Below are 288,358 nucleotides of genomic sequence, written 5' to 3' on the forward strand. Positions count from 1 at the left end.
TCTTCAGTACTACAGCTTTTAAGGAAATCAGTCTAAGTTCCAGCCTTATTATCGCCATAGGTAAGCCAAGTGGTAGACCCAAGATGGCTCCCCAGAATTTCCCTTGTATCACCTGTAATCATTTCAGATCCATGTGAAGGAGTGCTTCCAGACCATAGGTTCTCATCGGGGACAGAACTTGCATGTACAGTTGACTTGTACCCCATAAAGTAAAACCTCCCTGTCTGATGGTAAATCTATGCAACAGGACGATCAACTGTGCTGCTCTAATAGCACGTGTATGTTTGCATGTTATATAGTCACTGGTGATCTCAAACTCAATTCCCAGGTATCAGTATTGTGGAGTATAAGCAATATTTTCTATACCTACCCTAAACTGTACGCGGGAAGTATTCCACTTGGTATACCTCATGACCTTCGTTTTTCCAGATTAATCTTGAGGCCATTTTCCTCCACGTATTCCCAGAGGGCAGTGGACGACCTTCGTAACCCACTGACGGCATGATCCAAAATTACCAGGTCATCCGCATAGGCTAATAAGGGGCAACGGGATTCACCTATTGTAGGGGGACAGGTTATTGCAGCACCTATGGCTGCAGGAATATCATGAACATATAGGTTGTTCTATTAAAGGTGGCATAACACAACCTTGTTTGACCCTCCTATTTTGGAATACATTCCTTGTGGTATGACCTTCCTGATCTAATTCTAATTTTTACTGAGGTATCCTGATGTTATCCTGATGTAACAGTCTGAGATAGTATATCATGCCCTCAGGGCAGCCCATTCATTTTAATTTCTGCCACAGACGACCTCTAGGAATAGAATCAAATGCTGCCGTGAAATCTATATATAGGGCATATAAGGGAGGCTGCCCCCCTGTCCTTGCTCTGGACCGTAATAGGTCCATTACCATGATGTTATGTGCCATAGAGTATCCATGTCTGAACCCACTTTGGAATTTGCATAACATGATTGATTGCTCCGCCCAGAGCTGTAGTTCATTTAATATTAGTGAGGCAAATATCTTCCCTGTAGAGTCTAACATTGAGAGCAGCCTGCATTTTCTAGGGTCTGAGCGATTCCTCTTTTTGAAGACGGGGTAAGAACCACAGTTTGCCAGGATCATGGTATTTTTCCTTCTTTTACAATCTTATTAAATAGGATGACTAATGGGGTAGCCCAAAATTCAGGGTGGGATTTCAGGACAATATTAGCTAGTCCGGTCAGGCCAGGCACCCGGGAGGATTTCAGCTCCTTAATCTTATTCACCATCACTTCATATGATGTATTAATGGGTGGGATTTATGGGGGGCTGCCCAATGATCTAGATTCCTCCTTATCTACCTGAGCATTCCGATTTTGTTGCCCATACTGCAGCCTCAATAGAGTTAACTAATGGGCCTTTCACAGCACCCTGCACTTCACCCAGAAGTGACCAGATATTATGATTCTTTCCTTCACAGATTGTCTTCACCAGTCTTTGCCAGGATTGGATCTTGTCCGCCTTTCTTTTGTCTTTAATAGTAGCTCTGTATCTATTTTTAATACTCCTCACGTTAGTATGATATATATTTGGGGCGAGAGCCTGTTTCTTGGCATGTTGGAGCTCCGCCCTAAGATCTCATTTGGCATCTCTAATCATCTTGACGTAAGGAGGTTTTTTGTTCCCAGTACTTATCATAATCCCTATGGGAACCGCAGCATGCTTGCCAGCAAAAGTACAGATCCATTCCGCAATGGAGTTAATCGTCATCTCCCTAAAGTTTGGAAGGTGATGAGATCTGTCTATAGCCAGCGCATCCAGGCCTGTGTTACATTTTTATCTGACCAACTGATCCTTCTGCCTGCTTTGTTTGCCTTTAAGTACCCACATTACTCATAGGGATATCCCTATCAGTAATACTAAATTCACATACCAAAGCAGCATGATCGCTCCACTCATTGGGCATAACTCACATATCTTCCTCCTTTGAGTGCATCCTAGGACAGACAAATATATAATCTAGAGTGCTGCAGGAGTTTCCATTTGACCATGTATGGCAACCTGGGTGATTACTAGTGGTTCTGCCATTGATCATTTCTATGTCCCAGGACTCGAATAGTTGTTCCTACCCTCGTCCTTCGGGATCCATTTTAGTGTGTAGCATAGAACTTTTTGCTCTCAGTTTAGGATTATGAGACTTCCCCCCACTCATGGCCATATGGCAGTTGAAATCACCAACCATTGTTACCCCAATATTCCCAGATTTTATTAGCCAGGTTGCCAATAGGTCACGGAGACCCCCCTGCCATTGTTCACTTAATATTGCTCCAGGGGGGTTGTATGGACTCACTAGGAGAAATAATTCCTTTGCTCCCATGTTGTCATAAGTCACTTCTACAGCAATCATATTATTTTCTAGTTGGGACCCAGTTTGCCTTGAACCAACTGTATTAATCACCCCCGTAATTAGGCCTCCATATGGTCTACCTTTTTCACCTTTCTTTGCTACAGTTTGATAAGTAACATATCTGTCCAGTATCAGAGGGTCCCATGCCCATGCTTCTTGGAGGCAAATACAGCTGTGCTTATCTAGCAATTTAGTTGAACCCTCTGCTGATAGAAGATGTGCAAAACCATGGCAGTTCCATGTCAAAATTGTAAGATCTCATTGTTTTGAAAGTAGCTCAGGTAGCGAATCCGCCAACCATTTTAGTACTTGTTGAAGATCTGATACGTCCACCTTCTTCCCTTTTGGCAGTCTTGGACAACCTTTGATATCCACAGGAGTTTCTACCTCTCTGACCACACAGCTTAGATCTAGTTCGTTCAGATCAGCATCCACCTCCACATCTACTGCCTTTAGTTCGTCCTTGTAATTTCTTATCAATTGTGCTGTTGACGCAAACTTACAATGAAGTGCTGAAAGCTGGTAATTAGGGCCTTTCAGAGGCTCCACAAATTGAAAATCATCAGATTTGAGGACCCGCAATTGTGGCACACAGTTCAATCTAGTTAGAAATTCTGAACGTGATAGCCATTTCTGTTCCCCGCTCAGGTACAGGTTCTTTATCAAGCAGATGCGGTTTCCTTCAGTCACTCCTTTGACTTTGGCCATTGACACTATTTTGGATGCTGGAACTGTCTGCTCCAGTAGTGGGCAGGGCGACTCATCCTCAATTATCAAGTCTTCTTCACTCGCATTGTCCTCCTCTAAGACGTCTGCCTCATCCTCCAGTTGGTTCATCTTTGCTTGGTCAGGTATCAGCCAAGTGGTCAGGCGACCCTCTCCAGTTGTCTTCTTTTAGTTGTCTTCTTTTTCTTAGCTCTTGCGGCGCTCTTCTTAGCTTTCTTGGAAGGCAACCAAACAGGTCCCGCATCGGACCTAGGTGAGATCATAGTATAAGCTCTTTTATTCTTTTTGGGCCTCTTAGCCATTCTTCGCTGCTTACATGAGAAGAATGGTTCGACACTCTCGTGGTCTAAATCAGACTCCTGGTTTTGCTGTTCTTCAATCTGCTGTTCTTCAATCTGTTCAATCTCTTCAGCATACTGTATAGCTTCTGAAAGGTTGGATTCAGCTGTTTAACAGGCTTTATCCTTCTTGTTCTTGTCCAGCGTCAGAGCGTTAGTATTGGCCAATATCCTCCCAGACATCTGTAATAAAATCTTAAGGGCAAATTGCAAAGATGCTACTGATGACTGAATCTCTGCAATCTCAGCTGCCCCTAGATAGGGACTGCCCAAGCAGTCCATTTCCTCGTCTGGGACGTCCTCCATAGAGGCCATAGCCAAATCTGGTGAGACTGAAAGTCTACCCATTCCCTCCACAGGGGTGGGTGTCCCATAAGGTATATTTGTCTGATTATCTTCTTGGGTTCCATTATTGCTAGTTGGCATTATTCCTGATTGTGGGGTCATATTTCTTTGAATGTTCAAACATAGTTCCAGTAATGAATTATTGTCGATATCATCACAATTCAAAGAGCTCAATGGGCCAATATCGCATGCGCCCGGTGAAATTATTTCCTCGATCGTGGTAGAGTTTATTTCCAGGGGTGGGTTTTGTGGAAAGAACTCAGTAATCATGCCTTCATCCGCTGGAATAACGTTCTTGCCTTTCGTTTTGGGTTTCTCCATCTCAAATGCCTTGCTTGGTGAGTTCCTGGGTTTCGCCATTCCCTTAGTTCTTCTTAAATTGTACTTGGAATGTGCGGGTCTTTTCCGGGAAGACATTTAGCCTGCCCAGACTGTGCCTCTCCTAGGATTAGAGGACCAACTCAGAGATCACACAGCCGCCCTACAGGGCACTCTATCCTAGGAGTTGTCGCAGTGGCTCAGTACCTCTGGGATCCTCTGGGGCCTTTACTCCCCCCAACAGGATCAAAGGCGCGAGGCCCGCAGTCCCCTAATGTTATCGTACAGCTGGCAATCCCAGCTCCGCAGGTATCCGAGATGGACCCGTTTTAAGAGGGCACACTACAGCTTCCGTATAGTTTTCCCCTCACTACCAGGAAATGGGACAATGGCCTCCTTGTAACCACATAGACAAGACACCATATGCCCAATCTCTGTATGTTGTAAGTATGGGCTTCCCACCTTAGTAGCTAGAAGAGCACTAATGTGCTCTAGGGGACAGTACCGCCCAGATTTTTTCAGTACCTGCCACTTGTTAAAATAAGTGAGCACCAGTAATGAGGTGCTTATGCCCATGGAGCGGTAAGCACCCAAGTCCAACACAACGGACGCACAGTTGCCTGTCAAACAGAGCGTAAAGCACAGGATGCAGGCAAACACAACTCTCTTACCCATCAATCCTGGCCACCCAGCTCCATGCTCCTAGAGCTCGGGGCTACAGGGTCCCGCCACACGTATTAGGTGCGGCAAGCGGCACTCTTCGGTGCCCCTTCAGCGTCTGCCGCTGCTGGTGATTTGCTTTTGCCCACTAGTAGAGGGCTCCAGGTCAGCGGGTCTCCTAACACCCTAGGCGAATTCCTCGGCAGTGCTCCGCGTCCTGCGGCCAGCACAATGAACACAATGAGCTGCTGCGCCGATTTGAGGAAAGGACCTCTCAGCAGCCCACACCAGCGTGCAACGTTGCAGACTGCACTCATACGCTCGTATGCTCCCAATCACCACAGGATCGCAGAGGGTGCTTCCGATTCCATTCCATGATGTGTTTTAGGTATTACCAATAATCATGAAGGCAGATTACCGTAGCTATCACCAGAGTAAAAAAGGTATATGCATGTGTGTAGGTCCGAAGATGTGGTCAAGCAAACTGTGCATGTAAGAAAGCTCAATTCCCCTCAATTCCCCTGAAATATACATGCTGTACTCTAAGACTATATATTGTGTACTGAGATGAGTCTTTTTATTCTACCGAGATGCCGAGATGCTGTGATGAATTGACTTCTGCCCTGCAGGAGTACAAGGTTGAGTAGAGGCAAAAACACCCACTCAGCATTCACACTTCTACAAACCAAGAACCAACACAACATAAAGGTAAAACAGGCAGAGTCAAGAGACATATCTTCTTTGCCTTTTGTGGTAATGTGGGTTGAGGGAAGTCTATACTCTTAAGAGGGGTGTGAATGTGGTTCAGTAGCAACCCAAAGTGTGAAGTATACAATTCCAAAATAAAGAAATGTCCAATCAAAGTTCTATAAAAAAAACATATACTTACATCAGACACATCATGTAGAATACTAACTTACTAGAAAACACTTTAAAAACAACATCACTGTAGAGGAAACACAGAATATGCACAGATAGACTAGATGCAGCACTGTGGTTGAGGGGTAAGGGGAGGGGAAGTCAATTTAAAGACCACAGTGTTCAAAAAGGATATTTCTTCAGGTTATAAAGGAGATTAAAATGACATAACCAGTCCCTAGAGGCCAAACATGGACCATGGGGGCAGATATCAGTCATTAATATCTCTGCAAATGCCTTTCGGTTAAACAGCATTGAACCAGGCTCACAGTGTCGCTCCACTTGAGGATGTACCAGTCACAACGGCCCAGTGGCAAGCTGGCATCAAGTCAGGGTCGAACGGAAGGTGGCTGTGGTCTCAAAACATCTACTCGCGCTGTGTAGATTGGGCAGTCCCCAGATTCAGTTAGTGGTTGCAATTTTCAAGTGATGAGCTGGTAGCAGGATGCACAGGTTAGTGGATTCTATGCAGAGGGTCAGAGGTTGCTGTTCGGAGAACACCAGGGTCGAGTCGATCAACTTACAGGACCGGTGATGAAGAAGCTGGTGTTTCAGATGGCGGCTCTAGCAAGGAAAGGCAGGGGTGCTTTGTGGTTTGAGCCGCGGCAACTTCATGCATTTGCTGGCATGGTGTCGCAGCAAACAAAGTCAAACAGTGGACAGCGATTCAGGGAACAATGGACACCAAAGCGCAGCATAAAAGGGACCTGCTAGATTGGTCGACATTGAGCATGCTTGAGTCATGGCTCAGAGTGAGTCATCATCGACAACAGGGGCCTTGGCTGTTCTGGCTTCCAGGCACTATGAGTCCCTCTCCATGGTCTCTAGGGCCAATGGCAGTCCCTTTCCCAAGCTCCCAAACATGCAAGAGGCTGACACACACCTTGAGGGAACTTACAATGAAGTAAGGTCCTAGGCAACTGGGTGGCTATCAGAAAGCAAGGCTCATGGTCGAGCACAGAGTTCACCCCATTGGTTCCTGGTGATGGTTAGCGGATAAAGCTGGTCTCTGTCTTGGAACGCCTGCTTTCACGCAACAACTAGAGGACTTTATAGAAGACTACTCTCTCAGCAGGGTCCATCGTCTAAAGTGAGGATCCAAAGATGCTTCAAGATGATTCCCAGGATGATTCCAAGAAGTGGTGGGAGACCCCTTCCTTTATAAGCGAAAGTCCCCCATTGGTTTGTCTAAAGCTACCCTGATTTAGGGGTACAACCCCGGCTCTTGAAATGTGTGTACTTGGCCCTTATGATGACACACCCAAAGTGATTTGCTCCAGAGGAAATGTAGGGGGCAGGAAAGAGAGAGAGAGGCAGAGATAATCAAGATGGCAGGGCCCTTCCAAAGCTGTACAGATCCCTCTCTGGTTGCACTAACTCTGACCCCCCTTTATTCTCAATGGGATCAAAGGCCTTTAGAAATGCAGCCCCCTTGTGTGACACCTACCTCTCTGTGAATGGGTCTGCCTCTTGGTTTCTGTTCCCAGGCCAGTGTCCTGTGGAGTGGCTATGCTGGGTGAAAGGGTGTTACCTACCCTTACAAAGAGACACATAGAAGCAATCCCACAAGGCTACAGTCCTGTAAGTGGACAGGGGTGGGCCGTGTCTGGGAGGACTACACATAATCCTTCCACCACTGAACAGGGCCCACAGGGCTGATCCATATGAAACATGTTCTTAATGTGGTTGGGATAACTCTGGAAGATGCTGGCCACCATTCCCTAACTCAGATATGGCTTATATTTACAGTTAATTGTGACACCAGGACAGAATCTCCACAATTATGCAGTTTTTGGAAGGGGGTGTAGATTTTAAATGCAGCCCCTGTGCTTCAGATCCCACTGCAGCTGTCAGGAGGGCACATGCAACCTCTGAACCTGCTCTTTTCACTGACAGAGCAGGTCCTGCGATTAAGGATACTAATGCAGCACAGCACAGGAATATATAATGCTTTAGGCATGGAATGGATGGCAAGTGAACATGATTCACAGATTTCTGTTGCAGAGCTGGAATTACCTGCATCATTTTATTACTTAATAAAAATCTAAACAGCCAGCGTTTTTTACACCCTTTCCAGATGACAATTCATCACCGATGCATGCAATACAAGTTGAAATGGAAATGATGTACACTGAGATTTCTGCAATCACACTTTTTCCACTGGAACTTTCTCCTCTCTACTCAGGCACTCCTTTGTGCACCCCCTCCTTAAAAAGCCATCTGTCGATCCTACCTGCCCGGAAAATCATCGCCCGAACTCTATCACATCTTTCCTGGGCAAACTCCTGGAAAAGCTGGCCATCTCCCAGCTTACTCTCCGCACTGAATCTGTTGATTGCCTCCATGACCATCAGTCTGGCTTCAGGGCAGTCAGAGGCACAGAAACTGCTCTCCTGGGCACCCATGAAGATGTTTTCACTAATCTCGATTCAAGACTTCCATCTGTCCTCATCCTCCTTGACCTTTCCTCTGCTTTTGACATGGTCAAGTGCGCCATCCTGATAAATTGACTCTGTGAGAACTTGGGCTTTATGGATACGAGCCTGTAGTGGTTGACCTCCTTCCACCTGGACCAACCCTCCCAGGTCCAACTTGCATCCTTTCTCTCCACAACCTCTCTCTCCACTCTAGCCTCTCACCCTGGCTCCTCAATGTCTACTTGGCCCCTTTGGTTCACCTGATCTCTACCTTCTCCTCTAACTTTCAGTGTTATGCGGACGACACTCAGCTCTCTTTTAGGCTCCCTCAACCTCCTCCCCTCTTTCGCTCATTAATGACTGTCTATCCGCTATTCATTATTGGTGCACCCCCAATGATCTCTGCCTTAATACCACTGAGACTGAGATCCTTTGCATTGGGACATCTGCTTGCACTTTCCCTCTCTCAGTCTGGCTGCCTTTGTTGGTCCATCTTCCTTCACCTTCCTGTGAGGCAAAACACCTTGGTGCCATCTTCGACTTCACTCTCTCCTTCTCTCCTCATATCATGGACCTGTCCAAGAAGGCCCCCTACCAGCTCCACCTTCTCAGAGGTATTCCTCCTTTTCTCACTTTCCCCCAGAAACTCATTGTCTCCAGAGCCCTGGTTCTCTCTAGGCTGGACTACTGCAACCGCCTCTTTCTCCATCTGCCTTCATCTACTCTCTGCTCTCTGCAACTAATCCAGAACAGGACTTCAGAGACTTATCCTTGACCTCAAGTCCAGTTACTGTATCTCTCCAGCCCTGAAATCTCTCCACTGGCTCCCAGTGGCTGCAAGGCTATGATATGATATGATATTATAAGGCATTTATTACGCGCTTATACACAAGTGTTTCAAGGCATGACGTGGCAAGGGAGGGGGGAACAGAGGGAAGACAGAGACAACGATCATACTAGGCCAAGTGTCATTCAGATCGTGCAAGTGCAGGGGAAGGGGGAAGAGGAAACGTGCAGAGTCTGAGGGGGGTGGGGACAGTGCAGTACATTGGAAAAATAGAATAAATAACAATATGAGAAGTAGGGCCAGCTGGTGGCAAGGGTAAGTGCAGACATCAGGTGTCAAATGCTAGAGGGGGGCTGTAGGGATAGAGAGAACAGTCCCCAAGTGCAGGGGTTGCCAGGGAGGCAGTGCAGGCGTGTCACTGGCAGGGGAGGGGACTTGGGCCCGAGATCAGAGGGTGGCCAGGTAGCCAGTACATTTCAGCAAGGAATTCAGCAGGGGAGAGGCGGAGAGAAGGCAGAAGCGAAGAGGAAGGTTTTGAGGTGCTTCCGAAACCGGATATGGTTGTCCTCAAGTTTCAGGGAGGCAGGAAGGCTGTTCCAGAGGGAGGCCGCAGCCGAGGAAAGAGATCTACCACCAACTCGTTGCTTGGAGAAGTAACTGACCCTGAGGGAGCTGGAGGTGGATGAGGTCCCAGAAGACCTTGTGGACAATGCAGAGGGTTTTGAACTTAATCCACGCAGCCACTGGGAGCCAGTGGAGAGATTTCAGTCCGGGAGAGATACGAACCCTGGGATTGAGGCCAAGGACAAGTCTTGCAGTCCTATTCTGGATGAGTTGTAGAGGGTGGAGAGTAGATGCAGGCAGATTTAGAAAGAGGCTGTTGCAGTAGTCCAGCCTAGAGAGAACAAGAGCTCTGGAGACAGCGAGCTTCTTAGGGAAGGAGAGGAAAGGAAGAATACCTCTGAGGAGGTGCAGCTGGTAGTGTGACTTCTTAGAGATGTCAGAGATGTCAGAGGTGTGAGGAGGAAAGGGAAGTGTGGAGTCGAAGATGACCCTGAGGTTCTTAGCCTCACAGGTGGGAGCAGGAAGAGGGCAGAGAGCGGCCAACCAGAGAGTGACAGGAATGGAGGGAGCAGGTGTGCCGATGAGGAGAATCTCAGTCTTACTGGCATTAAGGCAGAGATCATTGGTGGCACACCACTCCTGGATAGCAGACAGACATTCAAAGATGAGAGATGGAGAAGAGGTGGCCGAACGTAGCCTCACAATGAGCTGAGTGTCATGAGCATAGCACTGGAAGTTGGACAGAGAGCGGCAATGCGGTGGGCAAGAAGTGCCAGGTATTGGTTGATTAGCCAGGGAGAGAGGTTAGACCCCTGGGGGACACCACAGGTAGCGCTAGAGATAGAGGAGAGGAAGGACACAAGTTGGACCTGGGAGGGTCGATCAGAGAGGAAAGAAGTCAGCCATGCCAGGGCCTAACCGGTGATACCCAGGATATCATGGAGACGGTTGAGCAGGATGGCATGGTTGACTGCATCAAAGGCAGAAGAGAGATCAAGTAAGATGAGGACACATGGGGTGTTGGAGTCAAGATTTGATAGCAGGTCTTCACGGATGTTAAGGAGAGCAGTTTCCATGCTTCTGGCAGCTCTGAAGCCAGACTGATGGTCATGAAGACAACCGACAGATACAGTGTGAAGATTAAGCTGGGAGATGGCCAGTTTTTCCAGGAGTTTGCCCAGGAAGGGAGTGATGGAGATTGGGCGATAGTTAGCCAGACAGGACTGGACGGCCGAGGGTTTCTTGAGAAGGGGATGCGCAAGGGAGTGCTTCAGGGGGGATGGGAAGACTGCAGTGGTGAAGAAGTGATTGCAGAAGTCGTCAAGAGCAGGAGCCAGGGAGTCGATGGCGTCCTTGATGGTTTTGGAGGAACAGGGATTAACCTGTTTTGATGAGACTTTCATAGATCGGACTTGCCTAGAAACCTCGTCAGGGGAGTACAGGGGAAAGGCAGAGAAGAAGGGAGGAGAGGTGGCCAGAGGAGGGCCAGAGAAAGAGCAAGTTCAAGACCCGCTGCATTGTCCACAAGGCTTTCTGGGGGCGGCGCCCACACTACATCCAACTCTCTCTTACAAAACACCTTCCTTTTCGAGCCCTTCACTCAGCCACCTCCAAAGCTCTGAGGGGCAGATGCTTCTCCAGGCAGCGAGTGGGGGTAGATCTCTCTCCTGTTCAGGTGCCCATCTGGAATGGCCTCCCTGCCCCTCTCAAACTTGAGCTAGACCACCTGAATTTCCAGAAGCAGCTCAAGGCCTTCCTTTTCGACTCTGCTTTCTCTCTCTCTGTCCCCTGCTGACATACCTGTCTGCTTTGCTGACTGGTTGCCTGGCTACCCTCAGAGTCTCACTGGTTACCAGGCTTCTCCAAGACCAGTCGCCCCTGCACTGCCTGCAGGTCTACCGTGCGCTTAGGGGCTGTAACTGCAACCCTACAGTCACCTGCCTCCTTGCACTTACCCAGAGCCGTGCTGCCCTGGCTGCACATACTCAGGGCAATGCTGCCCTGATTGCACTTCCCCATTCCCTCTCCCTGGCACTTCCCCCTTCTCCCTCTCCCCTGCACTTTGCGTTATCGCACTTGCCCAGATCTGAATGACACAAAGCCTAGATCACTTTAAGATCATTTGTTTTGTCCTCCCTCTGTCTTCCCTTCCTTGTCTTGTCACGCTTAGGAACACTTGTGTACAGGCGCATTATACATGACTTATATCATACATACATTGCATACTGTGATGTGTGTACAGTGCATTGTGATGCACACATTATGCTTTGAAATATTTACATTATACTCTGTGATAAGTTCAAAGCCACATATAGTGTTTTTGTGATGCTTACACTATGTATAGAAATGTATACAGTGCATGTTGAAATGCATACATTATCTGCCCAGCTGTGCATATTGTATAGGATGATCTGCATGGCACATTCTAGTAAATCATGTCCTCATCATACTGAAATGTTTACAGGTTAAATGAGAAATTGTTAATGTTGTATACTGGGCCACATTTGCAAATTAAAATGCAGCTTCTAAATTGAAAAAGACATACTCTAAACTGAAAAAATCGTATGTACACTGTGGCAACCACATTTATTGTAGAATAAAGTGTGTATGCTATACACTGAAATATATATCCTGCATGTTAACTTAGATACATAATATATTGAGAAGCTTGTTTATTGTATGGTGAATTGTCTTATACAAGAACGCGATTCATATACACTAACTAATGAAAATGTCACATGACCTGTGCCCCGGCACCCTGGAGAAGGGGGCTTTTTCATCTCTTGTTAATTTCATTCTGCAGAGGGTCCTCAGTAAAGCAGCTATGGGGCAATTAGACAGAGCACTCTTGGAATGACATTGCCTGAATCTAAGTGTGTTGTACTCATGGCTGGACAGGGCTCCGTTTTGGTGCCATGAATTTCATTGCTGTGGTCTTTGAGCGCAAGAGAACTGTGAGTTTGTCAGTGTAATGGTGTGTAAAGATGTAAATAGTAAGACACGGCCACAATTGAGTTTTAGGTCTGTTCTTCTGAGACAATAAGAGCTAGTTTTGAGTCATTATTACTGTCCCTTTTCAGGAGAGAGTAGATTTTACAGTGCAGTCAAGGCATAACTAGACCTGTTTGGACAATAGGTGCAATACCTTTTTCAGATGCATATAAAGTTATTTTGGCCCTGCACCTGAAACTGTTTCCATCATAATGTCTACAGCTTAGCTTTAAATATAAGCAGAAGAAAATATAAAACGGTATAGTCCAAATTAATTTAGTTTGGGAACTGACAGAGCTCCCTGCCATGGGCGCGCCATTTTGGCCAGTTTGAGGGCCCTAGGTTGCTGCTTGGCGGTTTTGGCTCACTGGTGTTTTCTTCCAAATGAGCACACCTTATGGTGATGCCACAGCAGTCTGGGCTGCTGGATAGGCGTGCAGAGCACCCGAACAAGATTACCCATATTTAGTGATCAGCTGAGCTTCTCCCACTAGCAATTCACACACCTCCATCAATGGTGTCTTTTCACCCAGGTGAGAGAAAAAAAGATGGCCTGAAGAGGAGAAAAAAAGAGAATAAACTAAATGAGAATGTAGGTAAGTGTTATTTGCAGCGCACATAAGCCGTAGGTCTATAGACGCTTGTTTCATTGAATTGTGGAAGTGCTGGTTATTTATAACGCGCTCTAAGCGTGTATCCGGGTTACAAACCTGTGTTTGCTCAGTCTGATCTTGCTTCCAAGACCCGCGTGTTGCCACAGAGTTCTCCTCCCGTCTCAGTGGATAAAACAGATGGCAATAGAAGAGATACTGAATTGGGAGAAAGATGAGGAGAAAGGAGACACTAGTAGCATGTGGAGATGGGTGGAAAATGGGAGGGAATAGGACAGGCGAGAGGGGGGAACATTGAGGGGGGGGCAGTGAGAGAAACAGAAGAGCAGAAGATGTGAATGGAGGGGATGAAACAGGATAAGAGATACGAAAATAATGTAGGCAAAGGTGACAAGGTAGAGAAGGGAGAAGAAAATAAAGAAAGCACTTGAAGGGCGGGAGAAAGAAAAAGGAAAGAGAGGGCATGTAAAAGGGGAAATAAAAAGGGAGGAAAATACGTTTTTAAAGCATGCAGGAATTCAAAAGGAGAGCAGGAAGAAAAGCTGCTGAGAGAAATAGGCAATGACAGGTAGTGTGAGGTGGGAAAATGTGTCTGTGGAGTGTATTAGGATGGAGGCTGTGGGTGGGGATAAGTTCATTGAAAATGTATGTCTAGAAGTCATCTTTATAACTTGTTTCCTTCCACTCCTATTTGCCCAGCCTGACTTTTCTTACTGTCCCTGTAATATCCTTCCATTCAATCTTCCCCCTTTACTGGCTACCTTACATCATCATTTTAATGTAGTCTTTCAAGCTTGCACTCTTCTTGCTCACCATTCCATTTTCCCACTTTGCATTCTTCCCCTGATTTTTCCCCTATCAACCTTTCTACCCCCTGCTTTATTTGTCCCTCCTTCATGCATTCGTTGCGTCTTTGTCACTCTTCCATTTTTTCTCTCGCTCACTTTGCGATTTCTTTCATCATTTCTTCTTACTGCTTCAAGTATTTTCCTTTCTCTCCAATGTCTCCCCCTTTCCTTCCACTACACTATTCAGTTCGTCTCTTATACAGTTTCATCATCTCATCCCTCTCCCCATCTCATCCCTATGCTTCTCCTGCTTCCCTCTTTCTCCCACGCATCTCCCACCTAACCTGTCCTCGTCATCCAACTTTCATTGTTCACTGTCTCCTTTCTCCTCCAGTTCTCCCCAAACCTCCTCCTCTCTCCGCCCTTCTGTTTCATCCACTCATCCATCTTCCTTTCGCGTCAGCCTCTTTTATTCCTTTGCTGATTTATCCTACCTCCTCCTCTCCCGGCCCTCTTCTTTTCTGGCCACCCTTGCCCTCACTTGGGCAACACCGCTCTACTGGCGGAGGTGCTGATCGTATTAGCGGGACGAGCTCAGCTGATTTCTTGAATATGGTTCGTACTACTCAATCTGCACACCTGGTCAACATCCCATATCCCAGCAACAGCATCATGAGGTAGTGACCGCTGGGGTGTCCTCGCGAGGAAGGCATCTCCACTCTGTCGAACTTGCCCCGGGTGGCATCACATGCCCTGGGTGGCATCGCAGAGCCCTAGCCTACCAAAGCTCTCACACAGCGGGGAGCTCTGTCAGTTCCCAAACCAAACTAAATGAATACATGTGCACTTACAAATGATATATATCTGCTGTAGCCTAAATTTGCAAATACGCTCTCAAAGGTATGGCTACAAACTGTATTAGTGGCAGGCACTGAGCAACTTGCTTAATCAGGCTTTGGCTTTGCTACTTTGCTTTAAGAGCCATTTTCTCCAGAAAATAAACCGTAATAATAGGCTTCTTACTCCAGTATTATCCCACCCATCCAGCCCTGTCAGAATGCTAGCCTGTGTGTCTGTGCAGTGAACCCACATGCAGTAAGATTTTTTGGAGTGGTTCATTTATTGCCTGTGTGATCTACTAAACTGAACTGTACTGAACATTAATATTAGTGTCTATATTCAGAGGTGTGGATCCTGTAATGAAACACAGCCACATCATATAAATAGCTGCTTTACGGAGCAAATAAGTATTTCCAGAGAACATGTCAGAGGTGTTGCTTAATGACTGCAGCCTTCGCGGTATTCTTGGAAATGTAGCATAGAAGAGGGCAGGAAAACTGCTGGGAGTGTTACTTAATTACTTTTCCGGGCGCATGGTATTGAAAGGGAACGCACATGCCTTCCTCTCTCCTAGCAGAAAAAAAGCAAAGGAGGGAGGAATCACTGAGATGGGCCCAGGTACACAACAGTGCATCTAGGAAGGCCAGATGGCATACAAGTAAGGTGTATAGCTGCAGCAAGAACATGGCTTCTGAATCACCAACAAATGAATCACGACTGGCCCTTCCTCCCTCGGATGTACCCCTGTCCTGCCATCATCTCTGTCCCCTTTGTCCATGACCTTCTAATTGCATACTTATCATTGTACTTTATCCCTGTGTGCCCTTGTCTTGGAATGCCGTCACATTGGAGATAGGGTTGCCCTACATTAAAACACCACCCAGATAAGTACTTACAGTAATACAGGATACAAAATAATCTCTTCTTGCTCTCATAAAAACAAACCTAAACCTGCCCTGTGTTCCCTCTCAATATTTACACAGCCACATACTTCTAAGCTGACAGACCCACATGTCTCATGCCCCCAAAAGCCAGAGTACTTATACCCAGGGAGGAGAAAAGCAGCCAGTTCAGGCAAGTGCCAACCCTTAAAGGAACTGGGAGGGAGGGAATGTCCTTTCAAAAGTTGTTTCTGTCTGAAGTCCCAATAGCTGCTTTCGGGAAACCCTGTGCAATGTGAAACTAAGGAGAGAAGAGCACGCTGCTCGCTCCAGTGTGCAGGACTGCAGGCCATGTGTCATTTTCAGCACTGTATGCATAAGGGATGTGAACAGTTTAATCATAGAATATGCACGCTTCCCAGTATGTACACACTCTCAATATATGATATATTTGTGTCAGCATCTTGTCCATACATTTCACTGTTCGCATGCACAAAGAGAGCATTTTACAATATTTACACACATTTTTCAATTTATATAATGCCTTGTGCATGCATTAGATGCATTTTATATACCAATGTGTCCCTCTCAGTATATTGTAAAGGCAAGTTCTCATGATAACACGTATGCTTCGTATATGATTTATTAGAATGCACATTTCACTATATAACACTTATAGCTTGCTATACAATGCATGTATTTCAACCTTCAGTGTGTGCATATCAATACATGATGTATCCATCCCAATATAATTTACATGCATATATCTGTGGGGTGCATTTACAGACCCTACGCAGAAATCTCTGCCATCTAAAAAAACTGCATTTAAACATTGTCAAGAAAAACGGCTGTGCTCTGCTTTCCCAGGCACATGTGTGGCGAGCATTTGAACACTTCACCAAGAACGGCTCTGCGTTTGGTTTTCTGTCATCTGAACAAGAAGTTATGCCTTGCATTCAAAAACGGCCCGCGTTTGTTTTGTCCTGCTTCTGAACATCAAAGTTATGCACTTCATCCAAAACGGCCTTGTCTTACTGGTAAATCACATGAGGGGCAAAGATTTCAACATTGCAACCCAACACAGCTTGTGTTTTCCCTTGCATGTGAACAGCAGCACTTTAAAATGCTGAAAATGAAAAACTGTTTGACTTTGTCTTTTATCCCATGTCAAATCAAACAAACCTGTGCAGGGGGCTCACCACTCCGCGTCAATGGACAAGCAGCAGATAAATACCCACTCAAAAGGACAAATTAAATTAATCCCATGACCTACAAAACCACATTTCTAACATCAGAACAAAAATACGGCTTGCACATGTGTCAAAGAAAATATAAAAGGATAGCTTTGCTAGCACAGAATTGTCAGTGAATATGTTGTGGGTGGGGGGTTGGCTAAGCAATTTACATTATATTTTCCCCTACAAGACATCAATCAACTTGGAGGAGGCTCAAAAAATCATAAAACCAGTTTTTGGGCTCAGGTAGGTCACTTGTCAATTGAAAGCCTTGCCTCACAATGGAAGTCCCACTTATAAGTGACCATTCCGCAATGACATGTGATGTGGCTAAGGGCGTTAAAATTCCCAGCTCTGCCAGACTGGAAGGCAGCACTAGCAGGGAGAACAAACAAAACAAGTGTGGCTAGAGCTTGACCCAATAGTGTGAGTTCCTTCTGCACCCACTACCAAGGTCAAACTGACAATTTACACAGGGTATAATAAACGTTTTTTGTTGCAAGCTGAGCCAGGAGGAGACGTTTGGGTGTGTGGAGTGAAGCACTACCGTCCCATAGGTGACAGATCCTCCAAATTGCCATTTAAAGATTGATTAATTTTAGGCATTTTTCCCAGCACTCAGAATAAGAAATAATTTTGTTTTATGCTATTTCTCCATGCATTTTCCAGGTGGATTTTTAAAGACGAAGTGCTTGTTTCTAGGACTTTGTGGACTGAAATGGCCAGTAAAGACTCATTCTGGCTCATAAAAAAATGTGACAAGCATGAGATTTTGTGGGAAGATGGAAAATGAGATTGTTAATATGCTTAATCATTTGCAGAGTTATAACTGTTATGCATTTCATGAAAAGGATGAAAATTTGCCAAAAGGCCATACTACCTCACACGGAGTTGCGGATCATCTTGTTTGTTTCTTTCTTTATTTATAGTGCGTGCCGAACACTGAGGTAACTGGGCGCCAGAGACTTAGAGCAGGTTACAACATATTATAGTCATACAAAATAATAAGAATATGTGAACATGACCGAGTTACATGGTGATCAAGGGGCAGGCATTGGCAGACATATGGTGGTGAGACAAAAGGTGAGTATGTCAGACAAAGGGAGAGTTTGTGTTGGCAAGCAAGGACTTTGTTTTTGCCCTGAAAGTCCAAAAGGATGCGTCTGCTCTAAGGTTCACAGGTATAACATTCCAATGTTTGGCAGCTAGGACCGGGAAGCTGGAGCCGCCTGATTTTTTTAGGGAGAATTTAGGGATGGATAGACTGCGAGAATACATTGTTCTAGTTGATCTGGCTGATATGTGTTTGTTAAACGTGCCTGCCAGGTACTTGGGGGCATCATTAGAGAGACATTTGTGGATGATGACTAGTGATCTAAGGGTGATTCTGTCTTGTACCGGGAGCCACTGGGCATCTTGTCTGAAACTGGAGATGTGGGAGTGCCGCGGGATACTCAGAGCGGCTTTGAAGGCATTATTCTGGAGCACTTACAATTTGTTCAAGTTGCGTTCTGAAGTGCCTAGGAAGAGCGTATTGCAGTAGTCGATTTATGAGAGCACTAGCACTCTGGCTAGGGTAATGCAGCTGGAAGGTGAGAGGAAGGCTTTGCAGGCATTGATGAGCTCATTTGTGTAAGCCGTGGAGGAGGCTGTGGCATTTACTTGTTTTTTGAGCAAGAGTGTGGAATCCAAATAAACCCCAAGGGTTTTGATTTCTTTGGCTACTGTGATTAGGTTACCATTTATGTTGATAGAAGCATAACATGGGTCCAGTTTGTTTAGCCGTGGTTGGGAGCCGACGAGAAGGAGCTCAGTTTTCACATTGTTGAGGCATAAGCCATGTTCAGCTATCCAAGATCTCCAGGTAGAGGTTGTTAATCTGTGAGGAATCCTCTTCATATAGTTTGTGTATGTGACACCCAGGTTATCCAGGTGGTTGAACAGTAGCTTTATGAAGATATTTTATAAGGTCGGCGAGACGCACGAGCCTTGAGGGACGCCATAAATGATGGGGATGTGGTGGGCTGAAGCACCCAGTGAAAAGACCTGGGTGGTTCGCTTGGCGAGGAAGGATTGGACCCAGGCGGTTGCCTGGCTGGAGAATGCAGCTGAAGCCATCAGATGTTCCATGAGGATCTGGTGGTCAATGAGGTTGAAGGCTGCCGAGAGGTCAAGCAGCAGCAGAATGGCTAGACTGCCCTTGTCCTTCGCCTTGTCCATCTGGATTTTTAAGTCTAGAAGTGCTGTCTCAGTTCCGTGCCTTGGCCTGAAAGCAGATTTTCTGAGGCCCAAAAGGTTGTTCTCTTCCAGGTGCTTCTGGATTTGTAGGTAGGCCACTCTGTGTAAGATCTTGGGGATGTAGGGGACAGTGGTGTTTGGCCTATAATTATTGGTGTTGTTGGGGTCTAGGTTTTTTTTTTAGGAGGGGCAAGACCGATGCCCCCTTGAGGCTGCTGGGGACTGAACTTGTTTTGAAAGAAGGGTTGATTAGGGCTGTTATGAAGGGGGCCAGATCGTTGGTGCCTTCTTGAATGATGGAGGCTGGGCAGGAGTCCACTTGGCATCTGGAAGGCTAGAGAAGGAAGGGCAGGTTGGAGTTTTAGGGGTGGATGATAGTGGGGAGTTTGCTTTTTTGGCTAGGCTAGACTTTTTCAGTTCGATTTTGGATTGTCAGAGCTTTTTGTATTCTCTTACACCAGTCTGCATCTTTCACACAGGTTTCTGTAGGTGTGGAGGGGCACTCGAGTTTCCTGAGGATAATGAAGAGCTATTTTGTTTTTGATTTGGCATTGTCTATTTTGTTGTCATTGGTCTCTTTTTTGGCCCTGAGGATGGAAGTTTTGTAAGTGGTGGCTGCTACCGTGAGTAGTGCTTTGTTGGCCGGGTTAGGCACTTTTCTCCAGGTCGATTCAACCGCTCGTTTGGCATTCCTAAGGATTTTAAGCTCAGGAGTGAACCATTTGTTCAGGTGGGCTGCCGGTTTGGCTTTAGTAAGTTTGATGGGAGCAATGATATCAACTGCTGATTCAAGTGTTTTGTTATAGAGGTTGGCAAGTTTATCCACATCTAGGTTGGAGTAATTTGCCGGGGCAAAGATGTTGTGGGTTAGGGGGTGAAGGCTTTGCAAGGTGATATTGTGGTTATTCCTGGCAAGGGTTTGCCTGATGGTAGCCAGTAATGTGTTCAGCTGCACCTTCCCTTGGATAGAGAAGAGGAAGACGTGGTGGTCTGACCAGGCAGTTGGTTCATTGTTATGGATGGATGTGGAGCAGTTGTGATCCGCTAACCAATCCAAGATTCTGCCTTTTCGTGTGTTGGGGCTGTGATCCTGTGCTTGAACCCTAGTTGAGAGATAGTATTTTCCAGGGATAACACATTAGCATCATTGAGATCGCTGAGGCCTAAGTTTAAATCCCCATGTAGGATGATTTGTGATCCTGCTTTGGTATTATTAATCAAGAGGTCGTAGATCTCTTCCTCAAATGAGCAGATGAGGCCTGATGGCCTAGAAATTAGGTACATAAGGATGGTTTGTGTTGCAGAGAGTTGGAACTTTACTGACAGAAGTTCAGTTGACCGGAAGCTGGACGAAGGGGTCGCTCTAAGGCCAAGGGATGTTTTGGCGATAAAGGCTACTCCTTCTCCTTTACCTGAATCCCTTTCGTTCCTTAATATAGAGTAGCCATCAGGGATGGCAAGGGACAGAGCTGGGCCTGCTGCCTGATACGGTCTGCAATGTAGAGTGTGTGGGTGATTGAGCATTGATGATAGCACCTCTGATGAGAGGGTGTTCAACGATGCTGATAGTTTTTTTGGGGGAATTGTTCAGGATGTGTATAGGGCTGGCTTGCCTAATTCCCTATGATTCACTGAAACCACATATTTATTTCTTATGATGGTGGCTAGTAGAAGTTTGAAGTTATGATACATAACTCCTTTTTGCTAAAAAGTGGGCCAAAAGAACAAAGAACTCTAAGAAATGCCAAACAGACAGATGGTGCTCTCCCCCTTGAACTAATCATGCCAGGGGGTGGAGAGAGGAATGGGAAACTGTCTTATCTGGGGGTAAGGGTAATTCTACAGTACTCCCCTAGATTGTAAAATTAATTATGTCATTTGGGCTATATAAGGAGGGACTGTACTAGGCAAAGGGACAAACAAACACACAAGAATTCGGGTAGACAGGAGAAGGAGGATGGAGAGGAGGCAGCTAATCCCATCCAAGAAAGTGCAGAGACCAGATCCCTTGCCCAGCTGTCCAGAGAGTCCTGAGATCCAGCTGGCTGTCCAGAATCCCATCCAGGCAGACTGCAAAGACCAGATTCCTTGCCTAGTGGTTCAGAGGGTCCTGAGATCCAGCTGACCTTCCAAAATCTCAAACCAAGGCTTACTTTGTAAGTAGCAAATAACCCCAGTCCCAAATTGCATACCCCTCTCCTTTTGTAACATTGCATCCCATTGAAAATCCTGTTGAAAATCCCATTGAAAGTCCCAAATTGCCAATATAATTAATCCACCTTTCCATAGAAGACTCTGTATTAACCTGTGTATTTTAGCTTATTCCTTTGATAAATCTTTCAGTTGTCTGTAAAAAATCCTTAGTATCATTTTGAAATAAATCAATTCCCCCATTAAAATTCACATTCAATATTGTTGCCATTCGAACTCAACAATTTTGTTGAGTGTTTTTATCAACTGTAGTCATTAAAGTATAGCCTCAACAGAATTTGTCTCCTTGTAACTGAAACCGAATTTGCCTGTGTATTGTGTGCATTACCCCACAAACTCCTAACTTGCATCTTTCCATTAAAAAAGCCAAACCGTAGTCCCATTGTGATCCACCCCTTTTGGCCTAGAATCCTATCTGTTATGTACCTCTGTCCCTGTCCTTAAAAACAGATTTCTGATTTTGAAAGCTAAGCCCCTTTCCTTAGCTACCTGGCATTGCCAATTCTGTATGAAACAAATTTCCATTTGCCGTGGGTATTTTTGTTTTGCATTTGCTTTCTCGCCAAAATCGATTTCCTACCTTGTTTCCACATTGCCCTGATGTGTGGATTAGTAGTCTCTAAACTTCCCTATCTCCTCAAGTGTAGCAACACAAATGTCCTTTTATTCTGTTCCGCCGCAGTTCTGAGTAGCCGTGCGAGTAATAAGCAAAATCCTATTCTGCTGTGTTGCTCCAAAAACGGGTTTTCAATTTTTTTTTCTGGCTTCCCATCTTGGGGTGGTGGGCTTTATTCCAAATCTGACTTTTCTCCCTCTATCCTTACTCCTTGCCACAGCCTTCCATTCAAAGAGAATTCAGTTAGCTGATGTTTGGGGGTGAGTGTTGCAGGGGGGGTGCTTAACCTTGGTGGTATTACTCGCTTTAAAACTATTTTTCCTGTGCTGTCATTAAAGATCCATGTGAATTCTGAACCAATTGTTCTGTAGGAATCATTGCATTTGTGTTGCCACTACATTGGTGGATGTTGAAAAAGTGTTTGATTTTCCTTTTTCATTATACCACAGATTGATGTAAGCGATATTCAATCAACACTACAGCCAAGTCAATGCCTAGTCTGGGATGCTGAGGAAAACCCTTATTAATGTATTTTTATGTCTAGTTCAGTAATCTGGATGACCACCCTTGTATAACACCCCCTCTTAGAATCCCCCTGACCCCACTGAGCCAAGAAGTAGGTTTGTTTTGCAAATTAAAAGGTTTATTTGAGAATTTAAACAATATATATATATCACACTTTATAATAAATTAATATCTGATAGTACACTTAGACATATGATGTTGATTAACAATGGGTAATCTGGCACTAGCACACTTCTTTACAATCAATGAGGAGTTAGTATAGGATGGATAAGTAGCAAAAATACTTTTATGGTTTCAAGGGAAAAGCAATGAGCAATAAAATGCAGTACAGAAATACTTGATATGATTTTAGCAAAAGATAAGATAATCACTTTTTCTCTGGCAATTCACCCCCCTACCCTATGTAATGTAAGAAATGGAAGGAGATGGAAAGAGGAGTACACAGTTCTCAGGAATGCAATCAAATACAATACGAAATTCAGTTCCCCGCCAGCAAGCTTAGAGGAAACAGGTAGGAGTTTGAAACACAGGCCCAAAATGCTTTTTAAATATGATGGCAATGGATGGGAAAATGTGCCAACTGATTTTAATTCCCTCTAGAGATTCAGGGTGAGTGGGAGATGCGTGTTGGTATTAGTTCAGGCTCACTTTATCAATGCTCTATGAGTTATTACCAAGTTGCAAACGGATTTTAACAAAAGAAAGAATGGAGCTGCTATTTTGACAAGTGGAGAAATTGAGCCAAAATCGCAAATCGCGGTAAAATTCGCGAGTGCGTAAATCGTGATAGTGGAAAAAGTATAAGGAGTAGGAAGTCGGTTCTGGGCTTGTTGGAAAGCTTAGATTCTATCGTTCCTAGCCCAAACGGTTCCAGATATACGGACGATTAGATAAAGGTAGTTTTTCGGATTTAAAGTAAACTCAAAATGACAGGTGACAACTTGCAGCTGCAGAATTGACAGGTGACTGTTGTGCAGCTTTAAAAATGACAGATGACACGATTTCTAGGAGGCAGTTCTACTTAGGTTAAAATAGTTTGGATTAGATTATTTTAACTAAGAGATTGGTTCTGCACAGTTCTGCTAGGTACTCACAATATAAATTTGAACTAGGCCTCGTCACGGATCTGGTCAACACGTCCGGCTGCGGTTCTGTCTGCTCGGAGGGTCAATCAGGCACCGGTTCTGCTCACAGCGATCTGGGTCAGCTCTGCTCTGCTGGTCTAGCATCTCTGGATTCAGCGGCCTCTGGTTCTGGATACTGCTCTGCTTTCCGGTCCGGATCAAGTGGATTCTGGATGTAATACTGCTTTCTGGGTACTGGCAAAAGTTCTTGGCAAAAGAATTCAGACAGATCGCCCGGCTGTGGAATAGTTTGCAAATGATTTTGAGGCCTGCTGACAAATACTTTTGCTTGCAGTGGGCCTTCTTGGTTCAAAGTTCTGTAGTCTCTGTTTAGCTTGGAAGTCTAAGTGTTGGATCTCTGGATGTGAAGTCGTCGGTCAGCATTCTCCGCAGCAAATGGAATTGAATGTCTCTACCTGTCCCAGCAGTCTCTTTTTATGTGTTTTGGAAATGGGTGTGTGCCTGGGCCTAGCTAAGCCTGCCCCTCTCTACTTGTCATTGGCCCAATTCTCCCCTCTCCCATGATTGGGGAAGGAAATGGATTGTCATCATGATGAGGTCTGATATGGGTCAGAGGATCCTCCCCTGGTCAGTTTGCCCACAAATCTATATTTGATTCAAATACATCTTTCCCAGATATACAATTTGTTGAAATTACATGTACACATTATATATTCCTTATGGTCCATGCTTGTCCGCCTCTGATCTTCCTGGGGGCTTGTATTAAAAAATGACAACATTTTGCGCTTTTTAACTGGTTTTGCAATATTGGACATTTACCCAAAATTACACACATGTGCGCAAGGAGTATGGACATTAATTGATGAAGTGTCAGATTTTTAACATGCAGACATTTGGAGTGAGACCCTATTTTCCGCTAGCAACCCCCCAGAATACACCACAGGGTCCTAACGCCTCTCAAAATGTTCACAGAAAAATCACAAAAATAATGATATTACTTATATAATTCTGACAAGTCCGCACTATGAGTTATCTATCTTTTTTAAATTATGCCCTGGTCAAAAAGGGGTGTGGCTTCCCACATCACAGGGTGGAATAACTGGTTTATCCACTTCCCCCAAGCCAGCTTGTTCACAGAGGCACTGCCCTTCCCAGTTTCCCCTAAGAGGAAGCCACTTTACGATGCCCCCAATATAACATTTGCCTGAGTCAAGGGGGTTGCATTGTTCTGTTCCTTCCAGTTCCCAGGTGCTCCACCCCTAATCTAATCAGAGAGGTGACAACTCCTTTTGGCAAGGGGCAGCAGGATGCAGCTAGGCCTGGGAAGAGTGGCTGAACAGGTTTCTCCTGTCGGGGGTAGTTGTCAGGCAGAATCCAGTTTCACTAAGCCAGGTTTCAGCTAAATGTCACTTTTTGTTCCCAGTTTTCTACATTCAAATCAAACTGACAATTTGTACCTATACATTAAATAATTACTTCCTTCAAGTCATTTCAGAATATGGTTTTACATTCTTCCACCTCTTAGCAAGTCTTTCCTTGGTCTGGTTTTGTTTCATTTGTGCAGTTTTACACAAAAGTCTGGTGGTTTTAAAACGCCGGCTTTCTGATAGTGGTGAGTACTGGTAATGCAACCATTTTTGGGATTAAGAAAATGAATTCCCCACAGTTCTGAGTTGCTTTTTTGGCAATCAGCATTGCCATTCCCAATGGTTTCAGGCTACTGTGTGTGTAGCCCAATGGTGGTTTTAGGCAGTGCCCTCCTGTGCTCACAACATAGGCAAAAATGGGTGGCAGCCTATTCTTCATGTTTTCCCTGTGCACTCTCTGCGGAATTCTGGCCATCATGATGTTTTCCATGCCAGTACTGCACAGTTTTATGGTAGGGCTTGTATGCATGGGTAAAAACATCCCACATTAATAAATATCTTATTGATACACATCGGCCTGGTTCCTAGTCCATTATGACACAGGGTGTTTGTGAAGGTTGGGTGTGAGAAGGGTTGGAGGTGTACTCAAATAAAAGAACCTGAGGTTTATTAAAGATAAAAAGCGTTTTTATTGTGCGCCATATTCATTGTCAGGGGAAGGAGTCCCTGGCTGGATCGTGCCATGTTATAAAACCATGACAAAGTGGGCGCTTGTACCGTGGCTGAGTTTAGGAGTTTTCACCTGTGACAGTCCAACACACCCGACTGACCCATTGAAGGTAGTGTTACTTTTAGTGGCTAGAAAACTGTGTTACACTGTAATGGCCCCATCGAAAAACTTGTACCCTAGGTAGCAGGCCTGAGTCTCAAAATAACATAGTGTAACCCTAAACTAGACAAGAGCAGGATAGAGATTGTGTCCTTGCATAGATAACCAAAGGAAGAACACTCTTCATAATGAGCACCACGGAAATGAACATGGCAAGGCAGCACCTTTGGTCCGAATTATTCATTAGAGGGGAATGGGCAGAATACAAACATGAAACCTGGCTATCTAGTATGATGCACCAGGTGACCTCTATAAGCATGGATGTGTGGCAAGACAGTGGCCTGTTACATCAAGCCCTGATTGAGTTTTATATGACTCAAAACATCAAAGATGAGCAAATTAAGATGGTCCGCTCACTGCATACATGTACTTCCACATGATAGTCATGGAAGAAAGTTACCATGAAATGTAACCTCTGTGCAAAATCAGTCTGAGCTTTTAAATCAAACACAGAGTGAGTTAAGGCAGGTAGAGGAGAAAATGAGAGAGAGCCAAGGATCTGAGTTAGAGTTAGGAAACCTCACCAAGCAGCTCGAGGAGGAGTTGGCAGTTCAGCAACACACTAATTCAGAACGCAAGGCCCAATTATCTGTATTAAAAGAGGAGCACCGAGAAAGGGTTGACGTGCTGGAAGAGAGTCAACTAAAATTGAACCAACAAGTGATATACAATAGAACCTGCTGAGGATATGATTGCTGTGCAACATCAGATGAAGCAATTAAAAGATGAGAATAATAAGCTTATAATTAAAGAATTTAATTCCCAAACAGAATTTGACCAGGAGTGCCAGAAGTTGGGCGCTATAACACAACAGAAAGATAAACTTAGTGAACAGAATATCAGGAAATGTATGCCCTGTGTCAGGAAGTGTGCAAATTAAAGACAGACCTGGAGAAAAGTGAGTCAGGTCTTCAGGAACTGAGTGACCTAAAAGCAGAGTATGAAACATTGATGGTACATATGAGGAAAATAGTATTTGATCTAGAGCAGGCAACACAGGCCAAAACTGCTCAGAATAAGGAGATGTATCTCTTGCAATAGAAATGTTCTGAATACTCCCAGACAATACAAGAGGGCCAGCAAGAAAGTTAGGCCCTTGGTGATGAGAACAGGGGACTCCAGAGCGAAGTAGTAGCAAAAGGGAAGGTCATAGAGGCCAGTCAAGCCCTGATAGCAGAGCACAAGGCTCATGCCTTTGCATACTACCACGAAATAGGGGCTGAGAAAGAGGAATTGGAGAGGTTAGAAAAAGAGTGTGCTATGTTAAATAAGGACTTGAGTAACCCTGAACAGTTAGAGAGTGACAGGGCAACCCCTGATCACAGTGTGATGCCCTGCCCTCTGTACCAAGAGCATCATGCCAACGTACCACCCTGAATGTGCAAGGCACTGCTAACTTCATGTCCATAGGTTCACAAGAACCAGAAACCATGAGGCAATACAATTAGGCCCAGCATGATTGAGCCAGCAGGCCAGCGTCCATCAGAGATTGATGGACGTGCATACCTGTTCAGGTTCAAAAATATTGTGGCCAATGTATCTGACAAGGCAGACTCCTATGAAGATAAAATCAGGGGGTTAGACTGGCAGAAACATTAGCTACAAAGGAACCACCTGGTCCACTTTGCAGATAAAAAGGAGTCTGAGTTTAGGTCCCAAAAAAGCATCCTGAAAACCTCCACCCAATCAGGGAGGTAGGGGGACTTCTCCACCAAACCCGAAGAAGGGAGGAATCAGATGACTACTCCTCTGTGAGAAAGAGAGAGTCCAAGGGAAGTGACCCAGAGAGGCCACAGTACAACAGGGGAGAAGAGATTAGGCCCCATCATTCTGGGGGAGTCTCTCAGTCTCCAAGAATCAGGGAGCACCTAGAAAATAGGGATGGGACCTCAAATAGCAGCAGCTCTGAGTCCAAGGGCGAATGGACTGAGGTGCAGCAGAAAAAGAAGGCTGCCAAGCGGAAGAGAACTCTGGTGAAATACCCCATTAGACAGATAAAAGCCATCAGAAGTTTCATGACCCTCTACCATGAAAATGCCAAGTACTCAGTCTGGGAGCATCTGGAGCTGTATGATGAGATGATGATGTCATTTGGCATTAAAAATGATCAGAATTCTATGGAATTTGCCAAATGGACATTCTCCCCAGAATCCTCCAGCTTCTTTGCTGGGCTGGAGGATCAAAACCATTCAAGGTGGTCTACCTACAAGGCGGCCATCTTGAAGCACTTCTCCACGCACAAGGTTCACAAGGAGGGTCACAAGGCGGTCTACAATCTGCAGTGCAGAGAGGATCAGGCCCCAAGAGAATGTGTCCAGCAATTCAAGCAGCATTTGCACAAACCGCTCGGCGGTGCACACGAACAGTAGGGAGTTAATCACTACCTATTTCCATGCACTTCCTAAACACATTGGGCCTCATTACGACCCTGGCGGAAATGGAAAAATGATGGCGGAAATGCAATACCGCCATCGAACACCGCTCGTTGCGATTATGACCCGTCACCATAAAGTACGATGCCATTAGCGACACCGCAGTGAACGGCAACGCTAACAGCACCAAGTACGCGCACGCGCGCCTTGCAAAACCGGAATCACCGCCATGGCGCAACGGTACGCGAATTCTGACCCTAGCGGACATGTACTGAACGCCATCAAGCACGTCGTAAAGTACCATTCCGCCATGGCGAGAAATACGGCATCGTGAACCAACCGTAAATGGCCCACTGAGTGCCTGTACTCCACTCCCTGGCCACATTGCACAACTCCTGGCAGGCGCAATGTACTCACACTATGCAACCAGTGAAATCTACAATTCACCCATGCATGCCAACGTAGAAATGCATGCAGGGGCTCAAAGCGCCCCGTGAGTGGGCATCCATGTACGGCATGTCACCATAGCCGTACTGATGCAGCACAGGCATGTGAAGGTACAATACATCAAAATGAAAATCAAGAACACATGACACAAAACAACAGTAGTCCCCCATCGCTTGCCACCAGCGCAAGGCAACATCCAAAACAGCATCCTGAGGGGGATTGCACCAGCCCTGTACTCTTGCCAGTAAACAAACCAACCAACAGCAGAAGCATGTACCACACAAGTTGGCAGAGTGACTGAGCAGCCAGGCTCATCCCAAGAGGGGCCGATGGGAGCTGCAGGGCACAGATGGCATGAATACAGAAGCTATTCCAATGGACATGACCCCAGTCCCCCTCCAACAAACGCACGCAAACACAGGCACCTGTGACCAGCCACATTCTGAACATCCCATCATTCCACCAATCGACCTGGCTGACAGGCACCAGTCGGCCAAAAGCCAATCCCCCGCCCCTGAACAGCACATCATGTAAACAGTCACAATGGCAGCCCCTATCCGTGACCATACTGTGCTACGTAGGCAAACGCGGCCAGTACTGTACCACACAACTCAACTCAGAAGGCGGAACACAATGCAGATCATCTCGCAATACATACCGCCACAAATCGAAAATCGCCACATCACCTGCAAAGAATAACGCAACACGACAAATATCGGAATACAATTTAAATGCACATCCAAATGACAAAGGCCCCACAGCAATTTGCAGAATAACACCAAAACATCCATCATCACCGAGGGCTGCATCTGCAATAATTGACCAGCTTCCACTTGTGTGACGCCCTGTACCATCATGGCACACAGGGCCTACATCAACGTTCCAAAAGGCAACATGGAAGCGGCAAGAACCGCAGGTCCGTCCTATGAGGCAGGCACTAGTCGAGCTGAAAGGCCGAAATGTTGCACCTAGCCACCAGTACAGCGTAAGGGCATGTGGCCCATTGGCGATCGTCCCATAAGATCGAAATGGTGCTCCACTGATTCACCCGAAGCTGCAGGTGTCGAGAGTAAAACCCATCTGGAGGAGTGGCGTAGAGATGGCATCTGCAATAGGGCAGGAGATACCTGTCACCCAAAAGAAACACAAATTAACCGATTGCATTACGGGACACATGATGCATAACAATCTTCATTCAACACACCAAATCCACACCCATATGCATGCTAGCCCACTCCAAAGGAATATACACACCCCTAAATCAGTATCGATTCATGACGAAATCAATCGAGGTAAATACACCATTGGCAACGTCGGTTACTGTGCATGCGTCCGTCAAGATAGAACCCATGACATGGGATTAGTAACGTGCCTAGACACAAGTGTATGAAGGCGCGTCGAGACAGGGAGGATCCGACAAGGGCAGATAGACGTAAGTCCCACTATGGCAGCCTTGCATCACATAGCGCAGGGGAAGGGGAGTGATTCAAAAAACCCATGTACATGGCAGACCCTAAACGGAATCATCTGTCCATGCATCCATTCATCATTCCCTCATCCCGCAATGAAAACGCATGAATATTCACTCACATAATATGTGAAACTTCCATCGCGTCTGTGCGTAATGCAGTCTGCAAAAACCACTGTGCTCCTGGCCGGATCTGTAGTGTTGTGAAGCAAGATGGATTTGGGAACGTCCTGCCTTATCGTCCACTACGCTATTGCGCATCCCATTCAATTCATATCATTCATTGCTTGCTCGTTATGGGCCATGTCCCAAGGACATTCTACAATAGAACGTTACATTTCCAGCCAGACCTGTGGGCGTATCCTCGCCGCTACTTCAAAACCAAAAATGCTGGCCTTCGAATTCCTCACTTGCAACATTACGTCGAAAAGGCTTCTGTGAACGCTTGCATTCACAATTACATCAATGTAGTGCGGCTGTGTGTCATAATGCTAACTGGCTGCAATCACAAATGGGACGCCACGCCCGTCGGTGAAGTACGTTACTGTGCTGCATGAGGGTCGGCCATCGATCGAGCCCTACATACCACTGACTCTTCACAGGTATGTAGGCGGCTGCAATTATAGCATGTGTAACAATGGGAGCATAGCATGAAAATCAGTCAAAGTACATCACACTGCCATCGGGATTTGATACATGATTCCAATCCCAAGATGCCATGCGGCCAAATGCAGCCTTACGTGCGGGACGTGCTCGGCCAGAAGGGATTGCATCTGCCACAGATTCATACAATCAGCACAGGTGGAGGCCATACAGGCCGACAGCACATATATAGCAGACCCAAACCCCTCCCACAACCACTCCCACTCCAAAATGCTACCGGCAGGACTAGCGATGTTGGGCCTGGGGGACCAGATAGCACTGCAAGTGCTACAACTACAAGAAGACGACGAACAACAACAGGTACAACAACCGGGCGCACAGGGGAGACGGAGGAGAAGGAGGAGGAGGAGGGCAAGGCAGGGTCAGCAAGGCCCACAAGCACTGCCACTACCACCACGCAGGCGGCCCGCAATCCCACGCCTCCGAGCTGATCCGTTCAACCTCACTGCTGAGCAGATCCACACCCTCTACCGTTTGGACCGTGACACCATAATCGCCATTGTGGACATGACACATGCTGACCTCGTGAGCATGATAGATAGCCCAACCGCCATCCCACCCCTACTGAAGGTGGTGTCTGTACTCCACTTCCTGGCCACAGGCACCTACCAGCACACAGTGGGACAGTTGCATGGCATTTCACAGCCACTGTTCTCACGGACACTCTTCCAAGTGCACGATGCCCTCCTGAAGCACGCCGACGACCACATCACACTACCACGCACGTACCAGGAGATTACCAACGCAAAAGTGGGATTCCATGCACTTGGCGGCATCCCGGGTTGCATTGGTGCCATCGACTGCACCCATGTTGAATTGGTTGTCCCACATGCCATGGAGGTCCAGTACCGCAACCGGAAACAATTTCATTCAATCAATGTGCAAATGGTGTGTGACTCCAACAAGATCTTTACGCATTGTTGTGCCAGATTTCCAGGATCTACCCATGATTCTATGGTCCTGAGGAACACAAGAATACCACGCTACATGGAGCGACACGCAGGGCACAGATCCTGGCTACTCGGTGAGTCTCATTCCATGCATGACATCGTGCCCATTTGATGCGTCAATGACCTTGCAGGAGGGGGGGGGGCTACTTAGCACTATCATTCCACTGACACCCTTTATTCGTCTCATACAGGTGATGCCGGGTATCCACTGAAGAGATGGCTCCTTACACCAATCCGGAACCCACAGAACGAGCATGAGGAGGACTACAACCATGCCCACTCACGTACCCGTGTGGTCATTGAACAGGCATTCGGCCTACTGAAGGCTCGTTTCCGCAGCCTCAGCAGGTCTGGCGGGGCACTCATGTACAGCCATGAGAAGGTTTCTAAGATGGTCATGGCATGTGTCATGCTGCACAACATGTGCATACGTAGGAATGTGCCCATGCCCCCTGACGCTGTACTGCATGCACCTGAAGATGATGATGATGATGAGGGTGGGGATGTGGAGGCACCTCAAGGAGTCCATGAGGCACAGGATGCACGTGCAATCCGACAGAGCATCATAGATGCATGCTTCTAGCAACCACGCATGGTGCCTATTACACGGAAAGGGGACCTGTGGCACTGTGTGTGTGTAGTACAGGCACATTGTGGACTGTACGCCTATGAAGGCCTCGTACGCAAATATCAATGTCCACACATGTCATTGGATGATAATGAGGTGCTGTATTGTTAATGTGATTTGATTTATACACCCTATGGACCCGCCACCCAGTGAAGCCCAACACACCCCCTCCACCCTACTACCCCCCCCCCAACACCAGTGTCCAAATATGCATGCTGTCCGTGGGTAGACGCTATTGCAAGCCCCCTCTACGGGTATCAGGGGCACCCCTGCCCGTGGAGCGCAGGTTCCTGCCAGATCTGCGTTGGGGGCTGCCCTGGACGGAACTTGCCACGGATGATGTCTCTGCCTGCTCGCGTCCATGCATGTCTCTGAGGGTTTGTGAGAGCTCCGAGAGCACACGGCGCACAGCAGCAAGTTCAGCACAAACGTCTTTGGACGTCGCATGCAGTTCCCCCCTCAGGCTCTCGGTGCTTTTCTCCATTTGTGCTCTCAGGCTCTCGGTGCTTTTCTCCATTTCTCCCCTGAGGCTCTCACTACTTTTCTCTATTTGTGCCCTGAGTGTCTCGGTGGATGTTTCCATGGCTGCCCTGGAACCCCCGCATTCATTTGCATGGTCCTTGAGTAGCGTGGACACTTCCTGCTGTTGCTCGATCAGCAGGTCGAGGGACTGTTGCCTCTGCTGGGCCATGGACATTTGCGGTGGTGTGACAGGGGGGCTGCTCAACACATGTTGCCTTGGCACAGGACTTGTGGGGGTTGGCCAGTCGTCGTCTTCAGGGTGCCCCTGCGTGGTTTCGTCATGGTGTAGGGGATGGAACATGCAGGGGGATTGGGAAAGGTCATGGATGGTACCTACGTCGCCAGCACTGTTTTCCGTGTCGGAGCATGCTGGCATGACAGCTGTGTCACCTATGGTGCTGCTACCACCAGAGGCAGTGCCATCAGATACGTTCTTTGGGGGGACCTGTGGTGCTGGGGTTGTGGACTTGCTGGCTGCTGGGGTGCCTGTTGCAGTCCCCTCCAGTGTGCTGCCACTTGATTCCTGCTGCTGCCGTGTCTTGATCCTTGCACCTGAGGTGGAGGCTCTTGGGACGTTGGTCCTGGCCCTCTTTGCAGGCGTGCTGGTAGGGGTGTCCTGCAGCTCGTCGTTGGTATCGGACCCTGTGGTGGAGTAAAGAGGGGCGAGCGTTAGTTATGGGTCTGTCGGATTTGGAATGGCAACGTATCAAATGCATTGGGGTGGTACATGAGGCTGATTTGGGACTGGGCCTTGGAGGTGGTCTCATTTTCGTGTGGATTGAGGATGCATTCATTTGGCTGCCTGCAGTTAGGGGGTGCATGCTGCACATGTAGGGGTTGTTTACGGCATCTTGATTGATTTGTTTATTCATTCTGACTTTTAGAGGGCGCTGTCAGGGCAAAGTATGTATTGCACTATGGGGTCACATGGTACTGCACATGTTCGTGTTTTGTGGATTTCGCATTGTTTCTCTTGGCCAACCTACCTGATTCTCCGGATGTCGGCACTCCTTTCTCCATCCCTCCGACTCCCTCTATGCTCTCCATTCCTATGGTGGAGGCGCAGATATCCTCCCAGGGGGTCAACTTGATGGGCGACTCTGAACCCCCCCCGGTAGCTGTGGCGATGTTCCTGTTCGCAGAAAGTATGCTGCGTACGCGGATCCGCAGGTCGTCCCACCGCTTGCGACATTGCTGTGGCGTGCGGGGTGTTGTCCCCACCGCACTTACGCGCTGTGCCACCAGGGCCCATATGGCCTTCTTGTTGGCAAGGGCCGTCCTGGTCATTTGACTGGAGAAGACGACGGCGGCATTTTCCTGGAGGGTCTCGGTGAGCACGGTCAGTTCCTCTCGGGAGAAGTGTACCTGCCGCTTGCGATCACACGCTTTCTTGGCTACCTTTCCTATATTTATTTTTTTAACTGGGGTTGCTAACGGGTTGGGATGTGTGTCAGGGTCGGATTTTTAATGGTTGTGTTGGGATTCGGATTTTATAGTTGTGCGGCGTGCTGTTTCCCGTTCCGGCCACATGCTTTTACTTCCGTTTCCGTATATTTACGGTGCCCGTAATTTGCGGTGGCCGCTCGTTACGGTGACCGCTCATTACGGTGACCGCTAAGATGGGTGGCGGTATTGCACCTGGTGCAGCGTACGGCGGCGGTAAGGGCCGTTTTGGGGTCATTTCCGCCATCGCAGCCTTTCGGATTCCGCCATGGCGTATTGCTCGTGCCCGATGGGTCGTAATTAGCCGCACTTTGCTCCTTCGTGCAATGGCGGAAACGCTATTTACGCTGTTGCGGTCCGGTCAGTCACTTTCCGCCAGGGTCGTAATGAGGCCCATTATGGTGCAGTTGGTTAGGGACTTCCACAAAGAAAAGGAACCTGGGTGGGTAATAGAGCAAGCTACCCAGAACTATGAGGTCCAAAAGCCAGGAGAAAATAAGAATTCCCCCAAAACCCCAAACAAACCAACACCCCTGCTGCTGCTAAGGTAGAGGAGGTGAAGGTTACCCCCCTTTTGGACCTAGAAATGGGGGGCCTAAAAATACACGTCCCACTAATCAATGAAACCAGGGGCAGAGAAGACCCTCTAACCAGTCTCAAGCAGGTGGTAGCCATGCAGGGTATCCCACAAATGTGTCACCTGACTCTGCCACCTACATCAGTCCCCGGTACAAGGGGATTGGACCCATCTTGGGATACGTATGGGCTCCCCTGACCCGGGGGGATCCAATCGGGTGAGTACAGTCCCAGGAAACTTCCCTCCAAGCTTCCCTCAAGAGGGCAGTCATTTTCCAACCTATAGTTTAAGTTTCTTCCCCAGGTATCTTCAAAACCACAATGTTCAGAATAATCCTCCTTTCAGGAGTCTACACCACCAAATCAGGGAGAAGGAAGGCCAAGAATGGAGGGTTACCAGGAAAAGCTTCTATATAAAGGCTACTCTGGGAGAAGGGACAGTTACCATTCCCAAAAGCAGCAAAGAGTTGACTCCAGACCCCTGTGTCAGCCAGAGAGGGTGTCACAACTGGAGCACCTGGTCCAGAGCTTGACCCAAGACCTGAGTCGCGTGTTGAGGGCTCAGCAGAACCCTCAGATGAACATGGCTGATAAGAACAGCTTGAACTCAGGGTCTGGCACTGTGGAGCAATGACAGAGAGAGAACCCCAACAACCAGCAGGTTCCGGAGGAGGAGACTTGGGAGGAAGGGGGATGCAAAGCCCTAGAGGAAGCTTCCTTCCTCTCCTGTGAAAATCCCCTAGAAACCTCTGAACCTGAAACCAAATCTCCTATACCCCCGAAAAGCTGAAACTTAGGGAACAGAGGGTAAGTAGGAGAAGTAAAGAAGACCCATTTTGTGGAGGAAGTCTGCATCCTCCAGTTTGAAGGGGAAAAATCCTTCGAGGATTCTGGGAAGAAAGTCTTCTCTTTCAAGGATGGGGGATTCCACCCAAAAGAAAATGGGTCCCAAAAGACCGTAACTCAGACTGGGTAGGTATGGGGACTGACCTAGAACCATGAAACCAGTTTTCGGGATCAGGTAGGACACTTCTCAAGCCTTGCCTCCCACTGGAAGTCGCACTTATAAGTGAACCATTCTGCAATGACATGTGATGTGGCTAAGGGCTTTATAATTCCCGGCTCTGCCAGACTGGAAGGCAGTACTAGCAGGGAGAACAAACAAAACAAGTGTGGCTAGAGCTTGACCCAATAGTGTGAGTTCCTTCTGCACCCACTACCAAGGACAAACTGACAAATTTCAAAGGGTATAATAAAAGTGTTTTGTTGCAAACTGAGCCAGGAGTAGACATTTAGCTGTGGGGGATGAAGCACCGCCCTCCCATATGTGACAGATCCTCCAAATTGACATTTCAAGATGGATACATTTTAGGCATTTTTCCTAGCACTCAGAATAAGAAATAATTTTGTTTTATGCTATTTCACTATGCAATTTCCAGGCGGATTTCTAGAGACAAGTGCGCGTTTCTCGGACTTTGTGGACTGAAATGGACAGTAAGTCTTGTTCTGGCTGTTTAAAAAATGTGACAAGCATGGGATTTGGTGAGAAGATGGAAAATGAGATTGTGAACATGCTTAATCATTTGCAGAGTTGTAACTGTTATGCATTTCATGAAAAGGACGGAAATAAGCCTAAAGGGCCATACTACCTCGCACAGAGTTGGCGATCAGCTTGCTTAATTCACAATGATTCACTGAAACCTCATATCTATTTCTTATGGAGATGGCTAGTAGAAGTTTGAATTTATGATACATAACTCAGTTTTGCTAAAAAGTGGGACAATCGAACAAAGAACTGTAATAAATGCCAAACAGATAGATGATGCTCTCCCCCTTGAACCAGTCATGCCAAGGGACGGATAATGGAATGGGAAACTGTCCTATCCGTGGGTATAAGGTAATTCTAGAGTACTCCCTTAGATTGTAAAATTAATGATGTTATTTAGGCTATATAAGGAGTTGACTGGACTAGAAAAAGGGTCAAACACACACACAAGAATTTGGGGAGACTGGTGAAGGAGGACAGAGAGGAAGTAGCTGATCCCATCCAAGAGAGTGCAGAGACCAGACCCTTGCCAAGCTGTCCAGAGGCTAATGAAATCCAGTTGGCTGTCCAGAATCCCATCCAGGCAGAGTGCAGACACCATCTCCCTTGCCCAGCTGTAGAGAGAGTACTGAGATGCAGGTGACTGTCCAGAATCCCATCCAGGAGATTGCAGAGACCAGACCCCTTGCCTAGCTGTCCAGAGGGTCCTGGGATCCAGCTGACCTGCCAGAATCCCAAACAAAGGCTTACATTGTTAGTAACAAATAACCCCAGTCCCAAATTACATACCCCTCTCCTTTTGTAACATTGCATCTCATTGAAAATCCCATTGAAAATCCCATTGAAAGTCCCAAATTGCAGTATAATTCATCCACCTTTCCATAGAAGAATCTGTATTAGCCTGTGTATGTTAGCGTATTCCTTTGATAAATCTTTCAGTTGTCTGGATAAGTCCTTAGTATCATTTTGAAATAAATCAATTAATTCCCCCATTGAAAATCACGTTCAATATTGTTGCCATTCAAAATCAACAATTTTGTCGAGTGTTTTTGTTAACTATAGTCATTAAAGTATAGCCTCAACATAATTAGTCTCCTTATAACTGAAAAACAAATTTGCCTGTGTATTGTGTACATAACCCCACAAACTCCTAACTTGCATTTATCCATTAAAAAACCCAAACCGTAGTCTCATTGAGAGCAACCCCTTTTGGCCTAGAATCCTATCTGTTATGTGCCTCTGTTCCTGTCCTTAAAAACGATTTCCGATTTCGAAAGCTAAGCCCCTTTCCTTAGCTACCTGGCATTGCCAATTCCGTGCAAAATGAATTTCCATTCGCCATGTCTATTTTTCTTTTGCCTTTGCTTTCTTGCCAAAATGGATTTCCTACCTTGTTTCCATGTTGCCCTGGTGTACGGATTAGTAGATTCCCTTTCTCCACAAGTGTAGTAACACAAATTTGCTTTTATTCTCTTCCGCAGCAGTTCTGGGTAGCCATGCGAGTAGTAAGCAAAATCTGATTCTGCTGTTTTGCTCCAAAAACGGGGTTTCACCTTCTTTTCTGGCTTCCCATCTTAGGGTGGTGGGCTTTATTCCAAATCTGACTTCTCTCCCTCTATACTTACTCCTTGCCACTGCCTTCCATTCAAAGGGAATTAAGGTAGCTGATGTTTGGGGGTAAGTGTTGCAGGGGGGTGTTTAACCTTGGTGCAATCACTTGCTTTAGAGCTATTTTTCCTGTCCTATCATTAAAGATCCATGTGAACTGTGTTAGGATTTCTGAACCAATTGTTCTGTAGCAACCATTGCATTTGTGTTGCCACTACATTGGTGGCTGTTGTAAAATTGTTTGCTTTTCCTTTTTCATTAAACCATACATTTATTTATTTTATTTTTTATTTATTACATTTGTTGTTCGCCCAGACCCGAGGGTATCACGGCGAGGTTGCAGATGAAGTATCACATTTTTATACAGTGTTGCAGTTACAAGCAAATAATCAAACATTTATACAAAGTTACACATTAAGTCTTAAATCAAGTTTCACGTACTAGGTACAATGTGTCAAAGTAGCAGATTGCAAATCATATAAAAACACTAGTTGCGGGTCTGAAAGTGCCCCATGGAAATACACGTGGGACATAGGTGCTGGATTTAGTATTTCGGTTCAATGAATGGAGGTGAACCTGTAACGTTCTACTACTGAAGTAGAATGGGACTAGAAAGGGTTAATATTTGTTAAATAGCCAAGTTTTGAACACTTTTTTTACATTTCAGTAAGGAGTCCTCATTTTTGATGCTGAGGGATAGTGTGTTCCAATGTGAAGGGGCTAGGACTTTGTATTTGTATTGAGGTACTTCCAAGAGGGCCAGTTTACTAGATCTCAGTGTCCTACAGGAGCTTTTTTCTTGATAGTGTTGTTGAGGTAGCTAGGTGCTTTGTTGGTGACGCATTTATGGATGATGCTAAGTGTTTTGAAAATGATTCTTGCTTCGATTGGCAGCCAATGATTTTCTCTTCGGATTCTGGATATATGATCGGATTTCTTGATACCAAGTGCTGCTCTAAGGGCTTTGTTCTGTAATAATTGAATTTTGTTTATGTTAGTTTTAGAGGTTCCTAGAAAGAGGATGTTACAGTAATCCAATTTCATTAGGATCAGGGCTCTAGCCAAGGTAATGCAGTTTGTAGGGGTGAGAGATTGGCGACTGAGTGCGATGAGTTTAGCTGTGTAGGCTGTGGACGAGGTGAGGGCTGCTATTTGTTTGTGCATAGAGAGGTTAGCATCTATATAAACACAGAGGGTTTTGACTTGTTTGAGTACTGAGATCCGTGTGCCGTCAATGTTGATATGGGAGTAGTCAGAATGAAGGGTGCTTATTCTTTTTTGAGAGCCCACGATGAGGACCTCTGTCTTCTCATCATTGAGGCAGAGGCTGTTTAGAGCCATCCAATTTTGAATTATTGAGTATACCTTGTTGATGGTGTGAGTGTCTTGGGAGTAGTCACGGGTAATGGGGATGAGGATCTGCAAAGTTGGTGTAGATGACACCCATATCATCTAGAGCCGAGAATAGGAGTTTAGTGTATGCATTATAGAGGGTGGGGTAGAGGCAGGATCCCTGGGGGACTCCTATGGGTACTACTATAGGGTCCGCTGAATGATTTCCGATGGCAACTCTGGATGTGCGGTCCGTTAAGAAGGATTTGATCCACTGGGTGGCATTGTTGGAAAAGTTGAAGTCTTTTTTTAGAGTTTCACATAATTTATCATGGTCTACCAAATCAAATGCTGCTGATAGGTCCAGCAGCAGTAAGGTGGCTAATTTGCCTGAATCTCTGATAGAGTTCAATTGGATTTTCAAATCTAAAAGTGCTCTCTCCGTACTATGGTTAGGACTAAAGCCAGATTGTCTAGCTCTTAGTAGGTTGTTGTGTTCGAGGTGGGTTTGTATATGATTGTGGGTTATTTTATCAATGATTTTAAGTAGGAAGGGGACAGTCATTATAGGCCGTTAGTTTGTGGGCACTAATTGGTCTAAGGTTGGCTTTTTCAGTAAGGGGGTGACTCATGCCGCTTTGATGCTGACTGGGACCTGGTTGGTGTGGAATGAGGCATTCACTAAATCGATAATTATAGGTGTGATGGTAGGGGCACATCATTTAATTAGATGCGCTGGAAAGTTGTCTCCTTTGCAGTTTGATGCTTTGAGGTTGGATATAGTACTAAGTACTACATCATGGGATACTGGTGTGAAGTTAAAGAGAGGGGTGGTGTCTTCTGTGTTCATAGTGACCTGGTTAGACATGGTGTGCTTGTCAGATAGGAGGTTTCTTTTGGAGATAATTTTATTTTGTAATAGCTTGATTTTTGATGCCAGGGTATCTTGGATGGTGGTGCACCATTCTTTGCTTGGTTGGATTGGGTTGATTATGGGGATCGGATTTTCCAACTCCTTCAGTATGTATATTAATAAATATCTTATTGATACACAACGGCCTGGTTCCTAGTCCATTGTGACATGGGTGTTTGTGAAGGATGGGTGCGAGACTAGTTGGGGACCTACTCAAATAAAAGAACCTGTGGTTTATTAAAGATAAAAAGCATTTTTATTGTGGGCCTCATTCATTGTCAGGGGAAGGAGTCCCTGGCTGGAGTGTGCCGTGTTATAAAAGCGTGACAATGGGCCTCTTTACGAGGTGGACGGTAAGGGATTACTGGCACCGGTAAGGGCACCGGTGCCGGTAATCCCTTACCGCCCTACTACGAGTTCCCTTTGCGGGTCCTCCCTTAACGCCTGGTTTTTCCAGGCGTTAAGGACAGGACCCGCAAAGGGACTTTAGAGCTAATCACGGTACCGCAATTTGCGGTAGCGTTATTAGTGCCTTCCCCATTCCCATTGAGCCCTATGGGGGCTCAAATGGGAATGGGGAAGGGCCCTGGTGAATGGGGAATTACCAGTCCCACCAACCTTGGAATGGACCGGTAACTGCTCCATTCACCAGAGCAGAGTCGGTAAGGTTTTGGAGGCAGCCATGGCGCTAATAGCGCCATGGTTACCTCCAACCTCGTAATGAGGCCCAATATATAAATTGTCTGCATCTCAGCATGTACTGTATATATTTTAGTAGAAAATGTGTTTCTCAATATACAGCATACACAACACCATGCAATGGCCATCATTATGAATTCAGCAATGCAGTAAAAAAACGAAATTACTGCTATTTATTTTCATTGCATCGCTGAGTTCCAAGTTTCCAAGTTTAAAAGGTGCAACTTACCCTATGTATCACATGATGTGACTGCACCCTAAAGAAAGTAGTGTGAGTACAATGTATACAAATATTAATATATACAGGGAAAGTATAGTAATAAAAAAGAACTACCAGAAAGTGCTGATAACCCTAATGATTATTTTCATGCACAGAAACAATTGCTGTCTTTCAAGCCTGTGTCTTCCCTTACGTATATGTTTCATATGATATGACTGGACCCTAAGAGAATAATAATGTCCCTTTAACAAAGTTTCTTTACTGAATTTGGTTTTAGTAGCACAGCTTAACAATAATATCCCAGAATGTATGTACATGTAACATGGAACATACTGAACCCCCTCTACTGAATTTGATGTTCCCAAACTCTTCTTATGTCCGCGGACAGGGGCGGACAACAGCAGCACTACCCAAAAAGTCTGGGGGGTATCTTTAATTGTTATATCATAACATATGAACACTGCACAAATTCACAGACCAGCACACATACACATTATATGTATTAATAAATAAGAAGTGTAACCCATATATATAACACATCAACCATTCATTTAAATACAATATGTTCTAAAATGGAATATACCAAAAGAAGAAAGATAGGCTTCCAACATGATTACCTCACAGAAACTTCACAACTAAGAGCAACAGCAGATGTACAGACCAGTAAGAACACACCTTACCAGAAGCTAGTAAGTGTACTTCATTTTACTCATATATTTCTAAAATGTCTGTATTAGATACAAAAAAGTGATATAATTTGTTTTTCTCACAGAAATGTCTAGTACTCTGGAGTGGCTAGAGGAGCATTTCCCACGTGAGGAAATATCTGAAGATAGTGAACCTAATGGTAGACACTTTTCTGTGTAAACCAATTAATAAATATTATTTTATATACATTTATTTTTGTACAGACCATACACACATTGGAATTAGTAAACAAAAAGAAATATTGAATAAGACTCTCCAGTACATGGAAGAAAAAATGGACATACTGATGGAAAATTTCAACAATTTAAAAAACTTTGTGGAGGATCACTTGAAAGAAAAAACTAGAAACCATTGTCCCACATGTACCTGCCCCCCTCACCATATCCCACTCAATTATCCCCAAACCCTCTCCATGAACAAAAATGTTTTGATGAGACTTCATCCCTTCTTCACCTCATATGAATCCTCTTGAAACCCCCAATTCTCCTGTGTTTGTCTCAGTTTCTGCTTCACCCTCTCTGTCATAAATTTAACATCCATATATAATAAAGTAAAATTATTATATTGTGTCCTAATTCATTTCTTATCTTTTTTTAAAAAGCAGTTCAGGTGTCCGCGGACAGCGCAGGTGTCCGGAATGTCCGTAAAGAAACAAAAATGGGGGCATCCTAAGGACACTATACCTGTCCGTACTGTTCGCATGCAAGTTGAAACTGTTGTAAGAACACACCTGGTGTTCGGGATGTCCGCCATTAATCAAAATGGAGGTATTCTAAGGACACTTTACCTGTCCGTACTGTTGGCAGGCAAGTTGAAACTGTTGTAAGAACACATTCGGTGTCCGGGATGTCCGCAATCAAACTAACACACGCGGTGTCCTGAAATGTTCGTAAACAAAATGGGGGTGTCCTGAGGACGCTATACCTGTCTGTATTGTTCGCAGGCGAGTTGAAACTGTTCTAACAACACAAGCAGTATCCTGAAATGTTCGTAAATAAACGAAATGGGTGTGTCCTGAGGACGCTATGCCTGTCCGTATTGTTCGGAGGCAAGCTGAAACTGTTCTAAGAACACATCAAGTGTCCCGGGATGTTCGGAAATAAAAAAAATGGGGGTTTCCTGAGGACGCTATGCCTGTCTGTATTGTTCACAGGCGAGTTGAAACTGTTCTAAGAACACAAGCAGAATCCTGAAATGTTCGTAAATAAACGAAATGGGTGTGTCCTGAGGACGCTATGCCTGTCCGTATTGTTCGCAGGCAAGCTAAAACTGTCCTAAGAACACACACCGTGTCCTGAAATGTTTGTAAATAAACAAAATGGGGGTTTCCTGAGGACGCTATGCCTGTCCGTATTGTTTGCAACTGTTCTAAGAACAAACGCCTGTTCGTAACTGTTCGTTTCGCTTGTGTCACACTTTTAATTAGTTTCAGGACCCGAACAGTGTCCGTAGAACACCAACGCGCATGCGCAAAACAGTTTCAGTGCATTTGGTGTCCTGTGGACACCCGTTCCCTTCACAGACATGTTCGCAAACCTATTATGTGACCGCGCCCACGCTGAGCGTGTGTTCTGACTGCGGACACAGTTCTTGTCCCCGAACAATTTAAAACTACCTTTTTAGGCAATCCACAATATTTTTCAATAATAAATCACCATAGCACAAGTCCCAGACAGTAACCCTGACTTTCTACATACTTTTTGGGACTTTTTGATCCTTTTCTTAGTGTTTGATCTGTCCGCGGACAGCGTGGGTGTCCGTGAATCGCGCACAAGCACCCCTATAAAAGGCCACACCCCAGAGCTCATCCTCATTGTGTTTCTGGCTATCTTACAGAACACAGTGCATTTCTGATGCCAATTTTCCAGATTTATTTCTGAAACCTGATGGCATTCATGGCTCCACTACTGCAACCTGGTGCTACATCTGCCTCAGCATCACCCCCTCCCCCCTCCACCACCACCACCTCCCCAAGGGCCTGAAGAGGGGAACAGGAGTGAGGATGCAGAGGAGGACGAAGAGGATGACAAGAATGAGGTAGTGGAAGTCCCTACTACCAGCACTCGACGTGAGTCTTGGGTGTGGCAGTTATTTACCATTCATGGTAACGGACCTAAGGCGCGTGCTTACCAAGTCACCTGCAAAGAGGGCAAAATGGTGCTCAGTCGCGGGAGGCTTGGTTCGTACAGCTTTGGTACAACTACTATGAAGTGACACCTAAGGTCGTTCCACGCATGGGCCATTCTTTCTGATCCTGTCACCACAAGGAACACTCCTGTGGGACAGCAAATTCCTCCAGCTGCCTCACAGGCCATTCGCAATGCTGATGACCCTTACCTTTCGAGGGTCACAGTTATGTTTATGTACTGTGATGCAGTACTCTGCAGGGGGGAGAGACTTCGAAGTGCTTTTGTGACTCTGGTCTCAGAGCACGAGAAGACCTGCTCACTACCTAAGTAAGGCCCACCCTACATCTTCCTCTCTCCACCCGCCCTTTCTTATCCCCGTGGTTGGTGTCCCCCCTTACCCTGCTTTTCCCTCCTCTACTAGTGTGTCGTGTGTAAAAAAAACAAAAAAATATATAAAACAACAAAAATAAAAAAAAGGCTCTTTTCAGAGCCGCCTTTCACAATTTAAAAATAGAAGTGGAAAATAAATGGAGCAGGGCCTTGTGTATTTTTTAGAAGTCCGCGGACAGTTCGCGAACATCTAAAATTTTGGGGTGCTGCCCTATCATCACCATTGCAGTTTTGTCTGGGAGGAAGTAGTGGCTCTGAAAAGAGCCTTTTGGTGGTGTTTGTTTGTGTTTGAAAAACTTGAAATGGTCAACACCTACTACAAAATGGATGCTGTAATTCCAAAAAAGGTTGCAATGCATTTTGTACATTTCTCAGAAAAATCTGATTGCCAGCATAAGTAAGATGGACTCCATCTCTGCGAAAAATGTATGTGCTACGAAACATAATATTTTCATTGTGAAAAGAGGACATGCCAACATCTCTTAGAAAGGCACAAACAGCCTTATTGACATTGTGCCTTGCTTTCTCCATTTGTGGACCAAATGAAGAAGAACGCAGCCACATTTGTCTCTGCGCAATCCAAGAAATAATTACTTGAGAATTTGGAAACATGTCCATGACCTTCCCAAGTCCTTCTTTCATTGCAAAATGCAAAGAAATTCCAGACACATGTCCTAAACTATTCCCTCCACAATTAATTACAATTATGTCTGGATGAAGCTCTGTCTCCAAAGTAGCACAGCGAGGTAGCAAGTCCAACCACTTCATTCCACGTACTCCATGCCAGTGCACTTCTACATGTGGGAATCCAAGATCTACATCTACTCCACAGCTTTCTACATGCACCTTCAACCAATGTATCTACGAGTCTCCCAAAATCCAAACAATCTGTTTTCTGAAACACACAGCCATAGCTATCTGTTCTTCTCTCAGGAAAAAGAGTATGTGACAAACTCTCTCGTGGCACAACACGCCCACTAAACTTTACTGACCAATCCTTTGTTCTACTCATTCTCATTTGCATGCCTCCCCACCCCAAAATCCCTGTATGTAACACGCGATGTCCGCGGACTACCGCCATGTCCACGGACATATCGTAACATGGACAGCCCTTCTACCATTTCCACTTCACTCTCTGTGCCATTCCCTCATTAGATATAGCTAACCAGTCACACGACCATCCACCAATCACATCTAACTCCATCAACATAGATCAGCACTTCAAATGTACTGTTAATCACTCTGAGTACAATTGTCTTATCATTGGAAAGCACCTTCTACAACAAATACTGTACAACTCTCCAAGATTTCTACTTGCAGCTGGATGCATATCCATATGCATGAACACAAACTACAGGTATGCATATTTTCTGTATAGTACATGTACAATTCTTATACATTCATATAAACAGATTAACTGACTTTTAACTTGTATAACATCTAAAATGAATTTACTGCCATTTTCCCCATCTGCTATAATCAACTGTCCCTTCCAAACCTATCTGCTATTTAATTTCTTTTTACACACACATTTGCAAAGCATGTTGAACTAACATATTTAAAGTAAAATATAAAGAGTGCACACAGTCAAACAAAATTGCACGCACACACTATGTTCAAATATCAAACAACAATACTTGTACAAAAACATACAAATCAATGTCTAAATTAACATCAGTGCTATAAACACACAAAATTACTAATGTGTTTCCTCTCCTGAAAAGCAGCAGCAGAATTTCAAGTACAAACAACAACTAAGAAGAAACCTGCTCATTCAAAAATAAAAGTTAGCTAAATACCACCATAATATTTTTACTATTACTCAAACACACTGTGGGGTTAATTCATGCTATTTCTGTGCCTAAAAACAGAGATGGTGCACCATTCTGTCCGCAAATCCACATTTGTTAAACAGAGATTTACAGGCAAAATGGGACACAAATCCCCATTTTTTGGCACACAAATGACATACCTCAGCCCCTAGAATTTCAATATTATAGAACAAACAACTGTTTTAATTCTATACCATTAGATTTACTATTTGTACTTCTCCTCACCACTAGCTTACTTTCTACTGTCATCTGAACCCCAGTTTAGTAGCACATAAATTCAAGAATACCTATTCCAACTAGTTGTAGTTGCCCAATGCACAATCACACACCATCACATACATCTTTAACATCATACTCAGACACTCATGCACACAGCCCACATACATTGCAGAACACACTAACCCATAACTTCTTTATTTTTTTCAACAGACCCTAAAGAATGCCTACCAAAAACCAAGTCCATAGAAAGCAACGCAGAAGTAGAGCAAATGAAAACACAAGTGTTCTAAATAAGCATCCATCTCTAGCAGAATTTGTAAAATAAAGTTCAAACAAAACAGGTAATACAGTCATTTAGCGAAACAAAGCACGCTTCAAGTACAAAAACTTCACCTCCTCTATCAAAATGTAAAACGAAACAGAAAGCAATTAACAAGAATTCAGCTAACACTACTTTTAAAACTGTTCCTATACATATTGATATAGTACCAAGTAAGCATACCAATAAAAGTATTTTAGCAAAAATGTTCCGCCTCAGAGTCCTTCAAAATCTTATAAAAACAGGAGAGAAATCATGCACAACCCTTAAAACCTACCGTAGGAAATTAATCTTAGAAGCTTTGATAGACAGTGCAATCCTTCTCAAAAGAAAATTATTTATTTTAGTGTTAAACAAAATGAAACCACTAACAAAACTAATGACTCAATTACAAAAAAGACTTCTCAATAAACGGAACAAAAATAACTTCTTAAATATCTGTGGAGGTGAGTGGAGTCACACTACAAGCACAGAACCCTATTTTAATGATGAAGCATACAAACAAAAGCAAACTTATACAATTGCCATACATAGCAGTGGACGAGGTTATGAAAAAGTTAATAATACCATAATGGAACAAGAAATACTGCTTACAAAAATATCCCCAGAAAACTTAGAATTACCTCTCAATTCCAACGTCTAGTATACAAATGGCCATGCACGTCAATGTGTAACATTCCCAAAAAATCTTTCAAGTCTTTATGGCAATTCCTCAATCAGTATGTGAAAAGCAAAGACAAAATCAAAATTAAACTACTGCAAAATATGGATACCTGTCTAGTGCGCAAGTACACAGGACTACAAGGACATTCATTGGCCTGCATTTCAGGACCTACTTGCAAAACCACCTTCCATCATATCAAAATGATATCAACACATCATTCAACTATATGAAATCTAGTCTATAAACTGTACTATGCTAAAAGTCCTGCTTTAGCACTAGCCAATTTAAATAACATTCTTCTACTGGTACAGCAAAAGACCTACTTGAAGAAACCAACTATATCCAGAAAAAATATTTTGGAAGTGAAAGCCACTTACAGAATGAAATAGCTTTACAACAAATTAACAACAATTCTATGCATGGCAACCTTCTACTACACACATACAAAAAAGATATACTGAACTTTAAAAGTACATCTGCTGAAGTACCAAACCATGTGTGTGTATGTTGCTGCAGAACGTTTTTATAAAAATAACACAAAAACTGTTGAACCTAACATACAAAATAGAAGACAATGAAGATTCTAAATGGTTTGAATTAGCTCTCTACCTTATAGCAGAAAACAAATACGAAATAACTGACCCCTTAATACTTTGCAGTTATTGCACTACAAAACTTGACAACAACCAAACTCCTTCACATGCTATCACAAATAATTTGGAATTATTCCCACTACCAAAACACCTACAACAACTCAATATATATGAGAGCATCATAAATCAAACAGTGCACCCCTTTCAAGCAATAATACGCCTTCAACCAAAAACAGCAAAATTACCTCCCTCTGAATTGGTGAAAGGCATTTGTGGCAAAGTAGTGTATTTACCATTAGATCTAAAACAAAATGTTCACACTCTGGCAGTGCAACGTCCAGTGGAGCAATCTATAATTATCTTAATAAATTGTGTACTTACAAAAGACAAACAAATTTGGCAACAACTGGTAGACTTAGATAAAGTTGGACAAGCCTTGCAATATCTAAAAGACAATAATGAATACTACAAAGAAATTAATATTGAAGAAAACTTGTAGGAAACCACTGAAATAATTCAAGAGTCACCAGAAACTGGTCAATTTGAGCTGCTTCTAGATCCTGCTACAGTATCCAATACTTTAGACCATTATACAATTCATCCATTGCACTCTAATGACACCGTAAAAGATGCACTAGAAACGTACCAAACGCGACAAACAAAAGGATCACCAATCAGCATATGGGCAAAAAGTATAGAAGCACATGCTTTTCCTCTACTCTTTCCTACTGGCAAAGGAGGAAGGTACGATGATAGACCTATTCAAATATAGCATCAGAATACCGCTCGTTACGGAAGTATTCTGAAGATCCCAGATTTAGACAAAATGTGGAATACTTATTCCACCTACTCTTTGAAAGTGAACTAGAAACTCTATGTTATGTCGGCTACAGAATTATTACAAAAAGTGCAACAAAAAGGTGAGGTTTTACAATCAAGTATTACAAATCTATTAGCAAACATGCGTGGTACTAAAGAGTACTGGTTCCGACGTCATGGAGATGTACGTTGTATGATAAGAAACCTTGGCCCACCCACTTGGTTTGTTATATTAAGTTGTGCAGAATATGCATGGGAAGATTTACATGATTTCCTATGCATATCAAACAAAAACAAAACAAACATAGATATACTAACACCTGGAGAACTTTGTTCTCTAGATCCTGTTAATCTTTCAAGATATTTTCATCATCGCTTCATTGGTATGCTACACTTTATTTGTAATAAAACTGTTCCTCCCCTCGGAGAAGTGCAACACTTCTTTTGGAGAAAAGAATACCAAGCCAGAGGAGCACCACATATCCACATGCTTTTATGGATTAAAGATGCTCCTAAATTTGGTCAAGACAATGATGCCACTGTGTTACAGTTTTTATCGAAAATATGTCACTTGTGAAATTCCATTGGAAGCAACAAATAGTGATCTTCATGCACAAATTTTACAATTTCAAAGACACAAATGTGGCAAATATTGTTGTCGCAAATACAAAAACAAAGGGAAATACTACACCAAATGCCACTTTTGTTTCCCTAGACCAGTTACAAAAGCAGGTCAAGTAAACAACTTCATGTCTTCAGTTAGACATAGGGCCTCATCATGAGTTTGGCGGTAACCCTTAAATCCAGCAGTCGCGCTATTACCGCCGGATTTAAGGGTCCACCAAATCAGGGCTTCGGCGGATTTCTCCCCATAATTTGCGCTATTACTGCTGGCGGAAATCCTCCGGCGGTAAGAGCGCGAAAATTCCCCATTGAGCCAAATGGGGAATGGGGCATTCCCGAATGGGCTCAGTGGGAAATGGGGAATTCCATTACCGCCAAACCCGTGATCCGGTGCTAATAGCGCCATGGGGTTTGGCAGTAGGGCTAATACCGCTGGCGGTAATACCGCCGCGTTTCCGCCCAACTCGTGATGAGGCCCATAGTGTTAAAGGTAAATCAAATAAAAATACATATTACATAAAAAGAACCGAAGAAGATAAATATATCAATGATTACAATGCAATCATTGCACACTTATGGAATGCAAACATAGATGTCCAGTACATTGCAGACAATTCCACTGCAGTTGCACGATATGTTACAGCATACTTAACCAAAGCCGAAAAAACAGAGCTCCAAGACCTCTGGAATGACCTGTCATCAGACAAAACACTGTCTCAGAAATTATATAGCTTGGGCATAAAAATGCTCTCCCATAGAGAATGTGGCTCCTCTGAAAATATAGTATGGCTAAGTCTTGGTCCTGCTAAATCTAGAAAAAGAGTTCTGAAATCATATGACGACATAGAAACAATAGCCAAACATGATCCCAACAGCCAAGACATTTTAAAAATCAATTTGCTGGACAAATACTACCCAAACAGAAGTACCACTTTGGAAACCATGTGTCTATACCACATAGCCCAAAACTTCACATACAAAAATAATATAAAACCTGATGAAAAAAAAGGTAGATATAGAGTGTCAGATTGTGAAGGCAGTTTAGTAAAACTCACCAAACCAAATTTAATTAATCATATCAAATTGTCATTAAAGACTCCTCAACATAAAGAACTATATTACATGTCCATGCTACAACTCTTTAAACCATGGAGAAAAGAAGAAGAAATACTAGATAACTTTGACTCCTACGAAGATGCTTTCAAAGCAAATGAAAGCACTATAACTGATGTAAACTTTACATACTACAAAACAATGTTGCACAATGAGCAGCAACACGAAGAAGAACTCCAGGCCCAACTAGATAAGGACACTCCTGACAGTAGTCAACCTTCTGTAACAAGAAGCCAAGAACCACTGGGACAGCCACTAATAGCAAATGAGGCAGAATTAGCTATGACGGAAGTAGAAAACACCATTTGTTAGTATGAAGATAAAGAAGACTTAACTATACTACAATCAAAACTAAACAATGAGCAACGTGGCATTTTTCAAGAAGTAACAAAAGAAATTGCACATGGTGTACAACATGAAAACAAAGAATGCACCTGCCAAAATTACAAACCTATACTACTGTACGTCATTGGTGAAGCTGGTTCTGGCAAAACATTCTTAATCAAAATCATCAGCAAATTCCTTCAACAATTGACAAACAACAAATTGTCAGCTGTTGTCACTGCCCCCACAGGTTTAGCTGCCTACAACATAGGCGGTGTCACTTTACACAGATTACTACTCCTGCCAGTAGAACACCAAAACAAATAAGACTATTACAAACTTTATACAGAAGCTGCAATGGAACTACGCAGAGTATTAAAACAAATGAAAATGCTACTAATAGATGAAGTGAGCACGGTCTCCAACATAATGTTGGCTTTGATTCACCTCAGATTACAAGAGATACTCAAAACAGATTACGAAGTGCTCTTTGGAGGAAAACACATTATTGTTTCCGGAGATCTTCTTCAATTAACACCAGTGAAAGGTGAGCCTATTTTTAAAACCTTAGGACACAAACTCTGCCGTAAAACTGTTGGCAGCATAGGAAATGTCAACCTTTGGCAACATTTCCAATACAGAGAATTAACAGAAAACATGCAGCAATCTGCAGATCTCACTTATGCCAACATCTTAAAAAGTATTAGAGTTGGTGTACTATCTCAAGAAGCACAAGCAATATTGAAAACCCGGCACATTCATGCACTTTATGGCAATAATGCATGTGCTATGGATGTTATGGAACAATTAGCGCACAAAAATGTAAATTGTATGGCCTTAATGCCAACTCTTGCAAGCTGTTTCAAATTCAATAAAACAATGTTAAAAAAAGAAATGCAACCAATAATTGAAATTAGCGCCACAGACAAACTAGACATACATGGTATGACACTACCCATGTGTGAACAAGCCACAACTAGACTAAATAGTTTAGAAAATTGAGGGGCCGGTTCATGGAACAAACGTGCGCCGAAAATCTTCGCGCAAGCAGGCGCAAGCGGAAAAAAACAGACGCACGCCCATGTGTGCGATTCATGGAAGTCCCTGCGCGTGTTCACCTCGGAATGTGCGCCAAACCAGTGCATGGCGCACAAGTCACTGCAACATCCCGAAAGGCGTGCGCGACGCGCACAGTGAAAGCGCACAACCTCGGCGCATACACCAGAAAGTGGGCGGGACACGGGGCGTAACGCGCGGAATGGGGAACAACGTGTGAAAATAAGGGCGTAACTGGGGATGTACTGCAGGGAAGCAGACGGAACGCCCACACGCACTCGAACCACACGTATTCATGGAATCGAATAGGGCAAAGCCACGCACAGCCAAAGACACGCACAAGCTGAAACACGTCCACCACACAAAGGCAGGCGGTAGAGTCCCAGCGCATCACAAAAGTGGCAACATACAGCAATTGGGCCTGTGCGAGCGGGGCACGTGTATTGCGGGGGTGCGCGGGAAGCAACACACGCGATCGAGCGGGGTACGTGTATTTCGGGGGCGCGCGGGAAGTGACACACGCGATTGAGCGGGGTATGTGTATTTCGGGGGTGCGCGGGAAGTTACACACGCGATTGAGCGGGGTACGTGCATATCGGGGGTGCGCGGGTAGTTACACACGCAATTGAGCGGGGTACGTGTATTTCGGGGGTGCGCGGGAAGTTACACACGCGATTGAGCGGGGTACGTGTATTTTGGGGGTGCGCGGGAAGTTACACACGCGATTGAGCGGGGTACGTGTATTTCTGGGGTGCACGGGAAGTCACACACGCGATCTCATCAGGGTACGTGTATTTCAGGGTGCGGGGGAAGTATCCCACGCAACATCAGCAGGGTACGTGTATTCCAGGGGTGCGCGGTAAGTTCCACAGGCAATTCCATCAGGGTACGTGTATTACAGGGGGGCGCGGGAAGTTCCACATGCGATATCATCAGGGTACGTGTATTACAGGGGTGCGCGGGGAGCAGCACACGTGAATTGCACGTGTGGGTCCTCCCAGGTGTTCCCTCTACACCCTCCACGGCCCCTGCAGGTGGCTCACACCACAGGGGCCTACCCAGCACATGTCATGCAGGCACCCCATCCACCATGGCCATGCCCACCAGTCAACCCACATGTCAACTTGCACTACTGCCCACCAACGCATGTCCCCCTGAACCCCCAGCCACCAGGGGCACCCTCCACAGGCCCCCACCCATGTCTCCCATCACCCCCACCCCCAGCAGTGCAGGGGCAGCCTCCACCAGGCCCCCATCCATGTCTCCCACCACCCCCACCACCCAGCAGTGCAGGGGCAGCCTCCACCAGGCCCCAACCCATGTCTCCCACCACCCCTACCCCCCAGCAGTGCAGGGGCAGCCTCCACCAGGCCCCCACTCATGTCTCCCTGCACCCCCACCCACGAGGAGCGCAGGGGCAGCCTCCACCAGGCCCCCACCCATGACTCCCACCACACCCACCCCACAGCCACCAGGGGCAGCCTCCACCAGGCCCCCACTCATGTCTCCCACCACCCCCACCCCCCAGCAGTGCAGGGGCAGCCTCCACCAGGCCCCCACTCATGTCCAACTCATGTCTCCCATCACCCCCAGCAGTGCAGGGGCAGCCTCCACCAGGTCCCCACCCATGTCTCCCACCACCCCCACCCCCCAGCAGTGCAGGGGCAGCCTCCACCAGGCCCCCACCCATGTCTCCCACCACCCCCACCCCCCAGCAGTGCAGCGGCAGCCTCCACCAGGCCCCCACTCATGTCCAACTCATGTCTCCCATCACCCCCACCCCCAGCAGTGCAGGGGCAGCCTCCACCAGGTCCCCACCCATGTCTCCCACCACCCCCACCCCCCAGCAGTGCAGGGGCAGCCTCCACCAGGCCCCCACCCATGTCTCCCACCACCCCCACCCCCCAGCAGTGCAGGGGCAGCCTCCACCAGGCCCCCAACCATGTCTCCCGCCACCCCCACCCCCCAGCAGTGCAGGGGCAGCCTCCACCAGTCCCCCACCCATGTCTCCCACCACCCCCACCCCCCAGCCACCAGGGGCAGCCTCCACCAGGCCCCCACCCATGTCTACCACCACCCCCACCCCCCAGCCACCAGGGGCAGCCTCCACCAGGCCCCCACTCATGTCTCCCTGCACCCCCACCCCTCAGCAGTGCAGGGGCAGCCTCCACCAGGCCCCCACTCATGTCTCCCTGCACCCCCACCCCCGAGGAGTGCAGGGGCAGCCTCCACCAGGCCCCCACCCATGTCTCCCACCACCCCCACTCCCCAGCCACCAGGGGCAGCCTCCACCAGGCCCTCACTCATGTCTTGCCACCACCCCCACCCCCCAGCAGTGCAGGAGCAGCCTCCACCAGGCCCCCACTCATGTCCAACTCATGTCTCCCATCACCCCCACCCCCAGCAGTGCAGGGGCAGCCTCCACCAGGTCCCCACCCATGTCTCCCACCACCCCCACCCCCCAGCAGTGCAGGGGCAGCCTCCACCAGGCCCCCACCCATGTCTCCCACCACCCCCACCCCCCAGCAGTGCAGGGGCAGCCTCCACCAGGCCCCCACTCATGTCCAACTCATGTCTCCCATCACCCCCACCCCCAGCAGTGCAGGGGCAGCCTCCAGCAGGTCCCCACCCATGTCTCCCACCACCACCACCCCCCAGCAGTGCAGGGGCAGCCTCCACCAGGCCCCCACCCATGTCTCCCACGACCCCCACCCCCCAGCAGTGCAGGGGCAGCCTCCACCAGGCCCCCAACCATGTCTCCCGCCACCCCCACCCCCCAGCAGTGCAGGGGCAGCCTCCACCAGTCCCCCACCCATGTCTCCCACCACCCCCACCCCCCAGCCACCAGGGGCAGCCTCCACCAGGCCCCCACCCATGTCTACCACCACCCCCACCCCCCAGCCACCAGGGGCAGCCTCCACCAGGCCCCCACTCATGTCTCCCTGCACCCCCACCCCCCAGCAGTGCAGGGGCAGCCTCCACCAGGCCCCCACTCATGTCTCCCTGCACCCCCACCCCCGAGGAGTGCAGGGGCAGCCTCCACCAGGCCCCCACCCATGTCTCCCACCACCCCCACTCCCCAGCCACCATGGGCAGCCTCCACCAGGCCCCCACTCATGTCTTGCCACCACCCCCACCCCCGAGCAGTGCAGGGGCAGCCTCCACCAGGCCCCCACTCATGTCCAACTCATGTCTCCCATCACCCCCACCCCCAGCAGTGCAGGGGCAGCCTCCACCAGGTCCCCACCCATGTCTCCCACCACCCCCACCCCCCAGCAGTGCAGGGTTGCCTCCACCAGGCCCCCACCCATGTCTCCCACCACCCCCACCCCCCAGCAGTGCAGGGGCAGCCTCCACCAGGCACCCACCCATGTCTCCCACCACCCCCACCCCCCAGCAGTGCAGGGGCAGCCTCCACAAGGACCCACCCATGTCTCCCACCACCCCCACCCCCCAGCCACCAGGGGCAGCCTCCACCAGGCCCCCACCCATGTCTACCACCACCCCCACCCCCCAGCCACCAGGGGCAGCCTCCACCAGGCCCCCACTCATGTCTCCCTGCACCCCCACCCCCGAGGAGTGCAGGGGCAGCCTCCACCAGGCCCCCACCCATGTCCCCCACCACCCCCACCCCCCAGCAGTGCAGGGGCAGCCTCCACCAGGTCCCCACCCATGTCTCCCACCACCCCCACCCCCCAGCCACCAGGGGCAGCCTCCACCAGGCCCCCACTCATGTCTCCCTGCACCCCCACCCCGAGGAGTGCAGGGGCAGCCTCCACCAGGCCCCCACCCATGTCTCCCACCACCCCCACCCCCCAGCCACCAGGGGCAGCCTCCACCAGGCCCCCACTCATGTCTCCCTGCACCCCCACCCCCCAGCAGTGCAGGGGCAGCCTCCACCAGGCCCCCACTCATGTCCAACTCATGTCTCCCATCACCCCCACCCCCAGCCACCAGGGGCAGCCTCCACCAGGCCCCCACTCATGTCTCCCTGCACCCCCACCCCCCCAGCCACCAGGGGCAGCCTCCACCAGGTCCCCACTCATGTCTCCCATCACCCCCACCCCCCAGCAGTGCAGGGGCAGCCTCCACCAGTTCCCCACCCATGTCTCCCACCACCCCCACACCCCAGCAGTGCAGGGGCAGCCTCCACCAGGTCCCCACCCATGTCTCCCACCACCCCCACCCCCCAGCCACCAGGGGCAGCCTCCACCAGGCCCCCACCCATGTCTACCACCACCCCCACACCCCAGCAGTGCAGGGGCAGCCTCCACCAGGTCCCCATTCATGTCTCCCACCACCCCCACCCCCCAGCAGTGCAGGGGCAGCCTCCACCAGGCCCCCGCTCATGTCCAACTCATGTCTCCCATCACCCCCACCCCCAGCAGTACAGGGGCAGCCTCCACCAGGTCCCCACCCATGTCTACCACCACCACCACACCCCAGTAGTGCAGGGGCAGCCTCCACCAGGTCCCCACCCATGTCTCCCACCACCCCCACCCCCTAGCAGTGCAGGGGCAGCCTCCATCAGGCCCCCACTCGTGTCTCCCTGCACCCCCACCCCCGAGGAATGCAGGGGCAGCCTCCACCAGGCCCCCACCCATGTCTCCCACCACCCCCACCCCCCAGCAGTGCAGGGGCAGCCTCCACCAGGTCCCCACCCATGTCTCCCACCACTCCACCCCCCAGCCACCAGGGGCAGCCTCCACCAGGCCCCCACTCATGTCTCCCTGCACCCCCACCCCCGAGGAGTGCAGGGGCAGCCTCCACCAGGCCCCCACCCATGTCTCCCACCACCCCCACCCCCCGGCCACCAGGGGCAGCCTCCACCAGGCCCCCACTCATGTCTCCCTGCACCCCCACCCCCCAGAAGTACAGGGGCAGCCTCCACCAGGCCCCCACTCATGTCCGACTCATTTCTCCCATCACCCCCACCCCAGCCACCAGGGGCAGCCTCCACCAGGCCCCCACTCATGTCTCCCTGCACCCCCACCCCCCAGCCACCAGGGGCAGCCTCCACCAGGTCCCCACTCATGTCTCCCATCACCCCCACCCCCCAGCAGTGCAGGGGCAGCCTCCACCAGGTCCCCACCCATGTCTCCCACCACCCCCACACCCCAGCAGTGCAGGGGCAGCCTCCACCAGGTCCCCACCCATGTCTCCCACCACCCCCACCCCCCAGCCACCAGGGGCAGCCTCCACCAGGCCCCCACCCATGTCTACCATCACCCCCACACCCCAGCAGTGCAGGGGCAGCCTCCACCAGGTCCCCACCCATGTCTCCCACCACCCCACCCCCCAGCAGTGCAGGGGCAGCCTCCACCAGGCCCCCACCCATGTCTCCCACCACCCCCACCACCCAGCAGTGCAGGGGCAGCCTCCACCAGGCCCCCACTCATGTCTCCCTGCACCCCCACCCCCGAGGAGTGCAGGGGCAGCCTCCACCAGGCCCCCACCCATGTCTCCCACCAGCCCCACCCCCCAGCAGTGCAGGGGCAGCCTCCACCAGGCCCCCACTCATGTCCAACTCATGTATCCCATCACCCCCTCCCCCAGCCACCAGGGGCAGCCTCCACCAGGCCCCCACTCATGTCTCCCTGCACCCCCACCCCCCAGCCACCAGGGGCAGCCTCCACCAGGCCCCCACCCATGTCTCCCTGCACCCCCACACCCCAGCAGTGCAGGGGCAGCCTCCACCAGGCCCCCAGCCATGTCTCCCACCACCCCCACCCCCCAGCAGTGCAGGGGCAGCCTCCACCAGGCCCCCACCCATGTCTCCCACCACACCCACCCCCCAGCAGTGCAGGGGCAGCCTCCACCAGGCCCCCACCCATGTCTCCCACCACCCCCACCCCCCAGCAGTGCGGGGGCAGCCTCCACCAGGCCCCCACCCATGTCTCCCACCACCCCCACCCCCCAGCCACCAGGGGCAGCCTCCACCAGGCCACCACCCATGTCTACCACCACCACCACCCCCCAGCCACCAGGGGCAGCCTCCACCAGGCCCCCACTCATGTCTCCCTGCACCCCCACCCCCCAGCAGTGCAGGGGCAGCCTCCACCAGGCCCCCACTCATGTCCAACTCATGTCTCCCTGCACCCCCAGCAGTGCAGGGGCAGCCTCCACCAGGTCCCCACCCATGTCCACCACCACCCCCAGCAGTGCAGGGGCAGCCTCCACTAGGCCCCCACCCATGTCTACCACCACCCCCACACCCCAGCAGTGCAGGGGCAGCCTCCACCAGGCCCCCACCCATGTCTCCCACCACCCCCACCCCCCAGCCACCAGGGGCAGCCTCCACCAGGCCCCCACTCATGTCTCCCACCACCCCCACCCCCCAGCAGTGCAGGGGCAGCCTCCACCAGGCCCCCACTCATGTCCAACTCATGTCTCCCATCACCCCCACCCCCAGCAGTGCAGGGGCAGCCTCCACCAGGTCCCCACCCATGCCTACCACCACCCCCACACCCCAGCAATGCAGGGGCAGCCTCCACCAGGTCCCCACCCATGTCTCCCACCACCCCCACCCCCCAGCAGTGCAGGGGCAGCCTCCGCCAGGCCCCCACCCATGTCTCCCACCACCCCCACCCCTCAGCAGTGCAGGGGCAGCCTCCACCAGGTCCCCACCCATGTCTCCCACCACCCCCACCCCCCAGCCACCAGGGGCAGCCTCCACCAGGCCCCCACTCATGTCTCCCTGCACCCCCACCCCCAAGGAGTGCAGGGGCAGCCTCCACCAGGCCCCCACCCATGTCTCCCACCACCCCCACCCCCAGCCACCAGGGGCAGCCTCCACCAGGCCCCCACTCATGTCTCCCTGCACCCCCACCCCCCAGCAGTGCAGGGGCAGCCTCCACCAGGCCCCCACTCATGTCCGACTCATTTCTCCCATCACCCCCACCCCAGCCACCAGGGGCAGCCTCCACCAGGCCCCCACTCATGTCTCCCTGCACCCCCACCCCCCAGCCACCAGGGGCAGCCTCCACCAGGTCCCCACTCATGTCTCCCATCACCCCCACCCCCCAGCAGTGCAGGGGCAGCCTCCACCAGGTCCCCACCCATGTCTCCCACCACCCCCACCACCCAGCAGTGCAGGGGCAGCCTCCACCAGGCCCCCACTCATGTCTCCCTGCACCCCCACCCCCGAGGAGTGCAGGGGCAGCCTCCACCAGGCCCCCACCCATGTCTCCCACCAGCCCCACCCCCCAGCAGTGCAGGGGCAGCCTCCACCAGGCCCCCACTCATGTCCAACTCATGTATCCCATCACCCCCTCCCCCAGCCACCAGGGGCAGCCTCCACCAGGCCCCCACTCATGTCCAACTCATGTATCCCATCACCCCCTCCCCCAGCCACCAGGGGCAGCCTCCACCAGGCCCCCACTCATGTCTCCCTGCACCCCCACCCCCCAGCCACCAGGGGCAGCCTCCACCAGGCCCCCACCCATGTCTCCCTGCACCCCCACACCCCAGCAGTGCAGGGGCAGCCTCCACCAGGCCCCCAGCCATGTCTCCCACCACCCCCACCCCCCAGCAGTGCAGGGGCAGCCTCCACCAGGCCCCCACCCATGTCTCCCACCACACCCACCCCCCAGCAGTGCAGGGGCAGCCTCCACCAGGCCCCCACCCATGTCTCCCACCACCCCCACCCCCCAGCAGTGCGGGGGCAGCCTCCACCAGGCCCCCACCCATGTCTCCCACCACCCCCACCCCCCAGCCACCAGGGGCAGCCTCCACCAGGCCACCACCCATGTCTACCACCACCACCACCCCCCAGCCACCAGGGGCAGCCTCCACCAGGCCCCCACTCATGTCTCCCTGCACCCCCACCCCCCAGCAGTGCAGGGGCAGCCTCCACCAGGCCCCCACTCATGTCCAACTCATGTCTCCCTGCACCCCCAGCAGTGCAGGGGCAGCCTCCACCAGGTCCCCACCCATGTCCACCACCACCCCGAGGAGTGCAGGGGCAGCCTCCACCAGGCCCCCACCCATGTCTCCCACCAGCCCCACCCCCCAGCAGTGCAGGGGCAGCCTCCACCAGGCCCCCACTCATGTCCAACTCATGTATCCCATCACCCCCTCCCCCAGCCACCAGGGGCAGCCTCCACCAGGCCCCCACTCATGTCTCCCTGCACCCCCACCCCCCAGCCACCAGGGGCAGCCTCCACCAGGCCCCCACCCATGTCTCCCTGCACCCCCACACCCCAGCAGTGCAGGGGCAGCCTCCACCAGGCCCCCAGCCATGTCTCCCACCACCCCCACCCCCCAGCAGTGCAGGGGCAGCCTCCACCAGGCCCCCACCCATGTCTCCCACCACACCCACCCCCCAGCAGTGCAGGGGCAGCCTCCACCAGGCCCCCACCCATGTCTCCCACCACCCCCACCCCCCAGCAGTGCGGGGGCAGCCTCCACCAGGCCCCCACCCATGTCTCCCACCACCCCCACCCCCCAGCCACCAGGGGCAGCCTCCACCAGGCCACCACCCATGTCTACCACCACCACCACCCCCCAGCCACCAGGGGCAGCCTCCACCAGGCCCCCACTCATGTCTCCCTGCACCCCCACCCCCCAGCAGTGCAGGGGCAGCCTCCACCAGGCCCCCACTCATGTCCAACTCATGTCTCCCTGCACCCCCAGCAGTGCAGGGGCAGCCTCCACCAGGTCCCCACCCATGTCCACCACCACCCCCAGCAGTGCAGGGGCAGCCTCCACTAGGCCCCCACCCATGTCTACCACCACCCCCACACCCCAGCAGTGCAGGGGCAGCCTCCACCAGGCCCCCACCCATGTCTCCCACCACCCCCACCCCCCAGCCACCAGGGGCAGCCTCCACCAGGCCCCCACTCATGTCTCCCACCACCCCCACCCCCCAGCAGTGCAGGGGCAGCCTCCACCAGGCCCCCACTCATGTCCAACTCATGTCTCCCATCACCCCCACCCCCAGCAGTGCAGGGGCAGCCTCCACCAGGTCCCCACCCATGCCTACCACCACCCCCACACCCCAGCAATGCAGGGGCAGCCTCCACCAGGTCCCCACCCATGTCTCCCACCACCCCCACCCCCCAGCAGTGCAGGGGCAGCCTCCGCCAGGCCCCCACCCATGTCTCCCACCACCCCCACCCCTCAGCAGTGCAGGGGCAGCCTCCACCAGGTCCCCACCCATGTCTCCCACCACCCCCACCCCCCAGCCACCAGGGGCAGCCTCCACCAGGCCCCCACTCATGTCTCCCTGCACCCCCACCCCCAAGGAGTGCAGGGGCAGCCTCCACCAGGCCCCCACCCATGTCTCCCACCACCCCCACCCCCAGCCACCAGGGGCAGCCTCCACCAGGCCCCCACTCATGTCTCCCTGCACCCCCACCCCCCAGCAGTGCAGGGGCAGCCTCCACCAGGCCCCCACTCATGTCCAACTCATGTCTCCCATCACCCCCACCCCCAGCCACCAGGGGCAGCCTCCACCAGGCCCCCACTCATGTCTCCCTGCACCCCCACCCCCCAGCCACCAGGGGCAGCCTCCACCAGGTCCCCACTCATGTCTCCCATCACCCCCACCCCCCAGCAGTGCAGGGGCAGCCTCCACCAGGCCCCCACCCATGTCTACCACCACCCCCACACCCCAGCAGTGCAGGGGCAGCCTCCACCAGGTCCCCACCCATGTCTCCCATCACCCCCACCCCCAGCCACCAGGGGCAGCCTCCACCAGGCCCCCACCCATGTCTCCCACCACCCCCACACCCCAGCAGTGCAGGGGCAACCTCCACCAGGTCCCCACCCATGTCTCCCACCACCCCCACCCCCCAGCAGTGCAGGGCAGCCTCCACCAGGCCCCCACCCATGTCTCCCTGCACCCCCACCCCCCAGCAGTGCAGGGGCAGCCTCCACCAGGCCCCCACTCATGTCTCCCTGCACCCCCACCCCCCAGCCACCAGGGGCAGCCTCCACCAGGCCCCCACTCATGTCTCCCTGCACCCCTACCCCCCAGCCACCAGGGGCAGCCTCCACCAGGCCCCCACTCATGTCTCCCACCACCCCCACCCCCCAGCAGTGCAGGGGCAGCCTCCACCAGGCCCCCACTCATGTCTCCCTGCACCCCCACCCCCAGCAGTGCAGGGGCAGCCTCCACCAGGCCCCCACCCATGTGCAACTCATGTTCCCCAGCCAACATGTCATCACAATTTAGATCCCTGGTCCCTATGGTCAGCCTCCAAATGCAAAACACCCACCCGAGTATTGCATCCACCCACTCATAATTTGCAATTACATCACAGAACACCAATTGCAAGTTCCGAAACAAACACATTTCCCTCACATACACCCAATGGGTGTCAGTGAATCTCAAAACACATATCATGAAATGCATGAAACCAATGAGATACCACACATTGGGCCTCATTACGACCCTGGCGGAAACCGAAAAACGATGGCGGAAATGCAATACCGCCATCGAATAGCGCTCGGTGCGACTATGACACGTCACCGCAAAGTACGATGCCATTAGCGACATCGTAGTGAACGCCAACGCTAACTGCACCAAGTACGCGCGCGCGCGCCATGCCAAACCGTAATTACCACCATGGCGCAACGGTACGCGAATTCTGACCCTAGCGGACATGCACCTAACGCCATCAAGCACGGCGGAAAGTACCATTCCGCCATGGTGAGAAGTACGGCATCGCGAATCAACCGTAAACGGCCCCACTGAGTGCCTGTACACCGCTCCCTGGCCACATTGTACAACTCCCCGTAGGTGCAATGAAGTCACACAATGCAACCAGTGAAATGTACTAGTCATCCATGCCTGCCAACGAACAAATGAATCTCAAGAGGGGCCAATGGGAGCTGCAGGGCACAGATGGCACGAATACAGAAGCCATCCCAATGGACATGACCTCAGTCTCCCACCAAGAAACGCACGCAAACACAGGCACCTGTGACCAGCAATATTCCGAAAATCACATCATTCCACCAATCCACCTGGCTGACCGGCATCTGTTACACAAAAGCAAATCCCCCGCCCATGAGCAGGACATCATTAAAACAGTCATATTGGCAGCCCTCATCCCTGACCTCACTGGGCTTCGTAGGCAAACGCGCCCATCACAGTACCACGCAACTATACTCCGAAGCTGGAACCCAATGCAGATCTCCTCACAATACATCGCTCCCCAAATAGGAATATGCCACATCACTTGCAAAGAAGAACGCTACACGGTCCATATCAGAATAGAAATTTAATGCACAACAAATTCACCAAGCCCATACAGCCATTAGGCCATGAACTCCAAAACACATTTCACCATTGTGGGCTGCATCCGCAATAAATGACCAGCTACTTCTTGTGTGACGCCCTGTTCCTTCATGGTACACAGGGGCTACATTCTCGTACGAAAAGGCAACATGGAAGCGCCTAGAACCGCAGGGCCGTCCCAATAGGGAGGCACTAGTCCAGCTGAAAGGCCGAAATGTTGCTCCTAGCCACTAGTACTGCGTAAGGGCATGTGGCCCATTGGCGATCGTCCCATAAGATCGTAATGCTGCTCCACTGATTAACACGAAGCAGCAGGTGTCGGGAGTAAAATCCATCTGCAGGAGTGGCATACAGATGGCAGTGGCAAAAGGGGAGGAGATAGCTGTCAACCAAATGAAATGAAAAAGAACAGTATGGCCATCAGAACTTCATTTGAATTACTCACTTCAATGATCACACCAAATCCACAGCCATATGCATGCTAGCCCACTCCAAAGGATCATCACCACCCAAAAACCACTTGCGAATCATAACTATCTATATCGAGGTGAAAACACCATCACAAACGAGTGTACCTGTGCATGCGTCTGTCAAAACAGAATCCATCAGATGGGATTGGTAACGTGCATAGACACAAGTGTCTGAAGGCGCGTCGAGACAGGGAGGGCTCAACAAGGCCAGATAGACGATGGTCCCACTATGGCAGCCCTGCATCACATAGCGCAGGGGAGGCGGACAGATTCCAAGAAGCCCTGTACATGGCAAACTCTGTATCAATTCATCTGTCCATGCATCCATTCATCATTCCCTCATCCCGTAATGAGAACGCCTGTTTCCATACTCACATAACATGTGAAATTTCCATTGAGTCTGTGCGTTATGCAGCCTGCAAAATCCACTGTGCCCCAGCCCGTAATTCCAGTGTTGTGAAGTAACATGTATTTGGGAACGTCCGGCCTCATCGTCCACTTCGCCATTGCGCATCCCAAACTATTCATATCAATCATTGCATCCTCGCCATGGCCCCTGTCCCAAGGACATTGAACAATAGAACGTTATATTTGCAGTCAGACCTGTGGGCATCTCCTCGCCGCTAGCTGAAAACCGAAAGCGCCGCCCTTCGAATTCCTCATTTGCAACATCACGTCGAAAAGGCATCTGTGGCCGCTTGAAATCACAAATTAATCCATCTAGTGCGGCTGTGTGTGAAAATGGCAACTGCCTTCACTCACAAATGGGACGCCCCGCCCGTCGTTGAACCTCGGTGCAGTGATGCATGAGGGTCCACCGTTACTCGAGTACTTCGTTCCACTGACCCTTCACAAGTCTGTTCGCGACTGCAAAGATAGTATGTGAAACAATGGGACCATAGCCGAATGAACATATCAACCAATGTTACACTGCCATCGGGTACAAATACATGATTGTAATAGCAAGATGCCATTCGTCGAATTGCAGCGTTGTGTGCGGGACGTGCTCGCCCAAAGGGGAGAGCAGCTTGCACAGGTGGAATGAATCACCACAGGTGGAGGCCATACAGCCTGAAAACACATAAATTGCACGCCCAGTCTCCTCCCACAACCACTCCGAAATGCTACCGGCAGGACTAGCTATGTTGGCCCTGGGGGACCTGATAGCACTGCAGGTACTCCAACTTCAAGAAGAAGACGAACACCAACTACAACCGGCCGCACGGAGGAGACGCAGGAGGAGGAGGAGGGCAAGGCAGGGCCAGCAAGGGCCGCCAGCACAGCCACTACCACCACGCAGGCAGCCCGCAATCCCACGCCTCCGAGCACATCTGTTCAACCTCACTGATGAGCAGATCCACACCCTCTACCGTTTGGACCGGGACACCATAACCGCCATTGTGGACATGACACAGGCTGACCTTGTCAGCATGATAGATAGCCCAACCGCCATCCCACCCCTACTGAAGGTGGTGTCTGTACTCCACTTCCTGGCCACAGGCACCTACCAGCACACAGTCGGACAGTTGCATGGCATTTCACAGCCACTGTTCTCACGGACACTATTGCAAGTGCTCGATGCCCTCCTGAAGCACGCAGACGACTACATCTCTCTACCACGCTCGGAGCAGGAAATTACGAACACAAAAGTGGGATTCCATGCACTTGCCAGCATACCGGGTTGCATTGGTGCCATCGACTGCACCCATGTGGAATTGGTCGTCCCACATGCCATGGAGGCCCAGTACCGCAACCGGAAACAATTTCATTCTCTGAATGTACAAATGGTGTGTGACTCCAACAAAATCAATAAACATTGTTGTGCCCGATTCCCTGGATCAACCCATGATTCCATGATCTTGAGGAACTCTACAATACCACGCTACATGGAGCGACACGCAGGGAACAGATCCTGGCTACTCGGTGAGTCTCATTTCATGCATGATGATGTGGGGTATGTGATGCGGCAATGACCTGGCAGGAAGGGGGGGGGTGCGTACGTAGCAATGGCATTCCACATGATTCGTTTATCGTCCACATACAGGTGATGCCGGATATCCACTGAAGAGATGGCTCCTCACACCAGTCCGGAACCCACGGGACCAGCATGAGGAGGACTACAACCATGCCCACTCACGTACCCGTGTAGTCATAGAACAGGCATTCGGCCTACTGAAGACTCGTTTCCGGTGCCTCAGCAGGTCTGGCGGGGCACTCCTGTACCGCCATGTGAAGGTTGCGAAGATGGTGATGGCATGTGTCATGCTACACAACATGTGCGTACGTAGAAATGTGCCCATGCCCCCTGACGCAGAACTGCAAGCACCTGAAGATGGTCATGATGAGGGTGGGGATGTGGCAGCACCTCAAGGAGTCTGCGAGGCACAGGAGGGCCGTGACATTCGTCAGCATCTCATAGATGCATGCTTCTAGCACTCACGCCTGGTGGCTGATACATGGACACGGGACTCGTGGCACTGTGTGTGTATGGTACATGCACAATATGGACTGTACGCCTATAATGGCCTCGTACACAAAGATCAATGTCCACACATCTCATTGGTTGATCGTGCATTGTTTATGGCATATGTGATATCATGTTAAACACCCTATCGACCCGCCACCCAAGTGAGCCCAACACACCCCCTCCACCCTCCTACCTCCCCCCCGAACACCAGTGTCCAGAGATGCTCATTGCCAGTGGGCAGTCGCTATTGCAAGCCCCCTCTGCGGGTATCAGGGGCACCCCTGCCTGTGGAGCGCAGGTTCCTCCCAGATCTACGTTGGGGGCTGCCCTGGACGGAACTTGCAACGGATGATGTCTCTGCCTGCTCACGTCCATGCATGTCCCTAAGGGTTTGTGAGAGCTCAGTGAGCACACGGCGCACTGCGGCAAGTTCGGCACATACGTCTTTGGACGTCGCATGCAGTTCCCCCCTCAGGCTCTCGGTGCTTCTCTCCATTTGGACTCTCAGGCACTCGGTGCTACTCTCCATTTGGACTCTCAGGCACTCGGTGCTACTCTCCATTTGTGCCCTTAGTGTCTCTGTACTTCTCTCCATTTCTGCCCTAAGTGTCTCAGTTGATGTTTCTATGTCTGCCTTAGTGCCCCCACATTCATCGGCATGGTCCTTGAGGAGCGTGGCCAGTTGCTGCTGTTGCACGATTAACTGGTCGAGGGACTGTTGCCTCTGCTGGGCCATGGCCATTTGCGGTGGTGTCACAGAGTGGCTGTTCGCCTCATGTTGCCCTGCCACAGGGCTTGTGGGGGATGGCCAGTCGTCGTCTTGTGGGTGCCCCTGCGTGGTATCCTCATGGTGTACGGGATGGAACAGACAGGGGGATTGGGACAGGTCATGGATGGATCTGACTTCGACATCCCCGTTTTCTGTGTCGGAGCATGCTGCCATTAATGCAGTGTCACCTATGGTGCTGCTGCTACCAGTAGCAGTGCCTACTGTGGCATCCATTGGGGGGACCTGTGGTGGTGGTGGTGTGGGCATGCTGGCTGCTGGGGTGCCTGTTGGAGTTCCCTCCTCTGTGCTGCCACTTGATGCGTGCAGCTGAGGTGGAGGGTCTTTGGCCGTTGGTCTTGGCCCTCTTTGCAGGTGTGCTGGTAGGGGTGTCCTGGAGCTCGTCGTTTGGATCGGACCCTGTGGTGGAGTAAAGGAGGGCGAGCGTTATTGATGGGTCTGTGGGAATTGGAATGGCGATGTATCACATGCATTGGGGTGGTACCTGAGGGTGATTTGGGTCGGGGCCTTGGAGGTGGTTTCATTTGTGTGTGGTGTGAGGGTGCAGTTGTTTGGCAGCCTGCAGTTAGGGTGTGCCTGCTGCACGTGTAGAGGGTGTTTTTAGGATTTTTAATTATTTATGTATTTGATGTGAGTTTTGATGTGTGCTATCAGGCCTATGTATGTGGACGTTCTCCTGGACATGTGTTACTGTTGCACTATGTGGGCACGTGGTACTTCACATGATTGGACATTGTGGTTTTGGCATTGTTTTATTTGGGCCACCTACCTGATTCTTCGGATGTCTGCACTCCTTTCTCCATCCCTCCGACTCCCTCTATGCTCTCCATTCCTATGGTGGAGGCACAGATTTCTTCCCAGGGGGTCAACTTGATGGGTGATTCCGATCCTCCCCCGGTGGCTGTGGCAATGTTGCGGTTGGCAGACAGTATGCTACGGACGCGTATCCGCAGGTCGTCCCATCGCTTTCTGCATTGCTGTGGGTTGCGGGGTGCGGTCCCCACCGCACTTACCCGCTGTGCCACCAGGGCCCATATGGCCTTCTTGTTCGCAAGTGCCGTCCTGGTCATTTGCGTGGAGAAGACGGCGGCTGCATTCTCCTGGAGGGTCTCTGTGAGTACGGTGAGTTCCTCACGGGAGAAGTGGACCTGCCGCTTGCGGTCACACGCTTTCTTCGCTACTTTTCCCATTTTTCTTGGTTTCACTAGGGTGGATGACGAGTTGGGATGTGTCTCAGGGTAGTATTTTTAATGGTTGTGTGGATTTAGTGGTTTTATAGGTGTACGGCGTGATGTTTCCCGTTCCGGGACCATGCTTTTACTTCCGTTTCCGTATATTTACGGTCACCGTACTTTCCAGTTGGCGCTCACTGCGGTGTCCACTGAGATGGGTGGCGGTATTGCACCTAGGGCGCGGTACGGCGGCGGTGTGGGCCGTTTTGGGGTCATTTCCACCATCGCGGACTTTGCACTTCCGCCATGGCGTGGTGCTCGTGCCCGATGGGTCGGAATGAGCCGCACTTTGCTCCATCGTGCAATGGCGGAAACGCTATTTACGCTGTGGCGGTCCGGTCAGTCACTTTCCGCCAGGGTCGTAATGAGGGCCATTGAAGTTCACCAAAAATAATATGTATTAAAGGAAACATCAATAGAATAAAAAATGAAGAAACAGAAACGTGAATGTACAAAAATGAAAAGAAGCATGTCCGTCAAAAAAAGCAAAACCAAAAATAAAAATCCAAAGTAATGTCCAAAGTCAATGTCCACAAAACAAAATCCAATGTGAAATAAAAAAGAAAGCCATTGCTCCATGATCAAAAATAGAAAAATAAATACAATCCAACTGTCAACTATGTACATGGGAACAATCCAAGGTCCATTATCCCAACAAAATAAAGGAAACCTATCTAACTACACTAACTAATAAAATAAACTATATACAAAAATGTGGCCAGTGTCCGAAAGGTCCAAATAAAATAAAAACAAAAATGAAACCTAACACTACCTAGAAACTATGTACAAGGGCAGCGGGCTAGTTTCACGGCTCACTTGTGGATGTTCCGGGCCAGGGCATCATCGAACTCCTCCTCAATGTCCCGGAGGCGGTCCTCCTCCATGGCCCCGAGGGTCCGCAGGGCCGCCGACGTCTCCACCTCCAAACCCCTGCGGATTGCCTCGAGGCACTCGGCCCGCCTCAGGGCCCTCCGCATGGAGTTCTCCGCCCTGACCATTGTGAGCCGTGCCTCTTCCGCCCGCTGCCGCTCCGCATCTATGGTGTGGCCCAACCGCTGCCACACGGAAGACACTCTCTGTCCTGGGTCCTCCTGCCCTCCGGCCGATGCCTGCCCCTCCGATGTCGAAGGCCCCGAGCCTTCATGGCTCCCACCACGTTGCTGCTGCTGCTGTGCCTCTGCCCGTGCACTCCCTCCTGCTGCCTGCAAATCCTCCGCTGGCTGGGGTGCAGTTGTTGATGTGGCCACCCCTGCTGGACGTCCGACTCCCGACTGTGGCAGGGATGCCTCCTCCACCAGCCTGGCCGCACCGTCAGAAGCAGCTCCACAGGGCACCCAGGTGACTGATGGGTGGGAAGATGGCACAGAGGATGACTGGCGCGTAGGGGGTCCAGTTGAGGAGGGGGTTGGAGCAAACCCCATCAGACGGAGGAATCCGGCCTGGGTGACCTGTCCCAGCAGGCTGACGTGGTCAACAAGCCATTCGAGATGACTCGCAGTCTCTTCATAAAAAGACAGAAGGTCACCTCGCATGGCCCGTTGACGCAACGCCACACCAGCCAGGACAGACTCAACCTGGACCTGGATAGCCACGTCCGCAGGCAGAGGAAGGCCAGTTGACGTGAGCTCATCCCCTGCCTGAAAACGGGTCTGGACGTAGGCATCCCTGCTGGTGCAAGATGATGCAGGGACAGGATCGGGGACAGGATTGCACACAGGCACCTCCGCGGCGGCCTGTGCTGCCTCCTGTCCCTGGTCCTGCACTGCACCACTAGCACCAGTGGGATCCCCACCTCCAGACCCCGTCTCTGGTGCTTGCACGGCCTCCTCCTCCACCAAACCCCCCACCAACCTGTATGACTCCGTGCCATCTTCCCCTGTTGGGCCCTGTGGGGTCCCAGCTGCCCCTTCTGCTGCCGAGGAGTCCAACTCCAACCTTCGCCTCTTGGACCTCCCCCCGGCAGCTGCGGCCTGGGACGCGGCACCGGACTCCTCACTCCCCGACGAGATGACAACCTGGGAGGGGAGCCGGGCCTTGCGTCTCCGGCTGGCGGTCGGATCTCTGCCGCTGTGCTCCACAGCACCTTCTCCGCCCTCTTCATCAGTTGACGCTGCAGACAGGGAGAAACAAAACACAGGCATCAGGGCACTGTACAATGGACACATACACACATGACAGTTGTACATGAGTGGCATTGGCAAACCTCAGACATGTCATCACAATCCCCAACACACATGTCATTACAACTCGCACACATGAGCCATACCACAGCCATATCGCAACTGCCACCACCATCCATACACACACAACAGCATGAGCAGCCAAAGGTGAGCCAGACATCACATGCAACACAGGAAGTGCACCACACATGTACACACATCACCACACTTGCATGCATGTGTACACCTCTGCCAAGTGTCGCACTGTTCAGACGGGCATCCATGTCACATCTGCCAATCAGGCTTCCACATACCGCTGTCACATGCATCCATGTTGCATCACTGTTGCACCCTTGTCAAATACACACACATGCACATGTACACAGTGCTAATACATGCAGCCGAAAACAACATACATGCGTGACATCACGGACATGTCTACTTACATACACATTCATCCAAACATGTGTGCCCACACAACTGAATTTGGCATGCAAGCCTACACACACAAGCACCATCCATGTCTCACACATTACAGCCCTCGCATGTGTCAGCCCCACGGCCCTGTACACCCCCACCCATACTCGACCCCATACAAACAGATGTGCAACCTGCACACTACTGAATAATCACCACACGCACTGCTCACAATCAGGATGCATGTACACTCACCGCTCGACTCCAGACGGGTCTGCTTCTCAAGGACCTGGACGTGGAGCGCTGGGGATATGCGTTCCAGGACCCTCATCTGTTCTTCTGACAAGTGGCCCCGGCGCCCCTTGGCTTCCGCTGCCTTCAAGAGGCGCCGGGCCTTGTTCAGGGTCCTGGACCTGAAGTCCTCCCAGCGCTTCTTGACATGTTGTAAGTCGCGGACTGCCACCCCCTCCGCGTTGATGGCAGTCACGATGTCAGTCCAGATCCGAGTCCGTCCTTCCTTGTCAGCGCGGGAACTTCCGAAGAGGGCATCATACTGCCCCAGGACTTGCTCCACCAGGACACCAACTTCGGTGGCACTGAAGCTGGTGCCCCTCTGCCTCTCTGGCCGGGGGTTGTCAGTGGTCACAGATGGTGTTTGCCCCGACATGACAACCCCAGAGGCAGGAGTGGGTGGGCAACTGGGTCCTGGGGCTGGGCTGTGGAGCGATGGAATCCCAGTCAGGAGTCTTCGGTTCCAGCAGTGGTGGTCACAGCTAAAGCACCCCTGGCTGATGTGCAGGCAGCAAATGGCAGGGCACGTGGGCAGCAGGCAGTCAGGCAGCAGCAGATGGCAGGTGGGAGCGTGCTCGGGGCTCTGGGGGGCAGTAGTTCGGCCTTCTGGGCAGGAGCGTCGTCTTCCGTGTGTTTACGCGTGGCCAGCTTGATACGGAGTGATTTGGCACGTGAAAAATCTGCACGTCAGCATGTAATTCGAGGAAAGGCCCTTAGCGCGTAAGCACGTCTGCACGCATACGCATTTTCATTGGACAGAAGGCCCCACAAGCACAAGCGCCCCTGTGACGTGACGCGTACAGACGTGCATTCGCATTTCAGCGCGCGTGAAAAACTGCACGTCTGCGTGTAATACGAGGAAAGGGCCCATGCGCGTAAGCGCGCGTGGAAACTGCACGTCCGCGTGTAATACGAGGAAAGGGCCATGCGCGTAAGCGTGCATGGAAACTGCACATCCGTGTGTAATACGAGGAAAGGGCCCATGCACGTAAGTGACGTGACGCGCGCGTGCGTTTCCCTCAGCACGGGTTAAAGGTGAGCGGGCCCATCAGTTCGCTGTATGTGCCTTTCGTGGAGACCGACGTGTGTTGCTGCTTCCTGTTGTTTCGCGCGCCATCACAACTTCACAGCTATCAAGGACGTATCTCTTCTTTTGGCGTTGGTATTGGCTACGCGTGATTTTCTGCATCGCGCTAGTCAGACGGTGAGTCGCACACGCTCTTTTTCCCACTGCGGGTGCCCCTGTGTATCGCACCCATTTTCGATGTCATAGTAGCCTGCGTGTCCCACGCGTACGCGTTATTCGTGTTACTGGGTGCCACCGCGTACTGCGGGAGGTTGAATCCACGCACGTAGGCTGCAGGGTTGCGTGCACGGTTTTACTGCAGTTTTGGGGTGCCTGAGCGTTGAGTGACCCGTCACCACATCACCGGGGTCACATACAGCCTTGCAGGTGCAGGGGGGCTGTTAACATCTTGCTTCCCACCCCCTTCACCCCAATTGCCCAGGTCAATTGTGGTGTACACCTTCCATTGGCACCACTCCATCTGTGCCAGCACTACTACATCTGTGCCATGGTTGGGAGGCCACCAAAGGTGAGGGGCGCCTCATCTGGGCGTACTCCTCGTGGCGGGCGTGGTCGGGGACGTGGCCGTGGTGACCAGGGAGTAGGGGGACTCCAGGGTGTCCAGGGCAGCCACAGAGGGGGAAGAGGCAGGGGTGCGCCACTTGAGCACAATGTTGTGCCATGTGTCGGTGCAGCCATGCCACCACCCCCTGTGGTTCCGGGGAATGCAGCTCCTGCATCTGGCACTGGCACCCATATGACCCGGCAGTCCGTTCCATCGACTGCCACGGACCCAAGGGTAGTGATAGCTGCAGGTGCAGCTGTGGACACCGCCACCCAGGCTCAGGGTCTGCCAGCGCAGGCTGCGTTGGCACTTGAAGAGCCCTTGGTAGATCTCCAACAGGCCAGGGGGGAAACCATAGGGGCAGGCCGGGCTGCTCAGACCAAGACACGTGTCCCTGGGGCAGTCATGTCATCTGCTGCCCCGAACAGCCGGGTGTTGGCAAGTGCAGGGGCAGATGCACCCAACAGCACCCCGGTTGTGAGTCTGCCAACCAGGACCGTTGCGGCCAACGACCCTGCCACAGCTGATGTTGCTGCGCAGGGTCCATTAGTGGGCACCCAGCTGCCACTGACACAAGTCAGGCCTTTGGTCATCCCTCCACCTGCCACTCCCTTGGCTCAATCCACCGAACCCACTGGCCATACTGGTCAGGGCGGCATTAGCCAGCCAGGGTCTGCGCCACAGTCCAAGAGGAGGAAGGTTGCACCTGCAGCACAGGCTGGGACCCCACACACAGCCACGACCTCCTGCACGTCGAGGAAGAAGCCTTTCTGTAAGCAGGAACTGGACTTCCTCATGGACTACGTGCAGGGCCACAGCCGTGACATGCTAGTGGGTGCCAATAGTCAGACCACGGCTGCCCAACGTGACACCCACTGGAAGCATGTTGCGGAACATGTCAGTTCATTCAGCCAAGAGGTGCGCACGGCGCAGGAGTGAAAAAAGCGTTGGAATGACATCAAGCGCAGCACTAAGGCCAAGCGTGCCTCAAATTACAACTTGACTCTGGTGACTGGCGGTGGGCCTGCACCAGAGGAGGAAGAACTCACTCCGCATGAGGCTCTCGTTGCGGAGTTCATACCACCAGAATTGGTCGAAGGAGTGGGAGAGAAGCTGGACTTTGATGCCCAGTCCAGTGAGTGTTGATGCGTGTTTGTTGAGGACGTGTGTGTTTCACTTGTGGGATGTGTTGTGCATGATTGCTGCTACATGTGACGTGTACATGGTTCTGATGTGTAAGTAATGCAATGCTACCATCATGCATGTCTCCTCTGTCTGCATGGGGGACTCCATGTAGGCATGCTCCCTTGCCCCTCCTCCGCCACTCTGCACCCCAGTTCCACCTTTGCACTGGTCTGCTTCAATCTTGCCAATGTGTACTTTCTTGTTCATGTGTCCTGTGTAGATGCAAACTTCCAGCGTAGAATCTGCCAGACATATGCCGTGTGGTACAGCCTTAGTATGCGATGCAGGGTATCTCACTTGTACTGTGCATGGGTCAGATGTCCCGCAGGGACATGAGTGCCCATTCATGCTCCATGTGCATTGCACGCATGCCCCTATGTGTCCTTGACTGGATGATCACTGTGATATAAGTCCTTGGTTACATACATTGCCTGCCATCTCATCAGCCTTCCCATGTCAACTGTGGCTCAGTCCTGCGTTGCACACATGTTTAGGCTCTGACAATCTGTGTGGCTCACAGGCCTCAGCCTGTTCAATGGCCAATGACTCTGTCCAACTCTTGTTGTGTCTTCTTCACACGTGGGCGGCCTCCGGAGTTTCCATCATGTGTCCTGCCCACTGTCCCAGCATCATTTGCAGTGTTGTAATTTGAATCACATCAAGCTGTTGATGCCAGTCAACACTGCCTGTCAATACACAGGTGTATGGTCAGCCTTTTGATTCCATGCTAGGCATCCCTGCTTTGGTACTGGGGTGGAGGGGTGCTTGGCTTCTAGACATGGTACACATTGAATGCACAATGGACGTGATGTCTGAATTTGACATTGCACTGCCTTCACATTTCCTGGCACACACCATGTAGTGCTTGTACATGTAGGTAGTGAGTGGCGTACACATTTTCTGCACTGCATAGACCCACTTCCATGGAAACTGCCACCTTTCAACAGGTCTGATCACAGAAGCTATTCAAAGTAGACCCAGCATGCATGCCAGGTCATATGTTGTGTGTCACATGTCTGCCGGATGCCTTTGCTGTCGGTGTGTGTGTGTGTCGTGTGCTTCTGACATGTGTATTGACCTTTTTCTCTCTATTTTTCAGGTGATGACGCAATGGAGGCAGAGGGTGGTGTTGTCATGCCAGACACAGGGTTGGTAACGCCACATCAACCCGGCACTAGTGGGGGTCGTGGGGTGGTAGGCCACGAAAACCCCCAAGTGCTGCAGTCCATCTTGTCTCTGGCTGCCTATGAGTCCAGCCTTGATGACGACTCTGACGTCCATGTTGAGTTGGATGAGCATCAAGTCCATGTGTCAGGGGTGAGTGATTCTGATGTGGACACTCCTCTGTCTGTGACACCTGCACTGAGGGATCAGACAGTCTTGGTTCCTCCGCCCGTGGTGGATCGGGACGCAGGGTCACCCTCCACACCAGTCACTGATATGCCTGGGACATCACGTCGACGGGGGCATGTAGTCGTGCAGCCGCAGGCGGTGCCAACACAGCGAGGACCCCCGGTCCTTGGGTCCCGCAGGGGTCAAGCCCAGCAACGCGGTCGCCGCGTGCAACCACTGTATACTGAGTGGGAGCAAGACATGACTGCCAATTCCGAACGGCAGGGGGCAGCAATGGAGAACATCGCTGAGAGCATGGAGCGTGTGGCCCGATCTGTGCTCCCCCCTGCTAGGCAGGTGCTTCTCCAGCAGCAGGCGGCACTGTCCACGGCCCGCTCGCTCAGGCTGGGCATGGCGGCCTCAGACAGGGCACGCCAGGCTGAAATGTCGTCTCTGCGTCAAGCAATTGCTGCTCACGCAGAGGCGCACATGGATGCCCTTAGGGAGGAGTATGCTTCCCTCAGATCCACTCTGGGTGTCCTTATGATGTCCCAGAGGCAGCAGGCAGAGGAGTGGTTTGCACAGCTTGAGCGTACCATCTCGGCTGAGCTACAGGCTTGCCGGGAGGTGCAGCGGTTGTCCAGCCAGGCCTTGCAGGAGGAACTCCGTGTTACACGTGCTACCTTGCAAGAGGAAGCACGTGTATCACGGGAGGTTCTGCATGCAGATCTACGTTACATCGCCACACAGAACCAGGCTCACCCGTCCGGCAGACTTGCTGCCGACGAGGGGCAAGCTGCGGCTAGGCGTGGCCAGGCTACTGTGCCACGTCCTCCTTTCCAGGATGAGCCAGTCTCGGACGACCATCTATCTCCCACATAGGTCGTGCTGTGCAGGCGTTGAGCCCATGGAGGATTTTTTTTTGGCTCAGCATCATCGCATGTGGATGTTGAGCAGCACCCTGTACCTCCCCCCTCCTGGGTGCCTCCCCTCCCTCCCGGGTCGTATGTGGCCATTTTTGATTTTTCTTTTAGTTTAGTTAGTTAAGTTTCTGTTTGATAGTTAGTTTAAATAGGTAATGTAGGTTTTCCATAGTTAGTGTAATTAGTTAGTAGTTGATTTAGTTTAAAATTGCTAGTCTATTGTGCTTTCATGTGACGGTGCGGTGCTTTGTGGCTTTTGAAGGCATCCACTGTCTGTTCCAGCTGGGCCCTTCATGGTTGTCTTGCGTGTGTGTTTGCTGCTTGGGTTCCTTGACTCACATATGTCACTCCTGCCTCCCTTATCCATGGGCTCACAAGGATGGTTCAGTGTTACAGCATTTTACACAAGGGCCTTGGACTGTCATATCTGTGGCATGTCTGGTGCTGTGTGACTTGTGTTGACACCCCTAGTGGGGATGATTTAGGTGTCATTGTCCACTGTTCAGCTTTTGCTAGATGGGGTGTGTCATGATTAATGTGGACATTGATTGCTATGCATTGTGTAGTATGTTTCATATCTTTCCTGTACATGTGCCTGTTGCAATTCATGCTGTAGATAGTGTTCCACACTTTGGAGGTGAAAGACGGACTGATGGTGTGATTTGTGATGTGACTCTCTGACATGGTCAAGTAATGAGATGCCTGATGAGACACACACAGATGACTTTGAAGCATTAATCATGTGTTTCATGCCCTTTCTGCAGGGGGATGAGCCTCCAGAGCACCTTTGCCAGCAGACATGGCCCATTGGACGACGGAATTCTGGACCCGTTTGTTGGTGCCCACATGCACATGTGTGCAGAAGCAGAGGCACAGTGATTGCAGACCCACATCCTAGAACTGCTGACATGTTCCAAGGAACTCCAGGCAAGGTGAGCATCACAGGGAGGCCACGACACAGCAAAGCTTGCACCAGGCGAGTTGCACATGCAGGCTTAGTCACAGCATTGAGGGTGAGCTTAGACGAATATTGGTATTGAAGCACACAATGCAGCTCAGATGTGTTTGTGGACTGATGGCTGCTGATAGTAGGGTTGTCTGGGACACATGCAGGGGCAGTGGCACATACCCTCCGGTACACCAAGGTCCATTGAGGCACTTGTATCAACCATGTAGCCTTCCGAGACATGGAAAGGGGCAGCTCACAGGGACATCCAGCAAGGGACATACTCAGGTGCAGTGCATGTCTTTTCCACGTACTTCATGATAAATGCACTGCCAACTTTGTTTCGGTAAAGGTGGTACGCAACTTGCTCTGTAGTCATGGCTTGCTATATGGGTCTGTCTGCTTACCCAGGGAACATTGCATGTTGTGTGAATTGTGACACATTGGTGTTCCATTTGCCATGCACCCAGCAGCGGCTGCCTTACTGCATTGACTGTGTATGACCCGTCACAGGGGTGATGTTATATATGGGTACGAAGCATCAACCACAGATTGTCTGTTTGTAGAGTAGTCTGTTGCTATGGGGCATGTTTGGTGTTGTGTTTTTGTGCAATTGGCACGTACAGGTTGTTGACTGTGTCTCTCTTTGCAGCATTGCAGTGCTCCTGTAACCGGACCTGAGAGTGCGCAGGCAGGAGGCCAGCACTCAAAACCAGAGCTAAGTGTCTTGTTGTTTTTCTTACGAACTGCTCTGCATAGGCTTGCTGGGGAGTGTACTGATGCATGGATGTATGTGTGGTTCAATTTGGTATGTTTTTTTCTCCCTAATCACCCGTGATCCTATGCAATTTTGAAACCTGTACCCTCTACCCGGTGTTCCTGCTTCCCATGCCTATCCAAGCAACGTTCCCTGACCCTCTTTCCCCACTGGGGTTGCGGATGCTTGTGTAAGCCCCGAACTTGCAGGCGCCAAAACCCTAGAGGGGGTGGTTGGTTTGTACCACTCCTGAGCCTGGACTACAGAAGGCCATGAAAATGATGTCCAAGTCTGTTTAGATTGTGTATGTGTTCATGCAGGTTGTACATTTTCGTGCATTCCCTAGTTTCATGTGTCATTCCTCCTCCCCTCTCCTGCCGCTCATTCCAGTCATCCAGTGTGTCAACACCTGTCCCGACTGCATATCCCTGAACCTCCTTCCCCACCAGGGTCTCAGGGGCCTTTGTGAGTCTGACCTTGCAGGCACCCGGGACATGGTGGGGGTGGTTGTTTCGTGACACTCCTGCGCCTGTACAGGGGACCTGTGACAGTAGACATCCATTCATGGTGCATCATCCTATGTCATGTACCACACATGTCTCACATCCTGTCGTGACATTGTTTTGCTGTGCTACCTTGGTTGTTGCATCATTGTGGTAGTACTTGGCCTTTGTGAGGTACTGCTACGTCAAGTCATCTACTGGAGGGTGTTTGGGTTCGTTTTTATGCCATGGATTTTGTGATTTTGGAAAAGAGTGTGGATTCTGGGGGTTCAGGCATCTTTTTACACACAAGGTGGGAGATGGTTACGAAGGGTAAAGGTGATCCTGTGGCCAGGTGGAATTGAGGTTTGGTGGCTCCATGACCCAGGTGCAGTTGTTCAGTGTGTCATGGTCATTTGTGAGGGAGGGGGGGGTTGTTGTTGATAGTTGCCTTGCCCTGCAGTGTGATGGGAACTCTGACATAGTAATGGTGGTATCCTATGTACATGTTGTGTTCTGCTGATCAATGCCTGTTCATGTGTTGTGTTTTCCTTTCAGGTGCGAGGGGATAGTTGTGGTTTGACATGCTGGGGTGTACACATGGTGGATGTTCACATGTGATGTGTAGGGAACACTGATGGTCACTTAAGTGCACATGGATATGTGGAGTGCATGACCTTGCAGAACCACACACTTGCACTCTGATGCACTACATGTACTCCCACCCTTGCATATCCACGTGTACACTGTTTGCCTTCTGGTGCCCACTGTGTCCCGGCAGCACATGTTCTGTGACCGATCATGGATCCAGTACATGCCTAATTTGCTGTTTGCCGTGGTCTGTCACTTAGATGTGATGCTCAGGGTGTGCATCACACACAATGGCTGTTCACTGTGCTGTGCGCTGAGCAGTGTGATGCAGGAGTAGGACACTGCACACATGAGCTGCAGTGTTGATTTTGCAATGCATAATGTGCATGTAGACAGGCATTCATTGTGATGTTACGTCTACGACTGTTGTAATGCATTTGGAAATGACTTATTTTGGGTGGGAGGTTGTTGGTCTGTCATTTCATCTGATTCCGGGTCAGGCAGCAGTGTCCGATGCCACTGTGCGTTTAGGGCATGGCAATGTGTACCTTATCGTTACTGCATTGGTGTATGGGTATTGCGTGCCATGTCATGTTGATGTTTGGGAGGGTTTGAGTGACATGACAGTGATGGCCATGGCCTGTTTTGCAGGTGTGTGTGATGCACACCTTGCATGTCCGTGTCATCCGCTTCTCAGAGCAACTAGCTGGGGGTAGATTTCTCTCCACAGCAGGGCCCTCCCCCTGGAACAGACTTCCGGCCTGACTTGAACTTGAGGGGAATCATCTGCAGTTCTGGAAGCACCTCAAGACCTTCCTCTTTGCTTCTGCTTACTGTCTGCCTCTCCCTTGCAGAATTCTCCACTGGAACTGCACAGGAGCTGCAACTGGCCCACTCTCACCGACCTCGGTCCCTGGCCCAGCCACTCTCCACTTGCACTGCCTCCCTGGCAACCCCTGCACTGCAGTACTGTCTCTCTATCCCTACAGCCCTCCCTTCCCAGCACTTGTCTGCACTTACCTTTGTAGTTGCCACCAGGCGACCTATGTATTATTTTTTTGGGCTACTTCCCCTGTACTGGACTCCCCCCCACCCTTCCCCTTGCACTTTTCCCATTCCCCCTACCCCTGCACTTGCACGATCCCAATGACACCTGGCCTAGTAGTATCGTTCCCTGTGTTCCCTTGTTCCCCCCTCCCTGCCTCATTGCGCCTTGGAATACTTGTGTATGGCCCATATCATGTCATATGTCATATGTGTGCCTTTTGGTCACCCAGGATAGCTTGTGTTTAAGTAGCTAGGGATGCAGACGATGTGGCACTTCCATGGCAACTTTCTCAGGGTGGTAGGGTTGTGACAGTTAACTGTCTCTTTGTCATCATCGATTGTCACCTGGTATGTGCCAGGCCTGTGTGCACTCCGCAGGGGTGGGAGTTTAGGTGAAAAATGTGGCCACAAGCTGGGTCCGGGCTTCCTCGCCACGTGCCCTGTCCCCTCCCATGGGCAGCGCCTGTGTCTGTGGTTGGGGATGTGGGGGCACCACCATGTCCACCGGGACGCCCTGCCGTGTTGCAACATTGTGCAGGACACATGCTGCCACAATGATCCTGCACACTACTGGTGGTGCATAGAGTAGTTGGCCACCAGAGCGGTCAAGGGAGCGGAAACGTGACTTGAGCACTCCGAATGTGCGCTCCACTATGCCCCTGGTTGCAATATGGGCGGCGTTGTATCTTACCTGGGATGGTGTGGTGGGGTTCCGGATTGGCGTCATCATGTGGTTGCTCAGAGGGTAGGCACTGTCCCCTGGGGAGGTGATAATAGTTGAGATTATTAGGGTTCGGATATTTGTCTGTGTGTGACTTGCATGCATGTGCAAGGGCATTTTTACTGACCTAGGAGCCATGTGTCGCCATGCTGCCCAGCTTCCAGGGCCCGGCTCAGGGCGGACATTCTGTATATGAAACTGTCATGGGTGGAGCCAGGGTAGTTTGCATAGACAGAGGTGATGATTCCCTTTGCATCACATACCACCTGTACATTGATGGAATGCCAGTGCTTGCGGTTTCGGTAGATGTGCTCAATGGCCCTAGGTGGACGTAGGGCCACATGGGTGCAATCTATGGCATGAGCACTTTGGGGAAGTGTGCCACCCTGAAAAAATCCAGGACAACGGCCTGCCTTTCTGCGGGTGTTCTGGGCATGTATATGTGCCTGCGGACTGAGGGGCGCGCTGTCATGATTGCCAGTACCTGGTGTAGGCAGCGTGACTGCGTGGCCTGTGAGACCCCCCCCCACTATGGCAGTAGTCCGCTGAAATGACCCAGTGGCCAAAAAATGCAGGACATTGAGCAGCTTCTCCAAGGGGCTCAATGCTTGGGAGCAAAGGGTGGGGGATGTGAGGTCATCTTCCCACTCCCTGACCAGGTCTAGGATGATATGGGGTGGAAACCTATACCTGCCATAGACCTGGTCGTCAGGCATCCCAAAAAGGCTTGTCCGTGGTGCGAAAATGCGTGCCCTGGCTATTCTCCTCCTCCTGCGGTGTCCCACGATCAGTGCAGCGACAAATGGGGCATTCATCGTAGCTGTATATACGCGTTTGTTGTTTGCGCGCACTTTTATGCTGTGCGCGGGGATGCTTCCGCCTGCCTTCGTGTGGCAGACGCCTTGACGCCTGTGCACGTCTTTTGCCGTGCACGGGTTTCCCGTATTCGGATACGGTCCGAGTGTCATCGCGTGTGATCGGAGGGGAGTGAGCGTGCACGCAACTGGCCTGGGTACATGTGTTTCGGGGTGCGCGGGAAGTTCCACACGCGATTAGCCTGGGTACGTGTGTTCCGGGGTGCCGGGAACTTTCACACGCGATTGGTGGAAATCCACGTGTGTTCTGTCATCACGTTCAATGAGGGAAACACCTGCGCGCGTCACGTCACAGACGCGCTCACGCGCTAAGGGCCTTTGGTCCAATGAAATCGCATATGCGTGCTGCCGTGCATACGCGCATGGGCCCTTTCCTCGTATTACACGCGGACGTGCAGTTTTTCATGCGCGCTGAAATGCGCATGCACGTCTGTACGCGTCACGTCACAGGGGCGCTTGCGCTTGTGGGGCCTTCTGTCCAATGAAAATGCATATGCGTGCAGACGCGCTTACGCGCTAAGGGCCTTTCCTCGAATTACACGCTGATGTGCAGATTTTTCACGTGCCAAATCACTCCGTATCAAGCTGGCCACGCGTAAGCACACGGAAGACCACGCTCCTGCCCAGAAGGCCGAACTACTGCCCCCCAGAGCCCCGAGCACGCTACCACCTGCCATCTGCTGCTGCCTGACTGCCTGCTGCCCACGTGCCCTGCCATTTGCTGCCTGCACATCAGCCAGGGGTGCTGTTGCTGTGACCACCCCTGCTGGAACCGAAGACTCCCGACTGGGATTCCATCGCTCCACAGCCCAGCCCCAGGACCCAGTTGCCCACCCACTCCTGCCTCTGGGGTTGTCATGTGGGGGCAAACACCATCTGTGACCACTGACAACCCCCGGCCAGAGAGGCAGAGGGGCACCAGCTTCAGTGCCACCGAAGTTGGTGTCCTGGTGGAGCAAGTCCTGGGGCAGTATGATGCCCTCTTCAGAAGTTCCCGCGCCGACAACGAAGGACGGACTCGGATCTGGACTGACATCGTGTCTGCCATCAACGCGGAGGGGGTGGCAGTCCGCGACTTACAACATGTCAAGAAGCGCTGGGAGGACTTTAGGTCCAGGACCCTGAACAAGGCCCGGCGCCTCTTGAAGGCAGGGGATACCAAGGGGCGCCGGGGCCACTTGTCGGAAGAACAGATGAGGGTCCTGGAACGCATATCCCCAGCGCTCCACGTCCAGGTCCTTGAGAAGCAGACCCGTCTGGAGTCGAGCGGTGAGTGTACATGCATCCTGATTGTGAGCAGTGCGTGTGGTGATTATTCAGTAGTGTGCAGGTTGCACATCTGTTTGTATGGGGTCGAGTATGGGTGGGGGTGTACAGGGCCGTGGGGCTGACACATGCGAGGGCTGTAATGTGTGAGACATGGATGGTGCTTGTGTGTGTAGGCTTGCATGCCAAATGCAGTTGTGTGGGCACACATGTTTGAATGAATGTGTATGTAAGTAGACATGTCCGTGATGTCACACATGTATGTTGTTTTCGGCTGCATGTATCAGCACTGTGTACATGTGCATGTGTGTGTATTTGACAAGGGTGCAACAGTGATGCAACATGGATGCATGTGACAGCGGTATGTGGAAGCCTGATTGGCAGATGTGACATGGATGCCCGTCTGAACAGTGCGACACTTGGCAGAGGTGTACACATGCATGCAAGTGTGGTGATGTGTGTACATGTGTGGTGCACTTCCTGTGTTGCATGTGATGTCTGGCTCACCTTTGGCTGCTCATGCTCTTGTATGTGTATGGATGGTGGTGGCAGTTGCGATATGGCTGTGGTATGGCTCATGTGTGCGAGTTGTAATGACATGTGTGTTGGGGATTGTGATGACATGTCTGAGGTTTGCCAATGCCACTCATGTACAACTGTCATGTGTGTATGTGTCCATTGTACAGTGCCCTGATGCCTGTGTTTTGTTTCTCCCTGTCTGCAGCGTCAACTGATGAAGAGGGCGGAGAAGGTGCTGTGGAGCACAGCGACGGGGATCCGACCGCCAGCCGGAGACGCAAGGCCCGGCTCCCCTCCCAGGTTGTCATCTCGTCGGGGAGTGAGGAGTCTGGTGCCGCGTCCCAGGCCGCAGCTGCCGGGGGGAGGTCCAAGATGCGGAGGTTGGAGTTGGACTCCTCGGCAGCAGAAGGGGCAGCTGGGACCCCACAGGGCCCAACAGGGGAAGATGGCACGGAGTCATCCAGGTTGGTGGGGGGTTTGGTGGAGGAGGAGGCCGTGCAAGCACCAGAGACGGGGTCTGGAGGTGGGGATCCCACTGGTGCTAGTGGTGCAGTGCAGGACCAGGGACAGGAGGCAGCACAGGCCGCCACGGAGGTGCCTGTGTGCAATCCTGTCCCCGATCCTGTCCCTGCATCATCTTGCACCAGCAGGGATGCCTACGTCCAGACCCGTTTTCAGGCAGGGGATGAGCTCACGTCAACTGGCCTTCCTCTGCCTGCGGACGTGGCTATCCAGGTCCGGGTTGAGCCTGTCCTGGCTGGTGTGGCGTTGCGTCAACGGGCCATGCGAGGTGACCTGCAGTCTTTTCATGAAGAGACTGCGAGTCATCTCGAATGGCTCATTGACCACGTCAGCCTGCTGGGACAGGTCACCCAGGCCGGATTCCTCCGTCTGATGGGGCTTGCTCCGACCCCCTCCTCAACTGGACCCCCTACGCGCCAGTCGTCCTCTGTGCCATCTTCCCACCCATCAGTCACCTGGGTGCCCTGTGGAGCTGCCTCTGACGGTGCGGCCAGGCTGGTGGAGGAGGCATCCCTGCCACAGTCGGGAGTCGGACGTCCAGCAGCGGTGGCCACATCAACAACTGCACCCCAGCCGGCGGAGGATGTGCAGGCAGCAGGAGGCAGTGCACGGGCAGAGGCACAGCAGCAGCAGCAACGTGGTGGGAGCCATGAAGGCTCGGGGCCTTCGACATCGGAGGGGCAGGCATCGGCCGGAGGGCAGGAGGACCCAGGACAGAGAGTGTCTTCTGTGTGGCAGCGGTTGGGCCACGCCATAGATGCGGAGCGGCAGCGGGCGGAAGAGGCACGGCTCACAATGGTCAGGGCGGAGAACTCCATGCGGAGGGCCCTGAGGCGGGCCGAGTGCCTCGAGGCAATCCGCAGGGGTTTGGAGGTGGAGACGTCGGCAGCCCTGCGGACCCTCGGGGCCATGGAGGAGGACCGCCTCCGGGACATTGAGGAGGAGTTCGATGATGCCCTGGCCCGGAACATCCACAAGTGAGCCGTGAAACTAGCCCGCTGCCCTTGTACAGAGTTTCTAGGTAGTGTTAGGTTTCATTTTTGTTTTTATTTTATTTGGACCTTTCGGACATTGGCCACATTTTTGTATATAGGTTATTTTATTAGCTAGTGTAGTTAGATAGGTTTCCTTTATTTTGTTGGGATAATGGACCCTGGATTGTTCCCATGTACATAGTTGACAGTTGGATTGTATTTATTTTTCTATTTTTGATCATGGAGCAATGGCTTTCTTTTTTATTTCACATTGGATTTTGTTTTGTGGACATTGACTTTGGACATTACTTTGGATTTTTATTTTTGGTTTTGCTTTTTTTGACGGACATGCTTTTCATTTTTGTACATTCACGTTTCTGTTTCTTCATTTTTTATTCTATTGATGTTTCCTTTAATACATATTATTTTTGGTGAACTTCAATGTGTGGTATCTCATTGGTTTCATGCATTTCATGATATGTTATTTTGAGATTCACTGACACCCATTGGGTGTATGTGAGGGAAATGTGTTTGTTTCGGAACTTGCAATTGGTGTTCTGTGATGTAATTGCAAATTATGAGTGGGTGGATGCAATACTCGGGTGGGTGTTTTGCATTTGGAGGCTGACCATAGGGACCAGGGATCTAGATTGTGATGACATGTTGGCTGGGGAACATGAGTTGCACATGGGTGGGGGCCTGGTGGAGGCTGCCCCTGCACTGCTGCGGGTGGGGGTGCAGGGAGACTGAGTGGGGGCCTGGTGGAGGCTGCCCCTGCAGTGCTGGGGGGTGGGGGTGGTGGGAGACATGAGTGGGGGCCTGGTGGAGGCTGCCCCTGGTGGCTGGGGGGTGGGGGTGCAGGGAGACATGAGTGGGGGCCTGGTGGAGGCTGCCCCTGGTGGCTGGGGGGTGGGGGTGCAGGGAGACATGAGTGGGGGCCTGGTGGAGGCTGCCCCTGGTGGCTGGGGGTGGGGGTGCAGGGAGACATGGGTGGGGGCCTGGTGGGGGCTGCCCCTGCACTGCTGGGGGGTGGGAGACATGGGTGGGGACCTGGTGGAGGCTGCCCCTGCACTGCTGGGGTGTGGGGTTGGTGGGAGACATGGGTGGGGGCCTGGTGGAGGCTGCCCCTGGTGGCTGGGGGCTGGGGGTGGTGGGAGACATGGGTGGGGACCTGGTGGAGGCTGCCCCTGCACTGCTGGGGGGTGGGGGTGGTGGGAGACATGGGTGGGGGCCTGGTGGAGGCTGCCCCTGCACTGCTGCGGGGTGGGGGTGGTGGGAGACATGGGTGGGGGCCTGGTGGAGGCTGCCCCTGCACTGCTGGGGGGTGGGGGTGGTGGGAGAAATGGGTGGGGGCCTGGTGGACGCTGCCCCTGCACTGCTGGGGGTGGGGGTGGTGGGAGACATGGGTGGGGACCTGGTGGAGGCTGCCCCTGCACTGCTGGGGTGTGGGGGTGGTGGGAGACATGGGTGGGGGCCTGGTGGAGGCTACCCCTGGTGGCTGGGGGGTGGGGGTGGTGGGAGACATGGCTGGGGACCTGGTGGAGGCTGCCCCTGCACTGCTGGGGTGTGGGGGTGGTGGTAGACATGGGTGGGGGCCTGGTGGAGGCTGCCCCTGCACTGCTAGGGGGTGGGGGTGATGGGAGACATGAGTGGGGACCTGTTGGAGGCTGTCCCTGGTGGCTGGGGGGTGGGGGTGCAGGGAGACATGAGTGGGGGCCTGGTGGAGGCTGCCCCTGGTGGCTGGGGGTGGGGATGATGGGAGACATGAGTTGGACATGAGTGGGGGCCTGGTGGAGGCTGCCCCTGAACTGCTGGGGGATGGGGGTGCAGGGAGACATGAGTGGGGGCCTGGTGGAGGCTGCCCCTGGTGGCTGGGGGGTGGGGGTGGTGGGAGACATGGGTGGGGGCCTGGTGGAGGCTGCCCCTGCACTCCTCGGGGGTGGGGGTGCAGGGAGACATGAGTGGGGGCAAGGTGGAGGCTGCCTCTGGTGGCTGGGGCTTGGGGGTGGTGGGAGACATGGGTGGGGACCTGGTGGAGGCTGCCCCAGCACTGCTGGGGGGTGGGGGTGGTGGGAGACATGGGTGGGGGCCTGGTGGAGGCTGCCCCTGCACTCCTCGGGGGTGCAGGGAGACATGAGTGGGGACCTGGTGGAGGCTGCCCCTGCACTGCTGGGGGGTGGTGGTGGTGGGAGACATGTGTGGTGACCTGGTGGAGGCTGCCCCTGCACCGCTGGGGTGTGGGGGTGGTGGTAGACATGGGTTGGGACCTGGTGGAGGCTGCCCCTGCACTGCTGGGGGTGGGGGTGATGGGAGACATGAGTTGGACATGAGTGGGGGCCTGGTGGAGGCTGCCCCTGCACTGCTGGGGGGTGGGGGTGCAGGGAGACATGAGTGGGGGCCTGGTGGAGGCTACCACTGGTGGCTGGGGGGTGGGGGTGGTGGGAGACATGAGTGGGGGCCTGGTGGAGGCTGCCCCTGCACTCCTCGGGGGTGGGGGTGCAGGGAGACATGAGTGGGGACCTGGTGGAGGCTGCCCCTGCACTGCTGGGGGGTGGGGGTGGTGGGAGACATGGGTGGGGACCTGGTGGAGGCTGCCCCTGCACTGCTGGGGTGTGGGGGTGGTGGTAGACATGGGTGGGGACCTGGTGGAGGCTGCCCCTGCACTGCTGGGGGTGGGGGTGATGGGAGACATGAGTTGGACATGAGTGGGGGCCTGGTGGAGGCTGCCCCTGCACTGCTGGGGGGTGGGGGTGCAGGGAGACATGAGTGGCGGCCTGGTGGAGGCTGCCCCTGGTGGCTGGGGGGTGGTGGGAGACATGGGTGGGGGCCTGGTGGAGGCTGCCCCTGCACTCCTCGGGGGTGGGGGTGCAGGGAGACATGAGTGGGGGCCTGGTGGAGGTTGCCCCTGGTGGCTGGGGGGTGGGGATGGTGGGATGACATGGGTGGGGACCTGGTGGACGCTGCCCCTGCACTGCTGGGTGGTGGTGGGAGACATGGGTGGGGGCCTGGTGGAGGCTGCCCCTGGTGGCTGGGGGGTGGGGGTGGTGGGAGACATGGGTGGGGGCCTGGTGGTGGGTGCCTCTGCACTGCTGGGGGGTGGGGGTGGTGGGAGACATGGGTGGGGACCTGGTGGAGGCTGCCCCTGCACTGCTGGGGTGTGGGGGTGGTGGTAGACATGGGTGGGGGCCTGGTGGAGGCTGCCCCTGCACTGCTGGGGGGTGGGGGTTATGGGAGACATGAGTGGGGACCTGGTGGAGGCTGCCCCTGGTGGCTGGGGGGTGGGGGTGCAGGGAGACATGAGTGGGGGCCTGGTGGAGGCAGCCCCTGGTGGCTGGGGGTGGGGGTGATGGGAGACATGAGTTGGACATGAGTGGGGGCCTGGTGGAGGCTGCCCCTGCACTGATGGGGGGTGGGGTTGCAGGGAGACATGAGTGGGGGCCTGGTGGAGGCTGCCCCTGGTGGCTGGGGGGTGGGGGTGGTGGGAGACATGGGTGGGGGCCTGGTGGAGGCTGCCCCTGCACTCCTCGGGGGTGGGGGTGCAGGGAGACATGAGTGTGGGCCTGGTGGAGGCTGCCCCTGGTGGCTGGGGGGTGGGGGTGGTGGGAGACATGGGTGGGGACCTGGTGGAGGCTGCCCCTGCACTGCTGGGGGGTGGGGGTGGTGGGAGACATGGGTGGGGGCCTGGTGGAGGCTGCCCCTGCACTCCTCGGGGGTGGGGGTGATGGGAGACATGAGTTGGACATGAGTGTGGGCCTGGTGGAGGCTGCCCCTGCACTGCTGGGGGGTGGGGGTGCAGGGAGACATGAGTGGGGGCCTGGTGGAGGCTGCCCCTGGTGGCTGCGGGGTGGGGGTGGTGGCAGACATGGGTGGGGGCCTGGTGGAGGCTGCCCCTGCACTCCTCGGGGATGGGGGTGCAGGGAGACATGAATGGGGGCCTGGTGGAGGCTGCCCCTGGTGGCTGGGGGGTGGGGGTGGTGGGAGACATGAGTGGGGACCTGGTGGAGTCTGCCCCTGCACTGCTGGGTGGTGGGGGTGGTGGGAGACATGGGTGGGGGCCTGGTGGAGGCTGCCCCTGGTGGCTGGGTGGTGGGGGTGGTGGGAGACATGGGTGGGGGCCTGGTGGTGGGTGCCCCTGCACTGCTGGGGGGTGGGGGTGGTGGGAGACATGGGTGGGGACCTGGTGGAGGCTGCCCCTGCACTGCTGGGGTGTGGGGGTGGTGGTAGACATGGGTGGGGGCCTGGTGGAGGCTGCCCCTGCACTGCTGGGGGGTGGGGGTGATGGGAGACATGAGTGGGGACCTGGTGGAGGCTGCCCCTGGTGGCTGGGGGGTGGGGGTGCAGGGAGACATAAGTGGGGGCCTGGTGGAGGCTGCCCCTGGTGGCTGGGGGTGGGGGTGATGGGAGACATGAGTTGGACATGAGTGGGGGCCTGGTGGAGGCTGCCCCTGGTGGCTGGGGGGTGGGGGTGGTGGGAGACATGGGTGGGGGCCTGGTGGAGGGTGCCCCTGCACTGCTGGGAGGTGGTGGGAGACATGGGTGGGGGCCTGTGGAGGGTGCCCCTGGTGGCTGGGGGTGCAGGGGGACATGCGTTGGTGGGCAGTAGTGCAAGTTGACATGTGGGTTGGCTGGGGGGCATGGCCATGGTGGATGGGGTGCCTGCAGGACATGTGCAGGGTAGGCCCCTGTGGTGTGAGCCACCTGCAGGGGCCGTGGAGGGTGTAGAGGGAACACCTGGGAGGGCCCACACGTGCAATTCACGTGTGGTGCTCCCCGCGCACCCCTGAAATACACGTACCCTGCTGGAATCGCGTGTGTAACTTCCCCTGCACCCTGAAATACACGTACCCTGCTGATATCGCGTGTGGAACTTCACGTGCACCCCTGAAATACACGTACCCTGCGGAAATCGCGTGTGTAACTTCCCCTGCACCCTGAAATACACGTACCCTGCTGATATCGCGTGTGGAACTTCACGCGCACCCCGAAATACACGTACCCTGATGGAATCGCGTGTGGAACTTCCCGCGCACCCCTGAGATACGCGTAGCCTGCTCGCACGGGCCCAATCGCGTGTGGAAATTCCTGCGCACCCCTGAAATACACGTACCCTGCTGGAATCGCGTGTGTAACTTCCCCTGCACCCTGAAATACACGTACCCTGCTGATATCGCGTGTGGAACTTCACGTACACCCCTGAAATACACGTACCCTGCAGAAATCGCGTGTGTAACTTCCCCTGCACCCTGAAATACACGTACCCTGCTGATATCGCGTGTGGAACTTCACGCGCACCCCGAAATACACGTACCCTGATGGAATCGCGCGTGGAACTTCCCACGCACCCCTGAGATACGCGTACCCTGCTCGCACGGGCCCAATCGCGTGTGGAAATTCCCGCGCACCCCTGAAATACACGTACCCTGATGGAATCGCGTGTGGAACTTCCCGCGCACCCCTGAAATACGCGTAGCCTGCTCGCACGGGGCCAATCGCGTGAGGTACTTCCCGCGCACCCCAGTGATACACATAGCCCGCTTGCTGTGCTGGTACAGGGTTAGCGCAGCCCTTTGCGCTGGATTGGGTATGTTGATGGCTTTTCCCTGCGCGAGAGGCGTTCTTGGGGGCGTAACTGGCGCTGCTGCAGGGTCGCTGCGCCACTGTGCGCCACGGCTGGTTTTGGTGGCTGGAATCCATGAATACGCTGTATGCGGAAATGGATTTTGGCGCACGCGGCTGGCGCAGGGATTCGCACGCGCACACTGTGCGCCAGCCGCGTGCGCCACTTGTGTGCTGAATTCTATGAATTACCCCCTGAATCTCCAACACACCTGGATTGGAAAAAATATTAAAATCATCCTTAAATTGCAGAGTAATGCTTAAACGTAACCTTGACATGCATTAAGGACTAGTTAATGGAGCACTGGGTACAGTTGTTGGCTTTCAAACATACCCACGTGACAACAACATTCAGTTTCTCAATATTCTCTTTGACAAACTTTCAGAAGTGAAAAGGATAGGACACTCAACAGCTCTATTCCTACTCCTCAAAGAAATGTATGTACGCAGAGAACTTGTTTCTCTAACTCTTGCATACGCAGTCACCATTCATAAATCACAAGGTCTTACCCTAGACAAAGCATTGATAGACATTGGTAACACAGTCTTTAAAGAAGGCATGAGCTACGTAGCACTATCAGGCTTACGTACACTTGACGGTCTATTTCTAATCAACTTTGATGCAAGTAAAGTAAACGCTGATATTCCTTGCATTTTAGAATACAATAGATTTCGTTCACTATACACCCCCATCTAAAAACATATCCTGTTCCGCAAAAAGTAAAACGTTGTAAAAGAAAACTAAATCAAACAGAAATGCAACAGGATGTCACTGCAAATCCTCCAAAGTGAGTAGAAAAAACGAATACTTCATCAAGTACCACAAACAAAAAAGAAACTATTAGGGAAAGTAAACCAGGTACTTCTTTAAAGAAGGAAGACAAACTCAAAAAAAGCACTCATATACAGAACTACCTGCTCCATTTAAACTTTCAAATATAATTGGTGTTAGTTGCTACGCAAATGTAGCAATGAATATTCTATTTCAATTACCACCAATTGTTGACAACATTTACTTACACATTACAGACCAATTGTGTTTGCAAATGTTAGTACTTCATAGAAACGCAACAAACAATCCTGACAACACGTACAGTGTTTATGGATTAAGACAACAATTGGACTACTGTGCTGGAATGGTGAAATTCACTTTAAACTCACAGGAAGATCCACAAGAATTTGTAATGTACTTACTACAAGTACTGGAAAACAAAAACATACCTATAAATGAAATCTTCCAGATTTCATACATGTGGAAACATACATGCACTCTCTGCAACAATGTGACACAAGAACAAATCCCCAATGAGCGCTTCATGTATGTATCAATACCTAATTGTGAATCCGTTCCATTTCACCAACTTGTACAAAATGCAAACCATGGTAGGTTATGTACTACCTGCAATTCAGATAATCGCTCCACCTTACTAATACAAACACATAGTAAATACGTAATACTAATGTTTCTACGTTACAATGCAGATGGTATCAAAAACAACTGCAAGTTAACTGGATTCACACATGGTCAAGTACCACTTGGTAAGAAAACCTTCACAACAATAGGTATAATTTACCACACAGGAGCCACAACCAATGCAGGTCACTATACTCCATATATAAAAACAAAATATGGATGGTTCGAATGTAATGATAGTACCATTACTCTAAAGCAGAGATTACCAGCAAATCTTACATACGCTTATTTAATCTTCTTAAAACCAAAATTTATTAACTAAACTGTACTTACCCATTAACAAAAATTCTAATAAAAAACTATAAACTTTTAGAATATACCAACAGCTATCTAACTGCCCCAGGATTCTACGACAACTAAACAGATAAATGAATACCACTAAATTATATAAATAAAATAGACAGTTAGAATATGCCAACGGGTATCTAACTGCTCCAAGATTTTGCAATAACCAAACAGATAAATCAATACCACTTCATTATAACAATAAATAGACAGTTAGAATATGCCAACAGATATCTAACTGCCCCAAGATTCTACAACAACTAAACAGATAAATGAATACCACTAAATTATATTAAAAAAATAAACAGTTAGAATACGCCAACTGGTATCTAACTGCCCCAAGATTTTCAATAAACAAACAGATAAATCAATACCACTACATTATAACAAAAAATAGACAGTTAGAATACACCAACTGGTATCTAACTGCTCCAAAAATCTGCAACAAGCCAACATATAGAACATTATCCAGAAACAACAAGTGAACACTGAAAACAAACAAATAGACTGTAGAATAACAAAAAAAGGTATTTATTTAATCCAACATGGATTTCTTTTTTCCACAGACCCAATGATTTTAGCAACAAACACAGAAACTGAGCAAATTGCACAGTACACTGGTTTGTAATATACTAAATATGAGGGTAAAAAAAAATGTTGATTATTCAATGTTATAAATCGTTACAAAATACCAATACTAACATGATCTTAGAACAGTTTCAACTTGCCTGTGAAGAATACGGACAGGTATAGCGTCCTCAGGACACACCTATTTCATTTCTTTATGAACATTTCAGGACACTTGATGTGTTCTTAGAACAATTTCAACTTGCCTACGAACAATACGAACAGGCATAGCATCCTCAGGACACCCCCATTTTGTTTATTGACGAACATCCCAGGACACTTGATGTGTTCTTAGAACAGTTTCAACTTGCCTATGAACAGTACGGACAGGTATAGCATCCTCAGGACACCCCCATTTTGTTTATTTACGAACATCTCAGGACACATAATGTGTTCTTAGAACAATTTCAACTTGCCTACGGACAATACGGACAACGTTCTCAGGACACCCCCATTTTCTTTATTTACGAACATCCCAGGACACTTGATGTGTTCTTAGAACAATTTCAACTTGCCTACGAACAGTACGGACAGGTATAGCGTACTCAGGACACCCCTATTTTGTTTATTTAAGAACATCCCAGGACACATGTTCTTAGAACAATTTCAACTTGCCTACGAACATTACGGACAGCATCCTCAGGACACCCCCATTTCGTTTATTTACGAACATTTCAGGACATCGTCTGTATTCTTAGAACAGTTTTAACTTGCCTGCGAACAATACAGACAGTCAGAGCATCCTCAGGACACACCCATTTCATTTCTATACGAACATTTCAGGACACCGCGTGTGTTCTTAGGACAGTTTCAGCTTGCTTGCGAACAATTCGGACAGGTCTAGCATCCTCAGAACACCCCCATTTTGTTTATTTACGAACATCCCAGGACACTTGATGTGTTCTTAGAACAGTTTCAACTTGCCTATGAACAGTACGGACAGGTATAGCATCCTCAGGACACCCCCATTTTGTTTATTTACGAACATCCCAGGACACATAATGTGTTCTTAGAACAATTTCAACTTGCCTACGGACAATGCGGACAACGTTCTCAGGACACCTCCATTTTCTTTATTTACGAACATCCCAGGACACTTGATGTGTTCTTAGAACAATTTCAACTTGCCTACGAACAGTACGGACAGGTATAGCGTACTCAGGACACCCCTATTTTGTTTATTTAAGAACATCCCAGGACACATGTTCTTAGAACAATTTCAACTTGCCTACGAACATTACGGACAGCATCCTCAGGACACCCCCATTTCGTTTTTTTACGAACATTTCAGGACATCGTCTGTATTCTTAGAACAGTTTTAACTTGCCTGCGAACAATACAGACAGTCAGAGCATCCTCAGGACACACCCATTTCATTTATATACGAACATTTCAGGACACCGCGTGTGTTCTTAGGACAGTTTCAGCTTGCTTGCGAACAATTCGGACAGGTCTAGCATCCTCAGAACACCCCCATTTTGTTTATTTACAAACATCCCAGGACACTTGCTGTGTTCTTATAACAATTTCAACTTGCCTACGAACAGTACGGACAGGCATAGCGTACTCAGGACACCCCCATTTTGTTTATTTACGAACATCCCAGGGCACATGCTCTTAGAAAAATTTCAACTTGCCTACGAACAATACGGACAGCGTCCTCAGGACACCCCCATTTTGTTTATTTACGAACATTTCAGGACATCGTCTGTATTCTTAGAACAGTTTCAACTTGCCTGCGAACGATACGGACAGTCATAGCATCCTCAGGACACACCCATTTTGTTTATTTACGAACATTTCAGGACACTGCGTGTGTTCTTAGGACAGTTTCAGCTTGCTCGCGAACAATTCGGACAGTACTAGCATCCTCAGAACACCCCCATTTTGTTTATTTACGAACATCCCAAGACACTTGATGTGTTCTTAGAACAATTTCAACTTGCCTGCGAACAGTACGGACAGGCAAAACGTCCTCAGGACACCCCCATTTCGTTTATTGACGAACATCCCAGAACACTTGATGTGTTCTTAGAACAGTTTCAACTTGCCTATGAACAGTACGGACAGGTATAGCGTCCTCAGAACACCCCCATTTTGTTTATTTACGAACATCCCAGGACACATGATGTGTTCTTAGAACAATTTCAACTTGCCTATGAACCATACTTACAGGCGTAGTGTCCTCAGGACACCCCCATTTCGTTTATTTAGAACATCCCAGGACACTTGATGTGTTCTTAGAATAGTTTCAACTTGCCTACGAACCATACGGACAGGCGTAGTGTCCTCAGGACACCACCATTTCGTTTATTTACAAACATTTCAGGACACCCGTATTGTCCGCGATCAGAACGAACACAACAGGGGTGCCTGCCACCTAAATAAATACAACATTTAACCCATCTCTTACTCCCCCACCCTCCCCAAACAGTCTTGCACACCAAAACACTTTACTAAATAGTATTTTTCAACCAAGTTTCACTGCACTGTCCGCGGACGTCAGCGAATCCAAGAAGGCGGGCGTTTCCAAAAATCTGACGCACTTCACGCTCTTCACCGTCCAATCAGAGAACATGTTGCATGTCCGCGGACATGACGCAAGCCGATTGGCCAATCAGGACACTGTCCGCGGAGCGAACAGGGAAGTGTGTCCGCGGACCGAACATAGATATCACTCATTTTTTGTGACCTACCTTTTGGTCATTTTTTAAAAATCTACTGGACGGATTTTCATTTGCAAAAGCACGCTTTCGGGACCAAGCCGCTGTTCCTGGTCCAGATTTGGTGAAAATCCATCCAGCGGTGTGGGCTGTAGGCATGAGCAAAGTTTTTTGCCCATTCAGTCTATGGGAAAAAAATAAGTTTTGGGACCCCCCCTATAACTTTGCCCCCCCTGGACCAAACCTCATCGAACTTTACAGAAAAATTCAGAGTGACCCATATACTTTGTTTGCAAAGTTTGGTGAGGATTCATCCAGGGAGAGCGAAGTTATAAGCTGCTAAACTGCCCAAAAAGGGCTCTTCCTATGGAAACAGCAACTTAACCATAACTACACAGCCACGATATATATATATATATATATATATATATATATATATATATATATATATATATATATATATACTGACAAAAAACATTGTTAAAGGGACGTTATCGTTAAGTTGCGCTACTAAAACACTATCACCTCTACTGAAAAAAACTATGCTAAAGGAACGTTCAGTGCCCTAAGAAACACCTATCAACTTCAATGCAACAACTATTTGAAAGGGACTTGCACTTTACTTTGCACTAATTACAACCTATCCATAATATGGTTATAAGTAAGACAGAAAACCCCCAGAAATTCGCCAGTTATGGTAAGCTAAGCAACCATAACTCAGGCCACCACTGTGCACTGCTAAGACTTACACCCATGACATGAAAGATGACATCACAAAATTCATTGATGACATCACATGTCTGGCACCCTCTTTTTTTTGTTCACTTACATATCTAGGCCATGTGGATTTCTTCAATGACAGTCAGCAACTAAACAGTCAAAACATACTACATTTGTAGAGTTATCCTTCTTATATGGTCTTACAGTACTGTCCTTACGGTTCAGTCACATCATATCATACATATACATAGGGGAAGAAGCAAGCCTGAATCACAGCCATTATTTCTGTGCATAAAGATAATCAGTTAGGTTATGACAACTTTCTGGTAATAGTGCTGTTTTTTTGCTTACTTTACTTTCCCTGTGTATGCTAATATTTGTATGTGTTGTGGTCTCTTTAAGTTTTGTGTGTAGTAGTACAATTATGTACTAAGTGACGCCTTGTTAGGTACTTAGTACATGTTTACAGTACGGAAAACTCTGAAACGAAAGCATTCATCATTTTACTATCCAACATGGCAAGGCTTTGAATATTGAAGCTCTATGAGGCATGCTGCAGACAATGCCTATGTTTCTACATGAGTAGGTCCATATAATGGAAAGAACTCTGTAATGCAATGTTGTTTATAGCAATGCATCGCTTAATGAACTATGTATGTCATGATAGTTCTCCCAATGAAATATGTTTTTTGCCAACATTATAATGACAATCCCTTGTGGAGGCGTTTCATGAAAACGAACTGCACATGTGATGTCATCAGTGATGTCATCAGTGCTATTTGTGATGTCATCTTTCATGTCATGGGTGTTAGTTTTAGCAGTGCACAGTGGTGGTGCGAGTTATGGTTGCTTAGTTTACAATGGCTGGTGAATTTCTGGGGGTTTTCAGTCTTACTTGTAACCATAATATGGATAGGTTGTTATTAGTGCAAAGTAACTAAAATGTACTCTCAAATAGTTGTTGCACTGAAGTTGATCGATGTTTCTTAGGGCAACTTAACCATAATGTCCCTTTAAGATTGTTTTTGTCAGTGAATTTCATAGGGTTTTGGTAGCCATCTTAACCATAACATCCATCCCTTTAACAACATTTTTTTCACTGAATTTCATAAGTTTTTAGCAAGATACTCTTAGTTTGTATAGATGTACTATACAGCATACTGAAACCGGTGGCTCCATACTAATAGCCACAGTGGTTGCAAACAATGCATCTGTTTGCGGACTTCGGGTGGCGTCCAACCTGCCGAGAAAGGGAGGGGTGGTCGTACATATTGGTACCATGCAGCAAAGACAAGAAACATATACAAACAGCAGCAAGTACGTGAATTGCAAGGGAAAATGCAGTAGATGCACAAACGCTGTACTTTTGAAACAAACAGTGCAAAGGCATAGGGTATGCAGCATAATGGAATGCAACAACAAGAGAAATAACGCCTGCCTTCAACAATCTTACCGCACAGCTGCTTTACATAGGAACAAAGAACGAAGAGGCAGAGTGAGGCCTGCAAACTACTGAGAGCAGAACGTCACTGAAACGTGGTAAGTACACCAAAGTTTACCATATAATTGCAAAGGTCCTGCAGTGTACAATAGTAGGAAAGCATGATGTTTTCTTTTTGTGCGCAGCAATGGCAACCACCCTAGAATGGCTGGAAGAGAATTTACCGCATGACGAAATGAGTGAGGACGATATCCCCATTGGTAGGCACCACAGTGTGAAAATTAAAAGAATTACTGCAATCTCAAGCACCCTAGAATGGCTGGAAGAGAATTTCCCGCATGACGAAATGAGTGAACATAGTAACTCCCTAGGTAGGGAACACAGTGTGAAAAGTAACACAATTACAATATATGTATACCAAACACTTTTGTATTTCTTTTCTTTAACAGGACACACAGGAATAGAAAGGAGTACACCACAAGTGGCACCTCTTTCACAGCAACATACAGCCAAAGGAGCTGAAGGAAATGCTTTAAATAGCAAACTAGACCGCCTGGTCGCCAAAATGGATGAATTGCTGAACAATTTTGCTGCCTTGAAAGATTTCGTACAAGGACATATTATGGAGAAAATAAAATACCACTGCCCCACCTGCAAATGCACCCCTTGCCCATTTTCCAGCCCGCCATCCCTGCAAATTCCTTGTCATGAGAGACGCTTCAATGAGACCTCAATCCCTTCCTCCCCGCACAACCAACTTGTAGAAATGCCGAAATCCCCGGTATATGTATCCATTTCTGGTCCCCCTGTCACTTTTCTAATAGTGGCTATGCATGTGTGGAAATAAAGGTTGATATGTAAATTGGTGCTGAATGTATATGTGCCTTCTCCTTTGTTTCAACAAGCCCATTATAACTCTCAGGGGCACAGTACTGGTGGGGATGATAGCAAGTGAGGAAAATGGAGGAGTCCTATGACTGCCGCACCTGGCTGGCCCATGCGCAATCACATTGGAAGCATCTGTAGGACGCCGCTACGGGTCGCATGTCCGCATCCACAGAACGGCCTGTAAGTAGTTGTAGGACCATGCATTTGTCAGTTGCATAACTTCGCACATGTGCATCTCTTCCTCTGACGCCTGGTAACACCGCCCCTGGCCAAGATATGCGAAGAAACGTGTGATGTACTTTTAGTAGGAGGAATCACTCACCCACATCCTGCGGGTACCTTTGCACGTGAACATCCCACATACTGTACCGTTCACACACCCAGCTAGTTTAGAAATGTTCGGGGCACATGTGCCGTACTTTTAAGTATTCCGGGGATCCCAAGGGTAACCGTAGGACACCTATGCACATGGGCACAAAATATTCTGGACAATATGCATCCCACAGACAGCCGTCCCAATGAAAACAATCGCAACATCACCACAACCACAAGGAACCACACTGCGCGCGGGCTCTTATTTGGCGGACACGTTCCGGGTCTGTGCACATCAAAAATGTACTATTTTCTGCAATGTATTCAGTGTTACTGTGAAAGTGCAACATTACAGAGGTCCTACACTCTCCCTTCTGCATCTATTTATTTTTGGGAATTATTTGGGGCCACTTTCCGGTTGCATGTGCTCCACAACAGTCCTATAAAAGGCCACACCCCACAGCCGCGCTGCAATTTGTGTTTGGCTTTCCAGAACAAATCAGCGGTGCACATTGCTTCGTGCGGAAATTGCTTTGTGACCAATTCTGTGCCTTGAAGCTACCTTTCCAAGTAATGGCCACCAGGGCTGCTGCTACTACCTCTGACTCAGCAGCACCCACACCCTCACCACCACCAACACTTCCTTCTGAAGGGCCTGAACAAGGGAACAGGCGTGATAATGTAGAGGGAGATCAAGGAGGAAACACAGATAAAATAGAGCAATTCCGCATTGCCTGCAGCCAGAATGAGTCGTAGGTGTGGAAACTATTTACCACCGTAGGAGATGTGCCCAAATCTCCTGCTAACCAGGTGAAATGCACTGAGTGCAACATAGTACTCAGTCACGGAAAACCTGGCTTGTACAGCTACAGCACCACCTCTATGCGGCGGCACCTGAAATCAAACCACAAGGCACCTGTTCTGAGAGTTGTCCCCTTCAAACAAGGTAGTAGGTTAATTTCCTCTGCAGCATCCTCCACATCTGTTCCCGCCACCACTAGGGACACTCAAGTGGGCCAGCGCATCCCGAAACCAGCCATACAGGCCATAGGCATCGCAGCAGACCCGTACCTTTCAAACTTCACTGTATTGTGCATGTACTGCAACGCGGTACTGTGCAGGGGGGGAACAGCTTCGAAGTGCTTTTGAAGCTTCGGTCCGGGAGAATGACAGAGTGCCCCCTACCCAAGTAAAGTCCACCTATCATCTTCTGCTCTCCACTTGCACTTCTTATCCCTGTGGTTGGTACCCTTTGCCAAACATCCCTTCCCTTCCTTTCCTTCTGTGGCGTGTCTTACAACAATAGCAAAAATGCAACACAACCAGAAGGGGGGAACAAAAAGGCTCTTTTCAGAGCCACCTTGCACTTTTAAAAATAGAATTTAAATGAAAGCATGCAGGCGATCCCGCAGCCTATAAGCGCCGCATACAGGGTGGTAAACAATGGGCAGCGTGACTCTGTCAAAAACATTGTACACATTCCCAAAATTAAGTGGTGGCTCTGAAAAGAGCTTTTTTTGTGCTGTTTGTGTTTGTAAGGTTGGAAGTGGTGAACACCCACAGGGGAAATGCTTGCTAAACTTGCAGGAAGCGCTGCACTACATTTTGGATATTACGCAGAAACAGTTCATTGCCAGCATCAGTCAGATGAACTCCATCTGAACGAAATATGTTGCTACTATGAAACGTAATGTGATCATTGTGGAAGGAGAGCATGCCAATGTCTCGCAAAAAGGCGCAAACAGCCTTGTTCACATTGCGGCAGGCTTTCTCTATTTGTGGCCAACACGAGGAAGAACGCAACCACATCTGTCTCTGCGCAATGTGAGAAAAAATGATGTGTGACTTTGGAAATATTGCTTTTAGCTGCCAAAATGTCTCCTTCATCGCAAACTGCAGTGAGATACCTCTAACATGTCCTTAACTGTTCCCCCCACAATAAACAATAATAACGTCTGGAGGATCGAGCTTTCCCAAACTGGCACAAAGAGGACACACATGCAGCCACTTCATCCCATGTATTCCGTACCAGTGGACATCGACATTATGGAACCCAGGGTGTGCAACCAGTGCACAGAGTTAGAGGTAATCTTTTAACCAATGTATCCAGGAGTTGCCCAAAAGCCATATAGTCTGCCAGCTAAATGGCACAATTATACCCCTAGCCATGCACACTCCTATTTGCAAACACACCTTCTGGCACACTCTGTTGTTACACACCACACCCAGGAAATCTTATTGGCCAATCCCAACACCTGCACAGTCCCATTTCCATGCCAGCCACCCTGAAAAGACATGAATGTTGCATGTGCGCACCTTCAAATACCACGGATTTCGCGAACATATTGTCCTGTGTGGGTGTGCAGAATAGAGAAACCCCTCCTTGTTGGTAGTTGTGAAAAGTGCTTTGATATTTTTTTGTAAAGCGACTTGTAAAGAAGCACCTTTTTGTTTGGTATTTGTTGGGGATTGCTCTTTGCTTTTTCTCCTTACATTACACACAAGACTATTTTCAATAGGGGGAAAAGAAATATAAGCTCCACTGAAAAATGTCACATTAGAAGCACTAAGGTTCTCATGGGCACAAAAGAACATTCCAGCATGGAACAGAAAAGCAGACATACACCTGATTCGAAAATCGGTAGTCCCATTTCCATGGCAAGCATATTAAGAACGACAGCATGTAGCATGTGCGCTTTCTCAAATACCGCGAGGTCCGTGCACCAGAAAACAGGGGCAGTCCTTCTTCCCTTTCTAGTAGTCTTTTTCCAGCACTCCCTCATTGGCTACTGTTAAATGGTCACACACGCATTCACCAATTACATCCAAGAATTCTGCATCTAACGCTATCATCGCTGATGAACAGACCATACTTAACGTTAAACACACAAGTTCAAGTGTCCTGTGAATCAAAAGCACCTGCACTGGAAAGTACTGTAAAATTAACTACAAGCTCTGCATCCGCATTCATCAGCATTGCCACCCATCCCCACGCCCTGCAGGTATCACTACTTTTTGTACAGTACATTTCCAACTGTGATATAAGTCCGTTGCAGCAGGGTACCTGGCACAGAATCTGCATAACGTACTGAAAATGCATACTGTTATTTCTCCCATCAACTACCATGAAATGGCTCCTACAGTGGTAGGTGCTGGCAAAGTTGGAATTTGGCCATAGCAGCCAATGTTATATGCAAACGGTTACTCTGTTCATTCGTTCCGTCAATTTTACGATGCTTTCCCCCATTAACGCACCTCCTATGAAATTTATAAAAATCGCACAGAAAAAGATCAGTCAGCGTATCCCACCAAACTAAGCGAAGTGCATATATGGCATTCATACCAACAGTTTCCTGCCACTTACATTTCACACTTTATAAATTGCAACATTACTTAAAAAAGAAAAACATTTATGTGTGCATTAACATGAGTACCATTCATAAATGGACATAAGGAAATTAAAGAACGTAAGCAATGGCTCCATTCATGTATCAAAAGAAGAAGGAATCGACAGGTGCACTCCAAATTGAAGGATCAAAGTTAATAATTATATAAAGCACTTAAATAAGTCTGGGTGCTAGGAGGAATACAAGCCCTGACACGGGGTTTGTGAAGAACATAAAACAGAAAAAAGTGTCTAAATATAAAGACACTCCCGTCCCCTGCACACCATTAAAGCTGATACACAATCAGTCAATAGTAGTAAAAAGTTTTTTACTGGCAAAAAATAAGAATTAGTCAAAACAAGCAGTTCTTAGCACTGTCGTTACCAAAACACTTCTGGTTAGCATGGAAAAGTACAAACATCCAATAAATTCAATAAGGCCATTTACATTGACTTTGGCTCTAATTAGTGGTAAGCAGTTTTTCTTGAGTTTGTTTAATGTGTCTTTGATTTTGTTATCCTTGAGGTTCACTAAATACATATCTTGCTACATACGTATTTTTATTTATTTTTCCACAATAGGACAATGACTTTGAATTAGTCCATATGTACCTTAGCAGCAATTGGATCATTTAACTCGTCAGATATTTCTACACATTGCTGCCGTCAACCCAACATGTACGCCCGTTCTCCCCCCAGGTATTTTGCATTCCATTTCATTTTTTTTTTATTGTTTGCTATTCCGGTATACTTGAATGCCCATTTGAGACCTATCCCTGTTCCCCTTCTTTGGAGTCACACCCATGGGTAGTCTGACTGTTATACTTATATAAATATTTTTGGTTTGATTGCAACTATGTAAATGTGGATGCCTGTGTGCATTCTTAATTAGGCAACATTTGTTATATTTCATGTTTTGGATTTCTCAAGTTTTGTGTACACTAACAATATAATATTGTATATATGACACTGATGTCTGCTTTCAATGTATATAATTTCAGATCACTTTGCTCCTGAAGTAGGGGGTGTTCCTGAGCACCTGAGTTTATCACAAGAATATTACTTGGCTTTGCCCATTGTAATTTATATTACACATCATTGTTTCATTTGTCTTTTTTTATACTTTTCTCGTTCTATAAATGGCCTTATTGAATTTATTGGATGTTTGTACTTTTCCATGCTAACCAGAAGTGTTTTGGTAACGACAGTGCTAAGAACTGCTTGTTTTGATTAAGTCTTATTTTTTGCCAGTAAAAAATGTTTTACTACTATTGACTGATTGTGTATCAGCTTTAATGGTGTGCAGGGGACGGGAGTGTCTTTATATTTAGACACTTTTTTCTGTTTTCCATTCATGTATCAAGCATATATGTAGAAAAGTACATGCAAATGCACACACAAACACATTCTGCTTTGCAGTCTGTACATCTTTCTGAACCTTTTTGTCATCCTTCCACAATGAGAAGTACTCCATTTTCAAAGTGAATGCTCCTACACTAAACAGGTTGTTATAAGGTGCCCCCTTACCATACATGCTTATGCTCCTAAGTCCCCATTCATATAGTAAGCCATCCATTTATATACACACACTTTCTCTTCCGGCCAAGACATCCCCTACACTTTTAAAGAATGTATTGTACAAATGCAATCACTATGCCATTAGCCAACCTATGTTCTTACCATCTTCTTATAAAGGTGCAGTACCCACCTCTCTCCTGAAAGCCACTGGTGTGTGCACTTCAAAATGCAACCTGCAATAACCCTACTCTCACCAAGCAACAATAAGTACAATGCCATCATAGTGTTTTATGTCTTACTGGAATAGTGCACTATACTTGTATTGTAGAGTATAGATTTGCTGCCATCCACCAGTATGTACTTTATTGTTACTCATGACACATCTACAGGTGCTCAGAGTTTATTATGTCACCACTGTTAGACTAATCCCAACATAGTAACATACTGTCCCCAACCGAAAGTTGGAAGCCATTACACAGTGACACACTTCCATTTATATGCCCACCCTCTTATTCAACCACTCATGCACATTGCACACATATACATCTGAAACTCTGCACACCCACATTTCCCTTTCTTCTCCAACAGCTACTGTACAATGCCTACCAAAATACAACTCCATAAAAAGCAATGCAGAAATAGAGCCATGCAACATAAAAGCATAGAAAGTAGCCAGCCACTGCAAGCAGAACTTCTACAGAAAGTTGAAAGAGAAGAGCTAGTACAGTCATTAAGCAAACCAGATGCACCTACCAGTAAAGAAAGTGTAATTCATCTGTCAAAATGTGACAATGAAAGGAAAAGCACTAAAAAGAGTGCAACTCGCACTACTGCTAACAGAGCACATACAAATGGTAATGTCACCACAAGGAACCATTCCAAAAAATTAATTACACATTTTTTTCCACCACAGAGTCCTTCAGAACCTTATAAATAGAGGCGAGAAATCACGCTCAACCCTCAAAACTTACTGCAGAAAAGTAATCCTGGAAGCTCTTCTAGACAGTGCAATGATCATGAAACGGAAATTGTTTATAGTAATTTTAAACAGAATGAAACCACTAACAACATTAATTGGTAAACTACAAGCACTACTTCGAAACAAATGGAATATCAGCATAGATACATTTGGCCACATCTGTACAGGTGAGTGGAGTCACACCACCAACACAGAGCCATACTTCAATGAAGAATCATACAAACAAGAGCAAACAAACCAAACTGCCTTACATCGGAGTGGACGTGGGTATGAACCAATACACAATACCATAATCGAAGAAGAAACACTGCTTTCAGAAATATCCCCATCAAACTTAGATGTCGCTCTCGATTCCACCAAACCAACACGCCTCACCTACAAATGACCTTGCAAATCAACTTGTAAAGTTCGCCAATGCTTAATCAAATCTTTGGAGCAGTTCATCAATCACTATGTGGAAGGCAACTAGAAAACAAAAATGAAAATACTAAAAACTATGGACATTCCTTAGCCTGTATTTCTGGGCCTGCTTGTAAAAGCACCTTCAACTGTATCAAAATGTTAGCAACCCACCATTCAACTGTCACAAATCTAGTTTACAAACTGTGCTATGCAATAGGTCCATCTTTAGCACTGCAATAAATGATATTCTCATACACGGTACAGCCAAACAAGTGCTCGAAGAAATAGAGCACATCCAAAAGAAATATTGTGGAACTGAAGAGCACTTACAAACTCCAGCATTTTCAAACAACAGTATTGACAACATTGCAGATGTCAACCTTTTATGTCACACATACAAAAAGAAATACAAAAGTTCTAAAGCACATCTGCTGAAATGCCAAACTAAGTATGCCTGTGTTGTTGTAGAACTTTCCATAGAAAGAGCACCAAGACTATAGATATAATGCAGAAAATAGAAGACAATGAGGAATCCTAATGGTTTCAATTAGCTCTGTACCTTATGGCTGAAAACAAATACAAAATTACACCTCCATACTGTGCACATACTGCACTGCAAAACTGGACAATAAACCAATGCCTTCATGGGCGATCAGCAATAATTTGGAAGTATTTCCACTGCCAAATGCACTGCAGCAGCTTAATATGTATGAAAGCATTATAATCCAAACAGTGCATCCATTTTAAGCAATAACACGACAATAAACAAATGCCTTCACAGGCGATCATTAATGATTTGGACGTATTTCCACTGCCAAATGCACTGCAGCAGCTTAATTTGTATGAGAGCATTATAATCCAAACAGTACACCTATCTCAAGCAATAATACGACTTCAACCGAAAACTGCAAAATTGCCTCCCACCGAATTACTGAGAGGCATTCGTGGGAAAGTATTTACCATTTGATCTCAAAAGAATATGGGCACTCTAAGAGTGCAAAGGCCAATACAAGAATCTTTGATTATCCTGTTAAATGGTGTACCTACAAAAGGCAAAAAAAATGGGCAGCAACCAGTGGCCTTATACAAAGTTAGGGAAGCCTTGCAATACCTTAAAAAACAATGAATACTACAATGAAATAAACATTGAAGAAAGCCTGAGACAAACCACTGAAATAATTCAGGACTCCTCAACAACTGGCCAATTTCAACGTCTAGATCCTACTGCAGCCTCCAATATTTTAGATAACTATACAATTCACCCACTGCACTCCGAAGACACCATAGATGATTCACTAGAAACATATCAAATGCGGCAAGACAAAGGAGAGCAAATCAGTATATTGGAAAAAAGTGTAGAAGGTGGAAGATATGATGAAAGATGCACACAAATAACAGCATCAGAATACCACTGTTTACAAATTTATTCTGAGGATCCCAGATTTAGACAGAACATGGAGTACATATTCCACCTCCTCTTTGAAAGTGAACTGGCAACACTATGTTATGAAGTTGCACACACATTGAAAACAGATTCCTATTTTCAAAACATGTCTGTTACACAGCTACTTCAAAAGATTCAAGACAAGGACAAAGTTTTACAGACAAGTATTACAAATCTCTTGGCAAACATGTGTGGTATAAAAGAGTACTGCTTCCGACGGCACGCAGATGTACAGTGTATGCTGCGCAAACTTGGCCCACTCACATGGTTTGTCACTTTAAGTTGTGCAAAGTATGCATGGGAAGACTTGAACACTTTCCTACGCATAGCAAACAAAAACAAAACAGGTATAGATATGAAATCCCCAGTAGAACTTTGCTCTATTGATCCTGCAAATGTTTCACGGTACTTCCATCATTGCTTCCTTGCCATGCTGCACTTCATTTGCAATAAGGCACTTCCTCCCCTTGGAGAAGAGGAACGCTACTTCATTAATCCTCAAATGTGTCTCCTGCAACAGAGTAATTTCAGGTAAAAAAAAAATATGCTTTTAACTGTGAAAAAAATTATTTGCATTTTATATGTAGAAATCGTTTTTGACTGCATAGCCTGTTTTCATTTACATGTCCATAGGTTGCACTGGCAACACATAGCTTGAAACAATTGCATCATAGCAATGCACCAAACCCATGCAATGGCGCTGCACTTCAAAAACATGCTATACATTGATCCTGTGCAGTGGTGCTGTGCTCTGTGTTCCCAAAACACGCTAATTAATCTTACACAACCCATCTGGGACCCTGCTCATAATGTGCTGATTAAAGAACTGAGTCAAAGATTCTGGAGTGGCAGTGGATACACATTCATGAACACATGTATGAGCTAAGGAGCAATTATGAGAATATTAGGCTAGAAAGGACATTTCTCACCCTTCCTCCCTATCCGTTAATACACCCCGCCCCTATCCATTGAACAATCGGTCTATTGCTGCTGCTGGGTAAGCTACCACCTTGGCAGTTACGGGTAGTTGGCAGGGCATGCCTCGACCTAAACGTCTGTGCAAGTCAAGTCTACATAGTGACAATCAGGCAGGTTTCGACACAATGCCAGGTTGTACGCACTTATACGCGCTACGTCTCACCAGATATTTGGTCAGTGGCGAGTGTATACGCGAGCACGCCTTCTGGGCGCAATGACTAGAATGTCACAGTCTCTCATTGATGCTCGCACTGTCGGGACTATACACATATGCAACATTTTAAATTCCTTGACAACTGAATCTCAAAGTAGCGATCTTAAGTGACAGGAGATACGTGTGTATCTTAATTTAGAAACATGATAAGGTACATGGTAATCTTTTCTTGAAACTATTTATTATGAAGGTCCTAGGATTACTTGGCATACGTTCCTTTTTATTACCTGGCTTTATGCTGAATGATCTTAGAAGAAATATCATGCATTGGTATGAGTCTGGATATTAATGAATAATTGTGTGTGCAAGTATTTGAACTGTTTCACTGTTTAAGTGTTGATGATGTATAGTATGAAAAGTTAAATATCACTAAAACACACTTTAACAAAATAAATACACATTTTCAGCCTGATTCATGTAATTTTCTGCCTGTAAAACGCAGATTTGCGCGCCACTCTGCCCGAAAATCTCTGTTTGAGGTATGGGGATTTTCGGGCAGAATGGCGCGCAAATCTGCGTTTTACGTGCAAATAATTCCAGGAGTCAGGGGCTACGTGTGTTCTCCTTTTCTCTAACCACTCAAATTAATGTGAAATGTTTAACCCCATCAGAGTAATCTTTCTGAGATTTAGCTGTAGACATTCCTGAATTTCAATCATAGGCTATTGGGGTATAGTTCTTTGCATGAGTGAGGAACAAACATGAAGGAACACAAATGGATGTAAAGGAATAGAATAAAGAATTTAGCAGCAGAAGGCATCATTAACATTCAGTTATTGCATTCTTGAAGTGCTTCTACAAAAACAGTTGTTTTTTTTTTTTTTTTTTTTTTTTTTTTTTATATGGTTTATTTTTAAACCTTTAAAAAAAAAAGAAGAAAAAAGCAAAAACACATTTAGGATTTTTACAACCAGCATGAGGCCACATCTCATTATTTCATTTGCGTAGCCTCGGGTCTGTGTGCAAGATTGTCAAGTTGTGTGTCGAATGACTCCTCCAGCTAAGATACCGCGAGACTGTCCAATCGATTTTTCACAGTTCGAAGAAAGATGACTAATGCGTATAGCAGTGGTCTTTTAGTTTCTACAAACATGGCTTTCCACCAGTCGTCCCTGGACAGGCACTGATAGTTCTTTGTCACAGGCCCGAAAAGGATGTTCCTTTCTTTCACTAGACCAGGACAATTGATCGTCAGGTGCTTGAGTGTTTCATGTTCAGTTTTACACAGACGACACATGGGGTCCGGAGCCAATGCCAGGTTCCAAAAACAAAGATACTCTTTGGTCGGAAGAACATTCAACCTAAACTGTAGGTATAGCTTTCTCGACCATGCGTCCGGGAAACAAGACAAGTAGGTCGGAATGGTGCCATACGCTCTTGCCTCAGGAGGAACTTCCCGGGTTGTGCGCGAAGTCGATCTTTGTTTACAAGTGTCTATCCAATCATTTCTCCATAATTTCACTTTCGCCGCATCAGGGTTTTCTATTAGCATTTGGATTGAGATGTCATAGTTAATCAAGACATCATAGCACAGCTCATTCCATTGAGACAAAATAGTGGATGTTTTCTTGAGGTCTGAATTATGAAGAATTTCAATTTGTGGCTTTGGATTGGACAATTTAGTTTTTCTGAACAGACTTAGGAGGTTCCAAGCAACCCTGGCTTGCATCGAAATATATCCAAGCTCGTACCTTACACATGATGTTGAGGTCCCTTTAGGTAGGTGTAGAACTTTGGACCAAAAGATGTTTTCCAATGAGTTCCATATTTCGTTCCCACATCCAAACGCGTTTTCACCACCATAGATCAGGGACGGAACTACTTTCTGCTGAAAGAAGTTTATCGTGGGCTTTAAAGAGAATTTGCCAAATCTTTTGTTAATTAATGACGCTTGGCAAGCCAGCGTCCGACATTTGCTTTTTACAGATTCCAGCCAGGGCGCATCATTTCTGCTTGCGCTTAGTCTCATGCCTAGATATGTTGTATTTGGCACGAGCGTGATTGGATCTTTACTCAAGTACCAAGTGAATTTTTTCTTGTTATTTTTTACTCCACGCAGGTTCTCGAATATCATGATTTCACATTTGCCTTTGTTGATATTTAGGCAGTTTTCTGTTAGGTATTTTTCCACAGCGATGAGTTTACGTTGGAGACCTATCGGTGTGGAATCCAGGAGAATGATGTCATCCGCGTAGACTAAGTAGTCAATATGCGAGCCGTGGATTTTGGGTGGGAACGTAGCTAAGCCAATCATGGAGTCTTTGAGATCAGAGATGAACAAGTTAAAGATTGTTGCCGCCAGAGGACAACCTTGTTTGACACCTCTTGATGTCTCAATAGGAGCTGTTAACGTTCCCTTTGGGTCTAATCTAATTTTAATAGAGGTGTCTGTATGGAGTTCCACAATGGCAGCTAACAGGCTTGGTGGACAATTCCACTTGCTCATCTTTTCCCAAAGTAATTCTCTGTTGATGCTGTCGAATGCCTGCGATAGGTCAACTAATGCAAGGTAGACTTTTGAGTTTACTCGAAGGGCTTCCATTTTCAATAGATTTAATAGGAGTAAGTTGACCCCGCACCCCACGCCCTTGACGAAGCCAGTCTGTCTTGGGTCAAACCGATTAGACTTGGTGCACCATTCGAGAAGTTGTTGCTGGAGGAGAGAGGCATACACTTTCCCTAGGACGTCAAGTAGGGCAATAGGTCTATAATTTTTGGGGTTTCTGCGGTCACCTTTTTTGAAGATGGGTATAATCACAGCCGATTTCCATGAGGCCGGGGTCTTACGACTCTTGAGGATCCTGTTAAATAACGTCTCACAGAACGCTGCCCATTCTTCTGGATGCTGTTTGAGCGTAAAGTTCGTGAGCCCATCCGGGCCAGGGGCCCTAGAGGCATGCAAGTTCTTTATGACTCTCACGATGTCGTCGAAATCAAAGACGATGTCCCATTGTGTTAAGTTTGGCGAAACCCAGACGATGGAGTGTTTCGTCTTCTGAAAGAGGTCGGAGTAGAAATCTACCCATTCGGCCTCTAAGACTAGGTTTGCCTGGAGGGCATGTTGTGGAGACAGGTTATCATTAATGAGTCGCCAATAATCGGCTGAGTTTACACTCTTCATCCTGGACAACATGAGCTCAGCGTCATTCTGGAGCATGATCGATTTATGTGACTTCAACCAGTTCTTGTATCCCTGTTTGATCTTACGTATTTGGGTGGTGGAGTCACTGGACTTTGAGTTCCCTATATGTCTCAGTTCACGACGAAAGAGCCTTTTACGTTGGAGAACCGCAAGATCAAATTTGTGTTTTCCTGTAAATTGAGTATGTCTTGTTTTGTTCTTCACTTCGTGGTATTGAGTCAGGGTATGTGCATACTCTACCATTCCCGATGCTTTAAGGGACGACACAATCTGATTCATGTCATTAGAGTCCAGGTTTAGCCGAATGCGGCCAGATCCAATCCTGACAGCGTGAGGCCAAAGGGCTTGGCATGTATAGGCTTCCGCAGAGAACGTCAGGGTTACCATATCGTGGTCACTGTGGGTCATATACTCTACCACGAGGCTGCTGATTTTCTTATGAAGGTTACTAGATACTAAAATGTAATCCAATGTTGATTTTGACTCTCCTCTTCTCCATGTAGGGGCCGCTGGTATGTCTCCGGTCGTTTGCCCGTTAAGAGACGTCATCTCTCGAAGATCCATTTCCATCAGCCATTGCGTTGTTACTTCTTGTTCACGCTTATTTACGATCTTTTTATGACCGGAAGTGTTTAAATGGCTAATGCAGTCAATATTGAGGTCGCCACAGATGATTATGTCTTGTGTGGGCTCTTTCACTATAAGGTCATCAATGACTGATGTTATCTCATCAATGAAGTGTTTAGCCTCAATGGCCTTGTGGTTCCAATAGGTATTAATAATACAAAGGTTAGAAGCCATTACATGTTCGGCATCCGCCAAGCTGACCATGACCACCTGAATGAAGGGAGAGATGTTTACATAACTCGTGATTCTGTAGCCTGAGGCGATCCTGACGGCAACCACAAGCCCAGCCATAGGTCTTCCTTTTTTCTGCTTAATGGCAGGATTACATGCAATTTCGAAGTCTTCCATAATAGGACTTTCACATATCCATGTCTCCTGTAGACAGATAATATCCAGCCCGTCTGACCACGAGACGTTGAACAAGTGGCTAAAGCCCCTAGTGTTCCAGGAGCCTAGAGTGTGTGTCAAACAGTCCTTAGGGTCCTGGCGTTAACGTGATTTCTTTGAGCTTATCGAGGCAGCGACCCACGACCAATCATTATCGTCCAACGCCTCGGTCGAGCATTGGGTAGTTAGTACCCCATTGGTCTTCACTTGAGCCGCTCCTTGTATTGTAATCTTGAGGCAATCTCTGCTTCTTGCTGCAAGTGAATTTTCTGGATCGGTGGTGAGCGGTGCAGAAGGTGTTAATGTTGCAGCAGTCCTTGTCAGAGATTTAGGCACTTGGTTTTTTGCGTCCATATTGTGTAGAGTGAAGTCATCTTGCATCGGGTTTTCTTTGACGTGCGTTGGTGCTAGGGATATGTCGAAGCCCAAAGACATGAGAACCGGACCTGCTTGAAGAAAGGTGTCAGCTATCAGCTTCGATTGTAAGTGTAGTACCACGGCATCATTTTTGTTGTCATTTATAAATTCCACAATTTTGAGATCCTCAGATTCAATGTTTCTGAGGGTCGGTACCAGGTGGCATAGCCACAGAACGTTGTGCCGATTTAGAATTAAATCGTCAGTTGAGTCTATGCGTTCTAGGAGCACTTGATGAAGCGACGCGGCATTTCCTGATAGGCAGCCTTGTTTGCGATGGTTAGACGAGTTTTTATTGGCTGCGGAGGCTATTTGCAATCTTCTATTGTTTTTTGGCTGCAGTGGCAAGTGAGCTTTGGTGCTTTGAGAGGGCTCAGGTGTATGCGCCCGTCCTACAGGCCTGGTTGTAAAGATTTTGTTGACACAGGCCGGTTCTTCCGAAGCACCATACACAGTGTGTTGGCAAACACAGTCTTTTGCTGAAGCCATAGTGTTGCAGCGTTTTTCTTCCAAGGTCAGGAACACCTTTGGTTGATTGACTAATCCGTGAGACGGAGGAGGCACCGCCTGCGTTACTTCAAGTAGTGTGACCACCCTGTCAGATCGGGGGCTTAACACATTTTGACATACGGTGGCGTACTGGGTAGAGGACTTGATAGGTGCGACACTGTCATCCGAAATAGGCCTGTCTGTACCAGATGACATCTGCGACAGATCTTTGGAATTATTTTGGACCGTTGGGGGTCCAGTGCTGACGGGCTTAAACACTGTGGGGATGGCACCAACCGTAGAAGTCGCTTCAACATGCGCACCCTGGGGTTCCACGTCAGCGTCTCCGTATACTGACATGTTGAGCAGAGTCTCATCAATGTCGCACAAATTTGCGATGCTGCTACTGGGTTGATCAAGCTCGATTACTACAGTGTTGTTCTCGGAGCCAACGGCTTCGTTGTATTCTTTCGTGATTGTTCGATTTACAGTAACATTCACAGTTTTGATGTTTCTCAGAAATTTTCTAGAATCATTGCCACGTCTTGATTTTTTTGATGGCAGATTCTTCGATTTCTTTTGAGGCCCCTTTCCCTTACGGGTCTTTGCTGTTGTGTCGATTGGGGCGGAGGCCTTATTGGCTTTGAATATGTCGAAAACTTGGGGGGACTCATCAGTTGTCTCTTTGTGTGAGACTGCAATCGGTTCGTCTATAAAGTTTGGACCTTGATTTTGATTTGGACCTTGAATTTGATCAGACGAAGTGGCCGTTTGCGGGTCCAGAAGGGCCAAGTTCTCCACAGATTGGCTTACCAACAAAATGTCTTTGAAGTTTGGCAGGTTATTTGTGTTGGTTAAGTCCATAAGGGGAGTTTTCACTGATAATTGAACTCCAAGAGTGTTGCTATTGTTATCAGGCACTAAAGTGGGAGACACACGGGTACAACTCGCATGAGCGGTTTCAATGTCATTGTTGTCATGAGAAGGGGAGCACAGCTGGTATATTGGATCAGGGAGGGCTTTGGGTTCCACAGCCACGCCTCTATTCACGGCCAACCTGTTGTTTATGTGGCCAAGCTCTGTAGAATTACAGCACAAAGGAGCTACAATTCCTGTCACATCTACGGACTCAGTTCTGGATCTATTCTCGCGTTTTTGTTGGAAGATGTTTAGAGCTTGTTTTGCGACTTCAGCCAATAATTTTTTATCCAAGTTTGCGTTTTTATTAACGTCCATCAAAGATCCCATCGCCATCTCTGCCTTATTGTTGGTGTTTAACACCGCGGCCATATGCAGCGTATGCGTGTTTTCAAAGGTTTCAAATTTGGACTGCAAGCCTGCTACCATCACAAAAACAGTTGTGCAATCCCTCCATCCCCATTGTCTTCATTCAAGAGAGCAATATGGCTCATTCGTTGCTTATCCGAATCAGCCAGCTCCTCCAGGCTCTGGGACAATTTGTGCAAAGCCAGCTGTTTGGTCATGCATAGCCGCGTCAGACTCTTAACATTTGAAGTGGACAGCTGTTTCTTCTGATTAGTTATATTTGGCTCAGCTTCATTGAAGTCATTTTCAGAAAATACGCTATTTACAGGTCATCTTCATGACTTTTTAACTAGCCTGCTGCTTTCTGGCCACTAACCTATTCCTCATGTCAGTAGAGCAATGTCTCTTGGTCAGGAAGTAACCGTGAGTAGTCAGTGATGTACCCGAGTATCCTCTGTGTTGCTAGAATGTTTGTCCTTATTACTCCAGTTGCTTCCAAACTGCCCATGAATTCATACTTTGCTTCCAAATTGGATTTTCTTTTCCTTTACTTTTCAAAATAGGCAGAAGGTGCTGCCGCTGCTCACCTTAAAGGCAATCAGCTTGCTGGATGGCTGGGCTTGCTGGTAAAATTGAACACGCTAATATTCAGGATTAAGGATCAGTGTGGTGGCCTGCTCTCTACATAAACCAAGGTAGAGAAATGTGGTCCAGCTGCATGCCTGCTAACAAGGGCATCCACTTTCGGGACTTTAACCTTGTAACTGCAATGGCTAAAAATCCGTTTTGCATGTGGCCATCACATTTGCAATGGTCCTTTTCTAGGAAATCCTCAATTATGAGCTTCAGGCAATGTGTACACAATTGGCTGCTTTGAAAGATTTGGCATCGGCAGTGCATGCACAATGCTTGTGTCATTGTGTGAGTCCACCACAAGCAACACTCAAAGGCCTTGGTCGTAGTTATTGGATAACGTTCGTATTAGATGCCACTCTTTTCCATGCTAGACGTAGAAATAGTCACATTTGGTCACATCAATAAAGGTGGCCCGAGTGTGCAGTGATGCCGATGCAGTCATTAGCTAGATCTGCTCCACATGTCTGTTGTCAGATGGATGGTGCCCACTGCTGATTGCAGTGGGGCTTTGCCTTTGATGTTCAGGGATAGCAACTTTGAAGAATTAAGTCCAGCTCGGTATCTATTCTTTGGGACTACAAACAGCCTTTTCAAAAGCACCAACATTTCAGCTTGCGCCCCATTGTTATACAGAGTTGAGTGGTTTAAAATGTATCGTCAGCGAAATCTTTGGAGAAGGCATTCGAGTGGGTGATGATCAGTCTGTGAAGTGTAGTGGTCGAGTCTCTATGCCACATTTAGGTGACAGATGGAAATGCTGGTAGTCTGTGGAGACATGATGTAAACGAGTATGAGACTGAGACTGGGATGTTTTGCAGCATCACCTCACACCAGAACTCTTAATGGTAGAGAACACTAAGTAGACTGCATACGTGTTTGTTTAGCAGCACACACAAACCATTTTGCTGCATGTTATGTTATGTTATTTGGTATTTATATAGTGCCTTATGTATCATTGGTATGGTCTCAAAGCGCTGGTAGGTTGAACGCCCTGGGGAACCGTAGTTCAAGTCAGTAGAGAGAGTCATAAGGTGCGTGGGTGCACTGGATATGTGTGCAGCCGGTGTGGCAGTTGCATGATAGCTGCTTCTTAGCGGTGGGTGAGGTGGTGGGGTGGTCAGTTGTATGTGTTCAATTCTGGAGGGTGGACACCCAGATTGATTTCTGACTGTGTTAGGCCTGAGTAGATGCATACGCTAGCGGTGTGTGCTAGCTGTGTTTAATTAGGATGATGAGGCGTATGTGGCGGGTGTTAGTATGCGAATAGCTATACCAAATGTGTCAATGTATCGCTGTGTTCTAATTGAGTGGTGGTGTGTAGGAGAGAGTAAGCATGGTAGTGTGATATGGTGGTTATCAGTAAAGCGCTTGAGTAATCGAGTATTCCATCTGTGCCATCTAGCCTAACTGTTTTATTTGCTCTGTCTATTCATTCCACTTCGCCTGTTCATCCATTTCGTCTGTTACATCTATTTAATCTAATAGTCCTTCTATAGATTCCATCCTCTCGACCCTTCACCACATGATCTACCTCATCCATTCCCTAGACCCATTTCTTCCTTCTCATCCGATTAATGTGTTCTATTCGTTCCATTCTTCCTATTCATTCGATCCGCTCCATGTGTTCGACCCAACTCTACTTGTTCCATCTAGTCAATCCGTTTCATCCGCTCTATCCATTCCATCCGCTCTATCCGTTCCATCCGCCCTATCCATTCCATCTGCTCTATCCGTTCCATCGACTCCATGTGTTCAATCCACTCCATCTGTTCCATCCAGTCCATCTGTTCCATCCACTCCATTTGTTTCTATCCTTTCCATTTGTTCTATTTGCTTGTTCGACTCATCCGTTTATTCTACTCATCCGTTCTATACATTCCAACCCTACCATCTAATCCGAGTGTTCCTTCCACTCCGTCAGTTTCATCCACTGCATCTGTTCGATCTAGTCCATTTGTTCAATCTACTCGTCCACTTCGTCCGTTACATCCTCTCCATCCGTTTCATCCGTTCCATCCACTCCATCCACTCCATCCATTCCGTCCATTCCATATGTTCTATCTAGTCCGTCCGTTATATCACTAATCCGTTCTGTCCATTCCATTTTTTCCATCCACTCATCCATTCCGTTGGTTCCATCCACTCCGTTGGTCCCATCCACTCCGTCGGTCCCATCCACTCCGTCGGTTGCATCCACTTTGTTGGTTCCATCCACTCGGTCTGTTCTATCCACTCCGTCGGTTCCATCCATTCCATCTGTTCTGTCGGTTCCATCCACTCCGTCGGTTCCATCCACTCCGTCGGTTGCATCCGTACGATGCACTCCACCCGTTCATACACTCCATCCGTTCCGTACACTCATCAGTTCCATACACACATCAGTTCCACACACTGCATCCTTTCAATACACTCCATCCGTTCCATACACAATCAATCTGTTCGATCTAGTCGGTCTGTTCCATCCGTTCTGTCCATTTCATCCATTCCATCTACTCCATCTGTTCTATCTAGTCCATCTGTGCCATCCACTCCTTCTGTTCGATCTAGTCCATATGTTCCATCCCCTCCTTCTGTTCGATCTAGTCCATCTGTTCTATACACTCTGTCTATTCCATCCCAAGTCTATCTGTTCCATCCCCACCCATCTGATCCATCTCCACCCCATCCAATCCGTCCCTAACCCATCCGATCCATCACCACCCCATCCGATCCATCTCCACCCTATCCGATCCATTACCCACCCCATCCGTTCCATCCCCACCCCATCTCCAATCCGTTCCATCCCCACCTCATCCATTCCATCCCCACCCCATCCATTCCATCCCCACCCCATCCGTTCACTCTCCATCCCATCCGTTCCATCTCCACCCCATCCGTTCCATCCCCACCCCATCCATTTCATCCCCACCCCATCTGTTTCATCCCCACCCCATCCGTTCCGTCCCTGTTACATCCATTCCCTCCGTTAGGTCTGTTCCCTCTGTTACGTCTGTTCTATCAACTGCATCCGTTCCATCCACTCCATTCGTTCCATCCACTTCATTTGTTCCATCCACTTTGCTCATTCCATCCACTCCACCCGTTCCATCCACTCCACTCGTACCATCCACTCAATCCACTCCATCCGTTCCATCCACTCCAGCCGTTCCATCCCCTCCATCCGTTCCATCCCCTCCATCTGTTCCATCTATTCCATCTGTTCCATCCCTCCATCTGTTCCATCCCTCCATTCGGTCCATCCCCTCCATCCGTTCCATCCGTTCCATCCACTTCATCCGTTCCATCTACTCAATTGTTAGGTTCTGGGTCTGGTTACAAATGACTCTGACAACCTCTTGGTAACTGTAAGTTCTTTACTTAGTTTGGGCTTATTAGTTACAGTTGTTATGTCAGATAAGTCATGGGGAAAATAGGACACCCACCGGCAGCCTCTCTCAGGGTTTACATCTTTCAACTGACCACCCTGGAACACTCACTAATGGATAAACATTCTGCGCTCTGCCTTCCATCTCAACATTCCACTCTATTGCAGGCATATCTAATCATAACACCCATCCACTCCATCCATTCCATCCATTCCATCCGTTCTATCCACTATATCTCTTTCATCTATTCCATCTGTTCCATCTATTCCATCTGTTCCATCCACTCTACATGTTTCATCTGTTCGAACCATTTTATCTACTGTGTCTGTTCCATCCACTTCATCCTTTCCATCCACTTCACCCGTTCCATCTGCTTCACCCGTTCCATCCGCTTCACTTGTTCCATCCACTTCACCTGTTCCAACTGTTTAATCCGTTCCATCCTCTTCATCTGTTCCATCCGTTCCACGTTCAATCCACTAGTAAACACTGGCAGATCTGTTCCATCTGCTTCATCTGATCCATCTGCTTCATCCATTCCATCTGCTTCATCCGTTCCATCCGCTTCATCCATTCCATCCGCTTCATCTATTCCATCCGCTTCATCCGTTCAATCCACTCCATCCCTTCTACCCACTCCATCTGTTCTATCCACTCCATCCATTTCATCCACTCCATCCGTTCGAACCACTCCATCTGTTTCATCTACTCCCTCGGTTTAAATCATTCACCCTTTCCATCCATTTCATTCCTTTATCCACTTTATCCATCCACTCCATCTTTTCAATGCATTCAATCTATTTTTCCATTTCATCTATTTCATCCGTTCCCTCCACTTCATCCGTTCCCGCCACTTCATCCGTTCCATCCACTTCATCCGTTCCATCCGCTCCATCCGCTGCATCCGTTCCATCCATTCCAACCGTTCCATCCACTTCATCTGTTCCATCCACTTCACCCGTTCCATCCACTTCACGCATTCCATCGGCTCCATCCGTTCTATCCGCTTCATCCGTTCCATCCGTTCCATCTGCTTCATCCATTCCATCCGTTCCATCCATTCCATCCGTTCCATCCGCTTCATCCATACCATCCGTTCCATCTGCTTCATCCATTCCATCCGCTTCATCCGCTTCATCCACTTCATCCGCTTCATCCATTCCATCTGCTTCATCCGTTCCATCCGCTTCATCCGCTTCATCTGTTTCATCTGTTCCATCCACTTCATCCGTTCAATCCACTCCATCCACTTCATCCGTTCCATCCGCTTCATCCGTGTAACCCACTCCTTCCGTTGTATCCACTCCATCCGTTCTATCCACTCCATCCGTTGTAACCACTGAATCTGTTTCATCTACTCCCTCGGTTTAATCATTCACCCTTTCCATCCATTGCACTCCTTTATCCACTTTATCCATCTACTATGTCTTTTCCATGCATTCGATTAATTTTTCTGTTTCATCTATTTCATCCGTTCCTTCCACTTCATCCGTTCCATCCGTTCTATCCACTCCATCCGTTGTAACCACTCAATTTGTTTCATCTACTCCCTCGGTTTAATCATTCACCCTTTCCATCCATTACATTCCTTTATCCACTTTATCCATCTACTACATCTTTTCTACGCATTCGAATTATTTTTCTGTTTTGTCTATTTCATCCATTCCCTCCACTTCATCCGTTCCATCCACTTCACCCTTTCCATCCGCTTGACCTGTTCCATCCACTTCTTCCGTTCCATCCACTTCATCCGCTCATCCGTTCCATCCACTTCATCCGTTCCATCCACTTCATCCGTTCCATCCGTTCCATCCGTTCCATCCACTTCATCCGTTTCATCCACTTCATCAGCTCCATCCACTTCATCCAATCCACCCACTTCATCCGATCCACCCACTTCATCTGATCTATCCACTTCATCCGATCCATCCACTTCATCCGATCCATCTACTTCATCCATTCCATCCACTCCATCCGTTCCATCCACTTCATCCATTCCATCCACTTGATCCATTTCATCCACTTCATCCGTTTCATCCACTTCATCCATTTTATCCACTTCATTAATTCCACTCAGTTTATCCTTTTTAGATTTCAATTTTTTCGATCAGGTCTCTATGCTGGATTTTTATTTATGATTCAGCATCCTTGGGTTTCTGTTTATTGTGGCTGTTTATACTGGTATTGCTAACAGTCCATTTTTAAGGGAAGAGCCTCGTTTTCAGAAATTTGCGGAAATTCATGAGGTCTTCGGTGAGTCGGATGTGGGGTGGAAGTGAGTTCCACAGAGTGGGGGCTAAGGCTGAGAATGATGATCCACCTAACCTGACTGCATTGGTTTTTGGTATCACTAGGAGGCGGGAAGAGCTTGATTTTAGAGTTTGCGGTGGATGGTAAGGTTTTAGTTTGTTCTGAAGGTATTGAGGTCCGGTTTTATGCGTTGCTCAGTGGGAGATGCATAAGGTTTTGAAAGTCACCCTTTGAGCAACCGGGAGCCAGTGGAGAGTTTTGAGAGCTGGGGAGGTGTGATCTCTTGGGCCAAGTGCTAGTAGCAGTTTGCCTACCGCATTTTGAGCTCTTTGTAGTTTGGTCAGGTGGTATGCTTGGACTCTGATGTAGAGGGAGTTAGCGTAGTCCTGTCTTGACATTACAATTGTTTGGACCGTATCGAGTCTGTTGGGAAAAGAGAGGTATGGAAAAATGCGCCTGAGGATTTTGAGGTGGTAGTGGCAGGACTTAGAGACATTGTTGACTTGGTGCGAGAGGGTTAGGTCAGAGTCGAGAGTGCATCCAAGGATTTTACTGAGGTTGAGGTTGTCGGGGAGTTGCCCATGGATGATGGCCAGGGTAGAGGGTGCGGAAGAAGTAGCCACACACCATGATTTCAGTCTTGGTTGGGTTTAAAAGGAGGTGGTTTGTGGTCATCCATTGATCAATGTCAAGGAGGCAGGCAGCAAGGTCCGGCCAGTGGTCGAAGTGGGCGTTAGCGGTCGGGAGCGGTGTTCTTCTACTTCTTTTAATTATGTTTTACCGTTCCTATACTTTTATTTTTAAATGAAACGTTCTGGAACGGTTTCGTTTTAAAATCAAAGTGTAGGAATAAGTTGAAACTTGCACTTTCAGTGCACTGCACAGGAAGTTTCCTTAAAGAGCAGGAACATTTGTTTTGGGGTTTTTATTATGCATTGGAGGGGGCGCGGTGATGGGGTCTGTAGGGATTGGTGCAGGGCAGTAGGGAACATAGTTCCACTACTTCTTTTCATACACTTCGACCACTGGGGCCGGCTGGCAGCTGGATTTTGAGCTAAGGAGTGTTAGGATTAGTTGGGTGTTGTCGGCGTAGTTGTAGCACAGGATATTGTGCGAGCGGATTATTCGTGGGAGGGTTGCCATATAGAGGTTAACAGGAGGGCTGATAGGCACGCTCCTTGTGGCACCCCGGTATCCACTGGTCGGGCAGTGGAAGCAAAGGAGGAGAGTAGGGTTATTTGTTTCCTATTGTTGAGGAAGGATGCTATCCATTTGAGAGCAATTCCACAGATTCCTAGGGAGTGGAGGCGGACGAGAAGGATTGTGTGGTTGATTGTGTTGAAGGCAGCAGATAGGTCAAAAAGGATTAGTGCAGCGCATCCCGCAGAGTGTGCAGTGTTTTTAAGGTCATCCCAGATTGAGGTCAGGGTGGTTTCGGTCCATGTCGGTGTCTGAAACCTGATTGAGCAGGGTCTAGGAGATTGTTGGCTTCGACAAAGGAGTTTAGCTGGGAGTAAGCAGTTTGTTCAATGAGTTTAGCAAGGGATCTGGTGTTTGAGATGGGGTGGTAGTTTTTGGGGTTGAGAGGGTTGAGGGAAGGTTTTTTCAGAAGGGGTGTGACATGAGCAGTTTTGAATGCGTCAGGAAAGATTCTCGAGGAGGGAGTCGTTTATGATGGTATTCTCACGTATTCTCCTGCGCCGTTGGGTGTGAATATTTCTTTGAGGGTTGAGGCTGGGCAGGGCTCTAGCGGGAGCACGATTGTTTCCGGGCAGAGAGAAGTTTGAGAAATTGGTAAATTGATAATGGAGTGAAAGAGTCAAAAGTCGGGTGGGTAGCAGTTGCAGGCAGTGGGTTGGCAGGTACGGTTGGTGGATTGTGTTCTTTTGAGAGCAGTGGTGTGGAAGTGGAGAGAGAGTGAGTCGCAGAGAGATTGGGAAGCTGTCGATTGGGTGGTGCTACATGATGGTTTGGTGAATTCGGAGATGTTTTTGTGGAGTTCCTTGCTGGGGTTTTCACAGTTCTGGATTCGGGAGTTGTAATGGGCTTTTTTTGCTTTTTGGATTTTGGCTTTGTAGTGGCGATGGTGCCGGGCCAAGGTGGATCTACTCAGAGCGGTTTAATCTTTCCGCAATTTGCGTTCAAGGGATTTATATAGTTGTTTTACGGTCTTCAGTTCTGGTGTAATCCATCTTGGAGAGGCGCCATGGCAAGCAGATGATTGGCAAGTGGGGGTGAGTGGGATTAATGAGGTATTGAGCCATGAGTCGAAGGTTTCGGAGGTTAAGTGTTCACTGTGTTGGGAGGTAGGGGAAGGAGACTGAATGAGCGTGTCGGCTATGTCGGGAATGATTTTTAGGGGACAATGAAGTGATCGGACCAGATGACAGGGTTGGGGGTGTTTAGGTGTATCTGGTCGTGGGAGCTGAAGATGGCATCAAGGGTGTGTCCTTTATAGTGAGTTGGGCCGTTTATGTGGTTATGGAAGTTAATTGCATCTAGGCAGTTGACTAGAGAGTGGGTCATAAGGTTGGTGGGGGTGTCAAGCCAGATGTTGAAATCTCCTAGAAGAGTGAGGGTGGGATGGTTTGATTGGATGGTGGCTATCGAATCTCAGAGGTTGTTTGAGAATTGTCTGTCATAGCCAGGGGGTCTGTAGATGAGTAGGAAGCTGTGTGAGAAAGATGGGGGAAGGATAGTTTGACGAGAAGCAATTCGCAAGAGGGGATGGTTGGCTGGCTGTCGATGATTGAGGTGAAGTGTGACTTGAAGGCGATTGCTTCTCCTCCTCTTCTAGAGGGAGTAGTCTGGTGGGAAGGCTTCATTGGTGATAGGGGCAAAGTCGTCAGAGAACCAGGTCTCCGTGATGAACACTAGGGGCCTCATTACGATGCGGATGGAATGGTTTTATCGGCACCGGTAAAGGTGCCGGTGCCGTTAAACCCATTGCACCCTATTACGAGGTTCCCTTGTGGGACCCGCTCTGGACGTCTGGTCAGACCAGACGTCCTTCGCGGGTCCCGCGAGGGGACCAGGGAGCTAACAATGGGCCCATCATTAACGGCCCATTGTTAGCTCCCTCCCCATTCCCATTGAGCACTATGGGGGCTCGAGTGGGAATGGGGAAGGTCCGGGTTCCCTGAATGGGGAAATACCAGGCCCTCCAAAAGTCAGAATGGCCCCGTATTTCCCCATTCAGGGACCACGGACCCGGACCCAAGTTTGGAGGCAGCCATGCCCCTATTAAGGGCATGGCTGCCTCCAAACTCGGAATGAGGCCCTGGGTCTGGTTAGTCAGAGGCGAGGAGGTCAAAGATGCTGTGTCTGTTTCTTGCTACAGATCGGGCATTGAAAAGGATGCATCTTATTTCGGTACAGGAGGATGATGTGGAGGTTGCAGAGGTGGGGGCTGGGAGGAGAGGGGGAGTGGGTGGGAGAGGTGGTGGGGCAGGTGGGTGGAGGGGAGAGAGTGGAGACTGGGGCGCAAGAGAGGGGGGTGGTTGATGGTCGATGGGAAGAGTAGGCGGGCGGTCGAGGTGGTGGGTGTTGGGCGGATGGGGTTGGATGGATGTGTGAGGTTGGTTGGATTTGGGTCATGGGACTTGAAGGTGGGGTGTAGGGAGTTAGGAGTTCCAGTTGTGGTTGGTGAGAATTCATGGGAGAGGGGTTTCAGGCAGGGTGAAGGAGGGGGGAGGGTGGTGATGATTGAGATTGGGAGGCTTAGGTGGTGGGTCGAGACAGGAGTGGCGAGGAGTATTGAGAGATTGAGGGAGATCAGGTGCATTTTCTTTTCAGGGTTTTTGTTGCGGTTGGTGTGTGAGAGAGGGTAGGAGGGTCGGAGGGTGAAAGGTATGCGGCTACTGTTCTTGCCAGGGCGAGACGTGCAGTTTTTTAAGGTGGGGAAGGAGTGGGGACAGATGAGGATGTTTGTGGGAGTCGATGAGAGGAAGGGTGAGGGGGTGGATGCGGGACTGGGTGTGCCCGGGAGGCTGGGCTGGCCATTGGTTGGGGGAGACGGGGGTGTGGGCATGATGATAGTGGGCGGGTGGGTGGGGGGGATAGTAGGAACAGGGGTCTTAGGATGGTTGGCTCGCTATTGGGCTTCTCTGGCTTGGTGTTTGGAAAGTGGAATGGGTGGGGGCAAGGTGGAGGGTGGGCTGGAATGAGTTGGGATCGTTCTTCTGGCTTGAGGGTTGGGTAGCGAGTGGGTTGAGAGTGAGGTGGCGGGTGGGCTGGTTTGGGGAGGGGGAGTGGAAGTGGGGTGAGAGGGAGGGGTGTCGGGCATGAGTGGGTCTCTTTCGGGGGACCCTGGTCGGTCTGGTGGACTCATGGCGTGGCTAAGTTTGAACAATGTCACAGTTGGCTTGGGTGATTTTGTTCGCACTTTGCCAAGTTTAACTATAATACAGGGTGTTAATTATTCACACTTTCTAAGTTAAAGTATACCACAGCTAGGGATAGTTTCTAAGTTCAACATGAACCACAGCAAGATATTATTCACTGTTTCTAGGTTTATCTATATGACAGGTATGGACAGTTCATAAGTTCAACTGAGCCACAGGACGACGGTATTCATACTCTTTGAGTTTACCTATGCCACAGTTAGGCACACTTTCAAATTTGGCTGTAGCACAGGTTGATATTGTTTGCGCCTTCTAAGTTCAATTCTACCACAAGAGGATATTATTCACATTTTAAAGGTCCCCGATACAACAGGATTCACACATTCTAAGTTCAACTATACCATAGGTGCGATTAATCACACATTCCTGGTTCAGCTATACCACATCTGTGCCACAGGATGATATTATTCACACTTTTTAGGTTTATCTACACCACAGTTAGAGACCGTTTCTATGTTCGACTAAACCCCAGGAAGATATTGTTCACACTTTCTGAGTTTACCTATATCAGAGTTAGGTACACTTTCTAATTCAGCTGTAGTACAGGATGATATTATTCACACATTCTAAATTCATTTGTGCCACAGGAAGTTAATATTCACACTTTAAAGGTCAATTGTACCACAGGGTGATGTTATTCACATTTCTATGTTCAACTGTACCGCAGGCTGAGATTATTCACACTTTCTAGGTTCAGCCAGACCAATAGGGTGAGATCATTCATAGATTCCGGGTTCAACTATAACTAGACCACAGCCACGCTATTAGGCACACACACAAAGTTCAACTTTGGCACAGTGTGATGAATAGGAGCACTTTCTACATTGAACTAGACCACCGTTCCGTTATTTAGGCACACTTTCTAAATTGAGCTAGAACACAGTTAGGTTAATAGGCATACTTTCTAAAATGAGCCAGACCAAAGTTGTGCTATTAGGCACACTTTCTAAAATGAAGTAGAAAACAGTTAAGCTATTAGGGACACTTTCTAAATGACCTAGACCACAGTTACGCTACTATGCACACTTTCTAAATGACCTAGACCACAGTTATGCTATTAGGCACACTTTCTAAATGACCTAGACCACAGTTACACTATTAGGCACACTTTCTAAAATGAACTAGACCACAGTTACGCTATTAGGCACACTTTCTAAATGACTTAGACCACAGTTACGCTATTAGGCACACTTTCTAAAATGAACTAGACCACAGTTACGCTATAGGCACACTTTCTAAATGACCTAGACCACAATTACACTATTAGGCACACTTTCTAAAATGAACTAGACCACCGTTACGCTATTAGGCACACTTTCTAAATGACCTAGACCACAGTTAAGTAATTAGGCACACTTTCTAAATGACCCAGACCACAGTTACGCTATTAGGCACAGTTTCTAAAATGAACTAGACCACAGTTACGCTATTAGGCACACTTTCTAAATGACTTAGACCACAGTTACGCTATTAGGCACACTTTCTAAGTTCAACTTTGGCACAATGTCATTATTAGGCACTCTTTCTAAAATGAACTAGACCACAGTTACGCTATTAGGCACACTTTTCAAAATGAACTAGACCACTGTTACGCTATTAGGAACACTTTCTAAAAATGACCTAGACCACAGCTACTCTATTAGGCACACTTTCTAAATGACCTAGACCACAGTTACGCTATTAGGCACACTTTCTAAAATGAATTAGACCACAGTTATGCTATTAGGCACACTTTCTAAAATGTACTAGACCACAGTTACGCTATTAGGCACACTTTCTAAATGACTTAGACCATAGTTAGCCTATTAGGCACACCTTCTAAGATCAAATGGGCACAATGTCGTTATTAGGCACACTTTCTAAAATGAACTAGACCACAGTTACGCTATTAGGCACACTTTCTAAAATGAACTAGACCACAGTTACGCTATTAGGCACACTTTCTAAAATGGACTAGACCACAGTTCTGCTATTAGGCACACTTTTTAAAATGAACTAGACCACAGTTATGCTATTAGCTGCAATCCCAGTGAAAAGACACAAAGACACTCACCAGACTCTCTGGGAGCAAGTGGAGCTGGCGCTGCTACACGGCCATTAGGCCTAGACACACACGGTCCTAGGGACCAATCAGAGCCGGGGGGTGGGTCGGGAGGCAGGAGGGAAGGGAATACAGAAGAGGGTGAAGGGTGGCAGAGGAGATGGTAGCCGGGGCTCCAAGGGGCCTGGGGACTGCACTCAAGCTGGAAAAGGCGCAGATGGGCTGCAATCCCAGTGAAAAGACACAAAGACACTCACCTGACTTTCTGGGAGGAAGTGGAGCTGGCGCTGCTACACGGCCGTTAGACCTAGACACAGATGGTCCTAGGGACCAATCAGAGTGGGAGGGAAGGGAATACGGAAGAGGATGCAGGGTGGGAGAGGAGACAGTAGCCGGTGCTCCAAGGGGCCTGGGGACTGCACTCAAGCTGGAAAAGGCCCGGATGGGCTGCAATCCCAGCGAAAAGACACAAAGACACTCACCAGACTTTCTGGGAGCAAGTGGAGCTGGCGCTGCTACACGGCTATTAGGCCTAGACACACACGGTCCTAGGGACCAATCAGAGCAGGGGGCGGGTCGGGAGGCGGGAGGAAAGGGAATACGGAAGAGGGTGCAGGGTGGGAAAGGAGATGGTAGCCGGGGCTCCAAGGTGCCTGGGGACTGCACTCAAGCTGGAAAAGGCCCGGATGTGCTGCAATCCCAGTGAAAAGACACAAAGACACTCAAGTGAATTTCAGGGAGCAAGTGGAGCTGGTGCTGCTACACGGTCGTTAGGCCTAGACACACATGGTGCTAGGGACCAATCAGAGCGGGGGCGGGTTGGGAGGCGGGAGAGAAAGGGAATACGGAAGAGGGTGCGGGTTGGGAGAGGAGACGGTAGCCGGGGCTCCAATGGGCCTGAGGACTGCTCTCAATCAGGAAAAGGCCCGGATGGTCTGCAATCGCAGTGAAAAGACACAAAGACGCTCACCAGACATTCTGGCAACAAGTGGAGCTGGGGCTGCTACACAGTCGTTAGCCCTAGACACACACAGTCCTAGGGACCAATCAGAGCAGGGGGGCGGGTCGGGAGGCGGGAGGAAAGGGAATACGGAAGAGGGTGCAGGGTGGGAAAGGAGATGGTAGCCGGGGCTCCAAGGGGCCTGGGGACTACACTCGAGCTGGAAAAGGCACGGATGGGCTGCAATCCCAGTGAAAAGACAAAAAGACACTCACCAGACTTTCTGGGAGCAAGCCTGAAATTCCTTTGCCCCTGCCACCTAAATGGCTAACTGGAATTCCATGCTTCACAGCTTCATGGAGAATTGTACAGATAGCAATGCTGTGATTGTTCTTGTCATGGTGAACACATTGAAACCAGGATATGGTCTTCCAAACAATGCTGCTGGACTTGGTGTTTCTGTGGGGATGCCGATAAAGTGAAATGCAGTGCACACTTACTTTCTTGGCATTAGAGTGCTGCTCCTGATGAATGGTGATGGCAATGGAATTGGATTGGGGATTTGACTGTAGTTGGTATTTGTTTCTTTGGCAAAAAACAGAGCACTGCTTCGGCACCACTACTTATGCTGTGCCCATCCAGGGTAGAAATGTATCATTTCCAGGCAGAGTGACAACGTGTGCAGCTGCAGCCTCATCGTTCCGGTAGCTTATCCGGACCTTCTTCAACATTTTCTGTGAGAGTTCTTTTGTTAGTAGGTCCATCTCTTCAATTGTTTCTGGAACATCAGTAATACCTCTTTATATGCTGATGACATAGTGCTTTTGACTGCACTCCTATACGACTTCAACGATCACTGAAAGTGGTGACGAGCTACTTCCAGCAGAACTATCTTAGTAGCAAAAACCAAGATAATGATCTTTAATACATTTAGGAGTAATCCAGGGAGACACAAACAGTGGAAGTAGTCAAATCTTTTAGATACTTAGGGGTGGATTTCCAAGCAAAGCCTACAATTACCAATCTTAGAAACAGCTTGAAAGTAGAGGCCGCCTCTGCTGCCGTCCAATTAAGAGCAGTAGATAAGAGGTGTGATCGCTTCGCATTAATTCCCACTATTAAAGTGTATAACCAGATGATTATCCGTAAAATCACTCATAGCGCAGAGACAGATGAAAGGTTAGACTGGAATAAACTAGAAGCTATGGCATGGAAGAGGGTCCTCTTTCAACCCTCTGGTGCCCCTTTTTCATTGGTTTCTCATCTATTGGGTCTAATTACGCTTGAGACACGGGTCAGTTGGCGTAGCGTGCAACTTTTAAGATCTATTCTATCCCCCCCCCCCAGTTAATACGCTTTTAGGCAAGTTAAATAATGTATGGGCAAATCACTCATGTAAGGTCTTCAACTAATGGATTGGCATAACATTGGGTATTTGCTTAACAACTCCCTAACTACAGAAGATCTAATCCACAGTCCTCAAAGGGTTAACACGCATCTGTTTGATAACGACTGGATTAACACTTCAATGGATGTCTTATAAAATTTCAGATCATTTCATCAAAGATATAAAACCTTTTAGTAATCTTCAATTTTTCTTAAAAAAAATACTGTAGTAAGAAGATCAGATGGTTGTTGATTAAAATCAAACTCAATTCGCTACCAACTCAGGCCGTTATATTGGCACTAGACAAAATGTCCCAAAGAACGACTGGAAGTGCTGATTCTTCTCTCTAAGTAGGGAGACCTTAAAACATTTGGTGATTGAATATACAGCTCCATCCAGTTTACACCGGGTATATTTTGAAAATGTTATGTTTTGTCGGCGCAATTGGTCAGGGGAAGACTTATGGCAGCATTTATTAATGTCCCTGAATGATCACCTAGCAATTTCAGCAAAACACTTTATTGATTATATTTTTTCTGTGAACATGTAATGATGATTTGGTATGATGTTTTGATCCTTAGATTGATTTTAGGGCTCTTTAAATGCTCTCAATTACACGTGTGTTTTTTTAATATGGGCTAATGAACTGTCTAGTTGAATTGTGATTTAATCTGTAGAATGATTTAAAGGTGTTTGTGTATGTTCTTAATTGCACATTCGTTTTTAATCAGATTAATGAATTATGTAGTTGATTTATGTCTAGCTATTTAGTGTTGTTTATACTGTTTGATGTTTTTGCTGTGTGAAAAGTCTTGTTTGTAGTAACTAAAACACACAATAAATAAATACAAAATATTTGTTTCTGGTACTGCTCTGTCCTCTTGTGACTCCCACACTTTATGATGCTGCTTTCCAGGTGATGATGCTGCTTCCTTTCAGATGCAGGTGTGGATGCAGCTCTCACGCTGCTAAATGTTGGTGGGATGTTGGTCTTCATTCCCAAGGACGTCTTTCTGCTCAGAAGAATTAGTAACCATTGTTGGAACAGTTCTGTTCGTTTGCCTGCTGGTGCTTTTTTAGGGGCTCCATTTTGTTTGAGGCCCATGTCGGTTCTTCATAAATCGATTTGTATCACACATATAATACCTCTTGGTGGGGGGGGTGGAGAGGGTGGGGGTATGGACAGGCAACAGGAAGGTTGGCTAGGAGAAAGCAAAAACAAACGATTACACTACAGTCTGAAATAGTTGTATTATTTGTGCAAATGGTATCTCAACAACAAATTAAGCTACATATTGCAACAATGGCCTACACGTTGTTAGTGTGGTTTGCTCACCATTTGAAAATTCCAAGTAGGCATTTACAATTAAAGTGACACTAAGGGGTGGCCGCTTGAACTAGAGCGTGTGTTGCCCCCTGAGGCATAAGAAAAGACCACACAATGTATAGCATCAATAAACAGAAACAACACATGTCCCTATGGGTTACATCAAGGTCTCTATATCTGCCTTCCTTCCATGTGAAGAGACAGTCAGACACAGAGCAGGGACTGCTTGACTTGTGCACAAATTGGTACTTGTAAAGAATTTCACAATCACATAATATCAGTGTAGTGACCATGTCCCAAACTTACTAGTCTCTCTGCAGCACAGGAAAATATCACAAATCTAGAATATCACTGCAAGTAACTACCTAAGGCACACCACAATATCCTTAACCTCTGCATTCCTCCGAGGTTGAAAATCTGGGTTCTCCTACTCCAGGCCTTGATGGCCAGATCCATGGCAGGTTTTCAGGATAACCCTGATTAATATTCATGGGATACATTTGAATACCGTGATTCTAAATGTATGCAAATTTGTCTCATGAATATTAATGAGGGATAACCTGAAAACCTGTCGGGGTTCTGGCACTCAAGGCCCAGATTTGGACAACCCTGATATTGCTGCACGACTTGTGAACGCATCAAATACATGGATAGCATTTCAGAATAACATTCACAATCACTGATACTGTGAACTGAGAACTGAAAAAGAAAATAAATACTGGTGCTGTGCCAGCGATGATGACCTTTCTAGGACAGAACCCTTGCATTTTGCAGAAGCATATGCGACTGGATTATCAAGTCCTGATTAAGTTCTGGGCCATGTAGTTTAACTTTGGCCATTTTGAAATTATCTGTGCAAATTCCAAAGTGCACCAAACAAATGAAGCACTGGATGACCTGAGCATACATTTCGTGGGGAAAACTATGACAAAATGCACTGCCGAAACACAAAAGACAGAGCACAAAATGTGCATGAGTGCAGATTAACAACATATGCCCATTCCTATGGACAAGTACAAACATTGCCTCACATCTGTCATGACGGACAATCTAGTCGTGCGCATATCCAAACCTAAATTCAAATGAAATAATTTGGAGTGTGCCAGGCCTCCAGGCAATCCCCACATTACCCAAAAGTATTAAGATTTGGAGAAATGATGTGAATGATGGTATTCACTGGCTTCGAACCTTCACACTCTGCTAACAAAATGATGGCGTGTTCTGTTGTAACGAGTCGGGTGGGAAATGACCACTCTGGACACAAGTTATAGGGAACTGAGGTTAACTTTATTCTCCTTAAAGATCAGGAACTGACGTTTAGTGCATAAATGGGTCGTGCATTAGACCATTTCCACCAAGCAGCCACTCAAGTCTCTTTCTGAATGTCCTTTGCTCTGTGGAACATTTTAAACTTTCTTTCAAGGCGAGTTTCCGGAGAAGAGATTTTTCCCTTCCCCGATCTTAATTCCCTTTCCAGAGTGAAACATAAACATAAGTCTTAAGCAGAGCCAGACTGAAGGTGGCCGTCTTCTCCTGTCATCTAGCTCTATATTTCTTTGCTTTTCTTTATGCCCCTTTTAAAAGAAGGTTGTTTGTTTGTTTGTGACCCAACGGCTCCCCTGGGTCCCATCTTACATGTAGCAGTTCAATCCTAAACGTTTTGTAAGGCCAGTATTGTTCACGCCTTCTGGCTGTGTGAGTGAGTAATTCACTTTTCTCACCTTCGATTACTTGTTCGCCTCCGTATCTCCAAGGATTTCCACTTTGGCCTTGAACACGCTCCGAACCTCTCATCCGTGTCTGTTCCAGGCAACTGATAGCTTGTATGCCAGGTCGGCCCACGGCTCTCCCTTGCTTTCGGGAGCCGCGCTGAATCAGCTGTTCTCGGAGCCTCAGTCGATCGCCGGGCAGGCTCCTCCCCCACAATGGTGGGGGTCGGTCCAGCGAGCGAGTTCTTCGCGGCTCATCTGCCAGGGCAACACATTGCGATCAGCTGTGCTCACCTCGCCACTCGTAATTTCAGCTGCCTCACAGTTCGTTGTAGCGGCGCACATGCTCACAGGTCAGAACCCTCGTCCGTTAGGTTTCGAATGTTTCTCAACTTGGGAAAGTCTTTCAGGCTTCTTATGTCGACTAACTTGGGTAAACCTTTAACACCAGAGCTCAACAGGAGCACAATCACTCATAGCAGACGAACATCCTCTGCTAATAAGCCCACTCGTATACGGGCTCGCCTTCATGGGAGATTCCTTCTTCTTCCTCCTCCTCCAACAGCTGCTCACCAGAACCCACACACTAGGAAAAACAACAGAGAGAGCATTCTATTACTAGAGAGAAGTACCTCATAAGGAATTCTTTCACTTCTCATTGGACCGGGAGCATGTCTTTTCTTCATAGACCCTCCCCTCTAGAGGCATGATGACATTATAATACCATTCAGTCTTCATGGCTGAGTGAACAGTTGTCTTATTGGCTCTGGCTTGTGCTTTGATCTGGCTCTTCTTTCCCCACTTCATCACATCTGTCCTCACAGAAGAGTCTAGAAGAATGAGCCACCAAATCCTCCAAGAACCGGAACAAATGCTTGGAATTAAAAAGCCTTTGCCATCCTCACAGGCCCTCAACATGTGCCCCCCTTCTTTTTACCACGTCCCCTCACTCCACTCAATTGCTTTTTCCCTGCCTAGCCCACCCCATTGTCCCCTATCACTCATCACTTCATGTGACACAATCATTTTTCTGAGTGCCTATTGCAACCCTACCGCAGTAATTCAGGATATTCTAGTGGTATTCCCAAGAAAAATCTTCAACCCGTAACTGACTCTCCAACCCACCCACAAATTTGCAATTTCCCATGATGTCTTCTTTCCCACTTCCAACCTGTAGCTTGATTAGATTGCTATTGTTATGAGTATTGGAATTTATATAGCACCTGTAGCTAGTTTCTGAAGTCGAGAAGGTTATTAGAATCATTAAGGTCATGGGGGAGTTCCTTCTAAAGCTTGATAACATCATTTTAATCCTCCAAATAGCATTTTGATTTCTTTCATTTCTGGCTTCCCATGGTTTTATCGCGGAAATAGCTTGCATTGAGGAAATAAATGGTGGATTTTCATTTCTGAAAAGACTCTCTGCTTCAAAGTACCAGGGCCAAAACATATAAAGGTTTCTAGGAGTAGAGGGCAGCCCCATGTCATTGTTGAATATTTTAACAAACTAGTTGGTGGATTTACGGCAAGCCAGTCAAAGAAATTAAGTCAATGCTTTGTGCCCAAATAGGTTCTTATTTGGTTGAAATCTGCTCAGCGGTTTTCATGCTACAGCTGTTATGAAACTGCATCTTTTTCTCCATGTGAAAATGAATGGAGTAGGCTGAAAACTGTGTTTATATGTTTTCTAAATAACTTTTTCATTTAACAAATTGTTCCTAAAACGGCCAGTTTGGCTGGGCCCTTGTTTGGGCAATTTCATCGAAATTCATCCAGCAAGTAGAAAGTTATTACTCTCTCTCAGCCTCTCTGCTGCAAAGTACCAAGGCAGATGTAAAGGTTTTGAGGAGCAGGGGCATCCCTTGTCTTTTGAATATTTGAAAAACTGCTTGATGAATTTACCTCAAAACAGTCAAGGAAATTAAGTCAATGCTTTTTGCCCAAGCATTTTCTTATTTGGTCCAAGTATGCCCAGCAGTGATCACGCTACAGCTGTTCAAAAACTGCACTTTTTCACTTTGGGAAAATGAGTGGGAGTAGGCTGAAAACAAATTGGACATTTTTGGTTTATTAATAACTTTTTCACTTTTTAACAAATTCCTCAGGGCGGGGAACCTTGACAAACAGTTTGTTTAGAAAATTGCATCCAAATACCATATGGCAAGTCAAAAGTTATTAGTCTCACACAGCCTCTCTGCTGCAAAGCACTAAGGCCAATGCAAGTGATTACTGGGGTAATACTGAGGGAATGCGAAAAAAAGAAAAGTTCTCAAAAAGCTATTTGGAGGAGGAAAAAGGATGCAATTGCATCAGGCTAGAGGTGGGGAGTTGGGGGTGATCTGGGGAGCTTTACAGTTTGGACATTTTCACATACCTTAGAAATCTCTCGAGATTCCCGCAGCTACAATGGTTGACGTGCTTGGAGAAGAAAATTCATTGCATGAACCAAACAGTGATAGTGGGTAATGAGAGAGGGCCAGGGTGGGAAAAAGCAACTGAGGAGTGGGGGGACCGTGGAAAGAGGAGGGGGAGGGCTTGGTGAGTGCCTGTAAGGAAATGCAAATTGCATAATTTTGCACATCCCTAAATTTGGTAATGGTAATGGTAATGTTTATTTATAAAGCACCTATACACAGACAGTGTTTCAGAGCGCTCAAGGAGGGTGTGAACACGGTGAAAAACAACAGTCGCTCAGAACCTTTGAATTTCTGAGACGATAACGGTAAGCACAGGCAGAGTAAGTGAATATGATACATTTACCAGTTTAGATACAGCAAATAGGCCTGACGGAGATTCTACGGTTGCTTCAGGACTCAGTTACGGTCATAACTGTGGTCACAGTACATGTTGTATTAATAGTTTTCGTTTGGGATCCACTAGATGCAGCATTCAACCGTAGACACTGTTCATGCTTCATAGTTTCTTGAGGTCTCATTAGCTATGGCCTTCGGCCGGGCCTCTGTACATGTGTCACCAATTTCAGGGTGTTTGTTGCATTAAATCTGATCACCTTAACCAAGGTGTTTTTACTTAATATATTATAGTGCAGCGGTCACTGCACTATAGGTAATGTGCATAGCTAGTTCCATAGGAAACCTGAATATTGATATGCTAATAATTTTTGGCTTGAATGACAAATTTAGCAATTGTTTTGCAGGCAAAAAGTTTGTGGCAGGCGTCCCAGACTGGTTGATTTGGGAAAGATTCATTAACATATGAATAAGTTGTTTACAAAGCAAAAAAACACTGTTTTCAACCTACTCCCAATCATTTTCCGGTAGAGAAAAAGTCGACATTTCTAACCATTGCAGGGCAAAAAAAACCTAGACTGAATTGGACCGAATAAGAAACAACTGTGTTGCCTTGATTTCCGGGAGGGGTTTGGGTTATTCAGTCCAGTAGTTTTTACAATGTTTGACGGACAAAGGGGTGCCCCTTCTCCCAAAATGATAGCTGCATTTTTCCCACAGTGCTTTGATGCAGAGAGGATGAGAGGCGGTGAGGCTTTTCAGAAATAAGAAAACAGCTTTTTTTTCCAGCATTATATTGCTAATAATGTTTTACGAAGGACTCTTTCGAATGCAAGTAATACTGTGGTTTATTGCAAATAAAACCAACAGGGATCAAAACAAGAAAAACATGAATTCTCTAGTACATCTCAGCTCTCCATGGCGTGTGGCATCATTTTGTACGAGTATGTTTCAGTAACTGGGACTGACCCTGCTTAGTTTCAAAGCGGGACTGACCCTGATTAGCTTCAAAGCAAGGAAAGGACCGACCCTTTTCTCTAAGTGGTCTTGTAAGTTTGCATCATTTATCAGGCAACATGGCCTAAGAGTGCTGGCCACTTCCTCACTTTGAAGCTAAACTGGGTCTGTCCTGGTAACTGCATGAATGGGTGACCTGAATGGCTATCGGCTGTCGGGTGACAAGCATGTTAAGTGATTTTATACCCTCATGTAAAATAATAGCTGGAAATATCAGAAAAACTGATGTAAAAAATGCTTTCCTGCCACTGCAAGCCCTCACCAAGTGCCCCCCGTATCTATGGCCGCTCCTCCTACTCCTCAGGTGGCAACCTATCTTGCCCTCTCCCTTTCCCCTGACAATGCATGCTGTTCTGAGGCTATGAAAATAATTGTGTTGCAAACTCAGTGCGTAGACCTCCTGCAAACTTCCAAATTTCACATGGTGCCCTCTAGCCAACTCCCACCTCTAGCCTGATAGCAATTTCATATTTTTTGACCTGCAAATAGCTTTTTTCCTACGTTTCATTTTCCCATATCCTTCGCTATATCCGCTGCTATCTCTCACATTGTGACAAAAATAAAATGGCAGCTGTTTCATTTCTAAAATAAACCCAGTTCTGGTGATTTACCCGTTGTACAGCTATCTATTTTGGAGAAAATGGCACCCCGTTCTCCATCAAATATTATAAAAACTTCTGGACGGACTAACCCCAAAGCAAACATGGATCACAAGTCAAAGTTTGTGCCCAAGTGGCTTCAGACCTGGTCCGAATCCATCCAGCGGTTTGGGCTGTGCGCTTTAGCAAAAATGGACATTATTTGTCTATGGGAAAACGAATAGGAAGTATGCCGCAACTTTGGAAAATAATATTTTTTTGTCTTCTTAAGAACTTTTTATTTTTTAACAAATCTTTACGAAACTCTGAAGTCTGGGGGGACACGCAAATCCCTAATTACTTTTGAAATTTCAACCAAATCTGTTACACAAATTAAACGTTATTTACATTAGAATTTTCGGGGATCCTATGAGAGTCCGACTCACCTTAACTATAGGGCGGCTGTTGCCAACCCTATAATGTATCACTCCCACCTCAAGTATGTTTTCACCCGGTCATTAACTCTCTGTGGAGTCTGTCCTCTGGAGCATGCTCTGCTGAAATACCTCAAGTGTTTCCAACCAAAATATCAATTGAATGGTTTACTGTTAGGTCATTACCATGAAATTGTATTCTATCAGCCTAATTCGACCATCTATCAAAGACGATGATCAATGAGAGACTGATTTTAACCTGATTTGACACCAGTATTGTTATTTTTTAAAGGTGGCAAGCTTTGAGAACTCTTAATTATTGCAGGTGATGCACAGTGAGATTAAATACTATAGTCAAATATTGCAGGTGGGATTCTTTCACACAAACTTCCAGTTTGTTGTTATGCAGTGTATTAAGAATATTTCAATATCCATATGAAATGAGACTATTTTTTGCGTGTCAAACCAGCAAATGATATAGCTGTTAAGTTTGGTTAAAAGGGTAGTTTTATTACTTCTTGCTTTCATTGTCTAATAATAAGTGTGTATGTAAGCAGAGCTGTGTGCAGGTTTTCATTCCAATAAGTTTAATCACGTCTCTGGTTACTTAAACATTTATATATTAGAAAAGACACTGCTAATAACAAAGAACCAATATTAAAAAATAATTGACTAGGCTTTCCAAATCAATCCGTGCTCCATATACAAACTCTCAAGGGAACCTATGCCTAACAGGTGAAGCCGACTTAACGAAACAGTGTTCAGTGGCTAGTGTGCTGAGAGTTCAGGAGCTGCATGTCTGCCCCTCCTTTTGTTCTGCAAGGTGGGCCCTGAAGGAGACATTATGGGCACTGCAGGTGGTGGAGAGAGGAGGAGGGAGAGGGGGTGGCATTCTCCAACAAAGGCTGCAGAAGCTTAGTCCTACATAAAGTGAATTGAAATTCTTTCATTTGCACCTCCCCACATTGTTGAGTACCAGTACTATCTTTCAGACTTTGAGAAATGCAAGTACTCAAATGCTCAAAAAAAGGAAGTGCAGGTACTGAGGGCATGGTAGGACTTGTCCCTCAATAAGGTAAACAACAAATGGTAAAATCTGTGTGTTAAGGATTTCAATCAGGCAATATACCGGGTCTCGCCTAGCATGTAATGTACAAATGAAATACTTATTTTTTGTGTCTTTAGGTTCAGTATTCTGAGTGATATACCACTCATATCACACCCGTCTCAAAATACCCCCCAGGTCACAGTGGACCAGGAATCAGGCTGGTTGGTAAAGGTAAATATGTATTTATTTATTTATTCATTTATTTATTTATTTATTTAAATTCAAACCAAGCGCAACATTTTAATATATATGGGGCAGCAATCACCAATGTGGTGACAAAACAATTTGGAAAATAAGTAAAGCAATTGAATTCACTTATAGCAATACAGAATAGAAAACCCAGGAATAGAACAGTTTTGGCTTGTGAAAAGATAGCCCCTGGGTTTAAGTTTCCCCCTGCAAAGTTCTCAATTCACAAAAGAGCAATTCTACACAGATGTAAGTAAGCAGTCGGTATTTAGGAATGAAGAACAGTGTACAGGGTTTGAATGCCATCCTCCCGCCCCAAACAAGAGAGAAAAGCGTTTTTGTAAATTTTACACTTTTAAAATGACAGGTAAAAATGGCTGTGTGAAACAATGAAAAAATCCTTAAATTGCTAGAAATTCCTATGGAAGCAACACTGAACAGGTTCTAACCAACATAAGCTACAATATGATCAACAGTACACACTTTAAATCAGGATGGAAGTTTAAGAAACACTTTGAATGGGAAAAGACACGTATAAAACTTTTGCAAAAATGTGAATTCGCGCCTAAATTTCACTATGAGATTTTTAATGAAAACGGGTCAAATGTACTGTTTTGCAATGTGGTTTTTGGTTGTGGATGTAGCTACAGGTCTTAGGTTTAACTGAGAGTTGAAATTAAGTATCTAGCTATACAATTGAAGAAGTTATGTAAGTTTTAAAGAGAGGAGTCATTGAAAAAATAGAACAGAGAAAAGCAAAAATTTGGTTTTAAAATGACAGATTGGTTTTATTTAAACTATATTAATGACTAAGAAAAAGAGAATGCCATCCGTGAATCTCCACAGTTACGCACGGCCGCTTGCAACTCTTCACGTGGTAGATACTACATTTTCTTTATGGGAATTACTTCATGATTGTAAACAGGGTTGCACGAATGGTTCTGACACTATTAGAGGTCCTTAAGTTAAAGATGGGATAGGTTTAGAGATGGGTATAGGACAACGCAAATATATTTGGGTCAGTAGGATTCAGATTGGAACATCAGGTTTTGGTCATCACAGATCAGTCTACAGGCAGAAGGGCACCTCTGGCGGAATTGGATCAGCTGGGTGGTTCTGGTCAATTGGACGGCACCTCAGACTGGATTGGACTGGATTGGCCCTTCTGGTCACTGGACACTGTAAGTTAGCGTGATGGCAAGTTGAATGGTAGCAAGCCAAACTGGATCAGAATGATTTCCCTTTGGGATGGTTTCAAGATTTGGGCCGAGCTGAAAAGAGTTCAGCAAATTTTGGGCCTTGGTTTTGAAAAGTGGTCTGGAATCAGGACAAGATGAAAAGTTCTGGAATAGGATGAAGAAGTCAGGATCAGAGCGTCACGCAGAAATCATGATGTAGTCAGGAATCAGTGTGTCTGTGTGTGGTGAAGTCCCTATATTTATCATGCCAAGTGACATCACTCAATTTATGGTAGGGGAAGAATTACAAACCACACCCCCACGGCTATGATAGGTCAGAGGCACCTGCCTCTTTCTGGTTGGAAGTCAGAAAGAGCTGTCATATTTTAACTTTCCCACAAATGCACATTTCTAAAATTATGCCCTCTAAGAAAATCAGACACATACATTACATATTTTGTGGGTTATCCTTACCTCTAACTCCCATCTCAGTGAGAGCTGTCTTTGTCGTTCTGTGGAATTTTGTCAATTTTAATCATAACAGTTTTGCCTAACAATTCCTAATTCAGTTCATATCTGGGCAATCACCCCTAGAACACAAGTATACAATATTACATTTGCAGCATCAATAGTTTTGCCACAATTATTCTTTTTGTGTAACTTTGGCTCCTTATGTGGTACAGGGTTCACTCATGTCTTTACAGAAAGAGCATACAATTAGATTTATAACTACCATTTTTTAGATTTGTCCTCCTTCATGGGGCAAAGTTAAAGGTTTTCAAAGCTTAATCACAAATAGGCATTTTAAACCACAAATATCTTTCAGCAGTTTTTTTCTTCTTTCAACTGGCAAGAGCTGTCAAATTCCTTTGATCAGGGTGGGGGTCCAGAGGGAAGTTCCCTGCCCCTCCCCTGAAAGGATCAGTGTTCAGCCAGCCATTGTCCTTGGCTGGGCCCCAGACGAATGTCTAATCAGTTAATTGTTCTCAATATGCGAGAATCTCCTGCAACAATTAAGCCTTCCTGCTAGCAGTGGAGTGTCAACATGAAGTGTTATCTTTCCAAAGCTGGGTATTATCAAGTCTGAATTAATTATTTAACTAACTCCAGACTGGGTTTTGACTTTAAGATTCACCTAAATCTTACATTTAAACATATAAAAATGATCACAGTTTATAGGGGATCTTGACATTTAAAGAATTAGGCTTTTCACAAAAACAAGCTTTTAAACAGGCGATTTTGCACTTTCTTCGGGGAAAAAGCACATTTAAGCTGAATGCTTTACATCAGAGTTTCCTTTGCAGCAACATTTTATTCAGCACCAGTTCTTCTCTTAAATGCTGAGATTTGTTTGCAGTCTGGAAGTAAGCATCCTGCCTTTGCTTGGAGTTTTTCTCTGCAGAGCTGAAATTGTTACATGTTTGGCCATTTGTAGCTGCATTTTTCCTGTGGAACTGAAAACAATCTTGCTGGGCTGCCTTTTTCATGAAGTACATTTCTTAGCTGCTGTCAGTCAATGAGGCCCGGCTTCTCTGGCAACACTGGATGATCTGTACCCTTTTAATGTCAATGGTTCACTGGAAAATGAATGGATCTAGCGCCAAAACAGCACTTTGAAGGTTGCGAAGCTGCATTTTAAAAGTCCATTTTCGGTTTTTAGCCCAATTCTGTAGCCTTGCTTCATGTTAAATGTAACAGCACCCACTGGCATTCTCCTGCAGTAAGAATTCTGTTGTCAGAATTGACTGTGTGGCAGGGGTGTGCAGCCTTCTGTGATTGTGCCCCATGCACAGTTTTGCAGATTTTTGCGCGCACAGGGGTTAGCACATCCATTTTTGGCTGTTTCTTTCCCCATTGGTAAAGGAGTGCGGTGGGGCACATCGGCATGGGTAAAAATATCCCACATGTGTTTCAGCCCTCCACAAATCTTCAAACTGCTGGACATTTTTCTTTATCTTCTTTGTTCGACAGTACAAGAGCAAAATAATGATGTGGAAAGAACAGATAAAAGGTTCTTCCTCTGGGCCTTGTTTTGCTTTATCATGATCACCTGGGGAGATCACGTACTTAAGTTCTCCAGACCCGTGCAAAAATAATCATTGGACTCAGAAAGGCATAAAATTACACATGACACCTCTGTAATAGTTATAAAAAGAATGGCACATTATAGGCCCTTTGTTCACTAATAACATACAAACAGAAGAAATAAACGCATTATAGATATATATGAAAAAAGGAGAAAAAGACTTCACAGTTAAGATTGCCACAAGAGACACCTTCCTCTCAGCCACAACAACACTGTTTAGTCCCACAGCAGGTAGGCAGCGAGATTGATCGTCCTAACAGGATCTCGAGCGGAGCGTCCTCCCTCCCAGCAAGATTGCAACACCCGGGGTCCAACTTCTAACTCTGAAGTTCCAAGACGAAAAACCCTCATCTCTTATGGGGGCTACTTTCAATCCCCACCCCTCATGGTTACCAAGCTGCCCTCGGCCGAAGAGCAGACAATAAGCATGAGGCAAAAACAGAGTGGAATATTCCAGTTAGAAGCGGAAAAAAAACATCTTTCCTCCTTGCCATCATTCCCACTATCCCTTATCACTGCACCTGCAGAGTGCTCTGACTCCCTTTCTAGCTTGTCCTTCGGCAGACAATAGAGTAACTATTCTCCCCAGCTCGGTCATCTGACATAAATATGTGACCTTGTCTCCAAAAAAGAAAATACATGTTTGCTAGCTGAACCCAGGAAAACGTAGGCTTTCATTACTGTTTTCTTGCGGTAAGTGAATATCCAAGATAGCCGCGCATCGGCACCATGTTTTCTGGCTCATTTCGCTCACGCTCTACAGGCCTGTTATGCCAATTGTCTCAGTAGAGAGTGTGCCTGAAGAAGAGCAAACACATCTGTTGACCTTTAAACTTTAGTCATGTTGACACATGCACAATGCAATTTAGTGTGTGAATTATTGTACAATTACCCAGCAGTGTAGTCCATTGAGGCGTGACACATTGAAATATATGTAGGGCTGTATTCATGCAATAGTTAATCAAAATACTAATTGAAATAATACATTTAACCTTTTTTTTCTCAGTTACAGATTTTCGAAATGATGACATTCATGCAATCATATTCAAACAGCAAGTGCAGACGGCATTGCGAACACGTGTGCACGTTCTGGATCCCTATCAACATGTCTGGCATGAACAACTGTGTGGACCACTCCCCACTGATGCTGCACCCGTACTCCTGGTACTTCTCCACCAAGCATATCTCATCAAACAACATGCTGCTGCAGTCACTATACACACCTGTGTTGTTTCTCCTACTGGGACACTGTTATCCCTACCTAGGAACTCATTATGTGAAAAAAATAACTTTGCCATTATCCAGCTTTTCTCCCAAGAGAACTTCCCCACCATAAGAGCCACCGATGGTACTGTGTCTCAGAACAGCTGTGCAGCTCTAACACCATTTGACAGAGAGATGGACTTGGGTCATGGTTACACAGACCGTCTTTGGCAAAAGTTCCCAAGAAGAATAGATGGCAACCAGGTGGAGGGAGAGGTTGAGCTTACAGACAGGGTGTGGGAGAGGGGTGCAGATGCTAGAGGTGGGATGGTTACATTCCACAAAACAATAGCTTGGCAAGAATAGAAATAGAGGGGGGCACAACACCATAAAGCTCCAGAGGGAAATTTGAGGCCTCAATTACTGCACTGGGCACAGGGAAATGGATGTGAGGGATTGGTGATACTATCGACCAATCAGAGACAACTCCTGATTTTCAGATCAGTGGAGATACACCTGTGTCCATGTGAGATTGGTATGTAATGGCAATGGTCATGGTAATGTTTATTTATAAAGCACCTATACACAAGGCAAGTGTTTCAAAGCACTCAATGGAATGGAATGCATCTGCCGGACCTAAACAATATCACATGTTCATATATACCTTCACGCAGGTGTGTTGCTAGGTCTGGAATAGGTCCGGGGCAACGCTAATGTTGAGAATGTCAGGACTCGGGGATAGCTAGCCTTTTGGTTGTAGCTCCTGGGCTTCTATCCAGGGCTACAACCAAAAGACCCGGGGCTATAGCCCCCTCAGAACCCCCTCCCCCCTTAGCAACATTTCACACAAGAATCATCTTCTCTGTAATGATGTGGGTTTTTGCTGCCCAATGTTAGGGCTGTAGTATTCAGTGTCGGAGTGCTCCTGTGTTAGAGGAAGTTTTATTGAGCATAGATCTGAACCTTTTCTCTTCTTTTTCCTGGGGCTTAAACTTCTATATACCCAAATGATGGCCCTTTTTTCTTGGAACATATTATTTTTCATTTTACAGAGATCATTGCAGAGACATGTCTAGGTTATATTTGGATTTTTTTACCAGAAGTATGCTGGTCAGCTGCAAAGAAACATATAAACTGTTTAAAAAAAAAAAGCAACAAGGCCTAACTGTTGAGACGCGGAGAGTCCAAGAAACCCATATCTGGCAACAAGAATTTGACAATGAAAGATTATTTTGCAAGTTTACTGTCTGTGATAACATTTTACTGCTGAACCTAGATATTGTATGTGTGTGCATGGGACATGTTATGACAGAAGGACAGAACTGCAGAGATGTTTTCTGCTCAATAAGCTATTTTCAGGTTGTCTGTACATATTTGGGCAGTGCACACATGTTTGCATCCGTGCTGTACAATTTGGCACTGCCGATTGACACAATGATGGGTGCAAAAGGAATTCTTGCACTGGTACTTGGTGCAAATGAGTGCGCTCCTTGCACTTAGAGCAAGGGTCCTCAGTTTTTAACAATGGTAATAACTGGTAATTTAGCAAGATATGTATTGTTATGAATAGTGGAGCCAGGTAAGCGAGGCAGATGCCACCTTGTGTCTCTCCTTCACGTCCCACGGCATGCCCCCGGCTGCCCGTATTCCAGTTGCGAGCAAACAATGTGCATGCTCACTCAAGGGTGGTGGAGGAGGTTAAGCTGAGGTTGCATGCGCTGCACTAGCCTGTAAAAGGTTGCCTGACCCTGGGGCTCAGGCGTGTTCCTTTCTGACTTCACGGCTTGAGGCTCCGAGCAGCCTCAAACACGCGAGAAGATTGAAGATGACAAGAATACAGGGTGGAAATGTATGTGTGCATGTGTGTTTCGACTGTCATGAAGTGTGTGTGTGTGTGTGTGTGTGTGTGTGTGTGTGTGTGTTTTTTTTTTTTTAATGGAAGGGAATTTCAATGATTGTGATCACGCGAGATTGAGTGAGTGTGAGTATGTGCGTGTTTGTTTGGCTTGAGATGTGGTTAGGGGTCTAAGTGACACGTCAGGAGGCTCATGCTCATGTAGCCAGCACAGAGGTGAATTGGCCAGAGTGATGCTGCAAAGCACTGTGCGGCACTGCTGGGGGTCCAAGCCAGAAGCTAAGAGGCTTATGCATGGAACACCTTAGTGAAAACCAAGGGGAATGCTATAAATCTGACAAATGGCAGGGGACTAGACCTAGACACACATTGGACATAGTAATACCGCACTGCACTTTGGGAAATAAGGCAAAGTCCCCAACTTTATTGTGAATGAGAGGGACGCTGTGCATAAGAAACCTTTGTTGCAATCTGCAGACTGGAGTTGAAGTACCAAAACAAAACGACACAAGTGCATTCTGGGAATTGGAGTAAAATTACCAATATAGTACCTAATTCATAAGGACAGTAAGCGACAGGACCTGGAGGTTGACACTTTATATAAAAACACATTTACTCACAAGAACCCAAGTCCTTTAAAGACATGAAGGAAATTATTATAATCTAGTTCAGTTGTTTCAGTGTCATTCATGTTACGTTGGCACACTACAAAGAGTGCAAATAAAGAACATCCTATTTCTGCATGTACCATTGATTGGATGCATATATTTCCTCTTCATATCAATGTCCATTAGCACAGGAGTCTTTCACCTGTGGTTCAATAGATGATGTGCACTATGGCTCCTGTGATCTTTCACCATTGACTTATGATGGCTGTGGCTGATGGGAGATGCAGACAAAAACATCTGTAGATCCAAAGATTGCAGACCCCTGTGCAGGTGCTGCCATCATATACTAGTGACAGCCTCACACTCCCCAACAACGACGTCTGTTGTCTGATAATTATGTATAGATATGTAATATATAGCTCCCCCTATCAGGTGCTGTCGAATTGTGCCACGTGCACCCGCACATGCCTCATTATTGCCATCATAAGATGGATACAGTCATCACACAATCTATAGACTTTGTAATTGGGCTGTTGGTAGCCTGGCAAAAGTCATTAGCGAAGCAGATTATTTTGTATTAATTTTAGCCTTTTACTTATTATGGTATTTATTGATCGCGGACCTATCTTCGAGAAGCAACGGAGCGCTTTACAGAGGCATGCAACAGTACAGATGCATGACAGAGCGCGTTTCAGAGATAACAACAGAACAGATATACAGCAGGGTGGGATGCAGTGGCACACAGAGGAGGGCTACAGCTGTACTGTGTGGCGGGGAGGAGAGGGGGGGACGTCGTCTAGCGAGTCAGGTGGCGGGAAGGGTGATGTGATGGCCTAGGTGTTGCTGTTCCTTGTAGTGTTTGGGTTGATGTGTTCCTAACAGTTCACCTGTTCCTGTGGTGCAGACTATTACACTCCTCGTCGACCCTTTTCAGCTGAATCACAGGACGTGACCTGATTGCAAGCTCCTGAGTTGTGCTGCTCGTAGATAGGAGTAACGCTCTAGTGAACCCCCTGTGTCCCTACCAATTTTAGACTTTTATTTCATTTTACAACACTGTTTTTGCTTCCTTGCCTGCAGTCGGTTTACGTAAACTTGTTTTGCATTAATTTCTCGCGAGTTTGTGCTTTAAATTTCACGTATGTAAAATTGTCTTTCATTTTCCTGTTTCTGTTCTCAGTACCTTCGGTCTCGGGTGCCTGGGCTCAGACTATAGGACTTCCGTTTGTTTTTACTTTTAACAGTGCATTTAATTGGTGTGCCCCCAATGGTTCACCACTTCCCGTGCTGCAGCCACTCTTACACTCACTGTTGACTATCTTTGGCTGGGTGAAAGGAGGTGACTGTGCTTGTGACACTCTCCTTGGATCCTTGTGCCAGAGTGATGCTTTGTCTTTACCAGGCACTCCAGTTACCTTCTGTTGACGTGGCACTTCCGCCTCGGTTGAGAGTAAACAAGCCCTTAGGTTTATTTTGTTGTAAGCCGGACATCCCATTTAATGTGCACGGTTCATCACATTGCAAAGCCTGTTATTAGCATGTTTTTAAACGGGTGCAATATTTCCTATGTAGTATAATTTTAACTATCCATCAATACTTGGTTTATTTCGGAAGTTGTCTAATATCATATTCCCCTAAAACAGGCAACTGGGTTTGTCGGCAGGTTGCAGTATAATTTGGACAACATAACCTAAAATGCTGCCCATCTTGAGGAACAGCTAACGTGCACGTTCATTCCCTGCTTTCCTGTCGGCCATCTTGCCAGGATACTCTGGCCTCATTCATTGGTCATTTGTGCAATCTGAATTTTGTCAAGATTATATGAGAAAGCATGTTTCTTGTCCACACGGGTGTGGTTCTAGGCCCAGCGTAGATTTTAGTGGCATATACTGCCTTATTGTTCATTTTTCCAGGGACACCACTTCTCAAGTAGCTTGTTGTGCATCCAGGTATTCAGCTTTAATAAAAGATTTACAATGTCTTGGAATGTAATTCCTGGTTCTGTACCTGATAGCCAAGCCCAATGTAGTTTAGCTAATATTTACCATATAACAGCCAAGGATAACAGCCAAGGTATTCTTCCGGCTACCTTGCCCTTCATAACCTCAAACAAGCGGTTTCTGGTTATAGCCGTTTTTGAATGAACCCTGATTGAGCCCTACAGAACATAAGGCTGGAGTTTCTTGCATTCTTCAATAAAAGACACCCCAAGGTCTGAGTGAAGAAGGTGAGTTCGTTTTTGTACATCTTTAATACCCCAGTTTCTAATTCCATAAACTAGAGAACTGTCGTATCCTGATAGGCCATAATTAATGACTAGACCAGAACACTCCCTGTGAGCGAGTACACCAAAATAGCACAGCATTAACCAGTTTCATACGCAGTTCTTTTGGCCACCTGTTTTGCCCATGCCAGCTTATTAGAGATTGAAACACCCAAGTAGTTGTAGCACTCAACCCATTCTAGCCAATTAACACTACAGAGCATAGAGTGAGGGAGTGCTTTAATGTCAGAGCCATTATTGACTTTGGTCAGTTGATAGATAGGACACTACGTTCCATAACAATCACACATTGCAAAGCCCTCGAACTCCTGGCCAACAGGACAGGATTTGGAACGACCACCCACGATGGGAACACCTGAGATATTCATGAATTCATTTTCTAAATCATGATGTTATAATAACCTATTCATAACGCGCTTAATACCCAGAGGTTTCTAAGGGCGGACCCGGGATCGAACCTGTGTTGCTCCATGTTGTCTTGCTTCCAAGGTGAGCACGTTGCCCCTGAGCTATCCTCCCGAGACAATAAACATAAAGATTAAAATATAAGGGGCAAGTACACATCCCTGACTTACTCCCGACTGAAGTGGTGGTGAAGAAGTTAGTTCTCCTGATGGGCCAAACCGGATGTGAATTTTTTGGTCTGAATAGAGAGAGCTTTCAGCACTGTAACAGGGCCCTAGCATTTTCCTGTGCAGGTTCTCACAGTAAAAAGCGTTTGAAAGGTCCATAAAGGCTGTATACATTCGTGACCCATATCCAACATTAAACTTCAATAAAATTAAATGTAGTATCTGCCCTGGTATTCTCACCCTCCACCCCTCGAAAACCGTACTGTATTCCCGACAAGGGATACTAGATGCCTGATCATGGATTACCCTCCCTGAAAGCTGACTCCCAGAATCCAGCAGTGAAATAGGCCTTTAACATGCGGGATCAGTCGTGTCCCCCTTTTAAAAAAATTGGAGTGCTTGTATTTCTAATGACCTACCGATTTCATTGAATAGAACTAATAAAATCTCAGCCACGATTGGCTTTATCTGTTTTTTAAATCTAAAAAGGGAAGTAGTCCGGGCCCAGATGCTAAGATTTCCTTGGCCTTTTCTATCTTCCTTTGCTTAATGCAGCCATTTCTGCGTGCTGTTTCTCATTATAAATTGTAGTACCTAATGTGTTGGAGCTATATTTATGATGGGACTGTAGAGAGTGGAAAAGCGATTAACCCATAGAGCCACTGTAATGTTTGCGTTCAAACCCCTAATCTCATCATTTTCTCTACATCCTGCTGAGACTAGAGCCCAGAAAGCTCAGGGATGTTTCCGGCCCGCAGCCTGTGCTAAAACTTCCTGGGCCCATTCCTTTTCAACTCCTTTTGCTTTCATAATCGCGATTTTATAGACCCTTCTAACAGCAGACATATCGACCTGTGTAGATGACTCATTTTAATTGCCTATAGGAGATTTGTTTTGCAGCTTTACAATCTTCATCATCCCACTCATCATCCGACGTTATTGGCTTGGAGTTCTTTATTTGGCAAGGATTTTCTATTGTAATGGACTTCGTCACTTTTGCGACTTCCGACAAAGAGATTTCCGAAACAAACTGATATTTTGTGGTCATGCTGGTTGTGCAGCTATCTCAGCTACAGTTCTTTAGCTCTCGAAACACTGACTTTACCACCTAAGACGCCACCTATTATTTGACACCTCATCACTTCCTTTCTTATTTGATTGCCTTGTCTTCTGATAGCTCTTTGAAAGGTGTATTTAGATAAAAGGGGGTATTGATCGCTCTTCGTACAGGTTATGATTTTGTTGTCAACAACATCAGCGCAAAGGTGAAAGGGAACTTTAAAATAATCTGTCGTACTACTCCTTCTTGGTACACCCTTATAAGTTATCCTACCTGGGTTATACGATTTGGCGGAGCCATTTAAGGAGCTCAGCCCAGTGTCAGATAATTAGGAAAGGAACCAAGAACCAATAGCATCTAAGATTGAAAGTGCCACCATCACCATAGCAGCTCATTTTTAAATTAATATCAGCCCCCACTATCAACTCATGAGTAACACCTGCACATTCCCTTAAAAATGCATCCAGAGAAGATTGCAATTCTGTTAGTGACGATGCAACAGCTCCACAAGTGATACCACAATTGGATTAATATTTGAGGGACATTTTATCGTAATGGATTAAATCGTGTCTGAACACATGACAATGTCCATTGCAGTCATGTTCAGGATTGTCAAAGCCCAGATCAATAGGGTGACTTGCATTCTGCACTTCCAGAAATGAGGTGTGTTTCCATAAAAGCTCATGGAGCCATCGATTCTCAGCTCTTTCCAGAAGCATACACATGTCAAACTTTCCTACAAAATATAGGAAACATCTACTATTAATTAGCTGTGTTACCAAGAACCAACTGTAATGAGGATAGAGCTGTATGGCCCTCTAGAGTTACAGCTCCTCTTTACTACAGTGGCGTCCACTGACCTGTCTGCGCCAGGTAGCACTAAGAGCAAGAGTGAGTCAAAGCTACCCTAACCAAAGGCGTGACATGGGGTCACAAATTAGCAGCGGAGCTAGGCAGCTGCTAGCTCAAGAAAAAACACCTTTAGATACCGAAATATCAAAACAATTCAAAAGCTTTAATTTATACTAACAAAAAACAAGACATATTTACAAACTGCGCCGTTGCGCTGAAAAAGTGCATTTTTTAGTCCATTATGGTCTGCATTTTTGTGAGTTAGTAGGCAGAGTGACAGAGATATTTCATGTATTGCTTGAAATTACAATACATTAACATTGACAACACAACAATTAGGTGTTTCTGTTTCGGTATTCACATGACAGGTGGCAGTGGCTGTATAGAGTAAAGCAGTGCTGTTGAGTGGTACCGAACAGTCTTCAGGACAGTTTGTTTGTGGTCGGGTCAAAGTTGAAAAGAAGGAAGTGCGTCCACCTAAGGATAATAGGGGACTTTGTTAGTTAACAATCATGAAGACGTCATCTATGTACCGAAGCCAGCAACCAATTGATTGTTTGAATGTGTTGAGTTTGTTGTAAATTGAGTCTTTGTCAAAAGAATCCATGAATAGATTAGCTACATCCGGGGCGAAGGTGGTCCCCATAATGGTTCCGTGACACTACTGGTAAAAAGTCTGCTTGTAGATGAAATAGTTTTCCATGAGGGCTATTCTGGTACATTCAAGCAGAAACGCTGTAGGTGGTTCTGTTCTTGTTCTTTCTTCTAGGTATGTTTTTAGAACTTCTAGGCACTCCATTTGGGGAATACTTGTGTACAATGATTCCACATCTAGGGTTACTAATAGATCATCTTGTTCAACTTGTATTGTGTCCAACTTCTTTATCATGGCCGTTGTATCTTGAATGTAGGAGGGCATTTTGCAGATGAAAGGCTTTAGAAAGTAATCAATATAGATAGATAAAGCTTCCAAAACCGATCCAATGCCAGCAACGATGGGTCTCCCTGGTGGGTTTACTTGTTTTTTGTGGATCTTGGGGAGCAAATAAAATGCTGGGATAATAGGGTGTTGGATTAGATGGTATCTGTTTATAGAATCTTGTGTTGGAGAGTTGTCTGATGACTTCTGCGTCGTACAGGGTGTGACTCCAGAGGACTATGCCCCCGCCCTTATCGACTGGTTTGATGAGCAAGGTCTTGTTACTTTCTAGTGTCTGCAGTGCGAGTCTTTGGGCGGCTGAAAGGTTGTTTTTGACATGGTTTTTTTATCGAAATTCTTGTGTATCTTGCGTAGAATCCGATTTTCAAAAGACAGTATTTCCAGACATAACATGGAGGAGAGGGGGGTGAAGTTCGATGGAGGTTTTAGGCCCGTGGAATTTTTGTGCTGAGGCCCAACTACCCACTGCCTCTTTTCAAAATGCTGTAATTTACCAGCGTTAATACGGCACCATAAATAATTTGGCCAGCACTTCACTACAAACCAAATTAATCCTAGCAGCATGGCCAACACATACTGCACATTCTCTGTACCTTTGTTCATGCACGCGGGCTACTTATTTGTTTTCAAATCCTTTTTTACTCAGCCCTAGGCCTCTGACTTTCGCAGACAGCCTCCCAGTCCAAATCAACCACTGGACCATCAAGACCTGAACCTAGGCGTCTACTTACCTGTACATGGTAGGTCCACTCTTTCGCAGCAATTTTTCAATATATTTAGACACCACCTTCGTTTAACTAATAAAGTCCCCTATTATCCTTAGGTGGACGCACTTCCTTCTTTTCAACTTTGACCCGACCACAAACATACTGTCCTGAAGACCGTTCGGTACCACTCAGCAGCGCTGCTTTACTCTATACAGCCACTGCCACCTGTCATCTGAATACCGAACCAGAAACACCTAATTGTTGTGTCGACAATGTTAATGTATTGTCATTTCAAGCAACACATGAAATACCTCTGTCACTCTGCCTACTAACTCACAAAAATGCAGACCATAATGGACTAAAAAATGCAATTTTTCAGCGCAACGGCGCAGTTTGTAAATATGTCTTGTTTTTTGTTAGTATAAATTAAAGCTTTTGAATTGTTTTGATATTTCGGTATCTAAAGGTGTTTTTTCTTGAACCAGCAGCTGCCTCGCTCCGCTGCTAATTTGTGACCCCATGTCACGCCTTTGGTTAGGGTAGCTCTGACTCACTCTAGCTCTTAGTGTACTTCCTACCCTCTTGAGTCAAGCCCCCTTCAAAAAAGAGGGTTCTGCCCATTTACTTCTCATGCCCCAGGTAGTATCCAACGTCAGTCAAAGTCAGCCAGGATCCTCAAGGATTGTAACAGGCTTGGAGAAACAAATGTTCTTAGGCTCAGGTGAATATTAGCTCATTTGTAATTGGTTTGAAAGTTTATTTCTGTGCCATCTAACAATACTTAAATGTATGGGTTTTTAGAGACTGACATGTAATAAGATTTGGGTAAACCACTCAAACAAACAATGTCACTTATTGAGCTAAAGCGTACTTGTTTTCCAGATCTTATGTTATCATCCCATTGATACTTGGCATATCCATATTAATGGTGCAAAAGCTTGTCATATAAATATGAAAGAGTAATTCCAAAGTCATTTATCCTTGGCAATTCTTGCAATGGTATTTTTCTAAATCAATAATTACTTTAGTCCATTATGCACTTTAATTATTTGTTGTGCATATCAATGTGTTGTATGCCTTGATGTGACAATATAAACCAAGAGTACTCGTGTTTCACTCTCTGTGGGCTTTCCCAAGGCTGTCAGTAATCTGCCAGTGTTACATTTTTAGAAAAAAGAAGAAAACCCACATTATCCCAGATAGAAATGATTGAACGGTCCAGTAAAGTAGCAATAGTCCCAAAGCAATTCAAAAGGGAAAAAGAACAAAGAGAGAAGGGAAATAAAAAATATATAAACATGATATCATTAAGCATGATATAAAAGCATGTGTTTAAATAATAATTCATTACGCCTCGTCTTCATACATGTATCATGTTACAGACAGGGTATATTCTTAGCTCATCCTTCGTAAATTGTCAACGGGTGCTTAGTACATTGTATATGTTTCACCTGTTGATTTAGAAAATCAATGGGCCTCATTACGAGTTGGCAGTATTCTGGTGGTAAATCTGACGGAATACTGCCCAGTAGAATTGCTGTTACCTCCACTTCGTACAGCGTAATTACCTCCGGATCACAAATGGCAGTAGTGGAGTTAATCCCCATTCTTATACAGTCCATTGGACTCTATGGGGGCCTTCTGGGTGTAATTACAGCCGCCGATGATCTTGATGATTTTTGGTGGAAAGTGGGAGGATTTACCTCCAGCATAGTGCTGGAGGTAAATCCCCAACTTCAGGGCCATACTCGTAGTATGGATGTGCGGGAAAGGTGGCATTAATTTTGTTATTGGCAATTTTTTTACGCACTGCCATACTTGTAATGAGCCCCAATATTATTGTGCTGGTTGTTGCAATGTTACAATACCGATGCTAGTGGCAATGCTGGTCTCTGATCAGTTAATTGGGGTATTTACCTGATCATTTTGTGCTTTTCTATGTGTCCCTTAATCCATCATGTCAAATAAATGTTTCACCATTCTCGGGTTTTCTATGTCCTGTAATAAAAATGATATTTTCTGAGATAAGATAGCTCCATATGGAGTATTACTAATGGTGAAAATGTCATTTAAGCTTTTATTTACCTAACAAAGATCTAGTTTAATGTTTGTGATTGTCAATGATTCTCTGTGTTCAGTTGTATATCTCTTAAACTGGAAACTAGAGGGAGAATAGACTGTGTAGAAAACACCCTGATTGTCAATAATGTTTAGCCATCCAGTATGTTTTTGGAATGCCTTACTACTTACTAGGTCATTATGATCCTGTTAGAATGTTGTTTCTCTCTTTTTAGTCATTCAAGTTGACATGACATAGGCTAGGACAAAACAGTGAGTAACATTTATTTAGTGAGTGTTATAGCTATTTCTAGTAATAGGTGGTTATGTGCTGATCAGATTCTAATTATTTTGCATGAGGGGAAGCCAGACTCCCCTTTTCCCTTCTTTTCAGTGGCGTGCCGCATGCCTAAAGGCAGCCGCATCTATATTTATAAGGACATCATAACGTATGATATAGCTCCATGTGGCGCAATTATTTATGGTTTAGTTTAGTTTAGTTTAGTTTATTATTTGTAGGGCGCGCCAGGCCCTGGAGCATCAGGGCGCACAAGACAAGAATATGCTCAGCTTTGTTACAGGTACAATTACATAAACATAATACATTCTGCCATAAATAAAATATATACAGGTACATGTGCATGGTCATAATGCAGTATACAATAAGCAATAATGAGCAGGGCTGGAGCAAGGTCGAGACAGGAGGTGATCACAGTACAGGAATATTCACAATGTGGAGGTGATATACAGTGGAATAGGTGCAGTAATATACAATGGAGTAAAATACAGAAAGTGGGATCAGAACTGGGGCATGCAGGTGGAAAGCTAGTAGGGACAGTCAGGTCAAGCAGGTCATATTAGTTAGATGTCATTAGCTCTCAGCCACTTGGTCAAATTCTGCCTAAATTCCGCAAAGGGCTGGGGTTCTCTTATGTCATGTGGAGGGAGTTCCAAAGCTGTGCTGCTTTGACTGCGAAGCTATGTCCTCCAATAGTGGCACGTTTAAAGCGAGGGACATAGAGGCAATTTGCATTGACCATTCTTGTTGGTCTAAGTGAAGTTCTTAAGTGTAGCCTGTCCATGAGGTAGGGTGGTGCCATGTTATTGAGGCACTTGTGAGTAAGGGAGGCAATTTTAAGTTGGATTTTGTCCTGAGTGGATAGCCATTTATATTCTCTTCTTATAGAGGAGATATGCTTTTTCCTGTTGATCTTAAGCGCGGCTCTCAAGGCATTATTCTGTAGGACCTGGATTTTTTGGATAGTCTGTTTGTTAGCCCCAATGAAAAGACCATTACAGTAGTCCAGTTTGGACAGAATAAGGGCTCTGGCAAGCGTGATGCAACTGTCTGTAGAGAGGAATTGCTTGCTGGCTCTAATGAGTTTGCAAGTATATGCTGTGGAAGAGGCTAGGGAGTTGACTTGTGTGCCAAAGTTTAAGGTGGCGTCAAGGTAAAAGCCTAGGGTCTTGACTTCCTTTGCTACTTTGATATTGTTCCCATCGATAATGAAGCTGGCATAGTCAGTGTTGAGTTTAGTTATGTATGTTGGGGTGCCTAGGATTATGAGCTCAGTTTTGTCGTCGTTCAGGCATAAGCCGTGTGTGGCCATCCATGCCTGAACGATGCTGTACATTTTATTCACTAAAGCCAGATCCACGACGTAATCTCCTGAAAGCGGAAGGAGGATCTGGGTATCGTCTGCATAGTTGGTGTAGGCGATACCCAGATGATCCATTTTGTCAAAGAGCGGCTTTGTGAAAATGTTATAGAGGGTAGGTGATACACAAGATCCCTGGGGTACACCGCACGTTATAGGGATCGGGTCAGCTGAGGCTGATGGAGAGAAGACTCTCATGGTACGGTTATTCAGGAAGGATTTGATCCATAATATGGCCTCTTTAGAGAAGTGAGCAGCAGAGTCTAGGTGGCTGCATAAGACTGTATGGTCGACTAAATCGAACGCTGCTGAGAGGTCTAGCAAGAGGAGTAAGGCTGCTTGGCCATTGTCCCTACATTGATCTATTTGGGCCTTGAGATCAATAAGGGCAGTCTCTGTACCATGCTGGGGACGGAATCCAGATTGGCGGGTTCCGAGCAGGTGGTTGGATTCAAGGAAATTTTGTATTTGCATGTATGCCACTTTGTCTAAAATTTTTAGAAGAAAGGGCACAGTCGTGATAGGCCTAAAATTGGTAGGAATGGCAGGGTCGAGGGTTTGCTTCTTTAGGAGTGGCAAGACCCACGACTCTTTAAGATTTTTCGGTACAATGCCGGTAGTGAAGGATGAGTTGATGAGTTTAGCTATGAATGGCGATAATTCTCTTGCAGCATCCTTAATTAATTGGGCAGGGCATTGGTCACCTTTGCAGTTGGACGGTTTAAGTCCCAGGATCACTTTTTCGACTTCAATGGTAGAAACCTTGGAGAAGCAGAAACGTGTTATTTGTTTAGCTTTAAGTAGGGGTGCTGGGGTTAGGGCGTCCTGAGGTGTGAGAGATGCTTTTTTTAGGGCGATTTTGGTTTGTAAGTTGACTACTTTGTTGGTAAGGGCAGATTGAATGTCTGAGCACCATTTTTTGTCCTTGGTGCAGTTTTCTTGGGGAATGATGGGTGTTTCCAGCTCTTTCAAGATACTGAACAGTTCTCTGACACTTGATTTAGATTGGGATATTCAGGTATTGTATGTTTCCTGTTTGGCTAGTAGGATATCTTTTTTGTATTGGGATGATATCTTAGCAAGGTTTAGTTTGTTTTCAACTGTAGGAGTAAGTCTCCATTTGGATTCTAGTTTTCTTTTGGTTAACCTGAGATTTTTTAGGTGGGGGGTGAACCATGAGTTGAGATGTTTTTTCGGTTTACTAGTCCGTAATTTGAGCGGTGCTATGTGATCAAGGGCTGAGTTCATAGTTTCATTGAATTTAACAACTAGCATATCAGGCTCCGTGTTAGCTGGGAGCGAGTTTAGTTGGGGTAGTATGATTGGCAACAATTTTTCCGTGGTTATTAGCTTTTTGTTCCTCGTGGGTATAGGAGGGGCATGTGTGGGCTTGGCTGTGGCTAAGTTAGTATCTACTGTAAATAGAAGAAGAAAGTGGTCCGTCCAGATCTGGGGAACAGTGTCTGTAATGGTTACCCCACAGTTGTGATCAGCTATCCAGTCAAGGATGCGACCTTTATTATGAGTGGGACAGGTGACTCTTTGGGCAAAGCCCAGCTCTTTTAGGATCAGAGCAGTGGCTGTGGACTGGGTGTCTTTAATATCATTGTAGCCTAGGTTGAGGTCTCCTAGCACTATGGTTTGGGAGGTGTTTTTCAAATTGTTGGACAAGGTGGTGGAGAGGTCCTCAACAAAGGTTCCAATAGGACCAGGAGGTCTGTAGAGCAGGACAATGTTTAATGTATGTGAGCTGGCGGTGGCCATTTTGACCGAGAGGCATTCACAAGATTTTGTGATGGGGGATGTGGAGACTGATCTTGGCAATAATGGCTAGACCCCCGCCTCGGGAGGTGTGTCTGTCAGCTCGTATGATGATATAATTGTCGGGAACTGCTAAGGAGAGGGCGGGACCCGCTGCATCATGAAGCCATGATTCTGATATGGCTAGGAAGTCTAGGTGGTGACCGAGAATAATATCTGAGATTTCTGTAGCATGAGCGACTAGGGACCTAGCATTTATGAGTGCACCATTGAGGTGATGTTTAGTGAGCATGGTGCTTGCTATAATGGTAGGTTTGGAGCATTTTTGTGTGGGTCTTTTAGGGATATGAGCTTTCCTAGTGTGTTCTGCAGTGGTTTTCGGCAGTATGTTCATTTTTAGGAAGTTGATTTGTTCAATTTGCTTTGCTGGAAGTTCGTACAATTTTGGTAAGCGAGCACGAAGTTTGAGGTTTCTGTCTATGGTACTACAGGCCCTGTATGTGGTAGTGTCATCTTGATATTGGTTTACTATAGGTCCAATGGTTTGTTGAGGAATAGGCATGGTCAGGGAGGAGAGTGATAATACCACTAATATGATGAGGGAGGCAGCGTAGAGAGGTAACTTAGCTGTCCTATCTAGTGCAGTGATACTTAGTATGTTTGGTTTTGGAGAGTACATGCTAGCTGACTAAGTCAGGTGCGCAGATAGCAGCACAGTTAGATATAGCTTTCGCTATTAACCTGAAGATAGGGAGTTGCGGCATGCGAATCGAGGCACAGCTAGATTCAGCTTTACACTAAAGGTATGCAGTTATAGAATGCAACTAAAAACATAGCAAGGTTGTAAGTTCCATTTTAGCGACTAAAAACGGAATTTTAACCTGCAATTGAATGGTCTGTTGGCGACCTTAAGGCACAACACAATTGAAATGGTCTGTAAGCAACCTTAATGCACAACACAATTGAAATGGTCTGTAAGCAACCTTAATGCACAACACAATTGAAATGGTCTGTAAGCGACCTTAATGCACAACACAATTGAAATGGTCTGTAGGCGACCTTAATGCACAACACAATTGAAATGGTCTGTAAGCAACCTTAATGCACAACACAATTGAAATGGTCTGTAAGCAACCTTAATGCACAACACAATTGAAATGGTCTGTAGGCGACCTTAATGCACAACACAATTGAAATGGTCTGTAGGCGACCTTAATGCACAACACAATTGAAATGGTCTGTAAGCAACCTTAATGCACAACAAAATTAGGTTGCTGCGGCAAGGTCAATTAAAGAAATAACCCCAGAGAGGGCTGACCTAGTGCGGCTTGGAGAGTATGCAGAGCAGGCCAGTAGCATCGTAGCAGGATCCTATAAGTGGCTGCAGATGGTTCAGGTCTATAGACTATAATCTCGGGCAGCACACAAGACATTGATCATGGGAGACCATAGCAAGGTGAGGTAACAATAGGTACAGCCACCTAGGTTCAAGAGTTAGCGAGTGTCATAGTGTAAGGCTAGTGGTAAAGGCAATACAGAAGTTCAATGGAGAGCATGTAGAACAGGTTGGGTAGAGTGGTAGGTGCGGCCAAGCATGCAGAGCATAAAAATGATGGTAAAGTGGTGTTTAGAGTAGAGAGTGATGCACCGTTGCAAATCTAAACCTACGGGCGGCGTTGTCGACAGAATGGCTGCGAAGGGGGGGAGGACAGAGGTATGTGTGGAGTTGCGCTTGATGCTGTGCATGGATTAGGAGCAAGGGGAGCAATATATGCAGTGGGAAGTATCTTTGGGCACAGATACATCATACAGTCAGGCATGAGTGCACGAAAATGGCATTATGAAAGTTTGTGGTAACAAAGCCTTTTCAAGAATCAAAGCAGTTCAATTTATCCACGGGCTGCGTAAGGGAAGTGGCGTTTACCGTTGTGGTTGGTCTGGAATCCGGCAGGGGGTCCGGGCGAATGGCGAGGAAGGCTGGGACAGGTGAAGACAGGTATTGGCCTTGTTATCCTGGGCCTTGCTGGGAGTGGGCCGACTTCGCCTATCGGCTGGTGATAGGCTGCTTAAGGTGGCTCAATGGCCAATCGGATGCGAGGACAGTGGGCTGTGCTCTGTTAGGCACTGGGGTTCCTTGAGACATGGCGGGCGGCCATCTTGGAAGTGTAAAAACCTCGTGGTGGCTGATGGTGGCAGGGGCAAACACAGCAGCTGTTGGCATCAATTTTAAAACATGCAGGCTGTGTAAATATTCTTGCAGGTCGGCGGATCAGTGGTGCAATTAGCAGCGAGAAAAAACGAATCTCGCACGGAATAATGATGCTTACCCGAATTCGAGGGCAATTCAGGATGGATCCAGGAAAGGGAGATCAATGCTCCTGCAGGGTCCGGGGGAGCTCCTGCTCCTCTGGTGAAGGAGGGGGTCTGCTCCACGGCTGGGACAGGTGAAGACAGGTATTGGCCTTGTTATCCTGGGCCTTGCTGGGAGTGGGCCGGCTTCGCCTACCGGCTGGTGATAGGCTGCTTAAGGTGGCTCAATGGCCAATCGGATGCGAGGACAGTCGGCTGTGCTCTGTTAGGCACTGGGGTTCCTTGAGACATGGCGGGCGGCCATCTTGGAAGTGTAAAAACCTCGTGGTGGCTGATGGTGGCAGGGGCAAACACAGCAGCCGAATTCGATGGCAATTCAGGATGGATCCAGGAAAGGGAGACCACTGCTCCTGCAGGGTCCGGGGGAGCTCCTGCTCCTCTGGTGAAGGAGGGGGTCTATGGTGTTTTTGTGTGTATTTTTACAACTGCAAGGATAACAAATATGTGTTTCTTGTTTTTGTGTTTGCACTAAAAATATACATTGGAACCATATGTCTTGATGGATCTATGTTAGGTTGAATAATTTTCAACATATTCATAGATTTGAAAATCTAATTTGATTTTGTGTTTGTATAAATTACTTGAGATAAAATGTCCATAAATGTTGTATAATTAATTTCTCCTCTATTCAGCACCTGAGTTCTTTCAAATAAATTAGGAATCTGACAAGAGTATTTTAAGTTAATTTACCTTTCCATTCTAAATTTTAAAATTATGAATTGTTTGCACCTGTGTTAAGTCCATGTTATTATATATATTAAACTTGTGTAGTAAAATACTACATTGTGTCCGATTATTTTACTTTCACACACTGGATATAATTGGAAATCTTTTCATCACAAGTGATATTTTAATTGTCAACTCCCATATTTATGTAGCTACCATTTACAAGAAATTATGCATTTCGTGATCCAAATTTAGTCCCATAGAAACTGTTTGTAGTTCACATATATATCTAGCTTCCATTCTTCTGAGATGCAATTTTTGATTTCCTCTTCTGGGCGCTATCTTAGTTTGATCAATTGCCAGAAATGTTTTTTTTCAGTTTTAGCATCCTTTCAGTGTAGTTGCTGTCAATGTTGGGTCAATGGCATCTTGGGATCCTGACTACAAATGGCACCTACATGTTCTCTTATTCTTTTGTGCAGTTCTCTTATGGTGCTTCCTATCTAATACTTTGTGCATACAACTATAATTACATAGACCACATATTTGCTTTGACAATTTAGTAATGTTCTGATTGTTATATCATGTTTATACATGCTAAATACACAATGCAATGCAAATTATTCAAGGCATGATGGGACATGCTGCAATGATCACATTTAAAAAAAACTCTTAGGTTTGTATTTTCTGATAGCCAGGTTATGTTTGTGTCTTTCTTAGTACTCACAAATGAGGACAAGCAAGTTTGTAGTGATGGTGCCCTGGTGTAAATAATATTATGTTTATCATCTACATATTGTGCCATATCTTTATCTAAGAGTAATAAATGCCAATATATATAAAATGTTTGATACATCATGGAATTTTTCGTATTGTATGATGAAACATACTCATTGGAATTTTCTTTTTTCATTGTTTTTGGTATCAGAAATTCCTTTCTCCTTGTGTTAAGTGCCCTGTGTTTAAATATATCAATATTAAGCCTGTTGTTCCCTACATGTTACCAATTTCTCTATGAAGAAGTAAATCAAAGCTTGTAATGCTAAATTGTGTCCTATAGATGTGTATAAGGCTGCTACATCATAGATGTCCACTATATAGATATATTGCCATGTGAGTTGTTCTAGTTTGTGCAAGATGTGCATTTAATCTCTTACAAATTATTGCAGTTTTAGAACCTCTGCTTGCAAACATTTATCGAGAAATTTCGAGAACTTCTCAATAATCCAGCCCATGCCACTCACAATAGGTCTGACTGGTGAAAGATCAATAAACTTCATATGCACTTTGCGTAGAAAGTTAACCGTCAGTATAATGGGACTTCTATTAGTTAAGTATTGCTTTCCTTCATCCGTTAACATGCCTTTTCTATACTACTTGGTTATAAATTCATTGGCTTCTTTAGTATTACCTCATGTAGGATTATTCAATAAGTTAAAATAACATCTTTGTGTTTGCAAATGTTGTTTTGGACCTTTCAATATAGTCAGTTCTATTAAGTATGAGTATGTGTCCTCCTTTGTAAGCCTCTTTTATGTATATTGTATCTTCATCCATTGGAGCCTGTAGTCCTTGTTGTGATTAATATGTTAGGTTGTGATATCTATGTTTGCACTACTGTTGCCCTTCTTTGTCTATGTTGAATTCGTTTTGGGATATTGCTATTGGACCTGAATGTTCAATAATTTCTATTGGGGATTATGTGTTTATTCTTCTTTTTTCTAAAAATGTAACATTGGTAGATTATTGACAGCCTTGAGAAAGCCCACAGAGGGTGAAACACATGTAGTCTTAGATTATATTGTCATATCAAAACACACAACACATTGATTTGCATAATAAACAATTAAAGTGTATAATGGACTAAAGTAATTATTGATTTGGAAAAGGACATTGCAATGGGGGCGCTGTTGAGAAGCCTGCAAAATGGCTGCCACTACCTGAGGCTCCACGACAGTCACCCACTCAGCACTGAACTGGCCTTCGTCAATGATGTTGAAAACACCGAAAAATATAGGGTCCACCGTTGGAAGCCGCCAGCAGCACAACAGGAAAGTTGTAACTCCTGAGGCACTGTGACTCTGGAGCTGACCTCCTCAGAATACTGCTGGCATTGAGGCCTGGTGATGCAGTGAAGAGGAGGAGGACGGAACAACCTTACACGCTGATCATGGTGGCTAGTGGGTGCATCTGAGTGGTACTGGCCCTGTGGCGGCTGTCGCTACTGGTCGGCTGCTGCCGAGGCATGGCTGGGTGGCGGAAGAGCAACCTTCCAGTCACCAGAGACATCTGTAGTGTAGAGAAGCAGATGTACACATCATTTATAGAGCCCACGCCCTGACCTCTGTTATACTGGAAGAACAGCAAGAAGGCACTGTGTTTGACACCTGATATCATCCCAATAGCGTATTGAAGATATGAGAGACGTTATGCACTCAAACAACCATACCGAATGTACCACCGAACTGAGGTGATAGACATAAGTGAGTCTGCAGACACCACTGGACATAGAAGAACTATAAGTGAAGTCTGACAGATGAAAAGTAATGCCACTAAGAGGAGAAGATATGTGAATGCACTGCAACTGATGAATGAACATTTAAAGAATGAAGATGTGACTGAAGTAACAAGGTAAACACATAAGTGAATATGAAGAAAACCATATACACTGAGAAGATAAGTAACAAGAGATGTAGTAGATGTATTTATGCAGAAACGCAAGGTAGATAAGACAATGTAGAAGCTTGATAAATTAGGAAATAGAACGCAGGTAAATCAGCCATGTTGAGAAAATGAAAGTTGCCATCATATTATAGTAAATGAGAAGTCTTGTGAAGGAAAACCAAGGCTGCACAGCTGACAGATGCTGGAATACAGATTTGTGCAGAACAAAGGATATTTGCTTGGCTCAGAATCAAGGATACCACACCAAGAAGTAACTGCAAAGCATGAAAGGAGTTGAAGAGGATAAGCTACATATGCAGGACCTATTTCTCTTATATAAAGCAAAGGAGTGAATAATTGTGAATGGCAAGTACAATCGAAGATGCAGAAAGCACATGCAAGATGGAGCAACTGAGCCTCAATAGGCCAGGGAGAGTAATAGCACCCAATATAATTGAATCAAATAGCACTAAATGAAAGGCCAGAATGGAGATAATCATGGTCTCCCCACACATGGTACGAGACCAGAAGACAACACAGCAATGTACCTCACTCCCTTTAAAGTTCTGAGGAAGAGAACAGTCAGAAAGGTCAACTACAAAGAAGAAGCTTTGGCTAGTGATGAGAGATTGTAGGCTACTTAGCTAAGGAAGGCAGTTGTTTGACGTTGTTCCCTTGAACCTGGGTTTTGGTCATGTGCTGCTAATGAGCCGAATGTCCAAGGTTGGTAAGAGAGTGCCAACTAATCCCAAGAACCTATGTGATGATGGACTATACATTGTTGCAAAAGCATATCCGCTGCTGTAGTTATGATATTAGTAGTGTGCGTAATTAGAGGTACTTCAAGGCATGCCTACCAGATAAGGGGTGGTCAATGTAAATACTAACACCCATGAAGCCTACAGGTATATATGTTCCCTTAGCCGGTCCGATAGCACAGCGAGTAGAGCGCTCGTTTTGACATCTGTGCAGAGCCTGCTGATACAGGTTCGAATCCCGGCAGGGCCAAACTCAGCCTTTCATCCTTCCGAGATCGATAAATGAGCACCACACACTGTCAGTAATAATAGGCAGCACTCAGATGCCTGAGGGTTTGTAGTGCTATATAAATACTAACAAAAAAAAAGAAAAGAATCCTTCCGCCCAATAGGTTTTTACTATTTGCCATGTAGAATGATGTCATAGCTGACGTACATCGCCAGATTTCCCTACTTTATTGAACTGATAATAAAGTAGTATTTTGTCATATTCTTTCAGTCTGTCCAGTTATTTGGGTATAGGATTATTTTTGTAGTAATCCCATTTGGCACTTGGAACGCTCTAGGTGCTACTGCACATTGTGATGGCGGTGTGGATGGTTTCAGGTCTCGACTCGGATTCTTGACGTCTTCCACCAGTCGCCAGAAAATCGTAGATTTTCCTGTATAGAGCAAAGAAAACATTTGTGTAAGACAGGACGGTTGGCAGGTGCCTCTTCGTAGAAATCTCTGTCTGGTCCACATGGACATCTGCGGACTGATGGCCAAGTGGTTGATTGGGGAAGATTCGAAACAAAAGAGCTTGATCTGAGCAACAGACGTAAGTAGAACATCGAACGTGTCAAATAAGAAGCAGGGATTGTAATGCATGTGTAAATCTATATAGTGGGGATACGTAACAGGATTGATTTAAGGAGAGATTATCTTGATACCTATTCTCAAGGAGATAGAAGGGAACGCATCACACTCCAAGTGGGGTATTTGTTAGGGATTCCTGAGGCAAGGTCAAAATAAGGATGCGTATCCTACTCCAAAATGCCATAAAATAGAAATTAGATTCTTTTACTAGAGACAGTAAGGAAACAATTGTAGAAATTGTTGTGCACATTTGGTTGGGGTTATGAATATATTAGTGTAGTTGTGATAATTTGGCTTGTAGGTGAAAATATATAACAATAGTAATGATTTGACTGCTTATCAGTGCCAATCATAGGAGGGTACAAATTGAGAAAAAATATACCAAAATAAGATTTTTCGATTGTCAATAATAAAACAGCAGGACAGTGAGAATCGCTAGAACTGTAACAAAGAAGCAAAATTAATGTTATTGTGTAGGCTTGAAAATTGTTTGGAAAATTGTTTTTTTTTTTTGGAAATGGGTAGCGATTGATTGTGCCTGCCCAAATTGACTGTTGTGATATAATAAAAGTAATAGCAGAATAAAAGGTCTGGTAAGTATTGAGAGTTAACAACGGCTTGTCATCATGGAGGACACTACTCTTCTACACTTGTGTAAAACACTACCCGAGATACATTCCTAAGATTAGGAAATACCACGCTGAATGTGTAAGAAGCACTGCTGACGAAACGTTCATGTCTTGGCCTCAAGAGGGTTCCCTATCAAGAACAATATTGCAACACATGACAACATAATTACATGTTGAGTACACAGGGAAGAAGTTACAGAAAAGGTTAGCCATTTTAGAGCTATGGAAAATGTATCATAGAGAGAAAAAAGACCCACCCGAGAATGAGCGGATGCTCAATCAGCATGAAGGGGATGGGTCAGCACCCTCGACTCCTCTTTCTCCTTCTGAAGACAACAGAGCGACCAATGAGAAACAGGTATCTTTCCTAAAAAGGAGTTAAAAGCAGCAGCGGGGTATAGTAAACTGATATATGCACCCCACTTATAGTAGTGAAGATAATACAGAAGAAAGTGAGATTAAAGAAGGTGAATATATGTCCAATTGAAATAAAAGTGAAGAGCACAACAAGAGAAGGGACAAACTGATAAAGATAGAAGGAAGGACCAAGAGACAGTGAGAGAAAGATGAAGCCAGTGAAGTAACAATTGTACAGAATGAATGGATGGGAGGACTGATATTACTCAAATTAGATGGAAAGAGTATCAATGATGTTAAGGAAAGAGAAAAAAGGAGTAACAGGAAAGAAAGGAAAATGATCTAGAGGGCAGACAAAGAAGAGAAAAGATGGGGAAAAGAAAAAATGTGAGGAAATAGAAACACAGATATTGAAGGAAAGAAAGTTGCAGAGCAGGCGACAGGAAGAAGAAAAGAGGGAGATGAGAAGAAGAAAAGAGCAAGACAAGGAGAAAATGAGAAGAAGTGGAAGACAAAGGGAGGACAAAATAGATCACATTGTTAATAGATGTGTAATACCAGTTGAAAAATGAGAACAATGAGAAGAACAGAGAAGGTCACAACAGCCCTGCAGGGAGCTGCATGAGATACCTAGAGTACCCACATGGGCCGATAAGCATGAGGCAGAAGACATAAGGAAAAGGACTGGGGAATTATATAGGCAGATGAAGAAAAAAGATGGTTATAAGACAAGAGGGGGTATCGAAGGATCTCCATCGAGAGAAACAAGAGGCAGATCAGATGATGTAATGATGGAAAAGCATAGAACACTGTCCCTAAAGAGACTAGGGGCCTCATTACGAGTTTGGAGGCAGCCATGGCCTTAATAAGGGCATGGCTGCCTCAAAACTCGGGTCCGGGTCCGTGGTCCCTGAATGGGGAAATACCGGGCCATTCCGTTTCAATGGGAATGGGGAGCATGCTAACAACGGGCCCGTTAATGACGGGCCCGTTGTTAGCATGCTGGTCCCCTTGCGGGACCCGCAAAGGACGTCTGGTCTGACCAGGTGTCCAGAGTGGGCCACGCGAGGAAACCTCGGCCCTAGATCTTGATGACACAGAATGGAATAATAGCCATACTAGTTGGGGTATAATGATGTCAGACGAAGAAAGGGAAGAAAACGAGAGGGCAATCAGAGAGGGAGAGGTAAAGTGGTCAGATTTAGAAGAACCAGAAGGAAGAACACCAAAGCCTATATCGTATCTTGAACGACCATAAGAACGGTTGCATTATGTAGGGGAAATTAGCCCACCTCACCTAAGTAGATTAAGCTATTTGCCAGGATCAAGACGGATGGACAAAACTAGCCCCACCCGGAGGGCGATAAGCGTAGGTGGATACGACTGTAGAACAGGGTTCACAGAATTCCTGTTATTGGAGAAAAGAGGAGGACGACCACAATATATTCTGTGGACACAGCTGGATAAAGATAATTTTAAATGCAAGTTACATAGTTTGACTGTAGGAGCGGGTAAATGGATTCATGAGTTAGAAAGAAAGACAGCGGGAATTACATTATCAGTAGGTGACGTAAAAGGCCTACTAGCAGCTATAGTAGGTGAGAGATTTTGTGACATTTGGAGATGAGCAGGGTATGTGCATGTGACAGCACAAAACACGACACATGAAGGGGCACCATTTAATAATTGCAGAGGAGACGTATGGTGAGCACTTAGAGTACAATACTCTGATACGTCAGACATGGACACGATTATGACAAGGAAAATGGGAGATAACGAAGATCTTGTTGCTTATATTCAGCAGATTCAAGAGCACTGGCGTCTTGAGACGAGAAAAGTGTGGGATAAAACAGTAGCATTTTATTTATCATATTTTATGTCACGAACTCCCTAAACCAGTGAAAATGGAGATGAAAAAACAAGTAGGGATGGAAGGAAAGCCATGGCCAGAAATACAGTTGACTATCGTACATCATTGTCGATTGTTACAAAAGAAGAATACAAAACAAATTGAGAATAGGAAGTTTGAGGAAGCAAAATTAGTTTAGAAGAAATTGTTGAAATTTGCTATAGAAGGAGCAGTACTGATGAGCAGTGAAGGAGAGGAGCCTACAAAGCCAATCAATGTAGGGTACACAGTAGTTCCGGGCGGGTACAATATTTGGCACCATGGTAGAGGGAATGGACTTAGATGATGAGGAGGTGGATTTGAAGACACTCAAGGGGGAGGAGGACTTAATGGGGGACAGCCGCAGCAATGTTGGAATTGTGGGAGAATGGGACATATGGCCCGCACATGTAGAATTAGAGGGGACATGCAGCAGAACTGGCAAGCTTCAAGAGGTTGCAAATACAGTGAACGCAACAGATTCCACTGCAATCACACTCACCACAAGGTCAACCACAGCAAGCGCCTAGGCAAACACAACAAAGATAGACCCAACAATACTCTCTGACACACAACAGATGATACCACAATGGAATGCGAATACAGGAGCCCCACAAACACCTACACCTATGATAGGGTGTGTGACAGTTGTGGGAGGACATCCTTTTACGGGTACAGTGATGAATTTATATCCAAAAGGGGAAAGCCCACATAGCAAACTGGTGTGTTCATTACTATCAGTACTATCAGTGACACCAGACCCCCTAGTGGACAGAGGGTCAGGGTAACGGTAAAGGAGGCAAGATATTTTTGTTTCTTGTGACACGGGAGCATCTTGTTCCTGTGTTTGAGAGGGAAAGTATCCAATGTTTGTCATTGCCATGAATGTGCAGGGAGTCTCTGGAGCTCTGAGTTTAGTTTCTTTTACAGACGAATTACCAATTTCAAGAGGAGAAAATGACCTATCTATACCACTATTGTATTAACAACAGACACCAGTTAATATATTGGGATATTACAATATCAATTACTGACAAAGGGATAATATGCTCCACTCCGGGGTTACATTATATGAATGTACAAGCATTTATACTAGCATTTACAGGCCAAAAGGCATTGTATGGAGTTCCTTTATGGAGTAAACATTTTGTTGACATGGCTTCCTGGATTGATAGGTAAATTGCTGAGGATACCTGACACATTTTTGTTAAGCCAGAAATACCTATGGATGGTGAGGAAGGACAGTTTATTCCTGTAGAACGAGAAGCAGCAGTGGTAAAAGAGGAAACAGTGGTTGCTCATGGGACAGATGATGAAGGAAGAGCATGGAGAACATTAACAGATCTTGATGAAGGGTATAGACTAACAGACCTGACAGATGAAGAGTTGTTTAGAGATGAGAATTCAGACGATGTATTACTATTTTTCATAAGTCTGAGTTATTGGATTAAAGTTGAGAGTAGGGAAATACCAGAGAGAATGGCAGTGGTAAGAAAGAAACCACCATTTTATCAGGAAGATTTTAAAAAAAGTGCCAAGCATTTTATGGACCAACAGTCCATGTAGCCTGGGTCTATTGAGTGGAGCAGGAGCAGTTAAAATTAAGCTTAAACCAGGAGCAATTCTACCATGAGCAAACCAGTAACCCATATCAAGAGAAACAGATGAAGGTATATTTGAAACAATTTTCGCTTTAGTGCAGCATGGAATATTAGTTCCATAAGACTCCACGTGTAACATGGCTGTGTACCCGGAAAAGAAATTAATGGGGGGGGGAATCCTGAAGATTTATTCCAGATGCACGCCCCCTAAACAATAATGTGGAAGCAGAGATTCCTCTGGTTCCAAACCCAGCTATGATGTTATGCAACATCCCAGCTACAGCCAAATACTTTACTTTAGTAGATTTAAAAAAACATGTTCTTTTCAATTCCTCTCTATGAGGACTCCGATGATTCGACCTCGTTTTCGTATAGAAATGAGTAGTGGAAACATACAAGATTACCACAGGAGTATTGTGAGTCCCCAGCAATCTTTAATAGGGTTTTTCAGACAGACCTTTGTAACGTACAACTTGAAAGCACAATAATTCAGTACATAGATAACATATTGGTGTGCCGTAAAACAGAAGAAAAATGCACAGAAGACCCAGTTCAGCAAATTACAGTAATGTTAGAGAAAGGATACAAAGTGGACAAAGAGAAACTACAGTACTGCCAGGAAGAGGTCCTATACATAGAACAGTTAATCTCTCATGAGGGGAGAACAGTGACACCTGAGAGAGCAGAAGAAATCATGAAAACTTTAGGACCTAAAACAGTGCGGGAAACACAGCAATTTTTAGTCCTATGGACCTCTTTACAAGTCCGGTGGTAACCCTGCAGGGTCAGACCTGTCGGGCACAGTGGCTCCGGCAGGCAGAATCCTAGTTTGCTGGTCCAGAAACAAAGGTGCAAGTGAGTTTACCAGCACCCTTGTTTCCGGACCGGCAAACATGTAATGAGGCCCTATGTAATTATTGTTGGGCCTGGGTTTTCGATTACAGTACATAAATCAGACCACTTTTTTTTTGATCAAAGATTTTATTGATTTGAAAATTAAAACAACATTACACTTATTTCTCTGCAATACAGGGTAGGGACGTGGGAAGGGGTGAGATAGGAACAGCAGGGGGGGGAGAAGGGGGGAGGCTGGGAGGGGGAGGAACATATGCAACATCAACATTTCCAGGTAAGGGTAATGGGATGGGGAGAGAGAAACAATCAAGAAACAAAAGCATCTAGAAACTCAACTTCCGGGACCAGGGTCCGACAGACCGTCAACTTGACATAGGATGACCTCGTGGCGTAGTCTATTCATGACAGCTTTGTTACCCCCACTTTCCCAGGGCATCTCTCAGACTCAGAGGCTGCAGAGCCACTCCCGTCATTTAGCTAGCCTCTTCCCATCTTCTCCATATTTTGTCCGCTTTTTGCGAGCAACCCCTCACTGCGTACACTCTATGTTCCATTATAGTGCATATGTCCACATCTGTGACCCACTGGTCATAGCTTGGTGTACGTTCGAGCGCCACAGATACGCAATGTTCCGCCTGAGAACCGCCATCGCAGTCAACCAGAGCAATTTCTCATAACGGGAAAGGACAGTTTCACTGGAGATCCCCAGGAGAAGGATTTTGGGCACCTCTGTATCGCTTTACCCATAACGCTAGACAGTTTATCACAGCATTTCGGCCAGAGCTGCTGTATCTTACTACATTCCCACAGAATATGGAAAAAGGTACCTTCTTCTCGTTTGCAGCATAGGCATCGTGCATCTGAGGATTTGCCCAAGCGGAAGAGGGCCACTCTCGGGTAGTAGGTGCGGTGCAGGATCTTCAGTTGGACCAGTCTTAGCCTTGAGGAAATGGTTGTTTCACGCGGGTACATCAGGGCCTCCACCCAGTCCTCTGGTTGAAGTGGACCCACTTCTCGTTCCCACTTTGTCCTCAAACTGGTTAGTTCCGGTGTCGCAAAGGATGTTATCACATTGTACATGGTAGAGGTGACCTTCCGGTCCACCCGGTCCAGAACTATATTTCGCTCTAATGGGGAGCTTTCCGGCATGTCTTGTGTTATGTGTCGATGGGTCGTCCAAGCATGTTTCAGCTGCATGTAGTGGTACCTTTCTGTGGCTGGGAGGGAGCCCTGTCTCGTGCCCCTCCCCAGATTGAAGAGGTCCGAACGCCAGCCATTGACTCTGGTCCTGGCCACCGGGGATTCGTACAACAGGTGCACCCACTTCATGAAGTTCTCACCGAAGCCCATGCGGTGCATTATGATCCAGATGGCCTCCCATCTCACCGAATCAAAGGCCTTTTCAAAGTCAATTGCTAGTAGGGCTAGTGGTCCCCGCATGCTGTTGGCCCTTTCCAGGACTGAATATAGCCTGTGGAGGATCATGCAAGTTGATCTCTGTGGCATGAAGCTGCACTGGTGCGGATGTATCAGGGAGGGAATAACCTGTTGCAGACGGTCCTCAAGTAATTTCGCCAGTATTTTGGTCTCGCTATTGATGAGTGAAATGGGCCTATATGAACTGCATCTTTCCGGGGGCTTGTCCGGCTTGGGTATCACTATTATTGTTGCTTCTCGCAGATCTGGTGGGAGAATGCCCTTTTCTCGCGCATGTTGATACATTCGGAGTAGTTGCGGGACCACCACATTGGTACCCACCTTTCGCCATAGCTCAACCGGGAAGCCGTTAGGTCCTGGGGATTTACCGGTTTGGAGGCCTGAAATGGCACTTAGGATCTCATCTTCCATGATCTCCCTCTCCAGCAGTTGCAGTTGCATCTCATTTAAAGTGGGGATGTCAATTTGGTCCATGATCGTGACGTCCATCTCTGTCGTGGGTTTTCTGTACAGCTCAGCGTAGTATTCTGCAAAGCCTTGGCTTATTTCCTGATCCGTAACCCCTGCGTTCGGCCCTCCTGGTTGAGCCTTCGGAAATGACTGCGTCCCTGCTCCTTCCTTTCCAGCCAAGCCAGCATCTTGCCAGCCTTGTCACCTGTTTCATAGAGTCTTGCTCGCATTGCAGTATGCGCTTGTTTCGCATTGTCCATCGCTATGTTTTGCAGCCTTTTCTGTGCTAGTAGCAACGTCCGATTAGAGGCCGGTGTGTCCCGAATTATGTGCCTCTCCTCTGCCTGCTTAACCTGTTGTTCGACTTCAAGTGTCTTGCTCCAGTGCTGTCTTTTTTTTGCGGTCGTCCACGATATTAGTTCACCTCTTAACACCGTCTGGTAGGCCTCCCACCGTGTTCCTGGGTTCATTGCCGTCTGTGTATTGAGCGTGAAATATGTATTGGTGGTCTCCTGTAGCATGTCCACAAGCTCGGGGTCACCCAGGTAGTAGCTATTCAGGCGCCAGCTCGGCGGCGGAATCCGCCTGGATGTTATGAGTGTCAGTTCTCAGAGATGCCTCTGGGAAGTATGTTTATTTCTTGCGCCCTATGTAGATCAGTTGCTGGGGTGAAGAGATAATCTATCCTGGAGAGCGAGGCATGTGCTCCTGAGTGGTGTAACACTCACCTGATTCCCACGGAGGCGCCGACCCGTTCTGGACTGCTACAACTTCTTCCACGGTAAAGCGTAGTGCTTGGAAGATGGACTGGACTGGACCCCCAAACCTCGTCTGTCTGGCCTGTAGAATAATCCTTCTGTAGATGGGAAAAGGGAGTTAACTGTCTGCTAGATTGTGTGTGAGATTCCCCCCTTTTTCCCCTTCTCACCCTCCTCGAACCCTAGCTGTGCCTTCCGCAGACTCTCACCTTAATTTCTGTATGGACGAGCTCTCCATCCTGCTTCTGACGCAGGGGCGCGTAGATTTCCAGTTACTTCACTGGATCTCGGATTTGGCGAGGGTTCGATGTCTGCTTGCCTTTACCAAAATGCTGCCGTAAGTATATAGTTCAAAAGATCAAGTCTTATTTGTCCCTTGGCCTTTGTTTAATTTTCAGGGACTAGGTGAGGAATCCGTGTGGAGGAATGGATTCGCCGAGGTAAGCTCAGGTGAGTACTTTTAATGAAGGTGTGCCGTAGTGGCTTGCTCCGACACCTTAATGAGTGTGTCTTATTTCCCCATAGGGGCCGGGGCACGGAAAAGCCAGAAAAGCCGCTCCGACCCGAAAAGGGAACTGAGGTCCCAACAAAATTCAGGTAAGACTTAAGGTGAGTAATCTGTCCTTTTGAAATTAGTTTGTTGCTCACCTTGTTTTGTCCATTTTCTCCGTAGGTCTTGAATGCGACCGATGTCGCCTATGGGCGCAGAAAAGGTTGCCGGCGCCACGTGAAGGTAAGTGGAAGCGGCGCGGCAGCGTGAGAAGCGGAGCGCTTCTAACTATTGTCTTTCTTTTCCGTAGGTGCTGGGATGCGGCCGATGTCGCCTCTGACCGCTGAAGAGCTAGACACCGCCACGTGAAGGTAAGTGGAAGCGGCGCTGCAGTGAGCGATGAGATGTGTTTCTAACCCTTGACTTTCTTTTGCAGGATCGACGGAGTGAAGAATCCGGATGCTGGATGAAGGTAGGTAATGTCCTATGCTTGCCTTTCTCTCCTTGCAGGTGTTCCAGGTGCTGGCGGGCATGGCAGGAGCCAGGATGCAGGAGCCGACTCAGTGAGCGTCCTGCTGCAGATGCATAATAACGCGAAGCACGTGTGGCCACCCGGGCGTGGTTTAAATAGCCTTGGAAGAGCTTCAGGTGAGTGTTCTTCCACTGGCCCCACCCGAGTAAGAAAAGAGTTCCTGAAAGAAAATAGTTCCTCCCCAGCCTTAGTTGGCTTGGAGCTTCAGACAGCATGGTCTGCCTCGGGTGAGTATGCAGCATGGTCTGCCTCAGGTGAGTTCACCCAAGCATTACCATATGTTCTGCCATGATGAGCCTGGCGCCTATGGCACCAGGACAGATGCCTTTTAGGAGCCTGGCGCCAAAGGCGCCTGGACAAGGTCCAAAGAGCCCCTATAGGGGTTTGCTGGGTCCTGCTTGGTGAGTATGAAGTCTGCTTCCGGGGACGCTGGGCCTGACCTGGCTCCTCGGGAGCAGGCATCATGACAGCACTCCCCCCAAGGCCCCTCCCAAGGTTGTTTTCCCTGGGAGTTTTGGTTTGTCTGGGAAGGTCCGGTGAAATGTTTTAATTAACCGAGGAGCATGTACATGGTCATGGGGTTCCCATGACCTCTCTTGAGGCCCGTAACCCTTCCAATAGATTAGATAGAAAAGCCTTGATCTTATCATTTTAGAATCTAAAATGTTCTTCACCTCGAACTCAGGTTCTCCCTCCACTTGAATGGGTTCCGGAGGCTTGATTAGTCTGGTTCCAGGTTGCACAGGTTTCAAAAGTGACACATGAAAAACAGGATGTATTCGCATATGAGCTGGTAAATCCAGTTTAACAGCCACAGGATTGATTATGGCCGTAATGGAATATGGTCCCAGGTATTTGGGATTAAAAGTTCGAGGTCCTTTGAGTGATAAGTGTCTGGTAGCCAGCCAGACTTGGTCCCCAATCTGGGACTGAGGTGCCTCACTTCGATGCCGATCAGCACTTTTCTTGTATCTTTTCTTGGCTTGTTGTAAATGTTCAGTTGCTTCTTTGAAGGCTTTGGTAATTGCGGTATGCAGCTGGTCCACTGCGGGTGTTCCGAGATCATGTGGTGGATCCAGGTCAGAGGTTCGAGGGTGAAGCCCATATAAAGTGTAAAAAGGACTTTGCCAAGTTCCAGAGTGCACATAATTATTATATGCATTCTCAGCTATCCAAAGAATGTCTTTCCAGTTACTTTCAGATTGTTGCAGCATACAACGTAAATATTGTTTGAGAGTCTGCTTCGTTCTTTCTGTTTGACCATCGGTCTGGGGGTGATGACTGGTTGATAGTCTTACATCGATTTGTGCCAATTGACAACATCTACGCCAAAAGTGGGAAATAAATTGGCTTCCTCGATCTGAAATCAGCACAGACGGAAATCCGTGTAACCGGACAACATTTTCAAGGAATTCCTTAGCTAGAACCGAAGCTGAAGGTAAACCTTTTAATGGAATGAAGTGTGCCGTCTTGGAGAATAAATCCACAATAACAAGAATAGTGTTATATCCTGAACAGGGGGGTAAGTCCGTAATAAAATCCAATGAGAGGGTGTGCCAGGGCGATGGTGGAATGTCTAACGGTTGAAGAAGACCGGCTGGTCTTTTCTTTTGGCCTTTATTTTGGGCGCACACACCACAGGACATCACAAATGATTTTACATCTTTTCGCCAAGAAGGCCACCAGAATTGTCTTTTCACCTTTTCCTCAGTTTTGGCAATGCCGGGGTGTCCCTCTATTAGTGTATCGTGATAACAAGAAACAACTAGCTTTTGTAAATCCGTGTGTGGAAGAAATAATCGTCCTCGGAAATAAGGTAAATCGTTATCTATAGTAAAATCAGATCCCTTTTGAACCCAGTCCTGCAAGTCTGTTGGGTCCAGGAGTTGTTTAACTCTAGTTTGGATATTTTCTAGCGATTGTGAAGAAGTCATACCTAAGATCCTCTGTTCGGGAATTATCGGCACAGGCTCAGAGTTAGTGACTGTGTCCCCCATTCCAATTCGGGATAGAGCATCCACTTTGCCATTCTTACAGCCAGGACGGTAGGTGATTATGAAATCAAATTCAGCAAAAAACAGAGCCCAACAGAGCTGTCGAGATGACTGAGCCTTGGCGGTTTTCAAGTGCTGTAAATTCCGATGGTCGGTGATCACCGTGATGGTATGTCTTGTGCCAAGGAGATAATGTCGCCAGGCCTTAAAAGCAGATTTAATCGCTAACAGTTCTTTGTCCGTGATGTCGTAGTTAATCTCGGGAGCCGAGAATTTTCTGGACAAGAACGCAACGGGATGCAGTTGGTTAGTCTCTGGGTCCCTTTGAGAAAGGACAGCTCCCATAGCTAGACAGGACGCGTCGGTTTCGACGATATAAGGGAGATCCGGGCGCGGGTGTTTCAATACGGGTGCAGAAGTACATTTAGATTTTAGTTCTTGAAAGGCTTGCTCAGCTTCTTTAGACCATTCAAAACGTTTATTTTTTCTTAAGAGTGCAGTGATGGGTTGAACCACCCGTGAAAACTCCGGAATGAACCTGCGATAAAAATTGGCAAAGCCAAGCATGCTTTGAACACCTTTTACAGAGCTGGGTGATGGCCATTTGAGGATAGCATCCACTTTTCGTGAGTCCATGTGGACTCCTTTAGGTATCAGGATAAAACCTAGAAATTCGACTTCCGTGACATGGAAAACACATTTTTCAAGTTTAGCAAATAGTTTGTGTTGGCGCAATTTCTCGAGGACTGCCCTGACATGGTTTCGATGATCAGATTCTGAAGAGGAGTATACAAGAATGTCATCGATTTATACGATAACACAAACATCGATGAGTTCCCTGAGGACATTGTTCATGAAATATTGGAAGGCAGCCGGTGCATTGCACAGTCCAAAAGGCATAACTTGGTACTCGAACAACCCATATTTAGTGCGGAAGGCAGTTTCCCATTCATCGCCTTCTTTGATTCGCACTAGATGGTAAGCCCCCCGGAGATCTAGCTTGGTGTATATGCAGGCATCTTTCACTTGGTCAAGGAGTTCAGGGATCAAAGGCTGAGGGTATCTGTTTTTGACAGTTATCTGGTTCAGTGCGCGGTAGTCTATACAAGTTCTGAGATCACCTTCTTTTTTTGGTACAAAGAATAAAGCCGAGGATGCAGGAGACTTAGACGGGCGAATAAAACCATTGGCTAAGTACTGGTCCAGATATTGTCGTAAATGAAGATTCTCAGGCTCGGTAAGGGCATAGATCCTGCTGCAAGGGGGTGTTGCACCGGGTAGTAGATCTATCTGGCAATCGTATGACCTGTGGGGCGGTAGTGTATTGGCCTGTTCCTTTTGGAAGACGTCTTGAAACTCTTGGTACTCTGGTGGTATTTGCAAACTGACAGGAGTTACGGTAGCTAGGCCAATGCTTGTATTTCGTGGATAGCAGGTTTGTACACACTCTGGAAAGGTTATCCTCTTTGCTCTCCAATCAATTTGAGGATTGTGTGTTTCCAACCAAGGGATTCCTAGCATTACTTGAAATTGCGGAGCCTTGATTACGTCAAACACCATTGCCTCCCGATGCCTGTCTTGACCCGGCAATGTCACTTCCGTGGTGGAGTGAGTTACCGGTCCAGAGGCGATTTTGGTTCCAGCCACAGTGGTGATTACTTCTTTATTGGTTTTAGGGCAAAGAGGGAGGTTCATCCTAGAAGCCAATTCACGATCCACGTAGTTTCCTATAGCCCCACTATCGATGTATGCCTTAATTGCATGCAACCGTTCAGGCTGCTTTGGATTTACGAGGACCATTGGCATGGTGAAGTGCAAGGTCAAAGAGTTGGTTTTTAAGCTCGGCAAGCGGACCTCTACGCTTGTCGGGCGTGGTCGTTTCCCGGCTCAGATTCTACAAGATCTTTATCCGTGGCTCCTACCGCCTTTATGGGCGGTTTTACAGGGCAGTCTCGTAAGAAGTGTCCTGAAGTTCCACAGTAGAGGCACAATTGCATTTGCCGTCTTCTTTCACGCTCCCTTTTGGTCGAAGGTCCCTTGACTACTCCAATCTGCATAGGTTCAGTAGCATCGACACCCTTGGGGTGAACCTGGGCTTTGGCAAAAACCCGGGTTTCGAACCTGGACCGATCTGCTTTTCTGTTTTGAAGCCTGTGATCCAGTTGGACCACTAAGTCAATATAGTCCGAGCAGTCCTGGGGTGGATTTACGACCTGGGCCAAGACATCTTTAAGTTCTCCACATAGACCTCGATGGAATAGTGTAATTCTCTTATCCTCGGGTCATCTTGTTTCCACAACTAACCTATTGAAGGTCGCAATGTAAGCTAAGAGGTCCAGATTACCCTGTCGTAGAGATAGGAGTTCGTTGTCCAGGGCCGGTCCCTGAGAATGCCTCGCAAAAAGTCTTTCCATACTTGTCTGGAAGGCTTGAAAGTTCTGAAGGATCGGGTCGTCTTGAGTAACCAATGGGATTGACCAATCAGCAATGCTGCCACTGAGATAAGAAAGTACAAAGGCTACCTTGGTTTGGTCATTCGGGAAGGCCCCAGGTCTGCAGAGGAAATGCAATCGGCATTGATTCATAAATACTGCGAATCTTTTGGGATCTCCAGCAAAACGTTCAGGCGAGGCCAGTGGCACGTTTCCAGGTAGATTGATTTGCACTGGATTAGTTGACGCCACAGGGGTGAAACTACCCCCTGAACTTGGTAGAGGAGTTTGACCAGCTTGACTCTGCAACAGCTGGCAGGCAAGATCATCAGTTCATTCCTTTGACACAATTAACTCCCTCCTGAGGGCATTCGTCTCCTGGCGAGCGGAATGAACTTCGGCCCGTAATTCCCCTAATAGCTGGGCCAGCTGGTCTGTCTCAGAAGTTTCCATGGCGCCTGGGTAGGAAGTTATTGGTAGGCTTCGCGTTCTGTAACGCTCACCTGATTCCCACGGAGGCGCCGACCCGTTCTGGACTGCTACAACTTCTTCCACCGTAAAGCGTAGTGCTTGGAAGATGGACTGGACTGGACCCCCAAACCTTGTCTGTCTGGCCCGTAGAATAATCCTTTCGTAGATGGGAAAAGGGAGTTAACTGTCTGCTAGATTGTGTGTGAGATTCCCCCCTTTTTCCCCTTCTCACCCTCCTCGAACCCTAGCTGTGCCTTCCGCAGACTCTCACCTTAATTTCTGTATGGACGAGCTCTCCATCCTGCTTCTGAGGCAGGGGCGCGTAGATTTCCAGTTACTTCACTGGATCTCGGATTTGGCGAGGGTTCGATGTCTGCTTGCCTTTACCAAAATGCTGCTGTAAGTATATAGTTCAAAAGATCACGTCTTATTTGTCCCTTGGCCTTTGTTTAATTTTCAGGGACTAGGTGAGGAATCCGTGTGGAGGAATGGATTCGCCGAGGTAAGCTCAGGTGAGTACTTTTAATGAAGGTGTGACGTAGTGGTTTGCTCCGACACCTTAATGAGTGTGTCTTATTTCCTCATAGGGGCCGGGGCACGGAAAAGCCAGAAAAGCCGCTCCGACCCGAAAAGGGAACTGAGGTCCCAACAAATTCAGGTAAGACTTAAGGTGAGTAATCTGTCCTTTTGCAATTAGTTCGTTGCTCACCTTGTTTTGTCCTTTTTCTCCGTAGGTCTTGAATGCGACCGATGTCGCCCATGGGCGCTGAAAAGGTTGCCAGCGCCACGTGAAGTTAAGTGGAAGCGGCGTGGCAGCATGAGAAGCTGAGCGCTTCTAACTATTGTCTTTCTTTTCCGTAGGTGCTGGGATGCGGCCGATGTCGCCTCTGACCGCTGAAGAGCTAGACAGCGCCACGTGAAGGTAAGTGGAAGCGGCGCTGCAGTGAGCGATGAGATGCATTTCTAACCCTTGACTTTCTTTTGCAGGATCGACGGAGTGAAGAATCCGGATGCTAGATGAAGGTAGGTAATGTCCTATGCTTGCCTTTCTCTCCTTGCAGGTGTTCCATGTGCTGGCGGGCGTGGCAGGAGCCAGGATGCAGGAGCCGACTCGGTGAGCGTCCTGTTGCAGATGCAGAATAACACGAAGCACTTGTGGCCATCCGGGCGTGGTTTAAATAGCCTTGGAAGAGCTTCAGGTGAGTGTTCTTCCACTGGCCCCACCTGAGTAAGAAAAGAGTTCCTGAAAGAAAATAGTTCCTCCCCAGCCTTAGTTGGCTTGGAGCTTCAGACAGCATGGTCTGCCTCGGGTGAGTATGCAGCATGGTCTGCCTCAGGTGAGTTCACCCAAGCATTACCATATGTTCTGCCATGATGAGCAAGGCGCCTATGGTGCCAGGCCAGATGCCTTTTATGAGCCTGGCGCCAAAGGCGCCTGGACAAGCTCCAAAGAGCCCCTATAGGGGTTTGCTGGGTCCTGCTTGGTGAGTATGAAGTCTGCTTCCGGGGACGCTGGGCCTGACCTGGCTCCTCGGGAGCAGGCATCATGACAAGTGGGAGGAGTATGCTCTCGTGTCTGGGTGGAGTTCTCTCCATACATCACATAGGCCTAGTGTGTTGGCAAACGTGGCAAGTCTGGTGGGAACATTGGGGTTTCTATTCCGCAAGTGTGATCTGTCCAGGGTTACATTCATGACTTCAATAAAGTCACCTGCCATTATCATGAGGTTAGAAGTGTCGTTTGCGATTAACGGGGCAATGTCAGTAAGTAGTGGCTCTAGTAGAGTTGGGGTGTATAGGTGGCTATCAGTGCGATGGAGTGATCCCTTAGCTTGCCTGTCACATATACGTATCTGCCGCCTGTGTCATGGGTTACCGTCGTAAGGTGGAAGGGGAGGTTTTTGTGTACCAGGATCATGACGCCTCTTGAGCCCATCGTGAAACCTGAGTGGAGTGTCAGCTTTTAATTTGTACGTCTGAATAGGGTACAGTCTGTGCCCACAAGATGGGTCTCAGACAGGAACACTATGTCAGCACCCCGCCTGTTTAGAAATTGCCGCACCAACCGGCGCTTGACTGCATTGCCCAGACCATTAACGTTCCATGTCATAAGCCTCAGTGTTCTGAGAGCGTGGCTACTACTGCTATGTGATGCCATGGGTGCTTGTGAAAGTCACTGCCTGTGTTGCCACTGACGGTGTTATGGGCCAGCTGCAAATATGCCCGTGGGTTAACACTGTCTTATCTAGCCACATCATCTTGTGCATTTGACAGGTCCCGTCTGTAACTAAACTTAACAAATCCCCAACCCCCCTCCCCATACTCCTCCCAACTAGAAGCATTGGTGGCACGAACAAAAAACCCATGATATCAACTGGACATCTTACATGCGTTTAACTTAACTTCAAGTACAGGTGGCCTCCCCTTGCCTGGATCCCTAGGGGGAGGGAGCCCTCCCCTGGAGGTGTGACCAGGGGGGAGCCGCCACGTAAAATAAACGTGGAGTTTGTTGCGCTACCGGGAGGGGGCTCTCCTTGTGTCGCGGTCTTGGGGCATACCGCGGCCGCATCAGGTAAGTGTGTGTAGCCTGCTGTTGCGTGTGTGTGTGGAGACAAAATGATTCAGTAGTTCAACCTGGGTGACCCAACAGGATCTCGGGCATCCGGCAGGCGATGAGGCAGTGGTCAGCCCCCCTGATCTTCCGGTGGGTCTTGCGCTGGTGGTCGACGGGCCTCTCGCTGTTGGTCTGGTGGAGGCCTTCTGTTCCTCCCCCTGTTGTCGCGGGGGGGTCGACCAGTCTCTGTCTATGTTTTGTTCAGCCCAGCGCCAAGCCTCCTTGGGATCATTGAAGTGGACTGTTGTCCCTTTGTGATCAATCTTGAGTTGCGCAGGGAAGAGCAGGCCATACCTCACTCCCATTGTTTGCAGTTGTTTTTTGAGGTGGTCGAAGGATTGCCTCGCCTTTTGCACTTCCCTGGTGTAGTCAGGAAAAAAGGCAATTTTGGAGCCATTGAATGTGATGGCGCCTTTTGCGCGCGCATGTTGCAGTAAGGCATCACGATCCCTGCAGTTTAAGAACTTTGCAATTACCGTGCGTGGAGGTGCGCCGGGCGGAGGTCTGCCCGTGGGTACTCTGTGTGCCCTCTCTATGGAAAAGAACTTGAAGAAGGCGTCTGGCTCATACAGGTCAGCCAGCCATTGATCTAGAAAGAGTTCCAGGCAGGGGCCTTCGACCTTCTCGGGTATGCCGAGTATGCACACATTGTTACGTCTAGATCTGCCTTCTGCATCTTCAATTCTGTCCTCCAGTACCTTCAGTTTGGTTGTGACATTTTGGAGCTGCTGTTGCATGTTATGCATTCTATCCTCTGTATTGGATATGCGCTGTTCAGCTTCCCCGGTGTGTGCCGTTAGTTTTTGGAGATCGTATCGGAGGAGGGATACATCCATTCTCATCCCGTCCATTTTCTGCTCCATTGATGTGCGGGAGTCGGCTATCGCAGCCATAATGTCCTTCAATGAAATTCCCTGGTCAGTTTCCATCTCGTCCGCGGATTGCGGGTGGAGGTCTGACGCCTGGGGCGGAGGGATGGTGCATTGATCCATCCTGCTTTGTGTGGGGAGTTTCCTTGACTTGTCTTTCCCTATGGTAGTAATATCCCTAGCTGCGTATGGTTCTGCGTGGTTGGCCTTTTGTGGGTGTCATCGTCTCACTGCATGCTGTATTCATGCTCTGACCGCACCCTGTAGGCGTTGTGATTGCGCTTAGGGGACCACAGCTTCGGCTAGTCTGGGAGCGGTGCGCGTATTCCAGCTATCCCGGCCACTACTCCTACTTCGGGTACTGCCCCCTCGTGTCTAGCCTTTCTTCAATAATGCAAATTGAGGATGGTTCGGTGTGTTTGCTGCAGGGGGGCCTGGCGATGCGCGGGTTGGTGCTACCCCGCGGAGTCCGCTCCTGACGTTGTTCCACTGCAACACGGCCAACTATCTGGGGGAGCGGTGGTCCTCCAGTGTCTAGATACAGCATGAGTTTGTGGACTGGTGTGGGCTATTTGGCTCGATCAGTATTGCACTTCACCCCCACTGTACACCTCTTGTGGTGTGTGCTTTGCCAGCCCGGTGGATAAGCAGTTGTCGCCGCGTGGTCTCGCTCCGGGGGGATTCTGTGCCACGGGCCCACACAGGCTCACGCCGCCAGGGAGCCTCTTTCCGTGTCTTGTGGCGGTACACCTCCAGTCTGGGGCCGCATATGTGCTGTTAGGTTCGTGTGGACTCTAGCGGCTCACCCCCAGCCCTTCACCTCTCCCCCGGGCTGTCATGCACGCCGTCGCCACCGGGATCAGGGCTCAGGTGGGAACACTCACCCACGCCTCCCAGCCGCACCGGCACTTCTCCGTCAGTGGCGCGCAGGCTTTCCTCACATGCTGGGCCCCTCGGGAGGTACGTCCCTCGTTCTCGAGTAGCAGCGCTGTCGGCGGGGGTCCCGGGCATCCCACGTGAGTGGATACGCGCCCCACCCTCACATCCGCACGGGTCCGCTGTAGTCCGCCAGTTGGGAGGGGACACCACCAGAGCCTCACTGGGACAGCACTCTTCCTCCGGTGTAGTCTGCGGATCAGTAGCAGGCTGGGTTCCGTTGCAGCGCGGCCTCACTGCTCCGCTTCAGTGCGTTCGTCTGTGCGCACCGGTGGCCATTTTGGAGGCTGGATGTCGTACGCCTCCAAACTTCTTGTGGTCGTTTTTCTTGAAAACGCTGCGGTTTCCTCTGCTCTACACCTTGTTTGTGCCCAAGAGTGTACGACACCACACAGAGGAGTTATTAGCTCTTATGTTGTCGAATTTCAGGCGATTTTACCAGCATGTTTGTTGCGGGCCTGGGAGCCGAGGAGACCTACGTCTTTCTCATCCCAAGGCTGGCCACGCCCCCCTATCATACCACTTTTGAAAGGATTTAAAGAAGAACAGATAGTAAATACATAAACTCAATAAATAAAGAGGGAAATAAGTTATATGATGCAATGGGGAGTGGATGGGCAGTGTTGTGCCCTGTTTTGAAACAGTGGGCAGACACGTAAAGAATAAAAAGAGGTTTTGGTTATCAGGTCAGGTGGGAGAAAAGGACACCAGGAAAGATAGTAAGGGTTTGGGTTGGGAGAACATGGGCAGCAAGGGAAACATTACAGAGGGTGTGGGGGATTTGCCTGAAGGGGGATTTGGTGAGCAAGAAGGTGGAGCAGGGTTTTGAAGTGCAAGGAATTATTGGGAGAAAAAGGGGATGAGAAGATTAGGGTGACACGCATTAGGTATGGGAAGAGAAGGAGTAACAGAATGCAGTAAGACAGTTTGAGTTCAATTACGTGTGGTGCTTAATTTGTCTATTCTTTCACAGATGCGGCAGGAGGTGGTGTTCTGAAGAAGGAGAATAAGGGACTAGTTAATCTATGTAGGGTGTTAATTAATGAATGGGCTGCAAGTTTCTGGTGTAGTTTGGGTATGGTGTATTCCCAGGCGAATTTCTGTTGATGCAGATTTGAAGGGAATGAGGGCTATTATGATTGTGTAGAGAGGTAAGGTCGCAATGGCTGTTAGAGGTCAATTTTAGTTATGAAGTTACGGAAGGGGTTTAGCATTCAATGATGTGTGTGGTTAGGGACGATTGTGGTCGATGAAAGGGCAGAGAAATGTTATAGTGGCATTGCAAGCAATTTGAAGGGGTGGGTTTGGAGGTAAAGGAAGAAGGGAAAATTAAGGAGGAAGGAGGAGTCGAACAGTTCTTTCAGTTTGAGTATTTATGTCGAGTAGTGAGGTTGTTGGGTGGGGGAATGTATAAAAAAATAATAATAAAGTGATTGCATAATTGAACATTTAAATAGGAAGCTGGTAGTGGGATGGGGCAGAAATTACCCCTCTGGGGAGAGTTTTTCTGCTGCTGGGGACATGGTTGGTTAAATGATGGTTGGTTGAAGCCGAAGGATTATTATCATGGTAAGGAGGGTAGCTAGTGCTGTTTGGACTGACAGGCTAGCCCGGGATTACAAGAGAGGGGAAGAGGTAGGGAATAAAGACTGGCAGTGGCTCAGGAGAGGACATGGCTAAAGTTTGGAAAGATGGGGGGAGTTGAAGGGGGAAGGAATATTTAAAGGGAGGGAGTGGGGGGAAGTGGGTTTACCTACATGTTAACGTCTTGTTTAGTCTGTAAGGCCGAGTTCCAGGTTAATGTAGTTTGTAAGCTGCATTAAAACAACCTTTTCCACTAATGGCGAGTCTGGGTATTGCATGCAGTTCAGCCCAAAGGGGGGCCCTGGGAAGCACGCTGTACAAGTTGCTACCCGGGGAGATTTTGGGTGGTGCACCCAGCCAGCGAGCCGGGTCGGGCATAGAGTGCCCCTCAGGTTATTAATACAGGTGCCGGAAAAGGTTCAGGAACATTTGGCGGTTAACGCCATTCCGTGTTGCCCACCCACCCTGTTAATTTTGATTTGAAGGTAGTGTTAGTTCCTTCAAGGGGTGTGCTGGGTAAGTGGAGGAGAGTAATGAGGAAAGACAGTGATTTTTGGTGACCGGGCAGGGCGGCAAGGGGCAAGTATGTTGTGTACTGTGGTGTTTCTTTGTTGCTGATGTAGCAGTTCAGCCTGGCTTTCATTGAAGAAGAGAGTGGTGGTGAGTTTGGGGTCTGGGGATATTCGAGCGGTTGGTTAAATGATGGTTGGTGAAGCCAAATGACATCGCGGGAAGGAGGGTAGTTAGTGCTGTTTGGACAGATAGACTAGGGCAGGGTTACAAGAGAGGGGAAGAGGCAGGGAAGAAAGACGGGCAGTGGCTCGGGGAGAGGACATGGATAAAGTTTGGAAAGACGTGGGGGAGTCAAAGAGGGAAGGAATATTTGAAGGGAAGAAATGGGAGGCGGAAGTGGGTTCACCTACATGTTAATGTTTTGTTTAGTCTGTAAGGCCAAGGGGCCAAGTCAGTGTAGTTTGTAAGCCATGGCCTGTCACATTATGGCGAGCCTGAGTATTTTGTGCAGTTCAGCCCAAACATATTATTTTCTCTGTGCTTTGTGTAAGGATATTTTAAACCACCTAGCACAAGCTTGTCAGTGTGAATTGTGCCTAGTTAATTGGTAATTTGCATTATGCTTACCCATCCAATCGTGACCAGTTTTCAGTAAACCCACTTAAAACATTATAGCGAATTTACATTATGTCCACTTAGCAGATCATTGCCAGGGTCCAGTATGCAAATGAACACAGATTGATCAATTTCCAATAAACTCATTTAGCACATCACTTCTAGCGTAAATTATGCACCTTTGCAGAAAATGTCCAAATTCCATCAGGCTCCATTACCAAATCATGACTGGTTTCAAATATGCTAAGTTAACCCACCCATGTCCTAATGTAAATGCCCTCTGCTGGCAGGTATTTCCATCTGTTTAAGTGCTGGTAGGAGGGTCGGCAGGCAGAATGTTTGCAGTCAGTGGTGGACATTAAGAGAAAGGCGTTGTCTGCTATTGGCTTTCCCATCGGCTCGGTCGGCTGGACAGCCAGCCCTAACATGCTGCAATCAGTGTACATGCAGACAGTTCTGAATTGGGCCTCCAGCAGAGTTTCTCTTAGAAAACATCATGATGGCACCCATACATGACTTGCCATAGTGCCAAAGCAATTATCCAATCGGCTTCAGTCTTAGAGCTCAGGCAGTGCCTAGATGGGTGCTGTACTTTCATTGGGTGCCAAAGAACATACTCAATGTCGCTTTTATTGCGCTAGTGTAGTACCAGGAATTGCGCTAGCGTATCGTATTGTATTATTCTTTTTCTTTTATAGCGCTTTACAACAAAGCACTTTACAATTAATTCATGAGATGTTACGCAAGATAAAATGATGAAATCAGAAATACACAGAGAACACAAAAAAGCTAGCGCAAGACCAAAGAAACCTTACAGTAAGAAACATGATGAACCAGTTAGCAGATAAGATGAATGTCATGTATACATGCAGGACCAAATTGGGCGACCTGACAGATTATTCTCAGTGTTTGATAATTAATGTCTCCTCTTTTTTCAAATATTGTTGGTTACTTGAAAAGCTGTGATAATTTATTCTGTTTAGTTATTTTGTTCTTCTTGAGTGCTAGAATGTCTGCATTTTTCCTTTATTAATAGTGATAGCAAATTATAACAAGGAAGTAGCTGAATGGTATTTCTGTGTCTCATTTCCTTGAAAGAAGGCCAGCGATTACAGCCGTGGTGTCCAGTGGAATTATTGCCAATTCAGGACAGGACACGCACCAACCATCGGCGGTAACGGTAATTGGCAGAATTATTGCAGAAAAATGAAGATACGCAATAATTCTCCTAATTTTTGCTCGAATTGACATTACCTGTGTAAAATGGCAGAATTGGCATTCAGGAATTCTGCTGGCGGACCTTTCACTGAACGAAAAACCGTCATGACGCGAATATGAAGGAGGTGGTGACACATTCGGTGGAGCTTTTAAAGTTAGAACATCATAAGACATCCCACCAGTGCAAAAACACCATCTGGAGCGAGAACCAGAAAAGGGTGACGGTTGTTGGGAATATTCCACAGGATTGTGGGGACGTACTGAAGAGGCAGAATGACCTTAATTCAGGGTCCGCACTCTCATATACAACCACAGTCGGGAGACAGCAGCCACTAAAGGAGAGTCAGTGGAGCCACAGTAACTGACCCCCTGGGAAGAGACAGTGAACAGCATACTGTGTTGAATCGGCAGAGGTCGGATTCGGCTACCAGGAAGACCCTGATAATTACTTGAGTGACCTATGGACCCAGTTCACACCACCACCAATAAACGGTCAACCTACACAACTGCGGCACCCTGCGGAGCATTGGGCGCCAATGCACAAGCAACACATCAAACCCCTCAGGACTGTACATCCGGAGCCATAGCAAGTATCAAGAGTTGACAATGAATCACATATTACCTCACCAACCTCTGTATGGCAGTATGCACTGTACCCATGCATGCAGACCACATTTATGTCAAAGAGCCCCCACCCACTAAATGCATGGCACAAATCTAGCATCTGCGGTAGTCCTGACACCACAGACAACAAGTGCAATAGATCAGCAGCAGCAAGGGCTCTATGAACTGTGTACACCACCAAAGGTCACACTCACAACATGACGGGTAGCAGGGCAGCCCTCAGGTGATTGGATTGCACATTCAATGTGCCAAACTCTACATGGGCATCCATGACTTGGTACAATTGTGACACCCATGAGTCCACAGGTCAGCCAAGGTAGGAATTCCCAACAGTTAAGTACTCAAACCAATCACCACGCCGGTTACCTGTGATGCTGTTTGCCATATGAACGTGCCCCTCATGTGACCGTAGTATCCTACACACACAGTGTTCACAGTACCTCAGTGCTACAGTGCATGAATTCACATCCCAACAACATTTCACCATGGGTGATCATGCCATGTTTCATGTCTGTCAACAGGCACACAAGATAGCCAACAGGCAATGGAAGGCCCAGGCACATCTGCCACTCCCGCACCTGGAAGTGACAACAAGGCATCGGGACATGTGTCACCATTCTGAGTTCCAGTCCCCAGGAAGGTAATTGGGCAAAAGGATGCTTCCAGGAGCTCACAGTCCAAGGGCACCGCTTCAGGCAGCTACGGGGTCACAAGCACTCCTGCTGCAGTAGTGGCACCAACATCAGCTATTGAAGAATCTGCAGGACCACCTGCAACACAGTGTTGGCACGAGTCTGTGTTGAAAAGCACCCAGCCAACCACAGACACCAGTGAGGCTGTTAGGCAGGCCACTGTGCAGGACACAGACACCCTACCTGGCACCACTGCCACTACAACTGCAGCTGCCCCAGTGAACCAGATTGTCATTGGCTCCTCTCCCCTGCTCAGCATCTGCCCGCTACACACCAGTCCCTCACCCTTATCGGTTCATCATGCCCAGCATTGGCATCATCCAGAGGACACTGAAATCCCCTCTTGAGGATGAGGATGTAGATGGAGCAGAGGCTCCTGGGTTTTGGGAGGGAAGCCCAGCATGTCACTCACAGCCCAGTTACCCAACACACAAGCAGCTGAAAGCCATCTGGAAGAGGCTCTCACAGATTGAGCAGTGCCAGGAGAGAATGGAAAGGATTGCCCAGGAAACAACAGGACCACTCCCAGGCAATGAAACATGCAATGCAGGGTGCCTTCAGGAGGGTGACAACTGTCCTTGACTGTCTGTCAGCGTGCAGCTGATGGAACAGCAAGCAAAATACTGATGAGCCAAAGGGTGCAGGAGTTGGCAGAGCATATGTCTGCCACAAATGAGAACATCCCATGGGCCATAACCCTCACCCTGCATCACATCCGGGGTAGTGAACCAGGAACTTCAGTTTTGGCCACCCCAATAGAGGGATCACTAGTGAGCACACCACCAAAGGGCTGGCAACAGCACATTTGTCATCCCACCAAAGAGGTGGCAAGAGGAAAAAGTAGTGGACACGTCCATGTTACTGGCCCAACACATGAGTGTTGAGAGGGGATGGGGATGAGGGTGTATGGAGTGGATGGTTTTGGGGATGAGGGTGTGGGGATGGAATGGTGTTGGGGACGAGGGTGTGGGGAGGGCATGGTGTTGGGGATGCGGGTGTGGGTAGGCAATGGTGTTGGGGATATGGATGTAGGGAGAGGATGGTGCTGGGGACGAGGGTGTGGGAAGGGGATGGATGTTTTATACTATACTGAACAAATTATTTACACATGCATGGACAATGCTATCTGAGTGAGTGTGTACAATATAATATGTGGCTATTAACAAATGAGTGATGTTGGAGCAAAGAAATGAGTCTAAAGGAAATTGGCTATGAGAGCTTGTTGCTCCTGATGGCGCTCCCTCCCATCATCATGCTGACTCCGTGGCAGCAATTCATCAGTAGCATGTCTTTTATTGTCCTCTGGGGAGGCATGTCCACACAGGGGCAGGGGCACATGTGGCCTGATGCACATGTTGTACAGCATGGCACAGACTGCAAAGATGTTCCCCACCTTCTCTGGGCTGTACATCAGTGCCCCTCTAGTGAGGTGGAGACAGTGGAAATGTCCGTTCAGTAGGCAGAATGTCTGCTACATGCACAGCCTGGTCCTGATCTGTGCCTCATTGGAGGCCACCTTCTGTGGTGTGTGTGGATTGCGCACATGGTGCCATTAGCACGGGAGTTGTGGGTATCCAGAGTCACCTGCAAGGGAAAATGGCACAGGTGCCAATAACTGTTAATTGAGGATGTGTGACATGTGTTCATGGCATGTTCATCCACACTATCTTCATGACGTCAGTGTTCATTGGTGAACAACATGGTTGCATATAACTGACACTACTTCATGTGCCATGTACAACAGGGCTACGCATGCAATATCACTTTGGGATTCCCTTTCACATATCTATCAAAACATCAGTTGTAACATGCACTGTAACAGGATTGTCAATGCACATTGTCTGTGGTAGTCCTGTGCTGCTATGCATATACCCTGAGGGGCGTACAGTTGTAATTGTGAATTTTGTATGGTTTGTGCATTCCTGCACTTGTGAATGGCATTCATGGTTTACTTTGTACATGCCATCACGTCTGGCAGTGTTGCATTCTCATTGAGCAGTGGTAAACAGTGCTAAGGCCCGTGTATCTATGGTTTCCCTGTGCATTATGGTACCTGTAGTGCACTCTCAGTAGACTAGTTACTCGCTATGATTGTGCTTTACTTTCATGCTATGGCATTGACCTGCAGGGTCTAGTGGGTTGCTGGGTGTAATGTGTGGGGTGGAGGAAAGGTTCTGCATGTGAAGGCCTTTGACGGGGCATGCATTTATGTTTCATTGTTTTGTGCACACACCCCGCAGGTAGCATTTCCACTTGTTCTGCAAGTGTGTGTAGTGTGGTAGAACTTGAACCTACCCAGATCCTTGTCCGTTAATCTCTGTGTCTGTCTATATAGGGAGGCAGTGTGCTGTTCTACAGGACCATGGTGTTGTGGGTGGAACCAGAAAAGCGGTATAGCAGAGGGTGGTGTTGAGGTCCTCGTCACCGGTCACCTGCACATTCAGTGAATGGTACTGCTTCCTGTTGCAGTATACCTCTTCTGCTGCCTGGGGGTCCAGCAAGGCCACTCCGGGGTCCAGTCTGGGGCTGCTATTACATTGGGCATTTGGGCAGCATAGTAAAATCGTGTCTTAGTGGCATTTATCTGTGTCAATGTGGTGGGCAGGAAGATGTGGTGGGCAGCATGCTGCAAACGTGCATCCAGCACAAGAACAATTGAAAATGTGGTTTGTGACATACCATGCAGAATGCCCACAGTGTTTCAGTAGATTCCTTTGGCTAGAATATGTAGCACTGACACAAGCTTGAGCAGCAGTGATATGGCTGTTCAGTTGTCGATCCTGCTCTCGATGTCTTCCGGGATCAGGGAGAGTAGCTCAGCAATGGTCCCCCTGTTGAACCAGCAGAGAGTTCATTCATTCATTTCAAGTTAATTTTGAAAAGCAAATCAACATTTTCATGTGCTTGCCATAGCGCTTTTAAAGGTGACTTGTGCTTCAAGAAAGTGCAAAGCATTTATTTCAGCAAATTTTAGTGTAATATATTTAATCCATTGGATTTTTGATCCGTTATCCCTGTTATTGAAAAGTTAAGAGGTTGCTGGGTTAGAACTGCCATATGTTTTTTTAATTTTTATTTTTTATGCGGAACCAATGCAACGCTGTTTCCACAGACAATTGGTCATTGATATGAGGACAACACAATTCCATATGAGTACCGAGATTTGATGTGGCATGCAGTAACCCTAAAACATATTTTTAAAAGTCTTTTTCTGTTACCTGAATTACATTTGTATTGGCTTAGCCCCAAAATGGCATACCCATATTTGGCCACTGCCCCCGATTTGGATTGGTAAACTGTTAAAAGCAAATCCGCAGGCTTTCCATTTGACATTGACATGAATCGTCCTACTCCCCGTAAAGCCTGTTTCAACCTCAAGGCCTATTTGGCTATATCAGAAGCTGGTGTGAAGGCCGAAGAAAAACGACTCCCAGGCAGTCGACTTCCCTCACCAATGAATGAATAATTGTTTATTTGTATAGCGCCTATACACAATGTGTTTCAAAGCGCTTCAAGGAGGGAGGGGAACAAGGGAGAAAAACAGTTACATTCTTACAGGTCCTTGAAACAAATCAGAATGTGAAAAAAACTATCATATCATAGCAGATAGTACAAGTGCATGAAACAAATAAGGGAGAGGCGAAGAAGGATAAAAGGAGACAAAACTAGCAGTAGCATTACTATGCCTGGCGACAATTGTTGCAGTGCAAGAGTGACAAGAGGAGGGGGAGGAGGGGCGGGGAGGGTGGGAGAGAGGGAAGGGAGAGGTAACAAAACAATGACTAACTTAAGGGTCAGTGACTGAACCAAGGTAGTGCTGGAGAGGGTGAGGGAGGAGCAAACAAAGGGAAAAACAGTGGGGGACAGACAAGCTGTTATCAGGGGTGAGGGACCATGATAAGAGTAAGTGCTAAGAATGAGGGAGAGGGAGAGGTGAAGGGGCATTCACAGGCACACGGGGGGGTGAGAGGGGGCATTCACAGTCACACGGGGGGTGAGAGGGGTACTCACAGGTTTTACTAGGCCATTACTCAGCATAGCCGAAAACCTGGCAACAAAATATGACTGCTGACTTTGACGCATTAATGATCAGGTCAAGCTTGCTCATGATTGTCGTATATTCCAAGATAAGAATCTGTAGTGATCTCGGAGTGAGGGCAATTCAGACCATGTCCCCAGTTTCGTCACTTGAGCACCTAGCCACATCAAAACTTCATTTAGTTCATGTATGTACAAGCTAAAAAGCAGAGAGTCCAGGACGCATGGCAGGCGCACCTCTGCTTCCACTAAGAATTGGGAGGCACAATGTTTGTGAGCTCTATTCCTCAAAAAGGCATGAGTGTTATGGTGGATACCAGTTAATAACTCCAGGATCTCTTCCAGACACCCCATGGATCTAAGCACATGCCATAGCTTGGAACAGTTGACTTTATCAAAGGCAGTACTCAAATCCATGAAGCCCAGGCAGATCAGCTCGTTCTTGACAAAAGGTTATTTGGCCACTTTCAGAAATAAGTTCAGGTCTGATCATCAGTGATCAAGCCGGGTCTAAATCCCAACTGGATCGGTGATAGAATATTCTTTGTATCATCCCAATCTACTAGTCTGGCTAATAATGCCCAGCCAAAGATTTTTTTACATAGAATGCAATGACAATGAATCCAACACTCTCTGGGACCTTCTTTGTAAATCGGCTAGATGATGGCCAAAAACCAAGATTTAGGATTTTTTTTCATCTAGGTTAAGGAATTTCAATAAATGACAAGCAATGGGACCCATAACCCCACCTGGGTTGGGAACAGTTCTGCAAGGATGCTGTCTGGCCATGGGCAGTGATTTGTCTTTTGGGACTTAATTGGTGTAATGGCGAAAGCCAGATTGACACCATGTTCTGGATCTCCCTTGTTTGTGTTAGATTCAATGTGAGAGATCATTGGTCTCCGTTCTTCACTATTAAGGGGCTTTGGTAGAGGGTTAATAAAACTCCACCCTTAAATGGTCCTGAACTGTAGACTGCAGGCCTGTTTCAGTGGAGTTATAATGGGAGCCGTGTGTGTCATCAGTTTGCAGAATTTGTTTGTGTTATTATTATCTGTCGCTTGTACAAGTTCAGCCCAGGTTCCCTGCTAAATATCCTTCTTCCTCTTAGAAATTTTTTTTTTTAATATAGCTCTCGAGTCCATTAGTTTCAATCTAGGCATTGGGGGCCTATTTTTCACCTATTTGAGTAGCCTAGTCCTGGTTTAGTGGATTCAGGATTGAACCACCTGATGTTATTGGGTGGCAGCGTGTTTTTACACAAAATCGTAAATTGTTTGAACAAATAGGCAGCAGAATCATAAAGTTATCAATGATGTTGCTATGTCTGGGCAAGCCAATCAATATTGAATTTATTACAGGGAGGTTATTACCAATCATGTTTCTTTCAATTTCAATCTCTGGATTTTTTTTGGGTGTCCATCTCACTCTCCTTTTTGCATTATCTAGTGTAGTTCCTGATAAGTGAGGAAATGGGACCCTTGAGATGGGGCTTAATTGTTTCAGTGTTAGAACCAGGGGATAATGGTTACTAAAAATATCTTTGGCCACAGAAAAATCATCAATTATTTCCCTGTATTTTGAAAGGAAGCACAAATAATCGATACATGAAGAACCTTGAGACCCAATAAAGGTGTGCTTACCCAATCTGTTTTTGGGAAAGCAACCATTAACAGTTCTAAGACCTCTCTCATAGAGGCTTGACAATAATGTGAGCCTTTTAAGTTAAAATCACCTCTCAGAACTACCGAAACATTCTTGTTGCAGGAGTGTGTCACAAATGTGTCCATCTTGAGCATAAGCTCAGCAAGGCACTGATTGTTATGTGATCTATTTGGGCTTTTGTAAAAAATGAAACAGCACCAGATCCTTGTAATTATTTGCCTTTATTTTCACTGCCTATAGGAACATCACCTTAGACACCAGTGATTGGTGGTGGCACCTCAAGCTTGTCTTGACCAAAATGGACATAGCTCCAAAATGTCGGAAGAGAGTTATGAGCTGGCCATCTGTTGCCGAGGGTGATGCTTGGCCGTGACACATCTCTGCATCACGTGGACCATGGTGCTGTTCATGCATCTTCACCTCAATGTACAGCTTGAGGTTTTGGGTGGCAACTGCAAGTGCCTGCATGGTGTTGGAAAGTGTGTTTGGGAAAGTTTCGGCCTAATTTACTGTTTCTTACTGCACTGGGTGCACCTGTGTGCATATAGCTCCACCTTCAAGGTGGAGGAAACTCCACTGTAATTTTGCAGTAATTACAGCCAGTTTTGGCAATATTCTCCTGGTTTTTCCACTTGAAATGTGACAGAATTGCCATTTTTGTTTTTGGCGCTAACTCTGTATAACTCTGTATATGGATGCATGTACACTAAAATATCATGGAGAATGCAAAAAGATAGAACTAAAATGATTGGTCTTACGAATGTTAAAGGCAGACCAGTCATTAATGTAGGTAACATGTAAACCCAGAACTCAATATAAGGGGTTAATGTCATCCCTATAGTGTGAACCCTGCACTATTCTGTGAGGCAAGGAGTTGGCACTGCACTCTTTGCGTACACCCCTTTCCACCTGACTGGATTTAACCTGTGACGTCATGTTCATTAGAGTAGTTTCATGAAGAACAAAGTAAATATAAACAAGAACCTAGCTATGAAGACCTAAAGTCTTCCTGACTTGCACTAAATTAAAGTAACTAATTTATCTGTAAACTGGAATCGATAAGGATGTTGTGAATTCTCTCAGGTAGTCACTCCGTAGCAAAGACACAAGTCCAGAGTATTCTGTCCTTTATGCGCCTTGAAACACTTGTGTATAGGCACCATACAAATGTCCAATAAATACAATAAAAATAAAATGCTGGCAAACCGGAAGTAATCTTCTGTACTTCCTGTTCACTTTCTGTGCTATACACCTAACTTCTCCGGTGAGCCGCCATGTTTGAAACAGGCACCAGGCCAGTCTCCATTTGGGGCTCTACCAGTGGTTTCAGAGAGTGCTGTGACTCTAGCAATTGGACCTTTGACATATCAGGTAAGTATGGGAGGTGTTTTCTGCGATAGAGGTGTTCGGTCCGTCGCTCCCAGACCCGGCCAGTCCTATGCCGTGCCCGAAGAGTCACAGAACGAAGCGTGTTTCTATCAGTATAGGTAAATAAAGAGTATAGAGGATCTCAGTTTAATCCTAGTAATACACCCCAGTATAATACCCTTGTGCACAATACCAACATACTCCCACATGGCAAACCCAGCATATACCCAGTTTCAAAAACGATTGTATTCCCACGTTGACAATTCTATTTACACAAAATTCGCACAATCCTAGCATTTCTGGAAATTTTAAAATTCCAAAAAGGCTCCCAGTTTGATAGTAGCAGATAATAGTAGCAGTTCAGCAAGAAGGTATATTCGAGTCTGCACAATTACAATTTGCACAGTACCAGTACATTTGCAGTTTTCGTGTCTGCAGTTCAGTAAATTCACAGTTTTGGAAAACAGTTTCAGAATCTCTGAATGCAAAATTCTGATTATATTCAAGTAAACTCCTAGTTTAGCAATGACAGTATATACTCGGTTTGACAATTCCAGTTTTTACAATCTGCCAATGTTCATAGTTTGTTTAGACATCTCAGTATATTCTCAGTGTGTTCAGCCATTTTGCTACATTGCCAATATATTACAGTTCATGCAATCTCAGTAAACCTTCACATATAACATTCCAAGTTTTCAGTATGCCAATATATTCCCTATTAACCAATCCCAGTATATGCAGTTTTCCATATGCCAGTATGTTACCAGTATTACATTCCTGTTTTTTCATAATCCAAGTCTACGCCCAGTTGTAAAATGGTATTATATGTCAAGCCTGCATCATTTTAGTATATTCCTAGTTTATCAACCCTATTATTCTCCCAATTTACCACCACAGTATTCAACAGCTTCTACAATGCTGGTACATTTGCACAATTCCAGTTTAGTCTAAGTTAAATTCTTAGTAACGCACCACATCACCCGTAGGCCTCAAGGCTCACAGAAAGAACAGACAGCAAACAAGGGAAAAAAATTAAACAGATTCAATGAACAAAGTCGAAAAACAGGACCGAAGGAGCCGTAAAGAGGAAGGTTTTCAGCATCTTTTTGAACTTCACAAGAGATGTGTTAATTTTGAGATCCAGAGGAATTGGATTCCAAATGGCTGGAGCCAGGACATCAAAGATTGTTTTACCAAATCTTGCTAGAATATATCCAATATATCTGTGCAATGCCACTATAAAACCAGTTTGACAATCAAAACACAGTTTGTAAAATCTCAAAATATTGTCAGTTTGACAGCCCCCATTTTACATAGATCTATCTAGGGCAAAACTTATAGGAAGAGCTCCCATTTTGTGCAGTGTACCTGTATGCACAATTCACATATGTTACATCCCTTCCCTCATGCATTAGGGATACAATGTCTAGTTCTAATAGAATCTCCAATATCACCTGTAAATCAGAGTTAGAATTGGCGTCAAATCCCTGCATATGACTATCATTCATGAAGAAGGAATGTAAGATGGTTAAAACCATTCTTGGCACTAGATGAGTAAGCTCTTTACGGAATAGTAATATTCTATATACAATGTTGGATTTTATAATATATAAAAACAACATGTAACCTTTATGGGAGCTAAATTTGCTCCTGTTTTGCCAATGTGTTTATGGGCATATATGAATGCAATCATGTGCAGGGAAATCGCATGAGATTTATTGACTTCATCATATTACGAGCCTGGTACATTGATGATGTATTTATGCTATTGCTTGACCCTGATCAATTATTGATGAGTTCATAGCACACCTCAGAAACAAATCTCACAATCAAGAGCTCTTATCTTAGCTTATCTTAAAAGCACTTGTAAAGCGCACGTCCACTCCAAGGCACCTCGCTGCTACTTCAGCAATGGTCATTCAGAGCAGTACCTATCCTGAGAAGACCCATACAAAAAGAAAAGCTTTTAAGGATCGACAAAAGGAAAGATGGTCAACAGTCGGCCAAAGATGGAAAGGCAGCGAGTTCCAGAACCTCACTGCGGCAATGCAAAAGGCACCCCCCAGAGCGAGCCACACACGTGGGACTTGGATGGTGCAAGAGTCCTGAGAACGTAGGTGGCGATTAGGAACATGCGTGTGAAATTTGCACTGATGGTACTCAGCCCCCTGCCATAAAAAGCACAATACATTATGCACATAGACTTAAGATGAACCCTCTGCACAATGGGAAGCCTGTGCAACTGCCACAAGACAGGGGAAATGGGCATATGAAAAGGGGTCTGAATCACCAGTCTCGCCGCAGCATTTTGCAAAACTTGTAGGCGGTGCAATAAATATAATGGCTGGGCCAGGTAGAGACACAGGTACTTATTTGGAAAGAGAATTGTTATGCTCCATTAGCCAATGAAGAGCCAGACAACTGGGCCCCTTTCCACCTACTGTCTGTGTGCCCCGCATTTGAACCAAAAAATTGCTAAACCTCTAAGCAACTCTCCCAAACATCAAGGATAAGGTCTGGGACATCATGATACCTACACCCGGCCTGACCCCTCACATCCTTGGGCATTCCTTGGCTCTTCCCCCCACTTTCTGTGAGTAGACATCACCAGTGAACAGTGACCTCCCACTGCAGGGAAAAAGCTGTACAAATAATCTTGGACTGGACCAAGAATTCAAGTGACAACACTGCCACAAGGTAAAGGGGGCCTACTGAGCACCCCCACCCCCACCATGACATTGGGCCTTATTACGAGGTTGGAGGTGCTAGGCAGAATCCTGTGCAGTTCCCTTAGGGAGCACTACAGAAGATTAAGACTACAGGTGAGAGCAATAAATCCCCTTTGGTATCAGTCTGTAGCACAAAGATTTAGCTGTGGCTGAGCAGTCAGACTTATCTCTAGAGGGAGATTAGCAGTATTCTGGGTTTACACACTAGGCCTACAGTACTATGGCACAAGGAAACACTGACTAAAGCTTTGTATTAAAAAGTGGATATATATTCATTTAATACACTACACACAAGAGATACTCTATCAATTTCTCACAAGGTAGGGAAACCAGAAGTTATATAGAAATAGCTTCTTACACACCCTAGCAACACTTCCCGTAAGTTTGTGAACCAGATTAAGCAAAACAGTGTATCAGTATAGGCAATACTTAAATGAAAACTGAGCAAAATTGTTATTGTTATTGTTATTTTGCATTTATATAGCGCCTTATATACCATTGGTATGGTCTGAAGGCGCTGGTAGGTTGAACGCCCTTGGGAACCGAAGTTCATATCAGTAGAGAGTGTAGAGAGAGTCAAAAGGTGCGTGTGAGCACCAGGTATGTGTACAGCTCGTGCAGTATCAGTGTAATAGCTGCTTTCTAGCGGTAGGTGTGGTGGTTGAGAGGTCAGGAGTATGTGTTCGTTCTGGCAGGATTAATCCAGATCGGATGTGGCTGCGTTAGGCCTGAGGAGAACGCCTTGCTGGGGGGTGTGTAGCCAGCAGTGATTATTTAGAATGATGTGGAGTGAGCGGCGAATGTTGATATGAGAACAGTTATACCGAATGGTGTCATAGTATCTCTGTGTTCTAGTTGAGTGGTGATGTAAGGAGAGAGTAAGCGTGTTGGTGAGATATGATGGGTTTCATGCACTTTCAGAGACTTCTAATTCACAGGGAGGCTATTGAGGACACTTCTAAAATCAACTTTTACGGAGAGGCTATTGGGCACATTTCTAAATTTGACTTTTCACAGAGAGGCTATTGAGCACAATTCTGAATGCAACATTTCACAGCTATTGGGTGCACTTCTGAATTCAACTTTCTGAATGGAACATTTCACAGCTATTAGGCACTTCACAAGGTTTAGAAAGGGGAAGGAAAGGGTAGTTATAAGAAATAGGTGCACCAACACAGTTCACGTTGAGAATCAATCTAAAGAAGGCAGGTCTAACAAATGTAGCCAGAGTCAGTAGGCCTGTGCCAGAGTCAGTGGTACAGGGCAAGGGCCCCGGAGCAAAATGTCCTTGTAGCTGCAGTCAAGTCTTTGGTTAACGATTTTGAAAAGGCAGATGCAGAAGTTGAAAGACAATGTTAAGAGAGAGGGGCGGACAAGCCAACAGGTAGGTAAAGGATTTAAAACACCTTTAGTGCTACCGCGAAGAAAGGGCGGCCTGGCGGAACAATGTACCTTTAAAATGAAGAAGTGGCTCCTGCGGTGGTGGTTGTTCCTGGTAGTTCCTGCAGTTCGGGTGATCAAGCAGAGGAGGAGAGGCCCTCATCGTGGAGGAAGGTTCGAGTTACCGCACTACCCAGGGATGAAACCAGCCGCAGTGCTGCCCGACAAATAAAAGGTACGCTCCTTTAAATCGCGGTCCGGGTGGACTGGTGCCTGCCCATCCGGCCTCCGAGTACAGGGTATAGGAGATTCGACCAAGGCAGGTCCGGGAAGGCGATTGGCAAACTGGTTGGCCCCACCAGCTCAAGGGAAGAAGGCTCTTGCAAATGAAGATCCTCTCTCATCGTGTGGAGAAAAGTGGTGAGACGCTGCAGTAGGGCTTCACCGGTGGTTCAGTCATTGCAGATGTCTTTGGCTTCTCGCCTCTTCAGCGACGTCTTGCTTCCAGTGGCGACGTCTTGCTCTTCCCGTCCTCAGGACCCTGCTTTTATGCAAAAAGATCCCCATTCATACAGCCTTGCTGTCACTCACACAGTGGAGTGGTCATCTTGGCGGAAGACCCTGCAGCCCATCAGGATAGAGTGCGACATGGGTTGCTGTGGCAACCCTGTCAAGGGGGTCCTACTCCCCCTCCCACACAATGGACCCACCCCAGACTCAGTGGCGCCAAAAGGAGGGCTTCTCGGCAGAAGGCCGCCAAAAGGACGAACAAAGGATCCCCGACCTGGGTTAGGAGTTCAGAGAAAGACACGAAAAAGAAGTTATATTAAAGTTCTGGCAAATAAAACCTACCGGAGTAAGTTAATATTAAAATGCATCGGCAGTATGATGGAGCCTGTCAGAAAAAGTGGTAGCCTCGAACAATGGGAAAATCCCATAGGAAAATATTTGCGGTTGAATATTTATGGTAGTAACCACCTCTACCAGCCAGAAACTTTTGAGAGAGGGGCTGTACAGTACCCTCTCGAAAATGAACATAAGGGAAAAACTATTAACCCTTTCCAGTACCTCCATAGTAAGATGGGTTGTACTGGTTTAGTTCACAAAAATTGACTAGTAAAGTCAAAGGGGACTTTACATGCCCTGGGAGACAGTAGTCAGTCCCAGGGTATGGAGTATATGTTTGGGGGTTGCTACGGCACCCCTGTTTCACTGCACAGAGGGTGCTGTGTAACACATGTGAATAAAGATAGTTTCTATGGGGGTGAGAAAATCCCATAGACATTAAACACAAAAATAGCCTAGAACACACATAGCAAAAATGCCTAAGAGTGGGAAAAAGAGTCACACTCTTAGCAGGAAAAAAGAAACAAACCCTTCAAATCCAGCAAAGCTGCTGGGGGACTCTATAGGTAAAGGAAATTAGACATAGAATGAGAATTCTCCCTAACAGGAGGTAGCTTTGCCGGTAAAACTGGCAAGGTTACCTCCAAACTCGCAACCAGTAATTTCCCTTTCACGGGTGCTGGACCCAGTACATCCCCATTCCCTTTGAGCCCCATTGGGCTCAATGGGAATGGGGATGTCGGATGCAACGGCACTGTTTACAGAGGTGCTGGTGCATCTGACTTGCTGTGCTCGCGGATGCCGCTCTGCCCACCAGGTCAGACCTTTGTGACCTTTCTGCCCACCAGGTCAGACACCATTGTTACCTTACTTCCATACTTATAATGAGGCCCATTGTCTTTATGAAACCAATAATATTGTGAATGAACACCTCCATGCCAAGTACGGACACGTGGTGAATCCCATTTGTATGCAGCCACTCCTCATATGCAGCATTCTATGCTGAACGGATCCCATCATGCCATACCCTCTGGTCATCATTTTTATCACTTAATAAAGGTGATTTATTGAAGAGTTCACGTTCTTCTCATCTTCTCACAGACCAGTGCCACCCACCATCTCCTTGGTAATATTGCTGACCATATTACTGTTACCTGTGGGAAGAAATGTGCCAACCACACTAAGCCTCCTAATAAGAATACAGCCAGTCAGATACTTTATTTTGGCGTAACGCTGCAAAAGCCAGCTACAAAAAATAAAATAGGGTCTCATTACGAGTGTGGGGGTCCGGAATTATGGGTGCTGGTCGCACGGTACCGGCACCCATTTGCGGACTGCCACACTACAACTCTGTGGGCGGGGCCGTTGCACCCGGCAGGTCTAACCTGCGGGGCGTAACAGCACCCACTCACAGAGTTTTCACTGAAGCACCGGCCCCGTTAGCCCTATGGGACTCCATGGGAATGGGGACTGATATTTTCCGGCGCCTGCCTTATCAATCCACCGGGACTTGTAATGCCCTAGTGGCAATAGGAAGTCAGGTGCTAGAAAAGTATTACGATTCCATTGGCAACATTGGCAACATGCCGGAAGCATCGGCAAGGTCACCGCCAGACTCGTAATGAGGCCCTACAGTCATATTAAACACATAAGAAGAAATACAAACATTTTTGTGGACAATACGTTAAAATCAAGTTTTCCACATAATAGAAAAGTGAAAGTGCATGAGATGACCCCTGTACAATGTTAGTATTTTTACATTTTATCCTGGCGAAGAGCAAATTCAATGAAATAATCAAGCAGTATCTCAGAACTATGGCACAGTATGTGATTCAGTAATACATATTTTCAAGAAGTATCCTTTTAAAACACAGTCCTTTTTAGCCAAGACCTGTGGACATATTTAGCAACAGCAAAGGCATTCGGTGCGTCATGTGATCCCCGGCAGAGTATCATGGCTTCTTTTAGGGATCTACTGCCAAACCACAAATATCTTGGCTTCAGATACATCTTTCTGTATGACAAATACAAAGGGCATATTAAGAGGAAATGCTCCAAGGTTTGAACACTGTCCCAACACAATGGGCATTTGTCTGATTCACTGTTATTCCATGCATTCCGTACTGCTGCAACCGGTAGGATGCCGAACCTTAGCTTGGTATACAAGGGCTGCAGTAACCTAGGCCTGATAACACCCAGGTATGGTTCTTATCCCCTGATGAATTTGTTCTCCCAGTACATTATCATAGCAGAAGATCAGAACACAGAGCTCAAATCACCTAGATCAATTTTCTGCCAATAGTTTTCTTTAATGATTTCTTTGGAATTTCCCATAATATCGGCAGGTGATTGCCAGAGGTCACTCTGGTCAATATCACATAACCAATTAAGAGTACAGAAGCTGTGCACCTCCCCTGCACCACCCTGTCACTCCCAACCATATGTAACACCATGATTTGTGCATCTGGTACCTCTTGATCTTCCTGCAAACCACTGCGTGCAATTGATGCAATCGTAAGTCCCAAACACCATTCTAATGAATCCAAGTAGCATCAATGGTGACTGCTCTCTTAAATGCACCACCATCAATGTCCAATAACATGCCTTTCCTTCCAATCAACAAATGTCCCACTACCCTGACTACTCACTCTGACGCCATCTTCCTCAGATCAACAGGACAAAGTAACATTGAGGTCAGTGTGAGGCATTCACGAGTGAACCACTTACATCAAATGAACGTGAACATATCTCAGAACAGACTGACTCCCACTGACACAATCAGTCCTTCTTCAAACACCCTGCAAAACTGATTTGCGGACAACAGAGAACCTTCTGACGCATCAGCAGGGTCCCCTCATGTGATAACAAGCCTTAGTGAAAGATACTACCTCAATGCTGCAACAAGACGGCAGGCCACGCCTTATGTCTGTGTGTACATTCCAGAATGATCTGGTTTAGATTTTTCCATTCTACATTCCATTCTGTCCCACAGCAGCCAGACATTTTTAGAAAAAGTGGCCCCCCATACTGATCTAAGTGGGCATGTCCGAATGACATATTGGAAGTATTAAGGGCCCTGTACAGCTCAACTTCTTTCAATGTCGGGATTAAATTTAGTTATCCAAGAGGAACAAAAGATGCAAAGGATTGAAACAGGGCTGTCCCCTAGCTCTGTCTCTTTTTAAATGATTTATCTCCGATTTGGGTGAGTGGTTATGATATGATTGGATATTTATAATGCACTTAATACCTAGAGGTTTCTAAGCGCCAACACAGGAATCAAACCTGTGTTGCTCTGTGTCATCTTGCTTCCAAAGCCAGCACATTGGCCCAGAGCTATCCTCCTCAGACTACATCTTTCTCCCCACATATTAATAACAAAGCATTCCGTTGGATGCTGTATGCTGACAACCTTGTTCTTCTGGGTCAGACCCCTATTGGACTCCAGCGACAATTGGATATGTTAATGAACTATGCACATGATAATGGATTGACTGTGAATTTGGCAAAATCCAATGTTTTGATGTTACAACCCATCCAGAAAAAAAAGAAAATATCATTTAAGTGTCAATTAAATAAAGATGAATCAGAGAAGGTGGAAACATTTACATATCTAAGCATGTGCATAAATGCTAGTATAGCAGACACACCGAACAGGACCAAGTTAAGAGAAAAAGCTAAAAACCTAGCAGCGCAAAGTTGTGCTCTGCACAGTTGATATGTGTAACGCTCACCTGACTCCCACAGAGACGCTGACCAGGTCTGGACTGCTGCGGCCTCTTCTAAGGTGATGCGCAGAACTCGGAAGACCGACTGGACAGGACCCCCAAATCTCACTTGTCTGACTCACAGGAGAATCCTTCTGCAGATAGAGAAAGGGGATTAACTACCTGCGGAGTAGCGCGTCGGCCTCCCACTTTCCTCATTCACTCTCCTCAGACCACCTCCGAAATTCCCCGTTAACTCTCACCTTAAGGTTTGAAAGGACGAGCTCTCCATCCTGCTTCTGGTACAGGGGTGCGATTATATCCAGTTACTTCACTGGTGTTCGGATTGGTGAGGATCCAAGCTTACTTGACTTTCCTGGCAAGGTGCCGTAAGTATACTGTTGTAAAAGTTCGAGTTGGCCTCCTTTTTTATTTGCCTTTATATTCAGTAGTCCGTCTCTTATCCCTTTTATCACAGGTGCTGAGTGAAGATTTCGCGTAGAGGAAACAATTCACCGAAGGTAAACTCAGGTGAGTTTATGATGGGTGGTTCCTTTAATGTCCTTATATTCACCCACTAATGCGAGTGTCTTTTTTCCCCATAGGGGCCGGGGTACGGTACTGCTGAAGAAGCGGCGCCGACCCGAGATGAGGAAAGATTCTCCCAACAATAATCAGGTAAGTCTTATGGCGAAAATCTGCCTTTCCTCAATATGTTCCTTTTGCTCACCCTTTGTTCTTCTCTTCCCCCTTAGGCGCAGGTATGCGGCGGATCGTGCAGATGGTCGCTAAGGAGCACAGAGATGCCTCGTGAACAGGTGAGTGGAACGCGGCGCTGCAGCGAGCAACGCGATGCGTCTTTAAAATAAATGTCTTCCCTTAGGATCGCCGGCGTGATGACTACGGACTCCGGGTAGAAGCAGGTAATGTTCTTCTGTTAACCTTTTCCCTTCTCTTCTTTCCTTTCAGGTGTTCCAGGATGGAGGCGGGCGTGGCTGGAGTCAGGATGCAGGAGCAGACACAGTGAGCGTCCAGCTGCTAGGTGCAGAACAACGCGAAGCATGAGCTGCTGTCTGGGCGTGGCTTAAATAGCCCCCAAAGTAGTTCTAGGTACGTATTCTTCACCGGCCACGCCCGAGTGGCAAAATAGTCCCACAGGTAAAATAGTCCCTTTCAGGCCTCAAAGAGGTCTGGATCTGGCAGCATGGTCTGCATCAGGTAAGTTCACATAAACACTCCCTTTATGAGCCTGGCGCCTACGGCGCCAGGACTGAGGTCCAAAATGAGCCTGGCACCAAAATCGCCAGGACAGTGTCCAAAGGGCCCCTACTAGGGGTTGCTGGCCTTTTCCCCGGGAACATGATGTCTGCTTCCAGGGACGCTGGTCCTGGACTGGTTCTCCGGGAGTAGGCATCATGACAGCACTCCTCCCCAAGGCCCCTCCCAAGATTGTTCTCTCCGGGGGTTTCGGTTTGTTTGGGAAATTCTGGTGCAATTTTTTTATGAACCGAGGTGCATGTACATGGTCACTAGGTTCCCAAGACCTTTCCTGAGGCCCGTATCCTTTCCAATCTATTAGATAGAAAAGTTTTGACTTTGACACCTTGGAATCTAAAATGTTCTTCACCTCGAATTCAGGTTCTCCATTTATTTGGATAGGTTCTGGTGGTTTGATTAATCGGGTTCCAGGTTGTACTGGTTTCAAAAGTGATACATGAAAAACAGGGTGACTACGCATATTAGCTGGTAGGTCGAGTTTGACAGCCACCGGGTTGATTATGGCCGTAATTGAGTAAGGCCCCAAATATTTTGGGTTAAAAGTTTGAGGTCCTTTGAGCGATAAGTGTCTGGTAGCCAGTCATACTTGGTCTCCTATTTGGTATAGAGGTGCCTCACTTCGATGGAGATCAGCATTCTTCTTGTATTTTTTCTTGGCTTCCTGTCAATGTGTAATTGCTTCTTTGAAAGCTTGAGTTATTGTAGAATGCAGATGGTCTACTGCGGGCATTTCGAGGCTTTGAGGCGAGTCAAGATCTGAGGTCCGAGGGTGATGCCCATATAAGGTATAAAAAGGACTTTGCCCAGTTCCAGAATGTACCGAATTATTGTATGCATATTCGGCAATCCAAAGAATATCCTTCCAATTACTTTCAGATTGATCCAACATACACCGTAAATATTGTTCAAGGGTCTGGTTAGTCCTCTCTGTTTGACCATCGGTCTGACGGTGGTGGCTGGTTGATAATCTTACGACGATTTGTGCCAGCTGACAACACTTTCTCCAAAAATGGGAAATGAATTGGCATCCCCGGTCAGAGACTAGTATGGATGGGAATCCATGTAAACGAACGATATTTTCAAGGAATTCCTTGGCTAGGACAGAAGCTGAAGGTAAACCTTTTAATGGAATGAAGTGGGCCATTTTGGAAAATAAATCCACAATAACAAGAATAGTGTTATATCCATAACAAGGAGGCAGGTCCGTAATAAAATCCAGTGACAAGGTGTGCCAAGGTGCCGGTGGAATGTCTAAGGGTTGAAGAAGGCCGACTGGTCTTTTTTTTTTTTACCTTTATTTTGGGCACAAACACCACAGGAAATCAGAAAGGATTTAATGTCCTTTCGCCAAGAGGGCCACCAGAACTGTTGTTTAACCTTTTCTCCCGTCTTGGCAATACTTGGGTGCCCCTCTATTAGAGTATCATGATACGAGAAATAACCAGTTCTTGTAATTCTTTGTGTGGTAGAAATAAGCGCCCTTGGAAGTAAGGTAGATCATCATTGACAGTAAAGTAAGACCCCTTTTAAATCCAATCCTGCAAGGCTGTAGGGTCCAGGAGTTGTTTAACTCTAGCTTGAATGTCTTCCAGTGTTTGTAAAGAGGTCATGCCCAGAATTCTTTGTTCAGGAATTATCGGTACAGGTTCTGAGTTTGTATCAGTTTCTCCCATTCCTATTCGGGATAGAGCATCCGCTTTGCCATTCTTGCTGCCAGGATGGTAGGTAATTGCAAAATCGAATTCAGAAAAAAACAAAGCCCATCGGAGCTGACGTGATGATTGAGCTTTGGCAGTTTTCATATATTGTAAGTTCCGGTGGTCAGTGATCACCGTGATGGTATGTCTAGCGCCAAGAAGATAATGCCACCAAGCCTTAAAAGCGGACTTAATGGCTAATAGCTCTTTGTCAGTGATTGCATAATTGACCTCAGGTGCCGAGAATTTTCTGGACCAAAATGCTACGGGGTGCAGTTGGTTAGTTTCGGGATCTCTTTGAGACAGGACAGCTCCCATGGCTAAGCTGGATGCGTCGGTTTCGACTATGTATGGGAGATCTGGACGCGGGTGTTTCAATACAGGTGCAGAGGTAAATTTAGCTTTTAATTCCTGAAAGGCCTGTTCGACTTCCTCAGACCATTCGAAGCGTTTCTTTTTCCTCAAGAGTGCAGTGATGGGTTGTACAATACGTGAAAATTCCGGGATAAATCTGCAATAGAAATTGGCAAAGCCAAGCATGCTTTGAACCCCTTCCACAGAGCTAGGCGATGGCCATTTGAGGATGGCATCCACTTTGCGCGAGTCCATTCGGACTCCTTTAGGTGTCAGGATGAAACCAAGAAACTCGACTTCTGTGGTATGGAAAACACATTTTTCAAGTTTTGCAAACAGTTTGTGTTTGCGCAATTTCTCAAGAACTGCCCTGACGTGCTTTTTGTGATCAGATTCCGAAGAGGAGTACACAAGAATGTCATCGATATATACGACAACACAAACGTCGATGAGTTCCCGAAGGACATCGTTCATGAAGTTTTGGAAGGCAACAGGTGCGTTGCACAATCCGAAAGGCATCACCTGGTACTCGAATAGTCCATATTTGGTGCGGAAGGCAGTTTTCCATTCGTCGCCTTCCTTTACTCGCACCAGATGGTAAGCCCCCCAGAGATCTAACTTGGTGTATATGCAGGCATCCTTCACCTGGTCAAGAAGTTCAGGGATCAGATGCAAAGGGTAACGGTTTTTAACAGTTATCTGGTTCAATGCGCGGTAGTCGATACAAGTTCTGAGGTCGCCTTCTTTTTTCGGCACGAAGAACACAGCCGAGGATGCAGGAGACTTTTACGGGCGAATGAAACCATTGGCTAGGTACTGATCTAAATATTGTCGCAAATGAAGATTCTCGGGTTCAGTAAGAGCATAAATCCTGCTACAAGGGGGTTGTGCACCGGGCATCAGATCGATTTGGCAATCATACGGCCTGTGAGGGGGTAACGTGTTGGCCTGTTCCTTTTGGAAGACGTCTTGAAATTCTTGGTATTCCGGCGGTATTTGCAAAGTGGCAGGGGTTACTGTAGCCAGGCCTATATTTGGACTTCCTGGATAACAGGTTTGTGCACAATCCGGAAAGGTTATCCTCTTCGCTCGCCAGTCAATTCGAGGATTATGTGTTTCTAACCAAGGGATTCCTAGAATTACCTGAAACTGTGGAGCCTTGATTACGTCAAACACAACAGCCTCCCGATGCCTGTCCTGACCCACTAGTGTCACCTCTGCTGTGGAATGTGTTACCGGCCCAGAGGCGATTTCGGTTCCATCTACTGTGGTGATGACCTCTTTACTGGTTTTAGGACGAAGAGGGAGGTTGATCCTGGAAGCCAATTCACGATCCATATAGTTTCCTGTAGCCCCACTATCGATGTATGCCTTTATTGCATGCAACCGCCCAGGCTGTTCCGGATCTACGAGGACCATTGGCATGATGAAGTGCGAGGTCTGAGAGTTAGTTTTCAGGCTCGGCAAGCGGGCCCCTACGCTTATCGGGCTTGGTCATTTCCCGAATCAGGTTCCATATGGTTCTTATCCGCGGCTCCTACCGCCTTCTTGGGCAGTTTTACTGGGCAATCTCGTAAAAAGTGTCCAGAAGCCCCACAATAAAGACATAATCGCATCTGCCATCTTCTTTCACTTTCTTTTTGAGTTAAAGGTCTTTTAACCCCTCCAATTTGCATAGGTTCTGAAACATCGGCACCCTTGGGTTAACGTGAGTCTTGACCAACACCCGTGTCTCAAAATTGGACCGATCTGCCTTTCTGTTTTGAAGCCTGTGATCTAATTGGACCACTAAGTCTATATATTCCATGCAGTCTTGGGGCGGATTTACAACTTGGGCCAGGACATCCTTAAGTTCTCCACGTAGACCTCGATGAAATAACGTGATTATTTTATCCTCTGGCCACCCAGTCTCCACAACCAACCTATTGCAGGTTGCGATATAGGCTAAGAGATCCTGGTTACCCTGTCGTAGGGACAGAAGTTCGTTGTCTAGGGCCTGTCCCTGAGAGTGGCGAGCAAATAATCTTTCCATGCGTGTCTGAAAGCCTTGAAAATCCCAGAGTATTGGATCATCTTGAGTAACCAGTGGAACTGACCAATCGGCAGCACAGCCGCTGAGATATGATAATACAAAAGCTACCTTGGTTTGGTCGTTAGGAAAGGCCCCAGGTCTGCAGAGGAAGTGCAATCGGCATTGATTCATGAATACGGTGAATCTTTTGGGGTCCCCGGCAAAACTTTCAGGTGGGGCCAACGGCATATTTCCGGGTAGATTAATTTGCACTGGGTTACTTGAAACCACTGGGGCGGGAATACCCCCTGAACCTGGTAGGGGAGTTTGCCAGTCTGACCTTGCAATAGCTGCCTGCCAAGGTGATCAGTTCGTTCGTTAGATACAATTAGTTCTCTCCTGAGAGCGTTAGTCTCCTGACGAGCGGAATGCACTTCGGCCCGTAATTCCCCCAATAGGTGGGCCAACTGATCAGTCTCAGAGTCTCCATAGCGCCTGGGTGGGAAATTGTAGGAAGGCTTCGCATTCTGTAACGCTCACCTGACTCCCACGGAGACGCTGACCAGGTCTGGACTGCTGCGGCCTCTTCTAAGGTGATGCGCAGAACTCGGAAGACCGACTGGACAGGACCCCCAAATCTCACTTGTCTGTCTCGCAGGAGAATCCTTCTGCAGATAGAGAAAGGGGATTAACTACCTGTGGAGTAGCGCGTCGGCCTCCCACTTCCCTCCTTCACTCTCCTCAGACCACCTCCGAAATTCCCCGTTAACTCTCACCTTAAGGTTTGAAAGGACAAGCTCTCCATCCTGCTTCTGGTGCAGGGGTGCAATTATATCCAGTTACTTCACTGGTGTTCGGATTGGTGAGGATCCAAGCTTACTTGACTTTCCTGGCAAGGTGCTGTAAGTATACTGTTGTAAAAGTTCAAGAGTTGGCCTTCTTTTCTATTTGCCTTTATATTCAGTAGTCCGTCTCTTATCCCTTTTATCACAGGGGCTGAGTGAAGATTTCGCGTATAGGAAACAATTTGCCGAAGGTAAACTCAGGTGAGTTTATGATGGGTGGTTCCTTTAATGTCCTTATATTCACCCACTAATGCGTGTGTCTTTTTTCCCCATAGGGGCCGGGGTACGGTACTGCTGAAGAAGCGGCGCCTACCTGAGATGAGGAAAGATTCTCCCAACAATAATCAGGTAAGTCTTATGGCGAAAATCTGCCTTTCCTCAATATGTTCCTTTTGCTCACCCTTTGTTCTTCTCTTCCCCGTTAGGCCAAGTATGTGGCGGATCGTGCAGATGGTCGCTAAGGGGCACGGAGATGCCTCGTGAACAGGTGAGTGGAACACGGCGCTGCAGCGAGCAACGCAATGCGTCTTTAAAATAAATGTCTTCCCTTAGGATCGCCGGCGTGATGACTCCGGACTCCGGGTAGAAGCAGGTAATGTTCTTCTGTTAACCTTTTCCCTTCTCTTCTTTCCTTTCTGGTGTTCCAGGATGGAGGCGGGCGTGGCTGGAGTCAGGATGCAGGAGCAGACATGGTGAGCATCCAGCTGCTAGGTGCAGAACAATGCAAAGCGTGAGCTGCTGTCTGGGCGTGGCTTAAATAGCCCCCAAAGTAGTTCCAGGTACGTATTCTTCCCCAGCCACACCCGATTGGCAAAATAGTCCCACAGGTAAAATAGTCCCTTTCAGGCCTCAAAGAGGTCTGGATCTGGCAGCACGGTCTGCATCAGGTAAGTTCACATAAACACTCCCTTTATGAGCCTGGCACCTATGGCGCCAGGACTGAGGTCCAAAATGAGCATGGCGCCAAAGGCGCCAGGACAGTGTCCAAAGGGCCCCTACTAGGGGTTGCTGGCCTTTTCCCCGGGAACATGATGTCTGCTTCCGGGGACGCTGGTCCTGGACTGGTTCTCCGGGAGTAGGCATCATGACAATGTGGTAGCCTTTCTTTAGAACCAGCAGTAACATTTGTATAGCTAAAAGCAGTGTCAGTATTGACTTATGTGGCAGAGACTGCCTTTAGCCTTTCTTATAAGATGTAGCCTATTTTAGAAAGTATGTTTTGGGAGAGAATATTAGTCTTACCTAAGGGGGTGCCCACACAATTGGTTTCCTAGGATTCAGGCCTGCTTTCATTGTATGAAATGGTATGGTGGAAAATATTGACATTCTTTCAGAAATGTCTGATGTGTGAAGCTTCACTGATGTGACCAATCCTTAAAGCCGCTATTGAAAATAATAAGGGTACAGCGTTGACTGAATGGAAGACTGCATGTGTGGATATGCCGGGTAAATTAGTTACAATGGAGGATGCTCTGGCAGCACACCCAACTGAGTTAACATTGAACTTGTGGAGGCATGATTGGATTCAGAAACAGGAAGAAGGTAAGTCGTATAAATGGATAATTTAGACATGGAGCACAACCTTTTAATCTTCTCCCTGCTTATCTAAGCATCTTCCCTAGTACATTTCAAAGGAATAGATGTATGCGATTCCGTTTTAATTTATATTTGGCAAGGGAGGTTTTAGCAGCTCGAAGATTGAAGGACCCTAAAGATGTTAGTTTTAGGGACGACTAAGAGAGGGAAATGTTGAAACATCTATTATTGTTTTGCACAGGTTTAACTGAAAGGAGAGCCGACCACTTTTGAAGATTTATTGTAAATACTTGCACCCTAACTGCAGAAGAGGGTGGTCGATGCTGATCAATGGAAAAAGTGTACCAATGATTTTAGCTACAATTAGGTTTTTAGAGGAAGTTTTTAGTAGTTGTGTTCAGCTAAGGATGGTTTCTTAAATATTGTGATCATGATATTATGGTTTATTTTTTATATATCTTTGAAAGCTCACCTCCTTCATTGCTCACCTCCTTCATTCCAATGATTTTAGCTACAATTAGGTTTTAAGAGGACATTTTTAGTAGTTGTGTTCAGCTAAGGATGGTTTCTTAAATATTGTGATCATGATATTATGGTTTATTTTTTATATATCTTTGAAAGCTCACCTCCTTCATTGCTCACCGCCTTCATTACAATGATTTTAGCTACAATTAGGTTTTTAGAGGAAATTTTTAGTAGTTGTTTTTAGCTAAAGATGGTTTCTTAAATATTGTGATCATGATATTATGTTTTTTTTTATATATATATCTTTGAAAGCTCACCTCCTTCATTGCTTGCTACCAGAATTGAAGAATCGATGAACTGATGTATGATGTTTGCTATCCATTATTCTTTGTACCGTACCCTGTTTTAACTATGTGCAGCGCTTTGGATAAAGGCGCTATATAAAGTACAATAAAGTACAAAAAATATACGTTTTTGATTTCTTGTATGATTTTGGAAATATAAATGTGCAAGATATAGTTAAAGCAAAAGGTTTGTAATAAACCAAAATGCCTATAAAAAAAGAAATATTTGTAATTTGCCAACATCTCACTCTAGATGCTCTAGAGAAGTCTAAATTATAGGCACCTTTAAACAACTGTGTCTCAATGCATTGGCCGCATGCAAACTCCAAAGCCCCCACTCACTTCTCTACTTTGTTCACATCCATCAGCTTCCTGGTGTCAGGCCTCTTCTACTACACTCTTCCTCACCTATTTAATGCTTTTTTTAATCAAGAAGTAGGAAGACCGAGGGTGATAACCTGCATTTTCCGCAAAGAATGGGATGGCCGAGTTCCACCTGCAAGCATAACTAATCGACTTTCCCTGTGGTCTAAAGTCAGACAAGTATTCCAACTGACCATACATTAAAAGGGCAATTGAAATACCTAAGCTCAAAAAAGTCAGAAATAGTTTTAAAGCACACACATGTCAATATTGTTTTTGGTGCTAGTGTCATGAATACTAAATCTGGGGGATATGGGCACAAAGCCTTCAGAGTTCTTCTGGAAATGGTGTCATGGCCTCATCCAGAGCTGTCTTTAGTGCCTGGAATGCCTGCATCTTGCATTGAGATAAAGCATCAGATGTGGTTTCTTCACCCTAGGCACATGACGTGCCCTGAACATAAATCTTGTATTCGGCACATCAAGGCCAACCTTTATAGCGTAAGATTTCAGTACATAATGTCGTTTTATTATTAACGGCATCCACCATGAGCATGCTGGCAGTCCAGAACAATACATTTCTTTCCTCAGATTGCTTGCCCCAAACTTGCATTGCCACAATAATGGGAAATAACTCCAAGGAGGTAATGCTCCTTGTGAGACCACACTCTTGCCAGCTTCAGTGCCATTTCTGCATGCATCTTGTAATCTCAAGTATTTCCCCAAAACTTATCCTTCCTGCTCCATCTGCGAACATGCCTACTTCCGTATTTTCTAGGCCAATTCATAGATCTATTAAAATTGTGCATATATTCTGCCCTTATGTTGGTATCCTTCTTCACATCCCAGTTCTTTGGTATTGTAGTCTTTCTCCTTCAAACCGGGCATCAGTGCAAAATATAGCAGTCCCACCAAAACTTGTAGTTGGTGTTACCCTTTTTTCATTCAGGCCTTCTGTGATGCTCTCTTTAAGAGCCACTACTTTTTTCTGCTGGTAGCGACAATTTTCCCTCAACTGAGTCCTACCCTATCCCAGAAAATTCTAATATATTGTGAGGCCAGACGTTTTGTCCTTTGCTGGGTGACCCCTATAGTTTTCATCACTTTCTGGAATTTTTCCACCAACCACTGGCTCCACTGTGAGTTGGGTTGACCCAACCATGAGGGGTCCACCAAATAGTGTACTCCCTCACTTGACACAGCATTTCCCCTCACTATCCATTCCAGTAATGTGCTGAGACACTCAAAATGTGGGCTTTACACTGAAAATTCAGTTGGCATAAATTAATGAAAATATAATGCCCCATTGAACTGGAAGCCTAAGAGCCTGAAATTGTCTGGGTGCAAAATAATATGATGGCTGAACCAATCCCAGACATGGTCAATAACAGCCCTTTTCCCACAGCACTCAATGTGTAAATAGCTTGATCAAAAGATACTGCCATTGAACACTAGTGATAGTCGATGGCATCATTGATTGATTCTCCCCATGGGTCTGGCCAATTGGGTATTACACAGATCCTGTTAACATGTAAAATGTGCACATGTCAGTTTAGAATACTGCAGAGAAATCGTGGCCAATGTCACTTTCTTAGCTATGTTATCTGAAGCATTGCAGGTTTCCTTCTAAAGCTGCAGATTCTTATGCATAACCACACTTTCTAACTTTCCTGCCGCCATCTATCAGTAATCACAAAAACATTTCCAGAGGGTACAGAGACATCCAATATGAAAAGTGCTGAAAGATTGATTGGAGGATGAGCACTCGGCCCATCGGCAGGCAGCACGCTCTCTCATTGATTTTGGAAAACCTTCTGCTCCTTTATTTTCTTCACTTTTATTCTGGGTGACACAATCCCCACAAGGAACAATGATATTTGTATTCGCGTGCATGGATGTGCGCAGTCATTGCAAATGTACCTCTGGTAAATGATTAGCAGATGCCCTTCTTTTTGCCAAACTAAATCGACTGCTAATTGGATCAAAATAACTGCCCAATTTGCCAAAAGGACTACTGAACATTTTTGATCTGCATGAAATCTGTCACAGCCATATCTGAAAATTATTTTAGTCCTATCATCATTTGCAGTTGTAAGCTTCCGAAAATATTAAGTTCCTATCAAATTGTAACCATTCATCAGTCCCAACTCCTCATGGTCCTTCGGCTGTTATTGTTATTGTCCATTTTTTTTTTTTTGTTAAGGATGATCACACTTTTTTCATCTCCTTTTAGCTCCTCTTTTGGGCTAGTATTTATTAATTCAAAGACATGCTCATATTTTTCAATATATTGTCCCGTGACTAACTGGATACATGCATATCCAATTCAGATTGCCTCACTCTCCTTCTCACCAACTGAGGGCCTGGGCTTCCTCCGCTCCATGGGGCCAACCGAGACTGCATGCCATCATGGAGACTGAAGGTGAGCCCCATTAGGATAGTGGACTTTTCTTGCCATATCTTGAGCGACGAGATGCCCTGCAGCTGTGACCCACTGGCCCTGCTGGGCTTTACTTTTGTAGAGGTTTCTCCCCAACACCTTCTTCTTTCCTGGGTTGCATGCCTGCGCCTCCGCTCTGGCCTGGAGACTTGCATGTGGGGCATGGCGTCCAACACCCTACAACATAGTGGCCCGTGTTCTCGTAGCGCCAGCATGCTGCGAACACTGCCCTGCCCACCTCCTGATTAGCCAGCCTCTCTATCTTAATTGCCAATCAGTAGCCGGCAGGCAGTGCTGAACCAACCCGAAGGCCCGCTCAAAGTGTCCGGGCCTGCAGGACTGCCTCTGCCCCCCCTTCCTACTCTACGGCACAACCTTTGTAGTCACTGGGACTTGTGGACTATCGTTGACCCCTCGCACAAGACACCAGATCTCAAGTCATCCAGCAGATTCATTCGTGAATAGGTAGCTCATCTAATACTTCAAATTGTCACTACTTCTACAGCCACCTTTACCCTGCATACGTTTAGTGTGCCTATGCATATAATTGACTTTAGGTGCCTGTTACATCTGAGCCGCTTTTCGTTTGCATACGCATAGTGTACCTGTTCATGAAATCAAATCTAGGTGCCTGTTCCAGCTGAGCTGCTTTTTCGACTGGATGTGCCTACTGTACCTCCCCCTTCAACCCCTCTCCCTCCTCCTAACCTACTATCTGTCTTTTACACTTATTGCACTGTTTGTCTTGCCGTACACCCCTCGTCGCCTCTCTCCTCCTTCATGTTTAGCTTTTACATAGTATAACGACCATCAGGCACATGCCTTAATTTCTGTTCTATGTTGTAACAGTTTGTACTCGTCCTGTCCAATGTTGTACCTCTAAACACATAGCACTTGCTCATTTTGAATGTACCAATGCCTATTAAGAATGTCTTTGCAGCCCTCCCTGCGTTGGAGCGCTTTGGAATAAAAGTATAGGCGCTTTATAAATGACCAATAAATAAATATGTCCTATCTGATGTACAGTTGTTTTTTTGCCTGCATGTCCGGCATATCTGGAGTTGGCGCGCCCCCAGGGTGATGATTTTGGTTCGGGTCCTCTAAATGCAATTCCTGGTTTAAGACTCTGGGTGAAATTGCCCTGAGATATTACTGGAGCTGCTTCTAGAGGAAGGGCAGTTGGCAGCTGTGAGACTGTGCCCATCGGTGCTCCTGAAATCGAAAGCTGACTGGGCAGGGAGCTAGCCACTACCACAATCATGCTGTTCAATGTTCCAGAATCATCCTGTGCACACGGGTTAGCCCATATCTGCTGCTGTGACAGTAGCTCGTGAAATTGTATATTACTGCTGTCCGTCGATCTAGGCACTGGTACCGGAGGAAGCTATGATGAAACTACTGCTGTGGAAACCTGCAGGGGTGCTACTGTTACAGGTAACAGTGGCGTGTCCTGACTCTTTTGACTGGGGTGGCCCAATTGGGGCACTGACTTATGCAGGGGTGTCATGAAACGTCTGGGGTGGCACCTTGAGTGGCCAATCAGATTCCAGGGGTAGCACCCCAGCGGGTGGCATGAAGTCTATACACATACACACATGCACAAATGTCTGGGGTGGCACATGGGGTGGCCAATCAGAATCCAGGGGTTGTCACCCCAGGCCACTCCGTGGACACGCCTATAACAGGTAATAATGCTGAACTGGCAGCTGTTTTGGCATCATTGTGCTCTGCATGGAATGAAACAGCAAAATCCCTTGTGGTGGCAAGAAATACTAAAAACAAAATTTCTGTAACTAACCTTGGATGTCTGGTAGTAGGTTTACTGAACCCTTGGGTGTCAGCGTGGGATGCTAAAATGTGGGTACTGTTGTCATTGTTCCTGCTTCCTCCTCGGATGAAAGAAGTGTGAGCCCCTGCACTGTCCCCCTTAATTTCAGACTTGGCTCAAATGTAGGGAGAACTCCCATTGGCACTGCTACTAGTGAGGGCCCCTGTATAGAAGCTACCAATGCCAGGACCTAGACTGCTGGAGGCCTCTGGTCTGGCATCATTAAATGAGTCACCTGCAATGTAGCCAATGGGGAAAGGTCATGTCTTGCCCTTACTGAGAAAGGATTCCGTATTGGTTGTACCAAGGTTGGGACCTGCAAAGAGACAGGAGGCAGCGCCTTGCCCCCCACCTTCTTAGCTATTTTTGCCCATCTTTGTACTGGGGGAAAGGCTACTATCGAGGCCACATCTGCCCGCTGTGGGCAATCCCTTCTAACTACCCCCAACTTTGCTACTCTTTCATAGTCTCCCCAATATCCCTTGATTAAATGCAGCAAACAATTTCTTATCCATTGCTGAAGTACACCTGCAATCTCTACAGGCCCCCCAACCTTTGTGTCTGGGGTGACATTATTCTCAGATGCTTTCAATGTAAAACACACTCAGTAATTGCAATGTTCTCCCTCTGGATTGCAGTTTTAACCCCATACCACTAAACAGCACTAACATATGCGTCAATGCGATTGTAGTTGCAGCCCAAAACATGGAATGAATGCAAATAATTCAAAGTACCAATGCAACCTGTGTTTAAACAGACCTAAAATCATTGCCTTGTTCTTTCCTCTCCTGCCACCATATTCCCACAGCTTCACTCTACCTGTCGAGGGCTAGACACCGGGTTGGTAACTCCTTACCTTGCTTCAGTGCCTCTCGCAAGTAAGGGCAAGCCTTCCTGGCAGCCACATCACCTTGCGGTTAGAACAAGACAAAGGTGAGCTGGAGGATGAACAGCAACAGGGGGAAAAGCAGCGCTGAACATACCTGCGGTTCCAATTGATCCACAAAGTTATTGACAATATGGCACAGGCTGAAGAACAAGGAGGGGCCAAGAAGACAGTAAGGAAGGCCAGGCCTCAGGAGGAACGGCGTTCGGCTTAAACCGGCAGGTGGTCACCTAGAAAAGATAACACTCACTCATCACTTTGAACACGCTTGGGTTATCATCTTGGCAAAGTATTGTTGTGTGAAAGGAGTTGGTGGACATACAATCCCTCTCATGATTCCATTGCATTGACTTGGTTTATTACAATGCATCACTTTACACTGCGCCTAGAAACACTTGTGTGCGGGCGCGTTATAAATGTTATATCAAATCATATCTGCACAATTCCAGTATACCTTCTGTTTATTATTGCAAGCTCCCAGGACAATACCGGTTTGAAATCTCTAAGTACGTTTCCAGTTACTAAATCCCAGTATTGTTAACCTTGCTTAGCACATTCAAGGATATTCCCATTTCACAAACTGTCATGATGCCTACCCCCGGGCATCCAGACCAAGTCCATCAACCCCGGAAGCAGGCATCATGTTACCTGGGGCAAACCCAGCAACCCCTGTTAGGGGCTATCTGGGTACAGTCCTGGCACCTATGACACCAGGCTCATATGGGACATCAGTCGTGGCGCCATAGGCGCCAGGCTCATATGTTATAACTTACCTGATAAAGACCATGCTGCAAGGGATCCAAGCCCATGTGAGGCTTGAAGGGACTATTTTATCTTAGGGACTATTTTTTTACTCGGGTGTGGCTGTGGAGGAATACTTACCTGGGACTACTTTGAAGGCTATTTAAACCACGTCCGAAGAGCAGCACATGCTTCGCGTTATTCTGCATCCAGCAGCGTAACGCTCACCGTGTCTGCAGTCAGCATCCAGCATCCTGCCCGCCTGCCTCGATTCCAGAGCGCCTAGAAAGAAGGGAAAGAAGAAGAAAGGTTAGAACAAGAACTTTACTGGATTTCTTACCTGATTTCAGATTCAGCGCATCTTCGAACCAGCAACAGACTTCATTTTAAATGCGTCGCATCGCCAGCAGCAGCGCCGCGCCATACTCACCGTTCCTCGCAGCATCTCTACGATCCAGTGCTGTCTCCATCACCTGGTGGCCGGATTGCACCGCCTAAGGGGGACAAGAAAACAACAAGGTGAGCCAAGGGAACAAACAAGGACAATCTCTTGCCACCATATGCTTACCTGATTTACCGCAGGAGGTATTATCCACCAGCACGCCAAATCTTCCTACGCTGCACCTGCAAGAAAAGAGAAAGTAGCGAGTTAAACCTTGGCATCATTTACCGGACAGTGTTACAAAACACAGACTTTTACCTGAATGCTTCCAGCTGCCTCAAGACGATCATCTTTTGGGTCTAAGCTGCAAAAGAAACAAGGAATTGGACAAGAGTGATTAATCGGACATTTTGAACTCATTAGAACTATATACTTACGGCCTTTCGCCCAGAGGTTTGGAGCCAAGATTTGTCCAGAACTCTTCCAATATCCTCAAGCCAGTGAAGTAACTGGCCATCAACGCGCCCCTGCATTCTTCGCAGGATGGAGAGCTCACCATACAAAACTATAGGGTGAGCTTTGTGAAAGAGAATGTCAGAAGTGATAAGTGGGGACGCAGTGAGGTGTTAATACTCAAATCCACGGGTGGCTAATTCCCTTTCCCCGTCTTTAGGAGACTACTTCTACGGGTCAAGCAGACGAAGCTAGGTGGGCCAGTCCAGTCAGTCATCTCTGCACTACGCATCATGTTGGTGGAGACCGTGGCTGTCCAGTTCCACTCGGCACCCCTGTGGGAGCCAGGTGAGCGTAACACAAACCAAATATACTCCAATATACTTCCCAATGTCATAATCCCAATACAGTGCTCTGAAAAAAAATCCCCAATCATTCCACATTACAATAGCATGCAAGTTGCCAGTGCAGAATCTATGCCTGTGCCACTCCAACTCAAAAGACACAGCACACGTGCCTCTGCCCAGTAGAACATAATAGCAAGCCATGTCATGGGCCTCTTGTCATCACAGAGACTTCCACCTACTAGGGGGATATGAAGTGCAGGTACAAACACATAGGCCCTCATTACGAGTTTGGCGGTAACCATGCCGCTATTGGCGGGATGGCTGCTGCCGAAATCGCGTCGGGGTCTGGGTCCTCGGAATGAGGACTTACCGGGCCATTCCGAGTTCGGAAGGCCCGGTAATTCCTCCCTCCAAGGACCCAGACAAGGTCCTTCCCCATTCCCATTTCAGCCCCCATAGGGCTGAATGGGAATGGGAGAGGGAGCAAACAACGGGCCATTACGAGATGGCCTTTTTTTGCTCCCTCTTCCCCTCACGGGACCCGGTAAGCACGCCTGGTTTTCCCAGGCGTGCTTACCGTGTCCCGCGAGGGGAACTCGTAATGCGGCGATACGAAGTGAACGGCGCCGTCACCTTTTACGGCACCGTTCACTCCGTACCGCCAGGGTCGTAATGAGGCCCATAAACTGATAATAGTTATGGCGCTGGCACCTAAAGAATATTTTCAAAGACATCACATTTAAGCAAAATAGGTTTGCCACCTGCAAGGGTGTGCAGACTTGAGTTTTGTTTTAATTTTTACTTAGCAAAATCAATGTGGTGTGACCCCCCCCTTTAAGGAATAACGTGTCCCTGCTGAGGGATCATACAGTGTCGCATGTGTGTGCACCATGTGACTAATACAATAAAAGGGACAACCGGTTTCTGGCTCGTCAGTCAATTTCACCAGACTCCTGCCTGATGTCTATTCTTTCCGCACTGCGCCAGCGCGCCGCTGCAGGCAGAGGGCCTGCCATGCAGAGCCCTCCATGAACGCCGAGCCCCTGCGTGGCAACTCTGTCTCATGCTGGCTGTGTGACCACAGCCTAAGTGTTTCCTCTGGCCTGCATGGCCACGGAACCAGGGACTGCTGTACTGGGTGATCCCAGCACACGGGTCGGATTGAGAGATCCCGGTCCCAAAATGGTGTCCCCCTTGTTATTTGGAGGCTGTATGACCGTTGCATGAACTGTCTTGCTGGGTGCCCCCGAGCCAGATACAACAATCAGGATGGTTTTCTCTCCCAGAAATCACATACTGCTAAACAAGCACAGCTTTCCAATCCTCCATGCTCAAACGTATAGTGAATCTACACACCAGCAACAGCAATGTGATTTGGCAACAAGCAGCTACAGCTTTTAGAAGTGCTGAGAGCCAAGTTACGAAAACCTTTAACTGTATATACACCACAAGTGTCTGGTGGTGGTGATATATTTAAATATATAGCTATATCAAATTAGTTATTTTGGCATAAGAAGAAAAACAGTTTAAATTCCCCAAACCCAATCTGATGTCATTTATAGTATCTACTTGATTTCCCATGTGAGCTGTAGAGCCAGTTATTTATTTTGTCTGGCCCTGGGAGTTGCTCACACAACAGGAAGCATTTTGTTTTCTGTTTGCAAGCTTTGCCACCTTTCCCAGGAGAACAGGTCCTACCTCCAGAAAGGAGGCATCTTAACTTCCTGCAGACAGGGCATCTGGAGATGAAATCACAAGTAATAACCCTTGTAACCCCAAGTAATTACTATCCTTGGTTTCTCTTTATTTAATTTTTCATCATTTATGTTTGTAAAGGTTTCAAATAAAACATAAACCAATAAAAAAGAAGTAATAACACTTGTAACAGCAGCTAGGTTTGACCCCTTACAGAAGGCTTGAAGTGGACCAATATGCTCTGTCACAGTGACTGTATAAAGGGGAGCGATTCCCCCTTCTTTAAATCATCTTTGAGGCCCCTTTGGTGAAGCATCTTTAAGAATCATTATGAAGAATCAACGTGGAACCATTGTGGAACCATTTCAGGAAGGTTTCACTGCAACTTCATTGGGGCAATGGCTGTTGAAAGACACTCTCTAACTGCTTCTGGGGAACATTTGAAGTGACCTGTTGGAGCGGAAATCCTAAATGTTGCAGGATACTGGCACCCAGGACACTGGCTCCTGAAGTGACGGACTCTCCCAGTGTCCCTTGCAACCTTTCTTGCTGGCAAGGGCAAAAGACTGATTTAACGTTTCTTGGGGAATCAGTGAACGGCCCCTCACCATCAAAAGAACTAACGAATCTGCCTTTGGCTCCCTCAGGAATCTTGAACATTTTTGAGTGCTCCCAACTCCTTTGAGCCCATGAAAAGACCCAACTGAGCTTCATGTGATACTCTCTCTACTTTGATCCACTTTGAGCACCTTCGTGCTACGCTGACCCAAAAAACACCTTCCTGTCCCAAGCTTTTTGAATCCATGAACCATTGACAGCTTGTCAAATTGCACCGCTTTGTTGGATTCAGTTGAGCCAGATCACTGCTGGAGTCAAACGCTGCAATCCTCGCATCGAGAGCGTGTCGATCCTTCGAGCTACATTGACTCGAACATCACTGCATGCCTGAAGTAGAGAAGCAGATGTGCACATCATCTACAGAGCCCACCCACTCCCATGTGTCATACTGGATGAACAACAAGAAAGCACTGTGCATGACACCTGGTATCATCCAATACTGCATCGAAGGTATGAGAGATGTTATGCACTGAGACAACCTTACCGAATGCACCCTCGAACTGACGTGTTAGAAGGAAGTCATCAGGCCTCACTAAACATAGAACTATAAGTGAAGTCTGTCAGGTGCAAAGTGATGTCAAGAAGAGAAGACATGTGGACTAACTAAAACAATATATGGATATCGAAAGAATGAAGATGTGACTAAAGTAATGAAGCAAACACATATACGAATATGAAGAAAACTATATACACTTAAGAAGATAATTGAGAAGAGACGCAGTAGATGTATATATGAGGAAAGGCAAGGTAGATGTGAAGATGTAGACACTTGATAAACGTAGGAATACGGATTTGGTCAGAACAAAGGGTATTTGTTTGGCTCAGGTTACAGGATTCCCCGCAGCAAAAAGCAACTGCAGGGCTCAAGAGAAGTCAGAGAGGAAAAGCCATGTGCTTAAGACATGTTTCTCTTAGATTAAGTAAAGAAGTGAATAATTGTGAGTGCCAAGTATTGAACAATCAAAGATGCAGAAAGCATATGCAAGACAGAGCAACCAAGTCTCCAGAGGCCGGGAATAATAATAGCACCCAATATAATTGAATCAAATAGCGGTAATTGAAAGGACAGAATGGACAGAATCATTGTCTCCTCACATGTGGTGTAGGACCAGAACAAGGCCTATTCATAAAGCTCTAGACGAAGATAGCAATGTACCTTGACTCCCTTTTTACAGTTCAGAGAAAGGGAACAGTCAGCAAGGTCAACTACAGAGAAGAAGCCTTGATTTAGGGCCTGACTAATGAGAGATGGTAGGCTAATTAGCTAAGGAAGGCAGTTGTCTGACGTTGTTCCCCTGCACCTGGATTTCATTGCTTAAGTGCTGTTAAAAAGCCAAATGTCCAAGGTTGAAGGAGAGTGTCAACCAATCATGAGGGCCTATGTGACAATGTGATGGGTGATTATACATTGTTGCGTGGGCTTATCCATTGCTGTTATTTTGATATTATCAATATTAGTCAGAGGTTGTCCAAGGCATGCCTATCAGATAAGGGGCAGCCAATGATGATTCTAACACTTACATAAAATATAGGTATGTTCCCTTAACAAATCCCTCAGCCCGATAGGTTTTACTGTATGCCACATGGGATGACATCATAGCTGACGTACATCGAGGTATGAAGCCTTTTGTGTAATGGAAATTAGTCGAGAGTGTGTTCGCCAGATTTTCCTACTTAATTGAACTGATAATAAAGTAGTATTTTGCCATATTCTGTCACAAGTTTGTCTGGTAATTAGGGCCTGAGATCAGTGATTTTATAATCCCATTCGGCACTTGCAACGCTCCGGGTGCTATTGCACATATTTCGAGCCTGTAGCCATTGCCACTTGTCGAACTGCACTGCAATGTCAAGCCAGCACCCCAACTTGAACCAAACTCGAGCCAAACACGACTCACTGCAAATCACCCAGAAAAAACGTACAACGCGCTTGAGACCCTAAAGAGGATAAGATGGTATATAGCAGTGGTTCTGTGTCCCTGGCCTTGTTCTCTGGGCCCTAGTGACATTTTAAACCATCTCTATGCCTTATAGACATGTTATTAAACTTGTTTGACTTTTCTTATAGACTATTTATCTGCAGAATGCCTCTTCTTCAAAGCCCAGAGTGCTATTTTCTCACAAAATCTGAATTCTCTGTGTATCTCATTTCCCTGGTGGGTTGTTAGGGCTTTTAACAGTTTGTTTATCCTTTCTGTTGAATTGGAACCTCCATTGGACATTTCTTTTATTTTGGTACCTACCATAATATTGCTGTTTGGATGCGTCCATGCACACACACACACCCTCCTGAAGAGTATAGCCTGCCATCAGTCTATACTACCTGCCTGTTTCACCTATATTGCTGTGATCACTGCTGTTCTAGTGGGAGTAGAGCTTAGAAGCCTTGCTCATCCATGAACTCCTGCCAACAAGTAGTCATTTTGTCAGAGTGATGTTCCTTCGTTCAAAGGTAACAGTGTGGCTTCTTGCAACCCTTAAAGCATGAAAACAAATGGAAGTGCTCACCATCACATCTGAGCTGAGATATTTTATGTCAAGACCCGGAGGCTCAGATTATGCTTTCTCTCAACTTTACTTCTCGAGCAGCAGGAAAACCAAGCAATAATATATAGATAACAAAGATAACAAACTACATTTCCCATACATTTTTTAAGTCTTTGATAGTTCATATACTATTGTTCTTTCCTTGCTTGATGTGATAACCCAGACCAATCATCCCATTCCAACCCCATACACGCTGAAAACATCTTGATCCTATCCCCTTTATTTGCTGCTTGGGCAGCGAAATAAGTATATACTTCATACTCATTTTTCTCAATGTGGTGATTTATTGTGTTTACATTTTGTTGCCTAAAGCAGCGTGTGTGCAAGTGCAGCATGAATTCAGCATTCTAGACTGGTGGCGGAGCTTATCCATGTAGGTATTAGGTATTTTTGGTGTGGACGCAACGTGGCTAGAGCTCCGGTGACCGCAACCGTATAGGCTGACAGACAGGGGGCATCGCAGTCGCGGAGAGGGTTGAAGAGCAACGGGACTTCAGTCAGTTCCAGTGCTTCAAATAATCTGAGGTTTATTTCTTGATCAGTTCAGCAGCAGATTACTGCAGCATTATCACGCGGTACGTTGCTGACCTACTCCACAATGAAGACTTGGACTTCTTAGCCGTCACTGAATCCTGGCTACATCCAACTGCAGGCCCCGCAATTCTGTTAGCCTTACCAGATGACTACACGTGTCACGATGCCCGCTCCCGGGGAGCCAGCTCAGGCCCTGCGTCCCCGAAAGCAGACATCAAGTCTCCGGGGAAGGTCCCAGCAACCCCTTATAGGGGCCCTTTGGACAGCGTCCTGGCGCCTATGGCGCCAGGCTCATAGAAAACGTCAGGCCTGGCGCCATAGGCGCCAGGCTCATTATGAAAGTGTTTGGGTGCACTTACCTGATGCAGACCATGCTGCAGAACCCCGGCCTCCTTGAGGCCTGAAAGGAACTACTTTACCTGTGGGACTCATTTACCACCCAGGCGTGGTCGGGGAAGGATACATACCTGATTGGAGGAAGGACACATTCTAGGAACTTCTTCCAAGGCTATTTAAACCACACCCGATCAGCCACACATGCTTCGCGTTGTTCTGCATCTAGCAGCTGGACGCTCACCGTGTCTGCTCCTGCATCTTGACTTCTGCCACACCTGCCAGCATCCTGAATCACCTGCAAAGGAAGGGAACAAGAGAACAGAAGAAGGAAAAGGCCTCACCTGCTAAATCTGCATCCCAGAGACATTTCACCGACAATCCTGAAAAGGAAGACATTTATTTTTAAAAGCACATCGCATTGATCGCTGCAGCGCCGCATTCTACTCACCTTTACAGGGCGCCTCCATGTTCAGCAGCGACCATCCAGAGTTGCAGTCGCACCCCCGCGCCTAGGGAGAAAAAGACAAGAACAAAGGTGAGAGAAAGAAGGGAAACGGGAAGCTAAAACTCCATGTCAATACTTACCTGTTGGGTCATTCCCTTTTCATTTCGGGTCCGCGCCACATCCAGGCATTTTCGGACCCTGGCCCCTAAGGGGAAAAAGACATCAGCGTTAATGAGTGAATGAAAAGACATTACCAAAACACTCATTAAAGACTTACCTGATTTCCACAAGGATTTCACCGCTCACCTCGGGTCGGTGCCTGTTCCCCGGCATTCCGTACCCCGGCCCCTAGGGGGAAAAAGACACTAGCATTAGAACATTAATGCATGGACACAAGGGGAACCACTTATAGAAAAACTTACCTGGAAGCCAAGCAAGTTTGGTTCTCACCCATCCGAAAATCCAGTGACGTAACTGGATACCAACGCGCCCCTGCATCAGAAGCAGGATGGAGAGCTTGTCCTTCCAGACCCTAAGGTGTGACGCTACGGGGAAGCACAGAAGGGTTTTGAGGAGGGTGAGAGGGGTAAGGGGGAGGCCGATTGCATTACCCCGCAGACAGTTAACCCCCTATTCTCACCTACAGAAGGATACTTCTGCGAGTCAGACAAGCCAGATCTGGGGCCCGGTCCAGTCCGTCTTCCGAACCCTGCGCATCACCTTAGACGAGGTCACAGCAGCGCGAACCAGGCCAGCGCCCCCGTGGGAGTCAGGTGAGCGTTACAACACGCTACTAATACTCGATCGTACTACCTCTCGAGGCGGAGGTCTTGCCATTATAGCAAAAACTAAATTCCCTTTGACCATTGAGTCACCAGCCAACATAGGATCTTGTGAATCCTTAACTGCAAAGCTATCCTTATCTAATACACAATCCATCTTCATTCACCTAATTTACCAACCACCTGGCCCCCAAGGATCTTTAGAAGAAGACCTCACAAACATCCTATCAAATAAACTTAAGACCTCCTCACAAAGTATCGTATTAGGTGACTTTAACCTTGGTTTTAGCGACCTCACAGATGCTAACACCACAATAATTAATAATACTTTAGAGGAACTAGGCTTTACCCAAAAAATCACAGAGCCCACTCACACCAAAGGCAGAACCCTGGACTGGCTAGCTGTGCACAACTGCCCAGTCTTGATCTCTTCTATACTCCCACAGCCCTGGACAGACCACTACTTGATCTCGTTCACCCTAAAGGCGACACCAGCGCAAATTGACAGTATAGCTCCAGCTGTTCAGACTAGAAATAAAAAGAACATCACCCCTGAAAATTTGATCCCTTTGATCGCACCGACCTTGAATGCCATTCCATACCACACAGATCCCTCAATGATGGTAGACATATATAATAGTGTCATGCTCTCTTCTCTTGATGCCATAGCCCCACTGAAGTTAAAAAAAAAGCAAACCCAGAAAACATCAACGCCTAGTTTTCTCCTCATCTTAAAGCCCTCAGACAAGAAAAGCGACGTTGTGAAAAAATCTGGAGATCACTCCCCTCAGAAAAAAATAAGAAAAATTTGAGTAAACTAGCCTCTCACTACAAAAAAGAAATGATCCTGGCCAAACAAACGTCCTACAGCACTCGAATCTCACAAGCCAAATCCAACACTAGAGAGCTCTTTACAATACTAAAAGAGGTTGAATCTCCCATCCAAGCTCCTGATTTGTGCCTCAAGGACAAAAATTGGTGCACGGGTATACAAAATGCCTTAGCTAACAAAATCTCCTCTCTCAAGACTAAGATAAACATTAAAAAAGATTCCCTTCTCTCTTCCACCAAACCCAGTATCCACACCCCTAAAAAGAGACACCCTACTCAGACACACCCCCCTGTGCATATTCCCCACTTTAACTTCCACAGAGTATCTACTAAAGAGGTAGAAAAGGTCATCCTCACCCTCAAACCTTCGAATTGCCATGGGGACCTATGCCCCGCACAACTGATAAAGGATGCGGCTCGTGATCTCGCACCATTTATTACCAAACTAATAAATGCGTCATTCACATCAGGCAACGTACCTAATAATCTCAAACAATCTTGGGTCCTCCCCCTGCTTAAAAAACCAAATCTAGCTCCCTCTACTCCCACCAATTACCGTCCCATCACTACAGTACCCTTCCTTCTTAAAATCCTCGACAAAATAGCATACCAACAAATCCAACATTACCTTGAGCACTTCCATCTCTTAGGAGTCAGACAATCGGGCTTCAGGCCTCAACACGGCACCGAAACCACAATCATAGATCTCAAGGCACAGATAGATGAGCTGAGAGATCAGGGTAAAGTGGCACTACTGCTTCTTCTTGATCTCTCGGCTGCATTCGACCTGGTCGACCATGAGATCCTATGCGACCACCTTCAAAAAGCCGCCCACTTTTCTCATAAGGAAACTGACTGAATCCAATCCTTTCTAAACAATCGCACGATGAGAGTCTTCTCCCTACTAGCAGCAGCCGACCCAACACCCATCACCTGTGGCGTACCTCAGGGATCTTGCGTCTCCCCGACCCTGTACAACTTCTTCACGAAGCCCCTTTTTGATGATCTAGACGGTCTGGGTATCACCTACACTAACTATGCCGATGCTACACAGATCCTCATCCCATTGACGGGGGATTATGACAAGGATTTGGCCTTGGTCAACAAAGTGTACCTCATCATCCAGGCATGGATGGCCTCACACGGTCTATGCCTGAATGATGACAAAACAGAACTCCTCATTCTAGGGTCCACTCATAACCTGAACAAACTAGACCAAAACTACTCCTCCTTCGTAATTGACAACAATAAGATCACTGTAGCCAAGGAGGTAAAAACCCTTGGCTTCTACCTAGACTCCACTCTCACCTTTAAAAAACAAGTTAATGCTATGGCATCTGCCACTTCTTACACATGCAAACTCATCAGAGCAGCCAAACCTTTTCTCTCTCCGTCTAACTGTATCACCTTAACCAGGGCTCTGATCTTGTCCAAGTTGGACTATTGCAACGCACTTTATGTAGGATGCAACAAATACATCACAAACAAAATTCAGATCCTTCAAAATAATGCCCTAAGAGCGGCCCTCAGTATCCCAAAGAAAACCCAAATCTCTGATACTAGAAGGTCTGTCAACTGACTTTCCACCAAAGACAAAAGATTCCTCAAATTGGTTTTCCTGACCCACAAATGCCTCCACCAAGCAGCCCCTCAATACCTTATCTCTAGATTCACCAGACCCACCTCTGCTCGCAACTCTAGAATGACCAATTCTAATCTCCTCCTGGTGCCAAGGTTTAAGCGTTCCATGTCGGGTGGGAACAGCTTTCGGGTTAAAGCAGCACAATATTGGAACTCCCTTCCTCCTCCTTGCAGGGAGGACCTCCCCTACCACCTATTTAGAACTAAGACCATCCATTGGCTCAAGATTCATGACACCTAACAAGCTCTCTTGCTGCCCTGACACTCCACTACTATGTTTGTAAATATGTATATTTAGGTTGCCAACTGATCAGTGCAGATACCTTGTCACTGGACAACCGATGTATTGTAAATAGTATTGCCTATGTTGTTTCTTTTTGGCGTGTCCAGCATTGTAACCACGGCTGGACTTCTCTGCCCTGTATGTAACCAAGCTTTGCAATCCTCTTGTTGCCCCTGCGCCTTGCTACCCCTTGGGGTTAGGTGCGCAATATAAATAAATAAATAAAATAAATATATATATATATATACATATGTTAAGACATGGCCGAAATGCTAGAGCACATAGGAACGTGTGTCCAGAGTTTCTTTGTGAATCTGCTAGAATACTTAAAGAGCGGTACAGCGCCCCTGATGAGCTATAAAGGTATTGTGTGCAAGATATATTTGACGGCACAGACCCCAGTAGAAACTGTTTGGCTGAGTGATCAGCGGTTACCTGACTCACTGATTCTTACACAGTTCAACAGTATTAAATATAACCTGACAGGTACAGGCCCAAGACTCCTGTGTTGATAATTTAGTAATCTCCTAACAATCACTGAGCATCATGAGTAGCTCCAGTGATGTAGATAGGGCCCTTGTTAGCCAGAAGAAGGCTCAACCCAGTATGGGTCAAGTCATCCAAAAAACCTTTGGAGCCAGTCTGGGACATGGGTCCAATCAATTATCCCTTATGGAGGACAGGCCTACGTTTTTCCAGGCCATGGAGGAGATCAAAAGATGAAATGACTAAGGTAGAGACAAAGGGTAAGGAAAAAAGCCTGTAAGGCATGAGATGCCAAGACCCTCGGGGTCACCACGAAAGTGAAAGAAAGACAGTGATATTGGGAAAAAGGGAAAACAGGTGGCAGGATATATCCTCAGAGATCTGGGAAGAGCAAGAGCATGAGAACTGGCAGTGTCACTCCACCGAGGAGATAGTAGAGGTAGTTTCATCCTCCTGTGAAGAGGGGTGAAAAAAGGCTCCTAAGAAAAGGAAAAGCGCTGAAATCGAAACGAAAGGAGGCGATGACTTTGACCCTGATTACCTCACACACCCACAATGATCATAGTGGAAACCGCCAACAAAAATGATATCATTAATTAAGAAAGGGTCTCAGGGTGTCTCTAGCGAAGGAAGCTAGGAATAAGCTCGGGGTTGAGTGCCCTAGGCCACATTTCCTGGAAGGGATTGCAGAAACCCCAGAAATAGGTGACTGGATGGTTATGTTTATGAGTAAATACGTCAAAGATGTAAAGAAGGGGCTAGATAGATCCTGGCGATCATGTCAGGACAAAATTCTGGACGTGGTACAACCACTTATAAAGATACTGCAAATGGCAGAAGAACCAAAAGAAAAGAATGAAGCTATTGATCCTGCAATTGTGACCAGGTGGGCCCAGAGAGCCATTTGCCTGTTGGGGAATGCCAACAGTGCAATCACTGCAGAAAGGCAGAGATCCACCCTGGTGAAAATTGACCCGAAGCTCAGTGAACTAGCCACTTCGGAGGCAGCGACGGCAACTAGGGGCAAGCTGATCAGTGACGCGTTCATAAAAGAGCTAACGAAGTTCACTAACAACTACGCAGTGCAGGATTGCCTGACAAGGGTTTTTGGAAAGCAAATGTGTGTGCAGGCTGGCAGTGGCAGGTGCCGCTCTGCCAGCCACTATGCATACATCAGGTCCTTTGGAGACATGAGCCATTGGAAGGAACAAGAAGATCGTAAACCCATCCCATTCTTCGCTTCACGGGGAGGAGTCATTGGAAGGGGCTTGAGACATGCAGAGTGGCAACAGTGTAACTCAAGTGAGATCAGACTATCATCCACAAATGTTGAAAGAAGAGATTCCTGCAGTAGGCGGGAGCTAGTGCAATGCTTAGAAAACTGGTGCCACATATCCACAGACGCTTAGGTACTAGATACTGTCATAGGTTTCTAAATAGATTTTTATACCCTACCAGTACAACAGAAGTTGCCAAAGACGATAGTATAAAGCACAGCAGACGAAACCCTACTAGATGCAGAAATAAAAGGTCTGCAACAAAAAGCGGACCCTTGTGCGGGTGAAAGAGTCTTCAGAGAGTTTCATAAGCAATATGTTTCTAGTGAGAGGGAAACACAAACTGAGGCCAGTTATCAATCTGTGAGAGCTAAACAGTTTCATTATATACAGGCATTTAAAAAATGGAGGGTATACATCTCCTGAGAGACATTTTGCCACAAGGGGACTGGCTAGTCAGGATAGACCTCAGGGATGCCTACCTAACAGTTTCCATTGCAACAGATCAAGGAAATATTTAAGATTCTGCTGGAAGGGTCAGATATGGGAGTTCACATGTCTACGCTTCAGGCTGGCTTCAGCGCTGTGGTGTTTCACCAAACTGATGAGACGGTGGTGACGTATCTGAAGGAGCAAGGGATACGTCTGATCATGTAGCGGGATCATCTAGCTGGACGACATATGCTTAATGTGCCTGGATAGGGATTTGATCAAAGAGCAAGTAAAAGCCACGATAGATCAACTACTTCTGTTGGGATTTTTGGTGAACTGGGAGAAATCACTCCTGCACCTGAATCAAACCATGGAGTTTCTAGGTTTCATGCTAGACATGGCTCAGGGAACGTGAAGCCTCTGAGTAAAGTGAACGACATCAAAAAGACAGAATTGATATCGTTATGGGAGATAGCCAGACTGGTGGGTCGCCTGGCTTCATCAATTCAAGCTATTTTCCCAGGACCACTCCACTACAGTGCCCTGCAGAGATTGAAGATTCAACATCTCAGAAGGGACTTATCTTACAAACTGAGGATGCCTCTATCACAAGAAGCGAAAGAGGAACTGGAGTGGGAGCTTCATCATATGGCTGACTGGCACAGGAGAGCAAAATTTGGCTCATCCCCGACTGATAATAGAGTCCGATGCCAGCAAATGGGGCTGGGGAGCCCGATGCGTAAATCTGTCAACAGGAGGCAGATGGTCAGGGAAAGAACTAAACCTGCACATCAACTGTCTAGAATTGTTTGCGAGATCGCTCGCAATGAAATGCTGGACACAGGAGAGAGCGCAATGCTGCATGCTCTTCAAGATAGATAATGTGTCCGCGGTCAGGTACATAGACAGACTAGGCGGCACGAGATCCAGAATGTTGGCAGAACTGGCAATATAATTTTGGCACTTATGCCTTCAGAGGAAAGTGTTGGTCAGGGCGGAATACCAGTTAGTTCAAAAACGAGGTGGCCAACAGGAAATTCAGGTTCCTCAGGGATGCCAGCGATTGGAAGCTGGACGAGAAGGTATTCCAAGAGGTGATGATGAGATGGAGTCCATGTCGGACCGACCTGTGTGCATCGAGGCTGAACAGGCAACTGCATGGGTTTTTCAGTTGGAGGCCGGACCCTGAAGCTGAAGCGATAGATTTTTCTCCAAACTTGGGGTCCAAGCACAGACTATGCATTCCCGTCATTTTCAATGATAGCGAGGGCTTTAGCCCAAGTGAGGAGACAGAAAGTCTCTCTGATTATCATAACTCAGGATTGGAGAGGCCAAGCTTGGCTTTCCAATCTTTTGGAGATGTCGCATAACAACCCGATAGCTTTGCCAAAGATCAACGGGGTTATACGAGACCCCACAGGGGGCAGTCTCCCACTGGTGAGAACGGGCAGCATCAGCCTAATTGCATGCATGATTTCAGGGGATCCTGGGCTAGGCCAGGACTATTGGGCCAGGCTGAACATGTTATCGAGTAGTCCTGGGCACCAAGGACCAGGCAGGCATACAGATCAGCGTGGGCAAATTGGCATAGCTTGTGGGTAGAGAGGAATGAGCATCCCTCTAGAACGGCTGTGGTACACACAGCAAAGTACCTAGTTCAGGTGGCAGCACAAGCCAAGGCTTACAGAACCATGGATACAGCATGCTCTGCAATATCAGCAGGGATCCCCATATAGAGGGGTTACCAGTAGAAGAGCACCCATTCATATATTGTTGAGAGGGATTCAATTGCTCAAACCCCCTTAACGCAATGTATTCACAGTTGTGGGATATAGAGAGAGTTTTGAAAAATTTCACGTCATGGCCAGACAACAGAGATTTATTTAGAAAATCGTTGACGGGCAAATTGATGATGTTATTTTGCCTATTGTCATGCAAGAGGGTTTCTGACGTGAGAGCGTTGGAAGTTGACAAAAAATTGATATATTCATCAGGAGTCATTTTTCATATATCGAGGAGAACTAGGACAGGTTTGAGAACAATATCTTATGACGCACCCCTGGATCACCCTAAATGATGCCCAGGTCGATGTCTATCAGTTTACGAAAACATGGCAAACTAACTGCGACCTGCTGGAGTGTCGCAATTACTGAAGGCCCTTCGGAGCAGTGACCTCAGCAAACCTGGTGAGATTGGTGAGATGGGTAATGCAGCAAACAGACATCGATATAGAATGCTAAGCATTCGATGAGGGGAGCGATGGCCTCTAAGGTTTCTAATGTAGGAGCACGTCTGGAGGACATTATGAAGTGAGCAGATTGGTCGAATCTAATGAATCGACATTTAAGGCTTTTTACTTTAAGCCGATTGAAAAGGTGGCATTGTTGGTGGTAGGTAAGCTTTAAACAAGCATAATCCGAATCTGCAGGTCTTGACATAGAATTCAGATTTTCAACACTATTGTTATAGAAAGTCATAATTCTATTAAAGACACAGAGGCAAAGGATTATCCCAAACTAACAACCGTTTAGCTAGATGAATGTTAATAATTGGATAATGTTGATGATGTTAATGACACTGTATAGTATTGATGATATGTCAATATTCCCACCTGTATATTTCAGAATCCTGAGATTTGTTTTATGTTTTAGAATCCAACTTCGACAGTTAACCTTCTGGCTGGACTTTATTTGGCAGTTCGCGTTTACCGGTTGGGACGCAAATGTTTTAAGAGAGATCAGCAAAAGAAAGAGGACAGGATCAAGATGGTCTCATGGTTTATGGCAGTTGCATTGCTATGGGGGGCTAAAGGGGTTATAGCCCCAGGTATTTTGGTTGTAGCCTCAGATAGCAGCTCAGGGACTACAACCAAAAGGCTAGCTAGCCGCGAGTCCCAACAGTCCTGAGATTAGCATAATCCCAAATCTTTTCCAGACCTAGCAACACCCCTGGTGTATGGGACTTGGAATGAGATGATTGGTCTGGATTATGAAGTGTTAAGGAAAGACCAATAATATTTGAACTACCAAAGACTCAAAACTTTATGGGAAATGTAGTTTGTTATCTTTGTCATGGTACATTATTGCTTGGTTTTTATGCTGCTTGAGAAGTAAATTTGAGAAAAAGCATAATCCTTTGCCTCCGTGTCTTTAATAGAATGATAACTTTTTATAACCATAGTGTTGAAAATCTGAATTATTTTGTAATCATATAGTTGTGAAGACAATTAACACTCTCTGACAGGGTTCCACATGTTAAATTTGTGGCAGAAATGTCCGTGGACACAAAATATTGCAGCAAAAAGACTGTGGTTTTGCCGCAGCAATCCATCTGACCCACGCAACCCCCGGACCCATTATATCATTTAAGGGGACCGGGAGACACCCCGCAACGCCCCTTCCCTTAAATGGTATAATGGGGTACACCTTTACTGGGTCAAACCACAGCATTTGTGCCGCAATCTTTTGTACTGGCAACATTTTTGCTGCAATTTTATCACTGCATACCCATGACAGGAAGCAAAGCAAGTCACAAAGCAAGTCACAGAAAATTACAGCCCTCTGAGGCCCACCCTCCACTCTAAAGAAAAGTGGCCAGATATTTGAACTCCGAGAATTCTGCACTGTGCAAAAACAAAAGCCCCCCTTAATACTGCAACATTTCTTAAGTGCAAGACACTGATCAAATACTTGAAAAGGAACATAATCATGATCATGTTGGAATTATATAACAAACCATCATCAAGTACAGTTCAAGCATGTCACCGTGGAGTCCTCTCTCTGCCTGTATGCAGTACTTTACTGATTGCCTTCTGATTTCTAACTCCTCTGAAGCAACAGGGGAGGTACAGTGGATTATTATGTACATTATCACCCAACGCAGTTATACCAGTAATACGAGAATCAGAAGCATGAAAAGATGGATGAACCCACTTTTACAACAATTTTCCAACAATCGGTGAAGTAGAACCCCACTCTGGAGTGACGAATTGAACAGAAAAGTTTCAGAAGAGTGTACTCTTCTTATTTTGCAATCATAATGATTTACCTTGAATTGCTTTTTCGTGGATTTGCTAGAATTAACCGATGTGTCCTACATTCCTCTGAAGTAATTACCAAGATGGCTTTTCGTATGGATCCCACTAAGCTTTTAATTCTGTGACTCGGCAGCGAGTGCGCATCGAGCTGGGTTTGACAGGGCGGAGTGCAGCCGCGCCAGAAATGCTCCCAGATTACTTAAGTGGACAAACAAATGTACTTTTGCCTAATCGTTCATAATTACCATATGATGCCGGTGTTATCCTGGGGATCAGGCTTTAAGCCATGCAGCTGATGAGAGCTTCAGTAGCAGAAGCTTCCAGAAACGTGCAGTTCCGAGCTGATCATGCGCAGCACAAAGCAGGTTTCCTTGACAGACACATTATCTGTGAAGTGAACTTTAAGCGCGTGGAACCTTTCAAACTTAATAAACTCCTGATGGAGCAGCCACACTGTACAAGAGGGGGAGTTAAATTATGTTCGATGAGGAAGCAGGTCACAAAGTTCCAAAGTTTGCATATCATTGTGCCTGAGAGCAGTGGCAGAGCCAGGGAGGGAGGCAGAGGCGGCAGCACCCCTTACCCCCTTGCTCATTGCTTAACCCCCTGGTACCCTGTGTGCCCCCCAGGCTCCTGCTGACACCCTATTAGCCCCCCCTACCAAAAGCTGGAGAGGCAAAAAACACCCATCAAGGTCTTTTGGGTGAACGTTTTTGTTGTAGGAGCCATACCTTTCATTATGGTTTTTAGGTCTGGCTAGAAAAACTTTCATCACTCTCTCTCAGAGATCTTTGACTTATATTTTAGAGGTGCCATTGTGTCAACATACAGCTCCTTAATGCCAGGAGTGCCTCTGACTGGCTCATTTCATTGTGCTCATGTTGCTGTTCATCCCCTTCACCTCCATCTTCTTCTCCACTTATCCAACATCCAAAAATACCTCTAAGACCTTGCTAAAAAAAAGACAAAATATTCCATACCCTTTTGGGGTCTTCCTTTTTCTGACACACCCCAAGCATGATTTTAAAAGTCTTAATAAAAATTGTTGTAAGAGTCAGCCGGGACAATGGCAATGCAAACTATGCTATTTCCAGCCACTTTCTTAAAAATATATTTATAAAACACTTCTACAATTACATGTTTAGGATCCTGCAATGGGGGGCTGGTCTCTGCAGTGCCGTGGTAATTTTCCAATGACACTCACTCACCCACTCCATCATTAACCCCCACTTGCCAAAGGTATGTGTGCTTACTAGACCTTTTTCCAATTGCTATCACTCTTTGGTGTTCACTAGTCTGTGGTACTTAAGTGCCATCTACAAGCCAAAACCATTGCATTGGAGTACAGCTAGAAGGAGAATGCGTGTGAGGAGAGACACACAGCTTGTGGGTGTTGTTCGATTATTTACCCACCAACTGACTGCCCATAATGATGCTAACCCCTATAATGATAGTTGTTCATTTATAACCTGTTAAATACCAGAGACCAGTCTCTAAGTGCAAGACCATTTTTTGAACCTGTGTTGCTATGCGTTGTCTTGCATCCAAGACAAACGCGTTGCCCCTGAGCTTTACTCCCTGTGACCAATCCCACCCATGATCTGCCCCTCTCTGCACAAAACGCATTCTCTTTGAGATAGTTCTGTCAAGCAGTAACATAAAATGTTGTCCGGACAGTTATATTTATTTAATTTAATTTAATTTAATATTTATTGTGCTATAGTTTAAATTATAAACTTTACACAAATGTAACATTAAATAACATAGAAAGAAAAAATACAAACATAATTCAAATACAGTTTTAAATACACATAATTTGCAATACAAAATACTATTTTAAAACAAATGATTCATATTATTCGCAGATATATATACATTTCATACCTTCTATATAAGAATTACCTTCATAAAACCTATTCCTCTAAAGAGTTATACCCAATCTTATTTCAATTCGCAACCAAATAGTATACAGAGCTATTAACAGACGTAAACTATTGGAGTTGAGGCAGTGGTGCCAAAACAGGGCTTCCCCAATATATGTTGTTTCATGCACATAGCTACCAAGGAGGGGAGCAAAAGTACCAGCCATCTCCGAACATTCAGTCAGAAAATGCTTTGCCGTCTCCAACTGCTCTTGTACTTTACATAGTCGGCAAATATGTTCCTCGACGGCCATCCTGTCTTTTCTCCCCGTATTGCTTAGGGTAGGTAGTTGTTCTAGGCGAAGCAATAATATAAACCGTCTAAGTCTAATGGATGGGCAGATATTCAAGTATCTCTGGGGTTTCCTAAATTCAAATAGTCTATATTGCACAAAATGGTAGCTGCTCAAACTCTTAAGATGTTCATAACTCTCCAGCCAATCCCAGAGGTCAACACGTTTACTCAGAGCTCTATTTACTTTCTCTGAATATTTACCATCTCTGGGTTGCCAGCCTATTTCGGAGAACAAATTGTTCATCTGATCTACAATTGAGGAAGTTGAGCCTTCCTTTTCTATTTCTTGATGTACCGCTGTTAATAGTCCATTACTTGTATCTCGAGTCATTCTGAGATATAACGAGGCTCTCTTCTTTAACACTAATGCCTTTAGAGAGGTCAGACCCAATTCTAATCTGATGATAGCCATAGGAATAGAGGGAGGTAGACCGAGCATACGTCGCCAAAATGTACCCTCTAATATCTGTAGCCATCTCAGATCAGACTCTAGTAGTGCTTCCAGGCCGTATATTATTGCCGGGGCAAACACCTGTATATAGAGTTGCCGTATACCCCATAAAGTGAAACCGCCATGACTAATCTTAAATCTATAAAATAGGGCGGTCAACTGTGCAGCTTTAATACAGCGTGTTTGTTTACATGCCACATAATCCCCAATATTTTCAAAGTCAATGCCTAAATAGCAATACCGAGGGACATATCCAATATTCGCTACCCCTACTGTGAGTTGAACACGGGAGACCTTTTTTTTTGTATATCTCATGATCTTTGTTTTTCCTAAATTAATGCTCAAGCCATTCTCTTCAGCATATTCCCATAATGCAACCGCAGATCTTCTCATCCCGCTAATGGTGTGATCAAATATCACCAAATCATCGGCATATGCTAATACTGGGCAGCTAACTTTCCCAATTTTCGGTGGGCAATTGCTAACCTTAGCTAATGCATCAGGGATGTCATAGATATATAGATTGTAGATTAAAGGAGCCGTTACGCATCCTTGCTTGACACCCCTATTTTGTATGACATTTTGAGTTGTGTGGCCTTCTTGGTCTAATTTCAATTTGACTGAATTGTTTGAGTGCAGGAGTCTTAGATAGTATATTAGACCATCAGGGCAGCCCATTGAATACAATTTTTTCCACAACCGACTATGAGGTATGGAATCAAACGCCTCTGAGAAATCTATGTATAATGCATAGAGCGGAACCGATCCGATTCTTAAAGCTCTGGTTCGCAGGATATCCATAATCATGATGTTATGGGCAGTGGAGTAGCCTTGTCTAAACCTACTTTGGAATCTAGACAATACTCCTTTGTCCTCTGCCCAGGATTGTAACTCATTGAGCAGAAGTGAGGCAAATATCTTTCCAGTGGCATCTAGCATAGAGAGCAACCTATAGTTGCCTGGGTCGAGTCTATTGCCCTTTTTGAAGACTGGGATTAATATTGCCGTCTGCCAGCAGCAGGGTATCTTACCTGTCTTTAATATTTTCTGAAACAGGATATTTAGTAAACTTGCCCAAAACTCTGGGTACGCTTTCATAACAATGTTAGCCAGACCGTTGGGTCCCGGTGCTCTTGATGATTTTATCTCTTTGATTTTATTCAAAATGAGCTTGTGCGTTACGGAAAATTGGGCCTCACATGGCTGTCTGCCCAGCATTGTTGTTTCCTCACCCTCCATATTTCTGTTTTCTGGAAATTTAACCCACACTCTCGCTTCGATAGGGTTAACTAATGCCCCCCTCTGTGTACCCTGAGCCTCGCTCAACAGAGACCAGATGTTACGGGTCTTCTTTTCACATATAGTCCTCACCAATATTTGCCAGGAAAGAACCTTGCCCGCCTTTTTTTTCTCCTTAATGGTAGATCTATATCTGTTTTTAATCTCTCTAATTGTCCGATAGTAGGCTTCCCTGGGGGCCATTGATCTCTTGGCTCTACGATGCTCAGCTCTAAGGTTACGCTTCATATCTCTGATTATTTTATCAAATGGTATTTTATTCCTCACACTACTCATCATGCACCCCATAGGGGCCGCAGCATGTTTGCCTGAGAAAGCACTAATCCAATCTTCTATGGAGTTAATGGACATATCATTAAATTTGTGCAGCTCTTTAGGCGCTACTATTCCCAGAGTTTCTGCCGCAAGTGCGATATTCTTGTCTGACCAGGAAATCCTGGTACCTGTCTTTTTGACTTTTACGATACCCATATTGCTAAATGAGGGCTGTTTTCGGGAAATACTCAACACACATTTTAATGTGGCATGATCACTCCAAGCATTGGGCATAACTGTCAGCTCTTCAATCTGCTCTTGAAGCCCAGGACATATATATATGTAGTCCAATGTGCTATTAGAAGCACCGCTGGACCAAGTATATTGTCCAGGGTGATCACTAGCTGTTCTGCCATTAAGCATTATCATATCCCAAAATTCAAACAGGGATTCCCAGGCACTGCCCTCAGTATCTTTTTTATTATGAACCATAATACCTTTCTCTTTCAGTTTAGGGTTCTGCATTTTGCACGCCGCACTCTCATATGACAATTGAAATCACCCACAACCATTACTCCCGAGTTAGTAGCTGCAGGTGTCCAATTTTCCAGCACATCCTGCAGGGAGTCTTGCAATTGTTCACTTAAAATTACTCCAGGTGGATTGTAAAGGTTTACCAGCAAGAATGAGCCCATAGAGTCTATGTCATCAAATATCACTTTGACTGCAAGTAGGTTGTTTTCTCAGTTACAGCTAAACTGCCTGGATTCTAAAGTGTTAGCCACTCCTGTCGCCAGTCCGTCAAAAGGCCTGCCTTTATCTCCCTCTTTTGGCAGCTGCGTGGAACAGCGTATACCCATCTAGTACCAGAGGGTCCATTGCCCAAGTCTCTTGCAAGCAGAAGCAGCAGGATTTGTCAAACAATTTCGTAGAGCCCTCTGGTGTAAGTATTTGAGTAAAACCCCGACAGTTCCAAGATACAACAGATAAATCTCATGGTTTCCTTAAGATCTCAGGAAGGGCGTCAGCCAACCATTTCAAGACCTGTTGGACATCAGACGCTTCTATTTTCTTATCTGTCTGTATGTTTGGGCAAGGTACTGTATCCACAACAACGGCGACCTCTTCCTCCCGGCAGCTGGGATCTATTTCATTTAGGTCAACATCCACTTCCACGTCTACTGTTTTTAGTACCTCTTTATACTTTCTTAACAAATCCGCCGTAGCTGCAAATTTACAGTGAAGGGCTGAAACATTAGGGTTCGGACCTTTCAGTGGTTCAACAAATTGAAAGTCATCTGAGATTAGTACCCGCAATTGAGGGACAGAATATAATCTTGTCAGTAATTCCGATCACGATAGCCATTTGTTAACCTTACTCTGATAAAGATTTTTAATCAGGCATATTCGACTGCCTTTCTTCTCATTCTTATTGACCGAAGTGACCGTTACTTCGTGTCTTCCTGTGCTGTCAATTGACTTGTTACCATAGCTGTATCTACTGCGATGCTATGGCTCGCCTCCACCTCTTCCACAGTCTCTGCTCTTTCTTCGTGCTCAACTATCTATCCCTGTTCAGGGAGTAACCAGCTGGTCAAATATCCATCGTGAGCTGCCTTTCTTTTCTTGGCTCTTGCGACTCTTTTCCTGCTCTTCTTGGTAGTCATTCCTCTTTCATTCTTCTCTGTCGGTGTTAATTGTGTGGCACTGTCTCTTTTGCCCTTATTTGTTTTTCTTGCTAATCGCTTCTGTTTTTTGGAAAAAAATGGATCGGGTCTATCTGTCTCCTCATGGATCTCCACATTTTGTTGCTTTTCAATCTCACTTGTTGTATGAATTGCCTCAGATAGATTTGCCTCCACATCTTCGATAGAAATCGTTCTCTCCTTATTTCCCCTGATGAGAATGTCCATATTAGCTAGGATCCGCCCCGACATTTTCAGCAAGATCTTAAGTGCAAACTGAAGCGAGGCTACCGATGCCTGGATCTCGGCAATTTCGGCTAGCCCTGTACTGGATTTATCTGTACGGTCAATTACTTCATCAGGTTCGTCTTCCATTGAGGCTAACGCCAGGTTAGGAGATGCAGAGAGTCTCTCTAGTCGATCTCTGGCCGTGGATGTCCCTGAAAGTATGATCATTGGTTTATCTATTGGTAGACTGCTGTTATTATTGAATCTTACTTCAGGTTGTGGTGTCATGCTTCTCTGGATATTTAGACATAGGTCTAATAGTGAATTGTTGTCAATATCTTCAAAATTAGATATACTCAATAAAGGATTTTCTTGTTGGTCGGATGTAACTTCTTCAATTGTAGTTGAGTTTATTTCTCGAGGGGGAAAAAAGGAAGTAATCACACCTTGCTTAATCGGAGAGCTTTTTTTTGCTTTTACGTTAGGTATCAGATTAGCCATCTCAACCTTCTTGTTGGCGGGGCCCCAAGCAACTGTTCTTGACTTGGTCTTCCTTAGGTTGTACACAGGGTGATTCAGGTTCTTGTCTGATTGCATTAGAGACGACTCAAGTGGACTCTCTACAGGTACCAAGTCCGCTCGCTTCGGCGACTCACAATTTGCAGGGTTCAGCCCACTTTATTTTCCAGCTTGCGCACTGTTGTTATTCTATCCCTGGGTCAAAGGCATCAGCCCACAGTCTCCAGATATTATCCACTTAGATAGATACCAAATAATATAGTGGAACAATAGAGGGCTGACAATTCCGGTAGATCCACCGGGCTTAGCACTGTTAATGTGCTGCGCTGGTTATTTGTTGTACAGAGTTAATAGGCCTCAAGGGGCTGAGTTCAGTGTTACTTCTGACTCCCTGCTCTCCTCCAAGGTAGTGGACAGACCCTATTCAGCAAGATTTCACCACTGGGAAGTTACTCGAGGGCCCCCACAATCGCTCGGCCAGCCAGGCACAAAACTAGGAATCGGATCACGTTTTATAATTGTAGTCGTGCACTTAAGGCTGTGACAAATAATGTTAATCCCATTCCTTGAGTGCTCCCGCTCCCATCTCTAGTGTCCGTTCTTCATGGCACTGATCAGCTCCACCTGTAACTCTTGTATACACAAGACAATACAGAGGAGCACGCCGCTTCTAAGCTGGGGCAGGGAGATCAAACAACCATAGCAAGCCGTGTCAGGCCGCGCCTCCACCCAGCGTGTGCGATATCGCGCTGCGTGAGGCCGCCTCCGACACCGCAAGGAGTGTACTCATGGGCCAAACAACCAGCGTTGGAGAGGTCGTAGGGAGCAGTAAACTGTGACCTCGACCGGAGTGGCCTGCAGCAGGTCCAGCCACAATCCGGCCGCGGGGTTCCGCCCCCGGAGTCAACCCGGGCTTGTAGGCTCTCTACTCCCCATCTGACCTGCTACCTAGTGATGCCAGCCACAACACTGTACCCCAGAACGTTCCATGAGCTCACCCACCGCTCGGCTGCGTCCCCCTAGCTCTGCAGCTCCACTCCACTGCAGAATCACCCTAGCGACTAGGGCAGCGCCTCGGAGGAGCCACGCAAGACCCGGAACCATGTTGTGCCGAATATCTGGCCGCTCTCTGCTCTTCGCTCACTCGCTTCCTCGCCACTCCGCTCTGCTGAGGTTAGAAGAGAGGGCCTGCAGAAACGTGTCAAACCGCACCTCTCATACGTGCTCTCGTGCGTACACAGATAGAGGCCCGTACACAGTTATATTTATAAGCAGTCTGCTGAGAGTTAATGGCTAAATTGCAGCTGCAGATGTGCTACTTGTGTGAGACAAATGTCTTAACCAAGTATGCCGTCAGCCACTTGATTTATAGTTGTTGCTTGCACTGACATTCTGTTAAAAACAAGCATTGACAAAGTCAGCAGCTTTGGCGTGTGTGTGTATATATATATTAGATTGCCATTTGCCAGGCACTTCTAAAATAAACCCAGGTGAACACACCATAAAGTCCTCCCATTTTGTCAGTGCATGGAAAATGCCTATCCGATGCCTACATGCCTAGTTGCTTGTTTTGTTCCTCCCCTACCTTTCTGCACCCCTCTCCCTCACCTTTTGTCTTCACCAGCTCTACGATAAATGTTGTCAGGCCTAGTACGGTAGTCTATCACAACTAAAGTCAACGGTTTAGCACGTTCTGTCTCAACCCACTATGGTTTTAACACATCATAACACAGAACATATTTATTTTAAAGGTTATTCCTCAAAATCAGTTCCCTACAATCATTGGCCTGTTTAACAGGGCATTACACCTGTAGGTGGGGCATGCAGAACAACCATGGCTGTTAAATTAATTTAGAATCAACCTACCACTTATAATATACAGCGTAAGTTAATGAGTTAAGATATCCTGAAGACTGGAGAATAGATCAATGGCATGCCGTACTATAGAGCAAGTGCTGGATACTACCGAACATAGAAGTGTTTTATATAAAACAAACGCAGCATTATCAACGAAGCTAATGAGTACATTTTGAGTTTCGGGAAGCAGTAAAAACTGTAATTAGCGGATAAACATTAGCGTTAACTATAACAATAGAAAGAGGACTAGACCGCCAAATGAAAGCAGCATTACAAGGCTGTACGTTATAAACTGTCTGTACCACTAACATGGCGGCGTAGGTACGAAGTAAACCACACGCCAATTGTGAATCTCGCCACAAGAACAAACGAGGTAAGAGAATTGAGAAAATTACGACGCATCGAACAGTTATACTGAGGAAACAATGTTGATGGAGCAGATGCGTGGAACTTTATATTGAAAGTGAGACCACTGCGGCCTATATGTCATGGGTATCTGGCAGGTAGTTGGGGCAAGCTGGGTGGAGGCTTGGCAGGCCTGGCATAGGCACACAAAGAACCCATAACAAATCCCTCCTTTCATTCCTTCCTAGTGTTTTTAGTAACTTCCTGGTTACCACTTCCTGTTGCCAAACAGGAAGTGCATGAGCTCTCTAGTGTGTGGGTGTGGCTGGCTATGTAAGCCACACCCAAGATTCTTCCAATGCTTCGTGTTGCTTACTGTGAGCTGTATCAGCAACACACTTACCGTGTTCTGGATCAGCCAGCATCTGCTTACCTGCTCCGAATCATCATGTTTCTGCTTACCTGCTCCGGATCATCCTGCTTCTGCTTACCTGCTCTGGATCATCCTGCTTCTGCTTACCTGCTCCGGAGCATCCTGCTTCTGCTTACCTGCTCCGGATCATTCTACTTCTGCTTACCCGCTCCGGATCATTCAGCTTCAGCTTACCTGGTTCTTACTCCACACCGCAGCCATCTCCAGTCAATAGGGGACTACTACACCAGCACCTGTAAGAACAAAGAAGAACAGCGTTAACACGAGCACATCAGTAATGCTGTGCATACTCACCGAATCTTCCCGCAACGCTGGATTCCAGGTTAGTTGCACAAGCACACAAACCCCTGTAAGAAAGAAGAGACATTATTCATTGCGCTTGCTCCAATAACGCGGACACTTATTTCACTGCGCTCTCTCTCTCTCTACGCGGTGCATACTTACCAAAAGCCTCTGTGCAAACTTGCCTAACCACCAAGTCTCCAGTAGCTAATACCACATAATTTCTCCTGCAAAGGAAAGGGAGAGATATTACCAGGTGCGCTCGAATTGAAGGCGCTCCGCAAACCTACTAGCAGCTAGCTTATACACGCAGCGCTACTCACCCACAAAAATACAGGCAAACAAAGACAATACAGATAATTTTGGACACTCAACATTCTCCACGCAACGTTCACTTATGATATGATATGATATGATATGGCATTTATAATGCGCCTATACACAAGTGTTTCAAGGCGCGACGAGGCGGGGGGACAAGGGGAGACAGACAATGATCCTACTAGGCCAGGTGTCATTCAGATCGCGCAAGTGCAAGGGTAGAGGGGAAGGGAAAAGTGCAAGGGGGAAGGGAGACGGGAAAGTGCAGTACATGGTTAGTAAAACAACAAGATAAATACTAAGGACCAGCTGGTGGCAAATGCAAGGTAAGTGCAGACAAGTGCTAGGAAGGGGGGGCTGTAGGGATACAGAGACAGTCCCGCAGTGCAGGGGTTGCCAGAGATGCGGTGCAGGGGAGAGTGGCTGGGCCAAGAACCGAGATCGCTGAGTGGCCCAGTTGCAGATTAAGTGCAGTTTCAGTAATTTTAGCACTGGAGAGGGGGAGAGAAAGCGGAGGCAAAGAGGAAGGGTTTGAGGTGCTTCCGGAACCGGAGATGGTTCTCCTCAAGTTTCAGGGTGGCTGGAAGGATGTTCCAGAGGGAGGCCCCTGCTGAGGAGAGAGAGATCTGCCCCCAACCAGTTGCTTGAAGAAGTGGCTGATCCTGTGGAAGTTGGAGGTGGATGAGCGAAGAGCTTGAGAAGGAAGATATTTAGGAAGAGAGAGTTGAAGGTATTTTGGCCCAAGGCCCCAGAAGGCCTTGTGGACAAGGCAGAGGGTTTTGAACTTAATCCTCGCAGCCACTGGGAGCCAGTGTAGCAGTTGCAGTCCTGGAGAGATACGGTCCCTGGGCTTGAGGCCAAGGACAAGTCTCACAGTCCTGTCCTGGATGAGTTGCAAATGGCCGAGAGTAGAGGCAGGCAGATTTAGATAGAGGCTGTTACAGTAGTCCAGCTTCGAGAGAACCAGGGCTCTAGAGACAGTGAGCTTCTGGGGGAAGGAGAGGAAAGGAAGGATACCTCTGAGGAGGTGTAGCTGGTAGTGAGACTTCTTAGAGATGTCAGAAATGTGAGGAGAGAAAGAGAGTGTGGAGTCGAACATGACCCCGAGGTTTTTTGCCTTGCAGGTAGGAGCAGGAAGAGGGCCAAGATAGGCCGGCCTGAGAGCTACAGGGAAGGAGGGAGTGGGAGTGCCGATGAGTAGGATCTCAGTCTTACTGGCATTCAGGTAGAGGTAATTTGTGGCACACCATTCCTGGATAGCAGAAAGACAGTCAGAGATAAGGGAAGGAGAAGAGGAGGCCGAGGGTAGCCTGAAAATGAGCTTGGTATCATCCGCATAGCACTGAAAGTTGGGGCAGAGAGCGGCGATGCGGTGGGCAAGAAGTGCCAGATACTGATTGAACAGCCAGGGAGAGAGATTAGATCCCTGGGGGACACCACAGGTAGAGAAAAAGATGTCAGAGAGGAAAGAGGTCAGCCACGCCAGAGCCTGACCAGTGATTCCCAGGTTATCACGGAGACGGTTGAGCAGGATGGTATGGTTGACAGTATCAAAGGCAGAAGAGAGATCAAGCAAAATGAGAACACATGGAGTGTTAGAGTCATGGTTCGAGAGCAGGTCCTTGCGGATGTTCAGGAGAGCAGTTTCCGTACTTCTGGCAGCTCTGAAGCCCGACTGATGGTCATGAAGACTACCAACAGTTTTGGCATGGAGATTAAGCTGGGAGATGGCCAGTTTCTCCAGGAGCTTGCCCAGGAAGGGAGTGATAGAGATTGGGCGATAGTTAGCCAGGCAGGAGGGGTCGGAAGAGGGTTTCTTAAGAAGGGGGTGCACAAAGGAGTGCTTGAGGGGGGATGGGACGACTCCAGAGGTGAAGGAGTGATTGCAGAAGTCAGCCAGGGCAGGAGCCAGGGAGTCAATGTGGTCCTTGATAGTTTTGGAAGAACAGGGGTGGACCTGTTTTGACGAGACTTTCATAGATCGGACGTGTCTCGAAACCTCATCGGCAGAATAAAGGGGAAAGGCAGAGAAGTAGGGAGGAGGGGCGGCTGCAGAGGGGCCAGAGGAAGAGGAGGGAATAGAGGGGGGGAGGTGATAGGAGGAGAGCGAGGACAGGATGTCCTGAGTTTTTGAAATGAAGTGAGAGCCCAGTGCCGTGCAGAGGGCCTGGGAGGGGACAGGAGAGGTAGAGACTGCAGCAGGGTTGGCCAGCTCCTTGCAGATTTTAAAGAGTTTGGCCGAATTGTTAGATGCCGCAGAGATTAAGGCTTGATAAGGGCTCTCTTCTTGGTTGGAACAGAGAGCCGGTATGGCCTTTGGAGCAGTAAGCAGGCCAGTTTGTCAGAGGATGAACATGAAGCACGCCATTTCCTCTCTGCCACCCTGCACTTGCGTTTAAGGGTGACGAGATCCGATTCATACCAGGAGTTACATTTGGCTTGGGATTCAGGCGGATTCTCATGACAGGGGCAAGGATATCAAGAGTATCAGATATAGCAGAGTGGAGCGTGGAGAGGGCTGTGTCAGGGTGGGAGTCAGCCGAAGAGGGTTGAGGGTGCGAGAAGGTGGCAGCGAAAGCCTCAACTGACACGCGCTTCATGGGTCGGATGACCGAGAAGGAGGGTGGTAGTGATGAGGGTGGCTTTGCCTGTGGGGTAGGGAAGGTGAGGTGGGAGCATAGGAGAAAGTGATCACTCCAGGAGAGAGGAGTGGAGAGAGGGACAGAGAGGGGAAGGTCAGAAGAGAACAGGGCATCTAAAGTGTGCCCTGCAGAATGAGTCGGCCCAGATGGGAGAATAGAGAGAGAGAGGGAGTTGCAGAGGTCGCAAAAGAGCCCAAAGGAGGGACAGGAGGCATCCAGGCGGATGTTGAAGTCTCCAAGAAAGAGGGGTTGAGTGGTTGAGGACAGGAGTGAGCAGGAGAGGTCCGCCCACTCGGAGAGGAAGGAGGAAATTTGACCAGGTGGCCGATAGATAGTAGCCACGGTAAGGGAATGGTTAGGGGAGAGAGATTCGACAGACAAGGCGTTCAAAGAGGAGTAAGTCTGCGTAGGAGTGACATTGGCAGGAATCCACTCAGGGAAGATAAGGGCCACACCCCCCCAGTACGGTTGGGTCTGGGCACGGAGATGATCTTGTAACCATCGGATAGGAGTGTGTCAAAGCTGGTGACAGAGCTGGACATGAACCATGTCTCAGTGAGACCGAGGACGTCAAGGACCAGTTCCTCAAGGAGGTGACAGATGTCAGAGAAATGTTTGACGGCAGAGCGAGAGTTAAGAGTGGCAATGTGGAGAAGGTTGCCATCCTTGAAGGACTTCCGGGGAGGGGTACAGATCAGAGGTACGCCATGCAGAGGTGAAGAGGGAGCACAAGAGGGGGCAGGGAGGAAGGGTGGAGGCAAGGTAGCCGAGGACAGAGGAGGGGAGACAGCAGGAGAGGAAAGGAAGTTGATGAGGCGCGGGAAGCGTCTATCAAAGAGGTGGAGGTTGGCCTGAGGGCCTTGGACCAAGATGGTCCCATTTACGTAGACATTAATGATGGCCTTAGAGGAGTGGAAGGGGGCCAAGAGGACATCCCAATGGGTGCCACCATTAATGGGAGAAGAGGAGAAGGGCGAGAGCTCAGAGACCATGTGAAGGGTCCATAGGTCAGGAGAAGGCACAAAAAGAGGATGTCAGTGAGAGTTTCCTTTGAGGAGGCACTAGTGTAGGTGTCGGCGATAGGGAGGCCTGGGTTGGAGACCAGGATGTCCTTTTTTCTTCCTACCAGATTTAGTGAGGAGAGCAGGATAGTCGATAGAGAAGCAATTATAGAAGATAGGCAAAATAGAGAGCACCATGGAATAGGAGGGAGGGGGGAGACAGACAAGAGCAAGCGGACAGGGAGTGAGCGGCAAGCCCTAGTTACCACATTTCAGAACAACAGACAGCACAGTAATAGCGTATTAGGTACCCAGTGGAGAGGCCACCTAAGTGTGATAATCCTGCGAGGGGAGAAAAAGCCCTAGTTTATCACAAGTTGCAGAGCACAGTGAACACACAGTAAAAACGTATTAGGTACCCAGTGGAGAGGCCACCTAAGTGTGAGAATCCTGTGAGGGGAGAAAAGCCCAGTTTACCACAAGTTGCAGAGCACAGTGAACACAAAATAAAAGCGTATTAGCTACCCAGTGGAGAGGCCACCTAAGTGTGAGAATCCTGCGAGGGGAGAAAAGCCCTAGTTTACCACAAGTTGCAGAGCACAGTGAACACACAGTAAAAGCGTATTAGGTACCCAGTGGAGAGGCCACCTAAGTGTGAGAATCCTGCTAGGGGAGAAAAGCCCTAGTTTACCACAAGTTACAGAGCACAGTGAACACACAGTAAAAGCGTATTAGGTACCCAGTGGAGAGGCCACCTAAGTGTGAGAATCCTGCGAGGGGAGAAAAGCCCTAGTTTACCACAAGTTGCAGAGCACAGTGAACACACAGTAAAAGCGCATTAGGTACCCAGTGGAGAGGCTACCTAAGTGTGAGAATCCTGCGAGGGGAGAAAAGCCCTAGTTTACCACAAGTTGCAGAGCACAGTGAACACACAGTAAAAGCGTATTAGGTACCCAGTGGAGAGGCCACCTAAGTGTGAGAATCCTGCTAGGGGAGAAAAGCCCTAGTTTACCACAAGTTACAGAGCACAGTGAACACACAGTAAAAGCGTATTAGGTACCCAGTGGAGAGGCCACCTAAGTGTGAGAATCCTGCGAGGGGAGAAAAGCCCTAGTTTACCACATGTTGCAGAGCACAGTGAACACACAGTAAAAGCGCATTAGGTACCCAGTGGAGAGGCTACCTAAGTGTGAGAATCCTGCGAGGGGAGAAAAGCCCTAGTTTACCACAAGTTGCAGAGCACAGTGAACACACAGTAAAAGCGCATTAGGTACCCAGTGGAGGGGCTACCTAAGTGTGAGAATCCTGCGAGGGGAGAAAAGCCCTAGTTTACCACAAGTTGCAGAGCACAGTGAACACACAGTAAAAGCGTATTAGGTACCCAGTGGAGAGGCCACCTAAGTGTGAGAATCCTGCGAGGGCAGAAAAGCCCTAGTTTACCACAAGTTGCAGAGCACAGTGCGAGTGAGTGCGAGTGAGGTGAACAGGTGTAGGTGAGGTGGGCTGGGGGAGCAGGTGGAGCTAACAAGAAGGACAGGCTTCATGCGTCCCCTGCGGACACCTGCAGACACAGTGGGAGCCGCAGCCGTAGGAGCCGACCTTTGCCTAAGGGGCCCTTAGCCAAGAAGGCTGCCGGGCAGGGGGGCTGCCCAGGGAGGTAGATTTAAGGCAGGAGGAGGAGAGGAAGGCGGGAAAAAGGCAGAGGAGGACCAGGAAGTGGCTGCAGGGGGAGGGAGTTCAGGGGGCAGCACAACGCTCACGGAGCACAGTAGAAACAAATCAACAGTTCCTGAAATTAAATTTAAAAACACACTCACTGGGAAGCCCACTGGAACTGCAAGGGCAAGCCTCACAACGGGCCACACAGGGCTATGGGCAGCCGCTCGATCCCGCTCAGCTCAACAATGAAGCGAGCGTGGAGTGCGGCCGTTTCGTAGTCCTGGAGAGGCCCAGAGGAGACCAATCAGAGGGGGTGTGGGCAGGCAGGGAGGCAGGAAGAAGGGAGAGGAGGACCAGGAAGTGGCTGCAGGAGGAGGGGAGGCAGGGGGCAGCACAACGCGCACGGAGTGCAGGAGAAACAAATCAACAGTTCCTGAAATTAAATTTAAAAACACACTCACTGGGAAGCCCACTGGAACTGCAAGGGCAAGCCTCACAACGGGCCACACAGGGCTACGGGCGGCCGCTCGATCCCGCTCAGATCAACAATGAAGCGAGCGTGGAGAGCGGCCGTTGCGTAGTCCTGGAGTCCTGGCCCGGAGGAGACCAATCAGAGGGGGTGTGGGTGGGCAGGGAGGCAGGAAGAAGGGAGAGGAGGACCAGGAAGTGGCTGCAGGGGAGGGAGGGCAGGGGGCAGCACAACGCGCACAGAGTGCAGGAGAAACAAATCAACAGTTCCTGAAATAAAATGTAAAAACACACTCACTGGCAAGCCCACTGGAACTGCAAGGGCAAGCCTCACAACGGGCCACACAGGGCTATGGGCGACCGCTCGATCCCGCTCAGCTCAACAATCCTTGTGGGAAGGACTTTCTAGCCAGTGAAGAAACTGGTGCCTTGAACTCTCGGCCTCGCTGTGAAGGCATAAAATAGCGTTTGGCATCTGAATTCAGCCTACAGTTAGTGGCACCAATCACATGAGTGACTCGCGCCCCTGCAAATGCAGGATGGAGTGCACACGCTACTAACGATCAAGGTAAGCCCATAGGGGGACATCAAAGCACACAGTAAAGAGAAGGGAAGGGCCCAGGGGAATCAGGTGAATTCAGGTCTGAGTGTACACCTTGTATTTGACAGGTATTCCTCCGTGTGAAACAGGGGAAGTGAAGACTCGGGGTCAAGGGAGGCTCGTCCATTGCTCCTGCAGAGACACAGGTGAGTGTGACATTATTACGCATGCGGAGCCAAAATAATGCATCGAACAGGCATACTGATGAAATAGATTTTATTGAGCTGAAGTGTGGAACATTATATTGAAAGCGTGACTACCGCGGCTTATTTCGCATGCGGAGTCACAACAATAATCTAACCTGGCTCTATATGAATACGCTTATACATAGCTATAATAACTATTGAGTCTAGCGTTATAAAATTCACATGACAGATTTATGGGTTTTAACCCACCAGAGGCGTTAATAATGATTCTGCTGTTTTAGACTACGTGTAATCAGGATCTGATCCGAACTATTTGTCTTACCCATTAGGTGTTCGAAATGGCGGAATGAAAAATAACATAAATTCATCTAATTAAGTGAAATATGGTTCCCACATAGAAAATAAAGTTGGTTACCAAATCTTCATAATCGGGACACACCACTAATAATAAGCACACAAGTACAGGGGTGAGTATTTATACATCAAGTATGTTTATAATATGAGTACAAGATAATTTGCGCTCTAGAAATGAGTCAATGATACACTAATAGGGAACCATTTATCAACAGGTTAAAAGATAAGAGAGTGTTATTGATGTATCCATGAAGATACAGGGACTACAATATCATAACGCATAAGTGACTCCTTGAGAGGTAAGCCCCATTGTATTAGGAATAATAACAGCACTATTTTCTCTAGTAATGATACGGACTAACAGTCCCCCCTCTGTATTCCCCTCTCTTAGGATTTGAAAAAGAAAACTGAAACGTGCCACGACACCAGTGAGATGCCCTCCCAAAACAAGACTGATGGAGCGCAAGACAATGAATTTGAAAACTGTCTTTTTTAATTTTGTTTATGTGTCCACCACATATATGGCCACAAGTCCTGAAGAAAGCGGAGAGTGGGTCTAATTCCGCTGAAACCGGTTGAGGTATATTGGTTCGTGCAGATTACCTGACCTCCTTGACTCAGAAGAATAATAGTGAGCCGGGCTGAGTCACATCTTTAGATTTTAGATCAGCGGCATGAGCTCAGATGGATATACTTGATAAGTCACACCTATTGGAAGCAATAAGAATAAAAATATGAAGAATTGACTTCCATAGTGTGCTCCTAGTTTTAGTAGAAGAGGAAAGTAGTGAGAGAGGACAGGGCAAGCTTTTCTCTTCTATCCCCTAACCTTGATAGGCGATGCAACAGCGCACTAGCAGGGCTAGTCACACAGACCCAGGGATAGAGAGTCATTCTGCTAGTACGGTAGTCGCCTGTCTGTTTCCATTTCCTTCCCACTCTCCCACTCCCGTCCTCATCTATGTCTAATCTCTATCTGAAATTTCGTCAGGCCGAGTACGATAGTCAATTTTACATTCTTACTGTTCATGGCCTTTAAGAATGTCATTGTATTTTCCCTTGTTCCCTCCCTTGCCTTGAAGTGCTTTGAAACACATTTTGTATAGGCGCTATCATATCATATCATACACAAAAGGCAAGGCTGTTAGATTTGCCACTTATTTGTGTCTCAGGGGTGTATCTGGCTGTGTTTTGTTCATGCATATTAGTACATCTTCCTACAATAAATGCAGCTAAATATATCTTCAAATACGGCCCAGCTGGGGTGCTGTAGATGGAACTGTCTGCAATTAAAGTGATCTTCTCTGTCTTAATTTGCATGGTGTACCGCCTCCTCTGTTTTATAGGTTGAATAAAACCTTAATAAATATTGAGACCATTCGTATACGACACACTAATGATTGCATTTGTATGTCCTGTTTACATATTATGAGCTTTTTGTAGTAAACATTAGAATGATATATGAGAACATAGACTGCTGAGGGTTAACTGTGCAAAGGCATACTTAACTTTGGTTCATGCGCGTGTGGGTGTCTCTGTGTGTGACTTTGCCTGTATAATGTATGTACAGGCACAAAATATTAAGAGATTTATCACCAAAATCATTCTTCGCCAAACAAAATGACTTACGGTCGCACTGAGGCAAAAAAAGTGTCCAGGGCAACAAAACAAAACAATTGGCTACACAATACTGTGGTTGCGGGACAGATATAAGGTCCACTTTCTCCTCTCCACTAAGGTACATGCTAGTAGTCCGCTTGCCCATCTACCCGTCCTAAATTATAGGTTGGGAGAGATACAGGAATCCCCATGGATTTTGCTGTTTATTTGCACCATCAATAATACAGAATTCAGCGGGATTCATGTTATCGCCGTCACGCGCAAGGCGGGGTCATTAAAGATTTTTCTTTTTCGGGAAGGGTGCAAACAGGCAAGGAAACCCAGTGTGGTGGCCTGCCTCTGTCACCAGGGCGGGCAACACCAAGCGCCAGGATCACCTGGCAGAACAGTCTCGCTGCGGTTACACAGCAACCAAGGGAAAGGGATCACTCTGCTTGATCCAGAGCACCAGAAGGGAGCACACAAGCTGGGGGCACCCAGCCCATGTCAGCCTCGGCTCTGGGGGAACCCAGGCCAGGCTACCAGACCAGGGCGTGATCACACGGCAACACAGCACACAAGAAAAGACACAGACACGAGTTGCTGCCTCCTGGGGCTCTGCTGCACTGCTCTTCACGTGACAGCAGAGCCCCTTTTAATAGAGGAGTGTCGTGCCCACACTTAAATGGGACACCCACCACACCCGGACTGTCCAGATTTCCATGTCTCAACATTATACGTCATAAAAACAATTAAATTGCACAGAGAGAGAGGACAATGGGCACACATGTGTTAGATCACCCAGTACTCTAGGTGCAATTTACAGCAATTTACAGCAAAACCGTTGAGTAGCACCTGAAAACATAGGACCCAGCTAACACAACTGCATTTACTAGTGGTAACGCTTGCCTTTAAAGTGTTTTAAATCGTGATTCTTACTGTTTTTACTTTCCATATTCCCTACGCTGTTGCTCCTTAGTGGTCTTCCGACCTTCAGGCACATTAATTACGCACTTTCATTACACTACTCTTCACCACACGCTTTCCTGGGTGTCTCCTGGGACTCCATATCCCATCCTGACCTGTGGTATGTGCTCAGATTAGAGGTCATCTTCACTCGCCCTGCAGGCATAACTGGCTTGCATCAGCATAAAGCGCTCATGCAAAGCCTGTTATTGCCGTTGGAGGCCAGTGTCTGGATGGCTCTCTGGATCTTGGCTAGTGGTTTTCGTTTCCTCCTTGCCCTCTTCCCCTAAGGTCTGTAACTTTATTGTCATCTGGTTACCTATGCTAGTGGACATTTTATACTAACGGCCTCTGTTAATAGATTTACAATCCTACAAATTCTCTACACATGTGACATATAACACCACCCTACATAAAACGCTAACTATGTCCTCCCATCACAGACCCATCGTGTCCAGATAGCTAGAGCTATACTCGCAGGACCTTTTACCACCCATCATAGATAATGCTTCGCTGTGCGATGAAATGGAAGACCTGTCGATTCCATTAAGTATACATCAAACTGGGCATACTAGCCTTCCTCTCGCGCAGACACATTTTTTGTATCTTTGTACAAGGGTGCCTGAACAAGTCGGGACCTGGAACCGTTATCCTTCCTGTATCACACAATCCTGCCCATCTTCTCGTGCTTCCTGTTCAAAGACATGTAAAACCTTGTCTCTCGACTGCCTGTCATCAGCCACTTTGCACTTGGATCCCTCAACTAAATCATGGGCTCTTCTTAATGCTCATTCAATTCCTCGCCACACATTGCAAATAAATGGCCTAATCACAACTCAGGATATTGACTTGATGGCAGTTACTGAGACATGGTTAAACGAACACTCGGGCCAGCTATCGCTAATGTCATTTCTGATTACTACGGTATTTTAGCGAATCATAGCAAAGAAATGCACAAGAAAGGGGAGTTGATTTGATTTTCGATCATTTGGAACATATCCCATTTTTCATCTTTCTCTTCTTTTTGGAATTCCTCATTTTGGGCCCAGAATCTTGGCCCGCATCCCACCACTATTTCTGTGGTGATTAATATTGGGTACATGATCTCTGCATCTTTATTCGATGAGACTCAGGTCAGTGCCATCTCTCAAACTGGCCATTTTCAGTTGAATGTTTGGAGGAAAGTTCTGCCTTTTCTCGCACCTCACCTTTGTGCCCTTGTCGTTGGTGTCCTTGTCCTGAGTTGCATCGACTATTGTAGTTCTCTTTTTTTTGGCACATCTACTCTATCCCACCAGCCGTCTTTAGCTCCTTCAAAATCTGGCTGCACAGGTGGCTACGGACACCCTTTATGGGTCTCATATGTGAAATGAATGGAAGTACACGCAGAGCACTCGTTGAAGTACAGTCATTTATTTAAGTTTATGTGGTATCATGTATGGCTTCGGCCATCTCCATCAAGCCTTCTCCACCAACTGACAAATTGTACATTCCATAACCTCAAGAGACTACATCATAACAAATCTGAACTGTGGCCCATTGTCAGTGATAAGCGCGGAAGGAACACCTTCCTTCAAATATACCCCCTCAAAAAACCTCATGGCGGGAGAGGAGGCTCACATTAAGCATGCTAACAGCGTTACGTAGGGAGAAGGCTCACATTACCCAAGCCAGCGAGCAGCATTGCGGAGGCCAGCGAGCGTCTGCACCATCTGTACCTACAGCATCCCGAAGGGTAAGGAAGGCCCATTAAAAAAAAAGGACCTAACAATTTGTATGGCAACGCGTGCTGAAGGGTGTATTGGTGTTGCTTAGCGTTCCGTTGCCACAGCACCTTGGAGCGCACCTGTTACGAAATCCACTCGGCTCTGCGCTTCCTCCGTATGGCAGTGTTGGAGGTTGCCATGGAGACATGGACTCTCAGCTTCCCGAGTCCGAGTCCGTGGAAGTCATGGGACTTCACGTTCACGCTTACGGTGGGATAGGCTCCCCTGCACCGAAGAGGTGTTTAAAAGAAGCCCGCGGAGTCTCAAACTCTGCTTCTAATTAGCGTTACCTTGCCGGATTTACTTACCTTCTTCATATCGGATTGTTTGACCCCGGATTTCCTCCAACGACTCTTCCTTCTCTTGCTCCCTGGATTTGTCGACTTGCACTTCTGTAACGGCCGTCCCCCAACCGAACACCTTCGCCTTCAGGCCCCTTCGCTACTTCGCTTCCTGCCGAGCTGACATTGTATTCCCGAGCACTGTATTACCATCCAGCATGGCACAGGCAGCGTAGCAGACTCTCATCTTTTCAAGAGTTCCTGCAACCTTCAGTTTCCAACTTGCCTGGGAAGAACCTTCCCGTTCTTCTATACCAAGTAAGATCCTTCTTCCATGTTGGTCTACCCCTTTTGAAAGAACTATTTTCAGTGGCACTCATTCAGACTTAGGCATTTCCCTGTTTTTGGACTAAGACTTGTTTTGCTCTTTTGCCTTGCTTTCTTTAGATCTCCTCAACTGGGATACTTGAACAATAACACCATCAGTGATTTCCTGTGCACTACTTGAACGCTATCCTGACCCAGTGCACCATACTGTCTCTAGTTGCGTCCCTCGTGCCGTTCGGGGTAGTTTCCTATACTAATTCTCTTATTTTTTGTTTTATCCTGTCGTTGTTTTCTTTCACACTGGAACTATTTACGAGTAGGGTAAGCTCTCCAACAATTCTATACATTTTGGGACTCTGTACGGATATTATTTGGTTTAATCAATCTTGTCTTTCCCTTCCTAGTATTTCCCTACTTCCACTCCTCTTGATACCTAATCAGCTCTACCAAGCCTCCTTCAGGTATTGTTTCCCTCTCCTGCTAAACACCTTGTATATTGTGTTACCCGATCACCTTGTAACAGTGTTCCTTTTTTCCACAGCTTGGTGTAAGCGGTGTGGGTATCCCCGCTCTTTTGGGTAACCAATTCCATTGTTTATGTTTATTCTTAAACAACAAAGGGGTGTGTTGCATTAAAGAGCTCCTCAGGTTGAGGAGGTCTGGTTCTGGAGAGTTCGGTACGCTGAACCTTCCAACTTAGACTGAAGGCTTACCGGAGCGGCTCCCTCTACCCTAGTGTCCTAAGGTTTAGTAATGCCCGACCTGTTCAACTAGTGGTGAGTAACAGCACCTAGTAAAATGACTGGAAGTACACACTGAGCACTCACTTGCACCTGCACTTCTGACCAGTGCAGGAGGTGCAGGAGTGTGTGTACTGTAGGCGGTGGCTCTGGGAATGGTGAATTGAATGAGGTTGTGGTCAGTGCAGTGGCATGGGGTATTTGTACTGATGGTGGCATTGCAGTTATGGTCAGCTACCCAGTCTAAGGTGCAAACTTTGAGGTGGGTAGTGTGATGCTTGAAATGCATCAGAGGGGCAGGGTCTCCGTATCCTTGTCCTTTACTGCTTTTTATCGTGTGTTCTGTCGTGTTTTCCGTGCAGGAGTTCATGTGGGACTCCTGGTGGTGCAGCTCTCTCTTTTGGTTTGGTGTACAGACCCCATGTGATACCCTTATGGCAACCTTGGGTGGGGGTGCAACCCTGTGCCCCTAGTGTATGTTTTTGGGCACCTGTCTGTGGCTCACAGAGCAGGGTACAGCTGGTGGCAACTCTGTGCTGAAATGATCGGTGCCCTGAGCGTCCTCCATTTTGGGATGCCCAGGCCTTGTCATTGGAATCGGTAGATTCCTGATGGAAACAAGATAGGCCCCGTGGCCTCTTGCCTTCCATCGCCTATTACCTTGGTTTTCCCAAAGTCCCTGACTCTGTCCCTTCCCCCTGACTGGCTGTTGGGTGTACGTTCTGTATATGGTAGTGTGGGGACGTGCCAACCAGACTGGCTGGAGCCTTCCCAACGACAGTATCTTGTGGGTATGCCTGTGGGTGGGACCTGGGTGAATGGAGTGTGTGATGAATAGACACTTCTTGTTGTGGATGTCTGGTATCTGGTGTTTGACACAATGACTGAGACAGCCCTGCCCGAAACTGGCGTGAATGCAGTGTGTAGTGTTGAATGGCGTAGTACTTGTCTGAATCCACATTCTGTGTTGTGGGTGTCTGGATGGAGAAGAATGGCCTGAATGCACTGTGCGCATTGTTAAGGATTTCAATCAGGCGATACACCCTGGTCTCAGCCTACTATGCAGCACACAACTGACATGCTTGTTTGTTATATATATAGGTTCAATATTTGAGAGATACACCACTCATATCACAGCCCCTTTTCAAATACCCCGGGTCACAATGGACCATGAGCCAGGCTGGTTGATAAAATATAATATTTCTTTATTTATTTATTTTAAAATTCAAAAGAAATCATACAATTTGTAATAAGGGGCAGCAATCACCAATGGGGTGATAAGAACAATAGGAATGGAAGCAATACACTTAGTTTAACCTGCTATTGGCACAGCCACAACACACCAGGGAATAGGAGCACTTTTGATTTTAGGTAAGATAGCATTGGAATTAGAATGTCCCCCTGCAATGTTCCCTCAACCCACAAATAATAAATTTTAAGTGGATAAACAGAATCAGCAGGTAATCAGGGATGACAAATAAGAAACAGAATAGAAATCTGACTTTCCATCCCCAAACAAGAGATAAAACGGATTTAAACCCTGGCAATGCTAAAATAACACTCTGAAATGGATGGATAAATAATGAATGTGTCTAAAACTCTTGAAACAAAAACAATTCTTTACTGGACGAACACTGGAAAAATATTAGCAATCACAAGCAATGGACTGAGCAAAAGCATACAATTCGAAATTGAATGGAAGATTGAAAACCGTTTATAATCAAAATGACATGTTGTAAAATTACACACTTTTGCAAATCCCGCCTGAATGCACCAAAATGTTTTTTAATAAAAACGGGTGCAATATGGTGAGGTCTCAAGCTGTTAAATTGAGTGAGCTATGCAAGATAGAATGTGGTGCGTTTTTGGAAAAATAAAGGCGCGAAAAAGGAACAGAAATCAATTTTGACAAGGACAGTTTTATTTTACACAAGGGCATTCAGGCTCGGCTACCAGATTGATACACAGTAAGCTCCAGGGTTGATCCGTAGAATCAACCCTAGCACCTGTGCACCCGCCCTGCCAGACCCAGTCCAATCACCCGAGGGAGAACTAAGGGTTTAGGATTTCACAAGACAAAATTTGTAAAGAAGTTAGCAATAGTGCAAGGAATCAAAGGCAGGGTTTCAAGAATGACTGTGACAATGTTACAGTTATTAGGATAAGGATTGGATGATTTAGAGATTGGGATGGGACAAAGCAAGGCAAGGTTTACAATGTTTCTATGGTTCCTATTGATACTCACAGTCCACTTTTAGTTTAGATTTTGGACAGTCAGCGCTCTGGATCACCACACGGATCTGGTCTAACACAGGGCAGCCAGACAAACTCAGTGGGACAGAAATAGTTCTTCTCGACTGGCAATTCTGGTTACTGGATACTAAAGGGCATCAGGAGAGCAGGAAGGCAGCAGCATGCATTGAGTGGCAGCAAGCCAGGTAAATTCAGGATGCTTCCCCAAAACACCACAGCGATTCCCTTGGTTATGGGGATTATTTTAGAATTGAGGCCTAGCTGAAGCAGGATCAGCAATTGCTTGGCCTTGTGGTTGGGATATTGAGTTTAGATGGATAGATGACTGATGAAGGCAGGAACTGACAGGAACAGGATGCCGGCGTAGGAATCAGAAATCAGTGTGTGTCTAGTGTGTTGTCAGGGGTATTATTTATAATGCCAGATGACATCATCAAAGTATATGACAGGGACAGGCTTTACTATAAACTCCCCTAACAATAGGATTGAGAAAGTGTAGTAATCTCCGCCTTGCTCTCTGCTGGTTGGATTTCTTAGGGGATGATGTCAGGTTTATGAGGTGAGGTTTACATTGTCCGGAAACTCCTACATTTACTTTACTGAAAATCTGATTTTGCCAAAAACATACAGTTATACACTTGCAATCTCTTGGCAAATTATACCCACAGGTTACATATGAAGTGCAGTACAGATTAGTCCAAACCTCCAGTCCGTGTGAACTTTTTTCGCCTTTCTGACACATTTTGATAATTTTACACCTTAAAGATTTGGCCTAAAATTCCACAATTTTATACACAAATGCAAATCGTCCCCAGGGATGTATGCACACAAATGTAGGTCTGCCATATGAATACTTTTCTTGTAGTTCAACATATATCACTGTTTCTGTCCACAGTGCGTCAATACATTCTACCAAGTTTCAAAATACAGCCCCCACTTTTAGATTTAACACTGCCAACTTTTACATTTCTGCTAATTCTTGCTACAGAAATAAGAGTATTTAAAGTTTCTTTGTAACATAGTCTCTGGCACCAAAAGGCAGTCCCTTTGTTACTTGATCCTTCAACTGCAAGCAGCTATCAATTTCTTCCAGGCAAGGGGGTTTCCAGTCTTAATTGAAGGTTTTATTATTTGCCCTTTCACACTTGACGGTGAGTGTCCCAGGACTGCTATTGGCCCAGCCTGGAGCAAAGACGAATGCCTAATTAGCATGTGAACTTCCATTGTCCTAACCCATTCAAAGTTTTTCAAGCGGGCACTTTGCACCTAAGTGTCCTGGATTTAGGGTAGATCTCCCTTCCTATGAGGAGTTTCATGGCTGTCAACTGGAATTACAGGTTTCTGAGAGCTTGCAACTCCAGCCTATGTGTTTCAAACTGTTTAATTTCTTACTTTGTCTTGAATTAAACCTACCTATGACAGAAGATATCCTATGTATGTATTGTCACCACTAACATAACTCCTTTACATTACTAAGCAAGCAGGCCTTTATTAACAATTGACTTTTAAACAGGTCATTTTTTATCTTCAGTCAGCCCAGCTCATTTTTCCACATGTGTCAAAAACTGCCATGATTTCTTTCTTTAATTTGGTTCGAAGCTCCTCAGATTGCCACTGTCTTGGCAGCTGTAGTCATTTTCCTTGCAGCAGGACTCTTATCTAAAGTATAGATACAATTCTCCTTGACCTGGCTCAGAAGGTAAAAGTCACTTTGAACTGCTGTGCCTGGATACATATTGTCAAGAAATAATCGTGTGTTTCCCGTGCGAGTGAAAATGAAGTTGCTTTTGATTTCTCTGAGAGTTGGTTTTAACTGGGCCTTTTTACTCATAGTGGTTTCAGAGTGACAGATGAAATTGGCATCAAAGCAGCATTTTGAAAGGGTGAAAACGGTTTCATTTTTAAGGGGCTTTTGGCTTTTGCAGCAATGGCAAGCTTTCCTTTCACTTGATTCCATATATGTTTCAGAATACACTGGCATATTTTTCAGTGTGTCCCCTTGTTCCATTTTGCCCGAAGTGTGTGAGGCAAAATGGTGCAGCCATTGTTCTGTTGTTGCTGCCAAAAGCAGTTTTGAGGTCCTGGTGCGCACAGGAACCAGCGCAGCCAGGTTACTGTTTCTTGCGCACAGGCAGCTCAGTGATGTAAGGCAATGCCGCTGAGTGGGTCAATATTTCCTACAGCCTGATTGGCTGACTGACTGCTGAATGCCCTTCTGAGTGATTGGTTGCCTGAGTGTGACCCAGCAGGATGAATGGGAGATCAACTAGTATATATGGGGCCTCTCACTGCTAAAAATTGTCCAGAAGCTGGAGTTGAAACTGACATTGAAACTGAAGCTTAACCTTGAAACCCTGCTGGAAGAGAAGTAGTGCTGCTGCTCTACTTCATTGATCTGAAAACTGCTGCATTTTCAGGGACTGATCCAGAGAGGACCTGGTTAGTCGCCCTATTCCCGAGCTACGAGGACCATAGTGCACTGCTAACCTTCGCCGAAGCGCCCTAGAAGTTAACCTACGAAAGACTGTCAGCCGGACACGGGGACCGCCGATGAGAAATGAAGAGAAGCACCGGACATTCGACCACCGTCGGCGAACAGGGTTTGCAGATTTCCTGGAACCGCTGAAGGCCCGTCGAAGTGAGTTGCCCAGACGTGGGAACTACTTGATGCCATGCCGCCACCGAAATGAAGCCGCAAAGCTCCTTTGCCTAAGAACTTTCTGATTCACGGACGCCCCAGTCTGCACCGTCGACCGCCTTATCCCAACGAGAAGGCCAGGCCGTCGATGCACCGAGGAGCATCCACCGGTGGGTTTCCCACCACCCATAGACCATAGAGACGCGGGATGACTCAATGCCCTTGCTGGGCCACAGTTCTTCATAAACTCTTTGCGGTCCAGAACTATTGACATTGAGGTGCCCCGCACTGCTCATCCTTACAGGACATCTTCGACTCATCATCGACGAGCACCGTCAGGATCGAAGCTGCTACCTTGACGCCACCGAACTTTCCATTGACGATCATCGACGCCAAGTTCACCTTCTTCGAGACTCGCCGATCTGCGGCTCCTGCTTTAAAGGGAGTCACTCAAGAAGGGTCTGCAGACGCCTCCTCAAGGATCTCTGCTATTCCAGGTACATTGGGGTGGTAGAAACACTTTAGGAGGGAAGAAGATTAACTGAACAATATATGGACTGGGCTTGTTGCATAGCTTTAATTTACAGGTTGCCCAGGTGGGGGGATCTCCACAAAGAGCTGTGTCTATCAGTAGGGGCCAGTATTCTGCCAATTGTTCTAACCAACTGCTTTCTCTCCTATATCTATTGTTGGTTACTTGTATTCATTGATCTGTGTGACATTTGACAAGAGTATAGTTGATGCACTTTAATGAGATCTAATAATAATTGTGGTACCACTTAGAACTGTATATATGTGCCATTTTAGATAACCGAGCACAAAGTGAGTTATTGTGATTGTGTATATAACCTTGAACCTTAATTATATAAAGACTGTTGTGTTTTAACTAATACAGTGTGCGGACATTCCTTTGTGGGTGCTTGGGGACTACACTGTACTGAAGAACCAGCCTGCATCACCTCCTGAGAAGCTAGGCCTTGATTGCTCGACCTGCGCTACCCTATAGAGAATCTTGGCTGGGGTCCTCTGTGCCTCTCCTCTGCCATATAGAGAGCAGGAGTACAGACACCCGTCTCTGGTCCTTCACAGGTAGGATTGGTAATTCTTTGCACGAAACCCAAGTCCTTGAGTTCCTTTGCAAGTGCTTTGGCTGATTTATCTTTAAGGTCATTAAGGCCTAGGTTTAGGTCACCAAGTTGAAAAGTGTTAGTGGAAGTTTTAATGTTTTCACCTACAAAATAGAGTAGGTTATACTGAAAGTCTGTAGACAGGCCTGGAGGCCGGTAGACAGTGTGTATGGTAATAGTGCAGTTAGGGGATGTTAAGAGTTTGGCCGAGATAATGTCAGCGTTTCCTTCCAATCAAGAATTCACTATTTTGAGGGATAGAGCTTCTTTAGCTATGATAGCCACTCCGACCCCTTTTGTGTGCTGTCTGTCTTGACGGTGGATGTTGTAACCTGGTGGGAGGGCTAGTGTGATCGCTGGACCGGCTGCTTCATGAAGCCAAGACTCTGTGATTGCTACGATGTCGAGGTCAAAGTTGGTGAGGAGGACCCGGATCTATGTGGCATGCGCGGGGAGCGAATGAGCGTGTATGGCTACAGCCATCTCCATCAAGCCTTCACCAACAGAATAATTGTACATTCCATACCCTCAAGAGACTACATCATAACAAATCTAGATCATTGTAGGATTCTAAACACTTGACAACATAAAGGGAAGGGAAAGGGAAAAGAAACAAGGAGAACGGAGCTGTGGGGCCGCTGCAAGGGAATAGGAGAAGTGCATCATAACAATATGTCCCCTGTGCTACGCTCTTTGCACTGGCTGACCTTCTCGAAATGTATCTCTTTTAAGTCACCGTGCATAGTGCACCAGCCATTTTATGGTCAGGGTGCAGAGTACTTTTAGGTTAAGTTTTCCCCATATTGGTCCACATGCCTGGCTGATTTTGGCTCCTCAGTTCCGTTTAGCCAGGTTTGACGGCCGTTCTTTTTCTGTTTCTCCAGCTAAGCGATGGAATTCTCTTACACTTGCTCTTAGGTCCACCGTTAATCATCTTCAGTTCAGATGCTTGTTAAAAACCTATTCTGTCATTCTGTTGATATCTTTAGCGCCAAGTTACCTTTGGTGTTCATGCCCTTTACATGTATATGCATAAATGTTGTCATATATAGTCCATCCTCCTCTGTACATCACTTTCAATACATTTTCTTTAGAGCTGCTTCTGTCTTTTATGAAAACAAACTTTTCATTAATCATACTTTGAGAGCTGAATCTTGATTTTTCTGATATAAGGACTGTGAGGCCATCGCTCTATATAACATTCTCGCTGAGTTTGGTTGTTACCTTTTTGCACACACCTCCTACTCATAACTGAGGTTGTTCGCTTGACTGTTTCATCTCGTGGAATGCATATCTTGCATACTCTTCTATTGGTTATGTGGACAATCCAGTCGTGGTTCTCTTTAGTCCACCTCAACTTCTTTTGAGACAACCTAGCATGTAGCCATAACCTTTTGAGATTAACATCTATTAATTGCCTGTTGATTGAATCCTAATTTTGCTAATATACCTATCGATTTAGATAAAGATGTCAATACCACGGATATGATAGAGTGCTACAATTCACTGTTCACAAATACTGTTAATTCAATGGCACCTCTAAAGACTACTGTGATCAAAGTCAACCATGTCGGCAAGAAATATTTCACCCCCACACTTTCTGTCAAAAAACATTGGGCCTCATTACGATACTGGCAGTAGCCATGCCGGTAAAACAGGCACGGCTGCCGCTGGTATCATTTTTATTCCGGCAGCTGCGAATGGGCAATTACCAGGTGAATATTGCCTTCGGAAAAAAAGGCTCCCCATTCCCATTGAGCCCTTTAGGGCTCAATGGGAATGGGGAGCCTTTTTTTCCGAAGACCTATAGGGCTCAATGGGAATGGGGGGGTGGGATACAGCGGCACCATTCGTGAATGGTGCAGGTGCATCTGACATGCTCTGATTGTGGGTGCCGGTACGCCCGCCAGGTCAGACATGATGGGCGGGAAGGCACCCGCGAGCAGAACTCATAGTTTGCCGGTCCAGTAACAATGGTACCGGTAGCTTTCCAGTACTGTTGTTACCAACTAGCAAACTTATAATGAGACCCATTGTCTTACACGTCTAGAACACAGATGCAAAAGAAATCCTAATAATACCAACAATAATAACCTCAAGATGGCTACAGCAGACTCTAACTCCCTGATTCATGGAATTATTTGTGTGTAAAATGCACATTCGCGCGCCATTCTGCCCGAAAATCCCTGTTTGAGGTATGTGGATTTTCGGGAAGAATGGCGCGCAAATGTGTGTTTTACGCACCAATAATTCCATGAATCAGGGTGATACTCTGCTTGCAAAAATAAGCTTCTTTGCCTAATCTATTTAATCAGCATTTAATTCTATTAGAGAAATCTTTAACAATGGTTTGGGCTTTTGTATAGGCATGGGAAAGGCACTTGCGAGGCACAACCGTAGTAGTATTAACTGCCCATTGTTGGTTGAAAATGCAAAATGGTGCAAATACCTGAGCATCTAACAGCAATGCCTGGCAAAAGCTTAAAACACATGCACAACCCAAAACCTTGCCTTTGCCATTTGTTATTCATTGTGTAAAGATGCAACCTATGTCATCATGTATTTGAGTGAGTGCATCTAAATGTGTGAGACTACAATGGAAGCAGTTTGTCTTCAATCTGTCGCACAACATAATACAGGAGTCAAGTTCCCACAACAGCTCATATAATGGCCTGTTGGGCTCCTAGTTGGTCAGTTGGTGGAAGGGAATCTAGGTCATGTGACCATTTGTCCTACCCACCTGCTTAGTCCTGTCCCTTTCATTCTTAACTCTTAGACCATAGATTATCTCTCACCCGGTGATTCAAAATCACAGATAGACAAAAGGGCAATTTTGTTGGCCCTGAATAGGACTGGGATCACACCTACCTCGGGCTACACTTGGGGACACAGGAGGCATAAGTGTACATTAGCAAATGGCATTACTGCAAGGCTTATAAACCCACACCTCAAAACATCCACCCTCGACCCAGAAGACCTTGTGATCAGCCAGAAGGCTGAACACAAGCCTGCAATTTATCAGCAAGGTCATTGAGAATGTAGTTGCTAATCACTGCTTACAAACATTGAGCAACTCGGACTGCTCCGGGATTAACAATTTGGGTATCACACCAAATGCTGCACTGAAACAGCCACTATCCAGTTGGTTGGTGACGCCCGTCAGACTATCGAAGAAGAGGACCTGTGCCTGTTAGTCCCTGTGGACCTCTTATCTGCAATCGACATATTCGACCATCACACACTACTCACACTCATTGCATACAGCATTGGCTTCTCTTGCACCATCTTGAAATTATTCACATCCTACTTATCTGGCAGACACAAAGCTGTTCAGACAGGCTTTCTCATGTTCAAACGCTGCCCCGTTACCTGCGGAGTACCTCAGGGTTCCATTGTCTCCTTGTCATCTTAAACCTCTATATGGAACCACTAGGCACACTCGTAAATGACACCAACATCACAATACAACAACTTGTTGGGTTGATTTCTCTAAAGGTATACCAGAGGTCTGAAGGTCCGCCTGACTCCCAAGGGCCCCAACGCCCTTCCCAAGAATAAACAGAGGACTCAGTCAACAGCAAGTTACAACTGCCTGCAGTTTATTGTGAAAACCAACAGGGATCATACATGAAAATTGAAATTTTCCAGTACTTCTCAGGTCTCCATAGTGTGCGGTACAATTTTGTACAAGTATGTCATCATCACCTGGACCCTTCCCCGAAAAACATCACAAAGGATTGGGTATCAAGAATACTAGTACCTATAGGGGAACCCTATAGAGGTTATTCTACTGGTCCTTATATGTCAGGTGGCTGGCCTGTACCGTACTCAAGAAACTATCTATTACATTGTTGCAGGGTAATGGGCTCACCATTGGTTCGTACCATTTGCCACCCAGCCTTGACTTTCTCATCTGTGATTGGTTAGGGCTGATCTCCCCAGGCCTGGGACTCGATTCGATGCTCAGACCTCTGTGAACCTCTTCAAGGTGATGTGAACGATTATGTGTCTGCATTGTAACTTGTGTGTACCACCTTTGCCTATGAGAATGTGCTCCTTATGTTGCAACACTTGTTGCCGTCTGTGTCTGACTTGCTGGGATTGGCTCCACTTACCTATCACGGGTGACTGTCCACTGTCTCGTTTGGCTGTACCACGTGCTTAGAGACCACAAAACCGAGCTCTTCAGCTTGCATTCATGATGCTTTATTCCGTTTCTCTGCAGTTGGTCCCCTTGTCATCTGGAGATTGAAATGTGCCCGTGTATATCTGACCTGGCTGTGAGCCTGCTTCGTGAGCAGCCTGAATCAGCTCTCCTCGTCTCAGGCTCCATGGCTTTGGGCCTTCTGTAATTTTCCTTAGACGTATAATATAAATTCTACATGTTCATGTTATTCTACGTACTCTATACGTTAGTCACACATGGTCCTACAAGGTTCTATACATATCCTTGTAGTCCCATAGGGTTGTTCACATTAAGTATATGCAAACTTCCTCCGGATCTCTTGTGCCTTGCGGTTCTGCATTACTGCATTTGGCTGATGAGAAAATAATAAAAGCATTAACAGTATGTATATGTATCTGTCCTCTAGCTATAGAACTGTGTAAGCATGTTCTTCGTGCATGCGAATGTGTGTTTGTGTAATGCGGTGTAGTACTGCGAATATGCTTCATGTCTAACGCTGCTACGTCATGGTGTCACTAATGATGTGAGCATCAATGGCTTCTTGGTGCTTAGTCGAGACTGTCCATTTAGGTGTTTCCGTCCACGATCTCTGTTTCTTTTCCTAAACCTCTGAAAACGTGTATGGGATTCGGTTGGTACGGCTGGCTGAGAGGATACCTTTCTGTGTACTTGTCAATCACCACCCAACTTAACGTTAATAAGTTAAGGAAGGGCTGTCAATACTTGAGTTGTGTGTGCAGAAGTGATCTCACTAGCCACTGGAGGTGGTTTCACATAACCCTACCAGGAGATGCAGATGTGGGAGGTGCAAGCCCTCAATATGACAGACCTATCTGGTGAGTTGGGGGTGTAGAGACTGTAGCTGAAGGTGAGTACAAAATACGTAACATATAAAACATGAATAACAAAGAGATCTGGTGTGCGTTGCCTGTGTGTGCATAAACAGCACACGTGCATTAAAAACAATACCTGCTAACATGTGGCAACTCACACTGAAATTCTATTTGACTATTTTGTACACCTTTGAGCTATATGCCTCTTGTTACCCAGCATGTGATGGGAGACATGTTATGCACAGGTAATCTCTTTGACTTGCTAGAAGTTACTTTATGAATTATTGTGTTTGCCTTATCAACGCAATAAACTATGAACAAATAAAACATGAATCTACATTTGGAAAAATGTGTACTCTACCAAAAAGTGAATTTTACAACGTATTCAATTTTGCAAATATCTCAATTAATACAAAAGCTTTAAAAATAGGTGTGCTGTCAATCTGGAACAATACCTTAATACATGTATAGAGAGAGCACAATAGACATAAAACAGACTCCCATGCAGTTCTCTTATTTAATGTTAGTGTGAAAGTAGACACTGCTCTTACGTGAAACAATTTACCATCATATTAAATAAATGCAGACTACAATCTTCTTTTGGTCCTGGACAGTATTATGTCCAAAGCTTTCATGGATTATGTTCCACTCTAAATGTGGTTCTGTGTCCATTCATCCCCGGATTTATTTACGAAATGTTTTTGCTGACAAAATTCAACACATTTCTTTTATTTTTATTTTGGGGGTTACCCCCAAACCCTCCCTTCCCTTTTATTGATTCTCTATCCTCCCACAACCCCAACCCCTACCCCTTATATGCTCTTACCCACCCCCTATATTCGATGATACGGCTATGCCAGCATGTTCTCATCTCCTTGCATTTCATGCCTTAACATTCTTTGGGGGGTCACAAACACTTTCCACTGGAAAATCAAATCTTTTTGTAAGGATGTTCGTTGTACATTCACTATTAAAGGAAATTATTGTTATCGTGCTAGAGGGCTGTCTATTTCCTCACTAACATTAAAGAAGAAGGTGGCATCTGCTGTATTTCTACTGTTATACATGTTGCACTTTCTATATATGTGCATTAGTGTATTGTGCAAGACTGACAGCAGAAACACATGTAGCGTAAAGAGATAACATTTGCTTTTTAGAAATTCTCTTTCAGGAAAATGTGACTAGATCAAGATAACATGAATTGTTAATTTACGGTCTTTTGCCCACGATTGAATGATCCTTCACATCGAAGGCCGCACCAAACCAGCCTAATATACGCTGTCTTTTTGGTATGTGGTTTTCAACAGGTGGAGTTTAGGCATAGAACCAATAGCTTTAAAGTAAGTCTTTTCTGAATTAAACTGAGGTGTCCTGTTCCCACAGATGACAGTTTAACCACTAGATGGAAATGTGTTGGGATATATTAAAGTTTTTTCCCACCCTAGATGCACAAAAACAAACACCCAATAATTGAGAATATGATAAGCAAAGGGAACTGAGGTTGAGGATAGATGGAGAAGACCACCATGTCAACTTGTTTACTGTTTCCACAATTAGTTCTGGTGGTAACTCAGAGTGTGAGGTGCAGTGCAGCGTTAGTCCCCATGAATCCCCATTTATTGAGTCAGTAGTACTCCATTGGGATCATGGAGCATTTGCCAAAGATGCTAATTCTATGTGAGCTAAATCCTCAATTTCATGGTGTTTATATGGAGGAAAACCCTGTAGCCAAATGCTGGAAGGTCTTCCTCTGCAGTGCAGCCAAACGCGGCATTTGGTGGTGTGGTAAACATGGCAATAATTCTGTTTCTGCCACTTTTTCACTTCTCCACCGACCTCTGTAAAATAACATAACAGAAAGCCCATTTCTCGACATTTTCAAATCTGAGCTACTGGCTAGAAGAATATGTTTAGCCACTCAATGCACATGTTCTCCCATCTGTTCTGCACACATTTTCATATATTGAGACTCAGTTGGCCCGAAGGTGTGCAATGATATTGTCCACCCGCAACAAGGCAGGACATCATGATATCCGAGGGGTGAGAGTAGCAGGAATCATCCAATTACAGGCACAGGAGCCAAGTTGATTGACATCTAAAATAACCTGTTCTTTTTTTCTGATGGCCATTTTGCTGTTTGACCTCAGCATCAATGCACTGCATGTCTGTTCAGAGCAAACAGTAGAATTCATGGAGCCTCTGGGCAAATGCTCGGCCGGCGCTCTCTGAATCAATGTTTACCACCTTGGTTAACTCAATCAGGGCATTCTCTCTTCACCAGAAGCGACTGTCTGTCAGTTTAACAAATCATTTACCACAGAGCGATTCCCATCGCAGTAGGATTTTACTGACACCTTGTGTTTAATTTTACCTACACTGTTGGATCCTCAGTAATGAAGAGCTGTCCTTCCGGTCCATAAAGGGAAAGCAAATCCTTAAAATACTGATTTAGTTAATAACCAGCATAAAACATCACTTACCTCTTTCTCTTAATCACGTCTTTTCACTCATGTTGCCGGTTGCCAAAACATGTCTCTCTTGGTTTATTCTGTGAATTTCCAGCTGTGTGCAACATTTATCCTCCAAATATCTATACATAAGAACGAGGACATCACAAATACAAAGTGCTTGATTAATCTTGTGTTCTGTGACCAAATCACTCCATGTCACCAAGTTATCAACTCTTTGGGGCTCAATACAGTTTCCCCGGTCTGGAAAAAGGCTGGAATTAATGTCAGTAATTCCAGCACCAGTATTTTATCCAGACCAGCGAAATTCAAGTTTGCCAGTGGGGGCAGTGATCTACCAGCAGATGCCCCTTTGTCTTTTTTATGACCAGCTATGGCATTCTGTTAATTGAAGTTATGGCTTAAATCAGGGCTGACCAACTCCAGGACTTGAAGTCTGGATCCATGTCGGGTTTTCAGGCGACCCCCTCATTAATATTCATGAGATACATTTGCATACAGTAATTCTAAATGTACAAATTTTTCCTCATGAACATTAATAAGGGATATCCTGAAAACCTGTCAGAATCCCGGCCCTCGAGACCTGGAGTTGGACAACCCTGGCTTAAGTCATCCTTGTGACACACAGGCATCTGATCAGCCAAAGCAGCGGTGGTTTCTAGCGCAATACATATGCACTTAACATAACCTATCCAGGGCTCATTACAGCTAAAGCGGCAAGAAGATTTTTTAGAAATACCACCTTCTTACCACCTTCCATATTACAGGCTTTGGGGTATTTACCACCAGCTGTGTTCCACATGCAATCAGGAATGCTACCTAAAAAGACAGCCAATTTTTACCTCCACCTGGGAAATCTCAGATTACCACCTGTGGTAATGTTAATTACCCTACCAGTAATTTGCCAAACGATCTGTCTCAGCTGTAATGATGATTCTTTCTTCCATATATTTTTCTGGAATATTGCCATTGAACAGGATAGAGTAAAGAGTATGAGTAACAATAAAAGTCAAGAAACAACCTGATCGTCCCATTTTTCTTATAGTAGCATATTGTACAACCCATGCTGCTCTTCGATGGTGATTGGATGTTACTTGCGTGCAACTCACATTAGGAGTTTGCTTTAAATAGAATCTAAAGAAGGATTCACCCGCACGCATGATTAATAGGTCACAACATCAACCTTTTCAGCTAATTGGCCACTTATTATTCGCCTGCCTTTGAGGAAGTGCCAACACTCCCAGAAAGGAACAACACATGTTAGGCTGGGTTTAACAGCTGATGGAAGATAGTATACCCTAATAACAGTCACGTGGAGGCAATTGAGAAATGACTCATTGGTAATACTTCACATCAAGCCGGTTTTGTTTAGGGACATTTCCCCTTTGTTGGTCTATCAATTGTAAAGATTGGCGAACGAATATCTGTACAGAACCCAGGATACGCACACGAATTATTTTATGTTTCTTTTTTTATTATTTTTTATTCACTGTTGTTGGTGTACTAAGATGGAATGGTTATGCATATGCTATATTCGTGAGTGTTCAAAATATACATCTGAATGTTTTATAGAATTAGTATATATATTCACTCTTCTCATGCTAAGTGCGTTCGAAATATGTTATTTCGAATAGGAGTGTCTTTCTACATCTTTAGGTGACGTTGTGTTATATTTCTAAAGAAACCCGGTCGTTCACCTACATATAATACTCACACTCAGACGGTAGTATCTAGGGAATATCACTGTTAGTTGACATGTATCTTTCTTTGTAACCCTTACTTTTCCTTTTAACAACTTTAAAATGGAGAAAAACATTTCCCTGTCCTTTTCCCTACTCCTTTTACCCTTTGTGCGACCCCAAAAAGTACTTTCCATTTGGTATATCTAACACCATTTTGCTCTGTGTTTCTCTCTCTAGGCCGTTTGTGACTTCTTTAATTTTTTTCTTTTACAATGCCTTTTGTACAATAAATAAATAAGCTGTTCCCGTTTGTATTTGCGCTTGTTTGCAGAACTCAGAAACCTTCCTGTATGTTTGTGGATCAGAGAATCCTTCATTTTTTATGTCGGACAACTCTTGATAAACCATTTGTTAGTCACTCACTTCGCTTTGGAGTTTTTGTCTAGAGTTACATCTTCCTTAGGAAGAATTGAAACATGAAGAGGGGCATGGCTTTGTGTTTGGAAGGAGAGGTGGAGGGGCAAGAGGAAGTTCATTTCTCAGATGAAGTGCATGCTATTTAAAAGGTCTAAGTCCTGGAGGATAATGGTGTTAATCAAATAGTTTCTGGGCACTGTGGGTGCCAGAAACCCACAGCCACATCAGGTGTGGTGTTGACTAAGGTGGGAGAGTGATTAAGAAAAACCTCAGAGATTCCTTGTGCCCGAAGTAGTGGAAAGAGCGGTCAAGGTGCCTGGCCAGAGGTGGCACCAGCTGACCTAAAGCAATATGAGGGCATTGTAGTAGAGAGTTGTAGTTCCGCAATCCCTTAAGCACCTTTGGAATTGGAGAGTAGATTGCAGGAATGCTGCAGGAAGTGGGAGCAGTAGAGGATGTGGGCAGCCTAGACAGGTTCCATGTGTTAAAATCTCAGCAAAAATGGCTGTGAACACAAATTATCGTGATTTTGATGCCGCAATCCATGTAAAGGATGCAGGGGACACCCCTGCGACCCACGGACCCATTATACCATTTAAAGGGTGCGAGGGACACCCCCGCAACCCCTTCTCCCCTTAAATGGTGTAATGGGGTACACCTTTAATGGGTCAAACCACAGCAATTTTGCCTCAATTTTTTGTAAAGGCAACATTTCTGCCGCGATTTTATCACTGCATACCCCTAGACATGGATGAGGAGAGAGTGCTAATGGTGGTGCTGCATAAGATGGAAGAGCAAGAGGTGGAGGAGACAGAGGTGGTCCCCAAGTAGACTGCTCCGGAGGGGGGGCGATTGAGGAATCTGCACATGTGCCTGCCCTTGCAGAGGGGTCAAGCAGGCGCAGCCATTCTTCATCACGTTTAAGGCAGGACCGGAGATATCCAGATGACAGACAGTACCCACCTCACTGTAGAGACAGTACCCACCTCACTGTAGGTCTGACAATATTTTCTATCACTCCTTTATTAAAAAAAACGGGCCTCAATCCCAAAGACTATACTACCTTTAGACCTATAACCAATGCCCCGTTTTTTTGAGGATCTTGGACAGGGTTGCCACTACACAGCTCCAGGAATACCTGGATAAATCTGGAGCTTTTCATTCAAGACAATCAGGTTTCCGCACTAATTACGGGACAGAGAGTGCATTACTGGACATGAAGTCTAAGATGCTTCAGGTCATGGATCAAGGCAAGGTCGGGCTGCTGATGTTGTTGGACTTATCAGTAGCCTTTGACCTTGTTGACCATGACAAGCTGCTGGATGGGTTGAGGGTTTCGTGGTGAATGTCAGGTAATGCCCTGGCATGGATCACATCTTTCCTGACTGGCCGTCTGTCTCGAATTGTCTGGGCCAACGCTTGGTCTCCTGAGGAACTCCTGAAATGGGCGGTTCCTCGGGGTGCATGCATGTCCCCTTGCCTCTTTAATGTGTACAGCCGCTAATTGTGCAACTTGCTGGCCCGGCTGGGGGCCCATTTCACGAATTACGTGGACGACACCCAGCTCGTGTTTGAACTGAGCGGCAAGTACACAGAGGATTTGGACACTGTGAACAAAGTTTATACTGCTATCCAACAGTGGATGACTGAGAATGGCATTTGCTTAAATGCCAAAATAATGGAGATGATGCTCTTTGGCTCACCTCAGGCAAGATCCAAGCTGGACCCACAATACACAGTTTTTTGTGTGCAAGGTCACGATATTCCCCACTGTGGAAGAAGTGAAGACACTGAGAATAATTTTGGAGTCATCTCTGAACATTAACGCCAACACAGACAATGCAGTGAACAAGGCACAGTACACACTGTGGCTGTTAAGGTTAGTTAAACTCTATGTTTGCGCTGCAAATTGTGCCACCCTGGTACATGCTCTCATGATGCCCCGGCTGGACTACTGTAACGTCCTCATGCTGGGCTCCAGCACTAACAATCTTAGACGACTCCAAGTCCTTCAGAATAATGTGGTACAAATGTCATGAGCCTATTTCTCTCCACTGGAGAAGTCTTCATTGGCTCCATGTGGAGGCCCATATCCAGGTTAAGGCCTTGGCATTAGGGCATAAAAGCATAAATGGGCAAGCCTCCAGCTACTTCAAAGAAATTGTTAACAGCTGTACTCCGACCAGGCTTATAAGATCTTGTCAAAGAATCCGTATCTCAGCCCCCAGGGGTCAGAGAGCTAGAGGGCTGGGTATATCCTTTGCTTCGCAGGTTGCCCCTTTTTGGAACAAGCTGTCTTTGTCTCTTTGTGCCGAAACAGATCTCCTGAAGTAGTGAAAGGGGGTTAAAACTGTTGTCTTCAGTTGAACCCCCCCCCCTGCTTCTCATTCTCCCTTCTGTCATCTGCTCTCTCTTCTTTTGCACCCTGATGCCAGTGGGCTTCCGGCGCACTATAAGTGCAAATAACATAACGTTTGTGCCTAAATGGAAGACCAAAGGTACTGTAATATGCACTCTATGCAAGTTGCAAGTCAAGCATGATAAGCAAGAGTTGCGACTTTGGAAGCTTGGTAGTGCAAAAGGATATGCAGCAGAAGCAGTGTCTGACTAGTCCCATGCTGTGATCAGCAGATTGACAGAAACAGTCTGCCCTCTGTGATTACAGTGCTAGTGGCACCATCCACCGGCAGGGCCTTGTTGCCGTCACCACAGATTGTTGGTTGTGGTGGTGGGAACTCTATGAGACTGGCACTATTTGGGAGGCCTGGAGGCTCTGGCTGATGTGTCATACTGGCACAGGCACCCTATATTGCCAGATGCCATCAGTCAGGGTCTGATACTATGGAGAGACACATGTTCCAGAATCATTCTAACATCCTGTAGGTGACTGACTTGGCATTGGGCAGGGTGGGTGTTACTTCCCTTGGACTGTGAGCTAAAGGGATAGTCCCCAAGTATCTCTTTTGACTGGGTCATTTAGAGTTTTAGAAGTGTCTTTCACAGTTTATTGTTTTATTGACAAATGCAACCATACCCCAACATTGCACCACTGTATGCAGAGTTGAAAAGGATATGAAAACAGTTTCAAAATAGTTCCAAGTTGTCGATTAAAAGCAATTAATCGAGAACCAATTTAATGGACTCGGTGTGTGACTGTGATATACTAGTACATGCTTGTTAACTTGCGACTTGGGATTCTGTTATAAATGTATCTGATACAGAAATACAATGAATAATACTACTCCTGTTCTTACATAGTTGACATTTTATATGCAGCAGCTAGGAATGTGCCCCTTGTGTAACTCGCCCTTCTGTCATGGATGGAAGAAAGCACAATGTGTATTTGAAATAGTGGGTACTTATGGAAACTGCATAAGGCAGCCATTGAAACTAGTGTCACTATTAATTGGACTGAACAAAAAAGATACCAAAGTATAATACTTTGAAGAGCATGTGAGCATAACTACGAAACACAGTGTAGTCTATTAAGAATGTTTGGACATTCTTCCGAAGCAACTGTCTAGAATTTTCAAATTTTGATAAAGCACGGCAAGTCGATAGTGACAGGGAACATGCAAGTGGTCAACATCAAATTATTGCATATGGAACTTATTTGAATATAAAATTAGTTAATTTTGTGTGTATATGACTGATGCTGTTTGTTGAAGTTTGAAAGACTGGCCACTTAAACATCACATGTGCTTCATAGATGGGTAAACTTGTGTGGGTGCTAAAACACATGCATTTCCAACTGCCCAATAGCAAGGACTAGAGCAGCAATTAAAATACTTGTGTTTGCAGCTTTTATTACACATTGAGAACTGAAAAAATGGCAGGGGTAATATATGCCCTCTTAGAATGTGTTCCCCTTTATAGTACTGTGGGTTGCAAAGTAGCAGAAGTCAGTAGCACTATGGCACATTAGCAAACAATGTGTGGGTGACAGTATGGACGGTGGGTGGCATGGAGACTGGCTAATGGAAAAAGCGCTGTAGTAAAGAGCTTCTGATTCATCCAGTCCTGTGCATGTTGTTCCATGAAATCTCACTGCAAAATGGGGTACACAACTAATTGTCAACCTTTTCCTGACACACAGTTTCCTTTTATGGAATGTTGAAATATTGTGTAATATTTACCCTCTATGAAGAATTTCCACACTTTGGATTTTCTTGCTCAGTCAATAAGACAATGCAGCCTATGTGCCTAAATCTGTTGGCTGCGGAATTGGTGGTTGGGTTGCCACACTCTGATGCTTTGCACTTTCAGATCTACGAGGTGGAAAAGTAGTTTTGTCTTTCTTTCTTGACTGCATCTGCTACTGTACCAAATTCCTCCTCTCCTCCTGCTCAGCAATACTGGTTATTGTAATTAGTGATTCTGCCTGTACACAGATTTATCACCTAATCTTGCTTGATGTTATCCTCATATTTATTATTATCACTATTATTATTATTATTATGATTATTATTATTACTGACATCATTATCATCAGTGCATGTGTGTGGTGGTGGAAAGGGAGACAAGAAACCTCCCATATCCTGCCCCTCGGCATTGTGTGCTGTTTTTCCTGGCTCACCAGAAGATACAATATGCAACCCACCCCTCTTACTCCACAAATATTGTGGGCTGTTATCTAGATATGATTGAAGGTACTGCTGCTGAATGCAACATGGATTTCTTCAATTGCACACTTATGGCATCCCTGATGCTCACAGCAACTGCTTTGACTAATGTAAAACACCCTTTATCAAAATATCTCCCTTGGTCCTGGAATGCTTGGGAGCTTTGGACATTCCCACGCCTCATCAACTTCCTTTCCTCTCCTGCTGTGCCCCCTCCTCTGTCCTCGACTAACTTGCCTCTTCCCTCCCTCCCCACCCCCTCTCGTGCTCCTTCTTCACCTCCGCAGGGCGTACCTCTGATCTGTACCCCTCCCCGGAAGTCCTTCAAAGATGGCAAACTTCTCCACATTGCCACTCTTAACTCTCGCTCTGCCGTCAAACATTCCTCTGATATCTGCCGCCTTCTTGAGGAACTTGACCTTGACGTACTCGGTCTCACTGAGACATGGTTCACGGCCAGCTCTGTCACCAGCTTTGACACACTCCTACCCGACGGTTACAAGATCCTCTCTGTGCCCAGGCCCAACCGTGCGGGGGGAGGTGTGGCCCTTATCTTCCCTGAGTGGATTCCTGCCACTGTTACTCCCATGCAGACCTACTCCTCTTTTGAATGTCTTGTCTGCCGACTCTCGCTCTCTCCTAGCCATTCCCTTACCGTGGCTACTATCTATCGGCCACCTGGTCAAATTTCCTCCTTCCTCTCCGAGTGGGCCGACCTCTCCTCCTCACTCCTGTCCTCAACCACTCAACTCCTCTTTCTTGGAGACTTCAACATCCACCTGGATGCCTCCTGTCCCCCCTCTGGACTCTTTCGCAACCTCTGCAACTCTCTCTCACTCTCTATTCTCCCATCTGGGCCGACTCATTCTGCAGGGCACACTCTTGATGCCCTGATCTCCTCTGACCTTCCCCTCTCTGTCCCTCTCTCCACTCCTCTCTCCTGGAGTGATCACTTTCTCTTCTCCTCCCACCTCACCCTCCCTACCCCACAGGCAAAGCCACCCCCATCACTGCCACCTTCCTTCCCGGTCATCCGACCCATGAAGCGCGTGTCAGTTGAGGCTTTCACTGCCACCTTCTTGCCCCCTCCTCCCCCTTCGGCTGACTCCCACCCTGACACAGCCCTCTCCACTCTCCACTCTGCTATATCTGATACTCTTGATATCCTTGCCCCTGTCATGAGAATCCGCCTGAAGCCCAAAGCCAAATGTAACTGGTCCTTGACGTCCTCGGTCTCACTGAGACATGGTTCATGTCCAGCTCTGTCACCAGCTTTGACACACTCCTATCCGATGGTTACAAGATCATCTCCGTGCCCAGACCCAACCGTACTGGGGGGGGTGTGGCCCTTATCTTCCATGAGTGGATTCCTGCCAATGTTACTCCTACGCAGACTTACTCCTCTTTGAACGCCTTGTCTGTCAACTCTCTCTCCCCTAGCCATTCCCTTACCGTGGCTACTATCTATCGGCCACCTGGTCAAATTTCCTCCTTCCTCTCCGAGTGGGCGGACCTCTCCTGCTCACTCCTGTCCTCAACCACTCAACTCCTCTTTCTTGGAGACTTCAACATCCACCTGGATGCCTCCTGTCCCCCCTCTGGACTCTTTCGCAACCTCTGCAACTCTCTCTCACTCTCTATTCTCCCGTCTGGGCCGACTCATTCTGCAGGGCACACTCTTGATGCCCTGATCTCCTCTGACCTTCCCCTCTCTGTCCCTCTCTCCACTCCTCTCTCCTGGAGTGATCACTTTCTCTTCTCCTCCCACCTCACCCTCCCTACCCCACAGGCAAAGCCACCCCCATCACTGCCACCTTCCTTCTCGGTCATCCGACCCATGAAGCGCGTGTCAGTTGAGGCTTTCACTGCCACCTTCTTGCCCCCTCCCCCCCTTCGGCTGACTCCCACCCTGACACAGCCCTCTCCACTCTCCACTCTGCTATATCTGATACTCTTGATATCCTTGCCCCTGTCATGAGAATCCGCCTGAAGCCGAAAGCCAAATGTAACTCCTGGTATGACTCGGATCTCGTCACCCTTAAACGCAAGTGCAGGGTGGCAGAGAGGAAATGGCGTGCTTCATGTTCATCCTCTGACAAACTGGCCTGTCGCCTGCTCCAAAGGCAATACCGGCTCTCCGTTCTCACCAAGAAGAGAACCCTTATCCAAGCCCGCATCTCTGCGGCATCTAACAATTCGGCTGAACTCTTTAAAATCTGCAAGGAGCTGGCCAACCCTGCTGCAGTCTCTATCTCTCCTGTCCCCTCCCAGGCCCTCTGCACGGCACTGGCCTCTCACTTCATTTCAAAAACTCAGGACATCCTGTCCTCACTCTCCTCCTATCACCTCCCCCCCTCTATTCCCTGCCCTTCCTCTGACTCTTCTGCAGCCACCCCTCTTCTCTCCTTCTCTTCCTTTCCCCTTTTTTCTGCTGACGAGGTTTCAAGACAAGTCCGATCTATGAAAGTCTCGTCAAAACAGGTCCACCCCAGTTCCTCCAAAACTATCAAGGACCACATTGACTCCTTGGCTCCTGCCCTTGCTGACTTCTGCAATCACTCCTTCGCCTCTGGAGTCTTCCCATCCCCTCTCAAGCACTCCCTTGTGCACCCCCTTCTTAAGAAAACCTCTTGCGACCCTTCCTGCCCAGCTAACTATCGCCCAATCTCTATCACTCCCTTCCTGGGCAAGCTCCTGGAGAAACTGGCCATCTCCCAGCTTAATCTCCATGCTGAATGTGTTGGTAGTCTTCATGACCATCAGTCTGGCTTCAGAGCTGCCAGAAGCACGGAAACTGCTCTCCTGAACATCCGTGAGGACCTGCTCTCGAACCTTGACTCTAACATTCCATGTGTTCTCATTTTGCTTGATCTCTCTTCTGCCTTTGATACTGTCAACCATACCATCCTGCTCAACCGTCTCTGTGATAACCTCGGTATCACTGGTCAGGCTCTCACGTGGCTGACCTCTTTCCTCTCAAATCGACCCTCCCAGGTCCAACTGGGGTCTTTCCTCTCTGACATCTTCTTCTCTACCTGTGGTGTCCCCCAGGGATCTAGCCTCTCTCCCTGGCTGTTCAACCAGTATCTGGCACTTCTCGCCCACCACATCGCCGCTCTCTGCCCCTACTTTCAGTGCTATGTGGATGATACCCAACTCATTTTCAGGCTACCCTCGGCCTCCTCTTCTCCTTCCCTCATCTCTGACTGTCTTTCTGCTATCCAGGAATGGTGTGCCACCAACAACCTCTGCCTTAATGCCAGTAAGACTGAGATTCTACTCATCGGCACTCCCACTCCCTCCTTCCCTGCTGCTCTCTGGCCGGCCTCTCTGGGCCCTCTTCCTGCGCCTACCTGCAAGGCAAAAAACCTTAGGGTCATCTTCGACTCCACACTCTCCTTCTCTCCTCACATATCCGACGTATCTAAGAAGTCACACTACCAGCTACACCTCCTCAGAGGTTTCCTTCCTTTCCTCTCCTTCCCCCAGAAGCTCCCTGTCTCTAGAGCCCTGGTTCTCTCTAAGCTGGACTACTGTAACAGCCTCTATCTTAATCTGCCCGCCTCTACTCTCCGCCCTTTGCAACTCATCCAGAACAGGACTGCAAGACTTGTCCTTGGCCTCAAGCCCAGGGACCGTATCTCTCCAGGACTGAAATCACTACACTGGCTCCCAGTGACTGCGAGGATCAAGTTCAAAACCCTCTGCATTACCCACAAGGCCGTCTGGGGCCTTGGGCCAAAATACCTTCAACTCTCTCTTCCTAAATATCTTCCTTCTCGAGCTCTTCGCTCATCCGCCTCCAACTCCCTCAGGGTCAGCCGCTTCTCCAAACAACGAGTTGGGGGCAGATCTCTTTCAACTGCAGGGGCCTCCCTCTGGAACAGCCTTCCTACCTCCCTGAAACTTGAGGAGAACCACCTCCGGTTCCGGAAGAACCTCAAAACCTTCCTCTTTGCCTCCGCTTTCTCTCCCCCTCTCCCCTGCTAATACTACTGAAACTGCACTGAATCTGCAACTGGGCCATTCACCGTTCTCGGCCCAGCCACTCTCCCCTGCACTGCCTCCACGGCAACCCCTGCACTACGGGACTGTGTCTGTATCCATACAGCCCCCCTTCCCAGCACTTGTCTGCACTTACCTCGCACTTGCCACCAGCTGGCCCTTGTTATTTATCCTGTATGCTGTATGCTAATAACCCTGTACTGCACTTTCCCCTCTCCCTTTCCCCCATGCACTTTTCCCTTCCCCTCTACCCTTGCACTTGCGCGATCTGAATGACACCTGGCCTAGTAAGATCGTTGTCTGTCTCCCCTTGTCCCCCCCCCCGCCTCGTCGCGCCTTGAAACACTTGTGTATAGGCGCGTTACAAATGCCTTATCATAACATATCATATCATTCTGACACTCAAAATGATCAGCTCTTCTCAGCCTCAGGAAGAGGGCACATGTGTTGAGCACTGAGCTACAGCCACTAAATATGATCTCCATCTGCCTCCAAAGAGTTCTAAGACTGTTTCTCCGCATTTAGTATTGTCTCTTGTGTATCACAATAAAATGGCACACTGAGTTCCAGCTATTGAATATAATCTCCTCCTGCCTCAAAATAAATCTAATAACCCACACTAAGTATGTTCTCTCGTGTCACAAAACGATTGTGTACTGAGTTACAGCGAATGAATATAATGTCCTACTACCTCCCAAAATTGTGTATTATTTCTCTGAAAAATATTTTCGCTTGCATCACAAAAGAATTGTGCACTGCATAACTGCCACTAAACACAATGTCCTCTTGTGCCCAGAGTATTCTAAGAATGTTTCTCCATAACTGGTATTTTCTCATGTTACAAAAAGATGGCACACTCAATTAGATCCACTAAATGTTACCCCCTTCCTGCCTCTAAACAGTTCAGGAATGTTTATTTGTAGTTGTTTCTATTGACCTTAATAAAGCCCTATCACTAAAGCAGTGGACATACAATAGAATCAAATGGTAGAACACATTATGCAGTAAGATGGATAAGAAATAGAATCAGAAGAAGAGAACAGGCAGCTAATCAGTTGCTTGAAATGAGCTAACGGAAATGAGATTCATTTCAAATGGGTCCGGAGTTGTGATGGGACGTGGAGGGATGAATGGATAGTGGAAGAGAGTTCCAGTGCTTGGGGGCGAGAAGCACAAAGGAGTTAAAGCAAGAAGGGCCACAAGGTGTTTTGGGGATAGATAGGAGAAACACACATTAGGGAAGAACATGGAGGAGAATAAAGAGTGACCAACAAGGAAAGATTTGGTGGAGCAAAGCCATGAATACATTTATATACAATACTGAGGAAGAGAAAGGGGACGCAGGAGTTGAAAGGGAGGAGAGAAATAGGTAGAAGAGAGGAAGTGATAGAAGAGTCTGGGGATGAGGAACATTGAAGATGAATAGCCCAGTTGAAAACAGAATGAAGAGGAATAAGATGAGAGGGAGGGGGGCAATCAAAATGGTGGAGCAATAATCAAGAGGGAAAAGACAAGTGATAAAATTAGAAGTTTTGAAGTGTGAAAGTAGGGGAAAGATTGTGCACAACGGATGTTATAGAAATGAAAGTGGCAGATGCGGGCAGTGTTGCGGAAATGAGCTGACAATGAAAGAGAAAAGTAGAATATCACACCGAGATTGGGAGAAAAGCACAGAGGAAAGACGAGACAGAGGAAAAGATATGCCAGAAGTGGTACAGATGTTGCACGGGGATGAATGGAAGTGGATGGAAAAAAGAGTGAATCGGGATGCATCCAGGCTTAAACAGCAGTAAGACAAGCAGAGACTTTGTGAGTGGTCCTCATTGGAAGGGAAGGATAGATTGAAAGATTATGTGCGAGCAGAAAGAGGATTAGTGTAGAGAGAAAGGAGAAGGGGACCAAGAACCGAACTTTGAGGAACACCATCTTAAAGTGTATGAGGAGCTAAGGAGAGGAAACAGAATATGTACGGTTAGAACGATAAAAATCAAACCATTGAAGAACATAGCCAGAGAGACCAAGAGAGGCAAGATAGGAGAGAAGGGTGGAATGATTGACTCTGTCAAACTCTGCAGAAGGGTCAAGAAAAATAAGATTAGAAGAGTCTTTAGTGTGATAAACTGAGACAAAAGAGTTATAAACATAGAGAAGAGTCATCTAAGTGGAGTGAGATCGACGAAAGGCAGATTGCAGCGGAGGAAGTAGCAAATGAAAGTTTAAATAAGAAGAGAGATGAGAGTATACTACCCTTGCCAGCAGTTTAGAGAGAGAAAGGGAAGAAGAGAGATAGGACGAACGTTAGAAGACAGTGTAGGGTTCAGAGATGTTTCTTTTAATATAGAAATGTTTTAAATTATGCAGGGTCACAGGTAAATTGTTCTTATTTTATTAACAGGTAAATGTACACCCCGCTGGCTTCTTCACAGTCAGCTTTCCTTTGCTTCCGTTACTCTTCCTTTCCAAAGATGCTCATTGTAATGGAAGATGCACAGTCACATAATTCCAATACAGTGTTCCACATTCTTTACATTCAGTAAGGAGCATATTACATATCTCCCTTCTTTACACATTTTTCTACAATGAAAATGTTCATTATAAATAAAGAAACTGAAAAAAAAAGAAACAAGACAATATAAAGATCTAACATAGGCAATTTTCTTTAACTTTCAAAATACATTTGAAAATAACATTTGAACAGTTTTCTACATTTGAATGGTGTCACAATACTCTCTTCTGTACATAGATCACACTTTCAAACAATATATTGGAGAGTAAACTTGTTTATCTTTTAACAAAATAATTAGTCTACATGCTCGCTCAGGTGTAAAGGTCTTCAACACTCTCTCTTTGGACGATCGCAGCTGTGTCATGTACTTGTTGCGAGCTGTTTCATAACACTCTCTTACAGTCATCTTTACTACTTGGCCCACTACTTGGCCTTAACTTCTATTCAGCTGAACCTTTGGTCATGCTGTGACAAACACTATTGCTCTTCCATACCTTGTCATCTGAGGTTTTTACAGCCCCATGTAATCTTTTCACCACTTTGAACTAGTTCCAACCAATTCAAAACTACTTCCTTCCTCCCTCGAGGAAGTTTGATGCAGACTATATCTCCTACTTCAAACATTCTTCCTTTTGTGGCTTTCCTGATATCAAAACATGTTTTATTCTTTATGTGTTCCTTATAGATGTTATCTCTAACCATTTGGAAGTTATTTTTCCTCATTCTCGCCCCACCAAACCAGGGGTGGGGACCACTCTAGTGTTAGGCTTCCTTCCCGTGAGCATCTCAAACAGAGAAATTACATTAGTAGAATGAGCGGTAAATCTACCATCTACCACAACCTCATAGGCAGTCTTCCTCCAGACCTTGACTTCAGATGGCACTTCTGATACTGTTGTTAATAACTCTGTTAAATCTATCTAATATTCCATTAGTCTCTGAATGATAAACCAAGCTCTTTCAATGTTCTATACCATTTCCTTTTAAAAACCATTTCATCTCCTCTGAAACCAATTGAACACCATTATGTGTAATGATCACTGACTAATATCTTTCTTTTTGAATATATCATCTAAAAATTTGATTATGACACTCGTACATATATTTTGTACGACCCAATGAGACAGCATGTCAACCAAAACAATGCAGTAGTTTAAATTCCCTTGACACCGTACTGGTCCTGCAATGTCCAACCTTACACATTCCCGCAGAATCTCAGGAATGGATGAGAGTCATTGGCCCCACTCTGGTGACATACCCTTTGTCTGATTCTTCATATTCATGGCAATCTCTGACTAACCTCTCCACTTGTAGATCCATTCCTGGCCACCAGAAATCTTGCCTCGATTATTTAGTTGTTGACATACCTTGAGGACCCCCATGAGCCCTGGTCAACATTTATCTCTTACCCCTTTTGGGGGACACAATTTGTCACCGCTCATGAGCATGCATCCTTTACAATGTAGCTCATCAAACACAAGCCTCACTGCATCAGGAATGTATCTTCTCCTGATGTGGTGACTCTTCACCCCACACTCAATGCGTTCTTGGTGTTTCTCAAAACATTATCTTTTAACATGGCTTCCTGCAATTCTTCTTCTGATCCCACAACTTGATTCATCTCTATCTCCAACGCTTGATCTTCTTTGTCATCATCATCTACCTCTTGTTCTCCAATCAAATTTGTCAACCTAGACACACAATCTGCCACCTCATTCGTCAATCCTGGTACATATTCAACATCCCATATGTAATCCTGAAGACTTGCAACCCATTTTCTAATCCTGAAAGATACGTTGTCAAAGCCCTTAGTGGTTACAATCTCCTGTAAAGGTGCATGATCTGACCAAATGATAAACCTCACACCCCAAAAGAAAGGCCAGAATGTATCTGTTGCCCATTTTACAGCTAATAGCTTTCCCAATGGTTAAATAATTATTTTCTACTTCCTTTAATACTCTGAATACAAACGTAATAGTGTATTTTTCCCTTCACTCTTTTGAGACAAAACAGCCCCCAAACCATGATTGCTAGCATCAGTAGTTCTCTTGCTTGAATCATAACTATTCAAAGTTGGTGCCTTATTTGAAGCAACTTTGATATCGCAAAAATCTGCTTCACACATACAGTTCCACATACATTGCACTCCTTTCTTTGCCAGTTTCCTCTGACTTAGAGACTAACTCCGGGATGAACTCGGAGTAGTAGTTGGCCATACCAAGAAATGACACAACCTGTCTCCAAGGGCTGTGAAAGTTCAAAATGCCATTTACAAGCTCTACTTTTTAGCTGATTCCATTCTCTGATATTTCATATCCCAGATACTGAATGACTGTTCTGTGAAACGTAGACCTTTCCTTACTAAAGGCCTCATCACCGGTTGGGCAGAGCAGTAAAAATGCAGCGGTAGAGCTATTACTCCCGCATTACCACTCCGCCCAATCCCGAATTGGGTGGAAAGTTGGGAGATTCACCTCCAGATTTGAGCCGGATGCAAATCTGCTGAATTTCTGCCAATTTTCAGTGCAATTAGCGCGGTGCATTTTGCACCATGGTAAATGCACCGAATATGCCCCCTAGAGTCCTCTGGACTCTGATAAAAATGGGGATTTACAGCCTTGCCGCAACTTGGGATCGAGCGCTGGTAGCGCTGGACTGAGTTCCAGTAATACTACTTGTGCTGGCTGGTATACCGACAGATTTACCGCTGGGATACCACCCAACTTGTGATGAGGCCCTAAATGTTAACCCATATTTCAGAAAAATATCTAAAAATCTCCTCAACCTTATATCATGCTCTTCCACAGTATTTTGGTACACTCGTACATTATCCTGGAAACACAGTACTCCTTGAACATCATGGAATAACTGGTACATCACTCGTTGAAAAACTGCTGCAGCAGACACTAAACCAAAGGGCATTCGTTTACTCTGAAGAAGTGTAAAGTACTCATCATTTTGTCACTTTTTATGGTACTCAACATTTCTGTAATATCTGGAAAAAATTCTCTATCTGGTATGACACAACGATTAACTGACCGTGATACATGTTCTTAATTTTTCATTTGGTTTGTGAACAAGTACTAGTGGAGAGACCCCTTCAGAATAGTCTGTCCTTTCTATCACTCCATTCTTTTCAATTTCTTCAAGTTCTTTTTTTATAGCAATCCTGAGGTTAGTGGACCAGACTTTGCTTTCTGCACCACAGAAACAGTGTTACTTCATTCTAATCTTGCGCATGTAACCCTTAACACATCCTAACTCTTGTCTATCTTCAACCTCTTCTGATGAGACCATCTCAGTAGATGAAAGGTTCCTTTATCTCAAATATAGACTCTCCCTTTGGCAGACCTATCTTTCAAATGCATTATAGTTCAGAACCAGCCCAGTAGGTCAATGCGCTTGCCACTATATGCTACTAGTCTAATATCCACTTTATTGAGATTATATTTCTTATGTATACTGGCTTCAAATATTTTCTTTGGCATTAAAGTGTACTTGGTACCAGAGTCTATGAACATTTCAAAATCCATTCCTTCGATTTTAATGGTAGCCATCGGTTTCACAACGTCTGCATCCTTATCTGTAACACTGTTTAGAAAATCTTCTTCCATGGCATACGTGCACTCTTCAAGATCATCACATAATTCCTCTACACACTCTACAGACTCTT

This window comes from Ambystoma mexicanum, chromosome 4q (assembly GCF_040938575.1).
Source record: "Ambystoma mexicanum isolate Mex_15411 chromosome 4q, UKY_AmexF1_1, whole genome shotgun sequence".
In the NCBI taxonomy this organism is placed as follows: domain Eukaryota; kingdom Metazoa; phylum Chordata; class Amphibia; order Caudata; family Ambystomatidae; genus Ambystoma; species Ambystoma mexicanum.